We start from the raw sequence: 279,332 nt of genomic DNA, 5'->3' as shown, positions 1-279,332 counted from the left end.
ATGTATAAAAACAACAATCAACCATGGAGAGACCCTGTGGCATCCCCGTGGCAAACCATTTCTGGGGCTGGACCGAACACTATAATGTATTTATTTATGAAAGTAAATATATATATGTATATATTTATTTATTTATTAACAGGGACTGAAACTGCAGCTGAACTATGCTTTGCGTGTCAATAAAGATGTGTAGTTGTAAGTTGACCAATGATTCTTCTTTTTATTCATTGCTGACAGAGGCATGTCTCTCTGCAATACATTATTCCATAATATAAAAGTTTTCCAGCGCCATGGAAATGTCACACTGAAGGTAGCTTCTCCAAATACTCTGCAGTGTGTGGCAACTGTTTTCTCTTTTTGCTGTCTGACAGGACCTCGAGTCCACCCGAGAGAGGAAGTGTGATGGTGACATTAAGCAGGTCAACCTGCCAGCCTCCAGACTGACTGGAAGTGACAACATATGACTGAAAATGTCCTACTCTGTGACCCCGCCCACTGAGATTGGTCTGTTTTGGAGACATGTCTGCTGCGCCCCATCCTGCCGGGAGTCAAAATAAGGTCAGCTTCTGAATACTGGGAGAGTCATTTTCAGCATCACTGACTGCCTGGATTAAGATGACATCTATTTCCCCACGTGTTGACAATTAATCTTGTGCTGTTAATCATATTTAAACAGGTTGCCTCATAGAGCTCAAGAATCCCTTTATACCATATTTTCCTGCCAGTTGACACACATTGGTGACACAAATTTATTTGACATATTAGGCTCTTCTTACCCTGTGGTCTTATCTCTTCTTGTGACACATCATCAGTCTTGTCTAAAGTACCATCCCAAAGCAAAGTCCACAGAACACTCCAAAAGGCCAAACTTAAATGTTTTTACTTTGGCCAATTAACCACAGTTCTTTGGGAGTTGATGTTGTGCAAACCATGCAACAAGGACAATTGGATACAGGATTCAAAGATGGCATCCACTCACTTGAATGAAAATTGCTTTGTACTATATTGCAATTTGTACCTGGAATGCTAGTAGAGCCAAGCTCCAAAGTAGACTTGATAAGGAGTTGCTGTGCAGTAACTCCTGGACATACATATATCTTAAATCCATTCTCGGTCTGAAAGTGTGTCAGGATCTGGTAATTTCTCAACATTACAGAGAATCGAGAGGCACCGGGGAGGTTTTCCAAATATGAAACCTCAATAGATTAAACTTCATAGTAGAAAGTAAGAAAACGACTATGTATGTAACAGTTGTAGAGACTTACAGCATGACCATATTTGGACATGCTGTGGCGGAATGAGTGGTGGATCGGATTCGATCTGATTAAAAGACTGGACGATATCACGTCCCAACCACCGATAGCTGTAACCTGATTGCTCCACAGGCCTGTCAATCAAACAGGCATGCCCCCCCAAAATTACAGCTTTTGGAGGCTTTTTTTGTTCTAATTAATGATGGGATTAGTTTTTGATGGAGTGCCAGAAAAGTAATAGGAAGGAGGGTGTTTTGCAAACAAATCCGAAAAAACTTGTGGAAAACATTTATTGACTTGAAATTTTATGAGACCAGTTGAATGGGAGTCTATGGAGCCGGAGGCTATTTGGAGCAAACGTCTGGCAGCACTTGGTGCTACTGCAGCTGGAGCACTTCCACATTGGCCTCATTCGCTCCACTTAGCACTGTTGCCCAGCCATCCAATCACAGTGAAGGAGGGGTGGGACAAATGTACTCTACCACCGACATCAGAGGCCATTACAAGCCGTGTATCCAGACTATAATCATATAAAACTGAAGCTGTGAGTAAAAGTCTTGCAGAGTTGGGCAAATGCTGTACAGCTGGTTTGTCCCAGTGGACACTTGTGGTATTGCAATGAAAAAAAGCCTTGGTGGCACAAAAGTAAATTATCCTACCATGTCACTGTAGACCACCATTATAAAATAAATGTTTTTTAAAAATGTTGGCAGGATGCAGTTTTTACTGTGTTTTTAGAGTTTTGAATTTGTGACATCTCGGCTAGCCTCTGCCCACTGGTTTCAATAACAAAATACAACATCTCATTTAGCTTTTCATGCATTTTTTTTTGTTCACAAGTTGAATCCACTGCAACAGCTGCTATGAGAAATTTAAACCTTGATTACAACAACAATTACTTGACGAATGTGGTTATTCTTCTAACCCAGAAGTTCCAGTTTAGCTCAGGAAGTCACATGACCAACAGACTCAGTGAACGGTGTCAGTATACTAGTTTTCTAGAGGGTTGCTAGCTTGTCTACTTGTTATGTGGTAAGGTATTCAAGTGCACAACAAAACGGGTAAAATTTCACAGCAAAAAGAAAAATGCATTAATGCTTGTTATCATTCAGTCACATTTTCTTATTGACTCTTTCAAATGAGAGCAAGCAAAAGTTCCCCTAAAATGTGAAATTATACCAATGATGATTGCATACAAACACACCAAAACAAACAAACAAAAACACCCTTCAGGATATAGTGGTGTGCATTTTGTGTCAACCAACAGTGATAGTGAATGATAAGAGCTAGACTCACAGCTGGTACAGTTATCATTTTACAGCTGCTATTGTGTCACTAGTTTTAGTTTTTTTTTTTTAATTAACCCCTCACACCCTAGAGGTCCCTGGCAGTATCTGTCATTTAAACTAAGTGTGACACACTCAATACCTACAATCTAGCAGTGTAGTGCCTCATTCCTGTTGCATGTAATTTGGTGGGGTTGCAGTTGGGGAGTTTTACAGCAGGCTTGCAGCTGGTCAGTTAGGGTTTACTGGTACTGGTGTGGACTTCTGGCCACTTAAAATAAACAGAGGGAATGTAGTGCATCATATTAATAATTTTGTTGTATCATAATTTACAGAAGGTTAATAGGTAACTGCCTCTGTAATCAAAAGTGCTGCTTTTCCAGTTGTACTTGTTCTGCACCAAAGCTAGTGGTTCTTAGTTTATAGTTCATATTGCTAATCTTAAAAACAATGTGGAGCACAAGTGAAGAGGTCGACAAAATCATTTGGAATTTGTCGAGCGTGAAAATCAATAGTGAAACTCATGTCAAGCTGTCAAGTAATTGCTGAGATATCTTTCTGCAATCAATGCAGATCAATCCGAATCTGATCATTGCAGATACAACAACTTCCCCCTCATCAAACAGCCACTTCGCTCTGATAACCAGCATCATATCAACATTACACCTCAGAAGCTTGTACAACCAGATTAAGGACTGTTTTATTAAATTGAAACTCATAGCGTTTCTGATAGAGAGTATAATTCTGATGCTGTATTACCAGGAGGCTCATCAATCAGCACTAATGAGTTTCTCTTCTACAGGCAGACTTTACAGTAGAAGGCCCAAGGTTCTGTTCCTGCTTTATGTTTCAAATCAGCCTATTTCCTCTGTGAAGAATATCACCAATTAACCACATACATGAATATATCTTGCAGATAGAAAGCAACAATTTCCATATTACTCTCTTTGGCCCTGTTACTGCCTGGGTGAGGGGAAGGAGGCAGTCATTAGCTGGTGGATACTGTTCACACTGACTTCAGGATCACGAAATGAAAAGGGAATTGGAGCCCAAATGTCCTTTAGAGAAGGCTGTGTTACCTCAGGAACCACATTGATTGAGAGACACCGTGTAAGGTGGTTGCAGTGTAGACCCCGTCACAATACTTAGCTGCCGGTTAACACAACTTGTGAATCCTTCTTGGTTCTTGAGGAGCTGGAGCATTTAATTAATGAAAAACCCTAGCTCAACCCACCACTCGCCTGCACTGAATGCTCTTGAAGTACCCGCCCTGCTCCACTATTTTCAGCCTTGCTTTAAAATGCAGCCGCGAGACCCCTCATTGGCAGTAAGAAGAGAAACCATATCTCCCCCTCTCGTCACTAGTTACTAGTGAATTTCCCAACTGATCTATAGATTTTTTTTCTTATTAATGCATTTTATTGGTTGGCACCATATATAAAGATGGATAACATGACAGCTCGCAAGAAGTGAAGAAAAAACATCTAAATAGCCTTTTTGGCAGATTGGGACCAAACACACTGATGGTGAAAGCAGAGATGTTTGGATTAATCATAGTCAGCTGTGTCCCCTATCATAGATGAAGGTCATCTATGTGGATGTGGAAGTTATTGAATGGAAAAGCAGATGTCTGAAATCGGTTCAGACATCTGCTTTTTTGAAATATAACACAAATGTAGCACTTCTGACTGCCTTCACAAGTGTTGCACCAATTAACTTTTAGTTAACTTGTTTGACCTCAGGCGGTTTGTTAAAGACATAATCAAACTCAATGATCTATTGCATTATAACCAGGAGAAATCATTCAGTAACAACTGAAAACATATAATTGCGTAAGAGTAGAACTTAGCCCAGTAAACATGGTAAAAAACAAGATATGTAGGGGGGATGCTTACTGCATTTTAGAGATGATTGCTGTGGATTTACTAACATGAAATATATTTCAGGGTACATATGTATTTTAGGTGGCTTGGTCCTGCTGCCACGAGGTCATCTCACTTTTAATGAGAAACAGTATGACAGACGGGATTTGCTTGACTTTGCCATGGCCACCACAAATGCGTCAATCATGAAAAGAAATACATGTGTAAATGCATAAATTTTTAAGTAAACACAAAACGAATGAATACATGTGGAGTTAAACAAAATGTAAGTGTAAATGTACCAATGTGAAATAGATTTATAAAAAAATTCATATGTACTTATTATTTTGTTGGATTAGGATTTATTGACTGATATAATTGATACAATTTTAAAAGAGATAAGTATCAGCAACGTTTTACGATGACAAATGAATAATGAAAGTCCAATCAGCTAATCGAATATAATATAATCTGTTGTAATCTGATCCCAGTCGCTGGGGGGTTGATTTACTGATTCTGGTCACCCCATAGATGAACTCCATCATCCTTGTGAACTTCAACCAGGCCCTGAGGACTGAGGGTATAGTATGGTGTTGTGACAGACAACCTGGGGTGTGGCGGACTGAAATCCAGACTGAAACACAACCTCAGGAACCTCTTCTCTGTGGTCACATCTGTTTGTTACACTGCCATGTGTAAAACCATGTCAAAGGGTGATCATATCAGTAAGTTTATACCATAGCAGTGTATTTATTCCATATTTACCCTTTTTGCCTAATGTAATTGTACTGTTCATCAAAGTCCAATCAAATGGTATTATTCATTGGTATCACGGCAAAATGTGAAATAGGCACACCAGTCCACTACAGCAAAACGTAAAATAGGCACAGCAGTCCACTACAGCAAAACGTGAAATATGCACAGCAGTCCACTACAGCAAAACGTGAAATATGCACAGCAGTCCACTACAGCAAAACGTGAAATATGCACAGCAGTCCACTACAGCAAAACGTGAAATATGCACAGCAGTCCACTACAGCAAAACGTGAAATATGCACAGCAGTCCACCACAGCAAAATGTGAAATAGCCACCCTCTGGCCTGTCTAGGCATAATAGTTTAGGCAACAGTTTAATGATTTACCGTAGTGGATGAAAATAAAACCTACTGCATGCATACATGTGATTTACAGGGTGGTGAAAGCATTAGGACAAACACATGGTTGGGGTGAGGAAATCACAACATGGTTGGGTTATGTGACAAAAATATATTTGGGGTTAGGAAAAATAATATAGTTGGGGGTAGGACAAAAACAACATAGTTGGGCTAAGGAAAAACAACATGGTGTGGGTTACAATAAAAAAATAAAATCATGGTTGGGAAACAAAAATCAACTGAAGAACAACAATTTATGCTCCTGAAATTTAACCTTTGCCTCCTGCATGGCAGTCTCGGATTTATGCCATGAGGCCATCCCTCCATTCTCCTAATACAGCTGGAAAATGTCCTTTGTCCTTGGTCACACGATCCTTTGTTACGTTACTTTTACGTGGATGTAAGTTTCACACTTATAAAACGCGAAACTGTCATGCATTCAGGCCAAAGAGTTTTGCTGTAGTGTCTATTTCACACTTTGCCATGATATTAAGTTGTATTATTTTATGTCAGGATCCCTGTCTGACCCTAGTGTGTTTTGACCTTTGTTTCCCTAGACCTCCTTTCCTCATGTGTCCTGTCATTCCCCTGTGTATTTGTTGTTTTTGGCCATGTGCTTGTGTTTTGTTCTGTGTCCTCCTCTGCCCACCTCCAGTCACCTCCTATGACCATGCCCCTCATCAGTCAGAGCAGCTGCCACCAATCCAACTGATCACCACCTGCAGGTTGCTCATCTCACTGATCACCTCCCTAGACTATATCAACCCTGGTCAGTCATTAGGTGTTGGTCCATACTCTCAGCTACATCGTCTCACCCACCACCTGTCGCCACTGCTACCAGCCAGCCGGCTGGCCATTCGTTCCTGTTCCCATTCCCATTCCATTCTGTTCTGTTCTGTACTGTACTGTGCTGGCGACATGTAGTGGACTTCCACCCACTTCATCCTGCCTGCTACCCTGTGTTGCAAGTATCCAGTCTGCTGCACTCTTGTGTCGGACCTCGGTAGACCCCACAAGCGTTCAGTCTGCTGCCCTCTGGTGTCGGACCTCGGGAAACCACACAAGTCGCTCCAGTCTGCTGCATGGCCTGCCAGCCTGCCTGCCGTGTCTACGGCCCCCACATGATCCTGCCCGGACCAAAGCTGAGTGCGTGGTCGCACCAGCTGACTCCGCCGCAAGAGAGATCATATTTCTCTAGTTTTAGCTTATCTTCACTGGCTTCCTGTGAAATCAAGAATATAATTTAAAATTCTGTTGATGACTTACAAAACTCTACATGACCAGGCTCCATCATATCTTAGAGATCTTATAGAACCATATAATCCTAGCAGATCACTTTGCTCTCAGTACGCTGGTCTACTTGTGGTTCCTAGAGTTTACAGAAGTAGAATGGGAGGCGGAGCTTCAGTTTTCAGGCTCCTCCCCTGTGGAACCAACCAGCTCCCAGTTTGTGTTCGAGGGGCAGAAACCCTCTCTAGCTTTAAGATTAGACTCAAAACGTTCCTTTATGATAAAGCCTATAGTTAGGGCTGGCTCAGGCAGACCTGAACCAACCCTTAGTTATGCTGTTATTGGCCGATATTGCTGGGGGACCTCGTTACATGCTGAGCTTCTTTTCTTCCCTCCTACTCTTTAACTGACTCATACCTCACCATCTTCTTCTCTCCCATAGCTTTCTCTTATTGTCTGTTGTCTCCATTCAGTTCCCTCGCTCGCATAGTTTCTGTTCTTTTTTTTTCCAGATGTCCCACCGTGGAGCTGCATGTCTCGGCCCTGCGCTTGTCATCTCCACCAACAGTTCATGTTTTGTATCTCTATGCTGTCATTTTCTCTCTCTGCTCTCCTCTCACCCCAACCGGTCGAGGCAGATGGCCGCCCACCCCTGAACCTGATTCTGTCGGAGGTTTCTTCCTGTTAAGAGGGAGTTTTTCTTCCCTCTGTTGGAGGTTTTTCTCCCTTAAATAGGAGTTTTTTTTTTCCCTCCTAGCTTATGTGGGAATTGTTGGGTTTCTCTATAATATTGTAAAGTCTTGTTGTAAGGACTTTAATGTCTTAATTGCCGTGAAATAACCTATGTTGTGATTTGGCGCTATATAAATAAAGTTGAATTGAATAACACATTTTGGAATATAATTGTACAAAACAAGGAAGATTCCAAATCTGTGGTTGGTAGGTTTTCCCAAAAGTTTTGCTCTCAGACACAGCTAACACCCATCACTGAAATGAGTCTGGTGAGGTTGAACTGGAGTTAATGGATTGCAGAATTAATACACAATATACTGAAACAGCAAACACTGCTTCTATGGAGTTAATTGCAGCAGGCAGATAGTGTGAAAGAAAGACCCTGGCGTTGGATAATTTCTTTGATCAATGATGATGTGAAGGAGCATGTTGGGAGCCTGATAACAGCACAACAATGAGGGATGAAGTTTTGGATAATTACCGACACCAAGAGTCAAAAGGAAATCTTAAATCTAATCAGGCAGACAGAAACACCAACAGAGGAGTATTCATTCTCAAAGCGTTGATGAAATGAACATTTATTGTACGTCTACAATATTTAAACCACAGCCATCAATAACCTGCCAGAAGATTGGATCAAATTAGATAATAATAATAATAACATCCTTCATTTCTCTGACATGTTAATTCAGAAATGCCCTCTTAGGTACTGCTGCTTTGCAGTTAAGATTTCCCTAAAATGCCAAATCTGTTCATCATTTTAATAAATTATATTATAAATTAACGTATTAATGAATTTGTTTATTAGCCTGCTAGCTGTATGAATCCACGGCTGGCCGTGTTGGTCTGTCCTTTAGTTGGTCCACCACTTTCCTCTAGCCTGAAATATAAAAATAACTACCATATGGTTTGCAATCAAATTCATTCCACATAATCAAGGTTTCCAGACAGTGAAGCCCCTTGACTTTGGTATCTTCCAGACTTTCCTGTAGTGCCACCATAAAGCTGACATTTAACAGTTTTGTGGCATCTCTTTACATCTGTTGGTTGAACTGTTGTAAAATGTGGTACATGCTATTAAAATAATAGTAAAATACTGCCCCATTAACTTAAGACCAGGTTTGTGTTGGTCAGTCATGCAATCGCTTTTCACCGCCTCAAGATAGCGTCGCAATTACAATTACTGGATGGGAAAACGACAAATGGTCTGGTCGAAAACATTCTTACAATGTTCGTGGCGCTGCTTTGTGCCGGATGTGAGACAGAGCACTGAATCTATAGTTTAAGACAAAATCAGCATCCCATTTCCAACCAGCAACTGTAGATTTTTCTAGTTAAAAGGACAACTGATGTGAGCAGCTTGTATCAGATAGGTTGATAGCTTCCCATTTAAGCTAACATTAGTTTCATAAGCTGAAAAAACTCCCAACAAAGAGTCAACAACGTCAACATCCACGTGGAAGACATAAAACAGCATTCTTGTATTGCAGTGTAATTTAGTTAACTGCTCCCTAACAAACAACATACAGAGTAACTGTCTATCTTCAGTGATGGAGCAGTATTATTCAGTATACAGCTATGTGCAAAGCTGCTCTGTTAACTGTTGTATACAATAGGTTTATTCAGAGCATCTGTGTGGGCGGTGACATGTAATCCAATCATGTAAAAAGTATCTTTTTTTAATGGATAGAAATAATGTGATGAAGCTGTTTGTACATTCACTGCATCGTCCACACTGAAATCCCTGATAGGTCACACTGTACACTGTCGTGATGCTCTGCTGAGTCTACAAATCACAGCAGTCTTGTTCTTCATGTCATTAAAAGCAGGCAAACTGGAGATTTTGTCTCATTTTCCATTCAGAGAGTTGTTCATTTTGGTCAATTTTTACTTCATGCCTCTAAATTTCGAGAGGCCGGGCTTCCTTTCAACAGCTGTAGCAGCTGGAGGTGAGTAACCGCATAATCAGTCACTGTTTAAAGAGAGACTCAGAGCCAGGTGGACCGTCTCTGGGTAATAAAGGTTTACATCAGAGCAGTGACCATTAGTGGTCTTAGCTGGTCCTCTGCAGCTTCTTGCAGTGTTGACACCTTGCCCTCAGAGAGTCATTACTCTGCGCGTGGGACCAGCAGAGAGCCTCTGGATGAAACGAGCGTCCTCTTTATGAGTTGCTGGAGGACCAGAGGTGCAAATATAACAAGGCTGAGGAGATGGATCATTATTGGAGCCGTTACAGGAATGTGTGAAGTGTGAGTGGCTGTGTGACAGCGTGTTTGACAGCAGGAGAGTGTCATGTCGAGGCCTCCGGACAGACCGAGATGGTTTCTTCAATGACTTTAAGTCTCCAGAGTAATGGCCAATCAGAGGCTGCGGAGCTGAAGAGTTCAGCTGATAACTGCACCACACAAGTCTTCATATTCAGTTACACTAAGCTATTGTATAGGGTTCATGCTGCTGGATCTTCTACAGTTCGTTCATTCCTTTCCTCAGTCATCATTTATCCTTTATTTATACTGATTGGACCAGTAGAACTTATTGACTCGGCACTAGGGATGTTAAGATACCAGGATGTTGGTACCAATTACACAGAAATTTAACAGATCTTGAATATGATTTTGATACCACAACAAACACATAATCCAATGAAATGCATGCATTCCAGTATGAACTCTTTTAGTACATTCCAGCCACAAAAGAGGGATAAACCTTCATCATTATTTCAAGCAAAATATTATTGGACCAAAAAATAAATCCGTGTTTTTTGACAGGTATTTCTACGGCTGTGTTAAAATGCTTATAATAGGTCAAAACAAAAAAACAAAAAAACATGCTATGTAGCCTGCAAGGATTTAAAATAAACCATACAGTTATATAAAACTGTTGCATCTAGTTTCCTTGCTTCATGTGAGTTTGTTATATTTTCAGTGTCTCTGAAAAGCCTTGGATATGTTCAGCTGTGTGTGTTTGCTCAGGTAGAGCTCTAAGAAAGCCGCAGAGGCTGCTGTACATACAGAGCATGCCCCACGCTATTTTGTGATTGGCTGAATAGTAATGTCAGTAACTAATAATGTTATGAGCAGCAGCACCAGATTTTGGGCTATTGCAAATGTTCACCAACATTAACAGTAATATTTCAGGATCTGAACAGTGACGACATGTTGTGAATGTAACATTTGAAATTCTGTAACTTTAGCTTCTGTGTACAGATCCGGATGTCTGTCTTCGAGCTGCTCAAATGAGTTTGAGGTGCATCTTTGGTACCATTGAAAACAAGTACCATCATGTTTTCAGAATTTTGGTATTGACTTGGTTCTGAGGTAGCAGATCTCATGACATCCCTCCTCTGTATGAACCCTTGAGGTGAAATTATCAATCATTTTGCCAATTCAAATGATTTTATTCAGTTGTGGTGACTACAGTTTCCGAACGTTCCCCTCAAAGTTAAAATACATTTCATTACAGCAGTGTTTCAGTGTAAAGTCACTCGCTTTGTTTATTGTAAATGGCTTACACACAATTTATTTTTTAGCTCAGTCCACTGCAGTCACATTCAAGTTTTGAGTACAAGACAGGATCAATACCATCTGAGACTGTTCCTAACACGTGTGAACGATGCGCAGCACCGTGACGTGCACGGAGCAGGATAAAGGTATAACCCTCATGAGTAAGTGGAACAAAATGCATTGCTTGATCAAAATCAGCAACCGAGTTACGCACGTTGTTTTGAGCGCTGGTCTGAGATTTCTCTATGAACATGACACAAGGGGCGCACCCTCAAAATGCTTCAGCAAGCTCATGGCAATGAAGCCATGACTCTGGAAAAGTGGTTTGAGTGAAATTTGCGTTTCCAGGGGGCGGAACATCACTACTACAAACCAAAAAAAGGCATGTCAGGTCAGGTGGTTTTTTTTGGACATTCACAAGGCGGTGCACCATAAATTTGAATTTGCGTAAACATCGCACCCCAATGTGCTCATAAAACTCAGGTGCTGATTTTGATCAAGCGATGACATTTGTAACGCTTGCTCATTAGGGTTATACCTTCATCCTGCTTCATGCAGATTGCGGTGCTGCGCATTGTTGGCGCAACAGCAGCAGTCTCCAATCCACCCTCATATAACTGATGTCAAATAAACTGTCACATGATCTCCGCATGACTGCAATGTCAGATCACAAAATTAAATAATGTGTCTTATTAACAGAAAACACAGTGTTCCTTTTGTAGAGCACAACATCAAAACAAAATTGACAATTAAAAATGTATGCAAAGCAGGTATGTGTCTATGTTGTTAATTGAAGTCAAACCATTAAGCTACATCAGCTTTATAAATCTACAATAACCTCAATGAAAACTACAAACTTGTTGACTTTAAACACCAGAAAAGATCAAGCTGGAGGTGTCTTGGAGTCAAGGAAACAAGGTTTAGGCAAATAGAAAAGGGAATCATTTGAAAGACAACATTTACACCCATGCCTAAGTAATAGACTGACAGTAATAGCGCCGATAACAAACTGTTGTCAGCCAACTGATCAGCTCTTGCCTCCTCTGTGTCTGTCAGTAAATGTAATGTTTTCACATGACATGAGCCTTCAGATAGCATCCTCCCTGTCACCAATCAAGTGCTGGGATGCTTAAATTGGCTGTTTTATAGACCTACAATCTGGGAGAACACATTGGAATGATCTAATATGACTTCACTCCAAAGATTATGTTAACTGGTTTGCTCCAATATCAGTAGTAAAAAAATAAATCCCAAAAAATCCAAATAGAAACATATGCTCTGTGATTAAGGTCTGGTCAGATTTAGATACAAAAACAGCCTGATGAGGTTGAAGTAACGATGAAGATTTGCATTAAAATCTCTACATTTGTAGGGTTAAGGGGAGCTTTGTTGTCATGGTAACAATAATAAATGCACAATTAGGGTTAAGTCATTGCATCAAAAAAAAGAAAACAATGATTACAGGTTAAAAACAGGAAACAAATACCTTTGCATATTAAAGTTGATATTTAATTGAACCAATCATCCACTTCTGCAATTTTAATTACTACGGTCAATGCTGAAATTGGCTGGCGATACCTCAAGGGCCAGTGACCATGACGCAAATATGCTAATAAGTCAGGACACTTCATTCTTTTCACTGGTTGTTGTTTTAATGTGAAAAATTTGCACAATGAGGCTGGCAATAAATCATTCTAGTAACAGATTACTGGTAACCTATTGGTGGCTGCAGCAGCTCAATTTAGTGTTGCTGCCAACTTCTCATAATGGCACAGTGGAAACAGACGGGGGTTTGTTTGGGCAGCTCCATCATCAGAACCATAACAGACACAGCTATATTAGTTTAGTTGTTTAATTAAAGTAGTGAGTATGACAGGGACGCTCCTCTCAGTCTGATAAGACTCTAAAGAGATGTGTTATTTGTCTGAACACTGTTACTGGGTTTCATGTGAAAGATGAAAGCCATTCACCTCATACAGGGGCTCAATTATCAAACTTCAACACTGGAGCTGCGCTAAGAGAAAAGAATGGCTCATTATTGGAACTGTTCTGGTGTAAACATTTGATTAAAGACACTGCATTCTGCTCTGCTGCCCAATAACTTAAATTTATAAAGTGGTTTAACTTAATGAGTCCTGGAGGACAGCTTCACACCAGTTAGATTTAAACAATCCCAGAAGCTCATTTGTCAATCACAACTTTAAGTAACTTCAAGAAAAAAAACTTCAGAATATTTTTCTGTGACATAATCATCATGAAATATTCTGCAATCATACCAGTGCTGCTGCAAGCCAACAAATCAATTGTGTTTGGCATTTTGCATAATGACTACACATAGGCTGAATTCAGAAGGAGACCCTCTCTGTTGTTCCTTTTAGTTCACAGACTTCAGAGTTTAAAAGAGACCAGTGTGTATCTGTTTACGTTCCCTGAAACCTGTGAAGCTAATGCTGTAGGTCCATCAACATGTTCTTTTCCTCCTGTTTTAGGTGTTTCACCTCTGAAGATGGAAAATGTCATAACAAAATGCATTGACCTTTAGCTCTGTTTATACAAAAATTAAAAAAAAAAGTGTGAAAACCAACACTTACAATGTCACACAGTGTCAGGTCAGTTTAAACCCAAAGCCCACTTCTGGACAAGAAAGAAGGAGTAATCAGGGTACAGAGTTTAGATATCTAAGAAATTAATGGGATCACAATTCTGCTTTTCTGGAGAGCCGGTGAGCTGGAAAATGGGACAAGTGATGGAGCCTGACGAGGTGACTCAGTATGTGGACTTAAAGAGAATACAATGACTTCATGCAGATGTTCTGATATATTTGATTCCACATCAGTGTTTGTGTTTTAAAGCATTACGGTAACACTAAACCAGTTTAACATCAGGTGGTAGGATATCATGAGACTTTCATCCTATTTAAATCAAGCCAATAGGTCAAACCAGTATCACAGCTGAGCGTGAAATATACACACCGGTCCACCAGAACAAAAGATAGCCACGCTTTGGGCTGTCTAGGCGTGAAAGTTACACACGCATAAATGTCACACGACAAAGGTACGGTAACCGAGGTATTACAATAACACTGTTGACTGTTTTTCTTGGTTGCTTGTATATTGTATGTATATTATATATATATAGACATATACTGTATGTATATATATATATATATATATATATATATATATATAGATATATATATATATATATGTTGACTGTGTTTATTGGTTTGTTGTATATAATATATATAGATATATAATGTACTGTATATATACTGTATGTACTGTGCATTTTATATTTATATTTTTTACTGCTATTTACTGCTATTTTATTTTATTGCTTTTCTATTATATTATTCTATTCTATTATTATTTTATTCTATTGCTTCTATTATTGCTTCTGTATGTATGCTGCTGTGGCGAAAAAATTTCCCCTCGGGGATTAATAAAGTATATACCTACCTACCTACCTATTAACACCGAGTACAAATGACAGTTCCTGCATATTGGGGACTGCCATGCAGGATGACGAGGTTGAGGACTGCCATGTGGGACAATTAACGTTCAATTCCAGGAGATGACAATGTTGTTTTTGGGTTGTTGCTTTGCTTCCTAACCACAACCACGTTCTTTTTCCTAACCCCAACCATGTGTTTTTACTAAAAAAATTAATTGTCCTGTAAATCACATGGCTGAAAGCATGCAGAAGGTTTCATTTTCGTCCACTACAGGAAAATGTGTAACTCACGCCTAGACAGCCCAAAGCATGGCTATCTTGATATGTGTCCATTTCACGCTTTGCCATGATTCTGGGTTACATAGGTCATTTATACAAGCACTCTATTAAGGCACAGAACTATAACTATGTTTCATTGTGATAGTGCCGTCTAGTGGCCCTAATAAATATGATGGAAACAAATTAGAAGACGAGGTGATGTAGGTATAGAGCCACAAGGAGAAACAATATTAGGTAAAAAAAAAAAAAAAAAAAAAAAGAAATGCAGAATTTACCTCAACTGTATTTCCTTTTTTCTCTTGTATTATATCATTCCTTCTGTGAAGTTTTTTGAGTTGCTCAGTGACTGAAGTTGACAGAGATGCAGGACTTTGATAACTAGTGTGACAGTGTTCATTGAAAGGATTCATGCTGCAGGAGCGCTCCGGTGATGTTCCACTTCTGATGTAGATTCCTGGTAAAACTATTTTATAAAGGAACCTGAAGCTGGGGTTCCCACGGAAACCTCCAGGAGCCTAAAACAAGCTTCGAAAGGGATTTGGGATTATCATCCAAAATTAATTAAATTAATCCAAATCAAATTGCTAAATAAATAATTACTAAGCGGCGCCCAGAACAGCATGTATCAGCAATTTCTCGTCCTTACTGACATTACGACATGTTCGTAAGTGTCTTCAGAACACACGGCACACATATGGTTAGGGGTAGGGAAAAATAAATCCTAACTTCCAATTGGAAACAGAAAGCGAATAGTTGTATCTCATGTTATAATCCATCCATCCACCTCAACCTATGTAGAGTCTATGATAACATCAGTTGACTTCCTGCTTGGCACAAAAAAGTCACATTTACATAACATAACTGATTCTGTCACATGGAAAAAGTCTGTAAGAAAACTGTTTAGTTGGTGAAACAACATATTTCTGGAGATTTAAACCTTGGCAAGAGAATGTCCCCAAACCAGAGATTAGTATTCACTTTTCGCCCTGGACGGCAGCAGTGTTTCGTTCAGCGGAAGAAAGAAAAGCCAAATTGGTTTAATTTCTGCTGCATGTTGGCTACTTTAGGACATTTCATTCATTCATTAAATCACCCTCCAGGTTTATATCTCTCTTGGTAAAAAGGTTTCCCGAGCCCGTAGAGAATTATGAAAGAAGTCTAATGTCAGCTGCACTGCAAAAACTCCTCTATAACCTGAAGGTAACCTTCCAGAGACATTTTATCAGCATCATACAGATGTTCATGTTTGATTTGATGCTTTTTAACCTGCTTAACCCTTACTTTGTGCTCTCCAGTCTACGGTAAACTCAAATTCCTTCCCTCTGCAGTGACCCGGCTTCGTCTGCATTAATATTTCAAGTTGCCTAAAAACTTTAAATGGGAGTGAGGCGTGCCAGTCTTTAATTCCAACATGCTAAATAATTGATGCTGTTGGAATCTGATGCACTGCAGAGCTTCAGCAGCTTCTCCACTGGAGGAAATTTACATCCGCTTAACCACTGATCTACATTTCCCATCAGGCCTGGAGACTGCCTGCCAAATTCCTCACTAAACAGAGAGACACAGAGAGGTGTGGATGATGTGTTAATTCATTTTCGGTTTCCATTCTGTTTTTCAAAATAGATTATTCTTTCATTGAAAAAAAAACAGCCAAAATATAAATGATGTCTGTTGAGGTCAGTGTGGGAAACAGCTCGAGGAGGCTAGCAATAACATAGTAATATTATATTTTAGTTGTATATGTCTTGCCAAAAACTGACTGGTGAGCCAAACTGTTGCACTGCGTTTTTGTTTTGTTTTTTTGCCATTTACAATGACTGTCCTGCTGACAGAAATACACTCTCATATTTGTTAAAATTTGCAATCCCCAGCTAGTCCAGCAAATTAATGAACCTTTTTTGATTTAACTATATAACTGAGACAAAGAAAGTCAGAAAATATTGACGGCCGGACTAATACATTGGTGGTTTGAGTCTTTTCATGAGATTTGTTGAGAGTCACTGCTGTACCCTTTAAAGCTGATGTAGGAGAGCAATCAACCAACACACAATAGCCCAGTAGTGAATTGAATCCAATGATTTTGATTGACAAAACAAGGGAGTCAATTTGATTGTTTTCAGCTCGTATTGTGAAGTCTTTATTAACTAAAGACATTTTTATCTGTTAGTGACGCTTTTTACAGTGGTGAAAAATTACAATTTACCACTGAAATGTTTGGAATTATTTTTAAACAATTAGTCCTGGAGAGTAAGGAGTTTAAAAAAAAAAAGCCTCTCATTTTTAAAAGGATTGACGATCAGTTTTGCTACAGTGACATTTGTAACAGTTATTGCTAGCTAGTGAATTCACTTTAGCTCTGCAAGTTGTTTGAAAAGTTTGCCCCCAGGCCAATTCACAATTATTTTCTTTCAGTCAGCTTAGATTGCAGTACAGTCATTAATTCTAACATGAAATCCTGATTCATTGATCAGGCCCGTTCATCACTGTGTTCATCTCACTGCCCCTGAGAAAGGAATCACTAGCAAAAGGAAAGACAGAATAAAAATGCAGGTGTTAAGCCATCTTTGATACTTCTCAATTGCATCTCAAAACGTTGTGTATGGTAATGCCATCAGGGCTGTCTTGTCCAACACATTTGATTTTGTCACACGTTTTATTTATAGGCGAATAAATTAATTATCTGTGCGTTCCAATCCCCATACTACCATACTATTTAGTATGTCGGAAAAAGATTTAGTAACATAGTATGTTAAATACAGTGTGCCAAAAGTACCAGGATGTCTTACCACATCCTGACAGATTTTGCAGTATGCAGGCTAGCATGCTGATCTGCTTGATCTGACCCACAACCCTCTGCACGAAAGAAGATACTTCACATCAACTGAGCCATTGGGAGAGTTTGTGGCGATGATGCTAAAGGAAGAAGAAGGAGAAGAAGAGGCATTAAAAGGAAGCCTACTGGTTCCAAATCGCATCCATCCATGTCCCAATGGTATACATACTACATTCTTTGTCAGGTTAGTTGTAGTACATACTAAAAGTAGAACGAAAAAATATCTATCCGGAACACAGCTTCTGTATTTTTTTTGTCTCATTTGTAAAGCTCTAGAGGTGTTTTAATCTATCAGCATTGGGGCGCCATTTTTTTTCTCCAGTGGGGCAGAAAATATGAAATGCTTCAGGGAGTTTCAACAGGCTCTGAATCAAGACACAAACTCCTAAAGTGCTTCCATCACTCCAGGGACAAACTGGGTTTCACAGCTTTCTGTTGTGAATCCTGCCATGTGGGATGGAAAATGGCTTTCTGTCATTTTCTTTCTGCCATAAGAGCAGCAATAAAAGGACTGATGATGGCACACCTACTTAAACACTAATGACCATCCCCATTTAAAACCATATACTGAAAGATAGGCTCTGTGTATTCAGATAAAGGTGGGTACATAGTATTGTAGTAGTATATCCTTCAGTCATATACAGTATATTTTCTTCTGTTGTGGCTTGTTTTAGTCAGAATAATGGCAACAAATAATAAAAAACAACAACAGTATTATATTCTTTTTTTGAGGTTACGTTTAAGCAAAAATGATATTTCATGACCTTTACCTGAATCAGAGTCACATTTTGTTGATGGTTTTGGAGTTTAGGGAAACATGGCTCTCGTTCACTGAAGGTTTTCTTTTCTCCTTGAGATGCTGAATAAAATTAAACATTAATACAGACAATTCATAGGACACCGGGTTTTTAAATGCACATATCTCTTAAAGGACCTTTTGTTTCTCAATACATAACAATCCATACAGTTACAGTGTCACACCTAAGACACGTCTGTACTGTAGCCCAGGATACATATAAACATATGCAAACAGACAAAACACAGGCAAATTCAAAACTTTAATTCAAATCATCATCAACTTGACCCTACAGTGGGTTTTAGTGTTGTATTATGTTTTGTGTATTCACATCAATTTTCGGTATGTTTTTTTGTTTCTGTATTTCATTGTGTTGCCACACTGATGTCATATTAGTTTGCTCATGTTTTTACTTTTTGCATGTTTACTAAAGTTGCCGTGTGTTAAGCTCTCCGGGTCACCGTACCACGGCTCCTCCCACTTGCTCAACAGGCTTCTGTTCTTTCACAGTGATCGTGAGTGACAGCTGGGAGGAAAAAAGTCTGACTATCAATGAAAATCCCCCTTTTAACAGGAAGAAACCTCCAACAGGACCAGGCTCAGAGGTGGGCGGTGGCTGGGGTGGGGGGAGAGGAAGAGAGAAAAGAACAGCGTAGATATCCAAGACAATAAACTGTTGGTGGGGCAAGCAATCACAGACCAGAAACATACAGCTCCAGGGCCAGGAATACCTGCAAAAAAAACACACAAAAAAAGGCACAAACCTATGCAAGTAGGGAAAACTGCATAGTGAAATAACAAGCAATACGAAAAACGATGTGAGAAAGAAGGCTTAAAGTTAACGAGATGTCATGGTGGCATATACAGTACATGCATAGAGAGCTGCAACATGAACTCACTTAACCTCTGAGACACCCGGACAGGTCTCTCAGACAGAAGAACATTGTTTCCATGAGTTTAAATCAGGACCATCAACTCAGTCTGTCACCGGTCTGACAAGACACACTTCAGCAACTAAGATGAAATGTGATGTGATGTAAGTACTGGGAGACTTGACCTAAAATAAAACTCATTCCTTTGTCTCAGCAGTTTTTAAATCTATATTGCTGCATACATATGGAGCCAACCATTGCATAATATTAAATAAGTCCCAACTGTAGCCACAAAATCTGAAATAAAAACTCTCTTGAATTTTGACAAATGTATGTATCGACGATACTTTTTTCCGTCATAAAATTTGTTGAATAAAACAGTAAAACGCACAATATATCAGATGGATAATTATGTATTAAAATATATTGTATAATATATAGACTACCTTATTGTATGTATCCTCTCTAGTATTATGTTCTTTGATTTGCATTTAATACCATTTCATCATTTTATTCAAACATTTGATCAAGATTGTTGTTATTTAGCCATTCATAGAGTTCTTAAATGTTGGTCCAATAATCTGTTTACCTTAAAAATACTTTCAAATCAAAGGTTGGGCTGCTAGCCTCCCTATTTCTGCACATATAATGTATAATCTCCTGCCTTTCTGGACAATGCACAACACAGGTACAGCATCTGGCTAACAGTACTATAATTCATTTAATACCATGATTTTCTTTTTTCTAAAATGGACCCGGCTACAGGATATTCCCACCATCAGAAGAGAAACACCAAGAAAAACAGATTAATACCCACATGTACTGCATAAATACCCTCTGAGCCACCCACAGACAATTACAGTATAATTACAGAGCTCATTATTTGTCTCTGCAGGAGACTCAGATGTTTTTTCTTCTGTTAAAAGAACATTTTAAAATCAGCAGCTGGAACGAGATGGAAAAACCTGCCGACTGTTCATTAATAACTTCCAATCAGCAAGTAGGTCGGCAACATCGGAGGCATGTGAAGGAGGGTCAGAGGTCACAGCTGTATGAAAGAGAACTACAGGAAAATGTAGAAAAAAAAGAGGCAGGTTTAAATGAACACTGGAGTTTTGCGATGACCTTTAGCGCTGTGGAGAAAGGTGTCACAATTCCACATGAATTAGGACCCAAATGCCCAAGTAGCCGGGTTAAACAAACAGAAAACAATTTCACTGAGAATTCAGTAAATAAAGTAAACAAAATCAAAAAACAAAGTAAAGCTGAGTCGCAAATTAAACAAAGTCCAAAGCACATAAATACTCAATATCAAAACATAAATCCATGAAAACTCAGAACCAAACTATGAATGATTGACTTGGAATTCTTATTTGAAAATCCAGCAAACAGTGATTTCAGAAAAGGAGTTTACATACCAGCTTGGAAGACTGGTGACTGCACGCTGTGTTCCAAATGGTGTACATACTAACACTCACTATTTTTAGTGAATAAGTATGTGTTCACACTGTCAAGTACGAAAACCTCCAATGTACTACAAGTATGAGGATGGTGTACTCGAAATTGTCCACAAATATATGGAACGATGGACATTTTTCACCCTCAACGGTCAGCATTATGGTGACACAGCAGAAAGCCACTTTCGGATAGAAGCCAGCAGTATGTTTATAGTGCATGTTAAACAGAGGTCGCAGAAATAAAATAAATTAAAAAAATATATATAAAAAAAACTGTTTCTGGGTAAAATAAGCCAAGCTGGCAGATATGTTGACACGTGATGCATTTATATGTGATAATTATTTCTGGTAAGTGTACAATGGCAGTGTGCAATTTAAGACAACACAGCCATGTTAAAATCAAAGTACTACACAACTAAATGAAACATGTAACAGCACCCTGTGTGTTAGTGTACTAAGGGAAGTTTGCTATTATGAACACATCAAAAGACTGGAAACCTTAGATGAGGGAGGACATGACACAAGGAGGCAGAAAGATATGAACAAGATATGTAACAAGGTTTTATTTATTTTTTGTTGACGTGCACCTGCATGTAGTTGACACTATACAGCTTTACTACTCCAATAAAAGACAGCTTTTTGCTGTAACATCCTAAGAAATGCAGCAATGGAGAAAAGAAAGAAACTGGAGCATGGATGTAAACAGGACAGGGCTTCAAATTTAAAAATAAATAAAATGTGTTTTGCAAAAGGATTTATGAGGAAGGAACTGCATTTAACATATTTGTTTGATCTCAATGATGCTTGGTGAGAAACACAGAATAGCCATTGACAAGAAAACTATACAGACACAGTATCATTGTGTCATTGTATCACCCTAAATTACCTGTCAGGTACGACAGCATACTGCTGCTGTGATGACAACATTTTTTCTCGAGTTTAATGAGATATTCTGGTTCAGTGAAAAAACAAGTTTTGTCATATTCAGTGTGAGAGAAAGTGACACTGTAATGCGTTGGAGACATTGGAGGAACAACAAAAAAAGTCATCATTACATAAAAAGTGTCATTATAATTTGCAGTGGTACCAGTAGGATCTCATCTCAATGTACGAACACAATTTACCTGCTGGATACGTAGATACATGTTTACTATTGTTATTTACTATGTCGAGCTCATCTCTCTAATTGGCTCTTTACTATCTGCAGGTATTAACCACAGTCTCAGACTCATACTTGCTGCGTCACATTTGCTTTTAGCATTTTACACGGTTGCTGCAAGAAGTGTGACAGGTAAACTGCATATTCCATCATCCCACATTGTACACTTATGGTTTTGAGTCACAGCCTTTTTCTATGTAGACCATCTGAATTCGTTTTTATTGAAACGTTCCAAAACTACATGCTTGATCAAAAATATAGATAAAAAAACTAGAATATGAAAATATATAATTAGCCTGAGATGCTATTTGTTTTATGCATGGATGTTAAGCTTGGTTTTATTAAGTTTTTCAGGAGAAATTAAATTAAAAATCCATCCAATCGGATAAATTGTCCGATCAGAGCTTCACTGTCCTTGAGGAGCAGCAGGACTTAGACTGTCCTCTCACTTCTCAGTGAAACATAATAATTTCCTTTGTGTCAGTTGCAGGTGCCGTAATTATTTTGACACTCCAAAGTGAATTCCCTTCTTTTGTCTGGCTCTGGCTTTTTCTCCATCCGAAGACTTATTGAAGTGTCACTCTTAGAGGTGGCACTGCCCATTTATTTTTCCATTATTGCGAGTGATAAATATTTGGCTGTTGCTCTAGCGTTAAAGTGTCACTTGAAAGTCACAGAAAGTGAAGGAAACATACTGCCAAACACTTACAGTTTGTTTTATCTGACAAATTTAAAATATCAAATTGCCGTCATTTCAGCACACCTGATGCACAGCGTTATCTGCATTTACCATTATGTTTCATCACAAAATGCACACGGTCTTGTTTTTATTTGGTCAAATTTGAATGGTCTCATTTACTTCTAAACACTTAATTGAGATGTGTAATTTCTGCAACAAAATGCCTCTTTATTATTTTTTTTGTCTGAAACAGCAGTGGTAATACCCACTTGATGCTGCTAAAATTAAAGTTGTCCTTCCAACTTTTTCTTACAAATTAAAAGGTTCATCTAATTGGCTATATTGTAAAGCATTCAGCTCACAGAAGGTAATTGCAGCTGTTTGGCTGCGTGATGAGATGGCCTGCTAGTTTATTGGTTAGCTATTTATTTGATGTGTTTCTCAGTTGGTTGACTGCTTGGTTGGATTGTTAGTTAGTTGCCTGGTTATATGGCCGGACGTTTGGCTTCTTAGGTAGCTGGTTGGTTGGAAGTTGTTTTTATTGGTTAATTAAAGGGTGAGCTGGTTGCTTTGGTTACTGATTTGTCAACAAGTTGGTTGGTCGACTGGCTGGCTTGTGGGTTGTTTTGCTTGTTGCTAGCTGTAATGTCCCACAGCAGGTTAGTAGACAGAACGAACACAATCATGTTGGTAGCCTCACGCTGCTGCACGCCTACGGTATGATAATTAAACCTCCAAATATGAACACCTTGCTGTCTGAATAGAAAATGAAAAGCTCAACTAAACTTGAGTTTTGATTGAGGTGAAATTGTTTGGCTCATGCAGTATACAGTATGTCTCTGATTTCAGGGGACGTATTCACAAAGATTCCTCGGACTAAAAGTTACTCCTAGTGACAACATTTTAAGAAAACTCTTACAATTGTGACGTTTTCTAAGAATTCCCCCTAAAAGTTAAGAGTAGATCCTTGTAAAGACAAAAGGTATTCACAAAGCATCTTAGCCCTTAAGAGAGGTCCGAAGGTGGAAAAAGGTTTGGAGCAGGGAAGGAGGACTTTTAAGAATTTCTTAAGCAGCGGAGAAAATTGCGGAAACTTTCTTTAAACACTGAAGGACAGCACGCTAATGAAACGCTACAACTTATATCATGCAGGAATGATGTTTGTGGTCGATCTCATTTAAGACGCTCACCTCTCCAACTCAACACAACACAACAACGGCAGAAAGGAAAGTGATCGCAGCGTGAAGATATTTGGTGACTTTGGAAACTTTATTTCTACGGGATGTCACTGTCCATTCTGTGCCCATTACCACCCAATTACAGGATTTAAGTCATACCTAGTAACGGGGTCAACCACACCTCCTCACTAAGATAACGGTTTCTGTCCTTTGCTCGCTCAGAGTTGCTCTGAGAACTTTCCTAGTACACGCCTAAGTTAAGACTCCCTATGTTTAGGCTAAGTTAGGAGCTCTCTGAGAGGATTCTAAGAAAGTTGGTGAATATAGCATCAGGTCTTTTAAAACCTTTATGGTCATACATTCATTGTACTATCCCCATGACATTTGACATATTGCAAAGTTTCACTCACTGTTATTTATTATGGAACCATCACCGTCTTACATATAGACATGCATCTGGATATACATATGTTAGGATAACTGCTTGATGGCAGCCACAGGATAAATAACAGCTGTGCACCCGAACATTCAAAGAGTAAGTCATCAACAGTTTGGTGTATGGCTGTCGAGTTTTGTGATATTTATCCCTCTTACAGTTGCTGATGGTTGTCAGGGCCGATGAAGCAGATTAGATGAAGGTTGAGGACTTGAAAAGGAGGTTTTTCTTCTGACTTATCGCCGCTCATGACAAAATTGTATTTACAAAGAGGTGCATTTGATTTTAATGCACACAGACAAGACGATGGGTTTCACCCGCTCCTGTTTTAGTGAGAATTGACGTCTGAAGCCAACAATGTTGGATGACAGCACGAGACGGCCGATGTGTAACAGCTGAGCTAAAGGCCCCTGTGAAGCTTTGCGTCTCATCTGCACTGACAGATTCAGGACGGCAACATCGCAGCGTATCGTAATCTGCATCAGTAATACGCAGAACAAAACAACATCAGCTGCATGTGTTATTTCGGTCTTCAAGTGTTCAGGTTCTGAATAAGTATGTTACATAATCTGAATTTGCCACTTATGATAAATGTACAGGAGATCAAGTCAGTGATGTTGTCCAGAGACACCAATAACAGTCTCATTAGTTTCTTGCTGTTATTTGTCCTCTATGATAAGGTAATTATCTTTGCGTTTAAGACAAGCACAATTAATAATTCCAAGATCTCACCTGGAACAGTTGTGACAAGCATTTTGCACATTTTATAAACTATTGTTTAATAGACAAAACACTTCATCCATTAATCAATGCAAACTTTGGCGGATTTAGGCAATTGTTTAGGTCTTAGGTATTTTTGTTTGAAGCAATATTTCAGTATTTTGTCACCCATGTCTTGTTTTTGTCTTTATGGGTTTTCAATTTGTTTGGCTGACTATAATAGCCGTAGCAATGATCTCTTGTGAGGCTTCTTTTTCTCTCCGGTCCCATGGTGCTACATGTGGTGGTTGTGACGTGTGGTGATCTGATGGGTGTTTGTGTTTTTTAGCTCTTAAATTAAGGGGTAGCTACTTCTTATCCTAATTTGTATTGTTCAGCTTTTGATGATTTCTGTTAACATTAGTTATATTTGTGCTAACCCCTTTGTGGCACTTGCTTTTTATTAAGTTTGCTTTAGTTTGTTCAGGATTGCTTTAGGACCAGTGGAAGCGAGGGCATCCAGACGGTGGAGAGTTGGGGTGATAGGGCTTCTTACCTGCTCTTTACACTCCCATAGTCGAGTGGTTGGTGGTAATTTTATTTTTTTATTTTTGCACTTCCTTCACAATATTTGCATGCTTTTCCCATAATTTTGTTGTGTGTGTGCAAAGGCACAGGAGCACGGTGAGTGCTATGTCCCAGCACCAATTCTCCTGTCTCACGATTCATGGTTGTGGTTTAATTATCCTTAGCACTCCATTTCCATGACTGAAATATGGGTTTTTATGCTGTAGTTTTAAAACAAGTTAGATTTAGTGTATATATATATTTATTTTTACAACTCGTTACATTCGAATAATAGATAACCAAATAACTAACCAAGATGAAATTGCAATTGTGAGAGAATTCCTTGTCTCTGTCCATTATTCACCATCATCTGTAATAACCTGTGGCTTTTAAAATGGGAGGAATTGAGAAGTAAAAGGGGTTGTGTCTCCTTAAAATACATATTAAAGAAATCAAGTCCTGGCCTTGGAGCGGCGGTTTTCACATAAACTTACAAATAAATGTGGTGGAGTAGAGCGTATGATATTTCTTTCTGAAATGTCATGGAGTGGAAGTATAAAGTAGCATCAAAATGGAAATATTTGGAGTACAAGTACCTTAAAATTGTAGTAACATACTTGAGTTAATGTCAGGAGTTCAGTTTTGTCCTCCATTTTGCCCCCGATCACCTCTTCTCCTGTGTCCCCTGTCTTTGCCTGTGGCCACGCCCCTCACCTCCCGTGGCCACGCCCCTCACCAGTCCCAGCAGATGCAGCCACTCACCCCTGATCACCACCTGCAGGTGTACTGCATCTCCCTGATCACCTCCCCAGACTATATGTACCCTGCCCCTGCACAACTCTGGTTGTCGGTTCATTGTGTGTTTTGTTAGCCACCCGTCCGTCTTCCGTCTGCTCCCCGTCCGTCTTCCGTCTGCTCCCCGTCAGCTCTCTGTCAGTCCTGGTCCTGTTCCAGTTCCCGTTCCTCCGGCCTCTGTGTCTCCTGCGGATATCCCGGTCAAAATCACCAGTCGGTGGAGTTGCCCTCCCGGCTTGGAGGATTGTTGACGCCGTCCCTTCCGCTTGTCTGCCGGCTGTCCTGTTACCCGTGTCCCCCTGGAGCTGTCGGTTGAGTTGCCCTCCCGACTGGACGAAAAGTGGACACGCTCGGTGCCACCTTTTGGTTTGTAGTTTTTTTGTTTGTTTATTTTTTGGACAATAAAGACAGTATTTTTGGAACTTATACCTCGAGTCTGTGTGCTTGCATTTGGGTCCTGGAAAAATACTCCACCACATAACAGTTAATGAACTTCCGACCACTGCCAAAAGACCAGGTTGCTATGTAGGAGTGTTTCAGGGCTGAAAGCTCATGTTCACTTTGACATGAAACATAGTTTAATGTTTTTACTTTGTTTTGTTTGGGTATTTTTTTTTTTTAAACAATTTTGAAATGGAAGTTAAATTTGCTGTAAGCACTTCTGTTTTCTATGTACGACTGAATGCACTGAAAACTGTCTCTGGGAAGTTTTGGAGGTTTAAAGAGTGTCTTTGTTTCTCAGCAGTTTATGGACTTTTGCATGTATCATGTCTTTGCAAGTTTCCTTTCTGACACAAATTGCAGCAAATGACACTAACCATTTCAAAGTGGCCTGCTTTAACTCAGTGGAGTAACAAGGTGGTGATTGGCCCAGGTGCAAAGAATTTTCTTGGACCCCACCCATGCCCAAAATCTAAGCAAAAAAAGGCAACTCAGTCTCACCACAGAGTTTTACAATGCAACTCCCATCTTGCAAACCAGCCTTTGATCAACTTTAGCCACTGTCCATGGTGCTAATTAAGGCTCACCGAAATGCCAATTTTATCATCGCTAATCCAACAGCCCTCTTTGGGCTCAAACCACCACAGCCTTCTCAAACTATCAAATGTTCAAATATTTTACACCATATGTCGATAAGCTAAGAACAAGCCTATGCTTCTAACGTCTTATCATTCGCAGAGTTTCTTGCTGAAAGTTTGAACTGTTGACAAAAAAAAGGACGTCGCCACATTGACACAAGTTATCACAAATGACAGGGCAGAAGGTCATTGGACAAACCAATTATCATTTCACAGCATGTCTTTTTCATTTATAACTCTTGAAAATAAAGAAAATATTAGAATAAGCCTCAGTGATGGGTGAAAATTATATTTATTTTAAACATGCAGTTTTGGAACATTTTAAAAGGACAAAGTCAAGACAAATATTGATACATTAAATAAGTTATGACTCAGAACATAAGTGAATATGGTAGTAGGGTGGTACACAAGTTCAAGAAGTGCCTGAGCAACAAATACGGTCTTGAATAACAATGGTGGTCCATCATGAATCAGAGGACCGTCGCAATGGCCCAGAGGCTCTCGGTGAGTTGGCCGTCGCTGCGTCAGCTCGTGTGGATATGTGGACCAATCTATACCTGCCTGTTGCTTTTAGAGCACCTACATGCACCTGCCCCCGTTGACTCACACAGTAAGTTTGGCTCACATCTTTCTGCGATCCCACAGTTTGAAAATGTAGTTGACCGCTCTATATAAATTATACACAAACCTGGCAGCAGTAGAAATATGTTTTAAGCTACATCAAGAATATTGTATGCATTGATCAAAATTGCTGGGCATCTATTCCTTCAGATATGCTTGATTTGTGTGGAGCAGACATACAGAAAGTGCCACCTGGTGTACAGATATTATAATATTTTAACCTTAATTCAGAGACTATCCTACCATAAAAAAAATTAACCCATAAGTCAACTGAGCAAGCAGCTTATTGCGCATTGTTATGGTTTCATTATGTCAGGACTCTATAGTGACCACAGTAATTACAATAGGTTGCTGTTTGATCTGGTTGGTTGCTGTCCTTAGAAACACCTCTCCTTCTCACAGCTTTGTATTTACATTTTAAGTCACTTTTCAGAAAAAATAAAGAGATGGAGTATATTTAGCAGCTCAAATCCTGATGTAGGCCTGTGAACAGAACAATATACTGATTGTATTTTCTGTTTGAGGGTGTAACAGCAGAGAGTTGGTGTCATCTTACCTGGACTACCCCTGATCCTCTACAGGATTTCTGCAAAATCACAAGAGCATTTCTTTGTTGAATCTGTTTAGGTGTTACTCATCGCACTTATCTGCCCGCAACATGTGTTCTTCCAGGCTCCTGCCTCATTCTGAATGCATTACACCAAAAACATTCATCCCCTGTCAAACAGTACACCTGTACGCCCAGATACACTTCAGTGATTCTTTTCTATCCCTGCTGTCCTATTTACATTCCCCGCATTGCCTGTCTGCCGAGAAAGGAAAACAAGCTGCTAGAGGGAATGCAGCCCAGAATTATTTAGTTTTTTTCTGTTGGCTACACACGCAATATGACTGTGGTGGAATGCTGTGAAATAAAGCAGGTGGCTGGTCTGCTACTAAGCCTGATGAGAGTTTCTTGCCTGGTGGACAGTTTGAATAATTTCCTATGAACTGTGTTTCTTATGATCAGAAAGTCAAGGGGCCTTTTGATTTTACTTGCGGAACCATATGGCCTGAGTCACAGATACTACAACACACGGGTCATATGGAGGCTGCTCACACCCTGCGTTAAGCCTCCTGGGTGATCCCAAGTGACCACGAGTTCTCACACTTTTCCACATGTATCTTGATGGGTGACCCCACTGTGATCGGATCTCACTTCCCGCTCTGTATATAAAATGAACACTTACATCACGGAAATGTACAAGTAAATAAGAACATGAACAGGTACAGAAATGGGAAGAGAGGAGTAGAAGCATGAGGTTTTCGATAAAATGAGACATCTGTGCTAAATGGACCCTCATTTTGATGCGTTTATCCTTCAGAAATGTATGACATAGCCAATTTCACGTGAATAAATTAACTGTGTTTCTTGGCATAATGCATAAAGCCTTCCAAGACTAAATACCAAGAGGTTTACCTGTTCTTGTCACAGATACTGAATAATGGAAACGTGGGCGACCCGATAGCCTAGTGGTGGGGACGTATGCTGCCTCGGTGCAAATTCTGTCCGCCTGGTGAAATTCCCAGCTGGTCCCACATTTACTGCTCACCATTTACTTGCTGTCTTTCAACACATTTCCTGTCTGTCTTCACACCACTATGTGAATAAAAGCAAAAAAAATAATACAAGCTAAATATCTAAATCCCTGCTATAGAGTGTTCTCAGCTTTCTGTCGCAGGTTTTTCATGTTTCAGGATTAATTTTTTTTTAATTTTTTTTTTTTTTAATTTTTTAATTTTATACACTTTATTAATCCCCGAGGGGAAATGTCTTCACTACAGCAGGGGGGCTCTCAAGGGGGAGATGCTGCAGCAGGCTGCCACTAGCGCGGCGCCAGGTAACCTGACCTGAGGTGCATGTTTTTGGATGATGGGAGGAAGCCGGAGAACCCGGAGAGAACCCACACAAGCACAGGAAGAACATGCAAACTCCGCACAGAAAGGCCCAGGACCGGATTCGAACCTGGAACTTTTTTGCTGTGAGGCGACAATGCTAACCACCGCACCGTCCTAAGATTGATAGATTGACCATAGATTGACCTCAGGGAAACATATTACCTTCAGTTTTATCTGGAGCATCTCTGAGGAAGAGTCTGAGGAAGTCTAAATCAATAAGACAATGATGTGGAAAAGAAATGAAAGTGAGTGTCCTTGTTTCGTTATGAGGAAGGTTATCTTCATCAGTGTCTGTCGGGGAGAGTTTGTTAGCGGGTTCGGGAAAGTGAATGCATCCCTGATGAGTTACTGATTGGTTAGCATGGGAGCCAGATTGAAACAAAGGAGACGGTTGTAGACTTCAGGAGGACACACGCCACTGCTCGTCTTCTCTTCCGAAGGTGTGGCCATATAAATGGTCACCTCACTGAAATTCTTGGGACTGAACATTTCAAATAATCTCACATAAAGAGAGAAATGAAGGCCTACCAATTCTTCTGTTTCCTAAAGAGACTGAAGAGACCTGGAGCCGGCAGCCCAGCACTCAACTCCTTCTACAGGTGTATAAATAGTGAGGACTCTATCGTTCTGCATCACAGTCTGGTACAATAGCTGCTCAGCTGCAAACAGGAAGACAGCGGGTGGTGAAGACCGCCCAAGGGTTTATTGACAGACGTCTTCCCCACATCACGGACAATTACACTGGCAGGTGCAGGAAAAGGGCCTCGTACAACACGAAGGGCTCCAACCACCCTGCATGTGGAGCTGTCTTCATTCAAACCCTCCTTCTGTGTTACACCTGTAATGCAGGTGCAGCGTCATTATGCTGCTATGACAGTATGACACTAAAAGAGGCTTTTTCGTCACCTGTATTTATTAGTCCCTTCAGGAAATAATGATTGCAATAATTCATGCAAATTTTAAATGTCAAACCTGTTTGCGAGAGCTTGCAATTGTAAAATTCCCATTATTTCTCTGCAGTGCTCAATAGAAAGTCGGCTGAAAGGGGGCCTTTTCAAACAATTCTTGCTTCGTCGCCATATATACATTCTAATTAAAAGTTAGGAAGGCACTTAGATATGGTCTTACTGTAACATGACAATCTGTAACATGACAATTGGGCAACTTATTATTGCTCTTCCTTGCGTCAGTATAATCATACAGTATGTGATTGAAGTTTTACACACCCATGCAATTGTAAGGCATTGTACTTTGTTTTTGCCCATATAGGATTTGTTAAATTAATGTTATTCAAAACTTATGAAAAGCATTTATTTTTACAAAAGACGTAACCTTTTTTTTTTTTTACTGCAACCACAGACTTTCTGTTTTGTAAGCTATGACATTTTTATGACTCATAAAAGCCCATTTGTTTAAGTTCAGAAAAATAAGATGAGAGCTAAAATACTCCATGCTATTTATTTGATATACAGCATGCCTATTATCATAGGAAGTGATTACATATGACACATTTTTTTATGAGCAGGTGGTTAAAAGAAATTATATTTTTTTTACTTCACTTGCAACTTTTGCCAATTCCCATAATTTACAATTTAAAAGAAAAAAAATCACATAAAACTCAGCAAATTGCAATGCAATCTTTGAGAAATGCTGCTGCAAAATCAAAATGTTTTTTGAGCGACTAGTTTATTCTTATTAGATGAAGACATTAGAATACCAATGCTTGTGTGGTGGGGAATGTTCCCCTTTTTCAGGTGAACAGTCAGGTGTAGTGGTGTTGAATGCAGCTTGAGGGACCTGCTGTCCTTTGTTCTACCTCTTTGCTCTCCTGTGGCTCATAGTGTTGGAGTGTCAGGTTGCGATAATCCCTCTTAATGCCAAAGTGTAAATTGCATACTTGGTATCGATCTGTTGTAACTTTGTTTGATAAGTGGCTGAGATTGTTGGACACTTCATGGTTGTTTCGCCATCTTGACACTGTTAAACTCCGACATGTGTTTTAGTTGGCAGTATGGTGGGCCTAGTTTAACTCATCGGGTGTGCCTGCTGCTATTTTGTTTACCCTGGTTCTGTTTTGCTTTACTGTTTGGCTATATTGTTTGTTTGTTTTTCCACCATTGTTTTGTTTGGCTTCACTGCTTTGCATTGCTGTTTTTGGTTCTGTGACTGTTTAGTTTACCTTTACGATTATTCTGAGTTGTCCTTAGTTTTTTCCTTATTTTGTAGTTGTGGTGGCGGGGCGTGGTTTGGCTCAGCTGCAGGAGGGGCTGATTGGGGGAGTGGCTCAGGGAACTGTGCCTGGAAGAGGCTTCATTGGCCTCAGCTGAAACTGATTCCTGATTGTCCCTCTCTGGCTTGATAAAAGGGAGTAGCAGGACACCAGACACGAGGAAGGACACGGAGTAGCAGGGTGGCTGTGAGACAGACAAGGGATGCAGAAATTGTGTATGTATGCAGTGTATGTTTGTGGTGGAATAAACACCTTGGAAACCACACTTCCGCTGACTATCGTCGTTCGCGCTGGGAGAAGCCACCCGCGGTAGGAAAATGCTTGCCACAGTAGTTAAACCAACTGGGTTGTGTATTTGTTTATTTTGGAATAACTTGTTTAGTTTCTTCTTTTATGGAAACTGTGTGCCATATTGTAGGGAGACTAGGCACCAGTGGCGAGGTCCCTGCGCTTATGCGCTTGTGTGTCTGAAGTACAAGGACGCCTTTTTTAAGTAGCACACCGGTCTACCATGAGGATTGCTGTGTTGCACCCTGAAGGTGAGTGTGTGGTGGCACTCCTCAGCATAGACTACCTCTCTCAAGTGGCCTGAGTTACTTCAATTTAGTTTTAATTTGTTGGACTGAGGGTTTAAGGTATTGTTTAGATTTTAGATTAATGTTAAGTCTTTCTTTTAACCCTAATGGAAATAAAAACATACTTTTCATTCCCTTATTGACTTTGTGGCTCTCCCTTTTTGTTTTTGTTTTTCCCTCCCCAACAGCTGAAGTCCCTGCCAACTTGTTTATTTTGTTATTTCTATAAAACAATTGGTTTACTTTGGAGAAAGCATCTGTTCTCTCTCAGTAATGCGCCTGTGGGCCTCCATTAGCATTTTTCCAAAACAATACATAGTATTTCATGGGGTACAATTCCCCAGGTGGTGTTGTCTGTCATAATCTAAGTAGTTTGAGGAAAGCCAAGGAGCTGAGGACAATTGAATGAACAGAGCTCTGAAGTGGGAGGGTGCATGGCTGGTTTACCCATTTTGTATTTCCAGAAACAAATTATGAATATAATGAGCTACAATGGCATAGTTTTCATCATTTCACCTCGGGAGAAACAGTCACGTTCTACTGCTAAATAGTTTACTTATGAGCTTTGAACTTTTTGATGAAGCCATATATTTTGTAACGACTATTAATTGCTTGAACTGATGATCAAACTCCTCCCACATCACCACTCTTATTAGACTTAGATTTTGCTCCGAGTCACCATTGTCCCCTAGTACATAATGTTTTCTGGAAGTTTTAGTCCGGATGTTAGCTTTATTATTACAGGTTAGTTTTTAAAAGTTAAGCCCATGTGTTCTGTTTGCTTCTGAAATCATATAATTGAGTCTTATTTGCCACTGACAGCTGAAGTCCTCGACAGTGTTCTCCGTCTGCGGCATTGACCTCCTAATCACATCTCTAGACAGATGGAAAGGTAGAGGGAAAAAAACTAACCCACAGCTATTAGCACTGATGGTGTCCTTGGTTCTTGTGCTGGTTTCTGTCTCCCACAATCCTCGGGGTATAATTGTGAATAAACACCTTAAAGAAAAATGCAGCATTTCCTTCACAGCCAAAGTTAACAGTAAATAATGCACCGTGTGTGTGACAGGATAGTATGTGGATCATTAATTTCAGAGTATCTAGGATGAGTCATCTGTGCTTGTAGGGGTTCTAGGGGGCCACAGCTAATTATAGCCTCTGTCCAGGAGGGGGATGATGAAGAGGAGGCTATTGAAGAGGGAGAGTGTGTTTGTGTTGTCGGGCTGATTAGGTCTGTATTTGCAGGTGTGTTTCAGCAGGAGTGTGTTTGTGCGAGTCATGTGTATTCAGCACCTGTGTGCATTTTTTGTTGCACTTTAACTGCAAGTCATCTGCTGTGCACCAGCAAAAATATAAATATAGCACAAGCATTAATGTGCTATTTTACGGCAAGCTGCTAGGTTGGGCTAATTGCCCACATCAGCATGCTGATATGATAATGATGACTATGTTAATCAATCAATCGCATGGTGTTGCAACAGGAATAGTTAAAAGATCAACAAAGTCAGCAGGATTCTTCCTCTGGGGACCAGGAGCGTGTGGACCAGATTTCCAAGCAATCTCTCAAATAGCTGGTGAGATATCTCAGTCTCCACCGAAGTGATGGACAGACTGATCAAATGACAGGCTGGCACTACCATCTATGAAGCTATGCTAAAAATCAACATGGGTAATGATGGACACGGTAGCTTTTAATCACTGTTTACATGCACAAGGATCATGTTCTTCTCCCGTGTTCACACACGTAAACGTTATCTTTTACCTTAATCAGCAGATTCCTCTGTTGATTCAAATAACGTGATTATCAAGATTAAAGCTGCTTTGATACATTTTTTTTTTTACATAAACAATGAATTCAATGATCCTGTAATTGTATGACTGTAAAGTTGTACTTTTTGTTTGAAAAATAATTAATTTGGCTGCAAGAGATCACACACACAATGTTTGCCAGATTAAGTACACCTGCTACTTTATACACATTATTATCTCCTGTGTTCAAAGAAGGGAAATTAAAGAACTTGTCACCAACAGTGCAGTTTTCCTGAGCAAAGTGGAATAATTGGTATGTAAAATACAATATGCAATCATGTTATAATACAATATAAAATAATATACTGTATAGTAAAATACACCAAATAGATCAATATTTAGAATGTGTATTACTGTATAAAATGCAATGAACCTATATAGATAAGAAAAACAATGAAATAAGTTCCTGTAAAATATATGATCTGTCAATCCATTTTTGAAGATACTATCCCAGCTGACTTTAGGTAAAGACGGGGTGCACCCTGGACTGTTTAACACAGAAAGACAGACAACCACGTATGCTCACATTCTCACTTACGGCCAATTGAGATGTTACCTAACACACAAGTCTCGGCACTGTGGGAGGAAGCCGGAGTATCAGAAGAAAACCTACGCAGGCACAGGGATGTAGCATGTAAATTCCAAACAGAAAGGCTCCAGCTGACCAGAGAGGTTCAAACCTAAAATGACAAATATGCATACAATAAAAATAAAATAGAATATGTTAAAAGTAAAGACTGATGTACCAACACACATACACACAAGCTAAATACACTAAACAAAAACAAAAAAAAATATATACCATTGACCTATACAGTGTAATATTTGTATAAAAAAAATTCAGAATATCTTTATATCTTTGAATAAAGTTGTAAGGAACATTTCTGTCTGAAAGAAATCACAGCATTGATTGATGAAGCCAGCAGTGCTGAAATTAGTTAACACATGTAGCTGGGGAATAAAGTTACAATTAGTGGCTCAAGAGCCAGATACTTTTTTTTCAGGAGTTGGTGGAGGCCAAGCCAGAGCTAAAAGAAAAGTAAAGCTCAGATTTACATTGATCATGTCTTTACAAAATGCGACTCCAATAGGATGATCGTGTTTGTTCAGTGTCTGCCGGATGTGGAAGAAGGCTAACGTGTGAGCCACAACTACTTCATACGTTAACAGGATCTCAGACATTATATTTTTAGCTTGCTCTGCTTCCCCTAAGTGGCCGAAAATCATTTAATGCAGCTTTAATTGACCGAGTCTGACATCTGAGAATAAAATTTGCTGAAGGTCTCGGATTTGTTCTCGACTTCGTGTGTAATACATCTGGACTGCTGCTGTGATGAAAAGTTGTCCCGCACATCTACACTTGACTCTAAGCTACTCCATTAATCCAACAGACACTTCAGGGATCAGTCCGATGTGTTTCTGCCGTCAGCCAGTAGAGAGACAAGCTGCTGCGTCTCTCCACTCTCTGCAGGCTAGTATGTGGTTGCATTTTAGAAAAAACTCAATTTGTTAAAACCATTTTCCATCGTGCTATTTAGAAATAGTGAACAGAGACGCACGCCCATGAGATGCCCACAGCACATTTCCCATGCTAATCATCCATCTGATTTACATGTTAATATCACATGAGCGTCACAGTGAATGATCTGTGACCAGATTTATCTGAATATAAATATGTTCAATCTACCCCCTCCAACATGTGCAGAGGCATTATACTCAGAAAATGTCAGGCATCATTTTCTGTTCTTTTTTCTTTTTCAAGTAGAAAATGCGCAGGGTGACAGTTTGGAGCGTTGATGGAGGCATAAATAGACAGGCTGTCATTTCAGGCACGAGCGTAGGTTTTTTTTCTTTCTTTCTTTTTTATAACTTAGGAGGATTTGTTGTTTCTGGACAGTCTGAAGAGCAGGAAGTCACTCTGTGCTGCTTTTCATATGCCTGCAGTTTCACCACAGATGGTATTTTAGGTTCACGTAAAAAAAACAACATTTTTTTCCACAGTTGGTACAGGTCATAAATCAAGAGTGTGGAATGTAAAACTCGGCACTTTTTAGCATTAGGCACTTTGGGATTCATTTTTCCAGCTCCGTATCTTACTCCATATTCATTGCTCAGGCATATTTGCCAAAAAAATAAATAAATAAAAGTTAAAATTTGTTGGTATTAAGCAAGACAATTTTATTTTTATTTGTTTTCATTTGCGACAAGAAGACTGTCACTCACGTTTTGTGTTAGCAAAGCAGAAAACAGCAACACAAATGTGAAATTTCTTTCTTCCACTTTTGCATTCTTTGAGCAGATGCATGTTGCTCAGTCTGAAAGGGAAAATCCAAGATCTTTCACTTCGCTTTCAGTCCATCAGAGCAATTGGAGGTTTCATTCAGAAAGTGATGGTTGAAAATGGGAGTAATTGGGAGGCTCGTATTTTCAGGAAGACAGAATAATGGTAGTGGGTGTGTAGAGGAAACCGTCGTGTTGATGCTTTGAGACATTTCCTAATCAGTACATAAACACTTCTTTGAAATGTGCTACAATTGTCATGTTACCATCACTACATCGAACAGTTCACTAAAAGATTCCTCTTCTGATCAAATCTGTTTTGTTTGAGACTGTCCAGCTGTATTTAGAAATATTCACTCTGCATCTCCATGATTAAATCAGAAATGTGCACGAACCAGTGGTCACAAAACATATGTAAATGCAGGTGCTGATAATGATCAGCGATGCAATTTGCACTACTAACCTAAAAAAGGTTATTGTTTTTCTCTGCTCCTTGCTCTCGCTGTGCGCAACAGGAACACTCTTGGAACTTTTTGATGGATCCTCAAGTGTGCGGTAGAAGAGGTAATAACTGCCATTGTTGTTGTGTTGGTATCTTAAAATGGTGGAAACTGTCTGAATTGTGAGGCTTTGTGCTTCGGACAATTAATTTGATTCAGAAAGGACCCGAATACGGTGGCAGAATTTTAACTTGGCCCATGAATGTTAATGGGGTGCATTTCTCTTGTGTCTCTTGTGCAAGTGCAGAAGCAAAAACATGACCCTTTTTAATAATTCATAATTAGCACACACTTAAATACAGACAATTTGAATCAGGGGTTACAGATTAGGAGCGAATGATTTGATCATCCTGAGGTAAGAAGTACATGCCTTATTTAAATATCTGACATCAAGGGTCTGCTGATTTCAATTCGAGCATGTGGTGTCGTCAAGCCAGCATCTAAAGAGCTCTCTGGGGCATTCAGAATTTAAAAAAAATATTTTTTTTGTGGATTGCTTTGAATCCTCCAAATCATTTGAAATATATCATTTCCACTCTAAAAGAAAACACCCACAAGTGGCACAGAGTTCAAACAACCAGCAATTTGTTGGATCACCAAAGAGCAGACCGTTTGATGCAAAAGACGTCTCCAAGAACCCGAAAAATTTCAGCACAGGATCTGCACTTTACGCTTGGAACTGTTTGTGTCAAAATGCATGTGAAAGAGATTATTTCTGCTAAAAGGGGGAAACTGTGGCCAAGGGTGTACTTTCTGCTTTCAAAGAAGAACATTACATCCACTAATATTTCAATAAGGAGAGATCGTTAGGAGTGGAAAACGATTTATTGAAGTAATGACAGTTTGACTCAAAAGGTTTTGGCGGTTAGACTCCGGCAATGAGAGGTCGCTTCGTAGAGCGATGCCCCATGTGATGTGGGAGATAGGAGAGGATCCCCCGGAGCCAAGGAGAAAGACCTCCTACAGCATGAAGGAAAAACTCCCTTTTAACAGGAAAAAACGTCAGACAGGCTCAGAGGTGAGCGGTCATCTGCCTCAACTTCGAAAGTCAGTGGAGATTCCCAGGAAAACCAGATGTATCAGGTGGTGATAGGGAGGAGGAGGGTTGCACCTCAGGAGGTCTGAAATAAAGAAGGACAGAATTACTTCATGGCTAGTTTTATTGATCTATAGGGATGAGAAACTGGCTCAAAATCGTGGGCAGAGAGATCATTGGGCAAATATGGTCACGACAAGATTATGAATGAGTGATTTGACAGTGTCAGAAAGCAGAAGTGACGCAGAAGATAGCACAGCAGGATTCATTCATGAAGGTGGAATTAAACCACGACACAAGGTTAGAGAGCTTCATTATAGAACTAACCTAGAAACTTATTTTTTTTGTTGATTAAATGATTTCAAAATATACAATTTTTCTTGTGTTCAAGTTTATCACCATTGTCTGCAGGCACTGTTTCAAAGAGGATCAAATGTTTTTCTCGTCCAAATATGTAAAAAAAAAAAAAGTCCAGAATTCCCATGGGATGTCCTAAATTTTTCACATGACTGTATGTCTCTCACTTTGTACAGTATGCACTGTGGGAATATTGTATGACAGCAGTACAGCGAGCACATGGTGTCTCAGAGCAGATCATTCAGGGTGAGCAGTGAACTGTGAGCTGACCGATCTCCTAATCAAGACCACTGAACGTGTCGCTGCAGCACACCTGGGACTGAACCCACCTGCAGCCAATTAAAATCTCAAAAAGAAGCTGTGACCTCCCTTCAACACACACACACACACACACACACACACACACACACACACACACACACACACACACACGCGCGCACGCACACCTCAGACCCTCAGAGCTATGAATCGATATCTGGGAGGATAAAAATAAACTTTGTTCATGCATCAGGATCCATCAGAGCTGACAAGAGGTGAAATCAGTCGACACCATGACGGGAAGCTTTTTGTGAAAAGGCAGGATAAAAAGGAATCAATAGTCATATTATTAATATAAGAGCTAATGAAGCCTGCAGCAGTTGCACTTCAATTATATATACAATAAATATTGATTCATGAAGATGACAGTATCTGAGCAGAATCCTGCTTTCATCAGCTGTCTGGAGGTGTTTAACTTTTTAGCTGCTGCAAAAATGAGTAAAAAGGCGATCTCCACTGCTTTTAATATCCCATGTTTCCATATTGTCTTCAGTTTCCCACAGAGCCCTCTCCTATGACAACACACGTAATCATATATCAGATAATCATCTATCAGATCGTGTAATCTAGTTTATAAAACAAATTACCCTATTCTTTTAACAGTTTTATTTCCATGAATTGGCATTTCAGTATAAATGATGTATTAGTCCACCTGTGGTGATTCTTTTTGTATTGTAACTATACAATTCAATAATCACAACTAAATATGTTGATTGTACCACTTTTCAAATTATGTCAAAACTACTGTCAGTCCCACAGTCACTGTGATCTAGAATTATATAACAACTAGCACAGCCAACAGTGTTTCTGAACATTTATGCTTTTGTGTCTTTCTAAAATAAAAATTAGTATTTTTACACTTAAGCACGTGAATCATCCTCCATGTCTTCATGGGCTTATTTTCAGAAACATAGCAAACAAACAAAACATGTTCTAAACTAGTGTGGATTCTAATGTGATGTCGCTTAAGGAGCCTATTATATGATATAATGATATAACAAATGATATAATTTTGCTGGATGAACAAAAATCCATGGTATGGAATTCTTAGAGGAATTTTAAGCCTTACATAATGACTTCCATGTGTCAACAGAGGAGGAAGTTGACATCACATCTGAGAACTTGTTGGTGTCCGTCACTTGGGGCTGACAGCTTCTCACCACTGGGGTTCAGCAGTCCTACACTGTCAAGTTTTGTGAGCGGGGGCCAGAGACATGCCAGATCTCCTGCGTCTCAACATGCAGCCTCCGTCCATCTCTCCCAACAGGCATCGATGATGAGGTAGAGTTTAACATATTAACACTGTCAGTAACATTATACAGAAGGACCGCAGGGACCAGACTTCCCACAGCACAAATCTCATGTGCACCTTAATGACAGGCACACAGGGTCGGTAAAACTTTGTGGAGTTTTGAAGATTCAATCCAATCCAATTTAAAAAAAAAAAAAATGTATTGCACCAAATCACAACACGGGTTATTTCATGGCACTTAAATGCCGTAAATAAAGTTCTTACAGCAGAACTTTACATCATACAGAGGAACACAACAATTTAACAATTCACACATAAGCTAGGAGGGAAAAACTCCCCTTTAAGGGAGAGAAACCTCCAACAGAGGGAAGAAAAAACGACCTTTTAACAGGAAGAAACCTCCGACAGAGGGAAGAAAAAACGACCTTTTAACAGGAAGAAACCTCCGACAGAACCAGGCTCAGAGGTGGGCCACCTGCCTCGACCGGTTGGCGTGAGGCCCACCAATGTGGCGACAAACTCTAGATTTGTCCTTGTATGCCCTCTATGAGCTATCACTACATAGTCACACCTGTTTACTTACCAGTCAAGAAGAAGCATTGCAAAGTTCATCATTACATCAGTAATCACTCCCCAAAAGCTTTGCTCCAGTGATTGAAAGCAAAACTAAATGCTAACTGTTGTTTTGCTTCCAATTTGACATACATTTCAGCCACTGAAATGATGTTGTTTGTTATAATGAATTGTTCCATTCACCTTAACAAGGTTAGAATATGCTAAATCCTCTTCCTCTCATGTTGGACTGCAGGCAGACTGGATACTGTGATTTTGTTCCACAATTTGTCCCATATTGTGGATTGTGATTGTGATTATTGAGTTGTATCTTAAAATTGCCAAATGTTGTGATAAAATTGTAAAGTTGGCAAAGTTGTTTCCTTCCTGCTCACTGTGACTGTTTAAATACAACAAAACTCTTAGTCTTTTCATACGTTTCTGTTATATGTTGATTTAAAACTGCTGTACTGTGTTATCATCTATACTGACATTTGAAATGATGGATTACAGACAAGGTAAATAAAGACAATCATTTGTTTGGTTGTTTAATGCCTGACAAAAGGCAAAATACTACTACATGATTGGTTTGCTGTCAATCAAATAAATGTGACTGTAAATGACGGGACAACCCAAATGAAGAAGGTATGAGGAGTGAAATTTCATAGCACAAAGCTGGTGAGAGACTTAGAGCACAGTTGCTAATATATGCCATTTAAAATGGATGTTCATTAATTTGAAGGGGCAGATTCCTGTTGAAACAATGTTTCTTCTGGTGCAGCTCTGGACCTTGAGTCAAACTGTAACGGATCCATGTGCCTCCTGTCGATATTAATCACATAAAGTGTGATGGTTTTCAACATTCTGCCATTTCAGTATAAAACTAATTCGTGTTCCCTTGGTGTTTTATAACAATTATAGTCTATTTGAATTGATCTGCGGTCCCCCCTCTTCCTATGAGAAGAACACAGATCCGTTAAAACAATGTAAACTTTTCAGAGAGTAATTGGCCCCGTAGCCACCTACAGCCGCTGGATGAAAGTGCTTAGTAATGAAGAAAACCTACATTGTGTCTGTCAAAGGGCCAATTAAGCTGATGGTGCAGAATTTCCCATCGGTGTCAGAACTGATTTACCAGTGATAAGATCTGGAGAGGAGGAACCTGCTGGAGTCTCTATTATCTGTCAGAGAAGATACTGATGACTGAGCTTGGCCAATAAAACCCTTTGTCTGTCACTGAGAGAGTGACTGAGTGATCAAAGTTACACTATTGATCAACTGAACTGAAATTACACCACTGAACACCTGAATGACGTGCCCTTTCCTGTGCCTAAAGTAAAAGCTCATCTCCTTTCGTCTTTGTAACCACTTAGCCCAGTACCAGTAGGCCCACAGAGAGAAATAGGGAAAGCAGAGAGAAACCCCGACGTCCCAGTGTCCTCGACGTCTTCCAAGCTTCACCCAGGCCAATTAGGTGATATCATGTTTCAGGCAGTTTGTGAGCCGGCCTCAAAGTCTCGTTCCTGGTAGACCTCCAACAGGACGCGGCCAGAGGTCATCCTAATCAGGCGCACCAAACCACTTCAACTGGTTCCTCTCAATATGGAGGAGTAAGAGCTCTACTTTGAGTTCTTCCTGGATGACTTGAACCATTCAAGGAGAGTGGTGGCAGCCACGATGCGAGAAAACTAATGTCAGCTGCTTGTAGCCACGATCTTCTCCTTTCTGGTATTACTCAGGTTTCGTGACATAGGAACACTAAGTGTAGGGATGTAACCATTATTTAATTGTTGTGTCTTGGTGGACCCCTGCTGCTGCTGGGAATGAAGTCCAAGGACTGGTGACTGGGGGAAGCTGGATGTCAGGGTGAGTTACTGAGGAAGGTTACAGGGGTCCTCCAGCAAGCCGGTGTGGTGAAGCAGTCATCGAGCTGATGAACAGGTGGGTGGCCGACTCAGGAGGTGAGGATATCAGAGAGGAGACGCTAAAGAGTCTCAGGTGAGTAAGTAGGCACAGGCAGGTTGGTAGCCTTGGGTGTCTAAGAGCTAACGGGCTAGCAGGAAGGTGCAGCAGGAATCCTCAGGGAGACTTTCAGGACAACAACGGACGGACGGCTGACAAAACTCTGACTTGAGGCAATGCAGAGAGAACAGGAGTCAGGTACAAAGATACGTTTCAGGCCTGGACAAGTAGTTCTTCTAGGTGATCTGAGTCATGGTACCGCGAGGCTAACAGAATGATCTGATGAAGGTGGAAAGTGAAAGACCAGGGGTTTATATACTGCTCACAGGTGATTGGTGGAAATGCAGTGCAGCTGTGTCAGCTGTCCGGAGGAGTCAACCAAGGAGGAGCCTGCAGGAAGTAAACACCAACAACCCACGGCCATAAAAAAACAGACCAACACAGGCACCACATATGGACAATGGGAAAACACCATTTTGTGATTTGAATTAGATAACAATAAATGACACGGCTACGGACCGGAACAGTCCCTTAATGTTCCTACTGTTTCCGTATAGATGTCCTCTGTGACTCCTTTATTTAGAGCAGTCAATCACAGATGTCAGGCATGTTGACAAACATCCTTTTTATATCATCAAATAACTAATTAGAATCAGCCTTTTTAGAAAAATGAATACCTGAACCAAAATCATTGTGATAAGAAGTACTTAACATAAGTTTGATTTTTTGTTTTGTTAATCTTATATCTCATCCGCTAACATGGAAGGGGCGGGGCTTATGATCTACACTGGCAGCCACCAGCGGGAGATCAAGATATTATGGCTTAATATGATCCATCATGTTGTCAATCTTCACATACAGCTGAGACAGGAAAGCCATACAGACATGATTTAGGCTTAGACTTTATTAATCCCAGTGGGGAAATTTAGTCCTCAGAGCAGCATAGAAACGCAAAAAGGTAGGTAGGTAGGTAGGTATATACTTTATTAATCCCCGAGGGGAAATTTTTGCACACAATAAGAAAACATTTACAAATACTTACACATAAAATAAGACAAGATAAAAATAATTATTTTAGAAAAAAAACAAGAGCAATGAACACACACACATTAGGCACACAATTCACTTACATATGGATGCTGACAAGAGACATTTATCACAGCGATATTATTTCAATGTGTTTCACATTGTTGTTAAGGACTAGTAATAATGTTAGTTTAAAATAACATTATTACTAACATCACCTGTAGTTTATGTAAAAACATTCAGGTTTTATTTTTAGGTACTTCATGAGAAACATATTAGGGATCCACAATTTATTTTTCAAGTAAACATTATGCATCAACCCACCTGAGAAATGTTTGACTGTAACTTTCTACCAAACAACAAAACAAACTTACAATTTTTTTTTGTAAAACTCAATATTTTTTTTTTTTAATTTTTATTTTCAATTATAATGTATTGTACATATTTTCTTTTCAATACAGGGATGTTTTAATGCTGCTTTAAATACAATTTTGGCAGAGAAATAATAAATCCCTTATTTCTTAAATAGACCAGACCTCCTTAGAAGCCAAATTTAGGAATTGAACCTCTGTTCAGCATTGCAGAAAAAGGCACCAATACAGAAACTCTAACCACCATGATATCCACCACACCCTGAATACATTTAACATTTGTCAAAAATGTTTGAACTGCAGTCTAACTTTGTGGGACTTTTTTCTCTTCTGCAATGTAGAATATATAGATATATTTTTTTTAAATTTAAATTTATATTTTAGACACCTCATCGGGCTGAATTTAATTTCCCTTTTGTTGATTATTTTGGCAGTGTCCATCCTAGAGCTGATTACTTCCTGGCAGTCGCTTCATAGATACAAGCAGTGTTTTCTGCCAACCTGCTTGGCTGAGTCCTTCTCTGTGGGAACAGATTCAGACTGCTCTGTCACATTTCTGTTTTCTGATGTTTCTCCTTCAGGCTGCACCCCTCGCTTGTGTCAACAGAATTACTGCTGATTATTACCGATTATTGTTCATTGATGGAGTTGACACACCCTCCACAGGTTATTAATCATATTCTTTCTATCGAGCTGAATTCATTCACTGGTTTACATTGGGGGTCAGTTATTCTTAACACCAACAGCTGCTAAAAAAAAACCCTCTCTTTCACGATAATGAGCTTACTAATGAGTTTGCAATGCTCTTTGTGTGGTTTTCTTTACTTTCTGATAAGGAAACAATAATATTCTTAAAAGTAGCTGATAAAATGCTGAGGCTCCTCCACTTTCTCATTTGCGTTCTACACTCTAATAACGCAGCTAGAAGCAGGGCGCGGGAGCGAACGGATGTTCATGCTACACAAGCTCTCCAGATATATCACTGCTTTTCTACAAAGACAAAAACATTGCGTGTATGATTAAGTCATTTAAACTCTTGATTTAATAATTTAGAAAGAAATTTCCCCTCGGGGATTAATAAAGTGTATAAAATAAAAAATAAAAATTATGTTCTTGCACCAACCCTAGCTTTTTACAACCGATTTAATGTCAAACTAGAGAAACTGCGGTAATATTACATTGGACTCACAGAAATGAGTCAGGTGCTGAGGATGTACCGGTAGGTTCCCTCCTGCTCCTTGCACATCACTGTGGTTCTTACCACTTGCATGCAACAGGAGTAGACTGAACGTCTTGATCCACCCTCGTGTATCCAGTGCTGAGGCAAGCATGTGAATTAATGGGCACGCTGAATGATTTGCTCAGCTTGGTCAATGAGTGATAAGGAAGAGATACTACCACACTCTCAGTTTCTGGCTTTGACATAGACATATGCTCCTCTGGCCTCTCAGTAGTTTTTATTGTAAGCACATTTCTTCCATCGTGTACACAATTTTGAAATATCATCAATATGGTTGTAACTTTGATGTCTCATTTTTCGTCCCTCTCTCAGCTGTCCATCTGTAAGAGGTCACATGAGTTCAATTTCACTGAAAGAAAACCCCTCTGAAATGGTTTTCCTGTTTTTTCATTTGGGATTTGAGCTCCACATCTTGTGTTTCAGTAAATCTGTGAGAAATTTGACTGAAAGTTTTGACAGAAAAAGGAGCTTTCCCATTTAACGTCATGCATTAGGAACCATGAGGGCTGTACATTGTGGTAGTTTGGCAGATGAGAAACTCTACATAGAAAGTTATAAATGAAATGAAACAGAAACTGGAGGACAAAAACAAAGACCTTTTTAATTAAACTGAGGAACAAGAGAGCACTGAAGGACGACAGCAGAGAGACTCAACAGCATGAAACCAGAGAGCAGACAGAAGTGGGACAGACATCATCCTGCAGTTAATGGGTCGCTTTGGGATGATGATGTCAATATTCATCAGCCACCACTTCATCTGAAATTGGAACAGAACAGAACAGAACAGAACAGAACAGAACAGAACAGATCACCTCATTAAATGTTCTGTCTAAACTATGAATTATTCTGAGTGTCATCACTATGGGAGGAAAGTTTGGGCAGTTACTGGCAATAGTTTCGGCATTTTAAGTTAGCTGAAAAGATTCATACCACTCTCATGTCTATCAACTTGAGCCAGCAGCTCTCAGGAAGACACCCAGCCTGGCTCCCCCCAAAGGTAACCAAATCCACCTACCAGGATATCTAAACCTCCCATCGTGTTTGTTTAATCTGTACAAAAACCAAAGCGTAAACATGACTACATATGTTATGGTTATGTGCGACTCTTTTTGTCTGCCACCTCACTGGTTGCCTGGGAACTGCTAAGAGCCAAGAATAGAAACAAGACTTGGAAAAACTCTCACTAGAAAATATTTGTCAGCGCTAATCTAGATGTTACCAGTGAATGTTGCCATTGACCTTCTTTCTCTAAGTTGCATAAGTCAAAAGCAGTGTTCCTATGTTCAAGGTGCAGCTAACACCTGCAACATTCAAAATGGCTCATGTTTCACTAACAAGATGCTCATGGGATGCTGCCACACAATATTTTGGTAAGTTTAATGGTTGGACTCATGGTGCCATATTGTAGCTAAAGTAACTAAGATTAGAGCATGAGCGAAATGGTCCATGTTTGTAGTAAGTTAGTGTTTGCGTCGCTCTTTATTTGGAAAGTTTTTTTCTCCAAACAGAAAAAAATGGCGATTGGAAACTCTAGACTTGATACCGGTTCCAATACAAACCAATGTGTAACATCACACCTTGCCATAATGGTAGAAACACTGACTGTGTCTGGAAGTTAAAGGTAAGTAACAATTCCTCTCAGTCTTCTGAGTAGACACCCCAAATCAGGATATACAAACTGATTTTTTTTTTTTTACAAGGCTGATTTTTAGACAGTTGAGCCTGAGAACAGCAAACACCGAATCAAACAACCCGGTATCACAGCAAAGCATGAAATAGATACATCGTCCACTACGGCAAAACATCAGATAGTCACACTTTGGGCTCAAGAAAAACGTTGTCACCTCCTGGATTCAAACCTCATCGTCCCGCATGGCAGTCTGTTCTAATACTTCCAAAAAATGTCTTTTGTACTTGATTTCAAAACCTCTGTTGCGGGCGGGACCTTGGTCACATTATCCCGCGTCACATGACATTTACGTGCGTGTAAGTTTCACACTTTTAAAACGTGTAACTTTCACCCCTAGACAGCCCAAAATATTGCGACCTCACGTTGCACGTGGACGGGCGTGTCTATTTCACCCTGGGTTGGATCAAACAGTTAAACCTGCACAGAATTTCAGCTGAGCTGTTTCATCTTCACTGTCTTCTTCAGTCTGGACACAGACGTTCTTTTCTTTCAGCTGGCTACAAATGTGAGAAATGAGAGAGCCGTCTGGGGAAATAAAAGCACGATGCCTGGAGGCTCCATCACTCAGTGTCTACCTGTTCTCTTCTTCTTTTCTGCCAGGACATGCAGAAATATTCATTACATGCATGAGGAGTTCTCTCTGGCAGCTTGTATTGATCCGACCTCTCCTGTTCCACAGCACATATTGATCACATCGACTGTGCTGAGTTTCCTGCCAGACTCAGGTTTGTATGGTGTTAAAGGTCAAATCCAGTGTGGATGGAGTTACTGTTTAGTTCCTGCTCTGCAGCTTTACCATGTGTGGACATTTACTATTTGCTCCTGGTTTTTCTGTTCTATCATATCCCCACTGACATCTGCTCTTCACACATGAAAATTATCCTCTCCAATTAAAGCAGAAATCACCTTTAAAGTATTGAACTTGTTGGTTCGTGGATAGAACATGTTTCAATAGACACAGATAATTTGCTTCACTTAGCTCATTTTGTGTAGAACAGATGATTTCAGATGATTTTTATGTTAGACTTTGGCCCAGTAGTTCTTGTTTGCGGCAACAACCACTAGGATGGATCTGTGGGGAGTTATGTATCGGTCAATACGATGTCATAGGCCATAGGAAAAGCTGTGGTACATACCTGTACCACAGGTACCACCGGATCAGTTTGATCTTTAACAGAGACAACAAATTCAGAGTTAATTTTGACTGGAAACACCACAATCAGCGGATTGGCTCACAAAGTGAATTTTTGTGTAGTTGTCAAAGATAAATTTTGTGAACTTTGACCAATCATAGACTTTATGACAGGACTGACCTTTGAGAGAAGACAACTGAGGAGGGAATTAATCATTTTAGACAGATCACACTATCTACTTTAATACAGGACTAAAAACTACTCTAAAACAATGCAGCATGGTCAGAATGGGAGATTAAGATATATAACTTGATTTAATTCATGTACAAGTCATTATTGTCCTGTAAAGTGAATGAATCAGCTTTCATAACTAGCAGCCAAGCTGCTAAATGATTTTAGCAAACTAGTGGTTGGCTAGTGTGCTTATCAGTTATCACTAGTGAACCACCCATGGCGTCTCTGATTTGTTCCGAAATTCAAATATGTCTCCAGCTGTGCTCGTTGACAACTGTTTCCCTGGTTTGAAATAGAATCAAGAGCTTTTGTAGTCAAATGAGGGCCTCGAGGGACGAGGGACATCAATAATCATACATACCTGGTCTCAAAGTCTCACACTGAGGAATCAACCGCGTCAGAACAGCACCAACATGTTCTGCTTCCACTGAGAGGACGACAGCGATCTAAATAGAATGGAGAAACAAGGAGACACAAAACCCCCAAACCCATAACAAAACAACAAGAATTCACATTTTCTCCATTTATTCGTATCTTCTATTATTCAATCTTTCCTCTCTTTAAACAGACTCAACCATGGCACCAACTTGTGAAACATTCCTTTATTATAAATAGATCATTTGTATAAAAAGGGGCATGCTTCAATTCAACCATGGCATTTAGACATTTCACAACCAAAAGCTACTGATCAGTTAGCCAAAAACAGCGACGGACTTAGAACTCATCTCATAATGCAGGTTGACAGACAGACAACATGAGACAATAATCAGAAAATTTCACAACCACAATCAAGTTTTTTTTTTCTTTTTTAAAACGCACAATTAGAATAACAACAAATATGGTTGGTCCCTTCAATTTGTTTTTTGTATAACTTTTGAAAGACTTTTTAATGTTTACATTTTTTTTTTTTGTCTTTGTCTCTCAGGTTACCGTTAGCTTGCTTTTGCTTATGGTTTTTAGTTGTGATCATCTCAGGTTTTTTGCACCTTTGCAGCCCGTTGCCTGCTGTATGTAAACAGAAAAACACCACAGATGTGTTGGTTCAGTTAATCAGTCGCTCTGATCCTCTGGTCCTTCAGCCTGTTCAAAAGAACTCCTTTCTGTCACAGCCTGTGGTAATGTCTTCTCTTGATTCTGACGGAAATCGGCTAGTTAAGTGTCCCAGGAGATCCTCGTGTTGAAGGTCCTGTTTCTTCACATGGCGTGGTTGGTGTAGCTGACATAGGTGGTTTTTGTTGGCGGCACTGAGGAGAGAACAGAAAATAGCAGATTGTAAAAGCTGCTTAAATTAATTTATCTTATTTCCCTGCAATTTAAACAGTCTTCAGATTTTCACTTCTAACAGCCAAATTCCAGCAGACTACATATTCTGAAAAGGTCTGATCCATATTGTACAGATTGCGATTGATTGACACTGAGTTTTAGATTTGGGATGAATTTCACTCCGATTGGTTGTCATTTAATGTTTAAACGCCTAATGAATAGTGCTAAACATTCAACAGTCTAGCTCTTGGACAATAAGATAGATTTCCAAAAGGTTCAGATTTTGTCTTTGATAGACTGTTGGCAGTTTGAGCAGTTCGACAATCTGGTCTCCCACATGGCAGCTATCCAGAGATCTGTTCACAACTCCAGTGAGCTTGTTTTAATATTACTGGAGTAGCATTTTCCTGGTCATGGTCTGACGTCAGCTGCATTGATGGAACTGTACTTCGCTGCAGAATAGACAGATGGTTGGGCATCTGTGGGTCCACATTCTTCTGTTTAGCTTTTTGCCATCCTGTCATACTAGAGTTACTAAAATAGCTTTCAGTCTGGGCTGACTGGTCTTGTTTGACTAGACTTTATTGGTACTTTTAAAAACTGATTTGGGGTGTTCATGTTCATTGTGCGCATTTATTGACCAGCTAATGGATCTCTACACTGTGTGCATAGTAATCATATAGTTTATTCATCAGAAGAGGCTGATCAGAACATGTAGGCGACGGTCTCCAACCTTTTGTTTCTCTCAATACTTTGACAAAAGGAAAGAGTCCATCAGCTACACACTGGTGTAAATCTTGACGGCGCAGGCAGTGCAATGCACACTGTGACGGTTCGTGATATAATGAAGATCAGACAAAGCTCAGGCACAGCCGAACAAAGCGGAGGAAGCCGTGATGGATATACTATAAATACGCCATTCCTACCATATTCACTTATGGTTTCAGTCATAACTTATTTAATGTATTTATATTTGTCTTGTCTTTGTCTTGTTAAAATGTTCCAAACATTTTCCAAAATGTTTTATTTAAAATAAAGTTCCACTCATCACTTAGGCTTATTTTATTTTTTGCTTTGTTTTCAAAGGTTATGAAGGAAAACGGCATACTGCTTATTGGTTTGTCCAATTACTTTGCTCCCTGTCATTTGTGAGAACTTGCGTCAACGTCATAGCTAAAAAAAAATTCTCAAAGGATCAACTTTTCAGCAAGAAGTTTGGTGGATGACAAGACGTTAGCTCAAGCTGATACAATTTTATTTAAGAAACAGAACGGGACAAGAAAGACTCAGTGGATTGGCTATACTCTCAAAAGTCTGTGTCAAGCAGAGCCAGGAATTTTGACTTGAGCATTATTGTCAGTGAGTTTGCTGAACGCAAGGCCCGTAAGATGAACTTCTAATGGGTGAGTGCAGGTTTCTGTTTGTTATGAAGTGGGATCAGATCAGGGATTTAAATCTGTGGCAATGAAATTGTTCCCTCTCATTTGTTGGAAAATGCGCATCGACTGTAATCTGTGTAGTAACATTTTGCCGCCACATCATTGATGATAAATGATGACTTCAATAACATACGTAATCAGGCGTCGTCATACAATTATTCTGTGTTGGACTATAATGAGTAGCTGTGCTTTCTTTGATGGCTATAAGGAAGGACTGTTAGATTAGTGCTGATATAACTGCCGTTTTGGCCAGCCTTGATCAGTGCCATGGACAGCGGCTTAAACTGATCAATGGCTGGTTTGCAGGCTGGGAGTTGCATTGTGTGTTGCCTCAGTGGAGAGATGGAGTTGTCTACTTTATCTGGATTGGTTGTACGTTGATGTGGGTGCCTGTGTGCACTCACAATAATGTGCTTACATCGTGGGTGTGGGTAGGGCCCCAGAAAATGATTTGCACCGGGGCCAATCCCTACCTTGTTACACTACTGGTTACTCGTGTTTAGTAACATTTATTGACACAGCTGAGCTCCACCCAAACAAACTGATACTCAAAAAATACAAAATGACAACAACAAAACACCACAAGTTTTGGTCACTGCATCAACAAGAGGTAAAACGTAATCAACCAGGAGTCAGTGGACGGACAGAGAAAGTTGAAGGAAGTCATTCACATCTGACGCCATCTTTGAACAAAGACAAGACAGGTGATAGTCAAATGCTGTGGCATCAGGTATTATGCTCAGTTGCTGTTAAGGAGCTTGGATATTTGTTAGTCGAGTTGTCTTATTGGATACATGAATATTCATCCTAAATGAATATAAGGACAAGCTGAGTCTTTGGGATTCATCTGTTCAAAGTGAAACACGGCAGAATAAAAGAAGTTGAGCCTCGTATAAGGTAGAGAAAGTGAAAGAGATGTGAGAGCTGCTTGCTTGTTTATTAATAAAGCAGATCATTTCAGTCAGCACATTTGTGATGAGTAAACAAGTCGACGTCTCCCACTTTTCTGCTGACAAACCGAGAAGCAGCTTTGAAGTGTTACTCTGAGCTGTTAACAGTTTTGCCTACAATAGATCTCCACTCAGATGACGTCTAAATAAACTCAAGTGATTTCCTGTTAAATCCTCTTTAGTGGAGGGACTTCATGGCTGCGACTTTACCCCCAGATGGCAGAATTTACAGACAAACTGACAGAGAATAATTAACTCTAATCACTAAAAAAATATTTTTTTCTCGACCATAAGCGCTTAGTACATAATTGTAAATACTTCAACTACAATTTAAAGGAGCAGTCCTGCATTTAATTACATCTTCTTGTTTTTCAGAGCCATATTTTTACACCAGAAAGCTGTGTCAAACAACAACAAAACAGTGAGGCTTATGAAGCATTCATAGCCAGCAGGGATGGCATGAATAGAAAACTATGAACCGGTGGAACAATATGCTGTAACAGGTCAGAATCACAGTAGCTTCATTTCATACACGGCAGGACTTACAGGATTTGTTGCTATTGTCTGGTGTGATACACCACAGGACACCTTCAGAGATCTGAGAGACTCCTATCCCCGTGGGTTGGAGGTATTTTGGTGGCAAGTGTTTGAAGAAAATCACTGATTCAAAAGTTTGCTGGAGCTGGTGTTGTAATTAATATGATTTTTACCGGTATAAAGGTGAGCACTCACCAACAAGTCTAAGAAAGGTGAGCCAACAACTAGCAAAGAAAGAGTGAAGTGTTTCATACATATGACAATTGGCAAGAACGTGGGGGGAAACGGTATGCAAATGCCGACCAAAAAGCTGATGACATCAAAGGGCCGAAGAGATGGGAATATAGGCGCGGTATGGTTTTCCCACTGATGCTGCTGAGTTCATGGCATCTGATAGACAACTGATATTATCAAAAGAGAAAAAGATCAACGACGTAGTTTCGAAGTGCAATAAAAGTTCTATATTCAGGATGTGTATTTCTCATGAAAGATTGGTCAAAAAGTCTAGTCTGTATTATAATCCGTTCTACACAAGCAAAGGACCAACATCTTATTGTTTTGGGTTATTAGTGTGAACTATGTGCTCAAACGTATGTGGACAGCCATTTTAACTAGTTCAGCTGCATCAGGAAAATCTATTTTAACAGACGCATCTTTGGTGGTTTCAACTCAAAACTTCTAGGACTTAAAGTATCTGACGCTAACGACTTGATGCCAGATGCCACAGACAACCTTCAGAGATCTTGTGGAGTCCACGCAGAGTCAAATCCAGCATTCAGCCATGTATTCAGCTTTAGAAAAGATCAATCTGAAGATCTAACTGACTTTATAAGTCACACTGTGAAAAGAATCCAGCCTTTAAACCTGTCAGTTTGTCAATTATCCGTTCTGCTAGAACTTTTGCTTAAAGTTTTTTTCTTAAATTTGTCATGTAAAGAAATACTTTTTAAGGAACATAAGCATAGTGACCATCATATTAAAAATCAGATTGTGTGATATCAGACCCACTCACCGCTGGCCTCCACGCCCTCACACAGCTCCGTCTTCACTTCGCCGTTGGGCCGCTCGGCCGCCAGCTGCGACAGCTTGCTGGTCATGGTGGCGGCGGTGACGATGGCCTTGAAGCTGCGTTTGCGTTTGGGCACGTTCTGCTCGGGGTGGAAGATGATGATGTAGACCTTCGGCATGTAGAGCATGCCCAGAGAGACGGAGGCGCTGAGGCTGAGGGACACAGTTAGCGTGGCCGTTTGGATGTACATCTAAGGAGGAAACAGAAGAGACAGATGATAGTGAATAGCCAATGATAGCGGTCGACGAGATTCAGCGTGAGAGTAGGAGATCGTCTTTCACAAACTTACTGTTTAACTTCATGTTAACTTTCAACTGTGGTGTGTCAGAAATTCTGAATCTTCAGTTCTGGTGCATTGTAAGATTCACACATTTAGCATTCAGACGGGAACAAATGATCTGTTCTAAAAAAGTAGCAACACTCGGATGAATGTAACGAAGAGACAATACAATTCATATTCAAAATTTGTCTGAAAATATTTTCTGAGGAGAAAAATTAACCTCAAGGATACACTGATTTCTGCTTTAATGACACTGCAATGTAAACATGTTTTTTTTTTTTTTTACAAGAAAACTCCACAGGGTACATTTGATTTGTATCAAATTCTGGAATCACTAACTCTGATCCTCAAATTTCTCAGAAACGGACTTATTTGAATTACTAATTTGTTGCCTAAAATGTTATAATTTACATTTGGGTAAATTCTGTAAATTCTGAATTTTAGTCATTAGCTGTAGTGCCACTTCATCTGTTGTTTTTGTTTGTTTGTTTTTTTCACATAAGGATTTCAGCTGACTGCGTTGAAACCCCTTTTGGCTCATCACATGCAGATAAGGCTGTGGAGCTGATGTTTTTTTTTTTTCAAGGTTTTACAACTGCAAATTAAACTCAACACTTCCAGAGTTTTCACAAAAATATTACATTGAGAGGCAAAGCTGCTGGAAGAATTTTCATCTGGAAAGTCTGCACAGAAAGTGCTGAGTTTTGGTAAAATTAGCTGAACACTGAAAAAAACAAATGGCCAAAAGAAGTACTGGAAAATAATGAGTGACTGAAAACAGTGTGTGGAGTAGGACTTGCTTCTCTTCTTATACTGATGAATTTAGTGCTAATGAAATGTATATTATACTGAACTTACTAAGGCAACAGGTTCACTTGGAGCAAATGCTACATATATATAAGCAACAAGTTAGAACCAAAAATTTGAAACAAATATTAAATTGATCAAATAAAGCCTTACTTCTAATTAAACCTAGTATTAAATAAAGACTTGGATCAGTCTAACACTGAGGTAAATAAAACTACTTCTGCACAAAGTACACTGTGATACATTTATTCATGAATTCCAATCTTTTAATCCACTTGCAGTGCTTCCTCCTCTCACCTTGTTAACTGTGAGCTGAATAAAGCTGTTGGAGTTCCATCATGTAAGCAGCTGACTATCATTACTGCTGATAATCCTCGGTCTTTAAAGACGAGCGTCAACAGAGCAGAGAAACACCAGCACTCCGTCCTCATCTCTGTTTGACATGACGACCCTGAAGGCATAATTAGGCTCCGCGCTGCGTTTATGACCCACCACGAAACTATTGATTATGTGCTCTTATCGTTGTCTGCAGTGTTGTTACTGACAACATTCACGTAGACCTGAGAACTGATCTACTGTCGCATCCTGAGTCTCCCTTTAAACTTGCAAATTTAACATCAACACCATCACTTTTTGAAATAAAATGAACTTTGATAAAAATATTAAAACAGACTGTTGACTGGAACTGCATCTGCTACCTGATGGTAGCGTTGTTCTGTATGTTGGTTGGCCTGCAGCAGGCAGTGCCCTCTTAAACTGTCTAAAAGTGGCCCTCTGCTCAATGACGTTTCATATAAATGTCACATGGTTTGGATGTTTAACCTTCTCTGCAGAATGATGTATATTCTGAGTTTGAGACTGCAGGGCTGAATTCAGCAGTAATTAAACAATAGAATATAAAGATGGATGAAATACCACCACTTCCACCCACTGTATAAAAGTGAATGTTGCAAAAAAAAAGAGTTGCTGCCGTTTCATGCTGGTCACATCATTTATAACCGGCGTCTGTGCAGCGGTGACCAGGGGGGTGGAGATGTGGTATTGAGGGCTGCAGTACACACCCCTTGACCTTCACATAGCCCAGGTGCTGCAGTCTTGATGTGAATTCTCACTGTACGTACTATATGCTTATCACTTTTGACGTAAAAATAATTACTGTTAGTTGTCTTGCTGGCTAGCTACAAATGTCGTGCATCCATCTTTACTTAAAGTCTGTAAATCCTCAACTCAATCCACCCATGGCTGTATTGCTCATAGAGCTACTTGTTTTGATACAATGAGCAGTTCATGAAGGTTAATACCAGAATATAATCTACCAGGTGTAAGACTCCTAATTCTATTTGAATGTTGTTTTGTGTCCACTGGATGCGACTGCATCATGTTGCATCAAGTTTTTCAGACTTCCAGGAGTCCGTCTGAAGACACATATCTATACTGTTGTGTTTGCAGTTTACTTGTTTTAATGAATTTGAGGTTAGAACAGCCGAAAGCTGCAAATGAAGGGCTCCAGTCACAGAGCTGGGGTCCTTCAGTACAAACTGGAAGTACAAAGAATCTTTTCCAACTGATGTACTAGAGTTGAAATGAGATGCAGCCTCGACAAGTGGACATCGGGGGTAAAACGGAGAGAGCCTCCGTGTGCTCTCAGCTGTGACAGGAAGCATCAAAGTGTAGTTTGTATTCTCTCTTGTCGCCACTGTTGATGCTGACAAAACAAATTTTGGGATGAAAACCTGTCTTCTGCTACAGCAGAAATATAACGACTCAGCTGAGTTATCAGAGAAAGAAAGCAGCTTGTTTCAAGCTCACTCTACCACACACACACACACACACACACACACACACACACACACACACACACACACACTGACCATGCAGAGCTCAACCAGGTAGCGCAAACCTCTGTTTCATCCACCCGCCCTGCACCATCTGTCAAAACACACCTGTGCTCATGCTCCCAACACACAACACTACCGCTACCCACAGCTTGGAGACCACCCATGTTGCTATGGCAACTGCTTCAAGTAGGTTGAGGCCCGGGTTAATGGCCCCTCTGACTGAGTGTCAAACTGATAGCAGGGATTCCTCAGCGGGACTCTGCTCAGCCACCAGGACCGAGAGGAAGGAAGGAAACATGGCGACAGATGGATCCCTCCCCAAGAGCCGAAAAACAATGCTGGCAGTGATTCCAGGGACACATGAAGGAATCATTATGAAAATGTATGACAGACACCCAAGCATATAGTCATTTGTGGGCCTGAGAGGAAAAAAAAAGCTCTGCTTCAAACTGTGATTAAAAAAACCAACAATCCGAACAGTTTGAAGGTCAGAGCAGTTGGATGACATGTTTTAGGAAGGATTTGAAGAGAAAGGTAAGGAAACGTAGAACGGCTGACTGACAGAAAACCACTGAGTCAGACGACGAAGAAAAGTGGAGATAATGTGAACCTTAATGTAATGCCAGTGTTCAGTCTTGCCGAATACAATGGATTCCTTCACCTTTGAGAAAGCCCTACCCTTAAGACCCTACCCTTTCTTTCCTCAGCATTAAACTCATGGTCTGGGAGTATTAGGCAGTACGTGAACAGTTGCTTATTCTTTCAAATATATTTGACGCTGAAGAAATGGCAATTGACAAGACAACTCGGCCAGAGCATCTCTTCAATACAACCTTGTGGGACACTTGAGATCAGAAGTGGTGAGTACTCATACCAACAGTGGTATGGACAAACCATGAAGTGGCAGAGGGGCATTGGGGAGGGTGTGCTTGAACATGTCTGACCCACAAGCTCCCCAATTTGCAAATTACTGCTGCTAATGTCTTGGTGCCAGAAACCAAAGGGCTCTGTAGAATCCATCCCTCGGTGGCTTGGAGGACCTACAACATACTAAGAGGGAGTGGTTATAATGTTTTGGTTCATCCGTGTAATACTACGGTAGTAGTGCTTGTTGTTTAACAGCTGATTGGGTACTCTCTCTCTCTCTCTCTCTCTCTCTCTCTCTCTCTCTCTCTCTCTCTCTCTCTCTCTCTCTCCTATCTATCTATCTATCTATCTATCTATCTATCTATCTATCTATCTATCTATCTATCTATCTATCTATCTATCTATCTATCTATCTATCTATCTATCTATCTATCTATCTATCTATCTATCTATCTATCTATCTATCTATCTATCTATCTATCTATCTATCTAATTATCTATATCTATCTATCTATTTATCTATCTATCTATCTATCTATCTATCTATCTATCTATCTATCTATCTATCTATCTATCTATCTATCTATCTATCTATCTATCTATCTATCTATCTATCTATCTATCTATCTATCTATCTATCTATCTATCTATCTATCTATCTATCTATCTATCTATCTATCTATCTATCTATCTATCTATCTATCTATCTATCTATCTATCTATCTATCTATCTATCTATCTATCTATCTATCTATCTATCTATCTATCTATCTATCTATCAGGCACGCCACACAATATAATTGTCATGTCAAGACATGCAGGTTGGATAGTGCATAATTAGCATGATTTCTCCACAACAAAGTTACTCAATAGAAGCTCTACTGAAGGCATTATGGCACAAAGTAAGCCTCTACAAACAAAACTAGCTTTATCAACAAATAACATCCTCATCTACAGTTAGCAAGGCTATTCAACCTCTCCCCTCATCATCAAAACAAACCACATGCCGAGAACAAAACAGCAAAACGGGATGTGACAGGTTTATCGGTAACATGGTCTCGTGTAATTAGGCTATCAATCATCGTACTTCTCTGTATCAGTCTAATACAGTAGATGTTACTTAAGTTATCTGAATTTGTACACACAGTGGGTGTTAAACGCATCTGGAGAGGTGGATTAAAGGGTTATTATTTGGATGTTTTTGGAGAAATGGGTCTAAAAATGTGTCCGAGGGATTGATTAAGCCACAGCGAGTCATCCAACTTTAAATCCCCTTCAAAGGCAAATTTGAACTGGAACTGGAAGTTTGGGCAGCTTATAAAGAGTCCTGTGTGTCTGTGTGACCTGGGGGGCACCTTTCAGCCTGATCAAAGAAGAACTAGTTAAAAACTCTGGACTATTCGCTCAGACTCCAGCCGAGTTCTGAGCCGAACTTGAACGGCAGATCTTTAATATGAACGTCAGCAGCAGGTCAGAGCTGAGATGAGAACCGGTGGATGAACCAGACAGTATCATAATCACAAGATTATTGAATAGAATTAGCTCATTATTCATTAGTTTGATGGAAATTATGATGTGCCGGGTCTGATGAATAAACATTAACACTGGCACTTCCCTACATCTCTGCAGTTTAATCACCTTCTTAAATTTGGCCCTTTTACTCAAACAAAAGAACACACTGTGCCTCAAGCAGAAAGAGTTTATGGAATTTTTATACGTTAATCTTACGTTAAAATCCAGATGTTCCTGCACTTTATCTGTCATTTAATGGAGTAGATCTGAGGAGCTTTAAACCCTCATTAACAGCAGAAATCAGTATCATCAAGTTCTTTGGGAAAAGCACTAAGCGTTGATTTGTCTGCACATCTCTGCAGTCAAATATGTTCCCATCAAATGACCATAAATCATTCAATGCAGACTATTTATTTTCTGTTTTTGTCATCTGATTAGTTACATGATCCCTCCCTGGCTCTCCACAGGCAGACATATTAAGTTAGCTTCTTTCCAATGCATTAAAATGCTGGAGGCAGTGCTGCTGCTGCTGGAAATCAAACCCTCTGTGTTTTCATAGACACTGAGGAAAGATGCTGTAATTTTAGACCAGCCAACAGTTCCCCAAAATTCTTAACCCCTTCCACCCTGGAGGTCCCTGTACTCAGAACCAGACTATCTAACTGTTATTAAAATGCAAACCGCCGCCATTTTTCAAAGGTCGCTCAGGTCCAATGAAGAGGCCACCTGGCACGAATGTGATAAAAATGGATGTAGCATTTAAAACAAGTTGGAAAAAAACATCAGTTTTTAGTGACAAACTGTTATAAGGCTATTATTTACTCTCTAATTTGCAGTTTTTATTAGCTGAAAATAAAAAACAAAATAAAAAAAAGCCCAAAGTTGTTCAGTTTGTCCTTAAATTTGAATTTTGGGATGTTCTTTTCAGGTAAAAGGTTTTGCCTTTAGCCTCTTGCCTGTCTGGTTCAACGCCAAAATGTATTACATGTACCGTCATCACTTACTGAGCTCTCATTTGAGTTATATATAAACCGAAAGGCAATTTAGACATTACGTGACATTGCCTTGTGCTCTTGAATATTATAAATTGTATTTTGATAATGTACCTTAAAATACAAACTACTCTAATGTAAAAACAGGTTGAGTCCATTTGATTCACAATTTTTTTGGAGTTAGGATTATGCAAATTGATAATATTGTTTTGTAAATATTTTGCAGATATTGATATTCAGCCCATTCCTGCTCATCATTCTGCTATCACTGCTGTAAACTATGTTCCCTCTGTTTGGCCCAAAAGGACAAACAAACAAAAAAGAAACAAAAAGCCATCCGTAGATTCCTAAACAGCAGCTGGTCACTAATAACTGTGGTTGGTATTGAGTTCCTTTCCACGAGTCTGACGCTTATGAAGAAAATAAGCAGTAGAGCAAAGCTAATTGCTAACTATGTGCTGATTTTTTTTGTTTTTTCTTTTAAGACAAGAAGGATAAATTGGTTGCAGTTAAAAAAAATGCCAGCAGAATGTTTTTATGTTGTTTGTGGACCCCAAGAAAAATACATCTCAGTCAGATATTTCTGCCTAGACTAAAATATTGCACTGACCAATACTGTGGTTCCCAATATCGTGCCTTCAAAATAATAAAAATCCTAAAAATCACAATTATAAATTTGAAATATAAAATTAGTTATTGTATATTTAGCCTGTATGTATTTCAGGATGGAAGTCTGATCTAAAGGTGGAGTTTTATTTTCCATTTTAATCTGGTGCCAGAGGCTAAAGCTTTCAAGAACACAATCATGACATCTTATTTGATGATTGTCACACAAATAATTGCAATTACCAAGTCTTTTTAGAAGCCTAATCACAATTTACTAATGCACAGACAACTTTTGAAGAAGAGTCCCATATTAACTGTGTTGTCATTGTCAATAAATGCCCATCAAAATGTCTTCAGTTGAATATTAAAGGTTGGCACATGTCCCAATCCATTTGTGACGTTTTGAGTAGCTCAGCACAAAGACTGATGGAGCACGCCATCCTTGCTCCGTTAAAAGAGAGAAAAAGTGCACCTTAAAACTCCAACTTAGTTTTATATACATCTCCGTGGTCTTTACATGTCATGTATTTAAATAGAAAACCTGGAGGTTATCTGGAGATATAAAATGCACAGGAGGAGGAGAGGAGGGTGTTTTTGTGTGATTTTCATAAATCCTGGCAGTATGAAGTGTTTGTAGACACTGACAATAACACTAATAATAGCACTCTTAGCATATTAATATGATAAAGTAGCTCATCAGCTGAGGTCAGAGGAGTTGGATTTCCCAGAGGAGCTGCTGTGGGTGGAGGCTGCATGTTAATCTGCTCCTGGATCCTCTGGCTGAATTTCAAAGCCCCGTTTGTTATGCGTGGAGACTCTCTCCCAGCGGCCCTGAATCCTCTCCATCTACCTGCCTGTGAATGTGAAAGCCTCCCGGGGCAGACGGTGCCGTGTTCAAGGCCCAGCCCCTCTGATGTGCTTATTAGTCATTCTCTGGCTTCTCTCTGTGTCTCCCTGAGCCGTGGCCGGCACAAAGCCAGCGCACAGTCTGCTGCTGCTGCTACTGTAAATGTCAGCTCGTAATCGTCCCGCTCCAGATTCACAGGCTGACCTAAAAGATCATCTGATTAGTTCAGGTCCCCCACATTTTGGCTCATTTGAATCCTCAGCTCCCTTTCAGATCAGGTCTTTTTTTCCTCAACAGAGCCATGACACGTACATACTGTAAGTGAGACAATCAATTCAGTGTGTTTGAGTTCACTGGTGAGACCACTTCAAACCAAAAAGTCACGATTTCACAGAACAATATGCACCCACACATCATAAGGGACAGAAGGGTGTATGATAAGTTCATTATACTGCAAATGACAGCCTCAACAGTAAACATATAGTTGAGGTAGAATTGATGGCCGAGTTGTTGCATTGTGTTACAGGCCACGCCTGTCCCTTTAAGCGAGCTGGCCGTGCGGGTCAACGTGTGCATTTGACGTACGTTTTTGGGTCAGGAAGTGAAGTTTGAGAGACATGTGAGTGAAGCTAATGTGTTAACGTTCCTATGGCATCACCAAGGTTATTACAGTATAGTATATAAAGAGGAAGGTGAATGTATGCAACACGGTTGGCAGCTAAGCCTCAGTGTTGTGCACTGTGTAATCTGCCCGAGGAAAGGGATAAATAAAGGCCCGCTTCATGCAAAGTTACAAAAGCCTCTCTCAAATGCTGCTCATCACAGCAGAGTAAATCTGAACAAGCAAAGCTAGTTACCAGCTACGAGCCAGGCTAAATGAGGCATATCTAGAATTACATCCAGAGGACTCCATACTCAGGTTAGGAGCTGTGCATCTGGGAAGAAAGGTAATGATTGGTTTGCGTTACATTTTGCAGCTGTACCTAATAAAGTGGCTGCAGAACACATCGTTTATTATTTGTAGCCGCATTGGTAAAGATTATGAATCTTCTTTTTGGTAAAAACATGCATTCAGACTTTGTTTTATAGAATAAAAGCAAAGTAAGCATATATTAGGACATCACTGGGAAGGATTTTATCTGAAGAGTGTTCTAAAGGTTCTGAGGTATTGAAGCAGGTTTCACAACCATTTGCTTCTTCCAGTGTGAAACATCTCCTTCTCATAGAGCTCATCAGCTTGTTTAATGTGCCCTGTGGAACTCTGGTCCACTCCTCTTCAATCTGTACGAAGTTCCTGGCTATTGGCAGAGACATGAACATGGTTTCGTATACGCCAGAGCATCCCAAATCAGACATGCAAGAAGTGTAATGTTTTTAGCTTCCAGGAATTCTGTGCAGATCCTTGCAACGTCATCACATCAAGGAAGTCTTCCCTTTGATTAATACTTCCATATTATCTCAGATAAATCTATTTCTTTCAACAGGCTTTGTACCACAGGCTTTTAAAGTGGCTGTAATTAAACCTTGACTTAAAAAGCCGACTCCTGATCAGCTATTTTAGGAAACTACCAATGGACCAATTCCCAACCTGCTGTTTATTTCTAAAATCCTTGAAAAAGTTGTTGCAAGTCAATGTTGTGATCATTTACAAAGGAATAATCTGTTTGAAGATTTTCAGTCAGGCTTTAGAGTTCATCATAGCACAGAAACAGCACTGGTGAAAGTTACTAACGACCTTTTATTAGCCTCAGATAATGGACTCGTCTCTGTACTTGTTCTTCTGGACCTCAGTGCTGCTTTTGATACGATTGATCATACAATCGTATTACAGAAATTAGAAGATGTTATGAGGATCAAAGAAACTGCATTAGACTGGTTCAAATCATACTTGTCAGATAGATTTCAGTTTGTTCATGTCAACAACGACTCTTCCAGACAAGCAAGTCTCCAGGACTGCCTTCTTTCATCTACGTAATATTAATAAAATCAGGAAGATCCTCCCTTAGTGTGATGCAGAAAAGCTAAATCTTGCATTTGTTACTTCCAGGTTGGATTATTGCAATTCCTTGTTGTTAGGATGTCCAAATTACTCATTAAAAACCTTGCAGCTGATCCAAAATGTTGCAGCAAGAGTACTGACGGGATTTAACAAGAGATCATATTTCTCCAGTTTTAGCTTCTCTTCACTGGCTTCCTGTGAAATCAAGAATAGAATTAAAATTCTCTTGATGACTTACAAAGCTCTACATGACCAGGCTCCATCATATCTCAGAGATCTTATAGAACCATATAATCCTAGCAGAGCACTTCTCTCTCAGTACGCTGGTCTACTTGTGGTTCCCAGAGTTTACAGAAGTAGAATGGGAGGCGGAGCTTCAGTTTTCAGGCTCCTCCCCTGTGGAACCAACCAGCTCCCAGTTTGTGTTGGAGGGGCAGAAACCCTCTCTAGCTTTAAGATTAGACTCCAACAGTTCCTTCTTGATAAAGCCTATAGTTAGGGCTGGCTCAGGTAGACCTGAACCAACCCTTAGTTATGCTGTTATAGGCCGAGGCTGCTGGGGGACCTCGTGATGCCCTGAGCTTCTTTCCTCTCACTCTTTCACTCTTTCACTCTCTATAAGTCATATCTCATCATTAAATCTCATTAACTTCATGCTTTTTCTCTCCCTTCTCTCACATAGTTTTTGCTTATTGTCTGTTGCCTCTCCATTCAGTTCCCTCGCTCGCGTAGTTTCTGTTCTTTCTTTTGCAGATGTCCCGCCATGGAGCTGCATGTCTCTGCTCTGTAATTGTCAGCCCCACCAACATTTCGGGTTTTTAATAACATATTCAAATAACCTATGTTGTGATGTGTTGGGTAATTACACTGCACATTATATACTTTCCTTTTATTATGTTGTTTATTAGTATGTGAAGCCACAACCAACAGTGGATTTGCTTAACCTAACATATAACAGCAGTGGAAACAGTTGGAGACAACAAGCCTGGCTCTATTCAAAGGCTACAAATTTGACAAGTAACGTTATATATATATTAACGTTATATTTCATCTGTATGGCAATTCACCATTTTATACATTGTATATATACAACTGTATATACACATAGTTACTGACTGGATTCTCTTCTGGTTTCCTCGAAACTACTCTAAGCCAAGAAATGGGAAAAAAAAAAATGCTTGTTTTGCTTGTTTTATAAAACAAAGGTGGAGGTATTATTTTTTTTTTTTATCAAAAATTCAAATTATATACTTTGTATGTAAAAATCTATCTCCGAAGTCTCTAAATGTATTTGATTCACAAGTGCAGATTGGACTTGTTTCCAGGCCGTAGTGATATAATTCACATTTCTACTTCTGCCATAAAGGAACTTTAAATCACAACCTTATGAACACTGATGTTATTAAACCTCTTTTCTAAAAATGGCAGTGAGCTGCGTTTCAGATACAACATGGACCACCAGAGTGAAAAGGGTTAGGTACCTCAAACAGGGCATACGAATGCATTCGAGAATAAAGGTGTAACTATCCATGCTTTCTATCACTGACAGGACCATTGAGCAGTTCATAGTAGTAAATCCAGGGCAAGCCGAGGTAAATGACTGCATCTGCGGAAATCAATAACCTATTTAATACGAATAACAATCTCAATGAGTTAAAAGGTGAGACTTCGGCACGAGGGAGAGCTCAGCAGCCCAGAGGCATGAAATTACGAAACCTGCATTGTTAGAGCTTGATGTGATCAAAGAGAAGAAATGCTCGCCTCAACATCAATCTCAAATTACCCTCAGACACTCAGATCAGACCTAATTCATTATTTTTTTCCAAGTTCAGTCTCGAAGTCGACATCCATCTATCACTGAAGAAAGCAGTGATGCATGTATGCATGAACACATGTATCACTGCATGTAGAATAGAGAGCAGTAACCTGTGTGGAAGACCCAGTCGATACATTTATACTGTTTTTAACTTCTCGACTAAAGTCGCTGATGATGAGGAGGACATTAATTTCCAAAAGTGGAAAGTTGGAGTTCAACTTTTCTGTTGACCGATGCAAACAATAAGAAATCTGGAGGATTGCAGCACAGAGACAAAGAGTTCTGGATACCGAGAGGAAAGTAAAAATGTTTCTGAATAAATTAATAGAGAGCCTAAAAAGTGTGGATTTTCTGGGAGAGTTTTTCCCAGGTGGAGTACTAGTGGGTAGAATAAAATAGCAAGAGTACCTCAAGAAAAATAACTAAAATCCCATTTTCTACACACTGAAAAACACACTGCTTCTGCAAAAAAAAAATAACTGGCCATTTTGTTTGGTGTTTGGATCATTTCTTCCAGTTATGTTCAGTTCACTCTGATTGCTGGAGCTCCAGATTTTGTCAGCGGCTCACTGAGCAGCTTCAACCTTTAAGAGCGGGTGTTACTGCAACAGAAAGGCCAAACTTACAGTCAATCAGACATCACTGATCCTTCACTAAATGAGCTGGCTGACTTCTGACCTCATGTGTATTTGTGACCCTGGCTGCAGTCTTCTGAATGTTGACATATAGCTTTAAGGATGACTCCTACCTTTGCTTACCTTTTCATTTCTGCTTGTAAACAAACTGAGCTTCAGCTTCATCGGCTGTTTGTGTTTCAGTGCATTTTTTTTCTCTTCTGTGACATTCATAGAGAGCGCTTCCTCACAGTTGAACTAAAAAGCCTGTTCTTGGAAAAATACTGCTTTCAGTGCTGGAATTTTAGCCAAAACTTTGACATCTTAATTTAGCTATTACATTTCAACAGCCCCTTTCCGTTTTTGCATTTCCTTTGTAACTTTCTAAACATGCTTCAACTGTCTTCAGTGATTATGACTAAACCCAAATCTCAACTTCTTGGAGCACTTTATCTCAATGATTTCAACTTCTCAGTGATTCCAGTGCAGCATGTTGTCAATTTGATAATGGCTGAAAAAGGGGCAGACTGGCACCGCCATCCAACTTTATGAAGAAAAAAACTGACAAACTTGTCTGGAAGTTTCAGGCTCATAATCACCTAATTTATGGTACTATGAGTCAGTTTTCATGGGCTGATGATGTTTAATTGGCTTGAGAAGAGGTAACTAATATAATTAATGCCTCGTCCCCTGTTATTATGAGAACCACTGCCCAGTGTAGGAAGTGGTTTAATGATGAGACGAAGGGACTCAAAACTTTATTTGCTATTTTATCTTTAATTAAATGTGAACAAAGAACACGCTTACAAAGAAGGTGCTGGAACAATGTTAAGGAGTGAGCAGAAGTAAATTACACACACTCAAAGCTCAAGATGCAATTCATTTATTAACAACACTGATGAAGAGCAATGTGCTTCAAAATGTCATTTGTAATAAATTGCTTTAATTGGGAGCTTTGAGTGTGTGCAATTTACTTTTCAGTGATTAATTAAATGACCTAAGGTACTGTGTGTAAATTGCCCCTTTGAACCTGTCATGTGTAGATGAAGCAATGTCACACTCTGTGACCTTTCACAGTTGGTAGATTACTGAACTAGATGAGTAGATGAAAAAGGCGTTCTAATTGTTTCTATGCGCAATTTAATTGCAGTTCATTTGTAGTTCATTATATTATACATTATATCTTATGGCTGAGATTGTCTACCGCATCATGACATGTGCCAACTGCCTGATTCACATCCAATTCAATAGACAGTGAGCCATCTTAATTTTTATGTAATTAACTGCATTTAAAAAAAAATTATTTTAAGTTTTGGGATGAACTACATCCAACATCTTTGTGTGATTTTGGATAGGACTGTTCATGTGCACTCTTGCCCACTTAAAATAAAAATAAAAAGCCCTCGGTCAGCTGCACTGCACTTAAACCAGGTTTGAGCTGGTGGAAGCGCTTCGACCACCTTTGTGTTGGTACAAAAATAAGGTCCTATGTTCTTTCAGTACTTCTTTTTGACTCAGTTTATTCTTCAATTCAGGAAATATCAACTTCTTTTTACTTTGTGACATCGTAACCATCATCCGTTATTGCCATACAAAGGTTTTAAAACAGGATTGCGTTGTTTCACTGAATAAATCACCTCAGGCAAGAACATAAGCAGAACTGGATTTAAATTGTGAAGGTTTGCTTGACATAGAAGAGTTTATTGATTTAGCTGGTCTGATTTCATGAAGCCCAACGCATAATTTGCATGTTTACAGCAAGCAGGACTGGTTAATAAAGAGTTGAACAGTGGGCACAACAGTGTTTATTGAATAATGGATGATATAGCCTGAGGTGTTTGGGTGATTGCGTGTCTGTCCGTCTGCTGTGTGATTACAGAAAAACATGAAATACATTTTTCTCTGTATAGTAAAATGTGTTATTTTTGTGGCAGCAATTTGTCTGCACATTTGTTGCAGAATAAGTTGTGTCTATCTTCAAATTGCTGTTCTCTGAAACCTCAGAAAGGGAGAAACTGGCAGATGATTGATGTGACACCTTCATCTTTTTGGGGACGGGGGATGTAATCTTCATCTCAGCATGTCTGAATGTTCAGTTTGAATCTGCTGCATCAGTTGTTTCTATGGATAAAAATACCCACAGTAAAACTGATACGGCTGTCGGCAAGCGGTGTCCGTCTATCAGACGAAATCTGCAAATTCCTGTTGGTACACCTGGTTCACTCTCTTTATTTTTTGGGGGCTTTAAGCAGAGTCACATGGCCTTCATCAGTAAATGGAACTGGCTCTCATTACATGAGACCAAAGTATTGGAAGTTCAAGGGTAATAGGTGGTTGAATATGGTGGTAGTATAACTCTTTTATGTTCATTTTTGACCTTTGAAACAGCAATTGACAAAAGAGTCCAAACTTAAGCTCCAGTTTCTCACTTGTTCTCGAGATTTAGACTGTATCAAACAGTCCTACTCAACATGCTGTGTTTGCTAAAAGCTTTGTAAAAAAAACTGAGTTTAGATTTGTTTTGTCAGCTGTTGTTTCCAAAGTCCAGACGAGTGAACTGTCACGCTCAGTTTTGGACAATGTTTATAATTTCATAATCTTACATATAATTCCAAAATGTTTACAGTCAAGGGTTATATTTCATCGTACAATTGTTATTGATCCTACAGTGTTCTAAAAGTTCCTACAGTGGAGAATTTCAAAATCTTGCTTTGCTCTGCTGGTTCTGCTTTCAATAGCCCACCTGATCAAAGGCTTTAAGGCTGAAGAGGGTGAAAATATTTATTTTTTGGCATTTCAATAATAGATATTAACAATACATTTTAACTTCCCTTTAACACGACTTTTAAGGAATGGTGCTTGTAACTTTGGTGGTAGACAGAAATCTTCAGGATCCGGCTTATTGGTTTTAGGCTGAAATTCAATTACCACGGCTTCCACTATTGTTAGTGCAGGTTATAACCAGTGATGGTGAGTTTTGCTGGGTTAAATCTTAGTCATTCGATCTAAAGCAATTCTTCATATTCTCAACAACTAAAACAGTAGCAGCAGAATAAGACTGATAAACTATATTTAGAGGAAGTCTCAGTGAATCGCTCATCTTGTCCTCCAGATCTCCCCACAGACACGATAATGAGCAAAATCCTCCATCTGGCAGACTCGCTTACAGCAAACTCAACCCAAAAACTGTTGTCTGAATGTGCTAAATTTAATTCTGCTCTAATTAGTTTTGTGTCGAGAGGCTGCAGCACAGACTGGGCTGTGCCTGTGGTGATCAGAAATTAATCAATCAGTCCATCAGAGCAGGATGGTAAATCTGGTTTGTAGAGACAATCCTGACTCAAACAAATCACCTTCTGTATTTAACATGTGTAGAGGCCAAAAACGAGGCTCTGTAGTTTCGAGTTTACACAAGCAGCACAGATAATGACCTATTACAGGCTAACTCTTAGCTCTGGTGGCTATTCACACAGCACTTTAACGTCCTGTCCTCATTATTGAAGCATTGCATTTTACCCTGCAAGAAATCTGGTAACCAAAGTGTTTGCATAGCTGTTTGTTGCCTGCTCAGTAAGGAATGGATAAAAAAAAAAAATAATGAATTGAACTGTGTCTATCTGCTCTAAAGTAAGATGCGTAATGAAGTATGTTCAATACAACTAGGAATACCTTTAGACTATTTCCAATACCAAGACTAAGTATATCACTAGCTCACGATGTTATTGGTTACATCATGGCTGGAACATCCACCGAGTAAAACCAGTCCTGGATGATATGTAATGGCTGACATATGCAGTTTAGATGATGCTTTTTTATTGGATTTGGGGAAGTTGACTAGCCCGGCTGCACCGACTGTCGATCACAGCTTCAGTTTTCTTCACTGTAAATACAGTCTGGAACTCAGAACCAATTAGCGACCAGTGTCAGTGGTAAACCGCGTTTGTCCCACCCCTCCTTTTACTGGGATAGCACGAGTAGTGACAGTGACGAGCGCGTTAACATGTTTCAATTCTTACTGACCGGAACAAATTGTCGAACATTCAGCGCTGAACCTCGTCAAGCTGCTGGTGTTTTTTAAAACAATTTAAAAAATATGCTGTACTCGGGTAAGAAACGCTTTGGTGGACACAGGTTGTAGGTAGTTACAGCGGTGGCACGCTGATTGGTAAAAATGAATCAGAAGTCTACACCCAGTAGGATAGAACGATTGCAAACCACTTCTCCAGGGAGGACAGCCAGACCCATATTCACACAGCGAAATTGGCTGGCTAAAAGTTTACATCCCAACAACTAACTAACATTTACTACTACTTCTCTATATCAGGATACTTTGTTGAGTGTTAGACACAACACATATTGGAAGAGAGTGAGGGAGTCTAAAAAAGTCAATGAAATAGCCAATTTGAGATTGCCTGATCTGAGAAATTCCATCAGCTTTAGCATCCTTGCTGGAATTCAACATGATGTCATCTGTCATCCAAAAACATGCAGAATGTAAAAGCTGCTGACAGATTGTGTTTCCATTTATAAACTGTGGCTAAACATCACATAAAACATGGCCGTGCATTATTCATGGTACAAGTGCACTCACCCGCTCCGCGGACTGTGCCGTGCCGAAGAAGATGGGGATGAAGGCGAGCCAGATGATGCAGGTCGTGTACATGGTAAATCCAATGGGCTTGGCCTCGTTGAAGGTCTCTGGCACTCCGCGCGTCTTAATAGCGTAAACAGTGCATGTGACCATCAAGAGGATGCTGTATCCCAAGGAGCAGATGAGCGACAGGTCGGAGATGTCACACTTGAGGACTCCGCGAGCATTCTCAGGATCCTGCGTGCGCTGCTCACCGTAATCCACAAAGGTGTGCGGCGGGTCGGCAGCAAACCACACAAGGACACCGAGCAGCTGAACTGAGATGAGGGAGAAGGTGATGACCAGTTGGGAAGCCGGCGAGATGAAGCGCGGTGCCGTCACTGCCTTCTTGCCCTGCTCAAAGATGCGGTGGATGCGGTTGGTTTTGGTGAGCAGCGCGGCGTTGCTGAAGCACATTCCAAGGCCCAGGAAGATGCGTCGGAAGGAGCAGACGACAACATCGGGCGCGGCGATCATGGGGAAGGTTATGATGTAACACAGGAAGATGCCCGTCAGCAGGACGTAGCTCATTTCCCGACCCGAAGCACGCACGATGGGTGTGTCGTTGTAGCGGACGAAGGTGACGATGACAAAGGTCGTCGCGATGATACCCAGGACGGAGATGAAGACGGGAACCAGTGCCCAGGGTGAGTGCCACTCCAGCTTGATGATGGGGATTCGCTGGCAGCCAGTGCGGTTCTGGTCGGGTCTCTTTTCATAGGGGCAGAGCTCGCAGGTGAACTCGCTGGCCTGGAAGTGGTATCCCTCGCAGCGCTCGCAGTGCCAGCAGCACGGGACGCCCTTCACCACCTTCTTCCTTTCGCCGGTGCGACAAGGCAGGCTGCACACCGAGGACGGAAGGGAGGGGTCGCCAGTGGTCCACTGCAGGACCTCCATCTGAGGGGAGGGAGGAGGAACCAGCTTGGTCAACATTTACCTTATATTTAAGAAAATGAGCAAACAGCCCAGTGCATCATAGTTCAACCTCCGCCCTAAATCCAAGTTTAATATATATTAAGCTGCAGGTAACCATATCAGTGGTTGTGATGCTTTAGGCTCTTTAGACTTAATGGTGAAACAAACTGAAACCATAGGTGACACTGACTGCAAACACGCACAGCAACAGGTTTTAAATCCACAGCTTGATTTTGTTTCCTCCGTCAGTGGACTGGCTGAAATCCCAGGTGTCCATATAACCCCCACACAGAAACAATATGGATTCATAAAGTGTTAAAATTGGGGGAAACTGAGTTATTCCACAGTGTGTGTTTAAAGTACTCTATGATTAAAAAACAATGGCAGAATGCGTTCATTGACAACGTGGTGCTTGACTAGCAGGGGGCAGCTCCCGGAGAAAAGAAAACTGTCCTTACTGGCTTTTTTTTTTGCTTAGCAAAATATTCTTCTCTCCTGCTGTTGTGCTTCCGTTTGGTGGAGGGCAAATCACTGCTGCAGGGATCAGATATGAATGCACATATGTTCAACATCTACTTACCAGTTTGTTCGCAAGCTTTTCAAAAGGGACTTTGACTTGAGATAGGTTTGTTGAACTGCTGTTTCCATGGTAAAGAATGAGAACAACAAGTCCTAGAAACATGGAACGTTATGAACTCTGTTTTCAGTCAAACTCTAGAGATCATGTGACACAGTTTCAAGTTCTAAAACAAGCAAGTGAGTGGACCTTGAGTTAAAGACCCCCCTCGGAGGAAAATCGGATTTTTAACCTTGTTAACATTTCTTTGTGGTGTTGTCTAGTACAAGATATATCATGAGTAAACTAAGCAGTCAATACCATGTCAGCGCAATTATGTCTTAAAGACCACAGATTCAGACAGCCAGGGTTTCATACATCACAAATCTAAGGAACCAATCCAATCAATTTGCTGTCCATATCTTGAGCTGCAGGCGAGCTGCAGAGGTGGGTGGAAATAAAGGCAGACTCTATGTTGAATATTCATAGAGCTCCAAATACTGACTGAAGCCAAAGAAGAAAAATTACACTGAAGCCACATGGAGGCATTACAGGTTGTTGTTTTTTTAAACAAAAATATTTTCTTTTTTTATGAAGTGATTTAATTAACTCTTGGAGAAGGACTTTAATATTTTTTCACACTGCTGTTTCCACAGCTGGGAGTAAACTTTTCCAATCAACACATTTCCATATTCTTTAGGTTTGCTCAACAAAAGTAGATTGAAATTTAAAAATGTAATTTAAACATGTTAAAAAAAAAAAACTTTATCCTATTTTAAAATAAAGTCTCCCATCAATCAAAATTGAACTCAGGTCAGAATGGAAAAACATACTGCCTTGTGCTCATATACACCTTCTTGTCAAACACCTTGTTAGTGTCCCTTACGTCGAGAAACAGCTGATTGGTCCAGTGTCCGATGACCTTGTACTCTGCTGTTGACCTGTTGTTGATCTGATACTGGAAGATGTCGTAGCGTCCGGGAGCATCTCCATTCTCATTAAAGATGACCGGAGTCCCGGCACTTCCTGCAAAAATACAAAGCCCATATTTTCAGAAATTAATATAAGATGCAAGACAAACAGTTACCCTCGAAAATGGAAGGGTGTGTGTGTAATATACTAAGTACCAACACATGTTTAGCCATATTTTGAAAAGTGTGTTTAAAAAAAAGTGCGAGAACATACTGTTGTGAAATTGAGATGTTTAAATGTTTATTTTTTTTCTAATCCATGCACATGTGAGAAGACATTTCAGGTTCCGTGTCTTGATTCAGGAGAGTTCAACATCTTCCCTGATTGATGCTTCCCTCTACAGTGGGAAAAAAAAAAAATCATCTCAATCAATTAATTCAATTGTAATTAGAGTCCAAACACAGCTTCTGTCCTTGTCAAACATTAAACCACACAGCACCTGCAGTTATGTCAACAGGGTTTGATTAGAGAAGTGTTTAATAGTCAGAAAGTAGGACAGAATACAGAGCATCATTATTAAATTACTGCAAGTCTTCACACCTGAATGACGGCACAGGATGTTTGTGTCAACCCTCTGATGTGATCGACAGGAGCGTATCAGTGAGAGGATGAGCTGACGTGACCATGCTATGGTATAAGTTTGTTTGGGTTCAGACACAAAACAACTTGGACAAGTGTAGGGAAAAATCTGGGGTTTGGGTTGAAATAGAGGACATTCATTGTCGTGATTATAGTAATGAACACTTAGTTAAGAAAAGCTAAACAAAAGGCTGTTTTATACATTTAAATGATCATGTATGGCGGTATCTCACCTGATATACCAATACCTGATAAGCGTCTTTATAATTAAAATGGTTATTTAAATGCAAAATCATAAAGTAAATCTTAAAACCATAATAGTAATCCTTTACATCTTTTACATTATTAAAATGATTATTTATACTACTTTTTCAAAATAGGAAAACTTTAAATTATTTTCAGATTTTATATGACACTAGTCCAAAGGGTCCAGTAACAAGAATTTAGTTCAGCTCAGAGATTCAAACAAAAGGAAGAGGAAATGTGGTAGAAAGTGTGACTGCACCGCTGAACTTTCCTTAAAGATGTTATTAAAGAAAAAAAAATGGTTCAACTTCATTATGCTATACAATATTTTATGAACATGAAATACGATTTTTGCAAATTGGATCCAAAAAACATTTTGAGGTGGTTTGTAACACAAATCCCACCAAAATCAGCAAATATGTTTTGAGAGAAACATTATGTCCATATTTCTGGTTATTTAAAAGAAACACTTTTAAATAAAACATCCGGCAAGTTGCAACACGGTGTAAATAAATCTTGACATCTTTAGACACAAAGACATCAAATATTATGTTTTCAATAATTACCTCTGTTTGACACGTTTTTATTTTCCCCACAAAGAAGATAATTGCTGTGCTTGATTATAAATCTTAAATTGCATCTATGTCACCGTTTTTTCAAATTCCAAGAATTTACAAATATATCAAATATTTGTAATGTCAAGTTGACAAAGTCTAAATAAGTTCTAAGAAAACAAAAAAGAGTTATAATCGGTTTCCTCATTTAGACCAAGATGAATGTAATGTATTTGAAACACAGTTCTTAAATCCAAACGTTGGATTTCAGAGTGTTTGAACATCACAAAGAACATTCACAGCCTCAGCTAATCCTCCTAAACAGAGTCAGTCTCTTTTCTTTGAGCTGCTGTATTCTGTGTGTCTCTGTTGGTAGCGTACCAACTTCGTATCTCGCTAGAGGGCAAATTTAACATCGGGGACAGTTCTCTCGAACTTGCCGCACATTAGTTTGGATCCGCTGAAGCAGAGTGGAAAAGCTGCAGATTGGAGCTAAAGAGCTGAGCAACAACAACAACAACAACAACAAAAAAGAAAACAGGCGCATAATGAAGTGAGTGGGCGCCGGTTAGATTCGATCCTGCCCCGATTTTCCTTCTGCAGCATGAATAAAAGCAGCGCAAATCACATCAGCATGAATCACCATACCTCGCCTCGGGATGTAGAAACCTCCCCTCCCCCCCACCCCCACCCCCTTTCCTTCCCCCACCTCACTGCAACTCACGTCAGAGAATCCGCGTTGCTGCCGAATTAACGCCCTCGCTCAACATTATTTCCAAACATGGTAATCATGCTAACTGTGTGGTGACACATGTTGCAGCTTTCTCTTTAAACACAATAAAACATCCTACAAACAATCTGCTCCGTAGAATGAAAAACAGACATTATAGTAGAATCCAGGATAAAGAGCTGTTTTTTTCGTTTTTGTTTTTTTTAGCACATTAAGCAACACACGCACACCAACTAACCAACTAAGGTGATGTTACATTAATGACACTGATGTCAATGAAACTAGACATCTTTAACAGTTCAAGTGGTTCAGAGAAACTGAGCCAGGATCCAGCATCTGAGTTAGGTCAGGTCTAGATATGGTCCCATGTTAGTATGTAAACCTCTGAGATCCTTTTATGGATAGATTGTCATGAAATACAATGTTGTCTCTCTGTCTGGGTCTGTTCAGGATCTTCTAATGCTGCAGATCTTCTGGTCTGCTGAGAACATTTGTCATGCTTGGTTTAATAGCCTCAAACAAATATTGTGTGGTCTGAATGTGACATAACTGTTCTTGGGTCCGTTTTGGATCTGTTTTCATGTTGCACCCGTGGAAGTTTCAGGACATAAAGAGCCATCAGTAACTAAATGTCCCCTTTGGGCTTTGTTGCTTGTGTTTTCATCGCATTTGAAGAAACACTGAAATTTGGCAAATTATAACTGATTATGTTACATTTTCTTCCACTTATCGAAGGTCGGGTCGTGGTGGTAGCAGGTTGAGCAAGTTAGCCCAGATGTCCAGCAACATTTTCCAGCTCCTCCTGGGGGATCCCAAGATCGTTCCCCAGACCGGATGAGATATATAATCTCGCTGGCATTTCTGGTGCTACGCTGGGGTTGTTGTCTGCGAGCTGAAGCAGCTTTTTAATTAGTGATTATCAGAGATAATTATTAATATTGATAAAATTATAAGAATTTTTTCAAATTCACATCTGATCTCAGATATAATCCTGGACATCCAGTAGCGAATGGCCCAAAAACTGACACAGACACAGATGGAGGTGTGATAAAGGTTCCTGATAAGAACCATTAAACCATAAATGTGAACTCTTTTACCAATGAGCTCATATAGTGACATTTAAAGGGTCGTTTAACATGTTTAGAGGGACATGGGACTTTATTTTCAGGCTTTCTGTACTCTACTGTGCTGCAGTTTGGGTCAAATCGGAGCAGAAACAGATCTACTACTCCATTAATCCTCCTGTTCGACCTGCATGGATCCAACAGGAGCGGATCTTCTTCGGTGCCCTGCCAGGAAGCACAGCGCGGTGAGCTCTCCAGGTTTTATTGAACGGTCAGAGCTGCAGCCCGTCAGCTCGACCATTCCTCCGTCTGATAATGCCTCTCAATGTACCCATTTCACTCTGCTCGGATTTCTGCATCCTTGCTCATCGGAAACTGTCATCATCATTCCATTCAGATGTCTTGCTTTCACATAGATACGTTGGAAAAAAAAAAAACTTCTGCTATTTCAAAATTGCTGGAGTCAAAATTCAAAATAGGGTAGGTCACAAGTATTTTTTAAAACAGATACCATAAAATAATGTTTTATATTTTCAATAGCACAATGGAAGGAAAACATACAGAACAGTGAAAACTGTGGGAACAGAAGGAAAGCTGCAGGACACACATGCACAGTTCAACACTGTGTCCGAAAGTCACTCAGTTCGCATTAGAGAGACGATCAAGCAGGACTGCTTCCTATTGTCAGTGAAAATAAACGAAAAAAGGCACACTTCATGTTTGACAGTATGTGCAAACCCAGTATCTGCAGCAACCGCAGCAAAACTGGAAATAGCTAGCTTTGCCCTGTCTCGGTGTGACAGTTTCACGTTTTGAAAGTATGAAACTTACATGCACATACATGTCATGTAACAAGGGGTCATGTGACCACGGTCCTACAACAAAGGCAATAAAGGAAAAAATGTTCACGGTATCAGGGGACGGGAGGGGTGGCTTGATGCCATTAGTCTTGGACTGCCGTGGGAAACGATAAGGTTCGTATGCAGCAAGAGTTTTTGTTGAGTTCTTTTGTTTGTTTTCTAACCCCAACCGTGTTTTTGTCTCCTTAGCCCAACAATGTGCTTATTAATAACCCCAACCGTGTTTTAGATAAATGTTTCATTATTGTAAATCACCTGGCTCTACACATGCAGTAGGTTTCATTTTTGTCTACTACAGGAAAACGTGTAACTGTCATGCCTAGACAGGCCAAAGCGTGGCTATCTCACGTTTTTACGTGATGAAGGGTTGGTAACTGCATGACTACGGTAACTACGTAATACACTCAGTACTGTGTCTGAATGCATCCTATGACACACTGGAGCCGCTGCAGTTCTTCTGACTTACTTTTTTCAAACTTAAGTTGTTTAAATTAACCTTTTTTTTTCTCCCCTCTTCAGTCTCCAACGCTATGAGCTAGCTTTTTTTTTTTTTCTCAACAGGCTACAGAGGAGATTCAAATTAAAATGCCAGTGTGGTGTTTTAATGTGTGCTGGTAAAAGGAAGCTTTTGGAAAATTAGCCAGTCATATTCAGTCTTGCAGTAAATTAAGGTTCACAGCTGCTCTTCTTAAACTCTGTCTATGCTGATTTTGGAGACAACTTCATGACTTTGATGATTTGTGATTTTGTAAGCATCACATCACAGCAGCTTGGGAAGGACTGCCGGTTAACATGTCGTATTTATTAGCTGCAATAGTCATTTTGTTGTCTGACAACAGAAACTGAAACGTGTAAATGAGAATAAGTACGTGATTAATTTTGCTGTGCTAAAACATAGCACAGCAAAAAACAGATAGCAGAGGAGGACTGCTAAAAATCTGAAGGCAGGGACCAAACATAATCCAAGTCTGCAACCAGCTGTTTTTCTTCAAGCTGCTGTCCTTTCAATTTTATGCATCTACATGATTCAAGAAAGCAAGTGAAATTCCAGAGCTCATTACATAAACATATCTAAATTTCCCCACTGTGGGATTACTAAAGTCTTATCCATTTATCTTATCTATCTATATGTCTGGTCAGACATGATTACCATTGTTAGGCTGGAATTTACAGTGCTAACATGAGGATTCATGACGTAATTGGTCAAGAAGTGTTGGGACAGACGTTGAAAGACGGGCTGTTAATCCATGGAGGCGGACTTCATACACAGTCCACAATCATTGGTCACTCGTTGGTTATGTCACGAGAATAAGAGAGCCATTCAGTCTACAAATACACTGAGCAGAGAGGCAGAGGTGGCCGCTGTTGCTGGGACGCAACCTGGGAGAGGGTGTCTGGTATTAGATTACACCAGGAATCATTATGAACAGTCCCAGCACATCGGCAAGATGTATTTTGTCCATATATTTGCATTATGTATTCTGCACAGCAGGGGTCTCCAACCTTTTTTTCCTCTCAGAGCTAGGGTGTTATTTTCTGTATCTACAATTACACAGATGTTTCCTAAATGCAGACTTCAGTGCATGCAACTCAAGTGTGGCCAAATCGCTTTAAAAAGTGTCAAATGAAGCATTATAATATAAGATTTACCAAAGAAAATCCAGTGTTTCCCCTTTGATTGGGACCATATGCCCCTCCTGACAGAAACACGTCTTGGCCAAAACATAGTATATGGCTGACCTATGTGGGACACAGAAGGGCACGTTGCAGGTCGCGTTTCTGTCCTCTGATCTCTGTGTGTTTCATGAAGGCCAGCACGCAACCCCCCCCCCCCCATTACACTGACACGGTGCGGAGCAGACACTGTTATACTGTATATTGTTGGAAATCTCTGCAATCTTCTCAGAACTGGTTCGTAGTCTACTGGTTTACAAGCAACGGGTTGACGACCTCTGTTGTTCAGCGTTAGAGAGAAAGACTTGGAAAACAGTGGGAAGTTATTTATGCCCTCTAGAACCACAAACTGTTTATTTATTTGTTTATATATATATATATATATATATACATATATATAGTTCTGTTCATTAACAAAAAAGATTTAAAAAAAGTTTTGAATAGTGAGCTTTTAAGTTTGGCCTTGGGGTTAGGATGCTGACAACTATACACGGCATCCCACTTCTACATTAGAAATACTGGATGTCCATTTGTACAGCTCACTCTTTGAAATACAATACGCATTTTCCCCAAACTACTCCTTTAATCCCGAGGCTAACAGTGCAAACAGCTGAGCTCTCTCTCGTTGTTTCCTCTTCCTGCTTCGTTCAGCAGTTTGTAAAAAGCTGCATATTTGAAGAGAAGCCGCAGCAGGAGATGAGGTCCTCACATATTCATCACTTCACTCACCTACAGTATCTGCTCGTCCCCTCCGCAACCTCCCCACCTCCCTCCTCCACCAATGATCTGACTGTAAAGGGTTTCTCTTCCTGCAGTGCCACGGGGTCAGTAACGCTGCATCCTCCTTAAAAAAAGGCAACAACAAGCTGGTATCCCCTCTTAATAAGTATCTGCTGTCAAATTGAATCAGGGTGGAATCTCCCTGACATCCCTCCCCTCCTCCCTCACCCGCTGCTCTCCCTAAATGTTTTCAACTGGGACGTTGCTACAAAGGCCTCATGCAGATGGCGTTATCGCAGCGAGCACTAACATTAACACAAGTGTCTCAACTAGCATCCTGACGCTCCTCTAAAAATAAGCACACGGGCGAGGAGCACACGGCTGAGTTGGCGATCAGCCCCCCGGCCGCCGCAGCCACGGAGCGCTGCCTCGTCCTGGATTTTCGCATTTCATACGTTAAAATTATGGGTAACCGCGCTGCCCCATGTTCAGAGAAGTGAAGCATAAAAAAACCAGAGAAGCTGCCCGAGTTTGATTTATGTCAGCATTTGATGTACGTGAGGGTTTAACCGAGCACGCTGTTCACAGATTCACACAGGAAAGCCCCAAACACAGTGTGACACGAGTGTTTGCGTGTGCGTGTAGGCCTTAATAAGTATAAGCTCAATCAGGCACAAACTACACATGCTGCTGAGCCCGGATTCATCGGTGATGCATGTGTGCTGCAGCAGCGCTCAGAAGCTGCGCCGAGGAGATGTTCTCAAACGCTGCAGATTCGTCATACTTAGCTCCGTACTGAGTTGCACCAGTTGGAGGTTTGACCAACAGCCAAAAGACAAAAAACTAAAGAGATTCAATTTGCAATGAGATAAAAACAGAAACCAGTAGCAACGCCTCAGAGAAGCTGGAGCCAGATATCATTTGGGAGCATGTATTCACAAATTAACTGATAATTGCCGGCTTGATGTTACAGCAGTAATGGGAACATTTTAGAGACGGTAAACGAGTCTGTTCATGTCTACAAATGATTCAAACCCCAAAAACATTTGCACATTAAACACATCTGCAAAGGAATAATGCTCGTGATCTGCTTATTGTTTGTGTTTTGTGGCAGCAGTCATGGCTTTCCTGACACCGAGAGGCCCAAAGTCCGCAAGAGCAAGTTCATCCGACTTAGAGCTACAGCACCTGAACACAGCCCTGCTACCAAGTAATTAGCATCGCCCATTACCCGCATATTCCACTGAAGACGTGTCCGCCGCGATTTTGTTCCGTCCTCTGCGCGGCTTTGTATTCCACCGCGTTTTGTCTGCCCATTTTATCTTTAATCATTGTCATTAAAAACATGAATCCTCCTATTTATTGTGTAACTATTTCACACACCGTGTCTGTAGCAGAAGGAGAATGCATTTCTTGTCCAAATTGAAAGACCGCTGGGGTAGATGGTGATGTAATGACGTTTTTTACGACTGGGAGTTTGCACATGGGCTTTTTATTGTGAAAATGTGCGTCAGAAATAGATTCGCTACACATCTTTAGCGGAGCAGTGTCGGAGACGGAACGCGTCGGACACGGATCCAGTGGAAAACAGCCTTTGCTCTCTCATCTGTCCTGGCTTCCATTCACCTGGAAACACTCTCCCTATCAGCCAATAGAACTTAGTAAGGACAGGCGCTGAGCAAGACAGGATCAATTTCAAATGTTGCATTCAGGTCGGGGTCTTCTGCAAAATCTTAAAGCAATGCAAGTGTGAGCTTCTACAGTATATGAGCATTGCAGCTCGGGGTCACATGAAGTGAATGGTGACTACTTTTGTTTTGCTTTACCTCCATTCAGAACTCATCCTGAACTCATTGATTCTTTCTTTTCTCTACACACTGCATTTCGCATTTCTAAATCATGTTTTGAAACCCTCTAACTAGCATTAACGAGCCCAAACCAAAGCCATTTATCCCCAATGTTCCACAGCCTTTGCTCTACAACGACATCATGTCGCCTTCCTTTGCTCCAAGACAGAAGAGTCATAATGTCTTTGGAAAATAGAGCTCTTTGTAATGTAAAAGATAAAACAATCTATTGGCTTAAAGGCTCAGAGGGGATATTCTGGCTTCAAAGTTCAATTCTGTAGGACTTACTGTAGTTAAAGCCAAAAACCTTTATTTTTGAATTTTGACTTCCGAGATCATGTTGAATATGTCACCAAATCTGCTTTTTATCATCTCAAAAAAAGCCATTTCTGTCTTGGAGTGAAACAGAGACTAATCCATTCTGTCACACCCATTTGTCTAGACTATTTTAAATTGTCTGTTTTCTGGTCGACCCAGACAAGTTGTAAATCAGTTACTGAGCAGGACCAGGAGGAGAGAACACATTACACCTACAGTATTATCAAGTCCTCACATTAGTTGGCTGTCAGTTTCTGTATAGATTTTTCAGGCACAACCACCTTTAAATCAAGCTGCAGTGTTTATATGCTACGATATTGTTTAACATAATACAATAGTACTGTTTATTTTGCAGTTCTTTAATTCTATAAAGTTTGATCCACAGATTTACATTACTTTTCTGGAAATTTGGCCAGGCAACAACAACACTAAAGCAAGTTTGACACAATTAATACAGACTCGATGTTCAAAGTGATGGATTACACAACTAATATGAGGTTTTTGTCCATAACTGATACCCACACTGTGCCTCATAAAGGAGATGTATGCAGGAACACATAAACACATTATTTCCTGAATCCGCTTCAATGCCCTGAATTCGACCGTACCCTGAAGTACGATTTCTCCTATGGACTTTAATCTGGAAGATGACTGATTAATCATCCTGTTTGTGACATTTCCTGTTTTCTGGCCTCATTTGCTTTAATTCACGAAGTAACAAACTGCTTAATGTTAAAAAAAAAATAAAAAAAAAATAAAAAAATATATATATATATATATATATATGACTTGCAGCCTTCAATTTAGCTTTCACTGAGCAAAGATTTACTTTTTCGACCCTGCGGGTGAAATTTACCGCTGATTCAATCTTTAATGCCTCTCCTCCTCCTGCAGAAATAACATCCAGCAGCTCCTCACATCCATCACGCCCAGCCCAGAACTATGAGTCCCTGAGAGCTTGACACATCAGCCACAAAATCTGCTCCATCTCCTCGTTTCTCTGTTTTATATTTGTGTCTCGCATTTCACTGCGCGGTGGAGGTAGATAGGAAAATTAGAATTATTCAAATGCAATGTCCCGTCCTCAGTTGGCGCCTGGGAAGGAGGGAAACGAGGGGAGTTCTCCTGTCGGGAGAGACATATCTGGGGTAAAAGGGAAGATCTCCCGTCGGAAGTATTACAATTTACAGCAGGATTACAGTGAAGTGGAAGGCAAATATAACAGAGGAGAGGGAATACGTTTTTCCGTTTTTTCCCATACAGTAGGATGAGTTTTTTTTTCACTGATTTTAGTGAGATTCAGCATCATAATCCCTGACACTCCAGGGGAAGACTGCCAACCCAAAGCAGCCTGGAATTCAAGTGGATCCAAATCAATACTCTATATTTACACCAAATGTTTGTCATTCAGCAAATCACTCAATTAAACAAAAACACAATATGTTAATATGCATTGTTTGTGGTTGGCTAACAAGTAAAACAGTGAATGTATTTTGTGTTTCATTCTGTATTTGTGTGAACAGAAAGCAAAAATTCTAAACTGAATAATGCAATGATCACCTTAATTTGACTTAATAACCTGCTTTAGTTTTCATATTTATTTGAAATATAGTAAAACAGTCAACAGTGTTTCCACCTATCTCCATAGAGATGCCTGTGAAGACTTTCATGACTTTCTGTCTGTTTGTGAAAAATGCATAAAATATATGTATCTCCATGCTTGACATGACAAATTACACACATGGTGTGTTAAGCACCATACTTGCAATTCACTCAGTTTCTTGTAGTGCAACAATAAATAACTTGAATGATGTATTGTGCTGTAATTGACTTCACAGTCACACAATAACACCTGTATCTTGGATCTGCTGGTTCTTGCTCCCTTCATAACCTCAACGGTTGCCATCTGGGCAAAGTAGCAGACCGCAAACCTATTTTCAAACTGTTAAAAATGAAAGCAGCAGCTGTTGTGGTGAACACTTCACTATTCAAATGCAAGTTGTACACGTCTACACAAAATGTATGGATGTGTATTTACTGTGGGCATGAAACAGAGAGCATGAAATTACAAAATTAAAATGAACCAACAGATCCAGCATGAATTTATAAAAAGTCACAGAATCACAAAGGTTTCTTTAGGATGTTACGGCATTCCTCCTGAAAGTTGTTGATATGTTTTAGTTAGTTGACCAACAGGCTAGCATGGATGGAAGAAGGTCAATACAGTCTTAATCTAAATCTGTACACTGTGCTGAAATGGTGTACATTCCCAAATGAATTTGTTTCCTTAATGGACACGGGTTACACAGCCCATTAACAGGTGGTCTGTTGCCATTAAAAACCAACACTCCTGCGTGGATGTTTCATATTGAAAGCACTTCAGAAGTTCAAAGAGAATAATCCTCCCCGTTCCTGGCAGGCTTTTACTGTGAACAAATTTAACAGAGGGCTGAGTATCTTCACAGCGTTAAAAAAAAAAAAAAAAAAAAAAAATGTCAGTAAAAATGTACAGTAGATTGGAATAAACAAGAAAACAAGATCAATAATGTTGTGGCTAAAAAGAGAAAGTGTTTTCAGCAGAGTAGTGAGACATGAATGTTTCATTGATGTAATCGATGCTGGGGGAATGTATTTTACTGAATTTATCAAACAAATTAAAATGGCAAAAGATCAGAAAATGGGGAGAAATATACAAATTAAACTAAATAAATTCATTAAAATGTTAAGGCCTGTCTCTAATTTAAACGTGTTTAAAATAAGACTGGTTCTTTCTTTAGTTGTTCATTAATGTTTCAAGTAATATTTAAGAATTTTTCATATAAAAGTTTGAATGAAAGTGAACAAAATATGCAAAATATATTGAAAACCTGTTTTCCTGTTAAGTGAACTTACCTATCGTGTCTTCTAAAAAAAAATATTGACACAAATGGTAAAAGAAAGTGTAAAGAGTAATTCAAAGTGAAATCCATTAAATCCAAGTTAACTGGTGGTTCATTGAGATTTTTTGTTTTCTCTTACTGTTCCTTTCAGTGTGTCCTTAGTCCTTTTTTATTTCATCACTCTGAGATCTATGAGGGAGTTAGTTGGGGTATGATAGAATTGTGTATTTGAAAAGAAAAGCACTAGTAACCTTCAGCTCCAGCCTCCAGAGTGATGAAGCGGAAGAGTGCATCTGGAATGTGTGTTTTAATTGTCTGCTTTAAATAAAATAAATTCTCCTCACTGAGTAATAAAAAGGAAGCCAACCTTGGCCATAAACTCCAACGCTCCGAAGTGAGAGAGGCAAAACTAAGCTCTGCCAAAGCTTTCATGAAACCTACAGATGGTTGTTATCCAACCAGAGAGAAAATGTTCATCTCACATGTTTGAACGAGAAGGGACAGGACACAAGCAGAAGGGAGTGAAAACCAAATGAATCATAAATGAACCTTTTCACTGCTGCTACTAATGCATCATATGAACACATGTGGAATTCCTATAGGCAATATTATATTTAGGGGGACCAATCTTATAATATTACATTTGAAATTGAAACTCATCCCAGACCATCTCAGTTGGGTTTAGGTCAAGTGATCATGAAGACCAGGTCATCTGGTGCAGCACTGCATCACTCCTCTTCAAACAGCCCCTATAGGCCTGGGACACACTGGATGTGAGGCGTGTGTGTTACCTGGTGCTGCGTGAGATGCGTGACTCGTGCGTGATTTCATGTACAATATGATCACAGCAAAAAACCCGTGTAGGCCCTAATTATATCATGACGACACTTTACCAGGTGAAGGGTGGGGTTTTCCCTGCTGCTCTCCCTTTCTCCCTCCAGTGTCGGTGTGAGTGCCTGGGTGTGTCTGTGTGTCTCGCTATGAACGAGGGTAAACAAAAACCACGTGCCTGCATTTTGGTGACAACTGATTGCTTGTCGGACCACAAAAATCCAATACTGATGTCGATTATCGAGGAGAAACTCATTGATTCGGTGGCGGGACCTGGTAAGCACCGCAGCTGAAACGCAGCTGGTGTGGACACACATACACACAACCAAGCCGCAGCTGTGCAGCACGTGATAGGTAACGCGCACACCCCGCAGGCCGTGTCCCAGGCCTGAGAGAGCAACAGGTGTGTTTCGGCTCATTGTCTTGTTGAAAAATCAAACAATGTTCCCACAAAGGACGAACCAGATGTGATGTCGTGTCACTGCAGAATGTGTGGTAGCCATGCTGGTAAAGTGTAGCCTTGCATTATTATTAATCTTGGGAGAACAATGTTATTATTATGGATACAAATGATAGGCAGAGATAAGACACACTGCTATACGCCACAATTATCTTTTAACACCATCATTCACCAGACAATCCACTGTTTCCCCGAAAGGATGAAAACCAAAACGGAAAACAGTCCCTCATATTTTATGTGTCATGCATGTAGAGGTGTAAAATTAACATCTAAGAAATCATAAAGATGAGTGTGAGATTTGTTATTCTGCAGCTGCGTGTAAAGTTTTTGTAATTATCCAAAACAGACAGCTCATCAGACTGCAGCGGCTCCAACTGAGCTGAGAATAAAGAATCTGGAAAAAGAATGAAAGCCAGCAGCCACATTGAGTGTTCAATAATGAGCATGAGTATTCCCTGATGACGGCATCAGCATCGGCACTTCCTGCTGACAAAGGCCCCCACCCGCTGTGGAGTCAATCATGATAGGCGGACCTCGGACTGTGAAGATGAGGAAGAAAAGAAAATGAAACAAAAGATGGACAGGAGGAATGAATGAAAGGTTAATGAGGAAGTGATGAGTCGTCCTTGTTGGTTGTTCGTTAGATGGAGGAAAAACAGCAGCTGGACACATCAAAATTTGGAGGAAAAAAAAACAGGTATGAAGGATGACTAACAGTGGTTTTTAACATCTTTTTTTTTCCATATTCACTGTCCCTTTTTTCAATGTTATTAATTGATCAAATTTTACTCTCAATGAGCTGGTAAAAACGTGTGGAAATTAAATCACACATCTCAAAAAAGTGTAGGAGGGATATTAGACAGCATTTGTACCTGGATTGAAGACTGAGAGGTAAATAGTAAGCACTTACAGTGCATCCGGAAAGTATTCACAGCGCTTCACTTTTTCCACATTTTGTTATGTTACAGCTTTATTCCAAAATGGATTAAATTCATTTTTTTCCTCAAAATTCTACACGCAATATCCCATAATGACAAAGTGAAAATAGTTTGTTTAAAATTTTTGCAAATCTATTAAAAATAAAGAACGAAAATATAACACGTACATAAGTATTCACAGCCTTTGCTCAATACTTTGTTGAAGCACCTTTGGCAGCAATTACAGCCTCAAGTCTTTTTGAGTATGATGCTACAAGCTTAGCACCTATTCTTGGGCAGTTTCTCCCATTCTTCTTTGCAGGACCTCTCAAGCTCCATCAGGTTGGATGGGGAGCGTCGGTGCGCAGCCATTTTCAGATCTCTCCAGAGATGTTCAATCGGGTTCAAGTCTGGGCTCTGCCTGGGCCTCTCAAAGACATTCACAGAGTTGTCCTGAAGCCATTCCTTTGTTATCTTGGCTGTGTGCTTCGGGTCGTTGTCCTGTTGGAAGATGAACCTTCACTAGATGATGGAGGTCACTGTGCTCATTGGGACCTTCAATGCTGCAGACATTTTTCTGTACCCTTCCCCAGACCTGTGCCTCGATACAATCCTGTCTCGGAGGTCTACAGACAATTCCTTGGACTTCATGGCTTGGTTTGTGCTCTGACATGCACTGTCAACTGTGGGACCTTATATAGACGGTGTGTGTCTTTCCAAATCATGTCCAATCAACTGAATTTACCAGGTGGACTACAATCAAGTTGTAGAAACATCTGAAGGATGATCAGTGGAAACAGGATGCACCTGAGCTCAATTTTGAGTGTAATGACAAAGGCTGTGAATACTTATGTACATGTGATTTTTTTTTCATTTTTGATTTTTAATAGATTTGCAAAAATTCCCCCCAAAATTATTTCACATTGTCATTATGGGGTATTGTGTGTAGAATTTTGAGGGAAAACATGAATTTAATCCATTTTGGAATAAGGCTGTAATATAACAAAATGTGGAAAAAGTGAAGCGCTGTGAATACTTTCCGGATGCACTGTATGTAGCACTTTACCACCTTAGCGGTCTCAAAGCACTTAAAACTGTTTCCCATTCGCACACGAATGGAGCTGCCGTGCAAGGTGCTGGCTTGCCATCAGGAGCAATTCGTCGGTTAATGTCTTGCCTGAGGACATCTTGGCATGTGAACGGGAGGAACCGGGTATCAAACCATCAATCTTTCAGTTGAGACCTAGAGGTTTCAAACAAATTTCATCTACACTTTAAGACCTTCAGAGAGCTTCATGAGACTAATTCTAGGTTCCAAATGACATACTTCCCATAGTATACTAATAGTGCTAATAGGACACTTTACACAAAGGGACCATGTGCAGTGCAGGAATTTTGACATAGTAGTGTTGTTTCAAATCGCACACTGCTGTTCTGCACTTACAGGAAAACCTCTGCATGCGAACACATCACCCAGCAAAATATCTGCAGCTTTAAATATGTTACCTGTATGTTGAGCCCTCTGTTTAAAACACAGTAAACACAATGCATCTTCTGTCCACCAGCAATAGCAGTGGAAACGAAACACTTTTGTGTGGTGTTCAGGAACAGCTGCAGCTTCTTTATGTCGGTGGCCCCGACCCCTTCCTCTACGTAGCCAAGATGCCGACCGTTTAGGGTGGAAAGTGTCCAGAGTTTCACACTTCTTTTTTGGACCGTTTTCAGTGCATCATCCTGGTACTTGCAGTGTACTGATGTTTCTGTACTTGACAGTGTGAACGCACTTATGTACTCAACATAGTGAGTGTTAGCACACAAGTATACCATTTGGAACACAGCCTGTTTTGGCCACACAAAATACAATTTTGGATTAGCATAGCAGTTCTGAACTTCTTGTGTTCGTGCTTAGTTTAAGTTGAAAGCTAAACTCATCCATGTAAAGACTGGTTCGATTTGAAAGTTGGACAATGAAATGTATCTACTCATCCCCTTAAAAACCTGATGCTGACCTCTTTGTTTGGACTTGCAAGGCTACTTGATGAACTACTTTCACCGGCAAGGTAAGTGGAGGCATGTTAGTCAATCACAATCAAGCGGCAACCAACTGTGATGTTGCCAGTTGGTTTGTGAACTGTTTTGAAGCCCTGTGTTTGGCCGCCGCCGTGTTGTTTTTTTTGGAGCAAGAAGTAACCACATTTGGACAAATTGTGGAGGAGAGAGCAGTGGGTCTGATGCACTCTGATTTTAAAACCTGAGGACACTACACCCGCCCACCCAGATCAGAAGCCTGACTGCACCGCAGGCCTGTCAATCAAAACAAATACGCCCCCAAATACAGTGCTTTTGAAGCCTAATATCGAATTAATTATGGGATTATTTTCAGATTCACCCAACACACTGATTAGAAAGAGTGAATGACACCATAATGACCGGAGGAAATCATGTATTGAGTTGGTGTTTAATGAGAGATGTTTAATATGAAGTCTATGGAAGCAGTGACTTCTTGGAGCCAACCCCTAGCAGCCTTCGCGGTATTGCAGTTTAAAGTACTTCCACAATGACTTCACTTTTCAGACCTGGAAGCTACGTCTACTTTTATATGCAGTCTGTGGTCACAATATGTTCATCTAGCTGAGCAGACAAAAAAACTAACACAGCTGACCTAGAAAACCCCAGTGTGACGACTATGACTGCAAAACATGTTGAGAATAAAAGTTTACAGAAAACTTTTTACCAAACATCAATAAGCTTCATGTTATAAAATCATTTATTAATTTCTTATTAAGTTAGCAGAGGCCATCTTTATTTCAGGTGAGATGTGACGTCTTCAATACTGCCTTCAATTCCAATCCAAAAACAGATCAGATGTGAATAAATGAATGAATGTTTCATAAACTTCTTCGGTGATATTATTTTTTTTAACATGTTTTTATTGCCTGACTGAGGACATCTGCATGATCAAAGTTGAAAAAGGGGAAACTCTGAGGTGCACATGCTTCATGTGAGACCAAACAAATCTGAAACACCAAGTTCAGCTACTGTACTAATTGTATTGTGCAAGCTTCCATCTGTTGATGAGTGACTCATTGGCTCCTGGGAACCCTTAACCAATAACTTCCTTTCAAAACACACAATCAAATAACAAATGTATCTATAAATATCTTTTTGTTTTTTATTTTAATTTTTTTACCCTTTTACTGCTTTCTTGCATTTGCAAAGCACTGTGACATTTGCTCTGTGAAATACTTACTGATTTACATGTCCAATGAGGGCAATTCAGCAAGAACAGAACCTTTAACAAAGAACCTCCACATTCAGATTTCCTGGCTTCTTGTGCTGCAGCCGACCTGTGTGTTTACTGTAGATGTGTCCCTAGCAACCACTGCATTGTCAGAGCGCAACAATAATTCCCTGCAAGAATGGGAGTATGGGCATGCACTTAGGTGCACATTCATTGTTGTGACCTTGAAATGAACTGAAGAGAACTGAAGTCTTGGAGTTGTGGTAATTTTAACAGTGGAATGTTGATGCAGATGGAGTGCTGACACTGTGATCGGCCCTGTCTGCTGGTGTGTGCTGTGTCAGTCACTTGTCCACCCAGGTTGCTTTAGTATATGTCAGGGGAGTTGATTGCATATACCTTATCTGGAGCACCTGAGCTCAGAGGCTCAACAGGATATTAAAAAAAAAGTCCCAGCGTGGCTCTCTGTCATCCCTGCCAGTGCCTGCACCTTCTTGGTTTTGTTTAGATTTAGTTTTTTTTTTTTTACTCCACAACACTTTATCCACAGGAACACAACTGATGTCACCTACTAACACACGCCGCAACCAAAAGCTTCCGTGCTGCTACTCTTCTGTACTACGATAAACAGCATGTACTTATTGGCATTTTGTGTCCTTACCCATTTTTGTCATGGCCTAATGGCTGGACTGTGGCTGGCTCATCTATTTTTTTATGTTCCTATTTGTGTTGCACACATCTAGTTAAAACATTTGTCGATTTTCTATTTCTCTGCCATTTGGCTACGAGTTTATGTGTTTTCACATAGCAGAAGTTCTTACCGTTGAAGTTGACAGCACGGATATGGGCCAGCAGCTCCTTGCCGTCAATGTTGGCCATGCGTGGGCACAGGCCGGGGTATCCGGCGCAGAGCTCGCGGTGCATGTGGTGCAGAGCGTGGGCCATGGCGTAAACAGCATCCATCACAAACTGCACCTTCCCCTCCTGCTCATAGGTGGAGTCACGGCCAACTTTCTCCAAACCTAGAACAGAAAGAGGATTTATCACTCAAATGGTCAAAGACGTCCACCATGGGAGATCACAGGTTCATTCAACCACCGTTCAACAAGTAGAAGATCCACCATGAACCTTCTCAAAATTATCATCTGCTGTTTCCAAAAACCTGAAGGAAATCTCAATTTTAACTTTAAAAGACAGAACAAATACAAAAATCTGAACATCTACAGTTCAGTGTCAACTGGGCAACCCGATCTCCTGAAGAAGATGATGTGATGTGATTTAAAATGAACGGAACAGCTTCGGAGTCTGTGGTGACTTTTGGATGGTTGCAACAGTCATCAGTAAACTCATAGGTTCCGTTTTTTAAAGAATGAATACTTTCTGTTCCTGAAGTTTATATTCAAAGGTAAATGGGACATGGAATTTACAATGATGACCACATTTGCAATTTCTTTTTAAAAAGGAACACATCTTGTAATTATTCAAACGTTCTTTCAATCTTGATTGCAATAACAAGAAACTTAAGAAATATTAGAAATGATCATCTATAAGCTCTGCTGAGGCAACAATGAAAGATAAGACTAAGCATTTAGACAGTAAAGCAAAACCAATGAGACCAGTTAAACTAACTATTTAAACTTAAATATTTCTGTGAGCCTCTTTCCGCCTTTTTGTGTACTTTTCTCTTCCCCTCCAAAGGTTGCCAAGCTCGTCCTTGCCGCCAGGCAAAAAGTAACTCACAAAAGGTTATGGGAATGTTAAATGAGACACGTTTCCTATAACAAACCCATTAACATAAAAAAAAATGCACTTGTCATCATCTCATTAGCTGTGATTAAATAACCGAGTGGAGAAGACATCGTCATCTTTTATTTGAAACTTTCGCACAGTCCTTCCTAAAATGTTCACTGAGTGATTAGAGTTATTAGAGCCATGGAGCGCTGCGATCATGCCGCCGGCTGGAAAACTGAAATGAAAGAGAGGAGGTGGAAACTAACTGCTGGACTAGACCCTCCATCAACAGACAAGACTTCTCTGAATTAATAGGAGCTTAGAAATGAAATCCAATTTAATTCTAATAGCAAGCAGGCAGCAGAAGATCTGTCCGAGGGGAGACATTTGCTTGAGCAGTAAAGACTGATTACACGTCTGTATGGCAGTAATGAATGAGCTTCGACCGGCGAGCGGAGAGCACAGGATGTCAAATAACTGAGGCAGACAGGAGATGTACAGCCGAGTGCTGATGATTGCCGCTCGCTGCAGATGATGAGGGTGTTTTTAATATTTAAAGAATACATATGTTTGATCCTGTAAATTGAAATGATGTCTGAATGGAGCGTTTTGAATTTACAAAAAGGTTCTTGACGTCCAATCTCACTCAGCCTCAGAGTGATTGGAAGAAGGTCATTGGTGAATACTTAAATCAGTTGGATTATGCTATGTATGCTGTAATTGTCATTTTTCTTCTTTTAATGAGCATGTTTTTGGGAGCATGTGGGGGATTTGTAGCTACATTTAACATTTATGTCTGTTGAAGATGTAACTTATTCAATCAATCAATATTTAAACATGTGACAATAAGAGAGACATTGCTCATAGTGATGACATGATCAGCTGACTATGCATCTCTACTCAAAACTGCATCTTGGTTGTGGAAACACATGTAAATAAACTAAGTTTCTGTTCCCTGATAAAACATTTCTGAGTTGGAAAAGCACCTATTGTTAAAACAATCAAGACTGTTCATCCAGCGGTGCCCTGGTAGCCTTCTAGTTTAGATGCATACTGCATAAAAACACTCTTCTCTAATTTCAGTGTGGGACCTTTGCTGCAAACGCTGCTATGTTTGACTGTCAAATATATATATATATATATTTTTTTTTAAGTATGGTAAATCCACTGTTGATTATAAATGTCCAAAGTAATTCCATGATAGCCATTAGATATGTTTGGTTTTGGACCGAGGATAGCTCTAAAGGGGAGGTCTTGGGGTCGACCTGCAGCTGTTGAGATATGAGACATAAGACATGTTGAGTGACTGACACTGATAATCCTGCAGAGCAAGAAGGTAAGTGGAAAGTGTGGAATCTGCTTCAAGACAGCTGCTTCATTTGCAGAAAATTCCAGTTATTTAACAGCCTCTCCCTCTAAAGATGTTATCGGGCTAAAATAAATGGATTATGAATTAATCATCATCTCCAGAAACTTCATGAATGAACATTATTTTCAGAGCGGGAGGTGAGCGGTGTGTTAGGCCAGGTGGTGACTGGCCACTCTGCCATTTGCCTCCTTATTTACTAAATTAGCCTTATTGACCAATGATGATGACGATGATGATGATGATGATGATGATGATGATGATGATGATGATGATGATGCTGCTGATGCTGATGCTGCTGATGGTGTCGATGGCGAAGCTAACTGACCGATGAGAGGCGGCAGCTAGACAGACAGCTTCATCACAGCTGTTGGCATTTCAATTACACATCACTTAGAGGGTAAATTTAATTCCTTCTCAACACGATGGAGGTGTTCGTGCCCCCCACCCCACACCCACCCTAACCTCCCACTCGCAGGCATCCTTCTGTTTCAATTAGATTTGGAAATTAGATAAACAGCAAACTAATTACAGAGGTTAGGGGAATGGGAGTTCAGGGGAAACGCGGCGAGCTGGGGGCGTCTCGCACGCCTTAATATATTTACATTAACAGAGTTATTTTCGTTGGCTTTGTTGTTTATCAGGCAGAGTCAGTCTCAGCGAGATTTATCAGCAGAGGATTAATAATGTTTGCTCACAATGCTGATTTTGACTATGAGTAATAAAAATATGACAGACACGTCTGAGAGCTGCTCAAACATTCATGAATTTGCCCTGCCTCCACGTCAGCACTGAAGACTTCTTTACTTTATTATAAAACCATGTCATTCATTTTCTGCTTATCTCTGTTTTTTTTTAAGTGATTTGCATGAAACAGAACGAACGGCATGTCATACAGAAACAAAATAAAATGGAATCACAGCATGAACAGAAAGTTACTTAAATCTTAACAGTCATTCAAATGTCCATCAACATGGAATATTTCCCCTGTCTGTGACATTTCAGGTTTATTATTCATAATATTTCCTGTTTATTTAAAGGTTTCTACCCAACGCAATAAAATACACAAAAATAGAAAAAGGTGAAAAAAGTTTGAATCAGAAGAAGTGAGTCTCGAGCCTCATAATAGTGCAGGCTACTATTATATTATGTTAATAATTCAACAGATAAAGGGCAGTGTTTATCCGACGGGCTTGCTCTTTCTATCTGTGTGTGTTGCTCTGAACGGGGTAGACAAAAATCACATTAACTGCTTTTTGGTTGCACTTCTTCAATGAAGTGCAGATTCAAGGCCAAAAATATTCCAGTTCAAGACCAGTCAACACTGTTGGTTAATCCAAAACCGAACCATAAATAACAAGTCAAAACCAAAACGTCTTATTACAAGTAAAGGCCAACATTTCAAAACAAGTAAAGCCTGGGAAAGCCTGGTCGTCTCAGGATATTTGTTCATTTGTTCGTTCATTTTGTTGTCCATGTTAACAGGTTACGGCAGCCACGTCCTGCCTCGCTGCTACGACGTCTTCTCTAGCGTGTCAGCATCTTGTGTCTATTATTTACATATGTTGTCAGGAAAAATATACGGTTAAATAAAATGTCATTGCATGTATGTTTTATAATAATAGCAGAAACTTAGTGCAGGCTACTATTATATTATGTTAATAATTCAACAGATAAAGGGCAGTGTTTATCCGACGGGCTTGCTCTTTCTATCTGTGTGTGTTGCTCTGAACGAGGGTAGACAAAAATCACATTAACTGCTTTTTGGTTGCACTTCTTCAATCATTGGACCTCAAACATTCAATTACTAGCCATTATTTCATGGAAACTCAGTATGAAAAAAAAAGAAAAGGGCAGGAAACACTGCGAGCTCCAAGCAGTACAGCGAGGCAGCCGTCAAGTCCCAGGTGTCACAACACCAACATTTCCCAAGACAAGACCAACAACTTGACACAAGAAGTCAAGACTGAGTCCAGAGTCTAAGTCAAGAGCGACAAGTTCCAAATCAAGACAATTATGTCAAGTCAAATCAGGTCTATTAAAGAATGGGTTTCCGTGTGAAAGGCTTTAGTGTTTCAGCTTAATGAACAGATCTCATTATTGAGACTGAACAAAAACGCTGGGTGCTTCCAATGACACATTTTTAGGGGTTGAAGGTCTAAAGAGAAAGATTATTTTCTGTTGGCCAAAAAAAATACATGATAAATATTTTTTTTTTTATAAAACAGCCGCTGTGCTTTGTGGCTTCTCATCCCTTCATAATAATGTCAGAGCGAGAAGATGAAAGCTGCTCACAGTTACAAAAAACATTCCTGAGAGCGGCTAAACTCTAAACAGCTGCTCGATCTCCGATATGGAGGCAGCTTTGTCCCCTCAGAGATCATTGCTGCTTACAAACAGAAGAAAGAAAGACACTCAACCTTTGTCTGCATCACGTCTTCATCTGCCGATGTTCCTGGCATAACAAACTGCAGGACAAGCACACAGAACGCACGCACAAGGAAACACAAGTTTCAAATGCAATTCTGGCTCTCCTATCTGCTAACACATTGTTAAACAAAGCAGGAGCATAGAATTAAGTCTGTTTTCTGGTGGAACTGTGTTTGTTGAGTCTCTAGGTGGGAAGTTGGAAAACAAGGTATCCACTAAATAACAGAAACTCGTCCTCCTCTCCTTACTGACAAGAGAACTGTGACACAGTAAAACACCCTCATCCTGTTTCATTAAAGAACGACTGAAATCTTCATTACAGCCCCACAAAAAAACGGATCCATCTCCATGACATCATCTAGTGGTTTGTGAACTGCTGTTTTGAAGCATTAAGTCCGGGATTTGGGGTGAGACACGCAATGTAACTTAGTGTTATGTATTCTTTTTGTTGAATAAAACTCTTAACGTGAGTTCACTTTATAGTGTTCACACTCCGCAAACAGCAAGGACAGGAAATATATAATTTAGACTCTAAACGTAAACTTCTATGTTATTGTTGGGTTATTCTTTTCCGTTTGTCACTTTCTTTTCTGACCTTCAGCCAATCTTCCTCCCTCCTTCTTACATGACTCACTCAGCACTCATGTTGGTGGTGAAGTTTCCAGTTCAGCCATCATGTCCGCTGTGGTCATCTTTCTTTTTGATTGGTTTTTGGTTATTAATGGCTGTGAAATGACTTAATTCCACCTCCCACTGCTGCAGAGTGTGTCATATGTGTCTTTGCTTTTGCACTGGGGTGTCTGTTCACACATTCTTTCTTGGGGACGTGTGATGGCATCTCTCGGCTGGCACGTTTACCATTAAAGAAAAAAAAAAAGATGATTCTGTGACCGAAACAATAATAACAGGTTTGGTGAATTATTATCATTATTATTTTGTATTATTATCATTATCATTACCATTATCATTTGCTTGGGGAAAAAACAAATCTTTTTTTTCTTTTTCTACAAATAGTTTAGGTTTGAATGTCATTTCTATATTATATTAGTGACAGGAAATAAAAGTATGAGAAATGAGGTCTGTATATCCTGTAGTAAGTTTTAAGTTAGATTACAGTTTCTAATGAACTCCAGTCATCTTGATTTACACGGAGAACATTTGGTGATGCTGAGTAACACTGACGGTGACTGCTGAACTGGCTCAGATGCTGTGGCAAAAAGGACACGGGACATTCAAGCAAACAATGGCTGACTTTGTCTTCCATATGTAATTCTGCTGTTTACCTGGTGATGGTAGAAACGGGAGATTAAATGATTGCCTTTGTGATAACTTTTGAGAGAGTTTATTGTTTTTTCTAATGCAGTACAGTGAACCCTCGTTTTTCGCGGGGGTTACGTTCCAAATAGAGACCGTGATAGGTGAAATCCGTGAAGTAGGAACCTTTATTTTTTTTACAATTATTATACAATGAAATACTCCATAATACATTGAAACCAAAGAACAAAACCTTTTTACAAGCCCAAGCATTTGTTTAACAAATAAAAGTACTGTATAAATGTGTTTTTTTTAACAAATAACTACTGTACTGTAAAATAATAATTTTAATCATCAATACGAGCTGAAGGCTTCAAATTGCTGAGATCGGCACCGCCCCACTGCGACCCGAGTCATTGGATTAGAACGGGAGGAAATGAAAAATGATTATGAAAACAAATACAAAGTACAGTCGGACAAATAGTGACTCGTGTATTTCACTGCTCTTCTGACTGAGCCGCTGCATCCTGACTCCGCTCTGCAGCGGTTCTTTCTTCTAAAGCCGGCGGTGCAGGTGTGGTTTTTCGAGAGAAGAACATAGTTATCGGTAGTTGTTGTCGCTCTTTTTTCTTCTGGGCAAAAAGATTCTTATAAACCGACATGCCACCATCGATTATTTTTAATTTGGCAAGCTGTTTTACGTACGTGTACATATTAAACCGCAACGTTATTGACAAACAGGTAGAGAAGAAGCGGAGAGACTGTTCAGCCAATCAGAATGCAGAACACAATGCACGATGCAAATCCGTGAAGTAGCGAGACCGCGAAAAGTGAACCGCGTTATAGCGAGGGTTCACTGTACTTCCTATACAGCAAATTTCTGGAATGAAATATCCTGGAGTTAAACAAAGAGTTTGATTTTGGGAGTTTATTTTCTAAGTTAGACTACAGCTTGTGTTCAGTGTTACTCTTTGGTGGGTAATATTCTGGTGTTTATTCGCCGAGTGTTGAGGAACACGATTCAACACGACTCCCGGTGTTGACTGCACAGCTTTGTTGCCGTATTAGCATTTCCCAGGATGCCTTAGTTATTTCTTTGTAACTTTTGAGAATAAATCAACCAAATTAAATCAAAGTGATGGGCAGAAATTATATTTTGTTTTGTTAAAACATGCTGTTTACCAATATTTCAATGAAGACGTAATGATAAAGAAAATGGGGCTATCATTCAAAACCATAAGTGTACAAGGTAGGAACGTAACATATATACCAATCACAGTGGCACAAATATGTTGGTCATTTTACAACTTGTTACATAAAGTTTTCATGCAGCATTAATTGTTGCACACTGCATATAACTACACTGCACACCATTGTTAAATATTTATTTGTGATGAATATGTTGTGATCTTGTAGTCAGTCTTACCTAAAACATTTTTAGTGTGATGAAATTGTAACTCCATGAATGTCAAATAATAAAGGCTTTTAAGTGTTGACTGTTAAAATTGTGAAAGAGTTCATATTCAAACAATTCAAGGTTAAAGTAAAATTTTACTCTTCATGCAAGTCGAGTTTTAACTCCCAGAGTTCAGGTTTAACTCCTGAAAAGTGTTAAAAGATCAACTCCAGCAAAAGAGTTCCACTCTGCTTGAGAGTGCATTTGATGGTCTCACATGTACAAGCAAACAGAGTTGATTTGAACTCAGAGAGAGTTTATTCCAAAGATGTGAATTTGCTGTGTTGGATCTGAATGCTCAAAATTTTACTTTATGTAATTTACTGTAGTACTCATATTTATACACAAATACAAGTTCTGGGTACTTCCTCAGCTTCTACTCGTACACAGGACAACACAAACACCACAAAGCAAATGTTATGTCGACTTATTTTGCCTGATTGCGGCTGTCTTTAACAATAATTTCCCTTTAGTGATCTTCAGTGATAGTGTGTGTTCATTTCACACATTATTTCACACATTATCTCCCCGGGCCATAATACTTTCTGATGACTATCACAAATGAAAGTCCATTTATTTCATTAAAATTTATGAAAAAAACGATGCTTCATGTCACTTCAGAAGTTGCCTGAGAATCAGGCATGTATCAAACTAATTCAGTGAGTGTCTGCACGTCTATGAGAATATTAAAAACCAGTACAGCTACTATTGTAAGTAATTGCGGACATTTTTAAATTGTGCAAATTTGCCAAAATATTAAAAAAATGCACTCAACTAAATAATTTGGTATTTTTTTGTCTCGTTTTGTTTTACATTAATATGGCTCATCATATCATATCAAGATGGTATCTACATATTTTCTTGTATTACAGCGCAAACTGTCCAATAAACAACAAATGCCTGGAGGACACGTCGTGACTCTGCAAAAAATATTTAAAAGTAAAAACAAAGCAGAACCCGACAAATGAGCAAAGTGCTGGTCGAGTGTAGGTTGTGCCCTGAGAGGTGCAATATAGGATAACATTAGTATTCAGTCTCCTACTCTAACTTGTAAGTCTTCACTTGAATGATGAAACAACACACTTGTCCCCATTATCCAAACAAGCGTCTCTGTCGACTGCCGCCGGTCGCACACAAACAAACAGGGCTCTAATTATAGGGTAGATCACAATCAATGGAAGGCTGACAGGGAATCCATCGGCTGGAGGTCACGGAGATCAGTGACGAATACCATCCACAAAGGTTCCGCTTTTGACCTTCAGAGAAGAAAAGGATCTCATCTGAGAAAAGGACCTCACAAAGATGTTTTTAGCCTGATGCAGGTGATTCGGCTGAAAGCTGGAAACACGGTGTCATGTGTTTCTGCTGTAGTGCTTCACTTCAAACGGAATTCCTTCATTTACATTCAAATTCAATTGTTTGTACATTGATAATGAAGTTATTGAGTTATTTCTGACAATATTTGAAGTGATAATTACTGGATAAACTAAATGAATGTAATGATTCATAAATCAGGTCTATAATGATTCATAAAATTGACCAAATAAAACGAGAGCTGCCCAATAATTTGGACTTTAAAAAGGTCTTACATTTTTCAAATAGACTACAAATTCAGGGACTACATTCTTGAGGTTGATTATTTGATGATATATTCACTGTTTTTACTGGTGTATTTGCAAAAAGCTAATTACCAAATAACACCGAAAGTCACTCCAATGGCATTTTACTATATTGAAGAAATCAAGGTTAAAATTTGTGGGTGTTTGTATAATGTAATTTATTTTACACTTTAAGAACCCACTAATACTGTAATGTACAGTGAACCCTCGTTTTTCGCGGGGGTTGCGTTCCAAATAGAAACCGTGATAGGCGAAATCCGTGAAGTAGTAACCTTTATTTTACAATTGAAATAGATAGAACTGGACATGAAATATATCTACGTTACATATAGTCGTAATGTGATTTCAATGCACGATGCAAATCCGTGAAGCAGCGAGACCGTGAAAGGTGAACCGCGTTATAGCGAGGGTTCACTGTACATCCTATTCCTGTTTCCACTATTTTACCTCAAATCCGAGTAAAGCTATTAAATAGGTTACTGGATACTGAACCCTTACAATATAATGAATTATATATGTTATTATATGAAATATATATTGTTATAAAAATAATATGAAATCATATGCTTTAATATTCCATTAATTTACCAATCCAAAATTATGTAATGGAGGTACTTTTCAATAAATTCAGGGATGTTTTCATCCATATTTTTCATCCTTATAGCTATCTCCTTAAAATTTGGTATATGTTTTACTTCAACAGTATTTGTAATTATTAAGTCATTGGTAACAAAGGATAAATTAAATGTATTTTACGTGATATGTCTGTTTCATGGTGAATGTGTAAATGAAGGAAGAGATGCAGGATTAGAAAATTATTTTAAAAAAAATTAATGTTCTTTTTATTTATTTTTTATCAAATTTACCCCCATCTGAGTGTTGAGGAGGCGGGCAGGGCGGGTGGCTGGGGTATAAATATAGTGTTGCATTTCTTTTTCAAGGCGAGACACTCGATCTGGCAGGAGATGAGGAGCCCAGACGAAGCAGCAGTGTTAAATGTACTGGATAACTCCTGAGCTTCAGGGAGCATCACCTTCGGAGCTGCCACCTGCATCTCATGGATATTTAATTATCCTAATTAATTACAATTAAGGCGCCCTCGTCCTTCCCCTGTAGACCGACGTTTAAAAACCCACACACATGTATGTTGTTTCAGAGTTTGGCTTACGAATCTGCCGTGTTGTATTATGTGTGGTACTATTATGAAATGGACCATTCCACTGGCATGACACAAAAACAAAATAAAGTCCTTCATTCATGCTGGGCTTCACATACATTTAAATTTGCTTTGATAGATTTAACTATACAGAATATTCACTGTCATACTAATTTTCTTCAGATACATTTTGAGAGAGTCTGTTTTCTTTTTTCCATTTTTAAATGAGAAAAAGAAAACGTTTTTTTTAGCATTTTAATCTGCACATCTAACGTACGAATCCTTAACAATATCTACTTGTAGTTTTTTTTTCATGGTTATAAGTTGTATATTAGGTGTTCAATCACTTGGTTACAATTCAAGAAAGCTTGCGGTCTTGGTTAAAGATGAAATGTAAATAAATTCATACCAATCCTCTACATTTCACTGAGGAGATATGATACTTTCCAGCATTCCATGTTTTTCAAGACTAGGATGGACATTTTTGCGTTTATTTGACAGACAACAGGGGAAGAGGCCGACTGGAAACATGGGGTGAGAAAGGGTTGGACGATATACATAGTCGCCCCATGCTGGAATCAAAGTTGTGCAGTGTTACCATCGCATAGACACACTTGGGTGCCTCTACATACAAAAATACCTTTTATTCTTAAAAATACAGTCTGTACATTATTCTCCCACATAATGATTCTCTGGGATTCACAATGTGCAAATTGCTTTTTGAAGATGAAACCTTTACCAAATCAGGTCCAGCTGGGGCGCCACGTCACTTTTTAGGCATCTATGAATTTGACCACAAACACTTTTTCCCTCGAACTTTCCAAAGAGGTTTTATTTCAAAAACTGTTTCTACAACTATCTTATAAGGCCTGGATAAAGATTATCCGGGAACATTCATTCCTGGTGGGTTTGGTTTCCTGCTTCAGAGACAAATTGTGATCGTAATTCATCTTCAAGTCAAAAATATCACACACTCTCAAAATGTGTCTACATTTTCAGCTTCCAGAGTCAGGAGTCTCCAACCTGTGGTGCAAAAATCAATCTGAGCTGCTTTTAACACAGAACAGCCTCAATTTAGTGAAAACAGTTGATAGCTGTGATTTGGTGAAGATGTTGTTTTCTTTCTGCCTCATGAAGTGAATCGATGCAGCCACAGAGGTCATTAAGCTCCTGATGTAAGATGATTTACAGCTGCAGGACTTAACTGCTCAGGAATTAATGTCCAGACTGACATCAGAAACAAAAGGATGTGTCTCTGTATTCGGGTCTTATTATAAAACAGTGATAGGAGCTGATGTAAATGGACACACCCAACAAAATAAATAGATAATGTGTTCTGAATTTTAAACATAGAAACAGTGTAGAGGCTGTTAGTATTCTGAAGTTCAAAACATGAGCTGGATCATTGGAATACAGTCCGCTGTGGGGCTGAAGCCTGCCGGATGAATGTCTTATCAAATGAGAAAAAATGATCAAATGAACATCTATTTTTCTAAATGAACAGGATATTTAGATTTGTATTTCCACAAAAAGGATTAACCTAGTATTCTAATTTTAAAAAAAATATCGTTATCTGGATTTATCTCAACAGATATCAGATTAAAAAGAATAAAACTAATTCAAAAGGATGAAACAACTTTTCCTTTAGTAGATATATTTGGCAATATAATTTGGAATAATTGCCATGCTACACAATAATTATCTTTTCAAAAAGCAAAGTGCATGTAAGGGTGAACATGACTAAATGAATCCCGGTGTTCCGGGTAAAGAAATGTTTTATCCATACATGTTTTGAACAACCACATTCACACACTTTTCTTTTATAACATATTGTTGAAAAGACTCAACACAAAATGATGACCGTAAATTTGCTGAACCAACTATTTATGATATTGTACATTGTGCTGCTGAGAAATGTGCTAACATGCACAGCACTGCCCCACTTCTGGTGTAGAAAGGAAGACAAAATCATGAGGTCGGTGCAATTCTGTGTTGCTGAAATGTTTACAGACTGCCTGTGGCTACAGCTACTTCATGGACACACATAAAAGGAGTCGTTTTTGGAACATTTGACGGTAAAATGACTCGAATGTTTAACCACGTTTAGCCACGTGCAACCACATGCCTCTACACAACTATAAAAAGTTGTATACTGTAGTCATGGATATTGTACAATATTGTAAGATATCAGATAGAGCACATTGTCAGTGAGCGTATCACTACTACGCTAAGTATCATCGTATTTGCAACTTTCCCAGTTTATTAATCATCTAACATTTCCTCATTACATTGATATGAAATGTACACTGATTACATTGTGAATTAAAACATATTTACTGTTGTAATCGAGTTGTATGTGAACATAATTTCTAGAAGGCAGGTTGCTGGTAAATATAAGACTCCAGTGTTAATGGAGTTATATACCGTTAACATATAAACAGAAACAGTTAGCCTGACTCTGTCTAATAAATTATGTTTATTTAATCTGTACAAACACCTAAAAAATGACAATTCAATTTATTACAAAGGATTATGTCACTGTGTGTTACGTGTATATTTTTCAGATAACTCAGAGGAGTCTGGGCCAACCCACTATCGGTGGGTGGATTTTGTAAGTTTTAGGCGTGGCAATCCTGGATATTTTCCTGTTTCCAGTCTTTTTGCTAAGCTAAACTAACTAGATGAAGACTGTGGCGTCATATTTAACTCTATGTCAGAAAGCAAATAAGCAACCTTTGCCCATCCCTCCAGCTCTTCAAAAAAACAAGTCATTTTATGAAGATGTGCAGGTTTGGCTCCACCATAAAATGAATCTGCCCTATTAAATGTTTCTGTGGTGTTCACCTTTTTTTTCTTTCTTGAGCTTCGTCCCTGTAAAGTAACTTCTTTTCTTTCTAAATGAAAACATTAAACTAACGACAGGTGATACATACACAACACACGACTCAATACAGACACACTTTGGTACACACAGGCACTTTGTAGCCTCTCGGCACTGAGCTCACAGCTCTTGACAGCTCTGAAAGAAAGATACTGCAAACACACACACACACACACACACACACACACACACACACACACACACACACACACACACACACACACACACACACACACACACACACACACACGCACGCACGCACACACACGCACGCGCACAAACACACAAACACAATGCCGACCTGCTGACTCAGCTCTTTGTCTGTTTGTGTGATGACTCTGCTCCAAAACTCAATCTGGAGCTTCTGACACAATCACTTGAGATCTGCATCCTGACAGCAGCAGCCTGATCAAAGCTCAGGTAAAGACTCACAGCATTATCAGCTGCTTCAGCTGGGACACTGCAGCTTTTCTCAGAGTGCTGACGCTGTTCTTCTGCTGTTTCACCTTTGTCTGCAGCTGGAGGGAGGCCGACGCTTGCGCCTGTATTTACCCTACACCTTCCCCAAATCCTGTTTCGTGTGTCCGCCATGTTTGTAAAGGATTTGGCCCTCAGTGGCCAACTGTTCCAAAGAGGAAGTCCTCCTGAATCAGGCAGGATTACATGCTGCTGCGGGGGACTCTTCAGTCAGCAGGTAAAGACTCAGCAGAGAGATGAACATTACTCGAGAGGAGAACAAAAATTCCTTTCAGATCAGGCTCAGCAGCTTTCAATTTACCCCTGTGGAATCCACTTTCATCTTGCTTTTTTTTTTACGCAATCATTTTTTGGGATTGTTCACCACCTTTGAAACTGTCCTTCATCTGCCTTGCATGATATCTGCATGGCAACTTGGCTTTTTCTCATTGTGTGTGCACAGAAAGCAGCTAGGAATCCAAACTTCAAGAAAAAGATGCACTCACCCAGAAATATTTAAGAATAACATTGATTACCATGGTCAGGGTCTTGGTTATTTAACATTGTAGACAAGACAACAGGACGGCAACATCTTCTCTGGTGCTCCTGGTCAGCGGTATAAACAGGGATCCACAAACTGCTAACAGGATGTTGGTTGATGTGCCGAAACAAATCTAAAGTATACAGGCTCAAACTCCCATTTTACAGGACTTAAAGGATCTGCTGCTGACATCCTGCTGCCAGATCCCACTGTACACCTTCAAATGTCTCGTAAAGTCCACAGGTTTACCCAATTCCACTATTTGATCATTTCTTGCTTGATCCAAAAAATCCTACCCGTCTTTAATCTTGATGCGTCTTCTTTCTAGTTTGAGGAACAAGGCGTCTGAGTGAGGACACACAAGACCATTCCTTGCAGACGTCTAGTATCAGGAAAAAACACACCTCTGTCTTACAAAGAACTGGAGTCTGCATCTGATTGTACTGCTCTCATTGCAGCAGTTTTATATACAACATTTTTAACTCAGTGTCAAAATCAACAAGTTTAGATTTTATATATGTTCTGCCAAATGATTGGATCTTTGGTAACTGTAGGTCTGATTTATAAACACGTTCCATCACCCATCAAAACGTTTTTGTTTGTCATTGTCAATCATTTTATCATTTTGAACCTGTATCATGGATAATCTAACAGACAGGGAGAAGAGAGTCTTGTCTTTCAGCAGTCAACCCATTTTTAATTACTCAGCAGTTTATATTAGTTTAATAAAAGTGGTACATCAGGTAAAAAGCATATTTTGATGCAAGCCACTGTATATTAATATAATTTCCAGTTTCTTGAAAATAAATATGCGACTAATTATTGCAACAGACTGAGCCTTGTACTAAAAAAAACCCAACTCAATGTCACTGGTCTATTTAGGACTTGTTGTAAACTACAGGTTTCTGTTGACAGACGATAGAGGGATGATGGGTAATCAGGACTTTAAAACCATTTAAAAACTGTAATCTGAGGAAGTCTTTTGAGTTTATACACTATGAATGCAAACATTATTGATGCCTTACGTCAATTATTGTGAAGTCATCTGTCAGCAGCGAAGCAGTGAAGAAGACAACAGGTGTGAAGAACACATTGATTTTACATTGAAATTCTATTTGATTTCAACCCGTTGTGTCTTTGCTCTCATTTTGTTTTTTCCTGCTAATGACCACAAAGAAATGAAGCTGCCCTTTTGGCTGAAAACAGCTCTGCATGAAAACACCACAAGGTTTGCTGGTGAGGTGGGTGAGGGCGGGGTATTAAAGAGACATGGAATGTGATCCAGGAAGTCCACTTTGAGTAACACATTATTGACTTTAAACTTCAAAATATAACTTTCATAACACTGAGCATTCATTCTATTTGTCATCACAATGATCATGTGGTAAGAATAAAAATGACTTTATTCCCCTTCCAAATGAATTTATCAGGAATGCTTATTTGCATATGTGATTGGCTGGATTATGTTGTCTACGATCTGACAAAAATTGAACCTGCTTCAACATTTGCTCAGCGTTTTTTTGCTCAAGTTCTCTGTGTTGGCATCCCTGCTGTGCTACAGTCTGGGCTGCAGGACTGGGAGGACTGGTTCATGCCAGTTTGGACCACAGAGGTGAACCTGCCCCTTTACTAATCCAATATTCAAAGCCATCTTGCAGGCTGCCTTTACGCTTTGAAAATCGGAATATTTAGCTACTGCAAAGGTGACACACTAAATGTGGACTGTGTCAGTTGTGGCTCACTGACATATCCAATGTTTCATAAGAATATGACAACAGAAGAATAGATGGTGAAACTTCACCAACCGAAGCACAGACCGATCCAACTCAATTGCTGTTCTTTCATTTTTCTGAGTTCTTGTTTTGGTTCTTTTTGGCTTGCTTTGTAAATGCTAGCTTTTCTATGGAAATCAGATGTATCTGTTCCATCTGAAAGTATCTTAACTCAAAGCTCTCATTGGATACTGTTGAATAATCTCCTGCTTCTTAAAAAACACTTGTTCATATTCATTCTTACATTTAGCATGATAGAATGAATGCAGGGTTAATTACCAACCAAAAGGGTGCCAAAGGCTCTTTGTGTCACGGGCTTGAGAGGTTTGGCTCCAAAATGATTATTCAGCATTTTAATTGGCAGTCAGCAGTGGTCACAAATCCAGCTCATGAATACAAATGGAGGCCGAGTGTTGGAACGACCCGAAGAGACAACAGACCCTGTTAACCCTCCAACATGGAAGAGACGCTGGACAGCTGGGATTAAATGGCTTCCCCTCTCAGGTTCTGGGGATTTTTGCTCCCATCATCATTCAGTGGTCACAGGAAAATATAATCCCTTATTATTTTGAGTTCCTTGTGAATGTAGGTCAGGCTAAACTGGCCACAGGGGAAGTTCATGACTTTTTCCGGTGCGCCTGTCTTGTAAGGGACATTTTTCTTCCCCACCCAGGCATTATATAGCCTATATACAGATATTCAATATGTCATCTTAGCTTCAACAACATGGCTGGGGCAAACTGTAATAGCTGGCAGCAGATGCCATCACAATTTATCCAGCACTGATTCCCAAAACACAAAGAGAGAGAAGAGAAAACCGGCGGCTGGCAGTGCAGAGAAGATGCCCCAAAAAAACAGAAACAAAATCTTTGTGTGCTGAGATAACGGATTTATTGAAGCAGTCTGCAGGTGATGATTAGATCAATGGTGAAGAGGCAGAAACATCAAAGAGGATGAGCAGGGAGCAGGTGCTTTCATCAGGCTTTTATGCTGTGTGCTGTGAACTCGCTACAGTAAATGAACTAACTGGAAACAATGTGTTTTCGCTCATGTAGAGGTTTTAATGGAAGAGTGCCGCTGCAGGTTTGATCATTTCCAAGGTTGAACTATAAGTTGAGGTTGACACAAAATTTCTCTAAAGGCTTAAAGTGTCATGTTTTCATCATTCTGTTTTGTGTTGTCTCCATGACTGCAATAATTCTCATAAACTTGTTTTTCACAGCCACTGAAACTTTCTGTTGAACAAAGTAACAAAGTGCTGATTCGCCAAGTTTGTGTTTGTCGGCTGTTCCTCCCTCATTGTCAAAAATAATTAATCTGCAATGCTGCTGGAAGAGCTGCGGTTTGTTTTTGTAACCAAATTATTGTACACAGCATGTAGTCCGACAAACGCAAAACCATCCTGAGCATGGAAAAATGTCAGCAGCCTCGCTTATGACCTATCACACAGCTTAACTCCTACCAAGAGCTGCACAGGGTTGTCCTATCACGCTGTCACAGTCCGATGGTTCTTTCCTTCGAAATAAAAAAGCAGACATCAGATCAGACTGGTGTGGCTGACATATGAATCTATCAGCAGCTCCTGTTGTTCCCACTCATAGAAAAGAACAAGAAATCGAGTGAAAAGATGGAAGGAGGCAAAGGAAACAAATTGTGCCCGTGCCAAATCGACAGCCGCATAATTATTATCATCACTTCAAATGTGATTGAGGTTCACATGTTAAAGGAATCCTTATGTGTTCACATGCTTGGCCAATAAAGCTATGTCTGATAGAACTCAACAGCAAGCAATGCTCAAAATATGGAGAAGAAATTCTAAATCTTAAACGCTTCACACAAATCTTCAAGCCAACAGCGCAAAAATATCTATACAATCAGCACATTGTCAAGTTTAACACTCAAAACTAGTGTTACCAATTCAGTATCCGACGAAGGGCCTGATTTACTAAGATCTCAAATAACGGGTACTAAATTGCGTGTTCCTTCCAAAAGTTCGCACATTTGTTTTTCAACCGTTTTGCGGCTGAATTCTTAAGAGTAATTGCGACATTGAAATCAGGTGCAAATTGCTTTATTTAAATGAGGGGTTTGCATGCGTTAATGGGACTCCAGCAAAGGAAAACAGAGCGACCGCAAAAGGAAAAGGAAATCTGATCCCATTAAAATGATGAAATATAAATATAACAAGGACAAAACACTATATAGGAGATTATCAGCAAGAAAGACAAATACTGTGGGAAAAACAAAAAGGCAAAAAGAAGGCTTAATAATAAAACGTCGGCAATAAAACAGGAGGGACGGTGGATGAGGTCCTCTGACAAACACCGATCGGCAGGTCCAGATCTCTGTGATGAGCAGGTGACTTTTCATTCAGTGCCTCGGGAACCTGATGAAGCTACCTGTGAATTCTGCGGGACACATTCAGGACCTGTTACAGCTCACCTGACTAACGGGACTGGGTGGGAGATCCAAGCAGAGATACGCTGGAACGACCCAGAGGCAGGACGATGCTGAGTCGTAAGGAGTTTTGACATTGCTCGTATTTTGTGGCTCCTCCATCTTGTTGGCTGTCAATCATCATTCAGTTCGTTCAATAACTCTGAAATGTCTTCGCTGGACAAACGATATGTCTGAATCATTTTTCCCTCTGACATCTCAAAAATGTTTCCACGGGTGTAAAACCACGTTCTCTTCGTATTCTTTAGTTTCTCTGCGTCTCCTTCTCACCACAATAAGAGCAGCCGTCTCTCCAGATTTGCGCTCCTGATTAATACCTTTCAGTCGTACTAAAACACACAACAATCACTTCTCCTATTTCTACTTTCAGGGTTAGTAAATATTGTTGCGGGTGCTAAATTGTTCTATTTGCATGTTCCCTCCCAGTATTTTGCACCTTCAGGTGGAAACGCGCAATATTACATATGCATGCAGGCAAACACGCAAAATGGACAACGTGTGTTAAATTGCACATTTGAAAGATGCGATCCCCACTGCACGTGGTTGGTAGATCAGCTTGGACATATTGTTGTGGGTGGTGTGGAGTTTGCACCAGATTTTACACAGGCAGACTTTTAGTAAATCAGGCTCTGAATGTTAAATACGATCCCCATCTCCCCCTCCTGTTTCTGAGGCATCGTGTTAACAAAAATGGGACAGTTGCGAGGTAACAGTGACCTTCAGCTTTGGCCATCAAAGTCTATTCAGTTCGTCCTTGAATCCGAGTAAATGTTTGAGCGACATTTGAAGAAATTACCTCAAAGCGTTCCTAAAATATCAAGTTCACGAGAATTGATGGTGTGATGTCACTGTGGCTTTGACCTTTGATCCCCCAAATTCGAACCAGTTCATCCTTAGGACCAAGGGAATGTTTGTGACAAATTTGAAGAAGTTCCCTCAAGGAATTCTTGACATATCGCGTTCACAAGCATGGGACGGATGGAGACACCGAGCAAACACATAACTTGTTAAAAATGTAATTAGAGGTCTATTTTTGACCAGTAATAGTATTATTAATATTATAATAAATTAGCACTGCATATTGTTTCACATGTCTGTTCCAGGACTTCTTTTTACTGTTCCTTTGATCAACTCCTGATCACTGGGATTTATCTTGTGACCCTTTGGAGGGCTACAACCCCAAAGTTGGGAACCACTGGACAAAACTGTCTGTGTGTACAGTATTTAAAAGTAGCTCTATCTGGACCAGCTACAACAGTAAAGATAACATACTGTAATATAATCTAATACTATATATAATGAAGGAATTTGAATGCAAAACTTTCATCTGTAATGTATTTATTTTAGATTTTGGTATCACTATTTAAGTATAATTTTACTGTTTCTCCTACCATTGTCTTGGGACCTCCTGCCCCGCCTACTCATAGAACAACATCGGGGAAACACAGAATGTTGGTGATTTTCTACTATAGTGGAAGCTTGATGTCACTTTTTATGTATAATTCTCTACATTTCAATGGCAAATATAGTACTTATCACACCATTCTATTTCCTCTAAAGCAAAAGATTGACTTAACCCATAAAATTACTTTACATGAGGGACATTTTTATTAAGGATTAAGCTAACAAAAGCATGTGAATTAGTTAAAATGAACTCCACCTCAACATGCTACACCCTCAATGGACTCCTCAGCATTTAATAATGTTCCAATAATTCTGCCGAACAAGTATTTTTCATACGTTAAGTACAATTAATAATAATACCTTTGCACCTAAGTAAAATTTTGTTTTACTTGTAAATGAAGATTCTTACATTGTGGTACTTTTACTCAAAGTAGTGAAGAAACTGAGAGCATTTTGTAAAACTAAGAGTGGCACTAACAGAAGCTCCTCACACTGCAACAGCTACAGCAAAGAAAAAAAAACATGGTTTACTTCTTGTATCTGCCCCTAGAAATCACCCTGAGCTGCCTGAGAAAAGCTGAGTCAGCAACATAGAATTTAACCTAATCACGCTTTCGTAGTTTGGGAGGTTTTTGACTGCAGGGGAAGAGCAGAGTGAAAGCAGGGGGACGTATTAGAGTTCCATGATGTGATTTCCGGTCGGTGCTTCAGGGAAAAGATTAAAGGAGCTGTGTGTGCATGTGATGCAGAAGGGAGAGTTTTTGAAGGGTCGGAGACAATTATACAGAGAAAAAGTAAATGTTTTCTTCTCAGTAAAGTCAAGTCAATTCAGCCCAAAATCACAAATCAGCCTCAAAGGGCTTTAAGGGTCAAAGATACTGAGCCTCCATGTTTGACCCACATCTGAATCACAGAGGGGAAAAATAACATTACGATAGGCTGAAAAGGAGGCAGGGAGGGAAATGATGAATTAGAGAAGGGAAGAATGAGGTAGAGAAGAACAGAATGAGGTAGAGAAGAACAGAAGGAGGTAGAGAAGAACAGAAGGAGGTAAAGAAGGAAATAATTAGTTAGAGAAAGAAAGGGAAATGCAGGGACCTTAAGGAGCATGTAGTGAAGCAAAAGAGGAAAGAAAAACGTACTGTAGAAAAGGTTAAATAATCAAGTCAAGAAGGTAAGGAGGCGATAGAGGAGAAAGCAAGGAGAAAAAACACAGGCAGGAGAAGTGTTGCAAGCAAAAGACAAAAAAAGAAGAATGGAAAGAAGGAAACAAGGAAGCAAAAGATGGATGAAAGACATGAAGAAGCATGGGAAACAGAGAATGAAGAAAATAAAGAGGGAAAAAGGGAAAGGAGAATTTAGAAAAGGAAAGGAAAAGACAGAGAAGAAGTTAAGAGAAGGGAAGGAGGTGATAGTGGAGGGAAGCAAAGTGGGAGATAGAAGGAAACAAGGAGGTAGAGATGGAAGACGGAGAAAGAAAGAAAGAGAGAGACAGACAGACAGAGAGACAGACAAACCTGTGTCCTACCTGTACATTTCTTGGGGCTGCCGGGCCTCTTGCCGTGCATCCCCAGCTTACAGACAAAGTTTTCCTCCCAGAACTCAGCAAACCAGACGTTCCTGCGGTTGTTTGACAGAGAGCGGCTCTTGAAGTAACGGTCGAATGCTGCCAAAAAGAAGGAAAAATGTCACTACAATCATGATCTCCTTTCTGAATGTCTTCAAAAATGCGTGTCAGGTTTGCTCCACGGCCTGCCGCTCAGCGCTACGTTTTCCCGCCTCACCGTCCACAGACGCCCTCTTGGGGAGGATGGTGACAGCGCCCTCGGCCACCCGCTCCTGCTGGACCACCGGGGAGATCTTGGAGCCCCAGCTGTCAGAGCCCACCCACAGGAAGTGACCCGTCAGGTTGTTGCGTTTGGCTGCATCCAGGATTCGCCTTTTAGCATCACAAGTGACAAATGAGACATGAAAATAGAGAGTCGGCTTTAATTTCCCCCTTGATATAAACTGCAGAACATTTTCTGATGGAACAAGACAAGGCTTCTACTATACCATACTAACATATTGAAGTTAAGTGTATATAATGATTTTGTTCATGTTCACCACGCTAAACACAAAGTGTAACTGACCCTAATGGGAATATTGCAAGTTTTGCATATATCTATTCATAAACAGATACAATTTTTGACCCGATGATGGTGCTAAATGAAAGTATCAGCAAAGTGACAATTCACCCTGAGGGAGACTGTACCAACTTTCATGTCAAATTATCAAATATGTGCCGAGATAGCCGCTGTTTTTCTCGTATATATTCACATTTGAGACATGAGAGGTGATTGGTCTGGTCCTTCACTGTCTCATGTGTCTCCTCTTGTCTCTGTGAGGTCTCAGGATGAGTAACGTTTTCTGTGTATGTGTGTGTGTGTGTGTGTGTGTGTGTGTGTGTGTGTGTGTGTGTGTGTGTGTGTGTGTGTGTGTGTGTGTGTGTGTGTGTGTGTGTGTGTGTGTGTGTGTGTGTGTGTGTGTGTGTCTGTGATTCAGAGCTGTAGATTAACATCAGCTGTCACACTGGGGGAGTGAATCTGTGTGTGTGTGTGTGTGTGTGTGTGTGTGTGTGTGTGTGTGTGTGTGTGTGTGTGTGTGTGTGTGTGTGTGTGTGTGTGTGTGTGTGTGTGTGTGTGTGTGTGTGTGTGTGTGTGTGTGTGAGAGAGAGAGAGAGAGAGAGAAGCTCTCAGTTCAGTCACATAATTGGAAACTTGTTATCTTAATCTGCTCTGAACAGTTGGTGGATGAACTGATTAAATATACTGAGAACATTCAGATAAAGAAAGTATGAACTGAATCACACAGTAAGTGTGTGCGCGTGTGTCCCATTCCATATTTGGAGACTATATTTCACATGAACTGGGGAGAAGCTGGAACTGTCCTTCAGAAAAAAAAAAATCAGCAAATTATTATCAGTTTGTATTTTGTGCACTATCACAGAAATATTATTAATATCCACGTCAGTGTGCTTAGCAGATGTAGATATTGTATTGGGTGTTAGGCAGATCTATTACTCATTAAACTCAAGAGATAATAAGTGTCAACAGGACAGCTGGTAAAAAAAACAAAACGGAAGAAGCACCGATGCTTGACTGCCTCTGTCGTCAGACACATGATCCAACTTTTGCAGGTCATAGTTGTCCGTTGAACGTCTCCTAACTTGGAGGAGCTTTTTTACAGTTTTACACATGTATCTTTAGACTTTGAAGTTTATTCTCTGGAAAAGCTTTAAACACAATAGGCCTACTTTAGTTTTTTTGGTTGTAGTTATTTTAAATGTTCTACAGACTGAGCCATAATATCATGATAATAATATTAACCATGTAACTCCTTAAGCTCTCCAACTGCTCCAGGAGTATCCCCCTCAACTGAAAACTAACCGGGAATTTCCCCACAAAATATTGTATGTGTGCAGGTAAAAAAATGTTTTCACCGGATGTCGTCCTCGTTGGCAAACATGATGACAGCGCGGGCGTTGGGCGTCTCCACTAGACGGAGGATGATCTTGTCGAACTCTCCTGGTCTTGGCTCGCGAGGAATCTTCAAAGACTGAGCGATACACACTCCACCTGAGAGAGAGAGAGAGAGAGAGAGAGAGAGAGAGAGAGAGAGAGAGAGAGAGAGAGAGAGAGAGAGAGAAGCTTTAGTTTTCTTCGCTGTGATCGGAAACTCTGTTCTCATTAACGTTTGCTTGGTCACTCTGAAGGGCTGACCAATCAGCGATCAGTGTCGATAGCCAATGTAATGAAGTTGAAGTCCAACACTTTATTTAAAACAAAAAAAAGTTTTTTATTTGGAACAAACCTGAAACATGTCTTGTAAAACATCTTAACGTAATGTTCCAATTTTAACACGGGTGAAAAAAAAAAGTTTAAATAACTTAAAAGCACACTGTAAAAAATACATATTAAACAAATAGTAAAGAAATTATAAGAACAAAAAATGAAAATATGAACATTAAACAGAAGAGTAGCTAAAAGAACCATTTTGGATCACATAAATCTGTTCTAAATGAGGATGCATGATCAATCCAAGATTTTCAACAGCTTTCAAACTTTTCTTGTTCAAGTCTTCAGTGGGAATTTCTGTTGTCATCCATTTTCTCGTGAGAGCTACTTATTTGCTATCAGAAAAATATGAAACATGTATACAGTATATCTGTTTTCGGGACCCTGGACAGTGTCTGGTAAGTGCTTTTTCTTTAAAATAGGTAGTTTCAGCAGTGGTAGAGTTTCAGCACAAATGGTGATCAATGGTCAAAGGCGGCTCCGATAGTTTCAAAATCCTCCATTGGCCATTGGGATGCAACGACTGGAAACGATTCGCCAACTGTGGTTTGTCTCTGACTTCTCAGTAGAATTATGGACAATTAGTAAGGCTTATTTGAATGTCCAGGTCAATGATCAGAAAATAATTCTGCAAAATACAAAATCATGTCCAGAACAACGAGTTAACCACCAGAAAACACATGGAATATTTTATCCCCCACCGTGCTCATGTAGTTAACCCCAACACGTGTTTCAGCTATCACTTTCATTTTCCTGTAAATCACATGGCTCAAAGCATGCAGTATGTGTCATTTTCATCCACTACAGGAAAACGTGGAACTTTCACGCCAAGACAGGCCAAAGCGTGGCTACTACACGTCTTCTGTAGTGTCCATTTCATGTCTTGCCGTGATACCGGGTTAAACAAAATCGAACAAACAAACCCTGTTTTACCAATGCCCCACAAATCTCCAACAAACATACTGTGGTTTGCAAATACAAAATACCATTAACAACCTCATGCGTCTAATGTTTTTTCAGCAGTTTGAAAGTCTGGGAGCAAAGATATATACTACTATACTATACGTATCTGTCAATCTGTTCATGAAATGCTCATCTTCCCTTCCGTTTAGCTGTAGACGGGTTTTATTTTCTCTGTGTGCTTCATTATGTCTCTGCTGTAATGTTTTAATCATCTTTACCGTTTGTCTGGTTCTTATTTTACTCTTCTGCTCTGACATGTCGCCATGGGGACCATTAAACTTTTATATCCTGTCAATAAAACAGGTCAGAGGGTTCATTAATACTTCAAGACATCAAACACTGTCAGATAACCACAAATATCTCACTGACGATACTGAACCTGCAGGATTCCGCATTACCAGGTTAAAATGCCTTCATCCATTTATGTAGCAACAATTATGTTATGCTCTTAACTTGACCTGCTTTATTCTGCTTTGTCAGGCTGCTGGCAGATGATGAGGAAATTGAAGATGAGGAAGACAAAGTGGGGAAGGGCAAATGAGGGACGATGAGAAATGTGAAAAAAAGAGAGGACGAAGGCATGATTGTGGAGGAGGACGATGACTTTGATGGTTACATGAGAATAAAGAGGGAAACTCTTTGATACCACAATGAGATTCATGTTTGTGTTTTTTAGTGAGATGTCTGGATGGAAGGATTACCATGAAATCAGGTGCTATTCATATTCCACATCCTCTTCAAGATGGCCTGTGATGACGTTTTAGCCCGTGCAAAAATCTTTGCTTGCAATATTTTTGTTAACAAGCAAAAGCCGAACAAGACTGCTGACATTTCTCATCAGTCTTAAATGTAAAATGTAGCTTGTTCCTGTTTGAAATAATTGTAAAGGTCCTGACATTTCTATGATTGAAAAGAGCTGCAAGGTTGTATGACTTTATATTTTTTAGAGCAGTTTGAAGCTCATAGAATTAAGTTGAGCTTGAAGGTCCAGTATTGACCTGCGAAGGAGTCTCAGGTCCACTAGCTTGCAGCTAGCCTTCAACAACTAAACAAAGAAGGTTTGCTTCATTGTCAATGACATTTAAAAGCAGGCTTGATTATTCTGCTTCTTAGAAAGTTGGCATAAAAGAAGACAAGAGGTTTTGAGGTGATGACAACACTATAGCTTGATCACATTATATTCATCTTTTATGACAGTTTTATCTGTTATGACTAATTGCACTGGGTCCTTTTCTCTGCTGCTGCAAGAAGCTGATTTCCCTCCTGGTTTCATGGATGTTTGTCCCTCTCCTCATCACATCATTTAACTCTCACATTTGTTCTCGCAAAAGGCACCTCTCCTAAAAAAAAACACTATTGAAGTTTGTGATATTGCTCCTGCAGCATTGCCTCTGGGACAGATGAACTAGAGCAGTGGTGGAGTTTTAGAACTTTATGCCTCTGACAGAAAGTGAAGCAAAGTACAGTAGAGGCTGCAGAGAGTACCAAACCACAGAATGTAAGTCCTAGATTTATTTGCTTTCTTTCTTAAAGTTTAGCCACAAAGGAGCGATTCACTGGCTATTCGTCGCAGAAAATCTCAACGGGAAAAGAAACAAGATTAACGACAAAAAAAAAAAAAAAATCATGTCCAGTTGGTCTGACCTCAATTATTTAAACCTCAAAGCTGTCTCAGAGGTATCTTAAAGGAAGAAGAACAGGAATGTACTGCAGCAAAGATAGTTTTAATGTACACAACAAGTGCCGTGTTACTGCGGACTAACAATGGTTGACTGACTCAGTTTCACTACCTCTCTTCACCTACCAAATGCCTCACAAACTCTAACCGCTAACACTAATTATTACGATTACACACATTTCCCACAGACACTACCTAGTATGAAGCCTTTACCAACAAGGTGAGAGTGTGCACTATCTTACTGGGTTTATCAAGTAGGCACCTTCCTTCACCGGTGTGTCATCGAGGCCCACGACATCTCAGGAAGGCTCAACCGAGTCCTGGTGTCCCAGAACTACGTCTGTCTATTCCCACACCCACCACCTCTGCTTCAGCTGCTTCACATCTAGTCTAGTATAACTTACTTTGGCTACATAGTTTGGCAGCAGTATCTTTGCTCAAAGCCACAAATTCATACTTTCTGTACACGAGGTAACTTTCCTGCTCCGCCAAATCCAGAGATAACCTTGCTCAGCTGCTTCTGCCATCTCCCTTACCGCCTGCCGCAGGCTCCGTCCAGGGATTCCAAACTCCCGCAGTAAACATTACTGCAGCAAAGGCTTAAAAACCGAATTGTTTCCAAACAAGATAAAGGAATCACTAAGTAGTCCATAAGGTGTTTTCCAAATGATTTAATTCACTGAAATTTCACCTGATGATGACACCTAATGTCACTAAATTCATTACTTTTTCCTGAATGGGACATGAATGTGCTTACCAAATTGAATGTAATAGTGAATGAGTTTTTTCACTGAAAACCACATACGTTGACTTTATTGCAGAGCGAAATGCAGGATACATCCTCTGGGAACCAAACTTCACTATAATCCATGTTTTTGAAATAGCTTACTGAAAAAGTGAAACATATGATCTGCTGGTGGTGCCAGAGGAAATGTATTCTAATGTCATTAGGGTTCATCCTCTGCACACAAATAATGTCTGTACTAAAATCCCTTACACTCCATTCATTAGTTGTCGAGGTATTTCATTTAAAGCCGAACATATCAACCCTGTTAGGATGTGTTAGAGAAAAAGTTGGGGAACATCACAATATGAACAAATTCTGAATACAATTTTGTGGCAATCATTTGTGTGATTGTTGCGATATTTCAGTCTGAACCAAAGTGGTAGGAGGGAAGACTGACTGGGCCAACCCTTGAGCCATGTTGACAGCATTAGTAAAAATATAAGCAGAAAAATGTGGACAGTAAGAGCTGGGCAGAATAAATGTAAGAAATAAATGTTGATGCTCATCAATTCAGGTTTTTGTCTGTTCAGAAACATTTGCAAGACAGAGCTATGTAATATTGAACCGACAATAAAACTCATAGACAATATTTAGTTGCTAAACTCTCACCTGATTAATTCCAGCTCAGTTGAGTACAGATACTTTTATTCAGGATACAGCACATGCTACACACAGCTGCACATGCAATAGTGTGAAATATGTCTGCAGACAAGCACCAAGTTAAACATAAATGGAAGAGAAATTACAAATACATTTTGACTGGATGTTGAATGGAGTAATCATTTCAAGGGTTATTTCCTAAAATTAGCTGTAACTGACTAACTTACAGCTCTTTTCCATGATAATTTAGAGCAAATAACAGACATGCATAAAATAGTGTGAACATGACTTTACTGTTGAAGCAACACTGGTATAAAAAATACTATATTATATTTCACAAATAGCATGCAGCTGAAGTGTTATCCCGTTGAAGAAAGAGGAGTAGTGTGAGTTCAGATCTCGCCTGTTAAGTCTGATCTCAAGGGCTGATGGGAGAAAGATGGAGATAAAACATTTAAGACCCTGCTGCCGTTATTATCACACCATCTACAATGAGCTGAGAGGCCATCTACTGTCACTCCCCCAAGACACGACTTCGTTCACATACTTTCAGAGTAAAATTGATTCCACTCTGAACCCATTCCTGCATTACACAGAGCATCAGACTGGAGCTGCTGCCTCTCCTGGGCAGCCTCTCTTCATTGCGAGGGTATGGGATAATGTAGTTAAATCTACAAAGGTCAAGCCACTGGCAGTGTGATGGCAGCAGTTTCGTCTTACATCTTAATGCGAATTTTATTTTTCTACGCATTTTAACAAAACGGTTTCTTGACATCTGGTTGGTTTCAAAACCACAAATTGAACTTCACAGGATTGGAGTCAATAGTGAATTTATCATGACAGGTGACTGGTAGTAGTATTCAAACACCCTCCTCATTTGTTCCATATGGATCAGCACCTTCAGTTTGAAATATGTTTAGGGACACTATTAAAGTGCCAAACTTCAACTTCTGTAGGTTTGCATGAAGCATGTTAGCCTATGTACAATATAGCACAGATATCATATCGCGGAGTTTACCGCCATTTAGATTGAGGTGGAATTGTCTGTCGATATAATCAATCAAACAAATCAAAGGCTCAACAAAGCAAAAGAACTAAAGAATCAAAGGGTGTTGGGTTCATTTGAAAAAGGAGGAAAACTAGAAATTGAGCGAGGAGATCCATTCCACTTGCTGAAGATCTGACTAATGGTCAGTACCTCCAGGATTCTGTTGAGGTTTTTTTTTCAAATTATGCGGTGGATTTTCTCAAACATTGCGATGTAAATTATGGAGTTTTAAGTTAGTTTTTGTTGAGAAAGAACTTTTTTTTTTTTTTTTTTTTTTTTTTTAAGCACTACCTGATGAAGGAATCTATGTAATCACGAAGCTGTGATAATATTAATGCTGCACATCACATACATATTTTAGTTCTAATCTTTTCTTTAATTTATTTATTGAATTTAGAAAAACATGGGGCTCAGAGTTAAAAAAAAATCATAAGTCACAGCTTTACAAAACATATATATATATATATATAGACCAAATAAGGCCGTCTAAATAAGAGCTTTAGATGCTGTTTAATTAATGTCAATTCAACACATAGGCCTACTGTATGCACAAAAACAAAGTGCAGTCTCTTACAACTTGGTGTGTATAATGTTTTTGTACCATACAGTAACATGTAATCACTTCCATTAATAATAAGCATTTTATTCTAAACCTTCCGCAAACCCCTCCGCTTCCATTTGTTTCGTTTGTTTGTGTTTCCTCCGGTGCACAGTTTGTTTTGGTGAGGAGGAGAGCCGTATTGACTGTTAATGAGGATTTATTTGAGTTGGTAAAGTGAGTTTTGTCCAAAAACACGCACTTTATGTGTTAATACACAGCTTCTGCTGATTAAATCCTTTTGCAAAGGAAGGGAATTTAAACAAAATTCCAACTTGCGCAAATGTTCCAGTTTGTTTGAATTTGCGTTAATTATTGCGATCACGATTTCCTGAAGGGACAGTAATGGAAGATACTCCACAACAACTAGGAGCTGCAGTGAAAATGGGAGAGCATCATCAGAGGAGAAACAAAAAGTCAAAGCTTTCTTTATTTGTCCATTGACATTTGAAATATGGCATTAGTCAAACAAATTAGCATTTCCCATCATGCCCTCTGGTTGGATTATGCAACCAAATTAAATAGGTTTTAGTGATGGGTAGAAATGTACTTTTAATAATGTAGTTTTGGAACATTTCAACAAAGACATAAATATATAAATACTAAATAATACCGCAACTTATTATCATCAAAGCTACAATGTGACCATTTTTCTAATACAGCTTACTATTTTGATTTTGTGATATTGCAATAATTTCATTATCCTTAATTATTTTGGCCACAATAATTCATTCTTCATTCTTTGCAAAACTTCAAGTGACCACTGGAAAAAAAACTGTCAGCACAGCCAAGTGGTGGTGCTTAATCAGCTCTGTTAAAAACATTCATGGGTGCCAATCAATCCAGTAGGTACTGACATACTTTGCATGAAGTTATAGTATATGTATATGTATATGTATATGTATATGTATATGTATATGTATATGTATATGTATATGTATATGTATAGTTATAACCAATTGAGGAGCTCACCATCCTCAGGGGACCATGAATTTCTGTAATAGAAAGTCATAAAAACTTGTTCACGGCACTGTTGGATCACAATTAGTTGGAATTTTGACATCTGAGCCACTTGAATATGAACTGCTGATAAATTATGTTGTGTCTCCCGTTTGAACATGCTGTTTTTTTTTCCCCCCAGCCTTCCTTCATATTTAAACTACATCCATCTGTCTCGTGTCACAATTGCTAACAATGACAGAGCTCAAGTCCTCATTTTAAAGTACTTTGCAGTTTGCTGCTCAGTAAAGCAGGACTCATTTGAAAATGAGAAGCCATGTACACAGTGTGAGATGATGTTCACTAAAGTGGGAGCGGTTAATATTTCAACCTGGGGATGAAAATTAGATGGAGACACTAATACATGGCAACATGAGGTATTCATCACAAACTGTAATGAAGCTTAGGAGGAAAACTCAAACTACAGAATATTGATGTTACTGCCAGCCATTTTACTTCCGACGCCAGGTTTTAGCTACTCAAAAGCTGTTTTCAAGCCTTTTCTATTGATCCATGATCCCATTATAATTCATCATCTGGACACAATGTCATTAAATAATGTATTTGAAATGTTAAAAAATAGTTAGGACATTTCGGTTCGGACCAACTGACATGCTATCACTAACACCATCTTTGGGACCACACAGCTAACATGGCTAAAATAATTCTGGAATTTAATCTTATTTAATGCTTCGAAATTCACATATCTTAACATTTTCAATTAAACTCACTGTTTTTAACTCTGTCGCCTTGTTTACTTTTTGTTTTAGTTTTAACACCAGCTTAAATGAAATGAACAGGCCAGGATTTGCTGTGAATGTACCCTTGCGCACCAACTATGTTCCCAAATCTCAGTTTAGTGAGGCTTTCCATTATTACTGACAACATTACCAAATTAAAATTTGAATTTCAATTCGTTGTAATTACAACATAAATGTTGCTTTTCTTGCAGTGTTTTTAATATTACTAATTTTGCACCAGTCCTCTTTGTGTGTATTTTTTCGTTAATCCAATCTACCTTTTCTACCGCGTAGATTGTGGTCTACAGGTTGGAGGCCCATGGTCTGAAAGTTATTATTTGGAATTGAAAATGCTTTTGTTCAGACCAAAATAAACCTCCACAAAAATATTGGGCTTGTTTAGCTTTAATTTATTTCAGATGATTCCTTTGCAGAAGTCCAACAGTATTCCATAATCTATGACAGACTGAGGGGTGTCTCTTTTGATACACAACCAGGTGATATTATTGCATCATGTATTGTTGACAGCTTGACTGACTATTAGAGCAAGCAACTAACCTCCCTTAAACAGCTGTCAATCACCTGTCTGTCAAATGGTGATGGTTCCCTCTTAAAATATTTTTATAATGGGACTCTCTTTGCTGCTCTGAGATCGACAGGATGAAAATTATTCTGTCTCTGGTTTTTGTTTTCAGAGATCAGTCTGGTGGGGTGGACAAACCTCATGAAAAGACCAAAACAAACAACGTGCTGGTCTGTTCCTCAATATTTTTTTACTTCTTTATCCTACTCTGACACTAAACTGCAACTTCCCTGATTCCTGCAGACATAAATCTTTAACAGTATACACAAGTATACAAAGGGCCATCAAAAAGTTTAGAGACTGCTCCCTGTTACGTACGAACACAGCGCAGTACCGTGACATGCTTGGAACAGAGGTAAGCTATACACTTTATGAGTAAGCAAAAGCTTTACATGGGTGTCCATTGCTCATTTCCAGAATCTAAGTGCAAATCCAGCATATAATTGCAAATGCTCAAGTGATGAAACTTGGAATAGTTAGGTTCATTTCTCCCCCTGCACTGTGCTCATCACGGTACTGTACTCAGACAATAACGTGCAACAGGAGCAGTGTCTGAACATATTGATTTCCCCAACATGGCGAAGTAATCTCAAACGTTGACTCAATTATTTTCAGGCAGGGAATAATCCTCATTTTGATGCTCTGCTGAGTATCTCAGCAGCTGGACAGTGTATGTGGGAGTCAAAATAACTACGATATGTGTGTTAATGGTATAGAAGATATTGGTATGGCTCCTTATTTGTCTTTTATTAGTATCATGCCCACCAAAATAATGACACTCTGTATCCTCTCTCTTACAATTGTCTCTTTTCTACCTCCTAAAGTATGAATTGTGACATCTATAAAAAATACACAGCCTGTGGATTGCATTCCACCATCTGTAGTTGCCTCAATCACAACTGCACCCCAATTCCCTACCCAAATATATATTTACATTTCAGCCACTGTGTGGAATCTAATTAGGAGTTGTGAACTCGTCTATCTATCACAAATTTATTAGAATGTGGAGATGTTTCGCAATACCGTTATTTTTACAGATCTCATTAATGATTGGAGAGACGCCGCTGACCTTGTCTTAACTCTCTTGAATAGCATTTTGTTCAAGCTTTTTTCTGAGCTGATTTTATATCTCAACCCACACTCTAATAACAGCACACTACAAAGCCAGGAACTTCTGTTGATCAATTTACCTCCTCCCCTTACCTATATATTTTTTTTTCACCTTTACTTATCCAAACAACAATGCCTCTTTTCACATGTTCTTTGGAATACAGCACGTTGCAGCTCTGAGCAGTTCAGCAACAAATGCAGTGTTTCCTCTACATGCAGCACAGATGAAAGCACGAGTTAACATGAGGTACTAAAGCAAGGCTTACTGTTAACTACACTTATTGTTCTGAACAGTGGTTTATTCAGTGGAAAAATTGTTGTTTGTGATACTTTTGCACCCTCCGGGCCTCGAGATCAGTTCTAAGGCAGCCAGCTCTGAAGCCTAAATACAAATGTGACCTTTGGCTGGCCTCGCAACAGTCCAGTTAGCTCGCAGGGTGGCCACTTATATTTCTAGCTTCCATCCAGGCCTCCAGTTTGGGCTGTGTATTTGTGTTAATGAGTTCATGTTAATCAGGTTAGCCAAACAAAGAAAAGTTTGCAGCGCTAACAGAATATTGGACAATTATGCAACACCCCAGACAACCTCTTGTGGTAAATAAACTGGTTGAGGTAAGAAAATAAGACGTCACATATGTGAATCCCCGGTTCCCAATGGTGATTATGGACCTCCAAGTGAGTTGGCTGTGGTGAATGACGGTTCATAAATATGCCACTTCATTTATTTTTGTAGAGTCACTTTATTGCTCCAATTGGTAGTTCTCTTCTCACTCACTGTTTGTAACTAAACTGTGTCTAAACATATTTAGTTGTATGAAGGAAAGAGAGTCTGACAAACTTGGAAGGGATTTCTGGTGCTTCCTTAAGGAGCTGCTGCACATAAATGTGAATATAATATAAATGGAAACACACAGCATTGATTTTAATGAGCTTTAGTTTTGGCTGACACTTTTTCAACAGAAGAAACTCAATGTGGAAAATCAGCTGCTGACGCTTCTCCTGCTGGACTCAAATTCACAAAATTAACTTTAGGTGACAAAGTGAGAAATAATCAGTTAACAGATTTTTCACAACACACACACACACACACACACACACACACACACACACACACACACACACACACACACACACACACACACACACACACACACACACACACACACACACACACACACACACACACATATGTGATAAAATGGGAATGTGCTCCCATTTCCAGGGAAACAGATAAAGAAATCTTTGCTGTTTCAAACAGGCTGAGGATTTACTTTAAGCTCTGCAGAGTACATCTCTGCTATAAGCTGCTGCACTGAACTGAAGCAGTAAATTCACTAAATGTTACAGATATATTTACTCAAAAAAAAAATCAGCACCTGGGGGTTTTAATTCAATATCTCTAAAACGATCTCTTATCTAAAAATCTATTTTTATTCGTTTTTATTAAATTGTTATTGTTACCCAAGTTACCTGCAGTCTTCTGACTATATTTGACATGATCAATATATTGTTGGAGTTGTCAAATTTATTTGGGTTCCTCGGCTTTCAGCCACAATGATAAATCTACTCTCAGAAGCTCAACATTCACCTCTGTTTCACAAAAATCATTGGAAGTCTGAAGAGACTAAAAACAAATAAATCTTGCAGCTGTTTTTTTTTTTGCTCACAAAAGAAAAATTAAAATAGAGTTTTTGGAGAAAAAAAAAGTAATATTTATATGTATGCACATCAAAGCTTAATGAGTTCATGAGATAATATTGTATATATTGTATATTTGGTTTGAGATATACAATAAACTATAGCTGGACAAACACAAAGTAAATGTGGAAAAAAAATACTGTGTTCCTTTTACATTAATAATTATGACAATAAATCCACTGGTCAAAACATCAACCATCATCTCCCATTTCACGTTATTAATAGCAAACAACTTACTTTGGTTTAAAAATTTAGAAAATTCTCAATATAAAGTTGATGTGTATGGATCACATATTGTGGCGTGATGCTAGCAAGGGGGCTTGTGTTCTGAAACTTGGGTTTGAGAGTAGTAAAAAGCCAAAACTCAGGGCATATAGTTCACCTCTACATCTGAAAATGATGCAAATTTGCAAAGTTCGGATGGCGGTCCATCGCCAAATTGACAATACACTGCGCCTCCGTGGTTTTAAAGGGGATGAGAGGAGCTGATTAGATTGGTCATGATTGAAGTCAGCTGTGACATACCCCTTCGAATGAACTATTCCTTCTACTTTACCACTGCACCGTGCTGCGCCACAGATGTGCTTGTGTTCGTGTTCACCAAATTACCAAAAACCTTGGCCACACTGAAATGCACTCACAGTCCAAAGGAGTTAAACCCGCAATTGCGGTGAGCCCAGCTTGATGAAAATAAAGCCTAAAGTCTTGAAATCAAGTCAAGTTTCTCTTAACTCACCCAGTTAGGACCTACTTTTAGCTTTTGGATGTTTTGTGAATATCGCCTCTGATTCCTCAGCCACTACAGCATTGGACTTCTGGATTTTGTTCTCTTCTGAATTAAAAACTCTGGGGAGGGAGTTCAATCTCAGCAATTTGTCCTGTTTGTATTTTTTACACAAAGACATAAGCTCTAATGCAGCATGGTTTTAATGATGTGGAATCAAATGAAGCATAGCAAAGGGACAAAAGACCAAAGAGAAGAAATAATACAATTTCACTTTGCTTTTCAACTCAGCTGAAGAAAGTCTCACAGCGGGAGCCATTGAAGTCAAAGACGGGCCGAATAAACACGTCTGTGAACCTTCAAAGGCATGCCGTCTAATGGAATTATGTGTAATAACAGATATAATTAAAGCTAGCCTCTGGCAAAGCTTTAACACTGACCTTTCAATGAACAGCTCACCATGGCAGCGAGTGTTTATCGCTGTGTAACCTCCCTCCTCCAAATCCTGAGTCGGAGTGGCAGATAGAGGCAGGACATATGTGCCCACTCGCCTCTTTCATTCTGCGCCTCAGAGCCACTGAACATTGGACCATGAAAGGTTTCCTGAGTAACACATGCACAGCCTTGACTTTAAAGCCAGATGAAACAAGCGGAGCAGTGTGTCTACAAAGCTTTCAGTATGCCTTCAAGCAAAAATGTCCTTTAAACTTCAAAGTGTCATCCCGGCTACTTTGTCAACTTCAGCAGTGGGAATTTCCCAGTTGAACCTTTATTTATATCAAATTAACATTTAGTTTAGTTGATTAATGCGACACTTATGAATCAGGACTTTCTTCCAAGGTGTTGGGAAAGCTAAGGGCCACAGCTTTTAATACATGTCAGAACAATTTCACTCAGCATTTCAAATCTCTTTAATAATAGGCTACTGCCAAAAAACTACTGTGCTCCTGACTGCATCACAGTGTTGCAGTGAGCTTAATGAGCTTAATGAGCTCAATATTTGTTTTATGTAGCTTTCAAAACGATACCATGTTTAAAATAACTCAGTAGCAATATATTGCAAACAAAGCATTTATGGATTTTCATGCAAATTTCTTGTATTAAACAATAGAGTGTGATTTTTAGGGGATCTGAAGTGACACACTGTCACTCAGTACTATCTATTAGCCAAATGTCATGTGACCTTACTATGTCAAAGAATAAACCAACCGCACTTGATTTCCACTTCTGTAAAGTTAAGAGGCAGCACGGAAAATAAGGACAGTGAACAGGCAGCTAATGAAGATTGTGCTAGAGGATACAATATTGACAGTGCTCCCACAGCAGGGCCCACTCCAATGGGGAAGACGCCCCCGCAGGCTCAGCCACAGGGCTGGACACATTTTTTTTTTTTTTTAATATAGGAGATTCACAATACCTGGCTTGATTCAAAGAGAGGAAAGCCACAATGTCTTATCTGCAGAGGAGATAAAAAGTTTGCTGCTTCCTGAAAAATGTAGGGTTAACCTGGCAGAGGTGGATGTGTGTGCCAGATGCTCTGCAGGTATGTAAAAAAGTACACAAACAGAGCACAACGTAAGCATGAAATAAGGTTTGCTTAAGAAATAGCTGTGAAAGTGGCTCAGGCAAAGCAAAAACACATTCTACCAAATCTAGTGTGACGGAACAGTATATCTTCTCTTTTATTTGTGGATTTAAATTAGCCACTTATTGAAGAGTTTGATCCAATGCCTTTTGTGTACATGTGGATATAAGCTGGCGAGCACATTTCACCTTCGTTGGCCCTTGGACAAAAAACAATTCCACTCAACTGAAATAGTAGATACTACACATAACTCCAGCTGAATGAGTATGTGTGTGGCCCCCTAATGGGCCTCGCTATTAGTTAATTCCTCATCCTCGGCACCCTGAAGCAGACTTTTGTACTCACTACTGCACACACCGAACATCTACCGGGACCGGGCCGGATCATGCATTTACACATAGAACTAGAGTTATATCCAAGAACCAATATTTATACTTCCTGTGTGTATCGCCCTCGGAAGGGCTTAATTACTGGTTACCATTGAAGGCTAAGGCCATTAGGGATGTGATGTACTCCCAGCCGGGCCCGACCAGCTCCAGTCTCCTTAACAAAAGTTTGGATGAGGGACTTGGGGGGCTCTCTTTTTTTGTCTTTTTTTTTTTTATACAAACTGAGGTCCAACCTTCAGGCACCTAGGGCTTACCAAATGCAAAGCAAAGACCCCATCCATGCGGTGCCCCAAGCACAGAGTCGTGTATCATATGTCTGAGATACAACTGTAAACAGTAGAGGTAGGGGACCAGGAGACAGCCAAGCAGATACACTTCAGTGATACATGCTAGAACTGTGCAGCCAAGGTTGTTACAACCCTGAGCCTCATCAGAGGAGTACGTTTAATGGCCTCAGAGCTCCGGTGAATTACTTTGCAGACCCAATGAACAATCCACTGGGAGGACAAAAGCGTCCGCAGAGCTTACATGCCATAGCACACAGACAGCTCAATGGAGCTCCTCAAGCCCACCGAGTGGTCTACATGGCATATAAAGGTACTTCTCCTTACCGTATGCTAATGCTCAACATATGTCCTTGCCTTTAGTGGTTATCTGTAGCTTATGCACTCCCTTTTGTTGTGTGCATGAGTGTTGGTGTGCAGCCTTCTGGTCTGACCAAGGAGTTATTTCCAGTAGTTAATGTTCAGATTTTACCAGTTGTTCAGGTGGAGTGTGAGAACTAAAAAAAGGCTTCAGTCATGTAAAATGTCATCATTAAATGTCAGACTTTAGTATCTGACCCTCATGTTCAAAAATCATATGGAATAAGGGAATTTACAGTGAGGCATATGTATACTGTATCCCAGAAATACTGGCTCTTCCCACTTCATTACTCAGCCATTTGGATCAGACGCTGTCAGACTCAGGAAGTTTGGACTAGAACTTCACACGACTCTATAAATACTCACACAGCAGGGAAGAACAGTCAGAATTGGGACACTTTCAGCTGCAGTGTGAGAGATCTTCTTTTCGTCTGACTAGAGGCTTGTTGTGAAGAGGAGAAGACATTTTTGGCAAAAGCTTTGGCTTGGTCCCAGTTACCCACATATGAAACAGCTCACAGTGGTATGTATAACCTCTGAATAGTGTCAGAAGTGGGCTCATCTGCCAAAATTTCACAAAATGAACACCATGTCTTAAAATTTAAATGGAAATGAGGAAGAGAAAGAAGTGGTTTCACTTGAAGCAAAGATTTAAGTGGAGGCTTAGTAGTTCCAGTGGGGGTGTTGGTATGGATGGAGATGTTTAGCATTCTACCCTGATCAATAAAATTGAAAAAGTCCTAACGAGTTATCTACTGGGAGGGATGTTGTCACAGATTCACCAACTGTTGCTAAATTGAACCATAAGCTAATTGTAGTCTTCAAGGTAGGTAGGTAGGTAGTTACTTTATTAATCCCCGAGGGGAATTTTTTTTTTCGCTACAGCAGTATACAGAAGCAATAAGATAATAATAGAATAATAGAAAAGCAATAAAACAGCAGTAAATAGCAGTAAAAAAATATAAAATGCACAGTATATACAGTATATACAGTACAGTATATATCTATATATATTATATACAAACAACCAAGAAACACAGTCAACAGTGTTATTGTTGTGTGATGGATTTTGCCAGAGGTGAGTTATTGTACAGTCTTATTGCGGTCGGCAGGAATGATCTCCTGTATCTGTCCTTGTGACAGCGGAGCTGGAGGAGTCTTTTGGAGAACGTCCTCCTCTGTCCCTGCAGCAGGTGGAGAGGGTGGTCAGGATTATCCAATATGGATAATAGTTTGTTCAGCGTCCTCCTCTCCACCACCTTTTCCAGGCTGTCCAGTTTGTAGCCAATGATAGAACCGGCCTTCTTAACCAGTTTGTTAAGTCTGTTGGTGTCTCCGGCTCCAATGCTGCTCCCCCAGCAGACCCCAGTGAAGTACAGTTCACTGGCCACAACAGATGGTAGAACATCTCCAGCATCATGCTGCACACATTGAAGGATCGAAGTTTCCTCAAGAAAAAGAGTCGACTCATCACCTTCTTGTAGACAGCGTTGATGTTGGTCTTCCAGTTCAGTCTGTTGTCATGGAGACACCCAGGTACTTGTACTCCTCCACCATGTCCACCTCCTCTCCCAGAACTCTCAGCGGTTGTGGAGCCGTCGTCTTCCTCCTGAAGTCGACCACCATCTCTCTGGTCTTGGCCACGTTCAGGAGGAGGTGATTTCTACCCGCCCACTCCACAAAGTCCTCCACTACTGCCCTGTACTCATCCTCCCGTCCATCCCTTATACATCCTACCACTGCAGAGTCATCAGAGAACTTCTGCAGATGTCTTGACTCTGAGTTGTACTGGAAGTCGGTGGTGTATAAGGTGAACAGGAAGGGAGACAGAACAGTTCCCTTGGAGCTCCAGTACCACTGACCACCGTATCAGACAGCACACTGCCCAGACGGACAAACTGTGGTCTGCCTGTCAGGTAGTCAGTGATCCAGGAGACGGTGGACGTGTCCACCCCCACCACCCGCAGCTTCTCACTCAGCAGCAGTGGTTGGATGGTGTTAAATGCACTGGAGAAATCAAAGAAAGTGATTCTCACAGAGTCACCGGTTCCATCCAGGTGAGACTGAGCTCGTTGCAGCAGGTAGATGATGGCGTCGTCCACTCCCACATGAGGCTGGTACGCAAATTGCAGAGGGTCCAGAGAAGATTTCACCAGCGGCCTGAGGTGGGCCAAGACCAGCCTCTCCAGCACCTTCATCACATGAGATGTGAGGGCAACCGGACGGTAGTCGTTGAGGCCAGATGGAGTCGTCTTCTTGGGGACAGGAACCAGGCAGAACGTCTTCCACAGCACCGGGACCTCCTCCTGCTTCAGGCTCAGGTTGAAGAGGTGTTGTAGGACCTCAGCCAGCTGGACGGCGCAGGTCTTCAGGACCCCAGGGCTGATGCCGTCAGGCCCTGCAGCCTTGCGCTGGTGGAGTCTCTCCAGCTGTCTCCTAACCTGGCCAGTTGACACAGAGAGGGGGGGGGGTCAAGGTGTCGATGGAGGAAGAGCCCTTTGAGATTGAGGGCTCTATGCAGTTCACCAGTGGGGGCAGAGGAGGGAGGGGGGCAGCAATAGCTACAATCCAGCAACTGTGTGTTGGGGGATGCGCCGGAACATCTCAAAATTGTCTTACAAGACTTTAGGTGTTGGTGCCAGATACAACACCACATCTAATGGTCCCACAGAGTCCATGTTTCTGTGGTCTCAGGTGTTTTGGCAGCACTCATGACCAACAGCATATCAGGCAGGGGTGGTCCTGTTTTGGCTCATCTATGTGCAATCGACAATGGTGGAAACATAAATTTGTCCGTCCTCCGCCAGAAAATCGTGTAAGTTTTAATTGCATTTTCTGAAATTCTGCACAGTATGTGCCTAAATAACACCAGACAACACCAAAGCTCACTTGCTCTCCTGGTCACCTCTGTCTCTTCCTCCTCGTTATCTCTCTCTGAAGCCTTTATGGACAACCTCTACCGTATGTAATACACATTCATTGACAACCATATTTTTTTTTATCTAGTTTTGGTTATGCACGAAGTAAAATAATTTTGGATCAATTACATCAGCAGGAAATGTTCAATGAGGTAACATTACAGCACACAGGTCTGTCTATGTCTAATACCTGTAACCACTAACTTATACAATAACTCTGACATAAACAAACAAAAAAGCAAAACATTAAAAAAAATAAAGAAACTAAACACTGTTCATGCAGGTAGAACTAGTGATGGGAGAAAATAGTTTGCTCAAATCAAAAGGATGTGCTCTTTTAAGTAACATGACAGCTCATATTGCAAATGATCTGTTTACCTGTGTCTGTCTCTGCCTGGCCTAGGCCTTTCTCTCTTTTTTTATGTCTCTCTCTTTGATGTCTTTATTACAAACAAAATTAAATGATAATAAATGGAATTTATTCTCTTACAGTCATTTGTTAAAGACTTAGATTTAGACTTAGACTTCAGTAATCCCACAGTGGGGAAATTTAGTTGTCACAGCAGCATAGAAACACCGTTAGGGGGAGGGGGAGCTGCGTACAATTAGAAACAATTACAAATACATATACAATATAATAAGAAAGATAAATATAATTTTTTGTTTTAAAGTAAGACCAATTAATAAACACACACACACACACACACACACACACACACACACACACACACACACACACACACACACACACACACACACACACACACACACACACACACACTGTATACACAAATAATAAATAAATACAGCTTGGGATGAATGGAAAGTGTCAGGTGCTATGAAATGATATACAGTGCAACATTATTTTAGGGTGGTGTTGAACAGTCTGACAGTCGTTGGAACAAACGACCTGCGGTAGCGCTCCTTCCTGCTCTGAGGGTGCAGCAGTCTGAACTGAAGGAGCTGCTTAAAGCTCCTACAGTCTCACGGAGGAGGTGAGAGGTGTTGACCATGATCGATGTCAGCTTGGCTAACATCCTTCCTCTCACCCACCTCCTCTATGGAGTCCAGAGGACTGCCCAGGACAGATCCGGCCCTTTGGACCAGCTTGTTCAGTCTCCTCCTGTCCCTCTCTGTACCTGCACAGATCCAGCAGACCGCTGCATAAAAGATGGCAGACGCCAACACAGTGTCGTAGAAAGAAGTTATAAAAGTGCAGGGAACTTCTTTGCAATACAACAATAGATAACAAGTTACCTCACCAAGGATGTTGTACTGACAGATGTAAAGCAAGAGAGCCGGCTCAGCCATTTTCTACTACTACTTACATTTACTAAGAAACAGGAGCTGATATCCCTCCTCTCCTTCACATCCACAATACTAATCAAGACAGGAGCATGAACATGAAATATTGCAGGAGCTGCAATAAGTCATCAGAAAATATTAAATATAATGTTAACTACAGTAACCAGAGGCTGTAGCCACACAGATGGAATTTAAAGCTATAGGGAACACAAAGTAGAAAATTAGCAATCCTCGAAGAAGTAGACACGCCCCAGTTGTTTGGACAACAAGTATAATGACGACATGAGAAGAACAAGAACAGTTTCTCTTAGTCAAGTCAAAAGTAATCTTATGATAGGCCCACAGGTTTAAAGGAGTCAAATACACCAAAACGTTGTAATACTGAAGAGAAATCAAGTTATGGAATAAAATAAAAAGCATCCTTTATTAAAGATATGAGAAAGTCAAATCATGAATGGGCATGTAACTAAAGACACAAGAAAGTATCTTATAATCAGAAAAATTCAGACAATAAAGTATTAATCCCTCATTGCAAATAACTCTCCTTCAGGTTTCAGTTTCAAATAAAACCTTTAATAAGCTAATTTAGAGCGTCATTATATATCTAGTGAAGCAAAGGAGGAGGTGAGGAGGACGATGATGGTCCATATGGCTGCTGGTTTTGGTTCTGTCTCACAGCCTGCCTCAACATCTGTCCGTTAACTGCCGACAGAATGAAGGAAATGGGATAAAAAGAAGAAACCCATCAGACCCGGAGTTTTTTTTCCAGGTGTCAGCATCATAGGTGTCAGGATGCTGTATGACACGTCCAAGAAAATAACCAAACAAAAATACAACAATGTTTTTTGCAGAGTAGAAGCTGACTTTTGCTATCAGTGAATTGTTCACTTTCCGGTTCTGTCTGTTCAGACTGATTCTGATGACAAGCAGGAAGAGAAGCAGCAGTTATGAAGTGAAATGGAAACAGACTTCGAAGATAAAGAAAGATGAACATGATGAAGAGGACTTCAGCTTCCACTCCGTCCATGTTCAATTCCACTGAGAAACAGGAAACTTCAGGTGCATGTGGAACAATGACGCAGTTTAATGTTTTTCACTGTTTGTATTTTGAATGGCGCTGTTGCAGTTATGTCATCTCTTTTGTTTGTTTTTTGCAGTGACTAAATGGACCTTGAGAATTAGGACCACCAACTTGTTATCTCAAGGAACAAAACTTCTAATATTTGTACAGTGGATTAAAACAGGCATCCACTCGTTCCGCCCTGGCGGTAGGTGTACCGGGACCATGTTCTATGTGTAATTAAATACAATCTGCTGCCATTTTTAGGTTGCACAGCATGGCACCTTCAGTGAAGATGTTTCCTGGAATTACTACGACTAAAATGGATGTTGCATTGATGTGCTTCATTTCTGTTGCATCAAATTTGGTAGAGTTGCAGTTTGAGAAGTTTTAGAGCAGGTTCAGTTACATCAGTATTTATCGATTCATTGTTATAAGGCTTTTACTTCATGTCTAATTTACAGTTTTGATGAGGCGGAGGGAATTTTGGCGGAAGGTTTTCAAAGCTCTCATGATGACGATGACGAGGAGACTTGTTGGATTTCAAAATTCTCCCCAGTGTCTCTCATCCATAGAGCTCACTGTTTGTCATTTTGGTTACACCTGATAGATGTATGAGGGGCTGTATGACTGTGTGATAGAGAGATTAAAGACATATGTTTGTCTTTTACATTTAGTATTCTGTTAAAAGAGCATGATTGTACATGATGATGTTTAACAGGTAAAATGCAAAGAATATCTATGAATATCTGTCCAAAATTGGAAATAAATCTCACAGTCTGACAAATCTAAACAATAATCCTCAAAGTCTGGATAACTCATACAGATAAATTATTGATTTAAAGAATTATACATACATATCTTAGACAAAAAATAAATTCAGTTCTCTGCAACTACCTCTTCATGGAAATTAGCTGAAAGCAATGGCTCCATGATTAAAAAAAAAAGGAAATTAAATTAAAAGCCTGATGTGATTATTAAAAATCTCAGCAGTGACGTACAGCATATATGATTTATATGTGATGGACTAAAACCTGTGAAAAGACTGGAATATTCCTTTAATTGTGAAACTGGGGTCAGGCTCGGGTCGAATTTAATTCCTACAAAGATGAGCTCAGATTTCATTTCCAGAGGCTTTTTCTTTTTCAAATACTACGAGCTGCTGAATGAAACGTCAGGATGGCACGGGGCGGGTCTGTCCTCTCTCAGTGGGAGCAGGTGATGAAACCCACCGCAACAGCTCATCACTGTGACTCAGACAGGACCTGTGTGATACGTCTCAAGGTTGTTCTTTGTGTCCTTCATGGGGAAGAAAAAAAAATCCTTAATCCCTATTCTGTTGAAACACAAGGATACAGTGTCAGCTGATAGAGCCAGACTCTTTTGATTTAAAAAGTTTTTGAAAGCTCAAACAAAGAACCTTCTAAAATATTTAACTATGCTGTCAACTATTTTCAATTAGTTGATCCAGCTTGCTTTTGCTGTGAAGAACTCTTTGTGTTTGTTTTAGTTGTCTTTGTGGGTCGTCACATATCTCTGTGGCTGTTGTGTGTCTCTTTGCTGTGGTTTGTGTATCTTTGTAGTTGTTCTTTTTTGGGGGGCTGACCTCTGTGCCTTTCCAACAAGTAATATTAAGTCACTTCATAGAGAGACACAGGCCCAGAGGCCCCTTGATGCCTCAGCCTGTTCCTGGTAATAAGCCCATTCAGTAATCCATCTGTGCTTTGGCTCTTTATGAGCTAATATTTGTTTGCTAGAGAGCTAATGATATCAAAATGCACTTTTGCCAACTGTTTTCAACAGGAAGTACCTTCATCCAATTAAAAAAAAAGTCACTGAATGATGTCACACCTATTTACTTAATGATGTCATGCTTGTAACAACAGTTTTTACAACCGGTACCAGTCAAAAGTTTGGACACACCTTCTCATTCAATGGTTTTTCTTTATTTAATTTTTTTTCTACATTGCAGATTAATATTGAAGACATCCAAACTATGAAGGAACACATGAAATTATGTGGTAAACAAAAAAAGTGTTAAACCAACCAGAATATGTTTTATATTTTAGATTCTTCAAAGTAGTCACCTTTTGCTTTGATGACAGCTTTGCACACTCTTGGCATTCTTTCAATCAGCTTCACTCGGTAGTCACCTGAAATGGTTTTCAATTAACGGGTGAGCCTTGTCAAGAGCTAATTTGTGGAATGTCTAGCCTTCTTAATGTGTTTGAGACCATCAGTTGTGTTGTGCAGAGGCAGGGTTGGTGCACAGTTCTATACAGTGGCCTATACAGGCCTATTCGACTACAGTTCTAATCCATATTATGGCAAGAAGGGCGGCACGGTGGTGCAGTGGTTAGCACTGTCACCTCACAGCAAAAAAAAAGGTTCCGGGTTTGAATCCGGTCCTGGGCCTTTCTGTGCGGAGTTGCATGTTCTCCCTGTGCTTGCGTGGGTTCTCTCCGGGTTCTCCGGCTTCCTCCCATCATCCAAAAACATGCACCTCAGGTCAGGTTACCTGGCGCCGCGCTAGTGGCAGCCTGCTGCAGCATCTCCCCCCTGAGAGCCCCCCTGCTGTAGTGAAGACATTTCCCCTCGGGGATTAATAAAGTGTATAAAATAAAAAAAATAAAAAAATCTAAAAAATCAAGAACCACTCAATGAAGTAAAGAGAAACGACAGTACATCATTACTTTAAGACAGGAAGGTCAGTCAATCTGGAAAATTTCAAGAACTTTGAATGTATCCTCAAGTGCAGTCGTGAAAACCATCAAACGTTATGATGAAATTGGCTCTCATGAGGACCGCCCCAGGACAGGAAGACCAAGAGTTACTTCTGCTGCCGAGGATAAATTCATTAGAGTTACCAGCCTCAGAAACCGCAAATTAACAGCACCTCAGATTAGATCCCTCATAAATGCTTCGCAGAGTTCAAGAAGCAGACACATCTCAACATCAACTGTTCAGAGGAGACTGCGTGAATCAGGCCTTCATGGTCGAATTGCTGCAAAGAAGCCACGACTGAGGAAGAACAAGAAGAAGAGACTTGCTTGGGCCAAGAAACACAAGGAATGGACATTAAACCAGTGGAAATCTGTACTTCGGTCTGATGATTCCAAATTTGAGATTTTTGGTTCCTCCCGCCGTGTCTTTGTAAGACACAGAAAAGGTGAGCAGATGGTTTCTACATGCGTGGTTCCCACCGTGAAGCATGGAGGAGATGGTGTGGGGGTGCTTTGCTGGTGACACTGTTGGTGATTTATTCAAAATTGAAGGCATACTTAACCAGCATGGCTACCACAGTATTCTGCAGTGACATGCCATCCCATCTGGTTTGAGCTTAGTGGGACCAGCATTTGTATTTCAACAGGACAATGACCCCAAACACACCTCCAGGCTATGTAAGGGCTGTTTGACCAAGAAGGAGAGTGATGAGTGCTGCGTCAGATGACCTGGCCTCCACAATCACCCGACCTAAACCCAATTGAGATGGTCTGGGATGAGTTGGACCACAGCGTGAAGGCAAAGCAGCCAACAAGTGCTCAGCACCTCTGGGAACTCCTTCAAGACTGTTGGAAAACCATTCCATGTAACGACCTCATGAAGCTGATTGAAAGAATGCTGAGTGTGAAAAGCTGTCATCAAAGCAAAAGGTGGTTACTTTGAAGAATATAAAATATAAAACATATTCTGGTTTGTTCAGCATTTTTTGTTTACCACATCATTCCATATGTGTTCCTTCATAGTCTGGATGTCTTCAATATTAATCTACAATGTAGAACAAAATTTAAATAAAGAAAAATCATTGAATGATAAGGCGTTTCCAAACTTTTGACTGGTACTGTATATATGCAATAAATAACAAATCGGTGTACAAACTGAAATGGGACTTATAATGCTTATAATATCCATTCCTTTAAAATACATTTTAAAAGAGCAGATTTGGATAATTCAGTTAAAAAAAAAAAAAATCATAATTCCTCTTATGCCAGCCCCTTATGCAGACCCTCTGTCCATCTGCTGTCTGAAACAAGACATTTTAGAACCTACCTCTGTAAAATCCCCTTCCCCCCTCCTTTAAAAGCCTACTTCTGATTGGTTAACTTTCAGGAACCTGGTGCTTGTGAGTCCTGAGCGGAGCAAAGAAATTCAGAGACACACTGAGCGGGTCGATGGATGTGTCCCTGTACTTTGTGGTCATGCTGTGAGGCATGTGACCATAGAAAGAAGTCTGGGACAAGCTGATGTCACCTCACCGTTAGCCAAGTGTTCAGAGCACTGTGAAACCTGAGCCTTTTTCTCAGAGGAAGTGCTTTTCCATACATGTACCTCATTATTTAAAGCTTCCACCATTTTTATTATGAACATTGGACCACGGAACATTATATATACAACATATATGACATAAAGGTTTCCATGAAGTTAAAGTAATCATTAACTATTAATTATTTTTAAGCGGCTATTATTACATCACTATGCATCTAAAACTGTTTTTAAAAGAAGTAATTTATTGCGATTTTTGATTTGCGGGGAAAGGAAATCCAAAAGCAGCTGCTGCAATTAAAGCTTATCGTCTTAAGTGCTTCTGAAATGAACAAAATGGAGGTCTTCGAGATTGTAACTTTAATACAGTGAATCCCCAACAGTGGTACAGCTCCACTTGGTGGAACACAAGAGCCTTCCTAAAAGCAGTGGTGTAGTCCTTGTGACATGAATGTACAGTGCATCCGGAAAGTATTCACAGCGCTTCACTTTTTCCACATTTTGTTACCTTACAGCCTTATTCCAAAATAGATTTAATTGTTTTTGTTCCTCAAAGTTATACACACAATACCCCATAATGATAACGTGAAAAAAGTTGTTTTGAAATTTTTGCAAATCTATTGAAAATAAAAAATGGAAAAAAAATCACATGTACATAAGTATTCACAGCCTTTGCCACGACACACAAAATTGAGCTCAGGTGCTTCCTGTTTCCACTGATCATCCTTGAGATGTTTCTACAACTTGACTGGAGTCCACCTGTGGTAAATTCAGTTGATTGGACATGATTTGGAAAGACACACACCGTCTATATAAGGTCCCACAGTTGACAGTGCATGTCAGAGCACAAACCAAGCCATGAAGTCCAAGGAAGATTGTATCAAGGCACAGATCTGGGGAAGGGTACAGAAACATTTCTGCAGCATTGAAGGTCCCAATGAGCACAGTGGCCTCCATCATCCATAAATGGAAGAAGTTTGAACCACCAGGACTCTTCCTAGAGTCGGCCACCCGGCCAAACTGAGCGATCGGGGGAGAAGGGCCTTAGTCAGGGAGGTGACCAAGAACCCGATGGTCACTCTGACAGAGCTCCAACGTTGCTCTGTGAAGAGAGGAGAACCTTCCAGAAGGACAACCATCTCTGCAGCACTCCACCAAGCAGGCCTGTGTGGTCGAGTGGCCAGACGGAAGCCACTCCTCAGTAAAAGGCTCATGACAGCCCACCTGGATTTTACCAAAAGGCACCTGAAGGACTGTCAGACCAGGAGAAACTAAATTATCTGATCTGATGAAACAAAGATTGAACTCTTTGGCCTGAATGCCAAGCGTCATGTCTGGAGGAAACCAGGCAGCGCTCATCACCTGGCCAATACCATCTCTACGGTGAAGCATGGTGGTGGCAGCATCATGCTGTGGGGATGTTTTTCAGCGGCAGGAACTGGGAGACTAGTCAGGATGGAGGGAAAGATGAATGCAGCGATGTACAGAGACATCCTTGATGAAAACCTTCTCCAGAGCGCTCTGGACCTCAGACTGGGGCGAAGGTTCATCTTCCAACAGGACAACGACCCGAAGCACACAGCCAAGATAACAAAGGAGTGGCTTCAGGACAACTCTGTGAATGTCTTTGAGAGGCCCAGGCAGAGCCCAGACTTGAACCCGATTGAACATCTCTGGAGAGATCTGAAAATGGCTCCCCATCCAACCTGATGGAGCTTGAGAGGTCCTGCAAAGAAGAATAGGAGAAACTGCCCAAGAATAGGTGCTAAACTTGTAGCATCATACTCAAAAAGACTTGAGGCTGCAATTGCTGCCAAAGGTGCTTCAACAAAGTATTGAGCAAAGGCTGTGAATACTTATGTACGTGTTATATTTTCGTTCTTTATTTTTAATAGATTTGCAAACAATTTAAACAAACTATTTTCACTTTGTCATTATGGGGTATTGTGTGTAGAATTTTGAGGAAAAAAATGAATTTAATCCATTTTGGAATAAAGCTGTAACATAACAAACTGTGGAAAAAGTGAAGCGCTGTGAATACTTTCCGGATGCACTGTATGTACACACTGTTTACCTTATCAGAAAGCTCCTGGATTTCCCACTTAATATATATCTTTTATAGTTTTGTGACAGAGTTTTCACTTCTGTGATTTTATTTGTGCTGCCAACGCTTACACATTTGGTGTCATGTTGCTTTACAATTTCACATCTATTACAAACTGAAATGACCATTAAAAGTACAACTTTACTGTCACAGGTTTGAGTAATGACGTACATCAATGATGGATGTAATCTAGGTGCTGACAAATTGTTTGTCAGGATCCATGTCTGACTGTTTTAACCTCTGTTTCCTCCGATCTCCTCTCTTAGCGTTCTGTCATTCCCCTGTTTGTTATTGTATGCCATGTGCTTTGTGTTTTTCCACTGCCTGCCTCCAGACACCTCCCATGGCCTCGCCCCTGCTTGGTCTGCACAGCTGCTGGCCATCAGGTTGATCACCTCCTGGGAGTATATCAACCCCGGTCCTGCACTTTGGCGTCGTCAGTTAGTTCCGTCTACTCACCCGGTATCACGCTGCCACAGTTGCTGTCAGTTTTTAGCCTCCCTTTTCCTCGTCTGGCTCTGACCTCCAGTTTTTGTCTGCCCGCCTCAGCAACCTGTCAGTATACCTGCAGTCTTCCTAACCTGTCCCCTCGTCTTGCGTTGGACTTGCCTGATGCCCTACGGAGATCCCACCGTCGACTCTCACCTGCTGTCCTGTGTCGTACCACAGAGGCCACCAGTCAGCTCCGGCCTGTAAGTCTTGTTTCAACCCACGTCATCAGCGTCGAGCCACCTCTGGTTCCTCCACCATCCGTCTCGATGCGGTCCACCACTGTGTTTTGGACTCGGCCCCAGCAGGAGAACTCAGCCCTGTCTCTGCCTGTCCCTGCTGATGAACTCGCGTTCACTGTTGAACCCTCACGTTCAGACTCACCTCCAGCCTGGAAGACTCTAGGTATTCCCCTACCAGCACCAGCCCATCTACAACTCCTTTTGCAATAAAACATTCCATTGGATTAGTTGATCCTGCTATCATCATAACATTGTTAACTTGAGCTGAAGTTTATTTTTGGTGCTTTCAGCTCTTTGGAGGAGTATTTCCTCTTAGTTCATTAAATACCTACAGCAGGATCCATGTTAGTGTCTCCAAAGCGAGAGAGTTGTGCACATTTACGCACAACAGCGGGAACTTGATTAATAACTTATGAATATCAAATTATCCCCATCACAGGGACAAGATCAATCAGAATCTAAAGAATAATCACAATGTGTTGACTACTTTTCTTCCACTCAGATTGTGAACTGTCCAACTGTTCGGGATATTTTTATTTTACAGTTGGTGAAAGTCTGGTCTGTTTACTAAAGTCTACATTTTTCTGTCAAATGTTTTAATTACAGTCTTTGAAAAAAAAAATCAATATTAATAATCTTTACTGGCAGATAAAGTTTTCAGTTTGAAAAGCAACAAAAAGATGGAAACAGTTGGAGGGTAAAAATATTTCTGTGTCACAGAGCTCTTGAAAGAGGCAGAGAAAAATAAACCGTTGTTCCAATTTGTCTTTCATTGCATCCTCATCGCTGTTAACAAGCTCTGGATAATTGGAGCACTCTGAGCTTCCTGCAGCTGATTATGTATTCAGTGAAAGCAGCTTGTTTCAAACCTCCTCCCTCACTCACAGGACTGGGATACGGATAGAAAGAAAAAGCCTCACAATGGAGTTCTTGTTTCACTTTTGTTGCTTTAACTGTGCAGCACAGAGAGGCTGCAGATTATTCTGAAGTATAATCGGAATAATTTGTTAGGCATTTTCAATAACATTGAAATTGCCTAAGAAATATCACTGAGGATCTGTGGAGCAGTTCACAATTTGACAGTCAATGTTTTTTTTCCAAAGTTCTCCTAGTACAAACTTGAGAACAATAGTAGTGCTGTTTTTCACATTTTGACCCCCTTTTGGACAGCTAAAAGAAACAGACAATAATGGGACTAACTAGGGCTGTGGATTGGCAAGTATTACAATACAGGAGTTACAATTCTACATATAGCAATATATAACTAATTTCAGAAAAACTGCCATTGTATGAACTGCTTCTTTCATAGTATATGTGATTTCCTGTCTCAGTTTAGAGTGGAAGAGTTGCTGTACATCAGTATGGGTTTTTAATGCTACACAAATTAACCACTGACCACCATGAATCTCTGCATGTCAACTATTTATTGACATCTAACTTTGCTTTTGAGATTCTGTACAGGATAACAAAACATACTCTGCTTCAGAAGGAACAGTAATCCATAAGCCAATTTCCTTTTAGTTAGACTTTGAATATAAAGGACCCCTGTGTAGGATGAAGGGGGAATCTATAGACAAAAATGGAATATAATATTTGTAGTTATGTTTTCATTAGTGGGTAATTGCCAGAAACGTTTAATTTGTTGTGTTTTTGTTACCTCCGAATGAATTCTTCATTTCTACATAGACACATGAATCCACAGAGCACATGATGTTGCACAGCCATGTTTCAAAAATAGCTCAGACGAGACAATCCAAACACTGGCTTTAGAGAGAGACTTTATATTGTTTCTGTTTTGTGGCCACTGTAGATTCTCTTCTCTCTGGGGGGATGGGGGTATATGGGTGGTTGCCACTGCCAGATGTCACTAAAGCCTATACACTGCTCCTTTGAGATTGCTGGTTTGTCAGCAGGAATCTTGTAGTGTGATGTTGAGTTTAAATCATCGTCATTTAACACCATGCGGTCAGATAGGATCGTTGGAGTGAAATATCACTTTAAACCACTTTAAACTGTGATGCTTTCACCTAAATGTTTCCAGGGTTGCCTAACTCTGAAAGATAAGAGCAATATTTAAGCAGCAATCAAACGATAACGCAACATAAGTTGTAGAAGACCATGTTACTCTGGAGCTCTTAACTATTCAAAAAGAATATCTGCTCACACCCATGTTCACATTCACACCCAGTATTTGTAAAAGAAAAAAGAAGACTGGAAAAACATTCTGCTGAGGCTGCAGATTCAGCCATTTACCATCAGCACTCCATTGACCCAACCTGCCTTGTGTCAACATTCCTGGCTGCTGGTGTTGTAAATTTGGCCCACTTAGAGACCCTTAATACCAATAAATCATTGTTTGAACATCACAGCCTATCTGAGTTTTGTTGCTAACCATGTGCAACGCCATGGTCACAGTTCTAATGGCTACTTCCGCCTGGATAATTAACCATGTCAAGAAGAAAAGTTTTTTTTCAAACTGGTCTGAACATAATAATGCGTTCGTCAGATTTCAGTGAGTTCTTTGGTCACCAGATCTGAATAGTAGTTGTAGAATTGCCTTTGGGATGCAGTAGAGCTGAAGGATGGCAGTATGAAAGTGGAGCTCAAAAATCTTGAACTCAGAATCTCAGGAATGTTTCCAACATACCATCAAGAACTTGAGCTGAACTGAGCAAAGGGAAGACCAACCCAATTATTGGCATGGTGATTACTGAGTGTACAGCGCACTACATTTACTGTCTGTCATTTCAATTTAGTCACTGTATAGTGCACTCAAAATTTCCACAACAAAACAATATTTTTGTAGAATATACACTATTTTGTATTAACAATCACAACGCAATTCTCCACATTTTGAAGGACTGAAGTTTTAATATACTGCTCACTATTGAGTGTCCATGAGGAGCAGTGAATGAGTGAATAAGGTGGTGACTTTAGACACAAATTTAGATTCTTTACAGTTTCCCTTGATTTGATGGATTTTGTTTTTACTGTGACGAGTGTGCGCCGATAACAAATTTTTACTACAGTAGTGGATGAATCTCAGAATGCTTAAAATGCTTCCTTCCTCCTAAAAGTGATTAAATTAAACAATGTCTTATGTATACATGCATATGTCAGAGTAAAACAGACAAAGTGTGAACATTTAAAAATATTTGCTTTTTCTACAAAGATTATTCTGAAATGGCCATAAAGATTTTTTTGGTACCCCCAGAAAAAAAAAGATAAATAACTGATATTTCAAACTAAATGTTTGCTTTAATTATAATCACATGTCTTCAATATTTTAATCAGTCATTCAGCTTATCTAAATAGAGGAAAGTGGTCACTGCATCTTTGTGTATAATTGCTTGCAAAGTAGAGAATCTCAGAAGCTCAGAAAGTCAAGCATGTTAATCATAAATGCTATAAATCCATCAAACAGCTTGATGTTTCTGTGACTACAGTCAAAAATATTAGTAACAAATAGAATTTCCACGGTACTGTAGTCAAACTCCTGGATGTGGCTGAGAGAGGAAAAGTTGAGCCTGGACTGAACAGAAGGATGTTGGTGATGGTGGTGATGGTGGACCAAGAACAGAGGAAAACTTCCCAGTAGACATCAGCTGAATTGTAAGATCTATCAGTGTCTGATGGCAGCATGTGGTGCTTTTTCAACACAGTGGGCTCCATTGAAGATGACCCAGGAGGACTCCACTGTTGAAAGAGCAACTTGATGGAGGCCAATTACTTTTGTCAGATAGAAGTTATTTCAGAGAAAATTGTGGGTTTTCCTATTTTTTTCATGGACAGGTACTAAAAATAAATACATACCTATAAAATAAAAATAAAAAAACGTGGCCAAAGTGGGTGGAGAAAGGATGACGGGTAGCTGCCTCATTAAACAGACAATATTAGGTTTGGTGTGTACACCTTGACTTTGCTTTGTATTTCTAAAAATAGGTTTGATATTTCCCAGTAAACTTCAGTAAATGTTGTCTTATTATTAGTATCTAACCTTTCCCTTTCATTTTCACTCATGAAAATAAAGGTCAGTCCCGTTCTTGCAGCAGTTACTGTGACAGTCCTCCTAAATGACACACCTTTTCTTCTGAGTGCAGTCATCTCTCACTTGCTCCTCACCTCCTCGTGTTCAGCTGGCCACCACTAATGGAGTGTTTCATGTGTTTGAGGAAAGGAGTTAGTTGCTGACTACAAATGATTAATTTTGCGCTACTCACTTGTTCTTAAAAGGAGGAAAGGTCGAGGAATCCCTTTCCATGAAATAGTCATCCATTCCTTCGACTGAATGCAAATGCTGCCCACCAGGAAAAATGAATGGAAGTAAATGATCAACAACATGAAAATATAGAAGTTGGAATCACTAGAAACTAGAAAAAAAACAATAAAACTTTCCCTGTTGGATGGACAAAAATGGTGAAAATGAAAACCAAATACACCACAAAGACACCCAGGTGAGGGTAAACAAAGTATTTATGCTATATACGGGAGTGAGAAAGAGAAAAAGAGTTTAAGGGATAAAGAAATACAGAAGGAAAGATGGAAGAGGATGAGTGCTGAGAGAAAGTAGAGAAAGAAAAGCAGATTATCTCCTGCAGGATTTCACACTTCTGAGGAAGAAAAAAAGACGGGATACTTTTTCCACAGCAACTGATCCGACAGAACGTCAGCGAAAATACAAAACCATCACTTCCTCTATTTAATCTGCTGCACAAACACCTACTCACAAAGTCACAGAAGCACAGTAAAATTTGACTGAAAACTTTGAATGACAGGAATATCTGCTGCTGAGTTCAGAGGAAGAAAAGAACCGTTTGCTGTGACGCTTTCTCGTCATTAAAAAGACAAAGTCAGAGTCGAGCAGAAAACCATAACGTCAGGTAAATCTCTGTCTCTTTTTCTGACATGACTGAAACTATTAGCTACTGAATGGTGCTGAGTATTAATGACAAGTAAAACATAATATTTACAGTAAAGGTATCTTAGACATGAACTTACTTAGAGTATGCTCTTTATTTAAGAACAGAATGGTTATGAAAAAAAAGAAAGAAACATTATATTATATAATCTACACATAGGCTGAATGTTTGTCAAATGTCCAGTAAGCATCAGACACCCAAGTGTCCATCAATGGAGAAATGTCCTTGGGGTGGACATTTTTTTGATTTACCCCTATTGACCTCCTTTAGGCTATAGATTTGTTTATTTGTTTATCAATTATCAGATGTCACATTCTAAAAAAATTAAAACCAAAAAGACAGACCAGAAAATGTGATAGAGCCAGTGGTATACGCTTTCATATGAGATTATTTAAAACACTCTCCAGGAGGTATTCATTTAAAATGAATAAATAAACAACGGACTAGAAGATCCAATTTTGTTTCAATCAGAAATGCAGTTAAGTAATTACTGGTGGTAGATATAATTTTTTTTTTTAAAGGAGACATAAGAAGGGCTGGAAATAGAGTATGAATAGAATAAGTGGAATTGTTGTGAACTTGATAATTAAAAGAGTTCAGTTCACATAAAAAAATGGAGGAAGAGTTTGTTCAGTGACTCATAATACAGCCAGCTGTAACTGACTGATCTGAATATCATAAAGAATGCCGTATGGTTAAGGATGGAAAATGTTTATATGGTGTTTAATTGCTCTTAAAACGCACACACATAAAACCAAGCATGTGCACAGAACAGTATCTGCGAGCGGACGACCGTCCTTGCGAAGGATTGTTTCTGCTCTGCGTGAACGAATGTGGTCCTGATGTGAGCACGAGGCTGTGACGACCCTCCCTTCACATTCACAGCTGCTCGACACTCATTTGCTCCTCAGGTTGACCTCTGACACTTTGGAAGTGGAGCCAATGGCTGATGTCTCTACTTGTTTGATTGGTCCCTTTGAAATGACTGTAGATGTGTTGTCTTTATAAATTGTACATTAAGTTCAAAGAATTGAATATTGGTCTGCATAAAAATATAACCACTTTGCCTGCCTTCTTTTTTTTTTAAATAACCCATAATGATTGTAGTGTAAATATAAGTGCAGTCAGTTGTCTATCACTTCACCAGATGGGGCTATATAGAGATGTTCCCAGATTGTCTCAACACGATTAATACATTATTTATATCATTTTTTTCTTAAAATATATCTGAGGTGTGCAAAAATGACTAGACAGACTGCACAGAGTAAAAACTACAGAACTCTTTTCTCTCAAGAAACAATAACTATGAAAAGCCTCTAATACTAAAATCTCCATTAATGTCTCTCACACTAAAACTTCAAAGATCACAAATCCAGCAATCTATTTCCTAAGCAGGTTAACTGCTATGAAAACTGCTGTGTAAGTGAATTGTGAAGTGAGAGGAGCTATTTTGGGAGATTCTGGTTCTGGGGCTTTGTGCTTTTTCTCCATGGCAACGGCAGCTGAGGCTCATGGGTATTTAGAGGGATTATTTGCTATACAAAACTGACAGACAAAACACGATTTCAAAGAAACAGCATTTAAATGATGAAAACTGATTTCCATAACAAACTTCAAGAAAAAAAAAAAGTTCTGTAAACCTGAGCAACTTGTGAAGAGGAAATACAGGTTTCCTCTTGAAAACACTTTAAACCAGCAACCTCTTTGATGTATTTCTTTCATTTCGTAGTGTTTTTTTTGTGTGTGTGTTTCCATGTCTTAAACTCCTGAACTCATCAAGGAGCATCTGCTTTGTAAAGCCGCTTATTTATCACGAACTGTTCAGCCTCACTATGACAATAAAAGACACCCGAGAGACAAACAAACAAAAAGCGTCTCTGAAAACCTGAGACGAGACGTGGTATCATCCGACACACATGCAGGAGGTTTTCACACCAACAACTGTTTGCAGTTCTGAAGATGCATGTTTAATTAACAGCTACTGAGCTGAATTTAGCTTTGGAGGCAGCAGGCGTCATCTCAGTCAGACATGGGTTCAAACAGGAGTCAGCCCACTGACAGCCCTGATTTTCCCGCTGAGACAGCAGGAAAATCCCAGTTCTCCTGGCGGAGAGCCTCTTGGTTTGACTCAATGGTGGTGAGATGAGGACAGCCTGCAGACGGCAGAATGGCTATTTTCTTCTCTTTTTTTTTACAATCAGAGGTCAAACAGTAAGTCTCTCCTCTCTCCTTCTCCAAGAGCTGCGGTGGCATCCCGAGCAACACTCAAGAGCAAAATCTATTTTCCTTTACTTTTTGAAACTTTTATAATGCTGAAATGTGGCCTTGTTGAATAATTACTAGTATTAACCATGTCACTTAGAATTTGTCATTATTATAAATATTGTCTCACAAAAAAGACATTTTAAACTGCAATTACCACCTTTTTTGCATGTCTCTGCCAACCAGTCAAGTTGCAGTTTGCATCCTTGTCTTTCCAGACTCATACTGTATTTACTGAACACATTGGTTGAATTTATTAAACTGTATTAAGTGTATTTTTTTTGTAAGTATAAATGAATAAAATTGATTGGACTTTGTTACGCTTGATGGTTATTGTATGTCTACTGTATTAGAGTGTAAATTCATTTAAGCAAACAGGTTCGGGGTCCGAGGCTTTGCTGGGGCGTGAGCTTTTTTTATGTGGAGTTTGTATCCCATGCACCATCCAAAAACATGCCTGTTAGGTTATTTGGTGACTCTAAATTGCCTGTAGGTGTGTATATGAGCGTGTATGTCTGTTTCTGTCTTTCTGTGTTGACCCTGTGATGGACTGTCCCTGTCCAGGGTGTACCACGCCTAGGCCCAAACTTCAGTCTGTTTCATTCTGTTTTGGGAGAACAGTCTGATGTTTTGCATTAAGTTATTTTCACTGTTTATAGTGACTGGTAATTTTTTTATGAATTATGCAAGTAATGTATAAATATTTAACCAAGCTCCCACCACTACATATCAGAGATTATCTAATGTAACAATGTCTGAGGTCAGCATGAAATGCATTTCTTGATCTTATCAAGTGTTGGTTGATAAAATAATCTCTACTTCCACTCACAGACTTTCTTTTAGCTTTCAAATGTGTCTCAGTTTTCCACAGTAGAGAGTTTGCTCAGCTCAGCTGGCAGAGATGCTCCTGATGTCATTGCACCACCTAAATTGTGGAACCTCAGCAATTCGTTGACACCTGGGAAAACTCTGAGGAAGACTGTGAAATGATGTTGAAAAGTTTGGACAAAGCAAATAAGTCGATCTTGTTAAGTCGATTTCCGTTCCAATAATTATTTGTACACTTGTTCTTTTGGTTTTTATGTACGTTTTTAATGTAAGTTGTCCAAGATGTCTAAAACTAAACTATGTCCAGGACATCTCACAACTGCCTGTTTTTTTTTTTATTAAAAAATAACACCTAAATCCTCTACAATGTACATCTGTGTCAGTTTATTTTGATAATTACCTCATTAACAACATTTAAACTGATGGAGGGCTAAGGTCATCACCACAAACATTCTCACAAAGAATTCTGGTCCAACATGGTGACTGGTGAGCTGTCAGCCTCACATGAATAATAACCCAAATAATGATGATGGTAATTAATAATAATAATAATAACAGTGGTGCAACAGGCTGTAATTCTCAGTGGTCAGACTGGTATAATCAGCCCAGAATGGAAACTTTATAAATTTATAACAACCCATCTCTAGCTCTCGCTCTCTCGCTCACTCTCTCTCCCTCCCTCGCTCGCTCGCTCACTCTCTCTCACTCCCTCTCGCTCTCTCTCCCTATCTCTCGCTCGCTTTCGCTCCCTCTCTCTCTCGCTCTGCTCACCTCTTTTTCTTCCCAGCAGTTTGTTCACTTCACCAACTCTCTCTCGCCCCTGATTGAGAGCAGTAACATACAGTAGGAGTCGAGTCTACACAGCGTGATCCAGCCGCAGACAGAAAAAGACATCAGTGAACTGACAGCAGGTCCCTGAACATATCCCAAAGCCATTTTTCCTTCAGTGCGGTTCCTGCTGTTCTTCTCACAATGATCTCCCACTTTACAAAGTGGCAAGTTGAAAACAAAAACTTCCTGAGATGAAGGGACAGAATTCATTTATAGAATTTAAATCCTAACACTTCCAACTTTGGAGCTTCATATTTTGTAGTAAATTTTGCAAACTTGGGTTGGCCAGATGGATGATTGCCATTGTCCACTGCAGACAGCTCACAGTCATCATAATGAGAGTCCCTATCCACGTCGACAGCAGGGCTCACCTAACAGCTGAGCATGCATACATCTGCCTGCACAGCTGGCAAGTGTTCTAGTTGGTCTCTGCCACGTAGAATATAGAACTAGAACAAATGGACAAGAACAGCTAGCGGGCCGGCCATCACACTGTCCTCCCCTGAATGCAGCATTATGTGACTGAAGTAAATCATCACAGAGTTTTGGGGTAATATATTATCATAAGTTAAATTGAAAAGAAAGAGCAGCATGAGCCTGGTGTTGCAAACCCAAATTTACTGCGTCATGGGTCTGACCAAGCAGCAACCAGCTGTGACGTCCGCCGTTGGTTTGTGAACGGCCGTTATGACACCTCAAGTTCTGATTTTGGCCGGCTCCATCTTGCTAGTTTGGAGCCGGCAGTGATCATATTTGGGTGAGCTAGGGAGGAGCGAGCGGGGGATCTGGCTCCATCCAATTGGAAACCCGACAATACTATGTCCTGCCCACTGATAGCCTGAACCTGACTGCACCACAGGCATGTCAATCAAACAGACACACCCGCAAAAAAAATAATGACGGTATTGTTTTCAGATATACCACCAGAAAACTAGAACGAAGGAGAGACTTTAGCTGACAACACCAAGATAACTCGGAAATTTTATTGACTAGAATTTTATGAAACAAGTTGAGTGGGGGTCTATGGAGCCGGAGGCTTTTTGGAGCCATCCTCTAGTGGCACTCGGGTTGTATTGCAGCTTAAGGCGCTTCCGCATTGGCCTCATTTTTCAGACCCGGAAGCTACATCCACTTTTACATACAGTGTGTGGTCTGACCACTCACCATAGGGAGTTGTTTTCTGTCGTTGCACTCCACTGGTTGCAGACCTGGGGTTTCTGACACTCTACCACGGCTGCAACTGCATTTGGAAAAAAAAAAAAAAAAAACGCTTGACTTCATGGTCACCGTACTTAGCCGTCGACACTGACCGCTGATTGGTCCGGCCTTCAGAGTGGCTGAGCAAACGTTAACGCAAACAGGGTAGTGCCACAACAAAGAGAACTGAAGCTGTAAGTAAAAGTGTGGGAGGGAGGTGTACTGTGACTGCTGTTGGGGCAGACAGACACAGAGTGACAGAGCTGCAATTTATTCCAAAGAGCACAGACGTGTGTCAGCTGGAGGCTAAAGCTGGACACTGTTTGAATCTTCAGTAATTTGAGTCGTGGCTCGGTGCGACAACAACTGCTGTCAGTTCATGGTTTTTCCCTTCTTGGATCCCTGTCAGGATGAATTGTAATGACTTTGGACATCACATCATTTTTCATCTGGGACCCTTGGCTGTTATAAGCAGAGTGCGAACTACGGGGGAGCCAGGGGAACTTTGCTCCCCTGAATAAGAAATGAGCCTTCCTGAAAACACTGTGATATTGTGGGAGGTCTCTAAAATATTGACAATATGCTATTTTTGCAATGCAATTCTATTTTTCTGTTTCTTTATCATCAATGATCATGCATAAATTAGGCTATTATTGATGTATGACTCATGCATGAAGGGCATGTTGATAAACACTGGCATGTACGCTATTTTTGTCATCACCATTGAAGGGTGGTCGCACACTAAAATTAACTTCATTTACTTTAACTCAAAGATCAGAATTTGTTTTGTTTTTAAACTCCTCTTTGTTCCACTCAGTTTGTGTGGCTAATCGCTTTCATTTATGTCGTCAAAAAGAAAACCAGGTAGTTCACTTAAACATTTTTGATTCACTGAAAAATTAAAGGTAACCAACTATGAAGAGCAACCAGAGCCAGAGACTGCTTGAACAGCCGACATTGATGCTCCACCTGCTGGGACTGCTGCCGGGGCGACAATGAAGGACAAACCAGCAGGAGAAGCTGGAGATGGTGATAACAACTCGACAGAGGAAGAGGTCGATGATGATGCTAACCCCGACTGGATGTTTGTTTCAAATGTTATGTACAGTACACAGACGTGCTTATCTAATTATACGCGAGATGTGATGTCGTGATGTGTGTGGAACTGACAGATGTATAATCCATGTTCAACAGCATGAGACCGAGGTTTCTCCAAATGGGATTAGATGATGCATTTTGGGGGGAAACACCTCATTAGCATTGCCACAGATGGAGTTTCAGTTCTCACCGGCAAAACCACTGCAGTGATTGCACGGCTTGAATCCAGTTTCCCAAACATTCAGTCTATACATTGCGTAACGAACCTTCCTCAAATTGGCAATTAATGACTCTCTCAAGGAGGTTGCTTGATGTAACCACTTTTCTTTTCTTTTTTTTTTATCAGATTTTTATCTCCAAGCTGCACTCTCTGTTCCACCAGTCTACAAAGACTGTGATATTGCTCGAGGAAGCAGCTGCAGAACTTAAATATACAGATTTTTTACAACTGACAGATATTCACCATCAGGTGGGTGGCAAGTTGTATTACTTTAAAAGCAGTCTGGAATAACCACCCTGTTTTAGTGCACCACTTCAAAACAACATGCAAAGACATATCTCTCAGTCAAGCCAAAAGGAAGACATTTCTTGGTCTGCACAAACACCTCATAAACGGTCAGCTTTTAATGGATCTAGATTGCATGAAAGAGATAGTCGGTGAGCTGCTGGGCCTCTCGCTGAAACTTCAGCAAAGAGTCGTGTCTCTCACGGATGCCTGTCGCCACATTCTGCTCGACTATTGACATACTGACAGCTGTGAAAGCGAGTGGAGGTGAATCCACACTGAAGGCCACATGGGGCACCTCCCTGGGACTGTTGATCTTGTTGATGGCAGGGCAAGCTTAACCAGAGACAGTTTAATCAATCAGTTAGTGATATTGCCACAAAGAAAAGGCCAGAATCAGGTCTGGCTCTGATGTTGAGATGTCGCAATAAGCCTTTTAAGCCACAGGACTGCAATGCATTGATACTGTATGGAGAAAGCGAGGTACTAACCAGCCCGCGAGACAGTATTTTTGATGTTAGTGCTTAGCATGGTGCAGGGGCAGAGCTAATCTCTCAGAACAGAGGGGGCGGAACATTCAGAATTGGCCCTACGGATGAAGTCAATTTAAGATTTTTAAATTTACAACAGTAAAATAGTCATATCCTAGAGTCAGCACCACCACTGACTGACAGCGACAGGCAGCTTCTCTGTCTCACTATGTCTTTCTTACAGGGGAATAATAAATATTAAGTAGACACAGCAGTTCACAACACTGTACAAAGCCTATATAATGTAGACAGTCTACAAAACCATAGGCCATGACACGGACAGGTGCAGAGATGCACATGGATTTAAACAACAGATTACTCCACTATTCTCAATGCTTTTTTTTTTTGTAGGTCAAGACAAATTATAAATGTTTCACTCAAGTCATTTTCCCTGCTCATCCTGCTGTAGTTTTGTGCAGTTCATCATCCTCCATAGCACAAAATAACCCCAACAGATTACCATATTTTGAACATCACAGGCCCTTTTAAAACGTCACCATCCTCTCCTTCATTGTCAATGTTTATGTCCCAAACAGCACGCGGCAAAGTGAGGTTGGATAGTCTGGACTCCTCCGTGCACGTAACATATTACTACTAGGTGCCAGTAAAACAAAGGAAAATATACTTTTTAAAGACACGATTATAGTATTAACGATGGATGATTTATTGACTATTTGAAAACTCAAAAATAGTGATCCTAGTGATTATATTAGCGTGCTGAAGTTTGTACTTAGCTGCCTTATTATGAACATGTGTAACTCTTCAGTTTTTCCTTTGGCAAATTAGCTCAGCATAGTTTTTCTTCTTTTACTTTTCCAACTGCCATAAAATCCTTGTAGAAAACATTCTGCCACATCCATTTAATTTGTTGGCTTGGATTCTGCTTCATTTATCAGTTCTGACACTTAAAATTTGCTTCGACGGCTCCTTTTACATCCCTTCTCTGAATCACCGTCTCAGAGCAGAGAGCAGCTGATCTGAGTTTTAAAAACTAATGAACCATCACTTTGGCTCATATTCTCCCAATCAGGAGCAACACGTAGCAGAGTAAGAGAAACATAAAGTTGTTTTCTGTCTGAGTAGGAATATTGGATTTCAATTGGGTTTTAACTAATGAGGGTCAGAGTTTTGGCCCTTTCTAGCCCCGTACACAGTACACTAGGCTCCACGTGAGCGCAAATGAAATCCCATTCAGTTAATATGGGACTAAATCAGGGTTTTCATCAAACATTTACATTGATGGACCTGTGTCATGTCATTGTTCTTTGCTTTATGTCTGTAAGGAATGTAATAAACACAAAATAAACCTCAAAAACCCGCCAACAGTCTCTATCAGTATTGGCACGAGGCAGCGATGATGACTTGGCATGCAGGAGGTCAAGGCTCTCTGGAGTTCAGGCCCCAGAGGAAAAACCCTGCAGCTGATAGCTGTGACTTCAAAGACTTCAAAGGCCAGCGGACAAGAAAAGATATTTCTATATATTTCATCTATAGTTAATAGGATTACCAAGCTGAGAAAATTAATTATTTGAAGACATTTTCATATTCCCTACATACAGTGTGAAGGGTGCAGATCATAGGGGGAAGTTCCAGAGGGAGAAAAAAAGTCTCTTTCATTTCCAGTGATATTATGTAAATGGTCCTTTAATCTGTGACAGTTTCTCCCTGCCAATGAGATCAACTCTGCTATCAGGGAAACTCTTTTGGCATCAGCCAGCTGGCCCAGCGGCAGCAGCAGCACAGAGCAGCATGGCATGGCACGGCTTGGTGTGGTGGAGACATCCACCTACCAGTCAACCTGCCTGGGTTCATAATGGAAAACCGCAGGAAACCTAGTTGTTGCTACGGGGTTTTTTTTAGGGAAGAATTGAGCTGCTGTAAAGCTCAGATTGAAGTGTTGCTAATTGATTATGAGATTTGTGATCGGCTCAGCATAGATGCTCTTAGCAACCGATTTTCCTTTTAAGACTAAATAGATACCTTTTCTTTATTTGTCACATGCAGCACACAGCATGGTAAAGATGCAGAGAAATCTCTCTCCCTGAGAGTGTCCAGCTTTGCTTCAAAGAAAAACTATACTGATGTTTCAAAAAATGATAACAAAAAATTGCAACTAGAACAGAAATTAAAATCAGAAATGAACAAATTCAAAAGCTAGATGATCTGCTACAGGTTTCTAAACAGATGCAAGCAATAAAACAAAAAAATAACCGAGACCATCAGACAGGTTGATATAGGGAGGGAGGGAGAGAGAGAGAGAGAGAGAGGAGCACTATCCGTTGTTTTATGTGTTTGGCAGTGGGATTGTAAGAAGCTCTTTTGAGTCTTTTAGTTTGAGCTTTGATGCTGCAGAGTCGTCTGCCTGGTTTCAGCAGCTTAAACAATAAAATAGGTGAGTAGGGGGACAAAATAGTTCTCTGCTGACGATGTACCAAAGCATAAACTTTACAAGCTTTTAGATGCAGTTCTGTGCACATTTTGAGAGGAGATTTGTGGATTCTCCTCATAAATAAGAGACATTGATTTTTTTTTTTTTATTTGAGAATGACCGTGTTCCCAAGAAAAATAGCTTTAGTCATTTCAGCAAATGCCCTAAAAACAGCAAGTGATAAAGCGCCCCAAAGGCCACAGTGAATTGTGACACCTGGGAAATGAGGAGAATGTTTGAGCAACACATCATCCACAGGGGAGGAGGATACCAAGGGAATAGTAGCCCATTTCATATTTCCTACCAACAGTCAACATGGATTTGTATTTACCATGTTTACTGACCCAAACAAAGACCTGTACAAAAACAAAATAAAAGTAACACGGACAAGTTTTACTGGTGGTTATGTGCTGAACTATTTTTTGGCGAGAAGTAGTTACTCCATGAAATGAAGCCAGATGTGCAATAACAATTTAATTTCTAGCAACATATAAAATACGCACGAATGTCAAAATGTCGAAAACTTTATTAATTCTAGAGCACAGATTTGTTTTTCTTGTTCTGTCCATGACATCTGATGGACTCAACAACAGCTTTAATTGCATCTTTTATTTGAGCTTCTGAGTCTGGGAAACAGCCACGTCTTTCAAACTTTATTTCAGTGGAACCGAGGCAGAAGCCCAGAGAAGAAGCTGGTGACATCACAGATGGCGAAGAGGCTTTCTCCACCTGTCAGGTGCCCCACTTACTGTTATAAAGACGTTGTTCAGCTATATGTAGAAAAAGTGTAAAATAAATCATCGTAATATGATCCGTTTTTTTTCCTCATACAATGGAATGTGACTTTTTCATTTATAGGTTATTTTTATTTAAAGTTTGTCATTTTTTTACGTAGTTCTCTGGCACCAGCAACAGTTTATTGTCTATTGTATCTCTATGCTGTTCTTGTCTCGCTTCCTCTCTCTTCATCCCAATCAGTTGAGGCAGATGGCCGCCCACCTCTAAGCCCAGTTCTGGTTCTCTCTGGGGTTTTTCCTCCTGTTAAAGGCAATTGCTCATATTGTTGGGTTCCATTAATGTTGTTCGGTTGTATTGTAGGCACTTTATTATGTTAGGTGCCAAGAGACTTGTGACTTGTGTTGTGATTTGGCTCCATATAAATACAATTTAATAAGATTTGCCTCATCATTTCTATCCACTTTAACAGTTGTGGCCATGTTTTGTTTGAAACTGCCCCATAACTCATTTCAAAGCAGTCACTTTTTAGATTTTTAACTGACAGTCATGTCTTTTGTCTACCATTTCACTCAACCTTTCCCCAAAAGTACACAAAAATATTTTTTTTCTGGAAAAGAAGGTCATCACGAAGATGGGAACGCATCTCTCCACGTTAAAATTTTAATATACTAGTGTTACAAAATAGCAAATCTTTAATTTTCAATGTGTTCTCCCAAAAAATGTAGTATGAGTATTGTGAAAACAGTATTGTGAAAAGATTTTTGTCACTTTGGATGATTCAATTCTTAATACAAAAGGGACCAAAAAAAAGGACTTCAAAAGAGGGTCTGTCCCACCACAGAGTCCTGATTTCATCATCATCAATCTCAGATCACAAGAACTGAAAGGAGCAACTGAGACACCCTAAATCCAAAGAACTGTGTTTTTTGTTTTGTTTTCCATACTTTGTATGACTGATTCTTATTTCCGAAAGGATCCTCTCTTCAAATTCAGCACCCAGAACTTGTGATAGTAGCTGCTGAGGGGTTAGATTCAGGAGGAGATCACAGTGATTTATCCATCTGATCCCAGAACCACTGCAGCGGTTGTCATGGAGACGGGCTTCGCAGGGCGGTGGCGGCAATGATCCCGCATTATGTTGCAGCCATTAGAGCAGGTCTCTGTGGGCCTCGGGTTACACACATCGGTAACATCTGGTAACATCTCGGCAGCTGTATCATCAAAGAGCAGAGACGATGTTATCAGAGGACAAAGAAAGTTACTACGGAGGTAAACCGGTCCTGCTCTCACTCAACATTTGATCCTTTCCGCCTAACACTTTCTTCACTGCCATTCTTTCATCAGCCGTGTCCTTCATTCTGTTATCAACGTATTTCCTCTTCAACCCTTCATCTCTTTGCTGTCTTAATCTCATCACCACCTCTTCCTTCTACTTTATCAATCCTTTCTCTAAAGCATGTAGAATTCCAATGATCTGTTAGCAGAATTTGAATATAATACTCAGAATTACGTTTTCATTAGTGTATAATCACCTGCTACTTTAGAATGAGTTCTTCTCCATAGGGAGACAGTTCTCCATTGAGTCCACCATGTTGCACGGTCAAACAGACAAACCAAACACTGGCTCCAAAGAGGAACTTTTGCGATTTTCAGGGCCACAATAGACTACTTGGAAGGAGAGGGCTTGGTTGATTGCAATCAGCAACCTCACCGCTAAATCAGATTAACTCCTGCTATTGTTTTCTACTTCCTTCTCATTCCCTCTTCCACCTCGGACTCTCTCTACCATTTCCTTTTTTTTTCTTTTGTTACTTTCTGTCTTTCCGTTTCTTTATTTACTTGCTCCTTTCCTTCACCCTCTCCTCTTTTCTTTTCCCACCTTCTGCCTCCTATAATTACCTCCTCCTTCCATTCCCTACTTCCTCCTTGGTCTCCACCTTCCCTCCTTTGTCTCCGTCTTTCCTCATGTCTTCTTTTACTTCCACATTTCCTCCAAGTTACATTCTACATTCTCCTTTCCTTCTTTACTTCCTTCCTTCACCACCTCCTCATTTCCTTCTTTCTCAGTCTTCCTTTATTCACTTTTCCTCTTCCTTCTTGTATCCATTTCCAACTCATCCACTCACTAATTACTTTTTTTCCTTTCCTCCTCCTCTATTTTTAGATTTAATCATTGTTTTCATTACCTCAACTACAACCGTGTCCTCCTTTCCATAGTCTTCCTCACACTTCTGTCTTTAGTTCACTTTTTCCTCTGTTATTCTCCAGTTTTTCTTCATCCACCATTTCTACTTATTCTTTGCCTCCTCTTCTCCTCTCATATCTTATTTTTGCCTTCTTTTCTTCCTCTGCCTCCTGGTTTTCTTTTTTACATTATTTTCTCTGACGTTGTTTCTTTCTTTTTTCCTCTTCTGGTGGATTTTTCTCTGTAGCCTCCTCTTTTTCTCCTCTACCCTTTTCTTTGGCTCTCTACCTCTTCACTCCATTTCAACCTCATTGAGCAATTCCTTATTTCCCTTCGCTCGTGCCTTCTGCTTCCTCATGGTTTTCTTTACCTTCAATCCTTAATTTCTTTATTACAGAGTTATAGGGTTTGATATACTGTATAATTCAATGCAATCAACAACTGCAGAGTTTTGGTAAATGAGCGCACTCCAGTCCTGCAGTAACGGTGTCCACTTTTATTTGATTAATAGCAACAAATAGTCATTACTTAACATTGGACTATTCAACGCAGTTTATGGTTTTAGTCACTGTCAGCGGTGATTACAGTGATCAGAATGTTTGATGCAGAAATGTCTTTGTAAAGTGAAAAGGAGACGGGGCTTCACTTTCCACAGTCTGCAATTGTATCAGACACATGAAGGAGGAAATATTTGCAGTTCTGTAGCTCACTGGCTTTATTGACTTTATTAAGTACTCCTTGCTTGTACCGGGTTGGAGTTGGTTTAAATGATGCTCAGGGAGAATTAAGAGGCCCAAAGTGTGCAAAGAAAACATCCCCTACACCAGGGGTGTCAAACATACGGCACGCGGGCCGGATCCGGCCTGCCAGGGGGTCCAGCTCGGCCCGCCGGATGACTTTGCTAAGTGTGAAAATTACGGAAAGACATAAATTGCATTTCTATGAGAATATGGAGGTTTATGAGTACAAACGTTTTGTTATTTTTGTTTTAATCGATCCAGTAATTGCTTCAAAAACAGCGTAAATGCGACGTCTGCTCCGGAGGAAGAAGCGCTCGGTGCCACAGGCAGGCAGCCGCGCTCGCTGCTCACTTTGTGACGCGTTTGACGTCAAACGCGTCACAAAGCGAGGGAATCTGCAGAGGAGAGCCGGGGCAGAGAAACAGTGGGCTGATGTCTGAGTTTTTGGTCTTTATGTTTCTAGTTTATTGTAGAAAGACCTTAAAATAGGGTTTATCATCCAAAAACCTTCACCAATGATTAAAACAGAGAAATATTGTCGTTATGTATGCGTTATTATGCTATGATTTTACTGGTCTGGCCCACTTGAGATCAAAGTGGGCAGTATGTGGCCCCTTAACTAAAATGAGTTTGACACCCCTGCCCTACACCATTACACCACCACCAGGTTGAACTGCAGGATGAATCCTGCTTACATGTTGTTTCCACCAAATTCTGACCTACAAACTGAATGTCACAGAAGAAATTGAGACGTATAAGACTTAGCAACTTTTGTCCAATCTTCCATTGCCCAATTTTGGTAAGTTCTTAGCTGACGGGAGCAGCATCTGATGTGGTCTTCTGGTCCTGTAGACCATCTGCCTCAAAGTTCCATGTATTGCGCTTTCCGAGGATCTCTTCTGCACAAATTAGACGCAGCAGGTGTATTAAAGTAACTGTTGCCTTTTTATCCAACCATTCCTACCTCTGACCTCTGTCATCAACAAGATATTTTCGCAACGAACCAAGACCAATCTCTTTAAACCAGGGGTGTTCAACTTTTTTTTTCCTCTGAGAGCTACTTAAGACTACTAGAGACGCCTACATCATCGTCACTAAGAATGAAAAAATGACCAAAACCGCAGCAGAAGTCTTTTTATTCCACACATTCCACCTCATCAGAACCTAGCACCTATATTACCCTCAATGCAACTAGCCAGCTGACAGTTCAGTCAGATATATGGGTGCGTTACGCGAGTAGCAGCTAATGTGGCCTGACAGGCTCCAGATTTCTAGTAAGATCACTTCTTTCGAACTCCACACCCCCCGATGGGTCTTTTTTTTTTTTTAGCCGAGGCATTTCTGACACTGCTCGCTAACATCTAGGAGACTTCACACTGCTCAATGTGCAGCCCAAAAAGATTTTAATTTTTTTTTTCCCACATTGGCTGTAATGTAGCACAGCATCTATAAATGTGTAAAATCCCCAGAGTTCTCCTCTCAGAAAAAAAACAAAACAGAGTTAGTTAAAAAAGGCTGTGGTGGGAAATAGTTAGGAGGCTAATTATTTCCAGTGGAGCTTTTTACAGCACTACTTTACATATTTCACAATGGCACTATCTTCTGTGGGTTTGAGATATTGTAAGATTATCATAATAAGACAAGTGTATTTTCAATTGCTACTGTGTTACCTTCCTCCTGTTGATATAAATCCACATGCGGGCTGCCCATAAAGCCATGTTCGTGTTCGTGTGTGTGTGTGTGTGTGTGTGTGTGTGTGTGTGTGTGTGTGTGTGTGTGTGTGTGTGTGTGTGTGTGTGTGTGTGTGTGTGTGTGTGTGTGTGTGTGTGTGTGTGTGTGTGTGTGTGTGTGTGCAGAGACAACATGTCCCAAATGGGTCACATTTAACAGGCCTATAACAAGTAAAAACAACATTATGTTGCATATTATATGAAATTCAATTCCAAATTTATATTGCCATTGAGAAGGCAGAGGGATATTTCTAGTGATGAGCAGGGTGTGATGGTATGCTGATTTGAGCATGTTCTAAATGTACAGTTGACCAATAATTTCTCTGGGTTGGGACTACAGCAGAGAAACTGATGTTTCTGTTATAATGAACTAATTCAGCAGAGGTTTTTGTTTGGAAGAGGAAATAGTTAGGAGGCTAATAGTTAGGAGGAAATAGTTAGGAGGCTAATTATTTCCAGTGGAGCTTTTTACAGCACTACTTTACATATTTCACAATGGCACTATCTTCTGTGGGTTTGAGATATTGTAAGATTATCATAATAAGACAAGTGTATTTTCAATTGCTACTGTGTTACCTTCCTCCTGTTGATATAAATCCACATGCGGGCTGCCCATAAAGCCATGTTCGTGTTCGTGTGTGTGTGTGTGTGTGTGTGTGTGTGTGTGTGTGTGTGTGTGTGTGTGTGTGTGTGTGTGTGTGTGTGTGTGTGTGTGTGTGTGTGTGTGTGTGTGTGTGTGTGTGTGTGTGTGTGTGTGCAGAGACAACATGTCCCAAATGGGTCACATTTAACAGGCCTATAACAAGTAAAAACAACATTATGTTGCATATTATATGAAATTCAATTCCAAATTTATATTGCCATTGAGAAGGCAGAGGGATATTTCTAGTGATGAGCAGGGTGTGATGGTATGCTGATTTGAGCATGTTCTAAATGTACAGTTGACCAATAATTTCTCTGGGTTGGGACTACAGCAGAGAAACTGATGTTTCTGTTATAATGAACTAATTCAGCAGAGGTTTTTGTTTGGAAGAGGAAATATGAGCTGCAACATGATGCTCAGACATGTAATCAGTAAAGGGATACATCCAGAAGCTCAACGGTTCTACCGTCTGGATCTAATGTTCATTCCAAATAAACAAGTGCCTTTCTTTACGAAAACAGCATATTGTTTAACATATTTACCACATTTGACCCGTGACATATTGAAGGGACACACACCAGTGTTTAAGAGGCGGTAAATATGATTAGGATAAAGATATGAAGGAAAGCTGGTTCAAACTTGGAGTTTTATACAGAAAAATATTTGTTTTTAAAGGGGTGGGGGGTTAAAGACACAGATAGAGGATAGACACTTGGATGTAGTAAGGAATAAATCCAGTAGACCTCTCTTGTGGAGTTTACCAAAGACAACTTTGCCAAAGTGTGTCTGCACATCTCGTACAAGCAGCTCTCTGGATTTGGCAGAGGATGACTGATATATCAGGGATAAACTCTCAGCTTTGAGAAAAGACTAAAGTACAGCCTTATTAAGCATCCTGAGAGTTAGTGAGGCATTTGATTCATGTAGATAAGTCGTAACATTGAGTTAGTCTCCCTTTCGGGCGTTGTTCTGCAATAATATGGCACTTTGTTTGTACTTTAAAACATTTTTTCTACATCTTTTGGAACTGCTCTGTTCCACTAAACACATCTAAAGCTCTTGCTTAAGATTGCCCACACAGTACTTGCCACATGGACATAAGATAACATGAATAACACCTTTTGTAGTGTAAGAAATAACAGACTTAATAAGGATTTTTGTTTTACCTGAATGGGGGTGTGTGAAATAAGTATATTTGAAAGTACTGTTGCATTGTACACCACATCTGTTTCTCCCATCTGGGTTGGGGGCCGGCATGCACTGTGGTAGAAGTTTTGAAGGAGGCAGGTCTGAATTTTCTTATAATGGTGTGAGCTATTTCCTCCTCGTTATAATTGGTCTTGATGAGGTTGTACTCAATCTGATTGGAAACCCGGCGATACTACGTCCCGCCCACTGATAGCCGTAACCTGACTGCACCACAGGCCTGTCAATCAACTGTACTGGTACTTGGTAGTGCTTGGTATTGCAGCTTAAGGCACTTCTGCATTGGCCTCATTTTTCATACCCAGAAGCTATGTCTACTTTTATATACAGTCTATGGCTGAACTTTACTCGTGGTATTTTTTTTAATTTTTGTTTTTATATATACATAAAAGAAAATGTGAATGTATTTATATTTGAGGCTACTCTGTCAAATAAATGATACTTTGTGATTTTGGGATATTTTTTTGACCTTTATAAGCAGTGTTTTGCCTTGACAAACTTTATAATTTATAATCTGCCTCTTTAATGTTGTCTTTGGACATATCCCCTTTCCATGGTATATGGCTGAGAGCACTCTTCTCCATGATGGAAAACCCCTGTCCCCAATATGTTACCTGTTAAATTGTCATGTCCCCTGATACTCTGAAGAAAACAGTCATGTTGAAATGTTGGTAATCAATAATATTCTGTTTGTGATGCAATCGTGGATTGTGAACTTTCTTTCCTTCACATAAGTTTTCTGACGCACCTGCAGTTTTCTGTGTCTGTTTGTTTGGCTGCAAAGTAAGTTTTGTATTTGTGACCAAGTAGCTGCTCTGTGATTGTTTGCTGTCATATTAAAACCAGATTTGAAGTAACCGCGGGTGCTGTCAAATCAACCAGGATTGAAACAGGCCTGAAAAGATTACGACATGAACTCCTGCAGTGATGATCTGTCATATCTGATGACATTTCAGTAATGTTCACCTTCACTTTGTTTTCTTCCTTTCAAACATTTCTCTGAGACCCAGCATGTCATACTTTAATATATAATTGTAAGGTAGAGCTGCAGTCAAAATTATTCATGCAATACATTCTCGTGATGTCAATACAATCTTATGAAAACACATCGACTAAAGCCTAGCTTTCACTAATTGTATCAAACCAGATAACAACTTTCTCTAGAAAGGTACATTAAAAAAATGATTTAACCTATTATTTAAGTATTAAATATGTATGTTTGCAGCAGTTTCTCACCAGCCTCTGCTGCAATTTTATCTTATTCATCTTTCTTGAGCTGCCAGCTAACTAATATTGCTTGGTTTCTGTTTTGCCACTGGTTTCTGTAAAACCCACCAAAGATTTCCAATTCAATTTAAATCCAGGGACTGAGATTGGCCCCAAAAGGATGTTCCTGGAACAATTCCTTAACCAAGCTTTGGTTGACTGGGACGTATTGCTTGCACCCATTTTTGGATGAGCCGTAAGTAAACCTGAAGTCAGGCACTGCCAAGGTGGTGATGGCCAGGGCCACCTGGACCTGAGCTTCAAAACTGCTCTTCAGGAAACCTAAGGGTGATGTCATTGGAGAAACGAGGCTCATCCTGCACACCCACAATGCTTTGCTGCTGTACATACAAGTCTCTCAGAACTTAAAACGTCTTGGACATCTTTTGTAAAAAATACAAAATTTTGGTGTGAAGATTTATCTTTGCCATGTTTGCCATTCAACTTGAACACAGGTGTGGTTTATGTCTGCATCCCAGCTGAAGTGTTGTTATAGAGTACCCAAAAGCTCAATCAGGTTTCGCAACCGCAGCATACATTTGCCTCTTTTGTCTTTTTAGAGGGTCCCGAAGATATTCAGTGTAGTGTGTTCAGTTCAGTAAAAAGTTTGAGTGAGACAACAAGGTCATCCACTTTTTTTTTTTTTTTTTTTGTAACTGACCATAGTTTCATCAAAGGTACCTCGGTTAATGATGAAAACACAATCATATTCCGGAGGGAAATGGACAGTATCAAAGTCATATACAAGACACGATTAATGGCATGAACATGGCTAGATCGTAGCTAAGAATATCTGAATGCATCATTATTCAAGAAGTGAGTGAGCTGCTGCTAATCAGAGCCTCCGATTCATCCACGAAACACAGCAGAGCCATTGAACCCGAATTCAACGACCACCACACGCAGACAAAGCGCTGCTCTCCAACATACATGTGACCGCCAATTAATTTTCAACACGCCGCTTACAAGCTAATTAATGTCGGGGCTCATCTGGGTTCCGATAACATTTTAATCAGCAAGAGTCTGATTGCCTCACAGTGACCAGCTGAAGAGAAAACAGTGTTGCCTTCTGGTGTAATTACATCAAGAGTCAATTACAAGATCTCTCCTCCTGTTCACTCGTCAACACACTCCGAGACACAGTACAGCCAATTTATCAGGCAGCATCTGAACAACCAACAGAGGCTGTTCTTCCTGCTTGTCCCATTTCACCGAATTAATCTCCATTGGTTAATTTAAAGCAAAACAAAGTGTCAGATCCAAGTCGTCACAGATTGTCACAGTTTAATTATCAACCTGTATCTCCTCGAGGTTTCCTACCTGACTCTCTGGAGATCTGGACGAAGGCCTCGACGCCGCTCTCACCGTAGTTTCCCTCGGAGGCCAGAGTGGACACGTAGTTCCAGCCCATCGCCGTGACGATGTCCAGCATGGCCTGAGCTTGGTAGGAGTCCGGAGGCACCACACGGGAGAAGAAGTCATAGCGCGTGTTGTCGCTGAGCTCCGGAGCGGTCGAGGCGTAGCTGATCTGAGGAATCTGTGGAGACATGTTGGGGTTAAGGCCACAGGCAGAGGAGCAGGAGAACTCTGAGCTCACATTCAGTATCAAGACTCATGGACAACATTCAGCAGACTTTGATGTATTCACAAATTTCACAGAGACTGAAGGAAAATAAATGTTCAAAGAAGTAAAAACATCTCATGCCAATCAAAAAAAAAAAAAGAAATGGAAAACCCCTTTTCAAAATACTTTTTGCTTTATTCAATTTCAAAAGGTTTCTTTCAAGGCTCAGGCCATCTCAAGACTTGCACACCAAAATTAAGACAGGATGAGATAACGCAAAGTTTTCACTTATACTTCTAAATATTGTTTACTTTCAACTCCAAACATCCCATACTTTATTTGTTGAGATTTACAGAGTTTAAATTTGATCTTTAAATATTGACCCTCCTTAGCTTCCTGTTGTCCACTTTCTTGTTAAATTTGAGTTAGCGAGCTCTGCTGTGTGAATTAGAGAGGCGGATCAGGTCATAGATCCTGCGGCAGGCAGGCCGACAGGCCCGGCAGGGCTGGATAATGGTCCTTTAGAGAAGCATTGAAGGGCTGATTGATTTCACTTCAGACAGAGGCCGGCGTGCTGGGCCGAATGCCGCTGGACGCCCCATCAGCATTCACACAAGAGAAGGAGGAGGGAGGGAGACGGACAGCTGGAGGCCTGACAGCAATACAAATGTCACTCAGCCTGATTTGCTTAGTGACAGCCAGAAAATTAAAGGCCCGTACTGTAAATGCAAACCTGTCTGAGAGCTGACGCTATCAGAGCGCTGCAGCTCCAACACATCAGTGAGGAGCTGCGGTATATTTCCTCCACAACTCGATACAAAGAACATGTCACTGCTGTTAATCTCAAGGATGGAGTCACTGTTTACTTTGGAGATTCAAACTTTCCATTCAAAGCGAGATAAATGTCCGTCAGGTTAAAAGTAAAAGAATTCATTGAAATTGTCAGCAATTCACAAAATTCTGAAAATCATCCTCTCACCTAAAGGACACAATGTGTTGGAGACAGTTTTGAAAACATTTCAAGAGACTTTAATTCGACATCAATGTAATCCTTCAGACCTTGAGAAGATGAAATGCTTTGTGTGCACGCACTGAGGATAAAACTAAAGAAGTATTGACATACACCCACAGAAGAAAACCAACGTTTTCAAAAAAGATGAACATTGTGACATTTGTTTACAGCTCCTCCCTGACAAACCGTAAATCAATATCGACCCACTAGATTTCTGATACAGACGGACTGTACAAAAGAGGATTAAAAAATATCTTAAAATTATCTCTAAAATGCTGAAAATCAAAGAATTTGATAATTAATTGCCATTTTATGTTTTGTTTTTTTCATGTTTCTTTGTGTTTTTCTGAGGACAAATTTGGTCATTTCTCCTTCCACCAGAAGAAATGCTCAGAAGTTTGTTTTGACACTGCCTGCCTGCTTTGCCAGTAGACGCCCCAGCAGTGCTGCTTCACATTTATTGGCTGAGAGACCTGTGGGACAAAAAACAAGACCCCCAGACACAGGGGCAAATCAGTGGAGGAACCCAGCCAGACATCAGGCTCTGAACATCCACGTCCCTAAAAGAGGCCGTGTCGACGAAACCATCAAGTAGGCGTCATTTCGTGGTTTTCTCTTGGGTTGATGATCTAATAGCTTATTAAATTAAGGAATTAATTCATAGTTCATTGTTTGCATCAGTTCTGACTTCGTGAATATCGATCCCTCCCACCATCAGTTCAGTTTAATTTCATATGCTAAAATTCATACAATTTACTGTTTACTGTTACTGATTTAATATCACTACATGTATCATCTGCACTGATGAAACTAAATTGCCTTGATAGTGAAGATTGAATTTATTTATAATATTGTAAAAAAAAAAAAAAAAGGCAAATTGTTTCACAGCAATGAAACAGCATGTGAGCAACTGCCTCCTGCTCTGAATCCAAACGTTGCTTCTTCTGGCACATTAGAAGTAATGGAGGTTCAAAGTGGTGAAACAAACACACACACACACACACACACACACACACACACACACACACACTATAGACAGTACATTGATGTTTACAGTAAGATGCATGTAAATATATAATGGGGGCCCTACATTAGCGTTAATGATGCATTATAAAAAAAAAACAGCAGCAGCAGTTATTGATGCTCAATCAGTAGCTGCTCTATTAAAACACATTAGCTCCTCTTATTAACGTGCAATGCTTCTTTCTTTAAAGGACGCTTCTGCTTTTTTGACGTTTTACTTATACTTACCTAAACTATACGTAGCTTCAGTGAACATGTGATGATTAATCCAGTCTGTCCAGGGGTCTATTCCCATTCAGACATGTCTTAAAACCCTCCACTGTGAGGAACTACACCATAACTTGAGCTGTGTGTGTAAGAAAAGTGACATCAAATTATAGAAGTAATAAAAATAATAACAGTGACAGAGCTCGCACAGAGCTCCAAATGTGTTTATTAAAATAATCCATCCATCCATCCATCCATCCATCCATCCATCCATCCGTCCATCCATCCATCCGTCCATCCGTCCATCCGTCCATCCGTCCATCCATCTATCCATCTATCCATCCATCCATCCATCCATCTATCCATCTATCCATCCATCCATCCATCCATCCATCCATCCATCCATCCATCCATCCATCCATCCATCCATCCATCATCTTCCGCTTATCCAGGGTCGGATCACGGTGGCAGCAGGCCAAGCAAGCTGACCCAGACTTTCCTCTCCCCCACAACATTTTCCAGCTCATGCTGGGGGATCCCGAGGCGTTCCCACGCCAGCAAGGAGATATAATACCTCCAGCGTGTCCTGGATCTTCCCCGGGGTCTCCTGCCAGTTGGGCGTGCCCAGAAAACCTCCAGAGGGAGGCGCCCAGGAGGCATCCTGATCAGATGCCCACCACCTAAGCTGACTCCTTTCGACGTGAAGGAGTAGCGCCTCAAGTCCAAGTTCCCTCCTGAAAAATCAAACGTTTTCAAATATATCAAATTCCCAAAGGTGATTTTGCATGATTTGAAACAGTTTAAACTTGCGCAGACTGCATTTGCCCTTAATTTGCATCTTCTGGCTTCTCTTTATTGGCTCGGTGTGAAACTGCTAACTAGGCCTTTAACCTGAACGACCATAGTTCGGCTGTCCCCAAACTCTCTGACACAACCGGCTCGATCTGGTTGAGGGTTATCATTAGTTCAAGAACTGTATGTAATTAGGCTTATGGAACAGTCATTCTTAAAAACAATGTTGTATTGTTCTGAAATGGGAAACAAGTAGCTCTTTAAGTGTTTTGTCAGTCCAGCCACCAACCCCAACCTCCTCCCTCTGCAGACTTTGGGGCTCTCTAACATCTTCGCCTCACTTCCACCTTTGCTCCTGTCGTAACTACAGCCCCGATAAGGCACTGTGACACTAACAGGTCATATTACGCTTGCTCAAACAGTCTCGAAATTGCATTTGTGTGCATTCACTCTGCTGCCTATACTTTTCAGTTGCCTAGCTGGGGATGAACAAACACCACCACTTTTCTTCTGCAGGATGTTGATCATGTAGCTTGATAGAAAGATTGATAGAATTTGGAAACATGAACCTGACGTGCACCACCTGTGTGTTGCTGCATGTCGGTTCAGCGCCTGTTTTTCTTGCATTAAGCTTCAGGCGTGGGTCGGGCTGGATTATTTTCAAATGAAAGAGATTTTCTTCTATCTTTAAGCTTATGATTGAGAAGTGGAGGACGGTCTTAATATCAGCCAGGGTGGATACAATTTTCTTCCCCCACATTTAATGAGTATTGCAGCATTGTTTTGGATTATAACTGTTGAGGTGAGAAATGTGTTGACTTTAATTTCCATGTGGCTGATCTTTAGATAAGTCGTTCAGCCAAAGTCAGGAGTCAGTTTTCAGCCTGTGCAGAATTCTGCAGTGTGCAGGAAAAATCTTCATTTTCAGCTTTCATTTTTATTGAGATTTCGATGATGATTTTATTTTCCAAAAACAAGTCAAGATTTAGTTATTTCCGCCTGTTTCCGGTAATAATAAACTATTTGACTTTCTAAAATCAAATCATGTTTTTCTGAGTTATTCTGTCCGTGTTCAAGATCATGACTTTGAGTTTGGAGATTTTAGGATCAACAGAACTCACTGAATATTGGAAATGGGTCAAAATAATCTCAATGCACTGCAGATTCCGCCACTTGTTACTTCAATACCATCCTGACATCAATCATTACTCTCAACACCAGCCCTAATGCCTGTTGAGACCTGGTCTCACACCGAGGTCAGGTCTACGTGTGCGAGGATATCGTTACACATGTTTAACTTCAGGGAACACGCTCGCCATTTTCTGCCATCTCAGGCTGTTCTCCGTGACAGAGATTGATGCTCATCATTCTGCGACAGCTTCAAGCTTTCTGCTCGACTGATCGTTAAGAGAAGAAATCCATCAGTGGTGACAGCACACGTCCATCATCTTTCACTCTGTACTCCGATTTTCTTATTTAAAGTAAAGCTTTGTTTACTTGTCATCCGTCTCTTTCCTGGACGATAAACTGTTTCACCCTCGAGGTAAAAGTATCCATGACTCCTGTTGTCGCTGCTCTCGTTCTCTTAATGTTTCTCTCTTGCAATGATCAAATTGGATTCAGGGTGAATATAGATTGACTTAGTGCCAAGCTGAAAAGTCCTTTCTAGGGAGAAAAAAAACACACTCAACAACCAGGCAGGTGCACAGCTTTCTTTTTTAAATTAAATGCTCATACCAATAACATCTGCTGGGGTCTTTTATTTCCAAAGAATCCTGAGTTAACTCTGTAAAACTGCCTGTATAAACTGTTTTTTAACTTTTGAATTTAAGTTTGAGCCCTGCAGCCATCCTCTCTTGACTTTACGTCATCCTGTTATTTCCAACCGTATTTTAAAAAAATATGCACCATGTTACAATCCCACAAGTTGTGAGCAGATTGAAGTTAAAGGCGGCTGTAGAAACAGACCAACGATAATGAAGTGAAACACAATAGCGATAACATAAAAAGTTAGGATTGTAGAAAAAACACTGGGCATAAATGTTTGTATACTACATAGTAAATAGGGAACGTTTAGGCTCAGAGTTAATGTCTTAAAAAATAGTATTTTGATTTCTGTGACTGATCAGCATGTGGTGGTCCTTGTGCAGCGACAGAAAATGTGGCTTTGCCTTTCTTTTGTGACTACTAACACCTTCAGCACTGATAAACATTTCCTTTTGCTCATACAACACCTAAAACAATGCAGAGATCCGTCCATTTCCACACTGATAGAAAATGATGAAGTTATGGAAAATCTGGGTACATTTATTCATTTAAAATTGGTCAGGTATTTGAGATTTAGTGATGCTGGATGACGTAACAGAAATCCCCCCATCATGCAAGATACCGTGTGTTAACAGGCAGGGAAGCAAAAGGTGGAAGAAATGATTGAAGGTGCAACATCATTGCTGCATGTTCAATAATGCAAAAAAAAAAAAAAAAAAAAACTGCCAAATTATGTTGTAGTCTGTATTAAATTGCTCACATATTTAAGAATAAATGAATAGTTTGCCTATGTACACTAACAGCCTACTCTAAGGGGAACTATCACGGTAAGATTTAAGCATTTTATAAATGTTGCCATCATATTTTGCAAAGTAAAACAAGATAGAGGGAAACAACGAAAAAGTATTTTTTTGTAATAGTCATTAGTTTGGATATTTTCATTCATATAAATTCCACCAAACACTTATTTTAATACTAAATCAAATTATCTTTGCATTAATTAACACTTATTCCAACCAGTTGGAGGAATATTAACAGCAACATTTAAATTTTGAGTTATGCAGTCTTCAACATCTTTAAAAAGTAGACAAAAGCACAGAACAAATAAAGGAATTCATTAAGAAGAACGAGCTAATAATGTTCAAAAGTGGTAATGATACTATGTTTAAAGGCAGAGAAGAAAAAAATGACATATGCATATTTGCATGCTTGCTTTCACATTGTAAGAGGAAGGAATAGTTTTCAGATATAAGAGTTATTATTTTGGATACAATAAAGCAAGATTTATTATGAATGTGACACTGGAACTATGTACCTTAAATAGTATTATGTGGACTGTATTGCGTGTCAAACTCAGGAAATTAACAGCAAAGACCCTTGAAATTGCAAAAGCCTACAGCAACGAAGCAATGAGCTGGCAGAGTTGTTTTTAGTGACATTTGTGTTTTAAGAGAGGTCACGGTTCAAAACCCCCCAAAAACCTTGAACAAATATTAACGCAATAAAAACAATATGAACATGACAGAAACCATATTTAGGAAAACCTAAATTGATGTTTACTTTGATTTTCTAGTTTGTCTCTTTTCCCACCTGCTATCATGGAGAGGGCTTATATCATATTAAACTGAATAGAACTGCAACCAACATTCAGGGGAAAATCAAGATATTTTGGCTTCCCGCTAGGGAGCGGTCATGTTGTCTACCCATAGCTTGAAAACCGAACAGCACTCAAAGCATAACATTTTTTTAGCAAGGAATGACCAACAATATATTTACAACAGCTCACAGTACAAATTATATGCCGCAAGCTCATTTCTCTGCTGCCAAGAACACCGAAATAAAAATAAATGCACCCTTTATCACAGAAAAGGAGACGGATAAACAGCCATGAAAACATACATGTCTGTTGCACCAACATGAGTTAAACTGCAGTGTTTTAACATGTGCCTCTTGTGACGAGGCTACCTGGAGGTTTTCCAGATGCAACACTGAAAACTGTTCAATCAACAGCTGCCTTTAGATGTATATGAATTTTAAAAAGAGGGAAATGTCTGACATGTTAAAGAATATCAGATCTTCAGAGGCATCTCGTATAAAAGCCATCATTAGCATAGAGTAAAATCAGCCAGGCATCAACCCGGGTCACATGTCTCTGATGGTGTTTTAAAGATCAGAGATGAAAACAAGGTGAACGAGGGTTCAGCGTCTGATTAGAAAGAAGCCTGAAACAAGAACTGATCCTCTGTCAGCCCCTGAAGAGACAAATAAACCCCTGTTTGTTTTCCACTTGGTTCTGAAGCGATTGGCAGTGAGCTGAGGGACTTCCAGCGGGACAGATCCACCTCAGTGTCTGCAGCTAACAGTCTAACCCTCGAGGGATCGGCAGCAACGCACACTAAAAAAAATTGTTTTCCTATTCTGGTCGTAAAAATAATGGAAAACAAAAAAGTTGAGCTCTTACATCTTTTACCTGTTGGATACCCAGCTACACATATATTTATATCATATACTGTTTTCTCTATACGCATTCAGCAGGTGGCAATATCTGCCCTCTACACAAAGCAGCTGACTGAGGCTAGTACAGTATAAAGGAGATTCAACCACACACCTACAAACAAACACTAACTCGGTGCGATCAGCATTTAGCAACCCAGCATCAAATGCCAGTGAGCAGCTGTGCAACAGCTGGCCGACACTTCAGCAACTGGAAGGTTTCTGATTTGCAGGCAGGGTGGTGGAAGAGGAAACATCGAAGGGAAGAGGGAAGAATAAATTAAACTAAATGTCAACAAATTCTGCAGTCATTCATGGAAGTGAAAGTAAAAGCTGTTTTAGCAGCACAATGATCCAAAACAAATTTCAGAGTCCACAATCGATCCCTTTATGACACTCAAGCTGAAGCCCAGTGAACATTTTTCATATATTTTAGGGGGGGATCATGAACATGTCTCCACAGGCTAAAAATGTCTCAGAACTTGAAGTGATCTGCAAAGATGGGAAACTAAAACATTCTAAATCAAATCAATTGATCTATTATTAGTGAACTGATAGCTGCCAATGGGGAGATTATTAAGTACTGATGTAGTTACAACCTTCATTACAGTTTATGTTTTCAGTATGTCGATGAAATAGAAAGTAATTACAAATTGACATTTAAAGAATAGTTCTTTTTCATTTCTGTTTGCTGAAAAACATTTGAAACAATCATGTATTTAGCAATAAACTAAACTGAATTGTGTTTTTTCAATCAACATGGTGAGGAAACATATCTGGTATGTTACCAAATGTTGATGCCATCGAGCACGTCCTGTAGATGAGGTTCAGAAGAGTGTGTTCTCAGGTCAATTTTGATAACTGACTTGAAGCACAAGATAGAATCTACTGACTTTATCAATTGTTAACCAAAACCCATAATCTTCCTTTGTAACATTAACTAAAGTTCTATTGTTGCCTTCATTTAGCCACACGCCGGAGCTGATACATGACACCCTTTCTCTGGCATCCAAGTCATCCTTGAACTTTGGACTCGGAACTCTAACCTACAAAAACAGTGTGGTACAAGACAGAACTTGAATATATTGGTACTACAATTATGCAATTTCTAGGAGACATATATGAACATCAGCTGATCAGAATAGTAATCCCATTCCTACAAATAAAAATATTCCATTTAACATTGACTGGAATATGCATTGTTTTTCGCTGCATCATTCGGCATCACAGATTTGCAATGTTTGGAAAGTCCACGAGAATTTAAAATAAGGTTTTGTGAGTTTTAACAAACACACAAGTTTGAAAAGATTGTAAAGAATTTACAGATGTGTTTCATGTTTGCTTTTTATTAGTCATATGTCCACCTGATAAAATGCATTTTTTTTCCCCTTTTCTTTACTTGATCCTAAAAGTCAGAAATAGATATCAGAACTAATATACAGCTATTGCTTCCTACTACACTCTCTGAACTGTCTGATGCTGCTCACTGCCACAACATTCATCTGAGACACAGACTGCCAGAAATTGACACGACTCAGCTCTGTCCAGTCTTGTCTGAGACCTGAGGACCGTTTACGACGCTGGCTCTGTGCCACAGTAGCTGGCTGGCTGGTTGGCCGGCTGTTTGGCCGTCATCAACCAAACAACATCAGCCCTTACCAGAGGCCTCTAGTGGAAGCAGGATTTATAGTCAGCAAGGTAACTTGGTGTTTAACTCTGGGTTTTCTACAATGAACATGGTTGACTTTTTACCTGGATGCATTGCCATGGTAACTTACCACAAACCTGCTCCACAGCAGGTTGAGTTTGAGATAACAGCTTGAATCCTACTGACAAACTTTTCCAATTCTCTTGGAAAATGACATTACCAATCGTAGAAGATCACATGGAGTTTCTTTGGAGAGAACAACAAACCTCTTTAGATTCCTGGACAATTTTTTGCATAGATAATATATTCCATTTTATAGTACTTTTGTATTCACTAATATTCTACAACAGAGACGGATCAAAGCATATGAAATCAACTAATCATGTTTTCCTGTTTATTTCTCATTCGCTCCCCAGTCCGTTTAACATTGCCGGGGCTGCAGCTGAAAAAAGAGGCTTAAATGATGGCACATGCCATAAGAATAGACATCACATTTAAAGCTATAATTGTATTTCAGACATCTGTGAATTCATCACATCTAATCTGTAGCGCTACATTAATACAATTATTAGTATTCCAGGTAGTATCACACTGCTTAATACACATACTGTGCACTATATAACAATTTTTTTTTAACACACTCATGAAATTGTATTTATATACCTCGCGTATTGTATTTTTTTGATACTTGATTTTTGTCAAACAATTTGGTTTTCTGTATTATGCACCGTAGCGGTACAAACTTACTTGGCACTACATTTTAATCTTATTCTGAAGATTAAATATAGGTTTTAAGAAACAGATTAATCTAATGGAATGTTATTACAATGAGATCTGATTCCTAATGACGCGGCAGTGATATTAGAAGCCTTTTTAATCGTATCCATTAACAAAGTGTTTGTGATCATCATAATGCTCCAAATCTTTTGTGACACGCTCATAAATGGTTTGAGAAACCCTGTTGATAACCACTTTCATGTGACCACTTAGCATGATTGCATTTCTTAGGCTTAGTGAAGCCAGGTGTCGATAAGATTGCCTGGGTATGCAGAACCTGCTTCATAGGGCAGACCCCTTGTGTCAGCGATTAGGAGCCGGAGTCCCCACAGAAAACAAACAAATGAGGCAACACCAAGTAAACAACCAGACACCAAGGAGTTGTCTGAACATGTAGGTTTTACGTTCTCCATTTTGATTCTCCCGACGTCCTGCTGAAGACCACGAGCGTTCATCTCGTGTCCGCCCTGAGGGCATTATGTAACGTGCTCAGCTTTAAGGACAGTCCTTCAGTTCAGAACCATTTTCTCCACTCCTGTTCAGCACATCAGCTCGGTGGAGTGTGGTGAGGAGCTGCTGCATTATGGATCTACAGTTAGATATTTCAAATACGCATGTGGGTGTTTCTCGCCCTCAGACAGTGGAGAGGTGTTTGGAGCAGACTGGATGTTTCATGTGTGAGCAGCTGTTTTGCAGGCTCTCACTGCATTCACATCTTTAATCTGTGTGGGTTTAACAAAATAGGCTTTTTGTTCCCTGAAGATATTATCTAAACGAACACGAGCCGTAAGGGACTGGGACATGATTTGACCTGATCTGAACATGCATGTATAAAGTCGGGTTCATACTACATCAGGCGCTCAGTCATATGAGTCTCATAATCCTGTTTCACTTGCACCAATTAATTTCCGTTTTCAGACCCATCTTTTCAGTGCCGTTAACCCACTTCTGCCGGGGCATTTTTGTTGTTGTTGTTTAACTTTCCACCAGAAAAAAAACGTGCCCACATTTAGGCATTAACGGCTCCAAAACTTTAACATTGGTCTCTATGGGTCAGAGACACTTAGGAGAACTTTGAAATACAGTAAGTCTCCATGCCCTCATCACAACCTGCTGAAAACACTGGATGCGGTCATAAAGAACCTCCTCCTCTAATAAGTGATGAAGTGAATTAATTACACTCACTGACAGAAAAAGTCACTGACCCACTTGCTGCTCTGAAGTCTAAAAGACCGATTCATAGTTTCTAAATCAGACGACTGTTGATTAGACAGAAGAACAGAAAGACTATTAACTGGAGTAGGAAAAGACCGGTAAGTTTCGATACATACATTATAAATATTGTTGGGTTTTTTTTCAATACAAACATCCTAAGTAATCAGTTACTACATAGTTATATCATTACAGATCGATAAGAGGTCACAAAAAAGACAAGACCAAGAGACTGTTAGGTGCGTTGTGAGACTGTACCTTAGCAAAATGTGAATATATGCATGCTAACAGGGTAATAATGATGATGCTTAGCTGGTGGACGTCGGCAGGTGACAACATTTTCGCCTTAAGGAAAATCAGAAACCAGACCAAAACACTCGCTTGAATAAAAATTCACCTTGCACATACATCAAAATAGGTTTCTAGCTTCCAGGTTTGCTTCCGCATTGTGAGGCCCAAGCATTATTACTGCGTTGACCAGAAGGGACGGTTTTAAAACTGTGAAACCTCAATGGATTCTAATTAGGTAACAGGTATCTGCAATGTACAACCAGGGGGCGCCAGTACCAGAACGATTTAAATCCCACTGTTGTCAGGAAAAGAACAAGTAAAAAATAAAACAATATTAGGACACATTAAAATTATAACTTAATAATGGTGGAACTTGAAAGATCTGAGAGTCATCTGAGAGTTATTGAAATTCATTTGTTAAGGGGTACGGAGAAGTAAACAGGATTCAACGTGATGAAACAAACGCTGCAGTTCTTCACTAGAGAAGGTCTCTGACTTTTTGTTTCTTTGTCAGATGGCTGCACCAACCTTTTGGCGGCCTAATTGGAAATGCGCTGCTGCTCAAAGGCATTAGCATATGAAAGGATCAGCTCTCAGTGCGTAAGTGAAAATATTACCAAAACAAGATTTAACTGTTTGCAGCAGCTCGCAGGCTTTTTCATGCTCATCACACAGCTCGGATATGATCCCAATGGCGCTTAAATGAGATGTTGGCTTTTCTATCAGTTCACCTTGACATGAGCCGGGAATGTTTACAACATTTATCTTCATCTCTGCCACTCATTAGCTCTGGCGTTAACGTCAGCCCTGCAATTTTAATTTATGACCGTGTGAAGCAGGAAGCAGGCGTCTGTGTGCTCATTCTCTCGCTAGCTTTCCTCCTGAAATCCATCCATTCTGCTGACAGAAAACTAAGTCTGTCTGGACGGATCGCTTCTCCGCTTTAATGATGACATGATGCTGCTTCAGCTCTTCTTATCGCGACAGCAGGATGTCATTTTATAAAATCCTGTTTCCTGCTTTTGGTTTATGAGAAGTGTGTAGAAAAAGTCTTCAGTGATGACTGTTGCTATTTAAGGGACCATTACAGGCCGTGTCGCAGCTCATTTCCCGCAGATCATGTGCGAATCCTTTTGCAAAAAAGTTGGGATGCTGTGGAAATAAAAACAGAATGCGATAATTTGCAAATCTTGTGAACATATATTAAATTGAACATAAAACAAATGCAACTTATCAAATTATGAAACGAAGAAATGTTATCACTTCATGAAAACAAGATATGCTCGTTTTAAATCTGAGGGCAGCAACATGTTTCAAACAAGTTGGGACAGGGCCAACAAAAGACTGGAAAAGTTGTGTAAAGCTAATAAACAAAAAACCTAGTGGAAGTTCTAAACTAATTTGGTTAATTGAAAACGTGTCAGTAGCATGACACAAAGAGCAGCCCAGAGAGGTGGGGTCTTTCCGCAGTAAAGATGGGAAGGGGTTTACCACGTAAGTAAAGACTACGTGGGCAAACAGTGCAATAATCTAAGAACACTGGGCCTCATTCAACAATATCTTCTTGAGATGTTTCCCATTTGTTCGTAAGAAATGTCCCAAGAAAAAGTCTTAGGAGAAGACATGTTCTTCAACCCCGGATTTGTTCGCACCCGTGTTCTTACATTGATGAATCCCACGGTCCTGGTAAATTGAAAGTACGTGCAAATTGTTCCTAATTAGCATAAGTAAACACCCTGCCAAATGCCCATAAAAGGGCATGAGACTGCAGTGCCGTGTGCACACGGAGGCAGAGGAAGTGAGGGAGAAAAGAGAAGTTGAGAGAAACATCAATAATGCCGACAAACAGCGGTGTAGCAGACTCCAAGAAAAAGAAACACTTCAAAGAAACTTCAAGGAATTTTTTTTTTTTTAAAAAGGAAAAAAACACCAGAGATGGTTCCTTCTTGAGATTAATTGTAATATATAACTCGCACTGTCAATCTAATTTACTAACAAGCAAATCGTTGCTTTCAAACCTGGACGGCAAGTCTGCTGACCAGTACTCGGAGGGTTAGTGTTTATTCAGAACCATAACGCTTTGTAAAGTTATCAAAATAATTATTAAAAGTATGAATTATAAAGAATATCATTGGAGATGAAATACAGTAATATCATACAACTGTTGAATTGAAGAAAACACATTAACCAATTAGTTGGCACAAAACATTTCAGCACTCAGATGTGCTTAACGGTGCGGTTATTTTGATTTTACTTTATTTTTGTAAAAAGTGGGTTTTAAGAATAAATGTATTCTTAAGAACAGTTGGTGAATGAGGCCCATTGTTCCTCAGTGTAAAATTACAAACAATTAAGTGATTTTATCTTCTACGGTACATAATATCATTGAACGATTCAGAGCATGAAGTTGAGATGCGCCAGAACAATTCATTTAGGTGACCCGAGCCCGTCGGGTCCGCATGTTTCAGGCTGTAAATTAGGCTTACAAACTTGAGTGTACAGACATTTTCAAATTAAGCAATATTGCACAAGAGGACAGTGATGCGGTCTGTAAGCATCACGTGCCAATTAATGACGTTAAAGCACGACCTCTTGCTTATTATTGCAAATTATCCAACAAGTTACCAACCGAATGAAACATGTAATCAAGATGCGTTCATATTGTGGGAAAAATTCCCTCTCAAAATATAAACCTTCGGCTTAGTGCGATCTCTGTTTACATGGCAACACATGGGTATGATAACTGGAAAACAATCAGTCACGTCAGTAGACTCGTAGGTAGTGTATGCATTGTTTACTACAGGAAGTAGGCCGACCTTTACCTCGCAATAGAGAGGATTCCTAGTCCATTTTAATGCTTTCTAGAGATTCTTTCTCAGAATAAATAAATGCTAAAACAAAACTTGTTTGCTTCCTCAATCTTGTTACCAAGATATCTGCTGAAATAAAAAAAGAAATTCACAGACATGTATTTTTAACATAGTAGCGCCTCATAGAGGCGGGGCATATTCAGTCACACATTGAAAAAAAAAAGACTCTTCTAAGCCACTTTAAAGCATTATGGGATATTTTTCAGAAAAAAAAATGAATAAATATGTAATTTTTTGTGTGAACATAGATGAGTTTTTAGGGGTTTAATCAATACCAGGAGAGGCACTTTAATAACACATCACTTTTTTTTTGTTTTTATGTCAAAACATGGTAAAGGTGTTTTATTATCATCAAACTATAATCATCATTGTACATGTCGAACCTCCTCATTCAATGCTGGATGAAGATTAGGCTTTTAGTTTCCAGTGTTTAGGGCGATATCTTTTAGCAGTGAAATACGGCTCGGTCTCCAGCGGAAAAACACAGTTTGTCTAAGAGCTCAGCTCAATACGGCTAATTACTGACCATTCTTTATATAACAATGAGCAGGCGGATTTAATTGTTGGGGTTTTGGGGCGACTGCTGAGGTGTGAGCAGAGGCTCATTATGTGTGGGCGAGAGCTGGATTTCCACAGGTTTGGAGGATTTACAGACAGGGGCAGGAGAAGAAGAAAATTACCAACCATTTAAGGAGAGGTAAGGAAATGTTAAGTGTAGCTGTTAGGTTTTTCACATTTTAAAGAAAAGAGGATTTGCAGAGAATCTTCCCCTGAAAACACCCAGACTATTCAGAAATTATGCATTCTAAATTCCAGTCTATAAAAGAAGTATTTCTCATATTTGTACCCACAGATACAAACAGATGTTTTGTCATCACATTTATTTCTATATTTTTCAGAATCTTTCAATTTCAACTCCTATTTACCTTTCAGTCTGGTTAAATTCACACTTTACAAAGCCTCCATCTTCCATCTAATTTAAAGCATTCCAGTTAAACAGGATTGATGGGATACTGTCCTGCTGTTAATGTTTTGGCCAGCTCAATGGTTTTCTATAGCTGGGTTTCTGCTCTGCAGGGCTCCTTTGAAGTGGGCTCTCTATCCTACATCACACTGTAATTATCAGAGAGGCATTTGATAACATCAAACAGCGAGTGATACAGCCGTACAGTTAATCCAGCTGGATGGGAGCGAGACGACACAGGATAACAGAGGAAGATTCAGATGGGAAGCAAGGCGGTCCCGTTTATCACATGGTGGGATCGCTGAGCTACAAAACTCTTACAAGTTTAGATGAAAATGAAATTCATCAGGAGGAGCCACAGACATGCAGGGCTCATCCATCAGCTGAAGAACGGGAGAGGCGTTTGAGCTGCACACGAGCAGGCTGCAGAGACGTCAACTCGGCTGCACTTACTGTTCTGACAACCTGAACACAGAGTTGATGTTTATATATATATATATATATCTATCTGGGTCTTGAGGTTTTGTAGTCGATACATGAATAAATAAAGCTCAAACCTGTCTCTTAGAAATGACATTCATATACAACTAACATAAAACAGCACATTCATTACATTTTCTGTTAACATGAGGAAATGTTATCTGTTGCAAGAATGTCTGTACTACATCAATAGTATGTTCATTTGTCTTTTTGCCAAAATATCCCATCATGCAATGCATAATCTGCTAAAAGAGACTATCGAGTTTGAACCATTTTTATGGTTCCATTTAGGCACTTCCAGGTCCTGGCTGGAGCTCGGCGAGGATTCTGGCAGGTTTTAAGGGCAAAAAGTTGTTGCACTACACACTCAATCAGTCGTGATGATATTTGGCATTTGAAAGTTTAGCTCAACTGAAACCTCTGGTCCGTGATGTAATCAACAAAATGCCGTGGTCTGTAATGGCAGTCAGTGCCCGAAGTATAAAAAAATAAAATAAAAAAAATAAAACACTGGCTAATAAGTATAGTGTAAGCATTAGCTTAAGTGAGCTTGATAAATGCTAAAAACAAACAAATGTTCTTATATATTGTGGCATTAAACATGCAGGCCAACAATAATAATGATGATGATGATATACTAATAATAATGCACACTTTAATCAATGATGATATCATTTAAATTCTCTAGTTGTAATGTTTTATAGACTTTGGAGATGTTTGTGGCCTCAGGATTGAGTGTTACATTTTTTGTTAGTGTTACACTGAGAATAGTTAGAATTTAAAGTTTCTTTAAATGTTTTTATTGTGCAGTCCAATGAATAAAAACAAATGCTTCCATGTGACAAGATTAGCGTCAGCACACCACGTCGACACAGCGCTTTTAACTTCCTTCTCAAGCTTCACTTCTAACAAGCACTTTATTTCTTCAGCAGCGCTGTTTTACATCCCCACTGAACCGACCTGCGGGACCTCACAATGTACTAGTTTTAAGGAGGTTCGAGTTGGACACGACACACAGCTTCACGCCTCCTATAGAACAACAAAACACCAGCTGAAGTGAAATATTTTACAGGAGGACGCTACCAAGTGGCTGCAAATGTTTCCAGTGACTCATAAAAAATAATTCTGATCAGAGTTCAGACCATCAAACTCGTTCTTTTTTTTTGGAAATACCTACATTCACTGAACACTTAACATGTTTGTTGGTTTTTACCAGGTAAATTAATTTTGGCTTTTTCATCCAAATCTAAACTAATTTCTGCAGATGATTTGGTGATAAAACATAGTCCAATATTGTCTCTTGTTTAATGAACACTGACCAAATCTGAAAGAGGCAATGGGTTCGAAAGTGAAGGAGACAAATCAAGGAGCTGTGTGAATCTCTGTTTGCAAAGACATCCACCATCTCACTGATTTACTGCTTTTTATCAACACAAATGGAAAACCAGACAGTCAGACTAGTGTTATAACAAACAAATCAACAACTTAATTAAATAACATTGAAATTGCAGCATCCAGTTTTGAAAAGGGTCACCTCTGTGCCTCTCAGTTTCCTGCTTGAAACACTGAACATCTGCTGTTCAAACACGGTTACCTAGAAACTGCTTCCATTGCTGCATGTGTTGTTTAAACAACTTCCGATAAACTCTGTTCATGATATACGTCACTGATTTATGTTGCCAAAGACATTTACAAGGAAACATAAATGCCAGTTGGATTATATTCGCAGGCAACATTGGTGTGTAAGGCAAGGAAAGTTATATTATATGGCCCCATTCACACACTCAAAGTGCTTCAAAGAGGCATAGAAATATATCAAAAAGACGATATTAAGAGGAAACAATAATTAAAGATAACATGTAGTGAATGAAAGAAGAGCTAAAACTCCATAAAATTTTATATTTTATACTTTTTCCAAGCAAGTAAAAACAAAATGACAATCTTAAATATGGGTAAATGGACACATGAACTGCTGTGAATTCCTGTTTTAGTAATTAAAACATCTATTCAGTGACCTACAACATCTGTGGAATAAGACACTTCAGCTGCAGGTGATCAGTCAAGTGCCCTCCGCTGCCCAAAATATTTCTTGCTCAGAGGGAAATTTATCTATTTGACCCTTCTGTACTGCCGATAACGAGAACATTCTGCAACGCTATGTTCCAGTCAGTAATGTTATCTGCTGTTGCTTGGCCTCGTGTAAAACTCTGCTTCCCACCCGACGTGAAAACAGCAAAAGGAAAGAGTGGGTTGCTGTCAGAAGGAATGAGTCAGTTTCAGGATTCATGACGGAATCACACTTAAATGGTCCTCTAGATGATCACTGAAGAGCTATCACTGTTTTAAAACTCTCCATGTTAACCCACACAATAAACAGTATTCAGTTAATAAGTGAGTGAATCATCTTTTTGAATGAGCTGGATCTCCACAGGTAACTGCAGTATATCGGACCAACACGGTCTTTAGTTTTGTGTTGATTAAAACGCTGTTGATTAACAAAAATCCCATGAATAAGGTTGACACCAAGGCACATTTTTGCATTAACACTTCTCCACAGATTTCATAAACAAATCACAACATGTAAAGTTAGCGTTGGAGGTGCTGACCGATAGATTTTGCAATCTTGTTTGGAGCTGTTTAACCCTATTTTCCAGTCTTAATGCTCAGTGGCTCCTGACAGTCACTTCAAACTCTATTGATATGAGAGTGGTATCCATCCTCTTGGTAATTTAACTCTTGGTAAACACAGCAAAGGTTTAAATGAGACAGATTTCACCCGTCACTCCCTGGGGGTTCTAGTCATTGACACCTACTGTGGAACCCCCGATTCTAGTTTGGTGGGTTTTAAGGCTTATACAGGTGTGTACTTATTTTTCTGTGACTTATATTTTTATAAATCTATTTAAATAACAACAAAATAATGCAATTGTATGTGTTATGTGTTTGAGTGTATCAACATTCTCTGCTGTAAAAGAAGAATAAGTGTTTGCTTGTTTAAATATATTGACAAAGTACCATGGGATTTACTTTATACGACTGTAAACGTCATTTTAGTATCGTTACCAGTTGCTTTCCCTTGTCTTTCACATAAAATACAGTATGATTGCATTTAACATAATCCAACATTTAAATAAAGAAACGGTGGGTTTTCTTAATCCTTAGTTACATCCTGTTCCACCTGTGGACTGAAACTCACCTGCAGTTTGACTAAAACTCACCTGCAGTTTGACTAAAACTCATGAATGTCGCTGATGAATAAACCTGACCTGAGTCATTCTGCAAGTTTTGCTGAAGTTATTAAAGTGTTTTTATCGAGAGAGCAAACTGAAATGCCAGTGAAATGCCACCGCTCCTGCTCTCTATATTTGGCTTTTAATTTTGCATGTTGAAGAAAAAAAAAAACCGCAGTCTCGGCTTCTTCTTTTAATGATGGGTTTAAAATGAGCCGTGGAGAAGCACTGGTCAGAGGTCACTCTTAAAGGTAAAGGCCACAGACAGTTGGTTGATCACTTCAGATTGTTAAGAGTTACTCACACATATAGGAAGTATATGAGCTGGTGTAGGAAGTGACATTAAGTAAAAGTAAAGTGCCCTTTAGCAATACATTTGTGTCTATGATCAGAGCTGTGGATAGGTGGATAAAAAGCTCCCAGAATTGTCATTTGTTTTCTGTTTAACTTGAGAAGGTCTTTAAAAAAAAATAACCCCATAGGTCTTTTATGCAAGCAGCTTATCAAACCCACAGCTAAAGTTAAGCGCCCTCTAATGGTTGTTTAAATAATGACAATTTGGTGCCCGATACATTTTTATTTGATCTAATTTAGGAAACATTTCTGTGGGTTGTAAATAATTAATGTAACATCACACTAAAGCAGAGAGTTTAGAATCTTTGTCTGTGTTGCTCATCTTTTTGTTATGACTTTAAGACTCAGCTGAACATTTCATAGAGTTAATGTCAGGAGCCTGTTAAACTACCATGTTTTCACTCCAAAAGTTATTTAGGTCAGACATTAAGCCAGTATTCTGTTAAACGGCACGTAACCACAGCAACAGCACTAATGCTTCAGGCTTTGTTGGCAGTTAACCGACCAGTAAAACTAACCAAACCTAATTAAACTAAAAGTGAGGAAAAGCGATTCATTGAGGTGAAAGAGACCATGGATTTTGGCCACCTTTATTTATTTATTGTAGCTTGACTGCTGATTTGGATACTTTTCAACACACTTGGAAATTTAAGATGAGAAGGCCATTGGGGTACTTTAAAACCCTTGGGCACCCAATAGCTGTAATCTTCATCAAAAACTGCACTTTACTAAATCATACCTCACTCAAGTTTGAACCTACATATTGTTAGTCAGTGTGACTCACACCTCCTGACAATAGGCTTATATCTGATGTCCATCTCAAATAATAGCCAAAAATATGTTTGTAGAGGTCATAGAAAAAAAAAGAGACTTATTAGAAGTTGCCCGACTCATCAGAATTGTATCGTTGGTATTAAAGTGATCCAGTGTTCGTACATCAGCAGGCTCACTGCAAACAGCAAGCGTTAAAAAGCCAAACTGGCACACAGAGCACTTTACACACACAAATGAGGCTGACATCCACATGATGTCCTCCAATACAAGCTGTGAAGGAATAACAGATTGTAAATTTGCATTTAGTTGAGGCCATTTTTCTTTTGTTTTTACTGTCAATCATGTATTATGATGGATTACTTGTGAATGTGCAGAAACTGCTGTTGGTTCTAATATTCATCGTGACAGGTACAAAGTCGCAATACCACAGAGCTAACAATGGAGTCAGCTGTCGAAGTCTAGTGAAACAAATCAGAAAAACTTCAAGCATGTCCTAAAAACATGACCTGTAATGTTCGACTTGTTGTTTTGAGCAAAAAGTGACCATATTTGGAAGAGAGGGGGGGAGCCATCTGATGGGAAACCCGACGATACTACATCCCGCCCACCGATGGCCGTAACCTGACGGCACTACAGAACTGTCAATCAAACAGACTCTGTTTTTTTGGAGCATATATTCAAATTAATGACAGGATTATTTTCAGATGGACGGCCAGAAAACTAATAAGGAGTGACTTTAGTTAACAACACAAAAATAACTTACGGAAGAAAATGTATTGACTTCAAGTTTCATGAGAGAAGCTGAATGGGAGTCTATGCAGCCAAAGGGTTTTTGAAACTAAGCTCTAGCGGCACTCTCGGTGGCATCACAGCTGGAGGCACTTCCACATTGGCCTCATTTTTCAGACCTGGAAGCTACGTCCTCTTTTATATAGTCTATGGTCTTAAAACATTTCCACAATCATGGCTATAGAGAGGACAAACCTTTCTTATACTGTATGTCCTAAAATATGTCTGGAAAGGACCTTTAAATGGAGACAGCGTGGTCTAAGCCTCACCATCACCCACAACATGGGTCCAGTCCCCACATCAATAAAAGTACAAAACCTGTAGAGTTTTAATGTCCAGCAGTAAGAATCAACCGCTGAACTTGACAGGGACATTTCTTCTTTTTCATCGTACAAACGTGATTTTAAAAATAAGCAGTATCGACAGTATGTGAATGTGAGCTGTTGGTACCTTCAGCTTCTCTTTCTGTGACAGTGACACTGTGATGACAGGCAGCAGGTTTTCAGCTGATCTGCAGCGAGGCGGGAGGATCTCCCTGAGGACGTGTGTGTGTGCGTGTGTGTGTCGGGGGAGAAGGGGAGTAGGGTTAGTGGACCAATCAGCAGTAGGAAGCTGTCAGGACCAATGAGTGTCAGTGCTGAGCGGGAGCAGCAGAGGATGATGGGACAGAACAGATCGGCAAGGAATTCTCATCACTGACACATTTCTAAAAATGTTTCAAATGACCTAACAATCAACTCAGAAGGGTGAGACTTCAATACTCAAATTATCACATCATTTTAATCACATTCTGAAGATAACAATCTGAAAAAGATGATTAACATTTACTCAAATATTTCAATTGTCAAATTCTTAAGATGTGAGGGTTTTGGAGAAGTGAGGATATATTTGGGACCTTTTCCAACAACAGTAGAGTGCTCAGCTTCAGCTGAAATATGAAAATGACTGAAACATTTAAGGGTTTCCCCTTCTGGCCTCAAAACCGGTCTCATAATATCAGAGTTTCAGGGTTTGGTCCGACCAGCAACCAAGTCACCCATTGGTTTGTGAACAGCCGTTCAAGTTAGTTGTTTTCTCCTAAAAAACACAGTCGTTCAGTTTCCAGTCACACAGGTCAAAGAGAAGCATACAATTTTCACAGTGGGGAAGCAACCTAAAGAATGTTGAGTTGTTAATACATTTTTCTGTTGATTGAGTAATGTCCTGAAATTGATGTGTTGAAATACAGTGTGTTCATTTACCAACAACCACGGGTGGCATTTTGGTGCAGCCTTTATAACATCATCATCAAGTGTTGTTCTCTTTGCACTTGGCGTGTGTCTTTTACATAGATATTATTCCGCTATTTCAAGATGTTTTATATCAGAGATGAAGAAAATATTTTTGCGGGCCGCAGTAAATGATGTAAAACCTGCATTCACTGATTTTCGGTTTGGTCCACCAGGCCAGCTTCCTGAGCTTCTCCTGGGCCCGACATGAGGGCTGAACGGCGGCTAAGTGTCTGCAGACCCATGTCTGCGAGCATCACATCCCAATGGCAGGCAGGCAGGCAGCACCGTCCTCCCACAGCTTAACCCCAAAATGTCACAGCCATGCCGGCTGCTGCCGAGAGGTGAGGAGACGGATCTGAGGAGAGGCTTGACGGTAATCTGGAAGAACAACCTTAGCGACGACATGCTGTGACATCATCATCCCGAGGCCCGGAGAGAAACAACACGACACGTTTTTGTCATGACCCGGCGTTCCGCGACCATCTGCAGCCTGCAGCGGGAGACATCAGGATGCATGTGTGGAACAACATGGAGGGTGCGAGGTGCGGGTGTGTGTGTGTGTGGGGGGGGGGTTCGCTATACGCTACTTACGTTTTAGCGTTTTAGAAATGCAGATTTTCAGTTTGAGTTTGAGGTTTGTCTATTGATAGCTTAACTGTAGGCTTATATTGTCCTTTTTTTTTTTTTTACAGTTCTATGAGTACATTTGTGTTTTGTTTCTTTCAGGAGAGGGGGGCAGTCTGCCCTCCCAAGACAACGCTAAGGGAAGCACTGACATTGATAGGTTTTTCCATGAGGTTCATGAACTCAAGATAAAAATCATTGTGTCAAACGGATCTGTTGTGGACTAAGTCATCGCAGGTGATCGATGCGTGGACTCAGATTATTTGACAGGAAACATAAATATTTGTTCTGGCAGGGTGTTGTGTCAGAGGGCCTTTATTAAAGTCACACATCACGAGTATGTTTGTGTGTAAATCCACTGAGTGTATTTCCCTCATCAATAGTGTGAATGGATCTGATGACCTGATGCTGCCTCTGAAATGTACACAGTCAAATAACTGACTTCACTCATGCTGACAGATTTACACAAACTCCCGTAGGAAGATTTAGAGGTACATCAGGAACAAATATTTACAGTAAATATTAAAACTGTGATGAAGCTCTGCTAAAAGTTGCCTAAAAAGTGCTTTTGGATCTTGTATACTCAATCATAATATGTCAGAAACCTCAGAGGAACAGAACTGTTTATTTTACTGCGGTAAGTTGTGATCTATACTTTAAAAAAAATGTTGGTGGTTGTGCTATAAAATTAAAACATCACACTCTTAATTTGAGTTGTAATGATAAACTTAAAATTAAAGTTTGACAGTTATCAGCGTTAAGTTGTGTTGTGAGGTTTACACTGCCAAGTTTAAATGTGTTTTAGAACTCTTCTACTTTATTGTCCAGTATAAAACATTCGTTACAAAAGTAATCAAAAGTAATCAAATGTAATAAGTTACATTACTTGAATGAAGTAATCAATATTACAATTTAACAGGGTAACTAGTAATTTGTAAGCTATTACATTTCAAAAGTTACTTTCCCAACATTGAAGGATTCTAATAACCTTGAAAAGTCCAGAATAACTTTGAAGCAATAACCCTCAAAAGTAAAAAAAAAACTTTAAAAATGGGTAATTCCTAAAGAACTTGGCAAAGTCTGAGATAGCTCTAGTTATTCTACCATAAATATGGGTAGTTCTATGAGGTCATACAGTATAATCCTGAAACATCAACAACTGCCTTTAAAAAAAAAAAAAAAAAAGTTAGAGAAACAAAAAAAAGTCTAGAATAAGCTTGAAAGATCCACTTGCACCATTAAAACAATACTTTAGGCTTATAAAGTGAGCTGTAGACCTTAGAAGTCAGGAATATCCCTTGAAGTGCATGTCTGAAGAATAAAAGTTGCATATGAATGTAAACAGCAGGCCACAGGCTGCTATATCTTCTCAGTACTAATTGTAATTTATGATGTCATTTAAGGAAACAGGAAAAAAACAAACTGAATAACAGGGGGGGGGGAAACAGAATAACAGGAAGAGTTTGAGGTGTAAAAAGGAGAAAAAAGGGGAGAACATAGTGATTAAACTGTCAGTGAAGGACTCGTCCACTTAATAGCCTTCTCCGCACAGGAAGAAAACCATTTAGCTGAAAGCCAAAGGCACAGTGAGGCGAGCAGTGATTTGTTTTGTTGTTTGAAAGAAAAGAGAAAAAAAAAGATGCTGTTAAAATGTTTTGTCTCTGTTGTTGAATTACATTGTATTTTCTCTCCCTGAAGCGTTTTAAATAAAAGAAGAGTCAGACACAGGAAGGTCTGTCAGAAACCAGACAGCAAAGGGGGGTAGCTACGGTTCAGGTTTGAAAACTTAACCATCAGAAGTGTCAGAACACACATGAATTGTAATGTCCTGTAGTGAGATTCAAACCTGCAGCTGTTCACTTTATCTTGAAAATGCTTGAAATGTTAATCTGCTGCCGTCGACAGTGTTTCCTGAACCCCCCCTCCCCCCCCCCCCCCAAAAAAAAAAGAAGGCGTCTGTTTCTTCTTCCTAAAACCAGCGGGGTCCTGAGCCTCCAACCAGCCCCCAGCTGACATCGAACTGTCACAGGATGTGTCAGAAATCATAAACTACTTTAAAGAGTCAGCGTGTTTATCATTAAAACAGGCTGAAGTTATTCTGCCACCTCCGGCGTGCCAAATGAACCGATCAATCAGAATAAGAGTCCACAGCCGTGTTTTTGGCATTAACGCGCAGTGCATCGAGTTCAACGGTCACAGTAACAGTGATTGTGTCTCAAATCGCGTACTGATGCACCTTCTTAGAACAATAAGTGCAATAACAACGAGTGCACTACGAGTACCCGCATGGTGTACTCCTATCCGTCAAAATATTGAGTTTAAAACACCGGACACGTTTCACACTCACCTGTTCCCATCATGGCTACATCACGGTTTGTGGTCCATCCTTTTTCTAACTGCAATAACCGAGGAAACTACAACTGTTGCAGAACACTGCACTATACGAGCGCAAGCTACTGGACTGACCATCCTACATCGCCATCCCAGAGGCACGCTACTAGTATGGATAAAACGCCTTTTCAGTTTGGTTTGTCATGGTCCTCAGAGGATTCCTCCAAAGGATTGTGGTGATCACCTGATCTTTTTACTCAAGATATGTCACAAATGAGATTGTTAATAAATGTATTACTCTCTAAAGATTCACCTCTTTAGGTGATTCTAGGACCTTTATTCTGCCTCCGCCCTCGGGAGCTAAAGCTCGAAGAATCGATAAAACATCAGAAAGTTTGTTTATATTGTGGCTGTTTCAAACTTTCAGGTTTGACCCTTTGCATTAACACCAATGCAACGCAACGTGGTGCCAAACACAACGCGAATGCCCTTGTTTTACTCCAGCACAGTTGTCATATTCCAGTTTTGCACCCATGTTGTTTAAATAGCAAATGAACCTGCATCTATCTGCGCACCCATGGGCGTGTCAGTCATAAAATAAAGTGTGGTTAGGCAGTGGAATGCAATTGACCAACAGAAATCTGTTATTAAGTCAATTCCACAGGGTTTTGCTGGTATTTTAACGTTGCTTTATTAAGACTAGGATTGAAAACACACACTTCTGGCATTAGAGACCCGCTTTCAGTCTCTGTTGTATGCTCTCACCCTGGCCAAACTAATCCCATGTCAAATAACACAAAGCCTCAAAGCCCTTTCTTTGAAAAAAAATTATTATATATGTTTCACAGGCTTTTTCTGCACACAGGACAAAAGACTGAACATCACACTTTGCCCACGTTTCAGCACAAATGATGGACCATAGACATCACAGAAAGCATAAAAGACAAATTCCATGTGCATTTAGTTGCTGGATTTGCACATACAGACCCTTTTCCAAATTACAAAACATAGTTCATCTATGGGGAGTTCTCCCTCATTCATGTTGCCCTCCAACCTCACATCTTTTACAAACTGAAAGGATCATTAAAAGTACAACTTCACAGCGATGAGTCCGTAGCAGGTTTTGACAAAACATTAACGGGAGCTGGAGTTCAGTTTGTTGCTTCCAGCTGTTTATAGAAGTCTTTCCTCTGAGTTTATTAAATACTTGCAGCCTCAAACAGCAGCAAGATCCATATGAGTGTCTTCAAAGCGAGACAGCTGCTCACATTTATGCACGACGCACCACAGTGGTATCTTCATTAATTACTTATTTTTTAAATGATCCTTTAGACAGAGTCATGTCACATTTTCTAGTATTGAGATTTGTCCATCTGTTTGACAGCAGGATATTTGCAAGAGACATTACTGTGCATACGGATGTGTTTCCATAACTCCATATAGATCATAACCTCTGCATACTAAAATATGGCAACAGGTAGCTGAGTTACAATGAAAACATTTCATTTTACAGTACGTTGCTGTAGTTAGATAAATTATCATTACACATGGAGGGAATTTTCAATGACAGTTGGCAAACAATAGGACAGCACCACCAGTACCGGCCAATCAGAATCTACAGAGATGATGTCGTTACAATGGATCGTGGTTTGCTGAAATGCATGTGGGGAAGACAAAGTGCCCGCATACACACCCCCACAAAGTGCTCAAAACCGACAGAGAAGTGTACACATCAACTGGGTGTTTGAACACACTATTGTCTGATTTTTGACCTCTTCTGAATGCAGTATTATTTGACTGTATTGTGATCCACCACGCAGTTCTGGAAATCTCATTCTCCCGGTGTCTGTTAAACTGTTTTGGTGGAGAGCTGTGCAGTTTAACAGACACAGGGAGCTGGTCGGGGCTTCGATGCGTTTGACTGGCAGCAGCCGCCAGCTGAGCTGTCAGACAATGTAAACTAACACGTGTTGGGTGTGAGTTTAGGGCAGAACGTTTTGTTCGCAGAAAAAAGATTTTGCCATTTTGGGTGGTCTTGACGATTTTAAGCACAACCACTTATCTGCAGCATGCAGGCTAACTCATAATGTAAGTAATCTAGCAGAGTAAGCAGGCGAGGTAACACTTAAATTATTTTTTTGGGGGGGGCATCCTAAACAACCAAAACCAAAAGAAACATCACTGTTGTACATATTTGTTTATAATAATTATGGGAAAAGCCTCATTTTCATTTTTGGGCTGCTGGACCATGCACTGAAAATACTCAAGGGCCCAGTAAAACTCTGACCTACTGACCAAAAAGGCCAGTTGCTAAAAAAAAAGATGACATTGAACCTTGCCCTAATTGCACTTGCGCCACACGTTTTAAATCGGGCACTTACATCGTTAAGATGAAGCCCTTTAAGAACATTTTACTGAGTTTTTCTATACTTTTGCAACAGTGCAGCAATGATATTGATTCTGACATATGAAGTTGTGTCCAGGGGTGTTGGCTGATTCAGCCTCTGATCAGGTCATGGTAATAGAGTATTTAAAGTTGATCAAGTTTATGAAACAAAACATATTCAGGTTCCAGCTTATCTAGTGTGTTTTAAATCATCGTAAACTAATCATGTTTGGTCAAACACATCCAGATATTTTATGACATCACCTTGGACTCATGGTTCACTTTTATTGGACACTTTATAAACCCATAGAATAATCAGTTGATAAAAGAATAATTCTAAATAAACTACGTTCTGCTCTGTTCCTTCGGTACAACTGCGGGCCCTGAATGCAGAACAGAGAGCCTCTCCCACAGCAGTTTGAGTCGCTGACACATTCAGACGTGACGGCCGAGCAGCAAAGGGGAAGAAACGAGCGTGGGAGTGTGGAGGACACACAAATGAAGCATGAAGTGTGTAGAGACAGAAGAAGAAGACGGGCTCCTTGGCTCTCGAGAGAGCCCCCCGTACCGAGACGACAGCTCCTCCCTCCCTCCTCCGACTGACTTATTCAGGCAAAGCACCATCCGCGGCACAATAAACGTCAGATTACCGTCTGCGCTCGTTAGCGTCGCTTCGCGTCGTGACTCAACGCTCGTCGTGCACAATCGACGCTTTTCACATGTCAAAGAGGACAGGCAGTACGCAAGCAAAGCATCAAGCTGACCTGAGAAAACAGAGCAGAGTGGAGGACAAACAACACACACCTCTGAGCAAGGCACCTCACCTCAAACATCCAGGCAGGTCTGGACTACATTTACACAGAGTGCGGAAGGTGACCAAAAATTTAACGAACAAATTAAATGAAAGTTTTTTTTGTCCTATTTTGCACAGATGAACGCTGACTTGCGTGTGAATCCTTAGTATTTTCCTCATGAGTTTAGCACTTTGTTGTTTCATTTAGAAACATTTCCAGCAGTTTGTTCCGGTCAGATACTAAGTCATATTCAAATTTTTGGCTTCAATTTATCTGAAAAGTCTCCACGGAGGCTGTAGGGTTGGTTTCTACAGCACCAGGAGACACAATAAAGGAGTTCAGTCAAAATATAGGAGGCAATTTTACAGCATTAATAAAGTACATTGTTGTGTACAGATTGACCAACTTTTTGACTTTGGCTTTGACATTCACAAGGACAAGAAACAAAGCATGTTCAAACTCTCACAGTAGAGGAGAACGAGGAGGAGTCAAGTTCATTGAGATTCTTCTGGACAAAAGAAGGATAAGAAAGACAAGGAGATGAAGAAGAGGAGGAGAAGTTGGGTTCATTGAAAGCCCCCTGAGGAGGAGGAGGAGGAGGAGGAGGAGGAGGAGGTGATTCAGGAGCTCTCAATTTAAAAGTCAACACTTCTTAAATGTTCAGGTTAAAACATGTGTGCCTTTGATTTCAAGCCAGCCACAGACCTGTTTGCTGTTTAAATAACTGTGCAAAACCTGCAAGAGTGTTGGAAGTGATGGATAAGCCCTCCAATGAATAATTAATGATATAATGTAGCATGGTATGTAACACTATTATCAATTTATAGTAGACCCAGGGTTGGATGGACAGCAAATTTTAAAATAGAACTGACGTGAGGAGTTGAGTGTTTGCTGGATGTCTGTCGTTAAGGCCATCCGTTTGGCAGTATATATAAGCTTGGGATGTTCAGATAAATAACAGAATTAATTAGTGGCTTAAGGAGTTGTGATGCAGATCAGTGTGGATGGATGGACGTACAAAAGGACAGATACAGGAGATCATCGCTATCAGACTATACAATAACTCACCTCTGGTCAAATCCATCACCTAACAATAATACCGTTGGTTGTATGTTTGCTGCTTAAATCTTTGAACTATTGTTAGTTTAATTTAATATCACTTTTTTTTGTAATTGTAACCATTACAACAAAGGTCCTCACATTAACATTAACAGAGCAGTTATTTCAACCCCCAAAAAAATATTTTTCTGTAAACCTAACTTTTGTAATCATTTACCTTATTTTTGTTTTTTTTAAGTGATTTGTAAGGCTTTGTTCAGGCACTAACATAATGGTGTCCTGCCAATAAAGTCACCACCCTGTGATGTTTTAAAAGGCATTTAAAAAGGAAGAACTTTTGGAGGACTCATTTTTAAAGCTCAGTAAGAGCAGGTGACTTGAAGGTAAAAAAAAATAAAAAAAAATGAAAAAGAAAAGTCAAAATATGAATTGGATTTTGTTTCAATTTAATAGACAATCAACTTAGGCAATCAATGTTCATCAAATAATTTTCACCAAATTCTTTCAACGGTCAAAAGTCTCCATGCACAACAATTACACAGGGTTAAACTATCTCAGCCGTAATGAAGCGCTCAAACTTCTTGCCATCAGGCTGACTGTGAACCACCAGGTCAAAAGTCAATACTGCTGTCCCACGGCCGCTGTGACTCACTGGAGAGGGTTTCTCCTCCTTGAGCGTGTCCTGAACCAAATCCAAAATAACAGTCTGGGGAGACTGAGGGAGAATCACAGTCATTCCTGTTGCGTAAGCGGGTGCCTGTGGGGCTTCTGTCCACCAATCAGGAGCTCAGAAATCTCCCTCTGACTTTTAGTGACGCGCCGATTCATGACAGCCGGCCAGGAAATGATGCAATATCATTACAGGATAGGTTTATCCGGTCCATCTTAAAACCATATTCTGGGTTCTCAATGACATACATCCCTTTGTACAATAACAAATAGTGCTCTTACACATTTTTACTCTTTCTTGTGTAGTGCAGAAATTTTGACAGCGTCATGTTGTTTCAAATCGTACACTGCTGTTCTGCACTGACCGGAACGTGCAGATGCACTCAAAATAGTGAAAGTGAGTACACAACTACAACATTTGGAACACAGCAGCAGTCCAATAGTCAGGGGTCCAAACGAACGCTGAAACAGGTTTTGTTTGCTGTAAACTTTCCCCCTGTTCTCTTTGAACATCAAGAGATACATTCAAAATGCAGTTCACCCCTCTGACTGTAACACCAGAGTTTAAATCCACTCTGCTACCAACATTGTTGACTGTTGTCAGGAAACCGTTGATTTTGTCATCATTACTTTCAAACAGAAATTGTATATTGCCTGGCGAAAAAGCAACCTATTATTTTTCGGAAGGAAGTTTTTCTGAGCTTTTGCACTGAGAATAAAAGCCTCAAGAAATTACTTTATGCATTTCAGGTATTGTGTCAACCCTAGTTTTTACTGTGGTGAACGTTCATTTAGATGCTGCACTTGAAGCACACATGCAAAAGGATTTGCAGACAGCTGTAACCGTGTTGGCTCACCTGCATCATCGGGTCCAAACCTAAAATATTCCCAAACAAAACTCCTTCTCAGATCAGCTGCCTGTATCAAAACTGACTGCTTTGCACTCCAGTTCATCATGTTAAGGCCCTGTGTCAGTTTAAAAGGAAAAGGAGTGCATGTTTACAACAGTATTAAAGTTTTCCTCCGACATTGTTATATCTTAATACAGCCACGTCGATGTTTCTGAAGAATGACCTGGCACAAATCTATTTGAACCTTTTTTATTTTTATATTTATGCGATCCACATCTTTTTGAAGCCTGGAATTATGTCTTTAAATGTCTTGCTTTGTATCACCAACAGTCCAGAATCCCAAGACCTTCCATTTCTTCTCTTACACAGGACAAAAAAAAGCAATTAATCCTCACAAATGACAACCTGATAGATTGGAATGTTTGGCATTTTTGCTTGAAAAATAACTTTAACAATTACATTAATCAATTATGAAAGGAGTTGCTGATACATTCCAGTAAACCGTCAAATCAACCGATCCATTTCATAGTTAAAGTACAGTTAGTAGACTGGTAGTTGTGAGGACAGACATCTTTCGCTAACCCGTTAACAAAGGGCCAGAAATTTGTATTTTTCATGACTGGTACAGACGTTTTTAAGAAGTAATTAATCAATTTGTGTAAGTGGATACAATTCGAGGTGTAGATACAATTCGAATAATGTCTTTGAAAAGTGACAATAATCAAACATCTCCAGTTATGCTTCATGCTTGCGGGTCACAGATTTCAATTCTAACCAAACTGCATCACTTGAGCAAAGTGATGATGAGTCAGTGTTTGCCTAACTAATTAATAGTAGTATTTGGTAATGGAAACCAACTGACCTCTGACCTTTATCAATGTTCAGCTGATCATGTATATATCTATCTGCAGAGGTCACACTGACCGCCCACTGACTCCACCGCAGTCTGAAATTTCAGAGTATTATCTGAGCTCCACACAGAGCTTTTTATTCCCACATGGATCGCATTTCTCATCTGGTGGCAGAATTATGACCTTTTTATTCACAACAGAGACATAAGCCAAAAGAACAGGATGACCCAAGAGCAAGCAGAATGCCTTTCCAATGGGACTGTAAACATCTGAACAAATTACAGCTATCAGACGGGCTCGACCAACATATTCAGTTTACAGCGATGAAACCGAAACATAGCAGACTTCAACCCTAGTGATGGCTGCATTGTACTTAGGAAGATTCTGTTTTTGTGCATGCCGGTTTACTGTCATGGCAACAATTAGGACTTCAACTTAAACCTTGAGTGCGTGGAGACAAGTCAGTGAAGTCTCAAGTCGTTTGAGGTAAGTCCTGAGTCAAATGGAACAGGTTAGAGTCGAGTCTCAGACCATTGGAGAGGAGTCTATTTCAATTTATTTACAGCATATATTTACCATGATGTAGGGTCCCAAAACACTTTATAATGATAGTGACTAAAATAAAAGACAAGTACATTAAAATGTTATACATCATCTATACACATTTTGCCCTGTACAGTGTCACAGGGGGGCTGCAACCTATCCAAGCTGATATTAAGGGAAGGACAGACCCTTGGACAGGCTGCCAGCCCATTAAAATATCAGTGTCAAGGAAATAAAAGAACATGCAGTAGCGGTATACACATGGCTGAAGAGCAAAGAAGAGCATAACCAAGTGATGTAGCAAAGCATTTTATAATAAATATAATGATCACCAACGAAATTATTAATGTTAACACATCAATGTTAAAGAAAATGATCAAAAAAATATGCAGTAGTGCCAATTGCATGAAGAACCAAAGAGAGCATAAAGGGTTCAGGCTGATTTTAGCCCGTCCTAATTTCATCAAAAAGGACAGTTTTAAGCTTAATATTAAAGGTAGAGAGGATGTCTGCCACCCAAACCCACTCTGGCAGCTGGTTCCACAAGAGAGGATCCTGAAAGTTGAAGGCTCTGCCTCCCATTCTTCTTTTGGAAACTCTCTGAACCACAAGTAACCCTGCACGCTGAGAGCAAAGCACTGTATTGGAAGTATATGGTACTATGATCGGTTAGTCAAAGTCAAGACATCATTTCAGGTTCAAACCACAAGGATCCAGTGATTTGAAACAAATCCAGGACAAGTTACAAGTAATTTAAGACCTGAGATAAACAAGTCAGAAATCAAGTCATCAAAGATGAAATAGTTTAAGTCTCAAAGTAAATCCCAAGTTACCAAAGATGAGTCCACGCATTAAGTCTCCCAAATGTTAAATAGTTCTTCCACAGCAGTCAACATTTTTTTGCATTATGAACGTACTGGTTATGTTGCTGTGTTACCGTTTACTGCCCTGGGATGACAACGTTTGTATGCATTACCTCCCCTGACACACAGCACATCTGTCTGGTTCTAGTATTTCAGTTTTCAAAATGCTTTATTCAAAACTGAATGGATTACAAATTGAGGCCATCAAAATGAGTATAAAGCCCAAAAAGCTTTATTAACGTTGACAATAAAACGATGAGGATGATGGCTTCAGACAGCTTAACGAGGTTGTTATCAGCCAGGCTAATGAATTGCCGCCACAATGAGCAAATTCGCCCCGATTAAATTCCATTATCCACCCTCTCCTCTATTTTCTTTCCCCTCACAAAGAAATTACATTTGTTATCCAACAACAGAGTGATCACGTATTCGAGGCAGAATAGCCGGCGGACGCCTCCAGCTCGCATTCATTTTCACTGGAGGTGGAGTGGTTTCACCGTCATATTTATATCTTTAGACTGAGATGAGTTTGCTGAATGGACGTGATGCTGCTGCTCAGACTGATTTTGAGTTCACACTGTCGATTTATGAGTCATGTCTAATTGTCTGCGATTGGCTGCAGGAGGCTGAATGTAGACATACTTTGCCATTTGTTATCAAGTAAGAATCAAGTTCAGCTCTGGATGGTGATGACTCTTCAACAGATCAATCACAGAAGTCTTTGTGTGAAACAGTGTCAACCCATTTAAGAGTGTTTCAAGCCAGATTAAAGAGGCAAACCTGCTGTGACATTGTTGACTGCTTACTACCAGCTGTACCACAACCAAAAGTAAGCTACATAAAGTGCTGTCTGTGCTGATAGTCCAGGTGTTTGGCAATGCTCCATAAACTTGCCCTTTGTCAAAGGTGACTAAAAGCACAACGAACAACCCTTTCATTAGGAGTTGCGATGTGACAGCCATTCCACTTCCATTCAATGTGATTGGTGGATCCCTTTACTTGCGGTGTGAAAGCTGGAAAAAAAAGACCTCTTAGCTCTGTAAGAAAGCACTCATGACAATTTGAATTAATCTTATGGAAAAAAACAAAAAAAATTCCCTGTTTGCAAAGACCTTTCGTGTTAAGTGGTTTGAGACGAGCCTTACTCAAGTCTTAAGTCTCCATCATTTGAGATAAGTCCAAGTTAAGTGAAAATGCATTTGAAATGAGCCTGTTGCCATTTAGGGATAAAACTCAAGTCACTGGAGGTAATATTCGAATCATTAACGACAAGCCAAAGTCATTGGAGACAAGTTTTATTTGATTTGATTCATTCTGGGACACTGTATCATTATCAAGTCATTGAAGATAGATGTCAAGTTATTAAGAGAAGTCTCTCAGTAGAAGTTAATTAATGTAGAGATTTAAATCATTAAAAAACAGTCAGAGACACTTAAAAAGTAAGATGGGTCTCACTAAAGTCACGGGAAAGAGCAGTAAGTGAGTCCAAAGTATTAAAGACAACACGATATAACGCAATACAGTTCAGTTCAAGTTAGGGTTTGCTGTAGGATTGTGATGTTAGACTGCATTCATTTTAGCCAGCTGTACTTAATAAACTAGAACCTGTCTGTGGTTAGCTTTGTCTAATTAAGGTGTGAGCGCACTTATGTACTGAAAAAAATCAAGCGCAAGATCGGCAGTTGAGACGCAGCCATTGATTCTTTTCTTCTCCTGTGGACTGAAGCAATCATGCTGCTCTGCCCTCCCACAACCTCTGACAGTTCATGTGGAACAATGCAAGAAGGTTCCCCTCTGTTTTCAGTCCTCCTTTCTAGTATTTCTCGCCTCTTCATTTTTTATTTTGTGACTTTTAGCTGAGCCTGCAGCAAACTCCTGAACAGAGACTCGGTGGTTCGGTGTCTCCCACACAGAGATGGAAATATAGCGCAGCAGCCTGAGTGACTGTCACAGCGGAGCGTCCTCCTGAAGACAAGGCCATGCTCACACTGTGTGATACCGTGTGAAATGGATGTGCAAATATTATGCAAATGCAGTGAGAGCATATCACAGTTTCAGTTGGAGTATCTCACCTCTGACACCCTCAGTGAGGCTTCTGAAGACGCAGGAGAGCGTTTTTATTCAGAGTAAAACTTATCGCAATCAAGACGGGACAGATTTGTCCAATCGTACCAATATTTGAGCTAAAAATGTCCAATTTATCTGCAGGGTACACGGTTCTATAGCGCAAGTATTTCCCCCACATTTGCACCTAAAAATAGATATGTATGAGCTAGGAAGATAATTTAGGATCAGTGCACGAGTACAGAATACAACCTACAGTAATTATTGTGTTACAAATGGAACATATTGGCCGAATACAAGATAACTGGTACAGCCTGGTACAAAAAAGGCTACTTTCCCAGTTCATGACCACTGTACATAGGGTAAACTGTTATAATAATTTGTATTTGACCAAGACCAGTAGTTCTAGCTACAGTGGATGTTTTGTTCACAACTTGTTTCTGAGGCACCCAAATGGCCCAGAAAAATAAAATAAAAAAATGTAAAAATCAGTCCCTGAAGGTGAAGTTACACTATTGTTTCAGGTGAGTGGCCCTAGACGTCCATTGAGGGGTTTAGGTATCTGGAATATTTTCATTTGGTGAAATGGTGCAGCCAGTAAAATGAAGAATTTGGGGGCTAAATATTTCTTTTACATCCCATTTACACCTTTTTTTTTTTTTATGTGGTCTGTATCTAGATACTGATATCTAATTGCTTTCACATTTCCTCCTGGTATTATACTGTGATCTTGTTATCTTGATTTAGGCCACAATTTACATGTTAATTACTGATGGAGAGCCTCAGGTCAAGGGAACCAATGCTGCTGTGTGAGCACTATTTCCTTTTCCATTGCTAAACTAATGTTATTGCTGCTACTCGTAGTATTTGTGGAGCTTGTTGGAGTGAGCAGGAAGAGGTGCAACACTGATGTGCCTTTTCCTTTTTCCAGGGATCCAGTGATACAGATTGCTTCTTAGTACGAGGTATAAATGGGGTATCAGTGAGATGTTGACTATGCTACCTTAACTGAAAATATGCTCAACTAAAAAAACAGCTCCTCCAGTCAGTTCTTGTTGTCTGTCAGAGTCCTGACTGTAGCTGAAGGTTGTGACAGCGCTGGTGAGGAAACCTCTGCGTCAGCACAAATGTGGCCATTCCTGCCATTCCTAACCCCCCGCCCCCCACCGCCCCACTCCCCTGGAGGCATCTCCAGCTAATTTTAGATAAGTGATGTTGTTGGGCCTTTCTGTCCTCATTAGGTTGGTCCTCTAACACATGGACCATACAGCTCATCACTAATTTAACGCAGTGGAATTTGTTTGCTGCTGTGCACAGCTTCACACCGCCTCCAGATATGGTTTGTCTGCACGTGCCGCAGAAGACAAGGCAACAGCTGGGATCGACTTATGTCGACACAGTGTGAGACACATCCGTTGGAGGATCAAACTAACAGAGAGCTTCAAACTGTTTCCTTTAACATCATCCTCAATAAAGGTTTAGACTGCTGAAGTTTCTGTGGGCCTGGCCGTCAGGTCTTTTCACATCAAACCCATGAAGGACGTATGACTAAAGCCAAGCAGAGGAAAAACAGTTATGGAACCCCAACAATGACAAAACTAAAGATTGTTTTTTTTCACTTTGAAAAAAATCATGCACAGATGAGCCAAAACATTGTGACTACTCCCAGATAAACCAAATAAAAGTGAATATCTTGTAACAAGTGGTGCATGTAAGATGTGAGATATATTATACATGAGCAGCAGTGACCTTCTGACAGTGGTTTAAAGCGGGACAAACCAAGGACTGGGGACAGGTTGGTGTGGAATATACCAAGGATGGGCATTTCAAGCAAAACTACTATTTGAAATTTGTTCAGAACGATTTTGATTTTTAATCGAATATTCGCCCCCACCCCTCTCACATCGCCCAAGCATGCACACACACACACACACACACACACACACACACACACACACACACACACACACACACACACACACACACACACACACACACACACTTATGCGTATAAAGAGATCTTTATTTATGTTTTGAAGGAGTTCCCCATTCTGAGGGCTGTAGTTGTCTTTGCACCGAGATATCTAATACTGGGAAAGCTTTACCTGCAAAGTTCCAGATCCCTGAAAGCAGCATGTTCTTCTCCCTATGGTATGTAATTGCGGCTGTAAACGTTCACATTCTTTGTTATTCTTTTATCTAGAAGTCGATCCGTGGCACTTCCATCCAGGCCAACTTACAGCAAGAAGTTATATCTATATGAACATCAAATATGACAGTGGCCATCTTATCAGATAAAAATATTGTTTAGTCTAAACTTGATATTAAAGGCTGTGACGATAATGTCTGCCAGATACCACAAGACACCATTCAGAGATCTTGTAGAGTCCGAGCCTCAGCGCATCAGAGCTGTTTTGATGGCACATGAAGGACCAGCAGGATATTAGGCAGGTGGTCATAATGTTTTGGCTCATCAGCACAAATTGCGCAGAGTAGCTGAGTAATCGGTACGGTAGGAAACACTGTGGCAGTGTCTCGTTGGCATCACCAAATTCAAACAGGAGCAGATTAGAAAACAGCAGCTTCTTAATAAAATCAAATACAAATACAAATACAAAGTGGAAAATATGGTTAACTTCAAATAAAAAAAATTGGACTAAACAACTCAGAACTGCAGCTTCTGCAACATGAGTTCAGGTAAGTTTTTTTTATTTCACTTTATTAATCCCCGAGGGGAAATGTCTTCACTACAGCAGGGGGGCTCTCAGGGGGGAGCTGCTGCAGCAGGCTGCCACTAGCGCAGCGCCAGGTAACCTGACCTGAGGTGCATGTTTTTGGATGATGGGAGGAAGCCGGAGAACCCGGAGAGAACCCACGCAAGCACAGGGAGAACATGCAAACTCCGCACAGAAAGGCCCAGAACCGGATTTGAACCAGGAACCTTCTTGCTGTGAGGCGACAGTGCTAACCACTGCAGCACCGTGCCGCCCTTTTAGATAAGGTTGGATTTCTTCTCATCGTATTACAATTGATTATCCCTTAAAAGGAACTCTTTTTAATTAAATGTGTCAAAATGAGCTGGAAGAGACAATGTTATGGTGCACGTGACAGTTTGCATGTTGCAATTTTTGTTGAAACGTGCTTCTCATCTATAATGAGGGAGGTGAGGTCGTCAGAATAAAACAGAAAACCCTGTCTCAAAATTACCAGCCGAGATAATTAAAGACGTGTAAAAATATTCTGCTTCTGATCATTTTTGGTGTCCAAAAAATAACTGAATTGCCTGGTCAAGAAAAAAAAAACTAAAATCTAGTCCTTTGCTGAAAAAAATTCAGAATATATGAACAGGCAAATGTTTTACTGCTGGTCACAACATGTCTCCTAATTAATAAAAAAAAAAATTAATAAAAAAAAAAAAAAACGTCAAATGTAAATACTAAAATGTTCACGACACTTGTTTAAGTTTCATACTGGATCGTGATTGGCTCCAACCAAGTGACAACCAGCAGTGACGTCACCCATTAGTTTGTGAACAGCCGTTATAAAGCTCAGATTTGCTGGGGGGCAGCGAACGGGGGATCTGACTATGTCCCGCCCACCGATAGCTGTAACCTGACTGCACCACAGGCCTGCCAATCAAGACGCGTCCCAAAAACACGTTTTTTTAAAGCTTGTTTTCTAATTAATGACGGGATTATTTTCAGATGGACGGCCAGAAAATGAATAGGAAGGAGAGACTTTCGCTAGAAAAAGCGAGATAACTCGTGGAGAAATTTTAATGACTGAGAATTTTATGAGATCAGTTGAATGGAAGTCTGTGGAGCCAGAGGCTTTTTGGAGCCAACCTGTGGTGGTGGTATCATGGCTTAAGGCACTTCCGTATTGGCCTCGTGTTTTTTAGACCCGGAATATACGTCCACTTTTATAGTGGAGAGTCCGTGGCTCTCCACTCGTTGAAAGGAGATCCGAGTACAGAGAAACGGTCTCCCTTCAAAGATAAATGTAAAAGACTCATACAGCTGGTGATGCTCGAATGTAAAAAGAAGAAAAACATAGTTCCGGGTTGTAAACGCAACAAAAGTTTCGTCATCAGTGCCGAGACTCATATCAACACTGGTGCTGAGGATCTTAAGGAGGTTGTACCCAGGAGCAGTGTCCAACACAAACGTTTTCTATGTCACGAGTTCACTGTTGCCCATCATGTGCTTCTCAGCCAGTGACCACAGACACATGGCTAACATTCATTAATGCTGTCAGAGCATCACCTCAAACTAGAACTGTTCACCTCACTTGACTAAAGCAGCTTCAGGGGTTTTGAATCCGGGGATGCTACTGGGATAATTTTCTTCAATTTTTATGTTTTATTTTTCCACACAGCTGTAGTCGACCTGCAGCTTCCCTGCGCAGCAGCAGATTTATCCGGGCTGTGAGAACAGCCAGCGGTCCGCTCACACCGATCAAACACCTGTCTGGTTTAAAGCCGCCGCTCCCCACATACCGACATCTCCCGCAGGAGGAATACAGTACGTTGCCATGAAGATGAAGACATGGTGAAATTACAAAGTGCCTTGACACTCACAAATGAGGAATCTGTGGAATCAGACACACTCAAGATGCAGCTGGTTATTTCACCATTTGAAGGATTTAAATGTCATCTCGTTTGTAGATATAATGAGACGCTGTGAGACAAGAGTTTTGTCTTCATGCTCCATATTCCAAAACGGTTATTTTACAATTAAACTGGTTCTCACTTAAATATCCAAAACATTTACAGCATCAGTATAATCCACATAAATACAGAATAACAACATAAAGTCAGGTAGCAGGCATGATTTTGTAAAGTATTTGTGCAATTTTAATCAGCTCGATTCTGACTGGTGGTTTGAATCACAATCAATTCAATCACTCAAACCTATTTTTGATTCAAAACAAACGAGGTCAAGATATTTTGTCTCAACCCACTGACTCCTGTCCTCTGCTCACTGAGCTGCAGAGAACATCACTGACTGTGATTTATTTAGGCCAACTGCGTTAGCTTCAAAGAATCGTATAGTGTTCTTCCTGTATAGCCATAATTAAATGAAAATGCAATTTACTGATCAACATCGCTGGTTAGACGGAGAACGCAAACAAGAACTATTAGCTGTTAAAATGGCAGGACTATTCTCTACGAGTCTGTGGTCCCTAATCGGCAAAATGTTCCCGCACGCCTCCTGTAGAGGGCGTAAGCACACAATCACGGGTTAACTGCTTTTTGTCCATTCCGAGGTCGCCGTGTGTCTCCAACAGCGGTGAACACGCCCTCCGCTGTAACGATCGTACCGGGGAAAGCCCTCCTTTCACACACAGTATGGGCATAGCATTACATTATTTGCATCTTATTTATTATCCCAATTTTCTTTGCCTTTCCAGGGGTACATTTTTTTTGAAGTGCTGCAGTGTGTGTTGGTCAGTCAATCTTATTTGTTGGTGCTTCGTTCCACTAACTTCAGTTCCCATGTGATGCACTACAAATTATTCACATAACCCATAGCCTTTATCTTAGAACTAACTTTAAAGCCATTAAAGACAAAAAATACAGCCAAATGCTGCCTTTTTTGGAGAATGAACAAATATAAATCTTGTATTTGCATTTCGTCTACTGTCCAGGTGCCCTTGAGGTGCAGTTTTGCCTTTTTTACTCCGTTGAACTGACGTTTGAAACTACTGGATTAGTCATATTTGTAAATCGATTTAGAAACATAAAAGAAACAAAATCTGCAATTGTTTTGTGAATTGACTTTTTTATACCCACCCCGAATATCAATCTCTCAAACTGAAGGCTAGTTAGAGGAATATACACCTAAAGAAACTTCCCCAAATTCAGTCAGTAATTGCTCCACAACTGTAAATCCAGAATGAACAACCCTGGGTTCTATGGATAAGAGACAGGAAGGAGATCTTTCAAATTTAATAATTCACCATTTCTCCATCACCAGGCCAGAGTGACATCTGAGAAACTGAGATTTTTATTTCTGAGCATGAGTCAGTAGCCTGCTGCTATTGAATCTGATTTAAAACTTCCAAAATTGCAGCTGTACCAAATCTGATGCAACAGAAATGCAGCACAATAAAGGCCACAGCCCTTTTGAATAAAACAGTACCATGTGGCCTCTTCACTGAACGTCTAATGCTCGGCAAACTTCTATAAACAGTGGGTTGGGTTTTAGTAACTGATACAGGCTGCTCCCGGCACAGCTGGGGACCTCTCATTAGTGAACTGTTTCCCTCTCGTATCAGCAGAGGCCTGTCCCACAGAGAGAGATAATCCAGGCAGTGAAATCATCTCTGGTTTCTCTGGTATCACAAAGCTGGCTTACTTACAGCCAGACTACATGTTAGCCCCATGTTAACTTGTGCTGCAGGTTAGCCTCAGAGGATCAGATCAAAACCTGTCAACCACCCGACCGCTGACCGAGCAGCTCACCATGAACACGGACTCGTCACTGCTACAAAATCCTCATACAAGTGTTTAAAGACGAGAGAAAAGGAGAACTAGATGTTTTCATAGATCCTTCGAATGCTTTTACTGTTGAACTTTCGCTCCTCAAAAAAAAAAAAAAAAAAAAAAAAGAATGTGGTTGAATATTAATTATATGTCAGCTGAATATAACCATCAGCATTTCTATACAGTATATTCACATTCCCAACCACATTCCAGGCTTCAGGGACACAAACTGCTCCAACAAAAATAGACCCTATGCATTAACATCACATTAGTGAAGAGCACAGAAAATGCACCGTTTGCATTTTCTACATCACTCCTACTTATTTTATCTTCTGACAGATTACACATTCCGGATCTTTACTCGCATGCAACACATACAGTTTGAACATGTTTCACTTTTAAACACGTGAAAATCCTGTGGAGTTATTTGGCCAAAAACAAGTAAAAAAAGGCCAGCCAAAGTGCTACATAGTGTTTTTGTGGGCTAGTTTCTGCTTTTGATCTTTCTTGGGGGAAAAAGGCTATAAACCAGACGATGCCCAAAGCTGAGCAGTAATGCAGTGCGGCTACAAGCCCACCAGTTCAGACAACAAACAACTTCAAGGAACCTGAAGGGCCTTCTCTTACCTTGAAAAGTCGCAGGATGTTGGCCACCATGATCGATACGGAGCTGGCCGATGCCCCGATGACGCCCACCACTTTGTCTGGCTTGGCAAAGATGGGCGGGTCTCCATTGGCGCAGCGGACGTCCGAGCCGTCCCTCTCAATGAGCGCCTGGACGAAGGTGAGCGACTGCTCCAGGGCGTAGGTGTCGCGGGAACACGTGTCCAGGATGCGTGCCCCGAGTGTCACGTTGGGCAGCAGCTCCGGGTCCTTGTTGATGAGGTCGATGGCGAACAGCATGGCCTCCAGCCGATGGATGCCCTTCTCCTTCTTCAGCTCGCCACAGGGGACGCCCCTTTCGCCACGGGCGTGCACAGGGAACAAGCCGCCCAGAATGATGTCCCCGTCCAGGCGGATGGAGTGGGCGTACTCCTGCAGGAGCGGCTGGGAGTCGGCCAAAACAGCAGGCTTTTGGGATGCGGAGCCCAGCAGCCAGAAAGTCTTCAACATTAGCAGAGACAGAAAGCTGTGGCTGGAGACGGTTGGGGGCTTCAAACCCCCTGCCATTTTGGATTAAAAAGAGCTGCAGGGAAAGGAAGCGGTGATATTATCGCACAATCAACAGGTCGGTGGTGGCGCAGGCGTTGGGGCGAGGACGGGATGAGCCAGAACATGGAGTCTCCCGTCACCCGGGGCAGGGTCGACCACGGCGGGCAGTCCCACCTATGAGCGCTGACTCTGAGGTTGTCCTGTGGTCCGGCTTCCTGTGGCGAGCATAATTGTCTGAGGCAGAACTTCTGAGTCTCTGCCGCTCCAGTTTCACATTCTTCCAGAAACCTGTTGGAGATTCAGACAAAGGATGAAACACTCGATAAGTGATCAATAATACCTTTAAACCAGAGTTCCTTTTTAGGTAATAATCCTGAACAAAAGCGTTGCCACAGAGTTTCTGTCTCAATACTCTACTTTGATTTGAATATGATGTCAAACACCAGTACAACTGTTTTATCAAATGATAACACTAAAAAGGCTGTTTTTGTGTAAAAAAAAAAAAAAAAGCGAAGTAAAAAGACGGGATCATTAATTTTAGATCATTCCATGTCTCCCAAAACCTTGGCTCATCTCTGTCAGTGCACGATGGAAGGTGTTTTCCATGGAGGTTTAATAGTATGGTTTGATAACATGCATAGATAAAATAACAATATTCAGACAGCACTACTGATTTCATATCATCTAAAATCTGGAGACATTTTTCAGTCGGAATAGATTATTAAAATAAATATCCTGTTTATATATATAAACTGTTGTTCCATATATGAACAACAGTTTTGACACCTTCAGTCCGGCACCTTAGCAGTGGATAAGTGAGGAGTGGATCTGACTCGGTGACCTGACTGAGAACCCGATGACGCTATGCATGTCCACCTATAACCGGCAAACCGACTGCACTCGGACACATCAATCATATCAGACACAACCGTCAACAGAATGTTAATTGAGATCATATTTAATCAGTTGTGAAATTATTTTCAGGAGGAACACCAGAACACTGATCAAAAGGAGGAAATCTAGAAAATAAAATCATAATTACTTGTGGAAAAAATTGATTGACTTTGTATTTCATTTAATGTTAAGTTGGCTTCACTTTTCAGACCAGAAGGCTGCATCCATTTCTCTATACCGTCTCTGATGTGACCAGCGAAGATGTTCAAGTTTACAAGCATATAAAAACAGAGAGCAGCAGAAAAAAATTTCCACAACAGATTATTTTTTGTGGATCGATTCAAATAAATTGCTTCCTCCCCCACTTGAGAGCTACACCCTGTTCACCCCGCTTGGAGATACAAAGGTTTTCATACTATCAGGCTTAAGCCTGCATTTTCAGCAGTATTCTGAATCTTTTAAAGAGGATCAGTGACTAAAAGTTTAGTCGCAGAGGAAAACAAATGCAGAACCAGTAGGTCGTACATACTTTAGTGTACATGATATTAATCAGGCTGCAGCTCACTGAAATAAAGTCCCAATACTTCTTAGCAAGAATAAGTCTGATCCTAATAAGTTAATGGGAAAACAGCCTGCATAGGTTATAAATATAACTGCTCACATGCCCTTCAGAACTGCACAATTACACTAAGTAGTAGCTGTAACTGACTGAATTGTGGCAACTTTGGATTCTTTAAAGCCAGGCATTAGACTGACACGGTGCTGTTTAATTTGCAATTACACCAATGATTATCACAAAATGAGTTTCATTTAAAAAAAATAAATAAATACGCTCAGCAAGATTTATTTAAAAATGTCATGCACACCTGCATGCTTTGGTTCGCCACGGAATATAACAAAGAGCATTTCTTGCTTATCTACAAAGACTTTCGAAAACAGCCAAGAAAAAGAATTACTCATACTGTGTAGAGGTGGTTTGAGACAGACTATTGTCTGTAATAATTATCTGAGGTGTTTTCAATTTTCAGATAAAGAAGTGTAATTATTGTGCTGTTTAGGATCACCGTGTTCTCCACAGTGAACAAGAGGTAGAAAAAAAAGAAAAGAGTTCCTGTTTAAGGCCCGTGGGATTGTGGTTCTCCCTGTACGTGACCGCAACAGCAAAACTAGAAGTTAGAAAGGTGGGAAAAGAACCAAGGAGAACCTCTCCTTTGATTCCCATTTGATTTGACAGTAATTGAACTTCACATTGTGCTGTCTGAAAAAGCAATGTAAGTATTCACATCAATAAACAGAGAAAACTAAATGGGAAAACTATAAAAAGATTCAATTTAATGAGCAGTAATTGGCAAAATGCCGGTATATTCAGTCTTTAAGCACCTCCCTGCCTTAAAGAAACTGAGAGTTGTGTACCCGTGGCATTGTTTCTCATCCATTACAGCATTCTCTGAAAATAAAAAATAAAAACATCAGTACAAAACTTCAAAGGAAACTGCACTTCTGACCCTTGATATTGTACATAACATAACTACCACACATTGCCAGAGAACCTGCAGTCCCAGGTCCGGTCTTGCCCAACAGGTAAATGACCCCAGAAATACATCTAAGAGCGTGAGCTGCGAAGGAAATATCAGACCAATCTGTAATGGTCCGCTACGGGTCCTGATCCCAATCCAACTGACTCAAACCTGAGAGACTTACTGCAGTTTTCTCAGGACGAGTCAAACTACCAGATGAAAAAGCACAAAACGTATTTCACTGCAGTGAATACCTCAGGAGAGAGTCCTACAAAATATTAGGTTTAAGCTCCCAGTGTTTTTGATTTGTTTTGTTTAAAATATGTTACATAGAAAAGAAAAAAAAATACATCTAGAACATCTGGCCAGGTATGTTCTGAGCAATCAAAGCCACACAGCAGGTGAAACATCCCAATACACTTTGCTGTGCAATGTTTTTATATTTAATATTATTTTTTTTAATTTATTTTTGTGCGTGTGTGTATGAAGCACTTTGTGTGTTTTAAAAGGGCTGCATAAATGAAGCTTCACTTACTTGTTTGTAAGGTTAACAAGCAGGAAATCAAACCAGACAGGAAACAAAGTTTTAAAACATGTCAAAAGTCACTCATCGTGATGCAGGATGACCTTTCAAACTGGATAAAGCCAGTGCTTGTTATCCTTCTAGCTTAAGTGTGACACCTACTTTTTAATATGTACATAGGAAAAAATGTGAAAAATAAGTTTGTGGTGGAACTATCTGTTCATCAACTGTACCTTTGTGTGTGTGTCCTGGCTTCATATTTGCCACCAACCAAATATTCACACTTGACTAAGATGGCCTTTTATCTCTTCAAGCAGGAAGTAGAAGAGACCAACGAGCTGCGTTCAGACGGGGGGAAGCCGCCTGTAATACTTATTGAATCTGATTCCTTTGGACTTCTAAAGGCTTTTTAGACACCATTGTTTATTCCTTTATGATCCAGTATGTGTGGCGGGCTGATTTATTGTAAACCCTCCCCAAATGTCAAGTCTTTATTACACACGGTTCCAGTCCCAATCTCCATCTTCAGGTCAGAGCACTAAACCTTAACGGAGTTAATTAGGTTAGGTTCGGTAGTTACTTTAATAATCCCCGAGGGGAATTTTTTTTCGCTACAGCAGCATACAGAAGCAATAAGATAATAATAGTATAGATAACAATAATTGACATCACCTGCGTGTGCAGCTGCAGCGCTTTAGTGTTTGCTTTCATGAGAGCTCGAAAGGGTATAAAATAGCAAAAATGGTGACATTTGGCCAATATACCCAAAAATCAAATGACAATAGGATTCTATTGTCATTTGATTTTTGGGTATATTGTGCTGGTATGATGTGTTGACTGTGTATTTACTTTGTATTTACTTTGTAGAGTGATGCAGGCGTGTCTACATACTGATGTACAGTGTTACAGTGTATGTGTATGTATATATATATATATATATATATACATAGATATACACATACGTTCTTTTTTGTTTGTTTATATATAAATGTTAAATGTTTATACATTGTAGAAAATTACTCAGGTAAATTATTAACATATGTGTACATTTGATTTGAAACACAAACGACTTTACAAAGGTGCAATAAATAATGACCACAGCGAGTAGACACGTGCTGCCACTTACAATAAAATTCTTAGTGCATTTCTTCTCAGTCCATGAATGGTTTGTTTACACTGTGTGGGACAGGATACATATCAATTTTGCTATGAACTACAGGAAAGTCTTTCAGAAACCTCGGTCCTATTCAGTGTTAACCAGGTAAAAATCAAATGTACAGACATTATGCCTCCAGTGATAAAAAAAAATGTTGGTCATACTGAAGAGCTCAATGAATTTCAGTGTGGCGCTCTCACAATATCACCTCTTTGTAAAAGATCAGAGGAGGATAAGCAAATCATTCATCCTCCTGTTGGTTGACAACTTCCATGACTGTGCAGAAGCACCAAAACTAAATACTGCATTCACTCAATATAGAGATAAAACAAAAAGAGCTCCTTTTTAATTGAGAATAGGGTATTTCAAATTCTCACCCTGACCTCCTCTTTATATAGACTTTGTCACTGTATAATGACATCACGTTGTATTCGTGTTTCTCTCCGATTAAAAGAGTTTGTCACTTGAATGGAAACATACAAAAAGCCATTTCAGAGCGTTGGTTGTAATCACCGGTGCTGTTGCCCTTCTTTTGAGGAACGTTTCGGGGTGACGTTAAACTCACCGACTCTGTATTCTGGAGTAAAGGAAATATGTTGTTTGAAGTGACGAGGCGGACACCTCTATCTGTCAGTCTGATGGATAAAGCTAATCACACAGACCTGAAATGTTCAGGTGTCCACATACTTCTGACCATGTATTTTATTTAAACTGATGATGCAGTAAATGTCAGGGCTGCTGATTGGATGACCATCTGCTGGCAGTAGATTTAGGGCCGGGCAATATATCAATATTATATCGTTGTCGGGATATAAGACTATTGCCTCAGATTTTGGATTTCATATCATCATGTGGCATACATTCTGTCTTTTCCTTGTTTTAAAGGCGGCATTAAGTTAAGTCATGCCATTTTCGGAAATTACAAACCTGTGCAGTCCTATTACTGTATTTGCCTTTACTTAGTTATTATATCCACATCAACTGATGATTATTGATCAATAATCTCATATTTAAAATATTTTGTGAAAGCACCAACAGTCATCCCTACAGTAGTGCCCCATTAGGATTTTGAGACATTTGGCCAAAAATATTGGGACATTTGATTTTGTCTCATGGCCAAGCTTTACCAGGAGGTGAATAAAGTCACTTTGCTCTTATTGGACGCTGTAGAGGTTGAAATGACATGCTGTCTCTCTCCCCCACTTTCTATGAAGCTCACTGTCTCCTTATTTCCCTTCCTTTACCTTTGTATGCGTCCTCTCGCCCTTTCATCCTTTAACACGATTTTCTCTACAGTGTCTGCATCGCTCTCTCGCTCTCTTTCTTTCTCTCTCATAATCGTACATGTTATTTCTCAAACACAAGTTCATCCCCAGGCAAATTTAAAACACGCACACAGACACACACACTTTTTTTTCAGGAATTAACCACATCTGAACTTAAAAAAATCGGGCCATGAGTGCGTGACTTCAGTTTCATTTTCATTACGCACGCACACGAGCGCAGACACACAGACGAACATGGTTTCTTTCTCATCCAAGACACACACACACACACACACACACACACAGACAGAGCGAGACATGCACTCGCACGCACGCACCCAATATAATCTCGTGCACAAATCTATACAGCGCAAACTTGAAGGCGCACTTCATCGCCTCGCGTGCACAGACTGGAAATTCAAAAGTGCACTCACACATTTGCACGCATGGAATCGGCAACACGCGCGCACATACGTTCGCTCGCGAGCATTTGGACACGCACGCACATTGTCACAGGTGCGCAAGCATGATAGCCTACTCCGTGAACGATTTTACACGCGCGTGTGAGTTCGATTCTCAAGTTACGTTGGAGCAGGATCAGCTGGAGTCATAAAATACCGAATCTGATCTGAAATCAGATGAAACACACAAGTGAACAGTCTGAGATCTATTGATTAATTGCTTGATTGATTGATTGATTGATGGCTTGATTGATTGATTGAGTCTACTAGTGGAGTTACAGAATCTGGAGAATGTTAGTGCTCTTCTCTCCGTGACAACATCAGCACTATAAACCTTAAGTAGCCTCTCGTCGAATTGAGAGAGGTGTGTGTTAATGAGCAATAACCTGCAGCCTGCGCATATCATTAAACCTAGATTGCCTTCACCTGTTAATTGTTTTTCAGCCATAAATATTGTGATGCGTTCAGATGCCTACCTTTTTTTTTTTCTCTCTGCAGCAGGAGCAGGTGTTTCCTCTCAGTGTCACAGGTCAACCAGATGTTGTGTCTTCAGCTGTTTCTCACATCACAAACATTGTTCGATAAATTCTCTCGCAGGAACTCAATCCAATCCTGCATCAGCATCCATACTGGCAAAATATCAAATCCAAAATCCACTTCATTTGTTTCCGTTTCTGCACTTACACATGAAGGCAGATCCTAGTCCTGACAGAGAGGCGATAAATCCCTCCAAATATAAGGTTTCTGACAACCTCGATCACCTGCAGGTGTCGGTTCGATTCCCTGCCGCTCAGCCTGGAGATGACGCCCGGGTCTCTTCCCCTGCAGCCCTTGCTGATCTCAAATCAGTGTATCGGACAGGTCACTCCAGTAAAGACATGCATCACATCAAGCGTTGGGTCCTGAAGAGAGAGAGAGAGAGAGAGAGAGAGGGGGCGCGATTTTTCTCGGCTTCTCGCAGCTCTCCAAAGTGCGCGTGTAGTGCGGCTGTCCTGCATCATAGGAAACACCGGGTAACACGGGCGGCTCTGAGGCTCAATCACACCAGCCGAGTTTAGGCTGAAGGAAGTCTGAGGGTCTCCTCAAGTTCCCCGGTCACAGAACAGGTGTCAGATTTGAGGAGGGAAACACATGATCCCGTCCTGGTGGGCACTAACATATCAAGAGCCGAGAGGAAGGGTGCGCGCGCGGCTCGTGCAGTCACACATGAAGTTAACGAGCTTTCTTCATGCAGCCTGAGAGAGATGTTGAAGGTGGAAAGCAGTAGAGACGGAAGCAGGACGCCCCCGAGCGGACAAACTGCCCAACTACATCCAACCGGTTGCTGGTTCTAATATGTGGCTGCATCAAACACACATTCCTATATTGATCTTCCTTAATTGCTTTAGCCAGATTCATACAATTTAAGCCTACTGAAAGTTTAAAAGAAAGGTTTAGTTTTGTTCACATCTATCCTAAAATAATACTCATTTCATGTACTATATTGAAGTGGAAAATAACTACAGACCTTTAGTAAGTACACGTGCTGTACTTGTATGTAGGTCTACTTGTGTATAAATACTATTTACATCATATGTGACTTTAAACTTGTATTTCTTCGACAGCCAGCATCAGACTTTATGAAGAATAACATCCTTATATTAAAGGTAAACAAAGTACTGTGATGATTAAGCGATATCAAATTAAATAAAATACTGTTATAATAACGTTAATGCTAAATTCAGCAATAATTAAGGTTAATTTGGGTATTTTTTTATCATAACGTATTAACCTTTTATGTTACAACTAGAGGTTGTGGATGCAGTAGGGAGGTTCCAAACCATATGTTTATGGTTATAAAAGTATGAATTATCTGGATTATATGAATGTGAATACAAGTTCAAAAGTACCTCCAAATGCAAAATGTCTATAAATGCCAGTTTTTCAATGAGTTGTGTGTATGAACCACTTACTGCAAGAACAGACCGAGAGTTGAATTCCATCATTTGATTTCAATCTGTAAATTACCTTCTGTGGTGTCGATATAAGTGACAGAATCAGTGTTATTCAGAGCAACAGCAGACCAACCATCTGCAGAGTTTTATTGAATGGTTTGAAGGTCAGCCTCACTGTGTGGAGCTTTAGTCTCCTCCCACAGAAACATCACCATCTGCTTTCTGAAACTCTTCTGTCAGTCTGATGTTACTTATTGTCTGATTATGTATTGTATATAGTGTGTGAAAAAAAGGTTTTGAGGAGTGTGGAAATATTCCCAGACACCTTTCATTGATTGTATTTTATTGACGACAGTACAGAATGAAGAATAAAAAAATTTAAAAAAGCGTACAGTTCTTGAATAGATCTCTGATTTGATGAATTGGTCCACAATAAATGTATCTATATTTTAATCAATGATAAATTGTTTTAAGTCATTTATCATTTAAACGATCCAACTATTTTCTGTTGACACTTCCTCCAATGTGAGGACTTGCTGCTTTTCACTGTTTTGTATCACTGTCCACTGAATATCTTTGAGTTTTGGTTGTACAATACAGAACATCTGAAGACACCTTGAACTCTTCTGGCATGTTTTACTAATTATCATTATTAATCATTACATTACATTGATATGGCAGCCCTCTATCTCCAAAGCAACTAACAATAAGTGCACTCAAACTCAAAGAGGAACCAGAGCTAGATGTGTGCTTTTTTTCGTGTTTAAAAAGTGAGATGTGAAATGGAAAGCAATACTGTAAAATTAATTCTACTGGTTTCTGAAGGAGTTTTCATTGCGTTCCCATTGAAATGTTCCAACTGTAACCTAACAAGACTCCAGGGTGTGACCAAACATTTTCATTGGTCATACTGGAGCACCTGCAATTTAGCAGGCCAGGGGGGGGAGGCAAAGATTTGCCTTTGAAGCATTTGAACATTTATTTTGACTTCTTTTGAAAACAGAATTATTTGACCGAAGTGAACATTCACACAGTCCAGAGTTTTGGGCCATTTTTGTATCGAGGGTACGTTTAAGCAGACACACAAGACAGGGAGCTGGTCAGGAATGAGCTGCGTTTGACTGACAGTGACTGTAACACAGTGTAAACGAACTTGAGTTGGTACATGCAAGTAAAGGACAAAACGTTTTGGTCGAAGCTGCGTTGTGTCGAAGAGCATGGCCATTAGGGTGGTTTTGACAGTTTGAGTGTTTTAGGTGCAGCGTGCAGACTATCAACTAGTTAATAGTAAACTAGAGGAGTGAGTGAGTGGGAGAAGGAGAGTGTGGGAGCGGCGCTGTGGCTCACTCAACAGCTCGTCTCCTCATGACATTTATTCATAAATATTAGTTTATCCACATAAAATGTGGATGTGACGCGGATGTCAAATAGCACAAGTCTGCTGCTAATCTATTGGCTACAGTTTTGTATGAACATAATCTAAAAACATAACAGCTCAACACCGATTGGTACCAGCATAGTAATAATACAAGTTCTTAGTAAATTATCATTATTCTAATCATATGAATTTGATTAAAAAATATATTATAGATGGACAAAAAGCACGTAAAGTAGAAGAAAGCAGTACAATCATAATTTCTGAATTCATTCAAATGTATAACCAGGATCCAAAAACTGTTATCAATATTTGTATGATAAAATATGCGATCAGTGTGACAGGAGTCGCTTGTTCTGATGATCCTACAGAGAATTCCCACCCGAGCAGTAATTACAGCTTCATAGAAGTGAGTCATGAAACATTGTCTTTGGGGTAAAATGTGTGGAATTTTGACTTCACATTGGTAAACTACTATCGTTAGTTGTCACCTTGGTTACAGGTGGGACGATGGGATTGTATAATGGTTTGAGCCGCCGTACAAATTCTCCTTCAGAAAGACGAGTGTCTTCCTCCAGGCGTCCTCCTGAGCGTGAGAATGTGCCGTCGTTTGTCCGCCCCACAGATTCATTACTGCAAACACAAGAAAAACGGCTGTCAGAACTCGACTGCCTGATTCTGGCACACTAAAGGGGAAATTGGCCAATTGTTGTGAGCAATAACTGTTGATGGTTTATGTAGTAAACTGAAACAACACATTCTCTGTTCTCAGCAAAGCAGCTACAAAATGTTGTTGTTCTTCTGGCAGCGGCGGCAGAACTTTCTGCGTGGCCAGGTGGGTGTGCTCTGGATGTCAATCAAAAATGAAAAGAAAAAACCCTGTTCTCTTTGCTTGTGTTGCAACCAGTTGTTTCCAGTAGCAGAAATGTCATCCAAATAGCAACTGGTGGTGCCAAACAAATTGAAACTGTGATGCCGACTGAAACGTAATTATTTTGCTGTAATGCATTTTAGCTTGGATAGTGTTTGTTGGATGCTGTTGGAGCCGTGTGTGTGTATGTGGATGAAATGTTTTCTCCAGGCTTGGACGGAGGGGAGCTGGAGAACTTCTTCAGGATACTGAAGATGAATTGATAAAGACAACTAAAACCAGCCGGGTTGAGAGGGCTGATGATCACGGAGTGTTTTTGTCACCTTAATGCTATATTTTGGCCAACAAAAAGTGGGTGGTGATATATGGAAATGACAGACAAGCAGTTTTCTCAACTCCCTGTTCTGTTTGTGTTTACAACCAGCAGCGACGTCACCCGTTGGTTTGTGAACGGTTGTTATGAAGCCTCGAGTTTCAGAATTTGGCCATCCGAGCAGTTTGGAGCTGGTAGTGAACATATTTGGGCGAGCTGGGGGGGTTTCTGACTCGATCTAATTGCAAACCCGGAGATACTATGTCCCGCCCACCGATAGCCATAACCTGACTGCACAACAGGCCTGTCAATCAAACAGACACGCCCACATGTACATGGCTTTTTGAAGCTTATTTTCTCATTAATGACAGATTATTTTCAGATGGACCGACAGAAAACTAATGAGAAGAAGTGATTATAGCTAACAACACTGAGATAACTCCTGGAGAAATTTTATTGACTGAGAATTTTATGGGACTAGTTGAATGGGAGTCTATGGAGCCGGAGGCTTTTTGGAGCCGACCTCTAGTGGCCCCCAGTGGTATTGCAACTCACAGCACTTCCGCATCAGCCTAATTTTTCAGAGCCAGAAGCTACGTCCACTTGTATATACAGTCAATGGTTTACAATAGGTGCTAACGTTTTATTTATATGATCAGTAGTTGTAGCTTCCTAATATAAGAAAAAAACCTTCTTTCTTGTCTTTTGCACTCTGCAGACAATATTTTATGAATGTTTATTGTTTGTTTGTTTGTCGTTTTGGTGCTACAATGGGAGAGACTTCGCAAAGGGAACCTGAAGGATTTCGTGGGTTAGGCATTAGAAGCTTAGGCGCAATGCATTATGGTAGATGTAGGCACTGCCGGCATGGCTCAGAAAAACGTAGCTTTCTCGGTCGGTGTAGCAAACACTGGGGAATTTACTGCTTCAGTTGACAACATTTACAATCAACACAGGACATTCAAATACAAAGATAAAACCAATTCCCTTTAACCTTAAATCATCCAGAAAGAAAACCTACTCTTTTCACGTGCATAAGCTCTGAGAGTGCTGGCTCGGGCGTGCGGCGTGTACGGTGGTTCGATCAGGTGACCAGTGTCTGGGTACGACAGGACAGTCAGCAGGTGGCCGTTTCCTGCCCGCTCCATCATCTCCTTCATCTGGAAAACAGGACGTTCCAAACCTGATCTCACATCTGTTAAATGGTTTCTTGCACTTTTCCAAACTTTCGTTACAAAGGGCTTCACAAAAATGGTCAATAAAAGAAAGCAGGAAAAAAATCAAGTCAACTGACTAAGAGTTAACTAATTCACGGTCAATACGAATGAATTTCCTTGTCATAGTTCAGGTGAGCTATTTCAAAGGGTTGAAGCCCCGACAGCAAAAGCCCTGTAACCCTTGGTCTTTAATATTATGAGATAAACGTCTGTGACCAAACTGACTATGTGAAGGATTCAAAACTTTGTTTTGCCAGAGTCCAATCAAATAACATACCAGTATTACAAGCAAAAAAAAAACACATTTTGTGTGTTAATTTAAAAGCTAATCCACTTTTTAATGAAGAGTTGGTTCATTAATTTTAAATGACTTTACTGTTTAGTTTTGGCCCTTTTGGACTTCCATATCTCACTGCCCTGATTCAGTTCCCCCTCAGCGATCAGTAAAGTTTCACCCAACTTTGATCATCCAGCTTTCTAACCTGACTTCAAATCTTTTGTAATAAATACAGGAAGCTGTCGTGTCAATGAACTCACGTCTGTTGCAGACTCGGGGGCGGGCCAGTTCTGATCATCCTCACCTACAAGCAGCAACAGAGGACACTGAAGTTGTCCAACCTGATCAGAGACAAACAGCAGCAGCTTGTCACACTTCTACACCCGTTACATCTTTAAATAGTTACGCTTCACCTCCCATCACCTCGGGAATCATCAATTATATGTGGGGTTTTGAAATGTGCTCCAGTTATCTCCCACGAAAAGCTTTTGACAGAGTGATGGAAAGGAGGATCTGACCGATTGTACCTTGTACTGAACCTTTGGATTCAGGAGGAGCAATGCAGATTCAATTCAATTCAATTTTATTTATACATCCCAACACAGGTTATTTCATGGCACTTAACACATTTAAAGTCCTAACAGCAGAACTTTACAATATTATACAGAGAAACCCAACAATTCCCACATAAGGGAGAAAAACCTCCAACAGAGGGAAGGAAAAACTCCCTCTGAACAGGAAGAAACCTCCGACAGAACCAGGCTCAGAGGTGGGCCTCGAGATTCCGTCCTGGTGGTGGAGTAGTGGATTAACTCTTTACCTTCACTGGGTTACTCAAGGGGTCACGGGAGTTTGCGTATCCACTCAACATGCGCTTTGTGGACTTTGGTTAGGCTTACGACGGGGGATCTTGTGAGGGGTGTATATGGTTCCAGGGTCTTGGCAACAGGCCATTCCGTTTCTATATAACTATACTAAGGCTTGTGTTCATATTCTTGACAATAAGTCAGACACGTTGGGAGTTGGCCTCTGCCAGGGATGTCCTTTGTCACCAGCTCTGTTTGTGATTGTCATGGACAGGATTTTGAGGCACAGCCTGATGTGGTCCAGCTTCATCAGACCGTAACCTTGCACATGCATTTGTGCGTTTTACAGCAGTGTGTGAAGCGGCTGGTAAGAGGTCTGAGGCCATGGTGCTCTCCCGGAAACCGGTTGATTCCTCCTTCAAGGTGGGGACAGGGTTCCTACCCCAAGTTAAGGAGTTAAAGTATCTCAGGGTTCTTGTTCAGGAGTGACAGTAGGATGAAGTGGGATATTCAAAGTTCAAAGCAGGGAAGCAGGCGCTGTACCGGAGCATTTTGGTAAAGAGGGAGCTGAGTTGGGAGGAAAAGCTTCGGTTGAGGTGGTCCCAGCTTCCAAGACCTGGAACACCGCTTTGCCTGGCGTGTGCGTTACCTTTTCACGTGCTGCTCTTCTGCGTCTCGGTTACGTGTTGGTATCCACAATGGATATGCGTGTCAGCAGCGGTGACGCAGCTGCAGTTCCTACCGTTGAATCAATGAGTTTCTCTTGGTCGGTTTGATTTTATAAATGAAGCACCACACCCCCAGTCATGGCTGCTCTGATCCGCCAAATTGGGCTCCAAAATGAAATGATGCCACGCAGGTGGTGTGTTCCGCTGGAGTGATCATATATCTCATCTGAAAAAGCCACAGGAGGAGCTGGAAAATGTCACAGGGGAGAGGGAAGTCTGGGCTAACTTGCTCAACCTCCTGCTGCCACCATGACACGACCCCACCACAACAACAACACCACAAGAACAGTATGGACAGGTGGATGTTCCAATCCCTGCCAGTAACACAGCCATTGAAGAGGGGAGGACCAGCATCCAACAGGCCACAATATACAACCTGATCAAATCTATGGGAAGATGTGCTGCACCCCATGAGGTAAACAGTGGTAACACCAGATATTGACTATTTTTGTGCCCCCCCCCCCCCAAAAAAAAAAAAAAAAAAAAACACTGCATATCTGCATTACCGTAATACTGTTAAAAAATAAATAAATACATTTAAAAATTAAAAAAAAAAAAAAAAAGGGCTAACAAACCCTCCAGTGTCAATAGCTGCTTAGCTCCAATCCACCTGGATATGCAATCAATTTGCCTCCTTTTTAGTGACAAAATTCATAAAATTAGACAAGCAGTAAGTGCCTCCACACCATCCACAGGATGTGTTGTCCCCATCTCTAAATAATATCCCTTCAAATATCATGACACAATTTCATTCAATCAACCACTGAAGTCTGGAAGACATTATACAACATCTGAAGTCCTCCTCCTGCAGCTTGGATATTATACCAACACACTTTTTCAAAAATATTTCAAACTGCATGATAAAACTGCACATTTGAGTGGCATTTTATTGTGACCAGTCCAAGGCACACCTGTTATATAATAATAATAATAATAATAATGCCGTTTAATCAGCATCTTTATGTGCTGCAACTTTCAGGTGGGTGGATTATTCTGGCAAAGGTAAAGTGTTGACTAACATGGATTTTAAAATATTTGTAAAGAAAATTTCAAAAGTCTTTTTTTGCTTCAGCTCATGAAATATGGGGGTGAAGAGAAAAGTGCTGTGTTTTCATTTTTTGTTGAGTGTGTTAAGTTTGGAGTTGATTGTCATTTATTTTAATTTGAAATTAAAATCAAATGCATTGCTGTTTAGTTACAAAATAAATACATATACTGTCCATTCAAGGGCAGGTTATGTAACAGGTGTTTATCTGATTTTGGATCAGTGGAGCATGTTTGAAGGGTTAACAATGTTCCCAGTTTGATTGCGCTCTCTACACTGTTGTACTAACAGATAAAGGCAGGGTGCCATAACAAAAGATACTTTTAAAACCCAAAATACATTTTCAAAACTAAAAACCGAATGAAATGTGCAACAATATGACAGAAACACCGTGGCTGGCGGTACTCACATCCACTTTGAGTGAGGGATCAGTGGGCACGGGCAGTGACACATGTCGCAAGATTACCTCGTTGTTCTCGTTGATGCGAGTTTTCCCATTGTTTCTGATGGGATGAAAAAAACAAATAAAAACTTAAAAAGGACAGAATTCATCTACAACCCCGTTTCTGAAAAAGTTGGGACGCTGGGTAAAATTTCAATAAAAACAAAATGTGATGCTTTGCAAATCTCATTAACCCATATTTAATTGCAAATAGATCAAAGATAACATATCAAGTATTGAAATAGAAACATTTTTGTGTTTTATGAAAAATACATACTCATTTTGAATTTGATGGGAGGAACCTAAACAACAAAAAAGTTGGAACAGGGTCAACACACACTGGAAAAGTTGTGTAAAGCTAAGTGAAGAAGGTGAGAGGTTCATCACCCTGTGAAAGACTGTGCGGGAAAATAGTGCAAAAATGGCTAACGAGGAGAGGGACCACCCAGCTTGTTATCAGCGCTCAGTTAAAAAGCAAGCATCTGTGATAGTATAGGGATGCATTAGTGCACATAGCATGGGTAGCTTGCACATCTGGAAATGAACTATGAATGCTGAACAATGTATTCAGGTTTTGGTGCAACATGTGCTGCCATCCAGATAACATCTCTTTGAGGGAAGGCCTCGTTTATTTCAGCAAAACAATGCCAAACCATATTCTGCAGGTATTACAACAGCATGGCTCTCTAGTAGAAGAGTCCGGGTGATAAACTGGCCTCCTGCAGTCCAGACCTATTTCCAATTTAGAAATATTTGGCACATTATTAAAATGAAACTGATGGAAAGAAAATATGATGAGTTTTATTTTCTTTGCCTGTGGCTTAAGAAGTTCCTAGTGTCTCATTTACAAGGTCTTTTACGACGTCTAATTTACGACGTCCAGATGTCCTTATCTTGTGACCTCCAACTGAACTCAGATGTAAAGGGAATGGGGGTGAATGTTAACTGCTTGTCACACTGTATAAAAGCTGCCCTACGGAGGAGAGACGTTGAGCAATGCTGGACATCCTTCTTTGAGTGTACATGTATTTGCTCCTTCTTGCAAGAATAAATGTTCGATATGTTTGATTTTGAATCCAGCCTCCGAGTAATTTTTCTAACATATTTGGTCCTTCAAGCCGGATCCCAACATCTTCTCTCTCCAGACACAGTCTGGAACCGTGCACGGGGGAGTCTGGGACTCCTGAGGAAAGACCTCCGCCCTGTTTCTTTATCAAAACAGTTTGGACATTGGTGAGGCCAGGACTAACTGGAGAGGAAGGGTGATGGGATCCTAGAGAAAGGCTGATTCACCATCAAACGTCGGACACCCGGGTAAGACATTTTTTTTCCCCCCAAAAGAGTCAAGTCAGGGACCTGTAGTAAAGAGTCAGGTCAGGGACCTGTAGTAAAGAGTCAGGTCAGGGACCTGTAGTAAAGAGTCAGGTCAGGGACCTGTAGTAAAGAGTCAGGTCAGGGACCTGTGCTAAAGAGTCTGAGTAGACTATATAAACTAAAGAGTCTGAATAGACTAGGTAAACTAAAAGGCGCGCGCGCAAAAATAGGTCAGGGACCCACAGGTAACTACGTCAGGGACTTAGGAGATAGGTCAGGGACCCACAGATAATTAAGTCAGGGACTTAAGAGATAGGTCAGGGACCTACAGATAACTACTTAAAAAAAAAAAAAAAAAAAAAAAAACTTCCGGAAGATATAAAAATAAATACATAAATAACTAGATACTGTAAGCGTCCAGTTGCTCGGGTGAACTCCATACAAACTGGTTGGCTCATGGATAGAAATAAATAACAAATAAATGAATGAATAGATACTGTGAGTGTCCGACAGTGTAAAGGAGAGCCGAAACCTTGCGGTGTGAACCTAAACTCTCCTCTGCGGAAACCTAACGGTGCCAAAAGCAGATATCACTGTATAAAGACCAGTTGCTCGGGTGAACTCCATACTAACTGGTTGGCTCACAGATAGAAAAAATGGGATCATGCTGTAGTAAGATCAAAGAGATACCTCTGGAGGGAGATGTAAAACGCATGCAGTCAAAAGGCGCGGATAACATAAAATATTTGAAAAGAGAAGAGGAAAGTTGAGACGAGAAAAAGTTAAAAGGGAGAAGAGGAAAAGTTAAAGAGAAAGAGATGGGAGAGATTAAAAACAAAAAGGCGGGGGAAGGGAGTATAGCTTTTAATGCACCAATACTATATCTAAGAATTGAAATACATTTCTCCCGGAAAAATGATGATGATTATGTGGTACAAAAACGAACCAACATGGGACCGTGGCCCGATCCTCCTCCATACCCTAACATGGGAGACGTCCCGGTAACAGCTGATCCGCCCGTTCCGCCTATTCCGCCTCCGGCTGCTCAGCCAGCTTCTGTCTCCGAACCCACGACACCGTCACCAAACTCCACCCCCTCTACTCCAACCCCAGACAGCAGCCAAGCATTTACAATGCACTTATTGTAAGTCACTTTGGATAAAAGCGTCAGCTAAATGAAATGTAATGTAACTTTTACGAAGACAGAATATTCGGAAGTATATTATCGAGGGGATAATGATCAAGGAGATTTCAGAAGGAGGAAGCGAGGTGGATGGAGAAGGGCTGGCGGCCATGGGGGAGGACCACGAGAGACAGGTAACGACACCTGCTATAATTGCGGGAGGAATGGACACTGGGCAAGAGACTTGCAGGCGGCGGAAAGACGGGAGGGGCGGAGGAAGAGGAGGAGGAGATGGTTGGCGGTCGCAGACGGGTTCAGCATGACTAACCACAACCACTCCAGGATCAGGTTATACAGAAACACACACACATTCACATGATTCACAGACACGGACACAGACCCAACTAGAAACAAAAGATGAGGATGTGTTAGAGATAAGTACAGTTGAAATACTCAAGATAAACCTTTTGTGACTCTACTGATAGAAGAGATTGAAGTAACTTTATTGTGCGATTCAGGAGCATATAGGTCACTTATTAGGAGTCTAGACAAAAGACGTAAGGAGGCCATTTTAAAGGCACCAAAAGACGAATGATGTCATTTTTAGGAATTACACATTTCTGTTGAATTGGATTCCAGATTATGCAGAAACGACTTCCCCACTGTCTAAACTCATTTATGATGACCCTATGGCTGCCCATGATAAAATACAATGGACACCAGAAACAGAAAACGATTTTGAAAAATATGAAAAAAATTGTCTAATCAACAAAAGATTTTGCGGACCAGCTGTTGAAGACTTTGGCCCTAGACAATGAGATTAAAAAAAAAAAAAAAAACAGCAGTGGAAGACAAATAAATCACAACAAAAAGATGATGATTTATGGAGATGACAGGAAGGCATGATACTCCAAAAAAGTTGATATGCATATGCAGCCTTTTGAGCCATGGGATAAACCATGTCTCAACAGGAGGAAATGGTATCTATAATAAACCAAGCATTTAAAACATATGGCTTTACAAACTACTCAAAAAACAAACAAAAAAAAAAAAAATTGTTTGGCATGTATTATATGTGCAAAACACAACCCCCAAAGAAACATGAGACCCACAAGAGGCCGGTTCCCTACACCAGAGTATCCATTCCAGCATCTCTGCATGGATTTTATTGAATTAACACCATGCGAAGAAAATAAATATTGCCTAGTTATCATTGACACCTTTTCAAAGTGAGTAGAAATATTCCCAACTAAAACAGCGGATGCATTGACCGTAGCAAAAGCGCTGACAAGGGACATTATACCACGATTTGGAATACCAGAAAAGATATTTTGCGACAACGGGACACATTTCGTGAACAACATTATAAAACAGCTTTCGCGACACAGTTAAGACATTACTGCTCATACCATCCACAGTCAGCAGGCCTAGTGGAAAGAACTAATGAGACAATCAAATTAAAATTGAGAAAGATGATGGCAGAAACAGGGTGGAAGTGGATGAGATGCATTCCACTGATAACATTACACATGCATTCCACTGGTAACATTAAATATGCATATTCTACCCAGTGTAAGAGGCATCTCACCGTTTGAAATGATACACGGACATCCCTATCACATGTCACAACTTGGACCTATTGTGGACAAGAAATAGCCCACTGACCAGACGACTGCAGACAACATGGCCAAAATGTTAAAAAGAAAAGATATTATGTCTTCTGTTGTCCCTCCTACGCAGGTGGTGGAAAACCAGTCGATAGATCTAAAACCAGGGGACTGGGTTTTTAGTAAGGTGATAAAAGAGAAATATTGGAGCTCTGCCAGAAGGGAAGGAGCCTTCAAGATACTCCTGGCTACCCCAACAGCAGTTTGGATTGCTGAACCTCAGCCATTGCAAAAGGATGAGACCTTTGCCTGAACCACATAACACAGACATACCAGATTAAGTAAGCCAGCATTCCCCTGTGGTGAAGTCTGGCTACAAAGGGAGGTGATACCAAACAAAAAAAAAATTAAAAAAAAAAATCCCCTTGGGGATTAATAAAGTAAATACCTACCTACCTACCTACCTACCTACCAAATAGGGGTACTTGTCTCAAACCAGTGAAGAAACTAACAACACCCTGGCGAGTAGGTTCTGGTGAGTTTATTTTTGGTATATCCGTGGACGGACAGTACAGCGAAAATGGCTCAAGGCAGCATCACATGGCATCCATTCAGGAGGATAGGACTCTGTGGCCTCAGTGGGACCCTTTGTTTTCTGATAGTCACAGCTCTGTTCATAGTACTCCCCATATTTTGGTACGAAGCCAATATAACATACCTGACAATCAGACATCAGACAACAAGACCACAATAGGACCTCAGGCTACTGACAAAGTTCGCCGCACTACAAGAGCATTTGTAAGGGCTGATGGACAATTTGCAAGGAACAAAAAATCAGTACCGGGTACAGGGAGCATTAATTCTCACATTCACGGAAGGGCAACAGGCCAGTCTAACATTTGACGCATGTGCAGTTCTTCCCTGCAAGGGGAAAGACCGCAGCTTAGTTTGGTCAGACAAATATCAGTGCATGGTAGCATCTGTACTGATCTAAAATAATGACCGTCTCTGATTAAGGGATCTACCGCACCAGGTTGCCACATACGAAACTGCAACACCTTAATACTGACACTGAAGAATCCAAAGCAATGCGACTCCAGACTGTTAGTACGAGGGGCAGATGTATCTGGGGCAGATCCAAAGGGCTTAATCTGGATAAATATAGTACAACCAAACACCACTGTACCCCGACAAAGGGTTACAAATACGAGCTCACACATAGATCCTGTAGTCTGACGATTGAAAATAACTCAATTTACAGATGTGGCGTCACTAGAGACGGGATATGGTGATACCAATATGTGGCTACAGTGGATGCAGTACTCAGCTCAGATGGTGGGCAAAGCCGACTGCATTGGATGCTCCGAGGCACGCCCACTTTTAGGTCCTATACATGAGACGCTGTTAAGGGCCTCAGCGAACAGTTTGATGCAACTTGTCTTATGGCTTGGCAGAACTGCATGACATTGGACATGCTGCTGGCTGACAAAGGGGGGGTGTATACAAAATGTTTGGCTCTGTATGTTGTACGTTTATTCCTAACAATACAGCACCAGATGGATCTGTCACCAAGGCTCTACGGGGACTTACCGCCCTAAGTGAGAAACTTGCTGAAAATGCTGGGATTGATGATCATTTTTTTACATATTTACAACGTGTTTTACGACATCTAATTTACGACGTCCAGATGTCCTTATCTTATGACCTACAACTGAACTCAGATGTAAAGGGAATGGGGGTGAATGTCAACTGCTTGTCACACTGTATAAAAGCTGCCCTACGGAGGAGAGACGTTGAGCAATGCTGGGCATCCTTCTTTGAGTGTACATGTATTTGCTCCTTCTTGCAAGAATACATGTTCGATATGTTTGATTTTGAATCCAGCCTCTGAGTAATTTTTCTAACAGAAACATATGACAGAAGAGATCCCAGACAGTTGAGCAGCTAAAATTATATCTGGTCTCCTTAGTTCCCAAACATTAACAGTGTTGTAAAAAGAAGAAGTGATGCAAAACAGTGGTAAACATGACCCTGTCCCAACTTTTTCGAGACGTGTTACTGGCATCAAATTCAAAAGAACATATTTTTCACAAAACAATAACATTTCTCAGTTTCAACATTTGATATGTTGTCTTTGGTCTATTTACAATTAAATATGGGTTTATTTCATTTTTATTTACATTTTACACAGAGTCCCAACCTCTTCACAATCGGGGTTGCACTTTAAATTTGGCAGATGATGACTTAGTTCAGAACTGATCAAAACTAAATCTGAGATTCATGTGTTTGTCTCCTTATAATCTTTCCATGAATTTATGTAACTTACTCCTTAAAGAAAGTCAGTATTTGATCCACAGTTGCATTAACCGGCTGCACATGGCTCCCACTGATACACACCGCACATCTAAGCTGGGAGACACACACACGCACACACACACACACACGTGCAAGAAGGAACAAAGAACATACAAAGACACAAAAATATATAAAGTAGCAATGTGTCAAAGGTGTAGTAACCACTAAGATTTACCATTATTATTGCCATTATTTCTAAAGCTTTTATCACCTAAAGGCATCATGAGCAGTAATACTGAAAACATGCTGAAAAAGCCACTGTAACAGCCCATTATTGTGGGAAAGAGGGACAAAGGTGAGAAGGGAAAACATGAAAATATAACATGTGTAGTCCAATATATAACATAACACTTTCAGATTGAAACTGGATGGTAACAGCTATAGCTGCCATACCTTCATAACTTTGGAGTAAACAGCCATTTTGAGGGTGATAGTGGTGCCCAAGGAAAGGCCCAACATGGCGATCCTGCTGCCGAGGACCTGAGGATGCTGCTGCAGGACTCTATAGGCTGTCTGCAGTCAGAAAACAGAATGATACAACTCAAACACAGAGACCAGTGTGTTCGTTATCATTTTACAGAATATGTTAGATGTTTCACAACTTCTGATGGTTGAACAAACTCCAATCTGAAACGTTTTTTACCAGCCATGCCATGTACTTTTTTTCTATTTACATTGTAGTGCTACCATTTAATCATAGACTGTATGTAAATATGGACGTAGCTTCTGAGTCTAAAAAAAATTAAGCCGATATGGAAGTGCCATAAACTGCAATACCACCGAGTGCCACTAGGGGTTGGCTCCAAAAAGGCTCTGGCTACATAGACTCCAATTCAACTTCTCTCATGAAATACAAAGTCAATAAAATATTTTCCACGTTTGCTTGAATGACAGGCCTGTGGTTCAGTCAGGTTCCTGCTATTAAAGGGCGGGGCTTAGTGTCCTCGGATTCCCAATCAGATAGAGTCAGATCCACCCCTTCCCCTTCCCAACTCGTCCAAATACGGTCAGTTTTGGCTGCAAAACAGCAAGATGACGAATCCTAAGCCGAGCTTTAAACTTATGTTGTAGAAGATAGCAGTCTGCAGCCAACTCAACAATATTCCTAGCAGAGTGTCACTGTATCCTGGCAGATTGGAGAAAGCTCTTCCAAACACTGACCATCTACAACCTTTGTGCGGTGAAACTGTGGACACGTTTTCTACCGAGTAAAAAAAACGATTAAAAAGCAGTGGAAAGAAAATGTACAGTAAATTCAAAAGTTGTTACAGACACAATCTCTATTTATAAAATCCTTTCCTCTGCCCTGTGGTTCAAGCTCAAATGAAAATCAAGATTTTTACCCAGGGACATACAAACTAGGGCCGGCCGCTCCTTATTGTCATCGAGTCAAGTTGTAAGTCGGAAGAATCCTGACTAGCTGCTGACCACACGGCATCCAGGCTCTTTTCAAGAAATAATGGCATTTTCTGTGAGATAAGGCCGGCATGACCACTACCTATATGTAGAAGTTACTTTTGAATTTAGGGGTATGAGAAAGAAAAAAATCAATACAGCATAATATCACGATGTATTGATATTTTGTGCGGCAATACTGTGTTGACACATGGTGCTAAGTATCAATATTTTATTACATAAATGAATAAATAAATACATTTTTCAGGTGTGCACAATATTTCTGACAGGTTATAATGGGAATGTCAGTCAGCATGTGTGCTTGACAATCTCATTTGTGCATCTACAAGCCTATATCTTTGTGGAGCGTTCAGAGCGTTTCAGTCTGTAAACTGTCACCCTGCCATTCTCAACTCATCTGGTCCCTCAACTGTTTCAGCTGCCAGCTGGTGTATGGATATCACAGATTGCTTTCAGCTTTCAAGGCAAGGCTATTTGTATAGCACATTTCAACAACAAGGCAATTCAAAGTGCTTTATATAAAATCATTAAAAGCATCAAAACATAAGGCAAAAGAAAAGTAAATTTAAAAAACAATTAAGAACATTGATTGAAAGATTAAAAACAGTCATTAAAACATTAAACAAGCTAAAAATAGAATAAAAGTTGCAGAGCAGTTTAAGAAATAAAATACAGTAGTAAAATGCAGAAATGCAGGAAATTGATCAACATCCTTGGATCTGGTTCAATTAAAGGCAGCAGCAAACAGAAAAGTCTTCAGCAGACCTGCAGGTTTCTGGGAGTTTGTTCCAGATATGTGGAGCAGAAAAATTGAGCGCTGCCTCTTCATGTTTAGTTCTGAATCTGGGAACAGAAAGAAGACCCGTCCCAGACGACCTGAGGGGTCTGGATGGTTCATAAGGTAGCAGGAGACCAGAAATGTATTTTGGCCCGAAACTATTCAGTGCTTTATAGACCAACAGCTGGATTTCAAAGTCAATTATTTGTTGGACAGGAAGCCAGTGTAAAGATATCAGAACTGGAGTGATGTGATCCATTTTCTTGGTCTAGGTGAGGACTCGAGCAGCAGCGTTCTGAATCAGTTGCAGCTGTCTGACTGACTTTTTACAGAGATCTGTAAACACACCGTTACAATAGTCGAGTCTACTGAAGATAAATGCATGGACAAGTTTTTCTACATCCTGTTGAGATATAAATCCTCTAATCCTTGATATATTCTTCAGGTTGATTTTGTAACTGTCTTGATATGGTTGTTCAGATTGAGGTCTGAATCCATAACTACACCTAGATTCCTGTCTCGGTTTGTGGTTTTTAACATCAGTGATTGAAGCTGAGCGCTGACTTTCAATCGTTCTTCCTTGGCCCCAAAAACAATTACTTCAGTTTTATCTTTGTTTAATTGAAGAAAATTCTGGCACATCCAGTTGTTGTATGGGATTATAGTCCCCTGGCGATATAGTTATGTATATTTGTGTGTCGTCTGCATAATTATGATAACACACTTTGTTTCTTTCCATAATCTGAGCTAGTGGAAGCATATAGATGATGAACAGAAGAGGCCCCAGAATTGAACCTGGGGGAACACCACATGTCAATTTAGCCACTCTGATGTGCAATTATCTGCAGACACAAAGTATTCTCAGTCCTTCAAGTAGGATTCAAACCAGTTTAGTGCTGTGCCAGAGAGTCCCACCCAGATTTTTAGTCTGTCTAGTAATATGTCGTGGTTGACCATGTCGAATGCAGCACGAGATCCAGTAATACTAAGACTGAAATTCTGCCACTGTCTGTGTTTAAGTGGATGTCGTTGAAAACCTTAAGAGCAGTTTCAGTACTGTGGTGCTGTCGAAAGCCTGACTGGAAGACATCAAAACAGTTCATTACGGCCAACATGTTGTTCAGCTGTTGAAAAACCACTTTTTCAACTATTTTACTTAAAAATGGGAGGTTTGATATTGGCCGATAATTTTTCATTGCTACAGAGTCTAAATTAGCCTTTTTTAGGAGTGGTTTAGTAACTGTAGTTTTTAGGGCCTGTGGGAAGACACCTGAGAGAAGGGATGTGTTTACAATTTGTAAAAGATCAGTGGTCATGGAGTTTGAAATATTTTGTGGATGGTGTGGAGGCACTTACTGCTTGTCTAATTTTCAGAATTTTGTCAGTAAAAAAGGAGGCAAATTGATTGCATGCCCAAGTGGATCGGAGCTTAGCAGCTATTGACACTGGAGGGTTTGTTAGCCTGTCGACGGTAGCAAATAAGGCCCTTGTATTGTTATTGTTTTTGGTTTATGATGTCAGAGAAGGATTGCCTTGCATTTCTCAGTTCCAAATTATAATTGCAAAGTCTTTCTTTATAGATGTCACAGTGAACCTGGAGATTTGTTTTTTGCCACCTGCGCTCAGCTTTTCGACACTCTCTTTTCTCTATTCTGACCAGCATGGCATTTCTCCAAGGAGATCTTTGCTTACCAGAGAAAACCTTCACTTTAGTGGGTGCAATGGCATCAATAACATTTTTAACTTTAGAATTGAAGCTCAAGCTCATTGACTGAGATGCCAGAGAGGGCTGGTGTGGAGGAGAACTTCAGAGTAAATAGTTCACTGGTGTTTCCAGAGATGTAATGCTTCGTCACTACCTCTGTTTGGACATTTGTGTGCAAGGAGATTGAACTCTTAAAGAAAACACAGAAATGATCGGAGAGTGCGGGTGGAGGGGGGGAGGGCGCTTGCTGGGTGGCTGAGGGCGTGGGGGGGGTGAAGGCTGTCTGCCTGTAAGAGGGGTGGGGGGGGGAGTGGTGTGTGCTGCCATGTTTGTTGCTCTGTCCTGTGTGTGCTGCGTTGGGGGACGGATCAAGCTGTTCTTTGGCCTTTCAAGAGAAACTCGGTGGTATCACAATACTTCTAGAAATAAAAAGTATGGAGAAGCTTCCAGGCTGTAAAAGCTTCTTTCTCCGCTGCCTCCCGGAGACCAAAATATGAAGTTCATCAGATTTACCTCAAAGTACTGGTTGTCCACCATCTTTCCAGTTTCCAAAGTGATTTTCGGTGTCAGGTAGTCGAGGGCCAGAGAGGCGATGCCATGGGAGGCCAGCAGCGCTGCGCGGTACTCCACCAACTGCCCTCCACCCCCCCACAGGTCCAGGAGGCCGGGGAAAGGTCCGGGTCCTTCACACAAATCAAAACAAATCATGTCAACCCGTATTGAACTGCAAATAGACCAAAGACAACATATCAAATGTTGAAATGGAGAAATGTTATTGTTTTATGAAAAACATACACTTATTTTGAATATGATGCCAGCAACACATCTCGAAAAAGTTGCGACAGGGGCATGTTTACCACTGTGTTGCATCACCTCTTGAGAAACTGATAAAACCAGCTGCTTGAGTTTAGTTCTTGCCTGATATAGGATTTCAGCTTCTCAACAGTTCAGGGTCATATTTATATTTCATTGTGCGCCTATTTTTTTATTATTATTTTTGTTTTTAAAAGGGCAACAGCTATGAACCGCAGGCAGGCCAGTCCATCACTCGGACTCTTATACTAAGGCCATGCTGTTGTAATACAGTACATGCAGAATGCAGTTTGATGTTGTTTTTCTGAAATGAACAAGGTCTTCCCTGAAAGAAACATTGGCAGCATATGTTGCTCCAAAACATGTATACATTGTTCAGCATTCATGGTTCCTTCCCAGATGTGCAAGCTACCCATGCCATGTGCACTAATGCATCCCTGTACCATCACGGATTCTGGCTTTTAAATTGAGCGCTGATAACAAGCTGGATGGTCCCTCTCCTCTTTGACCTGGAGGATGCAGTGTCCATGATTTCCAAAAAGAATCAAAAATTTAGATTTGTCATGCCACAGGACAGTTTTCCACTTCGCCTCGGTTCATGTTAAATGAACTCGGGCCCAGAAAAAGCAGCGACGCTCCTGGATCAAGTTAATATATAGTTTCTTCTTTGCATAATAGTTTTAACCAGCATTTGTGGATGCAGCGATGAACTGTGTTCACAGACAATGGTTTTCAGAAGTGCTTCTTAGCCAAGACAATGATTTCCACAAGAGAATTCTGTACGTGTCTGTTTTTAATGCAGTGCTTCCTGATGACCCAAATATCACAACCATCCAACAATGGTTTTCAGCCTTGTCCACGCATACAGAGGTTTCTCTGGATTCTCTGAATCTTTAATGATGATCATGTTCCGAATATGATGAAATCCCCAAATTCTGCTGAGATACGCTGCCTCTCTGGGATGCTCTTTTTATCCTCAATAATGTTACTGACCTGTTGCCAATTAGCTAACGTAGTTGAATTTGTGTTATTTTTTTTTTAGCTTTACACAATTTTTCAGGTCTTTTGTTGCCCCTTTCAACTTTTTGGTAATTTTGTAATAACATTTCCGTTTAAACAACTGATATGTTGTCTTTGGTCTATGTGTAATTAAATATGGGTTTATGTGATTTGAAAATCATTGCATTTTGCTTTTATTTACATTTTACACAGCGTCCCAACATTTTTATACTTTGTGAGTGTGATGCTTCTGCAACACTATATTACTTTGAATGAGAAGCTTTTTAAGTGTTTCCTGCAGGTGTTTTTCTAAACAGAACCAGCCAACTGCAGCTTTTTCCCACATCTCCTCCTCTCCATTCACTAACACTGGCTCCCTGCTGTGGCTCACATCCAGGTCAAGACTCCAGTGCTGGTCAGAGCTACACCCACTGTACACCTCCTTCTAGACTTTCCTCTGGTCCTACCTGGGGGCAGGAAGAGGGTCGCAGTGAGATTCTCCTCTGTGATCGGGATCCTGCGGACACCGGGCGCCATGTACCAGCGCTCCACCACCACACCGGCCAGTGGAACCAGATCCACAAAGTTCTCTGCCTGGTGATCCTGGTACACTGAGATTGTGACCTCCATGGGAGTCTGGACATTCTTCTTCCTCATCCTGAGGGATGATGGGAGTGTCAGAACTGGTATTTATTATGAATCCTTTATTGATTGATATCATCTGCACCGTTAGCCTACCTGAGCCCAGGTTTGCTGCCAGGAACCGGTCTGAGGCTCCACAGTAGACCCATCGGTTCAACCCCAGAATATGTCCCACCCAGACTGCAATCCTTTGAAACTGTTAAGTAAAAGGAACAGACTTTTACAGTGCATCCGGAAAGTATTCACAGCGCTTCACTTTTTCCAGTTTGTTATGTTACAGCCTTATTCCAAAATAGATTAAATTATTTTTTTTTCCTCAAAATTCTACACACAATACTCCATAATGACAGAGTGAAAATAGTTTGTTTAAAATTTTTGCAAATCTATTAAAAATAAAGAATGAAAATATAACACTTCAATCGGGTTCAAGTCTGGGTTTGTCCTGGACCACTCAAAGACATTCACAGAGTTGTCCTGAAGCCACTCCTTTGTTATCTTGGCTGTGTGCTTCGGGTCGTTGTCCTGTTGGAAGATGAACCTTCGCCCCAGTCTGAGGTCCAGAGCGCTCTGGAGAAGGTTTTCATCAAGGATGTCTCTGTACATTACTGCATTCATCTTTCCCTCCATCCTGACTAGTCTCCCAGTTCCTGTCGCTGAAAAACATCCCCACAGCATGATGCTGCCACCACCATGCTTCACCGTAGGGATGATATTGGCCAGGTGCCTGGTTTCCTCCAAATATGACGCTTGGCATTCAGGCCAAAGAGTTCAATCTTTGTTTCATCAGATCAGAGAATTTAGTTTCTCCTGGTCTGAGAGTCCTTCAGGTGCCTTTTGGTAAACTCCAGGTGGGCTGTCATGAGCCTTTTACTGAGGAGTGGCTTCCGTCTGGCCACTCGACCATACAGGCCTGCTTGGTGGAGTGCTGCAGAGATGGTTGTCCTTCTGGAAGGTTCTCCTCTCCTCACAGAGTAACGTTGGAGCTCTGTCAGAGTGACCATCAGGTTCTTGGTCACCTCCCTGACTAAGGCCCTTCTCCCCTGATCGCTCAGTTTGGCCCGGCGGCCGACTCTAGGAAGAGTCCTGGTGGTTCCAAACTTCTTCCATTTACGGATGATGGAGGCCATTGTGCTCATTGGGACCTTCAATGCTGCAGAAATGTTTCTGTACCCTTCCCCAGATCTGTGCCTTCATACAATCCTGTCTCGGAGGTCTACAGACAATTCCTTGGACTTCATGGCTTGGTTTGTGCTCTGACATGCTCTGTCAACTGTGGGACCTTATATAGACGGTGTGTGTCTTTCTAAATCATGTCCAATCAACTGAATTTACCAGGTGGACTCCAATCAAGTTGTAGAAACATCTCAAGGATGATCAGTGGAAACAGGATGCACCTGAGCTCAATTTTGAGTGTAATGGCAAAGGCTGTGAATACTTATGTACATGTGATTTTTTTTTTTATTTTTTTTTTTTTTTTCATTTTTCATTTTGAATAGATTTGCAAAAATTAAAAAAAAAAAAAAAAAAAAATAATTTTTTTCCCCGTTATCATTATGGGGTATTGTGTGTAGAATTTTGAGGGAAAAAAATAATTTAATCCATTTTGGAATAAGGCTTTAACATAACAAATTGTAGAAAAATTGAAGCGCTGTGAATACTTTCTGGATGCACTGTAAATACCTGCAAACATTTCTAAATCAAGTCCCCTGAATGTCCACGTCTAGGTACTGAATCACGTACCGTTCACAGTCCCGGTGGCATCGGCAGTGTAGTGAGCATACGCCTGCCAGCTGTGTCCGTCTTCACACTGGTGGAGAGCGTGGACAGTCAGCTGGGAACCAGGAAGGATGTTCTGGACCAGGACGACAAACTTCTCGTCCATGAGTCCTCTGGACGGCCGGATCGACAGCTTCACGCAACACTTCCTGTCCATCCTGAATTGAGCAGACAAACAAAAAAAATCAAATAAATACATCAAAATGTGGGCTACTATTATTTGAATAAAATTAGTTAGCTCACAACCCCGTTTCCAAAAAAGTTGGGACACCAAAAATGTGTAAAATGGAAATACAAACAGAATGCAATGATGTGCAAATCACATAAACCCATATTTAATTAAACATAGACCAAAGATAACATCAAATGTTGAAATGTAGAAATTGTATTGTTTTACATGCAAATTTTTAATTCAATGCCAGCAACATGTCCTCAAAAAGTTGGGACAGCAGCACCAAAAGACCTGAAAGGTTGTGTAAAGCTTCAAAAAAAAAAAAAACACCCGGTGGAACATCTCATAAGTAATTAGGTTAATTGGCAAAAGAAACATTGTCTGTGTCATCACTGCATTTGCAATACAGGTTAAAACTCTACCATGCAAAGAAGAAACCATGTATGAATATGATCCAGAAACACAGCTGCCTTCTGTGGGCCTGAGTTCATTTAAGATGGACTGAGGTGAAATGGAAAACTGTTCTGTGGTTTGATGAATGAAAATTTGAGATTCTTTTTGGAAGTTATGGATGTTGCATACTGCAGGCTAAAGAGGAGAGGGACCACCCAGCTTGTTATCAGCACTCAGTTAAAAAGCCAGCATCCGTGATTGTATAGGGATGCATTATTGCACGTGGCATGGGTAGCTTGCACATCTGGGAAAGAATCATGAATGCTGAACAATATTTACAGGTTTTAGAGCTGCATGACATCCAGACAAAGTTTTTTGCAGTGAAGGCTTTTCTTATTTCAGTAAAATAATGCCAAACTGCATTCTGCACCCATCTAAACCGCATGGCTTTATGGCAGATGCGCCGGGGTCTGCTTGCAGTCCAGATCTGTCACTTATTTAAGACATTTGGCGCATTATAAAATGAAAAATACGACAAATGAGACCCCAAACTTTTGAGCAACTGAAATCTGGCAAGATTCAGGCAAGAATGGGACAACATTTCACTTTCAAAACTCCAGGAACCGGTCTCCTCAGGTCCCAGACATTTACAGTGTTGTAAAAACAGGTGATCCAAAAAAGTGGTAAACATGCCCTGTCCCAACTTTTTGAGAAGTGTTGCTGACATTACATTTAAAATAAGCACATATTTTTCAAAAAACAATATACATTTCTCCGTTTCAACATTCTGTCCATTTTCAATTAAATCTGGGTTGACATGATTTGCAAATCATTGCATTCTGTTTTCATTCACATTTTACAACAGTGTCCCGACTTTTTTGGAAACAGGGTTGTGCAGTTTATTGGACTTTTGTTCCCTTTACATTCCACCACTGTTTTGTAAACTACATGCACGAAGATGCTTCATTCTTATCTTTGGCATCCATGTACACAGTTGAAGCCTACCAGTGTGTGTACAATGTTACTTATTCCGTGTGTGTGAAGGGACAGAGTTCAAGCTGATTGTACCTTGACATGACAAAACAGATAGTAATTCAAAGGAACATGTGTAATCCAAACCTATGTGTTAACCTGTGATTGTAACCTGACAAAGGGTGCACATTATTCTTCAACTTTGCTTTCCTCAACTACTGCCAACTCAGACCTGTGTGCATTGTGCAAACTCAAGAAAAGATGTATCAATAAAAATGTAATAAAAATTGATCCTACCAAATTAATGGATCAAAACAATCTGACAATTAAAAGCGGACTATTAAATATCAGATCTCTCTCTCATCTAAATCTGTTAGTAAATGACTTGATAACTGATCATCAGATTGATTTACTCTGTCTCACAGAGACCTGGCTGCAACAGGAAGAATATGTTAGGATTAATGAAGCAACTCCTCCCAGTCAAATTAATTATCATATTCCTAGAGATTGTGGCCAAAGAGGAGGAGGAGGAGGAGGAGTGGCAGCAATCTTCCACTCAAATTTATCAATTAATCCAAAGCTGAAACTTAAGTTATAAATCATTTGAGAGTCTGACTCTCATTCTCTCGCACCCAAACTGGAAAGCAGAGAAACCGATTCTATTTGTTGTTGTTTATCTCCCACCTGGTCCTTATTCAGAGTTTCTAACTGAATTCTCTGACTTTTGATCAGATTTAGTGCTGAGTTCAGATAAAGTGATGATAGTGGGAGACTTTAACATTCATGTTGACGTGGACAACGACAGCCTCAGTTCTACTTTCAGCTCATTATTAGATTCTATAGGCTTTTCTCAGAATGTAAATAAACCCGTCACCGTGGTAACTACACCCTCTATCTGGTTCTGTCGTATGGTATGGAAACTGAAAATGTAATAGTATTTCCTCCAAACCCTGTTTTGTCGGACCACTTCTTATTGACATTTGAAGTTACATTAATGGACGACACAGCATGTGGGAATAAATCCCACTACAGTAGATGTCTGTCAGATGATGCCGTGGCCAAGTTTAAGGAAGCAGTTACATGTTTATCCTCTTCGATGCCGTGTGTTAAAGCAGTGGAAGACATCTACGTTGATCTTAGTCCCACACAAGTGGATCATCTGGTAGAAAACACTGCAGCATCTCTGCTACAACTCTAGATGATGTCACCACTCTGAAGAAGAGAGTCATGAACCAGAGGAAGTTGTCTCCATGGTACAACTCAGAACTACGCTCTGCTAGGCAGCGACTGGAAAGATGGAAAGGAAATGGAGTTCCACTAATTTAGAAGAATTTCACCTGTCTGGAAGGATAGTCTAATATTATATAAGAAAGCTCTTCGTAAGGCCAGAACTTTATATTATTCATCATTAATAGAGGACAACAAGAACAACCCCAGGTTTCTTTTCAGCACTGTAGCAGGTTGACAAAGAGTCCCAGTTCTGTTGAGCCCTCTATTCCTTCAGCTCTCAGCAGTAATGACTTCATTAACTTCTTTACTAATAAAATTCTTACTATCAGGGAGAGAATCGGGCCGACCCTTCCTGACACCATCACTGATGTGTTGCTAAGCAACAGCAGCCCTGAAAGCAACTGTAGGACCAGATGTAAACTTGGAACATTTCTCTCCTGTTGAGCTCTCTGAGTTAACTAGAATTATTTCTTCATCTGGATCCTCTAGCTGTCTGTTAGATCTCATCCCAACTAAACTTTTTAAGGAAGTCTTCCCTTTAATTAATACGTCCATATTAGATCAGATCAACCTATCTATTGTAACCAGCTATGTACCGCAGGCTTTTAAAGTGGCTGTAATTAAACCTTTACTTAAAAAGCCGACTCTTGATCAGCTGTTTTAGACCAAAAACTTCCTGCTTCTAAATTCAGACAAAACAGAAGTTATTGTACTTGGTCCTAAACACCTCAGAAACTCTTTCTGTAATCACTTAGTTACTCTAGATGACGTTGTCTTGGCCTCCAGCAAAACTGTGAGGAACCTTGGAGTCATCTTTGATGAGGATTTGTCCTTTAGACACCATATAAAGCAAATCTCCAGAACTGCCTTCTTTCATCTACGTAATATTAATAAAATCAGGAAAATCCTTCCTCAGCGCGACGCAGGAAAACTCATTCATGCATTTGTTACTTCTAGACTAGATTATTGTAATTCCTTGTTGTCAGGATGTCCAAATTACTCATTAAAAACCTGCAGCTGATCCAAAATGCTGCAGCAAGAGTACTGACAGGATTTAGCAAGAGAGATCATATTTCTCCAGTTTTAGCTTCTCTTCACTGGCTTCCTGTGAAATCAAGAATAGAATTAAACATTATATTGATGACTTACAAAGCTCTACATGACCAGGCTCCATCATATCTTAGAGATCTTATAGAACCATATAATCCTAGCAGAGCACTTCTCTCTCAGTACGCTGGTCTACTTGTGGTTCCCAGAGTTTCCAGTTGGGTTTCTCTGTATAATATTGTAAAGTCTTGCTGTAAGGACTTTAATGTGTTAAGTGCCATGAAATAACCTATGTTGTGATTTGGCGCTGTATAAATAAAGTTGAATTGAATTGAATTGAATTGAATTGAATTGAATTGAAATTGTCCCGACAGAGTTCTCATTCATGTTTTCATCTCAACCTCAGTAGAATTGGTCATTTACAGAGCAGTAGAAATGCTTCCTACAAACAGCCTAAAATCAGATCAATATCTGTATATCTAGACGCACGTGTGAATATAAGCACAAATTCCATAATACCCTACACCTTACCTACCTCTTAAATAACGTGTATGAACCGCTTCCTGTGCGGTCAGAGTAGAGCTGGTGTCTCCTGGTTTACTGCGTCGAGGTCGATTTTTCGGTCTGTGAATCGTCTCCTGTCGCCACTGAAATCTGGTAAACAAACTTTTCGACAGTCCGGACTTTTAAATGCGCGAGAAATGTGGCGCCTCGCCGGGCGGAGCTTCACGTGGTCCCCTCCCACAGGCGACGTCGCTCTGTACGGACACAAGATGGCGCCATCGAGCAACAGAAAACGCTGCAGTCAGTCTTTCCATGATGAAGCTGGCCCACAATGGGTCAGGGGCCCGCACTTGGGTACCCTCAATGGCAGCCCACATGGCCCTTTGCAATGTAGCCCTTAGAGGACCCACTGCTGGTGTGTCCATACTGTTTTTCCATCTATGGGACCAAACATAGGTTTGCACTGTTCAATCTCAACTTGTAGAGTACGCGTGAGTGTGTGCTTAGGGTCTGGTATTTGGTTAAAATACAGCATTTTAAAATATGAAATATTTGACTTTTTTTTTTTTTAAATAAAAATAACAATAAAAACGAGTGAGTTAGACCATATATTTGAATAGACAACATAGTGTTGGAATTTAAATTTAATGACCAGGACATTAATATAAATTGTAATAAATACAGCCTACAGATTAACTGAGTCAATACTTTCTGAAGATATCGCATTGTTTAAAAAAAAAAAATTAAAAAAAAAAAATGTATACTGTATATATATATATATGATTTCATCAACCTTCACAACTCATGATTGTTTTGGTGTATAATTATATATATATATAAATACAAATTATAATTATGTTTAGCATATACAAATATACATATACAGCATGTACATAAGCTGCGTTTGTGTTGAAGAGCATGGACTTTGCTATTTGGGCGATTATGAGAGGTTGAGTGTTTTAGGTGCAGCTAACTGGTTAATAGTAAACTAGTGACTCCACACAGTGAGTGGGAGGAGAGTGGGAGGAGAGTGGGAGGAGAGTGTGGGAGCTGCACTGTGACTCACTCAGTAGCTGGTCTCCTCATGCCATTTATTCATAAATATTAGTTTACCCACAAAAAAGAATACAAAGAGGCCAAAAAAAAAAAGTGGATGTGACATCCACCCAGACATAGTACAAGTCTGTTGCTAATCTGTTGGCTACAGTTTTGTATGAACATAATCTGAAAACATAACAGCTCAACAATTGATGGTACCGGCATAGAAACAATAATAACAGTACTTGATGTATTATCATTGTTTTATTATATATATATATATATATTGCACAACCCCGTTTTCAAAAAAGTTGGGATGCTGTGTAAAATGTAAATAAAAACAGAATGCAATGATTTGCAAATCATGCAAACCCAGATTTTATTGCAAATAGACCAGAGACAACATATCAAATGTTCAAATGGAGAAATGTTATTGTTTTATGGAAAAATATATGCTTATTTTGAATTTAATGCCAGCAACATGTCTCGAAAGAGTTGGGACATAGGCATGTTTACTACTGTGTTGCATCACTTCTTTTTACAACACTGTAAATGTCTGGGAACTGAGGAGAACAGTTGTTGGGAGTTTTCCAAGTGAAATGTTTTCCTATTCTTGCCTGTTATAAGATTTCATTTTCAGCAAAACAATGTCAAACCTTATTCTGCAGGTATTACAACTGCATGGCTCTCTGGAAGAGTCCAGGTGATAAACTGACCAGCCTGCAGTCTAGACCTGTCGTCCATTTAAAAAAATTGGCACATCATGAAATGATAAATACGACAAAGGAGACCCAGAACTTTTCAGCAGCTGAAGCAAGGCCTTCCCTGAAAGAGAAGTTGTCTGGATGTTAGCATATGTTGCTCCAAAACAGCATTAATGGTTCCTTCCCAGATGTGTGAGCTACCCATGCCGTGTGCACTAATGCATTCCTATACTGTCACAGACGGTGGCTTTTCAACAGAGCGCTGATAACCAGCTGGATGGTCCCTCTCCGCCTCAGCCTGAATGCAGTGTCCATGATTTCCAAAAAGGATCTCAAATTCCTTTTCATCAGACCACAGGACAGTTTCCTACTTTGCCTCAGTCCAGTGTAAATCACCTCAGGCCCATAGAAGGCGTTTGTGTCTCAGGATCATGTTTATATATGATTTCTTCTGGTCTTCGGGCAAACATTTTGAATTTTGACTTCAGTTTGCGACTCTACTTTTATTGGTTGTCAGCTTGGTTACAGGTGGGAAAATGAGGTTGCATAATGGTTTGAGCCGCCGTACAGATTTTCCCTTAGAAAGACCAGCATCTTCCTCCAGGCGTCTTCCTGGGCACGAGAATGTGCCACCATGTGTCCCCCCCACAGAGCCATGACTGCAAACACAAGAAAAGAAAAAAAACAGCGGTCAAAACACAAGTTGCCTGGTTCTGGCACAGTAAAGAGAAACTTTGCCAATTTTAATGAGGGTGCGTAATCAGTGTTGATGGTTTTAATTGAAGCAATGCATTTCTCAATAAATCCCTTGTTCTTTGGGAAGCAGCTGCAAAATCTGTTGTTCTTCCGGCACCAGCGATATCATTTGATGTGTACTGTCACGTAGTTGGTGGCCGGAAGAACTACAGGCTAAAAGAACTTTCTAATTCACCAGATGGTGTGCTCTGGAGGTCCCTCAAAAACAAAAACAAAAACAACAACAAAATCCCTGTTCTTGTGTTTTGGCTGACTTGGACATTCAGCCAAAGAGATGCAGCAAAGAGAGGCAGAGGCTGTGGCTGCATTATAGCTGCAAGAGGATATGGCCAGCGGGGACCATCTAGAAACTGAGCTGCTAAGAGCAGACAGCGACTGGTGGTGTCTTTGCTCTGCTTGTTTTTGTTGGACGCTGTTACCAAAACCGACTTATGTTTGAAAGTTTTTCCCCTCGCTGGGATAGCGGTGAGCTGGTCAACCTCTTGAGAATACTAAAAATAAACTTAAATCGACAACTTAAACCAGCAGGGCTTCAACTGACTACATTTACCGTCAACACTGGACATTCAAATTAGAAGAATCAAAAGTTACCTTTAAACTTAAATCATCCAGAGAGTTTCTAAGAGTGTCTACAAGTTTCCCAGTGTGAAAGTGAACTTACTCTTCTGACGTGTGTCGAGAGTTTTGAAGGAGCTGGCTCGGACGTGCGGCGTGTACGGTGGTTCGATCAGGTGACCTGCGTCTGGGTACGACAGGACAGTTAGCAGGTGGTTGTTCCCTGCCCGCTCCATCATCTCCTTTATCTGGAAAACAGGAAGTTCCAAACCTGATCTCACATTTTGTCCAAATGTTTATTTGCACAGTGCTTCACAAACAAGGTCAATAAAAGAAAATTGGAAAACAATCGAGTACTATCGACAGAGTTCACAGTAAATTACAAATATGACGATCAAAGGTATGGCTGAATAATGGATAAATGTGAACACATAAATGTACACATAGTTTTTTCATATACTAAAATGAAGCAGTTATTACAAAAATTAAAATATTGAATTGTTACTTTAAAACCTAAGTCATTATTTCATGAAGCGTCGGTTCATCATTTTGAATGACTTTATTGTTTAGTTTTGGCCCTCTAGGACTTCCATATTTCACTGCCCTAATTCAGTTTCCTTTGATCATCCAGCTTTCTAACCTGACTTCAAATCTCTTGTAATAAATACAGGAAGCTGTCGTGTCAATGAACTCACGTCCGTTGCAGACTCGGGGGCGGGCCAGTTCTGATCGTCCTCACCTACAACCAGCAACAGAGGACACTGAAGTTGTCCAACCTGATCAGAGACAAACAGCAGCAGCTTGTGACACTTCTACACCCGTTACAGCATTTAATATTTAAGCTTCACCTCCCATCACCTCGGGAATAATTTATCTGTGGGTGTATTTCCTCCACATCTATGCTTAGTCTCTAAAGAAATGTACAACTCTGTCTTCCCAAAAAGTCAGGACGCTGTGTAAAATGTAAATAAAAACAGAATGCAATGATTTGAAAATCACATACATCCATATTTAATACCAAATAGACCAAAGACAACATAGCAAGGGTTGAAACAGAAGTTGTATTGTTTTATGAAAAAAAATTGCTCATTTTAATTTTGACGCCAGCAACACGTCTCAAAAAAGTGGCATGTTTGACACTTTTACATTAAGTCTTCTTTTAAAAACACTCGTAACCGAGAATACTAGTTTCTGAAGTTTTGGAAGTGAAATGTTGTCCCATTCTGGCCTGATATAGGATTTCATCTGCTCAACAGTTTAGGGTCTCCTTCATCGTATTTTTCATTTCAGGATATGCTAAATATTTGAAATTGGTGACAGGTCTGGATTGCAAGCAGATTGACTTGGGCTCTGTCCAATCACAAACAACATGTGTTGTCCTACCCTTCCCGGTTGGTGAAATGTTTTTGTGTTTAGTGAAATGTTTTTGTATATTGTGACATGCCATTGCGTTTTGTAAAATGTTTTTGTGTTTTTTTTGTTTTTTCTGAAATGTTTTGTGTTCTGTGAAATGTTTTTGTGTTTTCTGAAATGTTTTTGCGTTCTTGTTAAATGTTTTTGTATTCTGTAACATTTCTGGAGCATATTTGAACTACGTTCCCAGATTGATTCTGCTCTCTACACTGTTGTACTAATTAAATAAAGCCATTAGATGCCATTAAAAAGATACTTTTAAAACCCAAAATACATTTACAAAACTGAAAACTGAATGAAATGCAACAAAAAGACCGAGACACTGTGGCTGGTGGTACTCACATCCACTTTGAGTGAGGGGTCAGTGGGGATGGGCAGCAGCAGTTCTCGCCAGATGACCTCGTTCTTCTCGTTGATGCGAGTTTTCGCACCGTTACTGATGGGACGAAAAAACAAAATGAAAAAAAGAACAGAATTCATCTACTTTCATTTGGCAGATGATGACTTAGTTCAGAACTGATCAAAACTAAGTCTGAGATTCATGTCTGTTTGTCTCCTTAAAGTATTAATTTGAGTAACTTACTCCTTAAAGAAAGTCAGTATTTGCTCCAGAGTTCCGTCAACCGGCTGCACATGGCTCCCACTGATACACACCGTACATCTAAGCTGACACACACACACACACACACACACACACACACACACACACACACACACACACACACAAAATGTCCAAGAAGGAACAAAGAACATACAAAGACACAAAATGATAAAGTAGCAAAGTGTCAAAAACTTAAAACAGTAACCACCAAGATTTACCATTATTATTATTATTGCCATTATTTCTAAAGCTTTTATCACCTTAAAGCATCATAAGCAGGAATAATGAAAACATGCTGAAAAAGCCACTGTAACAGCCCATTATTGTGGGAAAGAGGGACAAAGGTGAGAAGGGAAACATGAAAATATAACATGTGTAGTCCAATATATAACATAACACTTTCAGACTGAAACTGGAGTCCCCAAAGTCATCTATTGAACAGGCAAAGTAAACTGGCAATTAGCTTTTGGATGATGTTCAACTGTGTACAAGTTTAAGATACTGACCAGCCCAAAAAATACTTTGACATGGCTGAGCTACAGCAGAAGTTCGAGGTTCTGTTCCAGTATAATAAAAGTTAAGATGAGCCCATGAAGGCAAAATCAGTTGTTCATATTTTGAAGCAACGATATCTCTGGCTTTCCCACTGTTTCCAGTCTCTTGGCTAATGTTTGCTAACTGGACCTTCATACTTCCTGTACAGGAAAATAGGCATGAGAGTGGAATCAATGGCGTCATCAATTCTCAGCATGAAACAAAAATACACATATTTCCCATTATGTTGACCTTTTACAGATGTTGAGACTATGAAAACAGGTTTCAGCTACAATTGCCATACCTTCATAACTTTGGAGTAAACAGCCATTTTGAGGGTGACACAGGTGCCGAAGGAAAGGCCCAACATGGCGATCCTGCTGCCGAGGACCTGAGGATGCTGCTGCAGGACTCTATAGGCTGTCTGCAGTCAGAAAACAGAATGATACAACTCAAACACAGAGACCAGTGTGTTCGTTATCATTTTACAGAATATGTTAGATGTTCCGTAACTTCTGATGGTCGAACAAACTCCAATCTGAAACCTTTTTACCAGCCACACATTTTCATGAACCAGATTTCATCCCTTCTTGACAGCTGGACCATCAACGTCAAGCAGGTGGCTATAATCTACTATATCTATAGAATATGTCTATTTATTTATACATTTTAGTTGGTTTTACCAGTTGGCATAACCTTATACTATATTTTAGAAATGTAAGTAACTTAAAGTCCCACCTCTGGTGTTTACTGGGTAGTGGTTGGTTGAAGGGAGGGGGGGGGGGTATTATTTTTACTTTTCTTATTTTAAACCACTGTTACATAGCATTTGTGTGAAAAGTGCAATACAAATCAAGTTTGACTGATTGATTAAGTTATCTTTGTCTTTTTCAAATCTTGAAAAATACACACCTCTGTCCTCTGTCCCGGCTTCTGTTCCCACATACTTTTTTCTATTTACATTGTTGTGCTACGATTCAATCATAGACTCTATATAAACATGGACGTAGTTCAGGGTCTAAAAAGCTCATTGTCAGTGTGTAAATTCAGTACTACCATGTGTGCAAAAGTTTCCTTTGGTCTATGTAGGTAGCAGTTGAAAGGTCACTACTACATGCATAAATCACGAATTCCTTTCTGACAGGAGGAACTGGCTTTAATTTAGTAGAGCACATAGGTTAAAAGAAAACATACCCATAAGGTGTGAAGAGCATTGAACCCCTATGCACTCAAGTTATACAACATGTGCACATACTTATAGGAATGTAATCACGTGATGTTTTGTAACCCATGTATACAATAAAAGTAGCAAAGAGGGAAGTCTGATTCGGAGTTGGCTGATGCCAGGTGAAGAGCTTACAACTCTAAGACCCTGCACGGACTTCCCTTGCTGCAAGTAAAACTCAGATTTGGTGCCAAGCTTTGTTTTTGTCTGACTGTGGGTTTGATTCTTATCCTATCAGCGCTATGTTACGGTTCTGAACCCAACAGCCACAAGGAGGATGGCTTCATAAAGGCTATGGCTCCATAGACTCCCATTCAACTTCTCTCATGAAATACAAATTCAATTTGTTTTTTTACACGAGTAATTATGGTGTCATTCACTACAGTCACTCCTTCTTATTAGTGTTCTGGCGGTCCATCTGAAATTAATCCTGTCATTAATTAGATATTAGGCCTCAAAAAACTGTGTTTTAGAGGGTGTGTTTGCTTGATTGACAGGCCTCATGGTGCAATCAAGTTTTCTGTTAACTCTTATTAGTGTCCTTGAATTCCTCATCCCAATTTTTATAAATAAAATATGTAATTTTTTTTTTTCAAAACAGAAACGTATTAATGACAAGAGAAGAGGAAACGTAAACTGACCTGCATGATGCACTTCTTCTAGTAATTTGTCATTTCAACACTTGGTCTCACTGGTCTGAGTGAATAAGTGCTCCTGTCAGCCTGCATAAACCTCTATCCCAGTTTTTTATGGGTTTATTTTCACATAAACACACACTGATAACACACACGCTGATATCAGACACACCCCTTTTTGTAGTGTCTGCAGCTATCTCAACAATTTTCCGAGCAGAGTGTCACTCTCTCCTTCTAGATTGGAGGAAACTCTTCCCAACACTGACCATCTACAACCTTTGTGCGGTGACACTGGACACGTCTGCTACTGAGTAAAAATAAACATTAAAAAACAGCTGAAAGAACATGAACAGTAAATTCAAAACTTGTCAGTAACAGAATCTAGGTATTTATATAATCCTGTCTGAATAAACATCACAATTTTTGTCCCGATTATACATTATTTCTAACACGCTCATGGGCAGGCGGTAATTACAAATGAACCCGGGAACATAAAAACCTCGGGCTGGCCGCTCCTACGTAACATTTTCAGTTTATTTCAACAGCTAAGATTCTCTGGTCTGATGAGACCAAGATTGAACTCTTTGGCCTGAATGCCAAGCGTCATGTCTGGAGGAAACCAGGCAGCGCTCATCACCTGGCCAATACCATCTCTACGGTGAAGCATGGTGGTGGCAGCATCATGCTGTGGGGATGTTTTTCAGCGGCAGGAACTGGGAGACTAGTCAGGATGGAGGGAAAGATGAATGCAGCAATGTACAGAGACATCCTTGATGAAAACCTTCTCCAGAGCGCTCTGGACCTCAGACTGGGGCGAAGGTTCATCTTCCAACAGGACAACGACCCGAAGCACACAGCCAAAGATAATGAAGGAATGGCTTCGGGACAACTCTGTGAATGTCTTTGAGAGGCCCAGGCAGAGCCCAGACTTGAACCCGATTGAACATCTCTGGAGAGATCTGAAAATGGCTCCCCATCCAACCTGATGGAGCTTGAGAGGTCCTGCAAAGAAGAATGGGAGAAACTGCCCAAGAATAGGTGCTAAGCTTGTAGCATCATACTCAAAAAGACTTGAGGCTGTAATTTCTGCCAAAGGTGCTTCAACAAAGTATTGAGCAAAGGCTGTGAATACTTATGTACATGTTATATTTCCGTTCTTTATTTTTAATAGATTTGCAAAAAATTTAAACAAATGTTTTTCACTTTATCATTATGGGATATTGCGTGTAGAATTTTGAGGAAAAAAATGAATTTAATCCATTTTGGAATAAGGTTGTAACATAACAAACTGTGGAAAAAGTGAAGCGCTGTGAATACTTTCCGGATGCACTGTTAGTCTGTAAATTGTCACCCTGCCGTTCTCAACACATCTGGTCCCTCAACTGTTTCAGCTACCAGCGGGTGTACGGATCTCATCGTTTGCTTTCAGCAAGAGACAACAATAGCAAAATTACTTTGAAGGACAACTCTGTGGTTTTCAGGACATTTTATATTTTACATCTCAATTTTCAAGGTGTCAAATATACTGTTTTCAAGAAAGCTTGGAAACCCTGTAATGCCTGGAGAAAACACAATTTATGTTCACTAGTCGGCTGGACAAATTGACAAAGGGCAGTAGCTCTGATACTGCCTGGCTCTACAGCAGTAGGCCAACTTTTAAAAATTACAGCTAGCTAGGTGCACCTGTCATATTCTGTGGAGGAGGAGGACTCAAGTCATAACATACATGAAAGAACATCAGTAAAGATACACAATACTTCTAGAAATAAAAAGTATGCAGAAGCTTCCAGGCTGTAAAAGCTTCTTTCTCCGCTGCCTCCCGGAGACCAAAATATGAAGTTCATCAGATTTACCTCAAAGTACTGGTTGTCCACCATCTTTCCAGTTTCCAAAGTGATTTTCGGTGTCAGGTAGTCGAGGGCCAGAGAGGCGATGCCATGGGAGGCCAGCAGCGCTGTGCGGTACTCCACCAACTGCCCTCCACCCCCCCACAGGTCCAGGAGGCCGGGGAAAGGTCCGGGTCCTTCACACAAATCAAAACGTGAAAAACATTTATAACCGCGATTCCAAAAAAGTTAGGACGCCTTGTCAAATGTAAAGAAAAACAAAATGCAATGATATGCAAATTACATAAACCCATATTAAATTGAAAATAGACCAAACACAACATATCAAATGTCGAAACTGCAAAATTGCATTGTTTTATGAAAAATATGTGCTTATTTTGAATTTGATTGGCAGCAACACGTGTCAAAAAAGTTGACTGTAAAAAAACACCTGGTCCAACAGCGCTCAGTTCAAAAGCCAGCATCCCTGACAGTACAGGGGTGCATTGGTGCACATGGCATGGGTTGCTTTCGCATCTGGAAAGGAACCATAAATGTTCATGGATCCATGCATCCATGTTTTGGAGCAACGTATCCACACATCCAGACAACGTCTCTTTCAGGCAAGACCTTGCTTTATTCCAGCAAAACAATGCCAAACCATATTTGTCACGTATTACAACAGCATGCCTCTGTAGTAGAAGAGTCTGGACCTGTTAACCCGTTTAAAAGCTGAAAAGGCAAGGATGTGACAATATATCACACAAAACTGGTCTCTCCAGTTCCCAGACATTTACAGGGTGTTGTAAAAAGAAGAGGTGATGCAACACAGTGGTAAATATGCCAATGCCCCACCATAGATAGATAGATAGATAGATAGATAGATAGATAGATAGATAGATAGATAGATAGATAGATAGATAGATAGATAGATAGATAGATAGATAGATAGATAGATAGATAGATAGATAGATACTTTATTCATTTTAATTTTAAGATGTATTGTTGGCATGGTGTTGCAACACTGCATTTCTTTGAATGAAAAGCTTTAAGTGTTTCCTGCAGGTGTTTTTCTAAACAGAACCAGCCGGCTGCAGCTTTTCCCCACATCTCCTCCTCTCCATTCACTAACACCGGCTCCCTGCAGTGGCTCACATCCAGGTCATCTGGTCCTACCTGGGGGCAGGAAGAGGGTCGCAGTGAGATTCTCCTCTGTGATCGGGATCCTGCGGACACCGGGCGCCATGTACCAGCGCTCCACCACCACACCGGCCAGTGGAACCAGATCCACAAAGTTCTCTGCCTGGTGATCCTGGTACACTGAGATTGTGACCTCCATGGGAGTCTGGACATTCTTCTTCCTCATCCTGAGGGATGATGGGAGTGTCAGAACTGGTATTTATTATGAATCCTTTATTGATTGATATCATCTGCACCGTTAGCCTACCTGAGCCCAGGTTTGCTGCCAGGAACCGGTCCGAGGCTCCACAGTAGACCCATCGGTTCAACCCCAGAATATGTCCCACCCAGACTGCAATCCTTTGAAACTGTTAAGTAAAAGGAACAGACTTTTAAATACCTGCAAAACATCTCCAAATCAAGCCCCCTGAATGTCCACGTCTAGGTACTGAATCACGTACCGTTCACAGTCCCGGTGGCATCGGCAGTGTAGTGAGCGTACGCCTGCCAGCTGTGTCCGTCTTCACACTGGTGGAGAGCGTGGACAGTCAGCTGGGAACCAGGAAGGATGTTCTGGACCAGGACGACAAACTTCTCGTCCATGAGTCCTCTGGACGGCCGGATCGACAGCTTCACGCAACACTGATTCCTGTCCATCCTGAACTGAGCAATATGAAAAAATGTACAAATACGTATACATAAAATAAGATGGATACATTTTTTTAAATTATTTTAGAAACAAATATGAGCCATGAATAAATACACACACGCAGACTATTTACACAAAAACAAAAAACAAAAAAAATACAGCTTGGGATGAATGGAAAGTGTCAGGTGCTATGAAATGATATACAGTGCAACATTATTTTAGGGTGGTGTTGAACAGTCTGACAGTCGTTGGAACAAACGACCTGCGGTAGCGCTCCTTCCTGCTCTGAGGGTGCAGCAGTCTGAACTGAAGGAGCTGCTTAAAGCTCCTACAGTCTCACGGAGGAGGTGAGAGGTGTTGACCATGATCCATGTCAGCTTGGCTAACATCCTTCCTCTCACCCACCTCCTCTATGGAGTCCAGAGGACTGCCCAGGACAGATCCGGCCCTTTGGACCAGCTTGTTCAGTCTCCTCCTGTCCCTCTCTGTACCTGCACAGATCCAGCAGACCGCTGCATAAAAGATGTTCTCAGCAGATGGAGTCGACTCTGGTCCTTCTTGAAGAGGACATCAGTGTTGTCCGACCAGTCCAGTTTATTATTGAGGTGAACACCCATGAATGTATAAGTGTCCACAATGTCAATGTCCAATCCCTGGATATTCACCGGTATCGTTGGCTGCACTCCAGATCGTTCCCTTCTGATACACGTCCACGAGAACTTCTGGATGTGGCAGCAGTCAGCGTTGTACCTGAAGTCTGAGGTGTACAGGGAGAACAGGAAGGGGGAGAGCACCGTGCCCTGCGGGGCCCCCGTGCTGCAGACCACCACATCAGACACCATGTTGTGAAGCCTCACGTACTGCGGTCTGTTGGTGAGGTAGTCGATGGTCCATGCAGTCAGGCGCCCGTCCACTCCAGCTCCCTGCAGTGATGGCTGTATAGCGCTCGTTCAGCGGGGCCTTCAGCTCTGGGGTCACCCAGGGCTTGTTGTTAGAAAAGCACAGCACCTTCTTGGTGGGCATGGTGTTCTCCACGCAGAACGTCATGTCGTCCGTGATGCAGTGAGTCAAACTGTCCATGTCATCCCCGTGAGGCCGACATAGCACTTCCCAGTCAGTGGTGGCGGAGCAGTCCCTCAGCGCCTCACTGGCCTCCTCAGACCATCTTCTCACATACCTGCTGGTGGGGGGTTGTTTGTTCACTACAGGTATGTAAAGAGGGAGCAGATGGACCATGTCGTGAAGAGCTGTAAGCATCCTTTGTATTTGCATACAAAGTTCGTTTAGCCGAGTCTTGCTGAAGCACACGATGCTGGACTCCCGGTACTCCCTCAGCAGCCTGGCCAGCGCCGACAGCTCTTCCATCTTATTTGGGAGAGATCTCACATTCCCCATAATAACAGACGTCTATTCCTCTGCCGGCGTTTGACTCCAGCTCTGCAGCCCCGCTTCCTCCTCCTTGATTCCTCGGGGATCTGAGGTCTTTCTTCAGGGAGAATCCCAGAGTCGCGCAGCACCAACAGCTGTTCCCGTGTGTAAATAATGGAGCATCGCTGAACAATGAAGAAGTTCCCGAAGAAGTTTGTAGAAGTTCACAAATAAGTACAAACTAAAAAACTAATTTCATTAGTCGCACATCCATAGACGCAGATGAGCAACAGAGAAAAAAAACACAAATAAACTTAAAGAAAATAAATTGTGAGAGCTGCTGTGACTGACTCACACAGCGCCATCTTAACCATTAATCAGATAAATACAGCAAAATGTGGGCTTTGAATAAAATTGGTTAGCTTGTGTTATATTGAACTTTTTACATTGCCTTGCATTTTGAAAGCTTTGTGTTGTGTTCTGTCTTATATAAAGCCCTTTATGTCACCATGTTGGGCTATACTCCTAAACCTGTGTCTTTATCTATAAAATGCATTATATCGTCATTATACAGCCAGCTTTGGGTGTGAAATCTTGGGAGGACTACAGCTGCCATATAAATGTAGAGCAAAATGTACAATAATTCTGTATTAAGAAAGTACAAATACCATTAAATGTGTATTACTGACATGAGTATGTTTTGACATTCCACCACTGTTTGGTAAATCAGATGCTTCATTCTTATCTTTGGCGTCCAGGTGCAGTTGAAGCCTACCAGTGTGTGTGTAAGATGTTACTTCTTCAGTTTGTGTGAAGGGACAAAGTCCAAGCTGATTGCACTTTGATAGGTGAATATATATTTAGTCATTAACAAGAACATGTGTAATCCAAACCTGTGTTAACCTGTGATTGTAACCTGACCCAGGGTGCACATTATTCTTCAACTTTGCTCTCCTCAACTACTGCCAACTCAGACCTGTGTGCATTGTCCCGACAGAGTTCTCATTCATGTTTTCATCACAACCTCAGTAGAATTGGTCATTTACAGAGCAGTAGAAATGCTTCCTACAGGGGGACCAACGGCCTAAAATCAGATCAACATCTGTATATCTAGACGCACGTATGAATATAAACTCAAAGTCCATAATTCACCTTACCTACCTTTTAAATAGCGTGTATGAACCGCTTCCTGTGCGGTCAGAGGAGAACTGGTGTCTCCTGATTTGCAGCAGAGTAGATAGAGTCTGTAAATCGCTACAGAAATCTGGTAAACAAACGCTCTGACCGTCCTGTGAGATCAAGAGTCTATAATGTGACTTTACGAGTCAGCCAGGGCTTTCTCCTCCTCCTTTCTCCGGGCGGAGCTTCAAGTGGTCTCCTCTTCCGCAGACAACGTCGGTCCCGCGCGGCCACAAGATGGCGCCATCGAGCAATAGAAAGTAAGGAGCATGATAGATAGATAGATAGATAGATAGATAGATAGATAGATAGATAGATAGATAGATAGATAGATAGATAGATAGATAGATAGATAGATAGATAGATAGATAGATAGATAGATAGATAGATAGATAGATAGATAGATAGATAGATAGATAGATAGATAGATAGATAGATAGATAGATAGATAGATAGATAGATAGATAGATAGATAGATAGATAGATAGATCAGTATATACAATAAAATAGAGTAAAATAAGATAGAATAATTAAATTAAATTAAAACTAACTAAACAATAGTGCAAAGATTTAAACAACAAGAAAACAGACAACCAACAGTGTTATTGTTGTGTGATGGATTTTGCCAGAGGTGAGTTATTGTAGTCTTATTGCAGTGGCAGGAATGATCTCCTGTATCAGGAATGATCTCCTGTATCTGGAATGATCTCCTGTATCAGGAATGATCTCCTGTATCAGGAATGATCTCCTGTATCTGTCCTTGTGACAGCGGAGCTGGAGGAATCTTTTGGAGAAAGTGCTCCTCTGTCCCTGCAGCAGGTGGTGGAGAGGGTGGTCAGGATTATCCAAGATGGATAATAGTTTCCTCAGCGTCCTCCTCTCCACCACCTTTTCCAGACTGTCCAGTTTGTAGCCAATGATAGAGCCGACACAGTCGTAGTTGGTCCAAGCACAAGTCTCTCTCGGGAGGAGATTCAAAAAAAGTACTCGTTTGTTCTACTACTTAAATTCCGCCCCCATTCAAAAAAATCCCGTTTGGCCTTTTGACACCAGGAGTAAAAACGTTCTCAAAAATTATCCATTCATCCGCAAAAAAAAATGTCCCTGCCAGGTGTCCGGAGAATGTCCCACTTCCGCTGCTCCTGCTTGTAACCTTGATTAGTTATGACCACTGACCAGGTTGTTATGTAATGGGGAAGTTAAAGTTAGGGTTAGGTAAGGTTATATTGGTACGGGTGTTTCAATAAAGGAAGGGGTGATAATGTCATTTTCAGATTATTTTTTTTTTCACTTATGGAAAATCAATTCAGACAATATTCAGACAAGAGCCTTGAAGACTATACTCTTGTCTGAATACACTATATTGACTATACTTACACTTTAGGTACTAAAGAATGACCCATTTCAGAAAGATAAAGGCTTAGTAGTCAAAGGTTTGGACACACTTACTCATTCTCAAACTTAGACTTAGGCACTAAAGTGTATTTGAGAATGGCCCATTTGCAAGACTGCACCCTTGTCTGAATATACTATATTGACTATACTTACACTTTAGCTACTAGGTACTTTAGGTGCTGAAGTGTAAGTGCTTTGAGAATGACCCATTTCAGAAAGATAAATGCCTAGTAGTCAAAGGCTTGGACACACCTAGTTAGTGAATTGAATTCACTAATTAATGCAGAATAACACCCCAAGGGTCAATTGACTCAAAATCTGCCAAAGGTCTTACTACTTCACAGTATTCTATCCTAACACTGTGCATGCTATGCCCATATGCCAAAGTACAAAAAAACACCTACAACAAAGCTTCAGCAACAAGGTGAGAGTGTCCATTATCTCACTAGGGTTATCAAGAGGGCCCCATGTCTTCACATTATCTTTGCTCAAAGCCACAAGGTCATGCTAATCATGACCAACACAACCATTCTTGCGCCACTAAATCCAGAGACTACCCTGTTAGTATGACCTGTGCCTATATACTCTGGCAACATTGTCTTTGCTCAAAACTGAGACATAAATACTAATAATAACAAACTTTATTTGTATAGCACCTTTCATACAAGAAATGCAGCTCAAAGTGCTTTACAGCAAGAAAATTACATGAACTGTTTCATAAAAAGACAGATATAAAGGAACATTTAAAAATATACGAAATAAATGAGATGTATAAGAACAGATCAAATGCACGAGAACAGATCAAATGCATAACAAAAAGATCAAATCCATAAAATTATACACAAACAGAGTCATCTATTACATCATCACTTATGCAAATTCAATTTATATGTCCAATCCCAATCGCAAAAAAGTTGGAATGCTGTGTAACATGTAAATAAAAACAGAATGCAATGATTTCACATAAACCAATATTTTATTGCAGATAGACTAAAAAGAAACTTATCAAATGATGAAACTGAGACATTTTATGAGACATTCAAGCATTTCAGAGACCTCAACAGAATGGGAAGAATAGCTCTTATTCCAACGTGGGACTGTTCACGCATCGCTCCGAGTGCTAACTTGTAGACGCACCAGAAAAACAGACTAAATCAGCCATTTCTGTTGTGTTACATAACAAAAATCTCACTCCAAATTGTTGATGATCGTGCTGCTTTGTGGGTAAGGTAATCGCAAAAAGATAAACATCATATGTCTGATGATCTTAATGCAAAGCTCACACAAACGATCATTTCTAAATTGCCGTTCTAATATTTATTTCAATTAAAACTGCTTTATTCTAATTGAATGTTTCTGTTTTCATTCATGTAAAAACACAGAATGCTGACATTATGTTGTCTGAAGAGGGCACTACAATTCAAAGTTACCTTTCTATGTAAAACATGCTTTACATACTGTATTCTTTGGAAGCTGCTACTGCTGGAGTTTCATATGTTGTATATTTATGCTTTGAGATTAATTTTCCCGAAAAATACAAATAAACAACACCAAAGAAATAGTTTTGGTTGACTTATTTCCACAAAATCCAAAACATTCAGAAACAATAACAGGCTGAAACCAACACAGCAAGGCAAACAAAACCTGACATTAAAACAAAACATTTTTTTTCTTACAATAAATGGATTACAATTCTTACAATAACTGTCCTTAACTGCACCCTCCTTCCTCCCGTTATTCGAATTTTTTACAATGAACATTGTGTCTTGGTTGTCCACTCCTAATTGGATAGTGTAATGTCTCTTATATCATATATTATCTATGAAGTAGCCATATCAGGGTAAGAGCTTGCTGGTGATATAGTGGGAAAAAAAATCTATATTGATATTTGATGTAACATGCCTATAAGTTACGCAATACATCCTCTGTAACATTGAACTTACGTAAAAAAAAAAAAAAAAAAATTAGAAGAGTGCAAACTCAATAATGGAAACTCATAAATGTTTAATGTTTGCACACATTATATATGTTTGAATAAATGAACATATGATGCTGACGTAAATGAATTCAGTCAGTCTCATGTTTCCAGACAACCCCCGCTCACCCTTTGACCTTTGACCTCTGAAGAGAATAGGGAAGGGAAGGAGGGTCTTGTTACCCGACCCAATGCACAACAACAAAGTGTTGTCTTCTGCTTGTCAGTCAGCACCGAAACCTCCATCTGTCCCCTGGGTGCCCTCTGACTTTACGAGGCGCCAAAGACAATATATCCCACAGCTTTAGATAGATAGATAGATGGATGGATGGATGGATGGATGGATGGATGGATGGATGGATGGATGGATGGATGGATGGATGGATGGATGGATGGATGGATGGATGGATGGATGGATGGATGGATGGATGGATGGATGGATGGATGGATGGATGGATGGATGGATGGATGGATAGATAGATAGATAGATAGATAGATAGATAGATAGATAGATAGATAGATAGATAGATAGATAGATAGATAGATAGATAGATAGATAGATAGATAGATAGATAGATAGATAGATAGATAGATAGATAGATAGATAGATAGATAGATAGATAGATAGATAGATAGATAGATAGATAGATAGATAGATAGATAGATAGATAGATAGATAGATAGATAGATAGATAGATAGATAGATAGATAGATAGATAGATAGATAGATAGATAGATAGATAGATAGATACTTTATTAATCCCACAAGGGGACTTTTTTTTTTTCTGCTAAAGCAGCATTATAGATACAGGAAAGCAATAAAATAAAAGTAAAAAATATAAAATATAGAAATGCACAGTATATGCACAATAAAATAGAATTAAATAAAATAGAATAATTAAATTAAATTAAAACTAACTAAACAATAGTGCAAAGATTTAAACAACAAGAAAACAGACAACCAACAGTGTTATTGTTGTGTGATGGATTTTGCCAGAGGTGAGTTATTGTAAAGTCTTATTGCAGTGGACAGGAATGATCTCCTGTATCAGGAATGATCTCCTGTATCAGGAATGATCTCCTGTATCTGTCCTAGTGACAGCGGAGCTGGAGGAATCTTTTAGAGAATGTCCTCCTCTGTCCCTGCAGCAGGTGGTGGAGAGGGTGGACAGGATTATCCAAGATGGATAATAGTTTGTTCAGCGTCCTCCTCTCCACCACCTTTTCCAGACTATCTAGTTTGTAGTCGATGATGGAGCCGGCCTTCTTAACCAGCTTGTTAAGTCTGTTGGTGTCTCCGGCTCCAATGCTGCTCCCCCAGCAGACCCCAGTGAAGTACAAAGCACTGGCCACAACAGACTGGTAGAACATCTCCAGCATCTTGCTGCACACATTGAAGGATCAGAGTTTCCTCAAGAAAAAGAGTCGACTCATCACCTTCTTGTAGACAGCGTTGATGTTGGTCTTCCAGTTCAGTTTGTTGTCATGGAGACACCAGGTACTTGTACTCCTCCACCATGTCCACCTCCTCTCCCAGAACTCTCAGCGGTTGTGGAGCCGTCGCCTTCCTCCTGAAGTCGACCACCATCTCTCTGGTCTTGGCCACGTTCAGGAGCAGGTGATTTCTTCCCGCCCACTCCACAAAGTCCTCCACTACTGCCCTGTACTCCTCCTCCCGTCCGTCCCTTATACATCCTACCACTGCAGAGTCATCAGAGAACTTCTGCAGATGTCTTGACTCTGAGTTGTTCTGGAAGTCAGTGGTGTAGAAGGTGAACAGGAAGGAGACAGAACAGTTCCCTGAGGAGCTCCAATACCACTGACCACCGTATCAGACAGCACACTGCCCAGACGGACAAACTGTGGTCTGCCTGTCAGGTAGTCATTGATCCAGGAGACGGTGGACGTGTCCACCCCCACCACCTGCAGCTTCTCACTCAGCAGCAGTGGTTGGATGGTGTTAAATGCACTGGAGAAATCAAAGAAAGTGATTCTCACAGAGTCACCGGTTCCATCCAGGTGAGACTGAGCTCGTTGCAGCAGGTAGATGATGGCGTCGTCCACTCCCACACGAGGCTGGTACGCAAATTGCAGAGGGTCCAGAGAAGATTTCACCAGCGGCCTGAGGTGTGCCAAGACCAGCCTCTCCAGCACCTTCATCACATGAGATGTGAGGGCAACCGGACGGTAGTCGTTGAGGCCAGATGGAGTTGTCTTCTTGGGGACAGGAACCAGGCAGGACGTCTTCCACAGCACCGGGACCTCCTCCTGCTTCAGGCTCAGGTTGAAGAGGTGTTGTAGGACCTCAGCCAGCTGGACGGCGCAGGTCTTCAGGACCACGGGGCTGATGCCGCCAGGTCCGGTAGCCTTGCAGCTCACCAGGGGGGAGAGATGGGGGAGGGGGGAAGGCAGCAGAGGTGTTTGGGAGGTGTGGTGTGTGGAGGAGACAGATGAGGGCGGTGAACTAAACCTGTGGCTTTTTCTGTCACGTTGTTGTCAGCTCGTTTTGACGTCGTCATTTAAATACAGTCTTATTGTAAATATATTAATTTCATGATGTAATCTAGTGCAATTTTTTTCCACAAAGTTTCACATTAAATACTACTTATATCTGGCTGCTTTATATTGCAGCACAAGTTTTAACAAAATAATCTGAGAACCAAGCACGATCTAACAATGTCTCAAAGAGCGTCTTAATGAAGTCAGGAATTTTTGGCTTTCTCAGTCTTCAGTCTGCCCCACAATCGTTCAGTGGGGCTGAGGTCAGGTGACTGTGGAGGAAAGTCTGAGACAATTAGCACTTTTTGGGTTGTCTTTGGTCTTCAATTGGGTCGGCAAAGCTTTAAGAGTGTATTTGGGCTCCTTATCCCTCTGCAGTATGAAAGTATGAATCCTTCTCTCTCTCTGGAGCGCTACTTCTCTTTGGTCGAGGTGTAGTCGATTTCATGCAGGTACGGAGCGGCAATACATCCCCAGACCTGAATATTTCCACCACCATGTTTCACAGTGGGTTCGATACACTGCGGTCTCATCGCGCCTCCTGTTTGTCTCCTTACATCCACCCTTCTGTTACTGACCCAAATCTCTAACTTGGATTCTTCAGTAAATAGGAGTTTTATAGGAGAATATATCTCGGCCCATTCCTGGTGTCTGGACTCGTTTCTCATCTTTGGAGATCTTACTTGTCGACAGGGACTTTTGCTACTCAGAGGTCTTACGTCTTTATTTTAGCCAGCACCACACGTGGACTCCTTACACATTTCTTCTTCATTTTGAAATGTCCCCACTTATTTGTGTTTTTAAATATTTCTGAATCTTCAAATTTTCTGATTATTTAATAATTTGACATGACTATTATACATGTTTTTTTTAATGTGCTGTCAGTCTTTTTAGATCACCACTGTACATATAACTGAAGTAACAAGTTAACCTCTTCCACTGTAAAACCAGTGGGGACTTGTATTAAAAATGTTTGAAGTTGAAGTAGAAGAAACACGCTTTCAGGATGTGTGCCACACAGTAGCTACAGTCTACTGTACATGTGTTTATTGAGCAATAATCGCACCTCGGTTGTGTGAAAATATTCGGCCCAGAATGATATTTTTGCAGCTGTGATTTTCACATGACTTTTCTTCCAATTTTACAATTTTGTGCAAAGTTGTCTTGTGCTCCATAAAGTAGGTATAATGCTGCATACACCAAGTGTTTATTGAAGGCCTTAAAAAAAAAAAAGCCTTAGTAATGTGAAAGTTTTTTTGTTTTTTTTGTGCATCCAGCACAGACATCCATAATGCGTTTAGTTTCAGCACAGAGACTAGAAGCAGTGGAAACCACTTGTTTCCCTCCATCCACTGTGTCAAACAGAGTTCTGCCACAACTTGTCTGCAGGAAATGGTCAGCTACAGAATCAGCAACGGTTTAATTCACATAAACTTTGAAGGAACTTGTTAACGTGCATGTTTTAAGACAGAAAAATCGGTCTAAAGGAGCATAAAAACACAAACCATTTTTATCCTCATGACAACTGTGATAAATGCATTCAGTGTCTCTGTAAATTATCCCCATTTATTTGAGAATTCTGATGATGAATGACTAGCGGCCTCTTGTGTGCTATGACACTAATAGCAACTCAACGTGAAAAAAACATTGAGAGGAGTTAAGAGGTCAGAGGTCAGCTGTCTCCAAGCCCAGTGAGAAATGTCTTCAGCCACGCCTCCAGGCTGTCCACACACACGAGGCTGGTTAAAGGGAAGCACACAGAGAAGCTCAGCTGCTTTAAAACACACTCATACATTTCATATTCATGGGAGTCACACATCATTGTCTGCTTATGCTGAGGACGGTGGGTGGGGGTCTCATTTAAAACCAAAGCACACAAAGGATGGGACACCTGTTACCTTCAGGCCTGAGGGTTTTATCAAAAAAAGTGAGACTAGACTGAAATTGAAATGAAGAGTAATAAAACTGAAGTTTAAAATTACTTCATAGGAGTTTTAGAACATTGCCTTTTACAAAGTCCTGCACACTTTTCTAGTCCATCAGTTTTTAGACTGATTTCCCTGCCTCCGGGCAGCCACTGATTTATTTCTGTCAGAATCAGCTTATAGCGATAATCTATAACTGTCAAACGAATGTGGACACTGAAGCATGTGAGTCTTCTTGTGCCATTATTTCAGAGACGACAGCAGAGAGATAACAGGTAATGAGGTCATCTCATGGTTGCCACATTAACTGTTAGGTGGTCTTCTCAACTGCTTAGAAAAAAATCCCAGTGTGCATTGAGGTTTTCGGAGCAGACCTTTTCAACATCCTGGAAGGGAGTTTAGAATCAGAAGAATTACTCTTAGCATGTGTCCATAGCTACAGATATATATATACAACGGTATTTTAATTTCAGAAATTTGACTGAACACAATCATAAATAAATACCCCCCCAAAAGTCTGATGAACTTGTGATAATCTTCCAAAACAGGCCCAGTTCATTACTAATAACGACTTTAACCCCTGTATGCTTCCTTGTGTTAGTTGGGATTTAGACTTCTTTTTTTTCTGGCATTTGAATATTTGCCAGCTCCTTGTTGTGTTTATAAAAGGACCAGCATCCTGTAAGTAGCCTTAAGCTCACCTTTTGGCTCTGCCTCCTGCCTCAATTTTCATGACTTTGGGTTGTCTTTCCTTCAACCTTATCTCTATGTCCAGTGTCTTTCTGCTGTTTGCTGCTGAGCAGGTAGTGTACAGAGGGTTTTTTTTCCCCCCTAAAAAAACATCGCCTGTTAAACCATAATACTCAAGTTGTGGGTCAAATTATTATTTTCTTTTTATTGCCAATTGATTTTGTTTTCGTACAAATGTAGGTTAAAGTATCTTCAAAGCAACAGTTTGGTTATTTGGAGAAAGGTTTATTCCCAACCCTTCCGAGAAAAAAGAAAATAACTTCTTTCAACATTTCTCCCCGGTACAAAATATGTTCATATTCATGTGCTAAAGATCACTTGATCACTATGTTTTCATGCTGTTGTCTGTATCTCAGGAAACACATTCTTGTGAACTCGATAATTCAGGACATTGTAAAGCAGCTTTCTCGTTAAACACAAGATTTCCCAGAAACTATTGTAAATATGTCACACTTTGAGCTAACGAGTAGATGTAAGTGGACTTTATTGCCTTGAGACAGAGACAGCGTAGTCGTCCCTGGTCCCTGGTCTAACCAAATATGAAACTACATCTAACAAGATGTAGTTTCATATTTACTGAACTGTGGTGGCAATATTCCCAAAGTATCTTCTAAAACGTAAAATTATCACTTCGATAAACCTTCAAAACCTTTCGCCACCAACAGTAAAATGAGCCAATTCATTGACCGTGTTTAAGAACCCTTTTACTGCTGAATGATGGCCATGCCTCGCACAGACCACACACAGTTTCCTTAATGCTACAATTGTTTGAAGAAGGCCAACTTCATGTTGCCTCACTCAAAGTCTATAAATAGGCTCTTTTTCCCCCCACTGAGGGAGAAAACCATTTACGGTCTCAAAGTCTGAAAGTGTGAACTTTGTGCACTGGTGCTGAGTAGACAGCTCTCGCCTTTGTCTCACAGGCTGCAGGAGGGGTCGTTGGTGGGGCGGTATCTCCTGATGGATGAAAATCTTTAGTTCTAATGCATTAGACAAACTGTTTGTCAAGCTGTTTGTCACAGCAAGGAGACAAATTTTGTTTCAGGGGAGACTAAAGGCAGCAAGAAAAAAATTATGGATTGCCATCAATCCAGTATACTCTAGTGAATAAAAAAAAAACAACTGTAGCTTGATGAGTTAACAATGTGGGGTTTGTGCAGGATGTTCTATGTCACGTCCATGGTGACGCAGTGGTTGGGACGATTCTCGCTGACCAATCAGTGGTCTGCAGTATTTTCATGTCACCTTTTAGTATTTGCTCAGGTGGCTTGCAATCGCGACGGAGGGTGATATCAAAAATTGCACCAGGTTAGTAGTGCCCACTCGCCAAAATGAGTAGCCAGATAATATTGTTTGCAGAGAGCAATATGGGAAAGAAGAAGACGAATCTCTGTATCCTGTGAAATACGTCGATTTATCCTGCATCTATAGGTTAAATTAGCATTGTGTTAACTCATTTGGCAAAGGCTAGAATATATCAAACAATCCTTTCTATGTAAAAGTACAGCATAGCTTTAATTTACATAATAATCTACTGAATTTCCTTAGTATAGGTATAATAACTTAATCTATCCATTAATCATTGGGTTGCTCTGGTGTTGATGCAAATGTCCCCTTAAAAATCTAGTCAATTTGATAATTAAGAACTTTAAAGGTTGACATCTAAAACACCTAATAACCTGTCCATTTTAAGTAAGTGTGACTTAAGTGGAGAACATTACATTTAATATTTCAATTAGTTTCTGGGGGATTTCTCAAGTTATGAAGTTTTAAAGGGTTGACTTTGGGTCTTTCCAAATTTATGTAAAAAATTTCGGTACTCTGAAAAGTAAATTATTTATTTTTCAATAATATTTCCACATATTCTTGTTTCATAGTGACTGAGGCATAGAGGTTGAAGGTTTGATGGAGCGCCAGCGGTTTCAGAGGCCACTCCAGGGGTCAGCTGCACCACAGACTCAATGACATCACCACTTCAGACCACCAGTGTGTCGCATGTGTGTGAAGGCTGTTTTTAGACTAACCTACTTCTTGCTCTGCTGGTTGGATAACAACACACATGCATGTAAACACAGAGATCATAGAGCGCGTGTCACCTCGCTGACCTCAGCCTTCAGCCAAAAAAAATACGCACTTCCCTTTTTTCAACCGGCCATCCCAGTGTTTTCTATCACAGAGCTCATTTTTTAAGCTGTTCTTTGTTGGATTGGAAAGTCTTTATCCTCAAATGAAGACGAACCAAAACTGACCAGAACATTGCCTGCAGCGAGAGTCTCTGTTATCTTCAGTTTGATCTGACTTTCAAGATGTAAGGTGACTATTTTAGGCCGTGCTTATACATTAGTAAGACTAATGCTCTGTTCATGTCCTACAGTTTAGTGGTAGAGGAATGTGACAGCCCACTTCACAAAGACATCTAAATAAATTCCAACACGCCGTATACACTCTAAACTAAAGGGAGACATTCTGTAGTGTTTGACAACTCAAATTGAAGCTGCTTGAATATTTTTATTAATTTCTGGTCTCCTCACTACACATTGTGTTGTAGCCAAACCTCGCAAATGCCCAAAGTTTTAGTTGAGACTTCTCCAAAAAGGGATTTCAATAAAATACTGTTTTAAGGGTCTGAAAACTTTTTTAAATTAGAGATTTCAGTTTGTGATTTTTAATGAATTTCAAAAACGTGCTTCCACTTTATTATGGGTTATGAAGTGTAGATGGATGGTAAAAATGGCATATTTATCCATTTGCAATGAAATCTACATTGTAATGTGGCCAAAAAGTGAATATGCTCCAATTCCACTGTATGTATTGTGATGGAAACATTCATTTTGCTAGTAGATGAAACAGTCTTGGAATGTGTGTGAATTGTACTAAGTCGGAAAAACATCAGCCTCAGACCACAGAGATTGTTACTTTAACTACATAATATACTGCTGGGTGTTTGGTTTATAATAAAACATAATTTACAAGTTTATTATCTAGTTACTTCAGCTGGAATTTTATTTAACAAAAGCTAAAATTTTCAGTACTGGCTGAAGTAAAAGTACAAAGTCACGTAAAATGGTAACAGTCAAGGAAAATAAAAGTAAGTACCTTAACATGAAGTATCATACTTGAGAAAGTGTACTTAATTATTCCACCACTCAGGAAAAACACAAAGCTGATACAAAGAAGAACAGCAGCCGTTTTGTTCTGGGTACGTGAACTGAGAATGTGCAGAAATGCAAAGCAGACAGCACACCCTCCAATCATGTGGTCATACACTGATAACCTGCTTAATGTCTGCAGATGGACACATATCCATCACCCAGTCAGAGCTCTGCTTCCTGGCTTCATTCCCAGCTGGGGGGTTATGGAGGGCATCAGCCCAAGCGCTGTGTCCTGACCTGACCCCGGCTATGCTCAGTATAGCCGGTCAGATTTAGGATCACTGCCTGCTGCTGGCGTCCCTCCCAGCTGACCGTGGTGCCTGGCTCTGCCTGCCGTTAACCTCCATCATCATCATCATCATCATCATCATCATCATCATCATCATCATCATCATCATCATCATCGCGGCCAGTCTGTGCCAACAGGAAACAGAGGCTGCCGCAGGAAACAGAAGCTCTGTGTGAGGAGGAACAGTGGACTTTACATGAGAGCCGGCAGCAGGCAGCGACGCACTGACTGCATTACAATACCATTTATTAAACACATCCTGATGGACCTGGAAGGCACACAGTTACACAAATAATCTCTTAAATTCAGTTTCTTATCAAATTCACTCAAAGTTACTGATTTCTATGATAAATCACAGCTTTATTCCAACAATTAATGGAAGATTTGAAATTCTATATGAAAAACAGTTTTGTTCCAATGTATTTATGCTTTTTTATTAACCTTTCTTTTTAAGCTTTTCTTTTGTAAACCAATAAACTATGGCAACATAAAAACATTCATATCAATAAATCCCACAGAAAAAAGGAGTCCTGTAAAAGAATGTTACAGGAGCGAGCAAAGCTAGCCAACTTTTTTAGTCCTTTGCTGGGTTTTAAGCCATTTTAATATCTACTGCTCGTTTCCTCACTTGTAATTGTTGCACCACAACCAACTCCCTCCTGCACTAATTTGCATCCTGGGCTTAGCACCACCCCAGATCACTACGATTGGTTTAAAGAGAAACAAACAAGCCAGAGCTTTTTTTTTTTTTAATTCTAGAATGACATACGGGTGCAGCGATACCATTCTTCAGCACTGGCACGGTGCGGTGGAGAATGGTCTTGCTATGCGGGACTATTTATGAAAGGTAATTGTCCTATCTTGCAGCTTCTGTAGTACAGGGTTCACATTGTCCCATTTACTGCTGCAGCTACATTCTGCCGAGGTTCTTGGCATGTACCAAAGTGACACCGGTATTTTGTTTAGGCTTGGGCCATCTCAAGAACCAATACTTCAGTACTTAATCAATGCCAAAATGCTGAAAACGCCATGGTACAGCCATCGGTACTGCAGATTCTAGACAAGAGCAACAACATGTACAATGGCTGCAACAAATGTGTGCCTGCAGAGCTCCTCTATAGGGTGGCATGCAGTGCACAGACAGGAAATGCATGCAAAACAATACAAAATACAACTTTGTAGACACTTCCTGTCATGTAATTAAATGTAATTATTAAGTCAGCGTTGTACTGTATTATCGACTGAATACTTACACTTAGTAGTTATAGAATATCAACAATTAATACATGCTATTGATTTGTTTTATTGGTCCAGGCCCTCACTTTTTTCTCAACCAAAGGCTTTTCAGACAGCTCTCCTGCTTTTTGCCAATTGTTCTTCCAAAAAGCCAAATGACACACTTAACAAGTATTGTAGCTTTTTGTCCTTTACTCAGTAGGGCATCCATCTTGTGTAAGCTGCACAGAACTGGGAAACAACAACATGCCTCTAGCTTTGCCATCATCTTCACATCTTTACCACCTGACACCTCAGCTTGCTCAGCCAGTAGTTAGTCCTAAAGAAAAAAGAATCAGGGCCAGCTCTTGAACTAATCCACATTGACATTATGTTAGCCCATTCTAAAGTTGTTAATGGCTACTGATTTAGGTTTGAGCATATAAGGAAGCATATACAGGGTGGATCAAAAAGTTACGAGACCTCTCCTGTTGTGTGTGTGAACAACGTGTAACACCATGACGTGCATAAATCCAAGGGAAGCTTTGTGGTGAGTAAGTACTCCAAGATGGTCACTTGATCAACATCAGCATCTGGGTTTTTGTATGTTTTGTGAGCGCTGGTCTGGGTGCACGGAATCCATGCACCTTAAACTTGACAGACACAGAGCGCACATCAAAGTTTGTGTCAAAGGTTTTGGGGAACACCAAGAAGTTTCAAGGAGCCAAATCCGGTAGCGGGGTTTTCAATTCAAACCAAATGTTTTCCCCCTTAGACGTCTCAGAAAATCTCAGAACAGCTTGGTGTTGACAGTCTGACTCTGGGAGACTAATTCATGGTGCACAACATTGCCGAATGTCAAAGAAACCACCTGGTTGTGCTCTTGACCTGATGCGCCTTTCGTGGTTTTTGGCAGTGACGTTCTGCCCCTCTTGAAATGCAAAGATCACTCAAAACACCCCCACCCAGCTAATTTCTTTATTGAAATGCTTTCTGAAGCATTTCAAGGGTCTTGTTGTCAATTTCCAGAGTCTGACACAAAATTGTATGTGCACCCTCTTCTCATATCCATGGCGAAATTGCCATGTGCCCAGATCAGAGTTCACAAAACCATGTGTAACTCAGGTGCTAATGATAATAATGCGTTGAAACTCAGAATAGTTACGAACAAAGGTTATAACTTCCCCCTGCTCCATGGATTTCAGTGCTACTTACCATTCACCCTCAACAGGAGCAGTCTTTGAACTTTTTGATCGACCGTCAAATACAGACAGGGCTGATTGTGTGATTTTGAAGTAGTTGTAGGTGAGCCAGATTGGGGAACTAGGAACAGGTGAGATTGGCGGGGCAGGCAGGAGACTGAGCAAGACGAGACAGAAACTGAGGACTTCGGGTGGGAGGAGACAGGAAGCAAACAGAACAAAAGGGAGAAATGACCAAAACCATTACACTAGATGTAATAAACAAGAATGATCCATTACATGTATTGAAGCACAGGTCTGCAGAAACAAGTGTAACGAGAGGGTCAAACGATGTAGACAATCCAATGAATTCCAGACCACACAAAGTCACTTCTGCAGCATGAACGCATCCGGCAGCCGGAGCAGAAATGTCCACACAGATCCATTTCTGGGGAAACCCTCCATCTGTCGCCGGGGCTTCCAGCTTTTACCCTCGACTGTGTACTCTAGAGTCGTGCTTCTGTTGAGCGTGAACACAGAGTCACCTCTCACCACAGCAGTGAACAGAGAACCTCTGCTGTTGGCGAAGTGTCCCGACAGGGATGACCACTGGCCCGAGCTCAGATTGTAACAGTCCATCAGGCATCTCAGGAAGTCGTCAGACGGGCCGTTCCTCATGATGTAGACGTTGTCCCTGTGGCCCACCATGCAGTGGCCATAGCTCTGGTGCCTGATCAGCGTGGTAACGAGCCGCCACTCATCTTTCCCTGAAACATACTCGTAGATCTCTGTGGTCTCCATTGGCCTCCATAAACACACAAATATCCTGCTCATGGTTTTGGTGTAAGCTGCTCCTGCTGCCGGCCGAGGTAAGTGAGCTGCGAATGTCCATCTACTGTCCATCACTGTTCTCTCATATTCTCCTCCAATGGCATAAAGATGACCATCTACACCAACAAGGTTATGATTATAGCGCAGCTGTGCCGGACCAGCAATCCTGCTCCAGCTGTTGTCTTCGATGGTGTAGCAAAAACTAGAGTCCACAGCCTGTTTATCGATTCCATGAACGCCTCCAACGATGTAGAGTTTGTTGTCTAAAACAGTCACTCCGGCCATGGAGGTGCTGGCCTCTAGTGGTAGGTCTGTTAATACTTTCCAGTTGTTGCCGGTTTCATCCAGGTAGCAGACCGTCCTGGAGGCGTGCACAGTTTTATCCCCACCACAAGTCACATGTGCCCCTACGGCCATAAACACACTGGGACTCAAAGACTCCACATAAGAGACCAGCTCTGATGGCAAGGTTGCCTTGACGTCCTTCTCCAGGTCGCTGTACATATCTCGAATGAACAGCGCAGCAGCGTGGTAAAGATCCATCAGGCCAAAGGTTGCAGCTGTGTGATACATTAGCAGACAGTTATCGGCGTCAATGAGGTCGATAAGATGCTTGGTGAGTGATGTCACCTGCAGGAAAGCAGCGCATTCAATGGCTTCGACAATGTCGTCTTCATTCAGAATTGGCATCTCACCACGTAAAACTGCCAGGGCAATGAGGAAGCCTCGAGCACGCAGAGACTTGAGGTGGATTTCTTCCTGCTGACATTCCTTCATCCCAGAGCGATACAGAGCTTGGAAATAGTCACAGCTCTGAACGAGTAACATTTTATCCTCGGAGAAGTGGGTGTCTCCAACCACAACGGTTAATTTAGCCGATACGAGACTGGAGGCAGCACATGGTAGATACCTTTCCCCGTTCGCGCCATCACAGCTGCCGTTGTCCTCTGATACCTTGCCGTGGACGGACATTACTATTCACCAACTGTGACAGTCAAGAAAATATCCTCTAAATATCCTAAATTGTCACAAGTGGGTGAAACATTTCCAAAAGTCTAGGAGCGGAGCTGGAGGGAAATGACTCGCTTTTCAACAAGGATCAGTTCTTTCACAGGTTTTAAAATAGCAGCAGCTAAATATAGCAGAGAACAAATGATTGGAGTCACTTTCATGCTGTGGACAGGACGGGAACAAGTGAACACAGGGTTGGTAGGTTACTGTATTAGGCAAGATTGAAGGGCACTGATGTGTTGATGCGTATTTAGGCATTCACATAGTGTTTTTTCACTCGCAGATTCCACTCCATATTTTAAGATAATATCGCCTTTATGCTTAAAATTGTGACATAGCTGACAGTAGGGTAATGTTAACTTGTCGTACAGTGACCTGGACCCAAGTTCGCCTCTTCCAAATGGACCCGGGCATGGATCACTATACACTGCCTGGGTATTGAACACAATATTCAGACTTTCCAAATGTACAAGTACTGTACTAAGCACAGAACAGAGAACTAATTATGAAAGCACATATTCATGCTCTCTTATCCTGAGGTCTTTACTAAAAGATAGTGTGGAAACCTGTTGTTTTGAACCATTTCAGTTTTTACAAAGGGTGAAACTAAAGTGTTAAAGTTGTACTAAGATACGAATTTAAATGAAGACATCTTTTGTCTTTTCTCAAAATCACCCATTCGCATAAACTATATTTCCAAAGTTTAAGTAGTGTAAAATAAGTATTTTATGTTAAACATACACAAACGTATAAAACAAATAACACATAAAATGATTTGTCATCCAACCAGCGCTTTGCCTGTGAACTGCACACAGCCAGTCAATCTCTATCTATTCAAGAAAACAAGATCTAATAGTAAAGAGACAATCATACCTTGCCACCTGCCACGAGTCCCGAACCATTACGACCCTTTACAAAAGAAACAATGACTTGTTGCTTGAACAACCATTCTTTAGTAAATCATGCAACACTTTCAAAATTTACATAAAAATCAAATTAACTCGGTGCATTTGAACCCCTACATTACCCTAACAATCAAATAATCTTCTTTCGAACAAAGAGTTGGTTTTGCTCACCATGGAAACATGTGCACAGGGAGGATCATAGGAACGGGAATGAAATCTGAGACACCTGTGCTCCATGAACCTTTTGAAGAGTGAGGTGTTCTCACCTTGATTGGCCAAATTGTTGCTGGGTCCTAGATATTGGGGTCATGAGAGTACACTAACAATGTGGTAAATACAATATAATGCTGCCAAAACAAAAACATTTCCGACCTCAGTATGGACTGGTGGGATGATTGACATATCAATATGGGGGAATAAAATTTGCCAAAATAGCTTGAATTGTTGTACAGTTGTAACACTTACTAAACAAATGTTTTGTTTTACTTTTTTACACAAATGACAAAGGTGCTGGCACGCAGATTTTACTTTTGGACAGAGTCATGATAGCTATTTCCTTTTTTTTCCACAGTCTACAGCTTCTGGCTTACATTTAATGGACAGATGTGACATTTAGGTGATTTGATTACTCTTTTATCTCATAAAGAAAACAGTTGTATTAACCAAAACTATTCCTTTAACATATGAAACTTTGGGGAGTTTAAGGGTGACCTATTGTGACAAATCTAACATAAAAAAATGTTTTTTGTGTTTTGAAAAGACCACATGACAAAAATATTTCTTTACTTAAAGTGATTAAATTATTGTCATATTCTTATCATAACATGCAGATTAACCGCTCTTTGTGAGTGGCTAACAATATTAAGTCGATTGACTACGAGCACTCTGACAGAGTGGATTATAGGAATGGCTAACCTCCTGATCATCAACCTGTCTGTTTTGATGGGAGTTTAAATCCATTTGAAGATGTTTGTGTCCTGAGAACAACAGGGGCTCTCTGTTACATCTTTAAATCTGATTTCTGTTGATCTGTCACTTTACATTCACTTACATGCAGGAGGAGGGGCTGACCCAGATCTGGGTTCACTGGGGCACACATAACACATTTGGTCATGTGATCCGGCCACTCACTTCTGTCAAAACAATCCCACCAACTCCAGTAGTTTGTGAGCAGAAAGAGGGGATTGTGGGTACGTTGGGCGGCTGTTTAAACTGCACACGATTACACATAGCAAAATATACACTTACTGTAGATATTACACACAGATGAGGTGATGTATGCTAAATAGAAATGCAATATAATTGGAATATCTCATATCTGTCATTTATGGTTCAGTGTCAGTGTCTTCAGCTCTGATAACTCATCTGATAACTCATTTGATAATTCAAATTCTTTTGAACGTTTGTTACCAAAACAACACCCTCATCAAACTCTGATGGGTCTATTTGCACGTTAAGGATAGCTAGCGGTACAGCTGCGAAGCCTTGAGTCTCGCATTTCTTCTGTTGCCATCTTGTTTTTTTGTAGCCAGAAGTGACCACACTGGACGAGTTGGGTAACTGACCCATGACACGCCCGCCCACTTATACTGGACATCTGACTTCACCCCAGGCATGTCAATCAACCCAGACATACCACCAAACATACCTTTCTTAAGGCCTACTATGTAATTCATGATGGAATTATTTTCAGAGGAGCCCTCAGAACACTGATCAGAAGTAGTGAATTGAGCTTATGACACTATAAAAGATTACTTTTTAATTCATGAGTTGTTGATCCTTTTTGAATTGGAGTCTGTTTGAGCGAGGGTATTTTTGTAGCCGGTCCCAAGCAGCTCGTGGCCTCGGCATACCAGACCCAAAGTTAGTGCCTGAATGTATGGTGAAGGCTGCCTGCCATTGGAGATTCGTTTCCAGTTGTTGCATCCTATGATACCTCAGGTTAATTTTGAAAATATTGGAGGAGCCCTCAATAAATTTTGCCACTACTGCAACTACATTTAGAAAGAAATGCTTGACATAAAATCAGCCGCCCACGCTGGTCGCTAATTGGTCCGCCTTTCAGAGTGACTGTTAAAACCAAACGACACCCATCTGTGACATTAACCGCTGATTTGTGAAGGGTTCATGTTTGGATGGGCTTGGAAGGAGCGAGCAGTCGATCTGACCAGAGGACACAATGCCTGGCAACCGGAACCAGAAAACTGACTGCACCACAGGCCTGTCAATCAAACAGACACGCCTAATATCTAATTAATGATAGAATTATTTTCATATGGTCCACGAGAAAACTAATATGAGGTAGTAAGTTCAGTGAATGATATCCTGTGGAAAAATGTATTGATGGAAGCTACGTCCTCTTTTATACGCAGTCTGTGAGTCAAATGTTTATGTGAGCAGGAGTTCCAGAATGTAATCACAGTAAAGAAGGGCTAAATGGCCCTCGGTGTTGTTACACTTAAGGAACATCTGCATTGGCTTCATTTTTCAGACCCAGATTCTCGGTCCATTTTCATACGGGGCTATGGTGTGGTACAGATGGTTACAGTCTTGCAATGCCAGCATACAAAGATTTGCTAATTAAAACAGGGGCTGGAAATTACCTTCATTTTGTAAGTAAGTTAAAGTATCGGGGTAACTGATGATGGCCATGGAGGAAAAGTCAGGGGATCACTAACAGTGTAGGACTTGACACATTTCAATCATGTGGCCAGCAAAGGGACATTTTTTTTGTTAGAGCGGCATGGAAACATGGAAGATACGGCAAAAGCAATAAAAAATTACAGAATAAAAATACAGGTAGTAAAGGTATAAATATAAAAACAAATTAAAATACACAGTATATACAAATAAAATAGAATAAGACAAAAAAAAGATTTAAAAAAAAAATTAAATTACAAACAGTGCAACAGTGTTAATGATGATGTAAGATGGATTTGGCCAGAGGTGAGTGAGTTATTGTAAAGTCTGATTCCATTCAATGTTTATATTTATTACACTCATTTTATATTTTATAGTTTATGTTTAAATATCTCCCAAAATGCATATTTTGAGTCCTCCTTTTGGATTCCAGTATGCGTCTTGTGTTATTTAAGTTCACGTGTCTTCTGACCGTTATGGTGTTTAATCTGTTTTTTGTTTTTTCTTCTCCGAGTGGAGATTGAATCAGTGGGATGACTCAGCAGTGACTCAGCTTGCTACCTCCACATGTGGCTCCGTCATGGCTCTGGATAAGCTTGTCAGCCAAACACTCTCAATTTGAAATGCAAATGATGGTGTTGCATAAATAAGTGCATAATTCATGCGGCTTTGTTAGTGAGGTGGATGTCATTTATTCGGCAAGGCTTATGCAACACTGAGTAACATGGAGTGTTTTACATAACCTGATGTCAGGCGGCAAACTGGGGGTGAACAAGATCCAAAAATGGAGCTGCTGGAATGCTGAGTGAGGAGACAGAGACAGCAGAGAGCAGGAAAATATGCAGTGAGGAGAATCTCCCTTGATTGATTGCAGTAAGCTCTGATGACGACTGGCACGATTCCTCTGCCAGAGTTAGAAAATGATTGACTCGTGAACTGCATGCAAATTGCACATTGCCCAAATGGGTTTGAATCCATTTAGCAATTCATAACAGTTACATTTATAGTGGTTAGAATGGATGCTTTTATAATAGCAATGTGTCAGGGAAAATGTCTCTCATTCAGCGGCTAAAGAGCCACACATTTTTCTCAGAAGCTGGTAGAGGCCAAAAATAGAGGCTAAATATAAAATTTGTCTCCATTAAACAGGCTTTCTTTGGTTCATAAAAGCACAATATTGGAGAGGTTTACGGGACATTTGTTAATTGTAGCCACTGAATAAAAACTAGGTTACACACTCACCCTATAAAATGCATGAAGACTAAAGATTTAGTTACACTCTTTGCTATGTTACGATGGTGCCGCTCAATAAAGCATCAGGAGCTTGGACACTATATCCTGACTCACTCACATATTCTTTTGATTTGAACATGGTTTATACAACTGAATTTGTGTACTATGGTCGTCTATATTTAAAGTAATCAGAGAGCGCTGTCATGAAGCGTATAGTCTCCTCCACAACAGGGTTGAAACTCAATTGACCAATAAAGGAGAGGTACAGTTTAATGCTCTTTAAGCTAATTTATTATTTATTATTATTTACTGACTTTACCCTGTATATTTGCTTTGCATGTGTGTGTTTGTATGGGAAAGTGTACATTCAACAAAAAAAGGCTCTAGTGTCCCTTTTCAGACACTGTTATACCAGTAACCTTAAAAACCCTGTAGCTTAAAACTTCTTATGTATTTTTGGAGGCTCTTCAAAAGCTGATATGTCCTCCTCTGAGCTTTCACCTTCCTACTCTACCGTCTGGCCCCAACTATGACAGCTCGAAAGTCTCTAATACTCTCCTTCCACAATTCTGAGTATAATCCTTTTTGCCTCACTCAACCCTCTGCATCCTTACGTAGATGGAAATTGGTTAAAAATAAGAGTTAGTAAGTCCTGCTGTCCACTGTCCCCCCCACAGAGGGGACATGGGTCTAATACCTGACTCGCCAGATATTAGGAGGTAAAACAGAATATGCTGGGTGAGTTTTTGTCTCATGTTTTCTTTTTAAAGGATATTGCCTCTCTGTTGATGCCATAATGAGTCTTTGGATGAAAATGTTGATGGACCGGATGATGTTCCACCGAGAACAATGGATTCAAACATGAACCCACAACATGAATCACACATTCAGACCCACATAAGTACAGACACAAGCTAAACCCCTCCACACACACACACGCACACACACACACACACACACACACACACACACACACACACACACACACACACACACACACACACACACACACACACACACACACACACACACACACACACACACACACACACACACACACACACACACACACACACACACACACACACACACACACACACACACACACAGAGAAACAAAAATACACACACACTAGTATGGTAATTTTGATGTTGGTTTCAGCAATTAGGTTCAACCTTGGGCCATGTCTCATTATTAATGTAGGGCCAACTTAGCTCCACGGGCATGGTTGACCTTGGAGTTCACCTGTATTATGCATTTGTTTTAATTGTGAGAGAATTTTCTTTTTTCTTTTTAAGTTTGTTTTAGGATTGCATTTGTGTGCAGATGCAACTTTTCAATACAACAATTCTGTTATACATATTGCCTCATTAGTTTTTGGAAGTTTAAATGTATTGTGATTGACAAACTGCTTGTGTAAAAGTTGTGATGAAAACGTCAACTCTCAACGTGGAGCCTAAAACTTTTGGAGTGCTGAATTTGGCTAAAGGTAATTATTTGCCTACTAGTGAATGATAGATTTGAATGAAGTGTGACGCTCATTTACACACGAGGTCATTGTTATTGTTAGTAGTTTGCAATGTGTGTTTGTATTTATTTATGATGGACGTATTATAAGGGATTTGTAAAAGGAGTTACAGAAAACAATGTATTCAGGTACTCATATCCATGTTTTGAACAGTAGGCTATTTGTTGCACGATTTTTTTTTTTTTTTTTTTATCAAGGTTAATTTAAAAAGGAACAGAAGAAGTGCATCTCCCACTTAACTGCCTCCCGCAGGGTGTTATTTGAATGGCTTTCTGGTTTTCAGGCTGATTCAAACTGCGGCCTCACACGGTTAGCCAAATGTGAAAACAGTGAATATGTATGAAAACATTAAATGATGGGAAGAATTTTCATTCCCACTCCTGATCAACTTCTGTCCCCATCTGTTTTCTGTGTTTAATACACTCACTGTCCAGTCATGCTTAACAGTGGATGTAAAGTTATTAATCATACGTATCATCTATCGCCCAGAAGTACAATTTTGAGGCATTTCTTTACTCATTTCAGGGCTTTAATTACATCATAATCCCCAAAGGTGGGGCTGAGTTTTATGACTTTATATAACCCTGGGTTTTAGTTGAATGTATGATACCAACTCATTATTCCTTTGATGATACTGATTACTGTAGCTTTAAAGCAAATGTAGTGGCATGGAAAGGTTGTTTTTTTCCCAGTGAAGAGCAGCAATAAATGGAACCTAAAAATTGTATTTGTACAGTGCTTGAGAAGTTATACTTTCACCTCTTGATTTAAAAGCAGAAATACAAGCCTTTAGAATGTTGAGCTAATGATGGTTCTGTTTTAATTATTATAATCAAATAAAGCATAAACATACATTATTATCATAATTATTATCAGTAATATTATTATTAATAGTATTATTAGTAGTAGTAGTAGCAGTAATAGTATTGGTGGCTAGCCTTTGAGAGGGAATCCTCTCTGTGATGTGCCGTAGCACTGCTGGAGCGACCTTCTCTGAATCCCTGCGCTTGTTTTACAACGAAGAAAAGTAGTCCGCCTGCTTTCTCACTGGTTTAGGATTACATTTGCACATAATCAATTTAAAATTCACCTCGAACCGATACGACTTGAAACAGCACTTTTGACGCAGGTGTGTTTTGGTGACTGAGAAGTGTCAGGTTCCTCTGCGGTGCTACTTGATGGGGGTCAGGCGGAAGGATCTATTTGTTTATCAATCCTGGCAGCGGTGGGGCGGAGCGGCAGAGTCTCGCGCGCTTCGCCTGGTTTTCCATCTGTTTTGATAGCGGCCGGACGGACGATGGACCTTCACCGCATTTCAGTCTGTTTCGGCGGAGACTTCGACGTTGTCTGGGATATAATCACGTTGATCATTTCCCGGTGTGCTGTCGTCCTTATGAGGAGCCACGCGCAGCATGCTGCTGTCTGAACTGTG

General features: G+C 40.2%; 5 protein-coding genes across 6 annotated transcripts in view; 1 reads left to right on the top strand and 4 right to left on the bottom strand.

Annotated features, from left to right (window-relative positions):
* Positions 1–48,524: 48,524 nt before the first annotated feature.
* On the bottom strand, positions 48,525–208,326 carry LOC138633114 (metabotropic glutamate receptor 8-like). Its single transcript, XM_069719154.1, has 10 exons — positions 207,515–208,326; positions 165,168–165,384; positions 113,860–113,995; positions 112,163–112,317; positions 111,907–112,044; positions 90,677–90,877; positions 72,850–72,989; positions 70,454–71,389; positions 53,628–53,874; positions 48,525–49,670 (listed from the first exon to the last, which is right to left on the bottom strand). The coding sequence occupies exons 1-10, from the start codon at positions 208,055–208,057 to the stop codon at positions 49,621–49,623; spliced, it is 2,763 nt and encodes a 920-aa protein (XP_069575255.1). The 5' UTR covers positions 208,058–208,326; the 3' UTR covers positions 48,525–49,620.
* Positions 208,327–217,660: 9,334 nt separating this feature from the next.
* On the bottom strand, positions 217,661–237,548 carry LOC138633107 (peroxisomal succinyl-coenzyme A thioesterase-like). Its single transcript, XM_069719146.1, has 10 exons — positions 237,356–237,548; positions 235,712–235,811; positions 235,441–235,631; positions 233,675–233,844; positions 229,656–229,775; positions 229,234–229,316; positions 222,831–222,924; positions 220,103–220,183; positions 219,370–219,508; positions 217,661–217,797 (listed from the first exon to the last, which is right to left on the bottom strand). The coding sequence occupies exons 1-10, from the start codon at positions 237,546–237,548 to the stop codon at positions 217,661–217,663; spliced, it is 1,308 nt and encodes a 435-aa protein (XP_069575247.1).
* A 5,553-nt stretch (positions 237,549–243,101) lies between these two features.
* On the bottom strand, positions 243,102–255,497 carry LOC138633109 (peroxisomal succinyl-coenzyme A thioesterase-like). Of its 2 annotated transcripts, none has more exons than XM_069719149.1 (11): positions 255,354–255,497; positions 252,637–252,838; positions 252,444–252,543; positions 252,173–252,363; positions 251,024–251,193; positions 247,615–247,734; positions 246,759–246,841; positions 246,518–246,611; positions 245,458–245,538; positions 244,869–245,010; positions 243,102–244,110 (listed from the first exon to the last, which is right to left on the bottom strand). In XM_069719149.1, the coding sequence occupies exons 2-11, from the start codon at positions 252,830–252,832 to the stop codon at positions 243,974–243,976; spliced, it is 1,314 nt and encodes a 437-aa protein (XP_069575250.1). In that variant the 5' UTR covers positions 252,833–252,838; positions 255,354–255,497; the 3' UTR covers positions 243,102–243,973. The 2 variants fall into 2 exon arrangements, with proteins under 2 accessions (XP_069575250.1, XP_069575251.1); XM_069719150.1 differs by having other exon boundaries at positions 252,637–252,833.
* An 11,972-nt stretch (positions 255,498–267,469) lies between these two features.
* On the bottom strand, positions 267,470–271,569 carry kbtbd13b (kelch repeat and BTB domain containing 13b). Its single transcript, XM_069719147.1, has 2 exons — positions 270,053–271,569; positions 267,470–267,524 (listed from the first exon to the last, which is right to left on the bottom strand). The coding sequence occupies exon 1, from the start codon at positions 271,553–271,555 to the stop codon at positions 270,140–270,142; it is 1,416 nt and encodes a 471-aa protein (XP_069575248.1). The 5' UTR covers positions 271,556–271,569; the 3' UTR covers positions 267,470–267,524; positions 270,053–270,139.
* Positions 271,570–279,172: 7,603 nt separating this feature from the next.
* Positions 279,173–279,332, top strand: part of LOC138633116 (serine/threonine-protein kinase pim-3-like) — a 6,183-nt gene continuing 6,023 nt past the window's right edge. Inside the window, exon 1 of the mRNA XM_069719157.1 lies at positions 279,173–279,332. This exon is cut by the window's right edge and continues 41 nt beyond it. Within this exon, the coding sequence (XP_069575258.1) occupies positions 279,313–279,332 (20 nt within the window). The 5' untranslated portion in view covers positions 279,173–279,312.

This window comes from Brachyistius frenatus, unplaced genomic scaffold (assembly GCF_029030835.1).
Source record: "Brachyistius frenatus isolate BFR_SWC_R1_liver_20210118 unplaced genomic scaffold, ASM2903083v1 Contig_208, whole genome shotgun sequence".
Classification (NCBI taxonomy): domain Eukaryota; kingdom Metazoa; phylum Chordata; class Actinopteri; family Embiotocidae; genus Brachyistius; species Brachyistius frenatus.
The sequence above is the reverse complement of the archived record's forward strand: the minus strand, read 5'-3'. Positions and strand labels throughout refer to the sequence as shown.

Bases quoted from the DNA above. Each gene is read 5' to 3' on its own strand.
- LOC138633114 (XM_069719154.1), bottom strand. From the start codon at position 208,057: ATGGCAGGGGGTTTGAAGCCCCCAACCGTCTCCAGCCACAGCTTTCTG. The intron at 112,318-113,859 runs GTGAAAACATTT...TGATGCTAAAAG, and splicing joins GCCAACGAGGACGACATCCG to GCGAATCCTGGATGCAGCCA. The intron at 49,671-53,627 runs GTGAGTGGGTCT...TTCTCTCCTCAG, and splicing joins TGAGGGCGTGGAGGCCAGCG to TGCCGCCAACAAAAACCACC.
- LOC138633107 (XM_069719146.1), bottom strand. From the start codon at position 237,548: ATGGACAGGAAGTGTTGCGTGAAGCTGTCGATCCGGCCGTCCAGAGGA. The intron at 229,317-229,655 runs GTATGGCAGCTA...TGTGTCTCCCAG, and splicing joins TTTACTCCAAAGTTATGAAG to CTTAGATGTGCGGTGTGTAT. The intron at 217,798-219,369 runs GTAGGTTTTCTT...TTGTGTTTGCAG, and splicing joins AGCTTATGCACGTGAAAAGA to TAATGAATCTGTGGGGCGGA.
- LOC138633109 (XM_069719149.1), bottom strand. From the start codon at position 252,832: ATGGACAGGAATCAGTGTTGCGTGAAGCTGTCGATCCGGCCGTCCAGA. The intron at 247,735-251,023 runs GTAAATCTGATG...TTCTGACTGCAG, and splicing joins TGGACAACCAGTACTTTGAG to ACAGCCTATAGAGTCCTGCA. The intron at 245,539-246,517 runs GTGAGTACCACC...GTCTCTGATCAG, and splicing joins ACCCCTCACTCAAAGTGGAT to GTTGGACAACTTCAGTGTCC.
- kbtbd13b (XM_069719147.1), bottom strand. From the start codon at position 271,555: ATGTCCGTCCACGGCAAGGTATCAGAGGACAACGGCAGCTGTGATGGC.